Source organism: Rhynchophorus ferrugineus, unplaced genomic scaffold (genome assembly GCF_030347505.1).
Source record: "Rhynchophorus ferrugineus isolate W39M unplaced genomic scaffold, kcgeb_rfMv2 rfM9, whole genome shotgun sequence".
Lineage (NCBI taxonomy): Eukaryota > Metazoa > Arthropoda > Insecta > Coleoptera > Curculionidae > Rhynchophorus > Rhynchophorus ferrugineus.
This window is the reverse complement of record NW_027472588.1, coordinates 35,749,143-36,037,500: the sequence shown is the minus strand read 5'-3', so window position 1 is coordinate 36,037,500 and position 288,358 is coordinate 35,749,143. Positions and strand designations below refer to the sequence as shown.

The window sequence follows — 288,358 nt, the reverse complement described above, 5'->3', positions numbered from 1 at the left end:
TGTTAAATAAATTTTACAAATTGAATGGAATTTATAAACATGAATTAATTCATACCAATTTACTTACTTTTTTAACTATCCTAGTATGAGTTATTTGGACCAAAAAAATTACAACCAATCTAGTTTAAACAATATAATTGCAAAGTAAAGCAGTATTTACTTTTATGGCACAAAAGAATCTGGTATTAATGCTTCTGAGTATCACTTCTAAGCCGTTTTTTTGTTGGGACTGTTATATCAGCTAATATTTGATACTGATTTATCAAAATATAATAGAAATTTAGCTAGCAATTTACCTTGAATTCAAAGAATTATGTGGATTAACATTTTTCCCAATTTTTCGTAAGGTTTTTGTATTTTTTATGATAAAGAAAACAGTCAAAAAACAAAGATCTAAAAGGAATATTCAATATCAACAAGGAATATTAGTTTAGTATCTTTACGTGAGGCTACTTATCAGAAGAAATCGAAATCCTGGGTTGAAAGTTTAGTTTTTCGCGATTTTTTACTAAATTCATAAATTTAGTTCAATCGGTTTTCTAATTATTCCCGAAACTGAAATATTGGTTCGGGGAAACAACAATTAAATTAAGAAGAAGAAAATTAATAATTTATGAAAAAGAAAACTGGAAGAAAACTTTGTCATAATGGATTTTTTTCAAGGGGGATTGCATTAAATGATACTAAAAAAAACTTGGAGAAACACATAATAAGTTTGCCATTATTTCGAAAATTCTATAAAAGTATTCTTTGGTGACAGTATTAGGTAGTTCTGTATATTGTATTCATTATGTGAAGCTGTAATCATTTATTAAAATCGTGTTAAGGTAGGAATATAAGGTGTCCCAAAATGTAAGTAATATATGAATTAAATATAATTTTTTAATTATATATATATATATATATATATATATATATATATATATATATATATATATATATATATATATATATATATATATATATACAACTTTGGAGGTGTTTCACGACGTGCAATATCAAGATGACTCTACAATCGCGTTTCGAACCATTTTATTGTTTGCTTTGAGCCGTTATGTTAAGATCCGTTATATTATTTGAATAATTTGTTTGGTTTCTATGGAGTGTATATTGTTTATTTTTGGTCCCATTTTCTCCGAGCAGAAGAATGCTTTTAGTGTTTTTCTACCTTTTTGTATTATAATGTAATTTCGATCTAAGGAATGTTGTGTAACCCGATGTACAGAAAATAAAGAAATATGATATAATTTTCCATTCCAGAAGCTTTCGGATATATTTAAAACCACACATTATGTTAAAATATCCCAAATTATCTATATTAAGCACATCTGATAATCTAAAGAAACATTATTTTCACAAAGTTAACTTATTTTCACTTAGTTATCAACAAATCTGGTGAAAGTTGTAAAAAAATTGGCTAGTGCATAAGCACAAAATTGAATAATGCCAAAATTATCAAGTTGTAACAAGATTTTTAGTACAAAATCTATCAACATTGAAATACTGCCAAATTGTATCGTCCTTTAAAAAGATTCTTTTTAAAGTAGCACATATTTTTAATAGGTTAATTTACCTAGTTAAATTTTGGAGAAGTAACTAATTAGAGTTAAAGATACTTACAAATTATAATTGACATTTTTTTTCAAAAACATACATCTTTAAACAAGTATGTTAAATAAAAAGTTAAATTAAATGCAATTTTTGTTTACATTGTGTTATGAGCAACTCTGTAAGCCAAGATGTCATTAATATATTGTATGTTTGTTTACTTTATTAATCACAATATAGTATAAAACAAACTCGCCTTTTCTGTCCCTATATCCCTATGTGCGCTTAAATCTTTAAAACTACGCAACGGATTTTGATGCGGTTTTTTTCAGTAGATAGAGTGATTCAAGAGGAAGGTTTATATGTATAATACATGCATGATATACTAAGGCAACATTGCTAATTTTAGAGGTTTCTAACGTGATGTCGTAAATTAACCTATTTTTTTAGGCTTATTTAGCAATTAGCAAAAACCCTGCCTAACCCTACGAGTTAGATCAAATTAATGTACTACAGTATTGTACACCATAAAAAGGTCTACAAAAAAGTCCGCGATGGTATATGTTTATCTTTTAGGGATAACACACATTAACCATCTTTATTGTTTACTTTTTACGTGAGAAAATGGCTTATTTACGAAGTTATTTTAAGCAATACGGCATTAATCCTTATCGAATTAAGTACCTTAAATACAGTGTGCAATTAATATAGATCAATATGGTTCCTTACAGCATGTAAATTAAACAAATATTTTCGGAGATATTACAAATTTAAAATTTGCGTTTAAAAATGTGTAATGTAATAAAAATTGTATGAATTTAGATATTCCAAAGATAGCAGGAAATCTTCATAGTAAGTATAGGGGAAGAGGAATTGTTTTACTCCAAATTTAATGCGTGCAGGCCAAGGGCAGTAATGAATGAACCAAAAATATTGGATCGATTTTAAAAATGTTTTCATTGAGTGACATAGGCATATATATTTTATGCCCGTGCAAAGTCGGAGCGGGCCGCTATGTTTTTATATACAACGTTCATATTTTTTCTGTAGTGTATTTAATTTAGTATCAGCATTGCACCCGTGCGAAGCCGGCGCGGGTCGCTAGTATATTATATGTTTATATACTTTATTTATTATGTTATATATTTCCTTACTATAAAAAAACTATTATGAATTTATTGAATTTTATCTAACACATTTGTTTCAAAAATTAAATTTAGTGTTTTATTTCAAATTTATTGATCAATAAAATGGTCGGGGACTAGTCATGTGATATCGGTCAGTGCCTTTAATGGAAATTTAAGTTAATCAATCAAATTACTCGAATGGTAATTATTGTATTGGTCTCTCTATTGCTCCATGACTGTCAGCTATCAGTTTGTTTGATTGATAAGACTTGACTGCAAACTCAAATCATTGGTACACTTTGGTACACCTGTTACTGTACTTGTTATATTATTACAAAGCAGTTTTAAATAAATATTCCTATCAGCAAATCTCTTTTGATATATATTTTTGGAAAGTTTATTATGTCTGCTAATATTTAATGTTGATTTGGTGAAACATAATTGAAATAAATAAAACATTCGTGTAATGAATATGTTGTGGTATTAATGCAGTACATGTTTTAGATAAAATAATAAAAGGAGACTTCACGCTGTACATCACGCACATTTGAGATATAATACATTTATTTAAGATTAATTTAATTGATAATTGTTAACAAATAATTATTTTATAATTGTACTGTTAACATATTATAGATTTATAACAGTTGCTTTATATAGATATTATTCTGGTATAGAAATTGATGTGGTTTTGTTTAACTGATGACACCAAATTAAAAATAGCTCATGGCTAAGTTCTTCTGCATTAGAAACAGTTGATTGAGCATTAAAGTTGCTGGTTACAAATATTAAAAAACCTATAAATTTTCCCATATCTCAAGTGAAAGTGAGCCACTTTCCTATCTCCTTTATCATATCAAATAGGTATTTTGAAATAATTTTAATTTTATATAACTTTGAGAGAAGTTGAGTCACATTAGCATGTGGGTTGTTCTTTGCGTTGTAAGTTGAAAAGAACTTTCAAGGCGTTTGCTTAATGAGAACATGATATTTATTGAAATATGATGATTTTCAATAATTCTTTTTATGGTAGATTATATGCAATAGCATATTGTTTGGGACCCGATAATAGCGATATATTTGGTAAAGTATAAATTATTGTTATTTATTCTTTAACTAAGTAATATTTACTAAAAACGGAACCTAATAATAATTGCTTTGTGGAATATATTGTAATAAGTTTGGATAAAGTCAGTATTTTAAAAACTAATCAATAATATATGAGTCGTTTTCATAGTTTACTTTTTTCCAAACTGTTGACTTCTGTTCGAAAAACTGAATCAAGTTATTTACATAAGACTTTTTTAAGCGAAGTTTACGTCATTGTTGAGTTGAGTGTTTTGAAGAGACCACAGCATATGACCTATGAAGTTGAATGTACGGACCATTACAGAGAAACCCAATTCTAACACTCACATCACTCTCTATTTCCATAAAGTAACATTGTAAAATCCCCAAATTCAACTCTCTAAAACTTTTGGGTGAGTAGATGACGATGAGTAATGTGTAATCATGCTACCTGTATATTTTCAATGTTCTGTGAACTGTTATTTATAATATATAAATATAGACATTATTTTATGCTCAAATTATAATATACATTGTTAACCAGATTATTATAATATTTGCAAGAAGTCGCAATCTTGTCCACCAAAAAGGTGCAATCTAAATGACGTTGCATCATAAATGCATGCTGTTGAATTGTGTAAGACCTGTATTTGAATGACACGTTATTGATCAAGTTGCAGAGAAAATTGTAACATTATATAAGATTGTCTAAGTGACTTCTTATTCTTCTTATTTATAACATAATGTTAGTTAACTAAAAATACGCAACAAATTTGTATATAGACATAGGGGAATACAATGGAAATTTCGTTAAAATAATATCAGACGAAACATATGTGTATTTACATAAGAATTGTGTGTACTTACATGTGAATTAGAATTTGGACGCATTTTAGCCAAACATTCGAAATTATTTATAAACCATGACCTTCTCTAAGGATTTATTATTTGTAAAAATTTACGAAATTTACGCAAAATTTGAGTTTAAGATCCTTTCGTACAAAATATAGTGGGAATAATGTCTTAATCTCGGCAGTTGTGAGGAGGATAAAAGACAAAAAAATATCTGGATTAATTGATGATGCTAAACTAACTGAATAGATTATTAAACAAAATAAAAGTCTAATAACAAGAGATTCAATTGTTATTATAAAATCAATACGTTAGAATATTGGTGAAACTACAAGAATTGTTTAGCTCTTTACAGTGTATTCCTATTAAAAAGTTGCAACTCTTGCTTATAAAGTTGAGCCATGAGTAAAGAGTGAAGCCGAATGTATAGCAGAGTGAAGATACTTTGTTGAATGAATTATTTATCATCAAGAAATGAATATAGATCTTTAAAAATAAAATCATCCTAAACTGGAAGTTATTTATGTAGCCAACATGTAATGCTAACAAAACGATATCATATGCCATGGAAACTATGTCATAATTCAATTGGACTAGACCTACTATTTAACGCGGGCTCCGAGCCACGCGCCTCAGTATTAAGCCTGTCGACTAGCAAATTAGAGATCATCTCAGAAGACATCCGGTCTGACCTAGCCTGGTTACTGGCGTGACTGAGACAAAGAATTACACACAAGAGCACACATTTACAACCATAAGCTGAAGAGAGTCAAGATTTAAACAGAATTATGAAAAAAAAAAGATACCAAGAATGGAAGTCAAGAGTCAAGAACAGTAGAATCCTTATATGTCGTTTGTATAATCGTCCGTTGGGTCCGATAACTGAATCAGTATTATCCTAAACTAGGCACACAATTTAGTAAGTTAATTCCATCCAATTCATAATTATTTTCACCATCATTTATCCATTTAGTATCTTTAATTGTATATATTTTTCATATTATTAATTTAAATAAACAAACTACTCTTTGTGCATTAATTTACGCAAAGAAGAGAGGAAATAAATTGTATTTCATTTACAACATTGTTTTATATCCTTAACAGTCACCCTATATACATTATGCTTCAATAAAAAGTGGTGTTTTCTAATTCATATAAATCTTACGTATTAAAAATAACTCAAAAATCAATAACATTATCAAATAATCACAATTATAGAACGAAATAATTTAACAATTACTATAATTCTAATTTTGCTTCCCAGTAATTAATAATACATGACGTTATTTATATGATACTCACAACATTATGTTACTTCTTCTCCTTTTAATTTGACAGGATAAATTAGAAAATTGGTGGAAGCCGGAGGTTTTTTACATCATCATATAATATGCTAACCGCTCTAACCGAGAGTATAAACATAAATCTGCTAAAGTAGAACAATATAACAATCTGTGGGTACTACTTAACAGTTCTATTAAGCGACTCCGAATTTGATCAGTTTTATTGGATAATTGGGGATAATTCCGTAAAATTAGAATAAACATTAAAAACTGGATATTTTACATGTGACGGTATAGTATTTATCTGCATAGTTTATTTATTTCTTGACCCTGTTTCTACTCTTTCTGATATTGTTAACCTAACAAAGTTCCTGTCAAGAAATAGGTAATAGTACTGAAAATATAGTGTAAATATATACAAAAAAATTACAACAGGCAAGTGGCAATATAAATAATTGGACACAAGCTTAAAAAATGAAAATTAACGAAAGTAAATTTGTGCATATGCAGTTCACCTACAATCAGATTGTACAAGCACAAATAACATTAAATAATGCTATTATTCAATATAGCAACAACGCTAAATATCTCGGAATGAATCTTGATGCAAAATTTCGCTGGAAGGAACATATAAAGAAGAATAGAATAGAACTGAAATTGAAATATAGGAAAATGTACTGGCTAATTGGAGAAAATTACAATTATCAGTACATAATAAATTTCTATTATATAAGCAAATACTGAAACCTATATGGACATACGGAGTTCAATTATGGGGATGTTCTGCAAATAGTAACATAAACAAAATACATTTTTTTCAGAACAAAGTCCTGAGAGGTATTGTGGGCGTACCAAAATATTACAAGACTGATTACCTACATTGAGACCTTCAGATATCCACACTCAGTCAAGAAACCAAGAGAATTGCAAGGGGGCATGAGGAAATACTCCATTCTCACACGAATATTGAAATATTACAACTATTGGATACCACCAGAACAGGACACACACTCAAAAGAATCAACCCATTTGATCTTGTGTAGTGAGGTGCAAATATTAAAAAAAATACAGTTTTATATACCTAGATTATTTTTTATATATATATTTTAAAGTCTCCTTTTACCAACTATGGGTTTATCTGGACTGGGCCTAAAGTTTAACGTGGGCTCCGAACCATGATCCTCAGCATTAAGCCTACCGACTGGCGAGTGACCAACTTTAGAAATCATCCCAGAAGACGTCCGGTCTTACCCAGCCCGGTTACTGGCGTGACTGGGATCATTTTCCTTGTCGGATTTTACACTCATGCTTATAACATTCACAAATATTAAACAATTACACAAACATAAATTTACGACCATGCCCCAGCAGGATTCGAACCCGCGGCTCTCGCAACAGTAGGAGGACTGTCCCATCGCCTTTGCCACTGCGCCACCAAGCCGGCTATATCTAGATTTATGTTACCATAAAGAGAAATTGTAGGTTAGTCGGAAACGACTAGTAACAAAGTAATAATTAAATAATAAAAAATATACAGAAGTTGGAAAATGGAAAGTTGGTCTTCTCTTAGTAATAAGTAGTAATCTTCAGTTATGGACGACATTCCTCTCCAAAAAACAAAAAAATTACCTTTTACGTTAGTTTAAATTTCAGTTTATTAGGTGCCATTTAAAAAAACCAAATGCAACTTTTGTTAACATTCTGTTAGAACTTATTTCATAAACCCACAGGTTAAAACTGATTTTATAGAGACATGGTTATTAAGATTCATTAATATTTATTATATAGCATAGCAGGTCTTTGTGCTATTATTTATTTGATTGCTAGTTTCTATCTCAATAGCATCATCCTAATTTTGAAGATATCTTTAAGAAGCGTACATTTTAAACCTTTGCATTGTACAACGTGGGGGCAAAAGTAAAGCTACCATTTTGATTGTCTATAACTTTGCTCAAAGAAAAGATACGTAAGTTTGGTTTCCATAAAAGTTTATTGGGTCTTTACTTCTTTCGTTATGATTGAAAAATTAGATCGGCTAAATGGTGACCGCGATTCGCTATGCAACTTTTGTCTATGACATCCTGCAATATCTGAGGCTGAATTTCTTCAATTTTGTGACGAACATTGTCTTTAAGATGTCGAACCGTTTGGAGCTTGTTCACATAAAATTTTGATTTTAAAAATGCTTATAAGAAACGGTCTGGTGCTGTTAAATCCGTAGATCTGGCTGGCCATGCTAAATCGCCACTTCGAAATTAGTCTTCGTGGATAAACATTATTCAATAATTGAATTGTTGAACGAGCTGTGTGTGCTGTGGCCCCATCTTGCTAACCACATGGCTACAGTCCTTGCTCTTCCATTTCAGGCACAAGACAATTTCGAATCATGTCTTGATATCTTTCAGCAGTAACAGTAAATGCAACACTTTGGTCATCTTAGTCTTAGTTGGTCGCTTATTATTAATTTAGACGGATCATCTTTTCAATCAATTGCACCAGATAGCCCTAGGATTGCATTATTGTACTCAACTTGTTGTTCGGGATCTCTCGGTAGCAATTTTTGAACGAATTGAATTTTTGTCATTATAACATTTTCAAATCAGTTTTCAAAATTCTTATACTGCGTGGGAGACAAAATGGGTCCCACGTTTTCGAATTGATGTTTCTGTAGACTCTGCAACACTATAGCGCACCAGAGCCACATTTTCAGCATTACGAAACGTCCGTTGTCTTCCAAAACGAGCGCTGTCTGCTGTCGTACCGTACTGTCGCAAATTCGCATGTAAACTATAAATTGTTGTTTTGTGAGTCACTGGACGATTTGGATATTTTTGACGCAATTTCTGCTGTGTAGCAAAATGGTAGCGGAACTTTTTCCCCACCTATTATAATATGATTTTGAGGATATAAGACAAGAGTATCATAGTAGATCCTATTAAGTTGGTGTTGCTAAAGAAATATTAAATAGAGAAAAGTTCATTTACATTTTATTGCCCATTAAACGTGATTGCGCTTAGTAGATTTTGATTAAGATCTAATCAAATGCTTTAACAACTCTTTTCTATACATGAATCGACCTCAAAATACCTTTAGTGATCTAATAAGTATGATATCTCTATTGAGTTGTCTATTTGTTATTTTATAAACTGTTATATCAAGCAGTAATGGACTTCGAAGGTTGTTAGAAGCAATGAACATATTTCCAACCAATATTAATTCTGAACTATACTGCCCTTTGTAATATATAGTCTATGCAATAAAACAGCCAATGCACGTCATCACAATTTATGACGTCAGCACGTCTCAACGTTGCTCAGAAAATTGGAATTTTGGTTTAAGGCATCATCTCATTTTGTTTTCACTAATATTTTGAGGAATTTTGTAGATATTTAACAAATGAGTCGACTAGTACCAACAGAAAACAAATTTTATTGATTGATTCTAGCTAGGGGTAGCACTGGCGTTTTTGAGGAATTGAGGAACTTCAGTATAAACAATACATAATATTAAAGTAGTTTATTTTACAATATGTACAATAAATATCACGAATTCATGTTTGCTTGTTGTGTCATCGAATAAAACAAACTGTCCTTATTCTCCAACAAATTCTTTGGAGTATCGTACTCAACCACGCGACCATTATCCATCACCATCACTTTATCACAATGCATGATCGTACTCAACCTGTGAGCGATCATCACGACCGTACAATCTAAAAAGTTCTCTTCGATCAGCTCGTGGACCAACTCTTCAGCTTGTTCGTCCATGTTTGCTGTCGCCTCGTCCAGTACCACTATTTTATTTCTCCTGATTATCGCCCTAGCTAGTGAGAGCAACTGTTTCTGTCCGGTACTCAGATTTAAACTTAATATCTGATCATCCAGAGTGGGAATCAAGTCCTTGATGCGGACTTTCTCCAGAACATGCCATATTTCCTTGTCCGTGTAGATCTTATACGGATCGAGGTTATTCCGAATAGTTCCCTCGAATATGATGGGATCTTGTGGAATTATCGAGATACTTTTTCTCAAGAAGTTAATAGATACAGTCCTGATGTCAACGTCATCGATCAGTATCCTGCCATCGCACTCGTACAGTCTGAATAATGTGGATATTATTGAGGATTTTCCAGCTCCAGTCCTACCGACTATTCCGATCTTCTCCATCGGGTTGACGGTGAAACAGACATTTCTCAAAACTTTCCTGTCGGAATTGTAACTGAGGCTGACGTTTTCGTATTTTATCGAACCCTTGCTGGGCCAGTCGTTCAAAGAGCCGCCTTTCCTGTCTTCCTGCGTGACGTCGGTGTATTCGAGGACTCGTTCAACGGAGGTCATGCAGTTCTCCAGGTCAGCCCATTGACGAACTGCCCATTGAAGGTAGCCAGTCAACATGAAGACTTGCGTTAATGCCAATCCGACATTTCCAACCGATGTTTCTGCAAAGAAAAATTATATCAATTGTGGCAAATTGGCAGAATGAACAAGTAATTTTACATTATATAGAATGTTTATAAATATATGTTTCATAATTTATCTGAAGCACGGTATTAAAGTATTCTTTCATTTTATGTTGTGAATAGAATAATATGTTAGTTCCTAATGTGAGTGATATAGTAATAAATGCCATCATTAGAGCTTTTAATGGTATTAATATGAAATATAGTTATGACTTATCCTAGGGGTGTCGGTAATTTCATTCCATTTTTGCGAAAGAAAACACATTATTAGCAGTGGATTTTTAAAATTTATGTATTCAAAGCATTGCCCTTATATTTTGACTATTATTAATGGAGCCAGGTCTGTAGAGTATGAAGGGTGCGATAAACTTCCCGTCCAAGTGACTTCAACACTTTTTAACTGGTTTACTTACCTTTTCATGTCTTTGAGTATATTTTAGCCGTTTTTCGATCAAGGCATAGTTAAAAATAAGCACCTTTATAATATCCGCCTTTGGTACCTTTCTTATCGCTTGTCTTCATTGATTGAGTTATTTTGAGGTTAATATCAGTAAAAGATGAATGATGCGTGTCAGTAAAATTACATATGTATTAAATCATAACATTACATATTAATGGCTAGTGAAGCCTGTCAAATTGGAGAGTAATTACCGACACACCTGGTATATAGGTAGCTTTTGATAACTTGTTGGAGAGCTGTTGACTTGTTGAAGACTTATTCATTTGAAGAAGTAATATTTTGGAAATTAACGTTCTTTTCTTTCATTTAGACTTTCGCTTTTACTTTGAAGTCGCCTATTTTTAATAAATATCTAATATAGCGCATTATGAAGCTAATAGACCATAAAACATTCTAGTTATACAAATAGCATAAACTTTGTCTAAACTTATTATGGCCTGAAAATGGAAATTTCAGAAGAAGACAAATTAAACAAAGGAAAACTAATGTTAAGATTATTTTGTTCTTATATTTCCAAAAATACTTACGTGTATCAACAAACAATAGGACTAAAATAATGAAGAGAATAAACATGGAGCCCATGAAATCCATTATGAATCCAAACGCTCGTTTGGTGGTCATCATCATATAGTACGACGAATTGGCGAGGTCCTGATGTTTGTCAAATTCATCTCTCAATATCTCTTCTGCTTTGTACGCTCTGATTGTGGTCAGTCCTTCTACGGAAGCGTTCAGGTGTCCAATGAGAGGACTACGTGCTGAAAAAAATAAAAATGGCTTAAAAAGTTACTATTAATACGCTATAAATGTTATTTCTTCAAGGTTTTGGAGAATGTAGTACCAAAACATCGTTACATTTATACGTATTATAAAGACCATTTATCTTAAAGGTAATTTATTTGAAGAATATCTGTTTTTCTAATTTAGCTGACATGGCCCCCAATTAAGCGAGTGGTATGTTTCATCATTATTAATCAAAATATAGTCTAAAACTGACTAAATCAAAACAAGTTATGTGAAAAAGGAAGATATTTGCATGAGTTCTTTGATGTGGAACAAATTTTGTTGCTGCTATATTTACTCCATTCTGATAAGACAATAAACCCAAACTACTATTGTTATGGTTTTCAAACAGCTGGTTATAAAAGTTCTTTAAAAATATCTAATTTACTGAAAAAGAACAAATTTTCATTGGAACAATCCATCTTCTTATACAGCTCAAAAATCTGTCATGAAATTAGTCAGAATTAGCATTTTTTCGTTTAAAAAAAATCCAACTAATCTCATTAAATTAATACCATTGAAGTTTAGGGACATTCAGAAAACGACACGACTTATTTCAACAACTCGGTACATGTTTGTTAGTTAATGTACAAATTAACTCTAACCTGATATAGCATTAAATTCAGATATTCAGTCAGAATGTTATTTTTTGAATCCGCCAAATGTAAAGGTTCATTAAAAATATTTTGTTTACTAAGAAAATAAACTTGGAACAATCCATCTTCTCATATAGTTAAAAACTATGGCGAATATCAATCAGATTTAGCTCCCTTTGATTTACAAAAGAGGTAAAGAATCCCAATTAATTAATGCTATTGAAGTTTACGGAAATTCAGAGAATGATAAAACTTCAGCAACTTAGTATATAATTTTAACAATAATAAATGTACTAATTAATATATACGGGGACTTTACATTAAGTAAAACATACTTACTCATAGCTTCAAGTCTCTTCAGTGTCCGACCCGTAGGCATATACATCATCCTCACCCCGAATAATATAGAGAAGAACACAACAGCAAACAGTAAAAAGATCCAATTTACTGTCGATATTAAAATAAGCATTCCTCCAATACTGATGAAACTCTGAATCAAATATCATGATCATCATATTAATGTTATACAAGAGAATTCATGATACTCACTCTAAAGAACTCCATAAAAATGAACGGTAACATTTCGTCGATTATATCTAAATCGTATGAGAACCTGTTCAGTATATTCCCAATAAAATGGTTGTCCAAAAAGCTCATGGCCGAACTAATAACACTCTGACACATAGCCTGATGGATGTTTACTGACGCTTTTCTACAGTATCTGAGTAGTGCGTATGCCTTAACTAAAGCTAACACTGCTGAAGCGGAAATCATTAAGGTATATAAATTAAAAGTTCGGTCTCTTCGTTCAACAGCTCCTTCGTATGTTAATGTTTCGTTGGTTTTTTTAGATACATTTTTGCCCAAGAAAATGTCGTAGGCTTGTTGTTGATGATCAACCCTAAAATAATTATATTTATAATAACTGATATGATATCTTAAAATTGTATTATTAAATCGTTTTAAGAATTCTAAAGGTGTCACAATTAAGGTCTATTTATATACAATAGTGTAATATTTATTCCTCACAATATTGTTAGCATATCTAATTCATTCTTATTTATTATAGATTTATCTATTATCATTCTAATCACCAATTAGAATTTTAATAATTTAAATTAAGTTTCGTACGTCTTAAAAGTGTTGAGTTATGTTAGTAATTTTCGTTTATATTTTTTATGTTAACTAATGAGAAAAACATTTATGTAAAGAAACAGTGTATTCATTATTCATATTTTGTTAATAATATAGTTGATTTTTGGAGATAAAACTGCCTAAACTGAAGTTTGAATCCCTTTGCATTAGTGCTCATATGATTGATTATCAGAAATTATTATTTGTTCGCCAAGTTCCAGAGGAAAAACATGTCTAAATCATGACAGGAGCAAATAATACAATAGTAACTCCAATATTACAAAGATACTCTTAAGAAATGAACAATGAACAAGCTGGCAACCTAACCACCTAACCTTTGACCATCGGGAACATTCCTATCGAATGACGTTACAGTAGTTACCAAAATCAACTAGCTTAATTAGGCACTCTTTAACAACTGTCTGTAACACTATCTTAAACCAACCTGGTCACTTGCTAACATCATATATGACTGCGGTCATTTAACCTTCAGAATAACTCGCAAAAACTTCTCAAATCAATTGAAGAACAAATTGTTGAACCACCCTTAAAAACCCTGAATGAATCGGTATATTTTTAACATCTGAAGAATATTTTAACACAATAAAATATTTCAACGAGTCGAAATATTTCAAATAAAATAAAACATGATATAAAAATAGAATCGAACACTGACACTAGAAATAACGAAAAAGCAAAAGCAATAAAAATCGTCTGAAAGAGAAGTGAGTAATTGAAAAATAATAGGAAATCACCAGAAAATAAAAGAGATAGATGCAATTATAATGATAAATCAAAGTTCATAATATAGTTAAGTAATGTGGTCTTCCCCATACTCAATCTAACTAACATACTTGAAAGCTACGGAAAAGGTGTCCAATTGCATAAAAAAATATATTATAATATATTATAAAATATATTATAATATATTATAAAAATATTTTGCTGATCTCGCCCTAATACCTATTTTATCTTATTTATTATTTGAAACGATAAATGTTATATTGTTTTTATTCACGTCAACCTCTTGGATTTTTAGTGACTGGACCTACAGAGTGGGGAGTGACCAATTTAGAAATCACCCCAGAAAACATCCGGTCTTACCCAGCCTGGTTACCGGCGTGACTGGAATCATTTTGCTTGTCGGATTTTACACTCTTGTCTACGACCATGCCCCAGCAGTAGTGGAACCCGCGACTATCTAAACTACTATTTAGACTAAAGGTTTTTAATATAGAAATTTGAAGTTTATTCATATTGTTAAAAATTATCACTTATAAATCAAAACCTATAATTTTAATTTTGAAAATATTACGAGCATATTCTTTAAGGGTTAAGCTTTGATATTGTGAAATCCATCCATTCTTCATATCTATACACTGGAATACACCCTTAACAGGTCTCTAACTTTAGTATTACGCAAAATTGTTAATTTTGAGTTAAAAATATTGAATAGTAACACAACACACTTACCATTTTGACACGAGTTTTTCTGAATAGCTTTCAGTAAATTGAGCTCCGAAATATAAGCACATACATAAAGCAAATATGATGATACCTCCTCCATACTTGAAGTACTTATAATAGGTTTTTAAATCAACACTGCCCATTTTCTTTTCCTCTTGGTATATTTTCTTGTCGTCCTTGTCCTCGTCCATTGTCAATTCGATTAGTTGCTTGATTTTGGCATCTTTTTTGTCCGCGTCGAATGTTTCAATGATCTTATTTTTCAAGTTTTCCAGTTCTTCTGAAAAAGCTTCCGCCGGTTTCGTGATAGATTTAACCTCACCGTTACTTAACAAAATAACACTGGAAGAAGATTTAAAGTGTGTCGGGTTCTGGCTGACAAACAACACGATTTTATCGTTAAGGTATTCTTTTATACATTTCCGGAAAATATCTTCCTGTACGTTCACGTCTAAAGCGGCTAGTGAGTCGTCCAGTAAGTATATATCGCTGTCTTTGTAAATAGCTCTGGCTAAGTTTAATCGAGCCTGTTGCCCCTTACTCAGATTCATCCCTCTGTCGATTACAATGGTCTCGTCACCTTCCGGGAAGAGGTTGATATCGTACCTCAAAGAGCAAACCTCGATAACATCCTCATATCTTTGTTTGTTAAGTGGTAAACCGAATAAAATATTTTGCTTGATGGTCGAGGGGAACAACCAGGGGTCTTGTGAAGCGTATGATATCGACCCGCAAAGCGTGATGGTTCCTTTAGATGTAGGATAATCTCTTAAAATGGCCTTGAGCAAGGAACTCTTGCCAGAACCCACTAAACCAGTCACTATATACAAACCAGGATTGTTAATACTTATCGATATGTTCTTCAAAATATTCTCTTTGCCAATAGACACGGAAACGTCCTTAAACTCAACCTTGGCCTTTCCTTTGGTCATGTCACCATCACTGGAGCTAACGTAGTGTTCTTCTATATGTAGAACTCGACTGACTCTGGTTAAGGATGCGTAGAATTCTGCGCAGTTGGTCAGTCCAAGAGGGATCGAGATTCCGACGGAGTGTTTCAGTTCCTTGAATAATCCGATTACGTAAAACACCATTTCGGTGTTGGTGACGTAGCCCAGAGCCACGTAAGATATCAGCAAGATGGGGAAGGTGATTTTGGAACCCATGATCCCGATCAGTATCAACATTATCTTTAAGTAGAATGCTCTCATGGTGGTTTTCATTTCCTTCCTAAAATGATAATATAATGGTTTGGGCAATGTGATTTTGTTTTGTGAGATTTACTTTCGTGCTTGGTAAATTCTCTGCTGGAAGAATATTTCCCACGTGTACATTTTAATTATTCGAAGTGCCGATAGTGCTTCTTGCGTTAACTGTAATCTCTTGTCTGCCATTCGTCCTACTTTTAGTCGCATTTTGGTAACCAATCGGCTAATAATCACTAAAATTAAATAGTAAATATTTTAGTTGATGCAATTTAATTGTTAATATTAACTATTTAGTGATACTAATACTTATTAGTATTTTTATATTTATTATACAATATAATCGTATCGTAACATTCTTTCGATCATAGGACAATTTTCAAATAAAATTTAAAATATATAACAGGTTAATTGAAAAGTCCCCGACCTGACACATAGATGGCGCTACTAGAATTAAATCAATATGTTTTTTAATTAGCACTAACCCTCAAAAGATCCGTATACAATTTTGACAGCTGTCGGATCATTAGTTTGTAAATTTATAGTATTTTGAGTAAAGCAACTTTTGTTATTATGAAAAAATGGATAAAAAGGAATTTCGCGTGTTGATAAAATATTGCTTATTGAAGGGAAAACATACAGTTGAAGCAAAAACTTCGAAGACGGTAAAGGCAGTGGATGCCCAAAATAGGTTGTTATCGACCAAAACATTTAAGAAATCCACAAAATGATTTTGAATGACCGTAAATTGAAACTGAATGAAATAGCAGACACTCTCAAGATATTAACTGAACGTGTACATCATATCATTCACGAATATTTGGGTGTGAGAAAGCTCTGTGCAAAGTGGGTGCCGCGCGAGCTCACTTTTGGGATGATTCGGAGCAGTGTTTGAAGAAGATCAAGTGTAATAAATCCTTCACTCCGAAATACAATCAACAGTCAACCGCACACGATGAACAAAGCGTTATGGGGTCTGTATTTTGGGATGAGCATGGAATAATTTTCATTGATTACCTTGAGAAAGGAAGGAACATCAACAGCGACTATAAACATAGCGTTATTGGGCCCTTTGAAGGACAAAATCGCTGAATAGCGGCAAACATTTTGAAGCAAAGGGCAAATCGTACTACAAAAATGGTATCGAAAAGTTGGAGGATAGCTATAGTCAGTGTATCACCCTTGGAGGGAATTATGTTGATTAAAAAAACTAATTTTGCCAAAAAAATATGTTTTACCATAGTAGGCCGGGGACTTTCAATTTACCTGTTATATTGTTTATTGCTAGGAAAACTTGGTAGTACTTTTTCATATTTTTACGAGAACTGTGATAAATATAGTAGAAAAACTTCTTCTGCCTCTTCTAAAGAGAAGTAAACTATAAGCGCTTTAAAAAATCTAAAAAGGCTCAAGTCATTCTTGAGAGGTTAACTTAATTCGAATCTAATTTCCATTAAAAATACTTATTTTAAGAAGAGTTAACTTCAAGTGACAAGGGATTGCTATTTGTCCTAAGAGATTTTGTTATTATCTTTCTTTTTGTCCTATAGTTCTTTTGTCTTATTTTGTAAATTTTTTTTCGAAGTTAATTTTATAGAAAACTCATATTATAGTTAATATTTGTAATATTACATATAAAATTATTCCCTAATTATCAGTTTTTTTTAATGGGCTTCTGCAGCAGATTTTTTGTAATAAAATAAAAGCAAGAAATATGGAGATGATAATTTTGAACATTCTATGAATAGCGTCTCTGTACACTGAATAACTTAATAATACTAAATGGAAAACTGTTACTTTTTATAGATAAATGTCAAAAACCATCTAGCTATATCTAAATTAATCTAATATACTATAACTAGCGACCCGCCCCGGCTTCGCACGGGTGCAATGCTGATACTAAATTAAATACACTACAGAAAAAATATGAACGTTGTATATAAAAACATAGCGGCCCGCTCCGACTTTGCACGGGCATAAAATATATATGCCTATGTCACTCAATGAAAACATGATTAAAATCGATCCAGTATTTTTGGTTCATTCATTACTGCCCTTGGCCTGCACGCATTAAATTTGGAGTAAAACAATTCCTCTTCCCCTATACTTACTATGAAGATTTCCTGCTATCTTTGGAATATCTAAATTCATACAATTTTTATTACATTACACATTTTTAAACGCAAATTTTATATTTGTAATATCTCCGAAAATATTTGTTTAATTTACATGCTGTAAGGAACCATATTGATCTATATTAATTGCACACTGTATTTAAGGTACTTAATTCGATAAGGATTAATGCCGTATTGCTTAAAATAGCTTCGTAAATAAGCCATTTTCTCACGTAAAAAGTAAACAATAAAAATGGTTAATGTGGGTTATCCCTAAAAGATAAACATATACCATCGCGGACTTTTTGTAGACCTTTTTATGGTGTACAATACTGTAGTACATTAATTTGATCCAACTCGTAGGGTTAGGCAGCGTTTTTGCTAATTGCTAAATAAGCCTAAGAAAATAGGTTAATTTACGACATCACGTTAGAAACCTCTAAAATTAGCAATGTTGCCTTAGTATATTATGCATGTATTATACATATAAACCTTCCTCTTGAATCACTCTATCTATTGAAAAAAAACCGCATCAAAATCCGTTGCGTAGTTTTAAAGATTTAAGCGCACATAGGGATATAGGGACAGAAAAGGCGACTTTGTTTTATACTATGTAGTGATTACAAACAAAACCAAATAAAAATAGTGACTGATTTTTAACTGTCTATTCTAATCATTATTACGAAATTGTGCTTAGTTCTAATTACCTTGAATTATCAATCCGAAACATAACAAGCTCATGGCTATGGTTGACGGCAGTCCCATTCTGGCATAAAGTAAGTAAAATATGGTGATGGTTTGGACGCTACCCACGATCATGTCACTCAAAGTCCAAATATTTTCCACCACATTCCTGATATCCTTCGTTAAAATGGTAACGATGTTTCCCATGCTGGTCTCGGATATTTCACCGGGTCTTAGTTTCAATACCTTCCTGTAGATGAGCGAGGTGAGGGAAGCTTTGATCTGAAGTTCCAACTTGAACTCCAACATGAAGTAGTTATGTGCCCAGAAGCAATGGAAGATGGACATGAATATCACCACGCTGGCATACTTGATGGCATCCGCTCTGCTTATGTCATGCTGGTTCTTTTGAAAGTATGATATAAACTTACTTAAAACGTAAGGATGGACAACACTAAAAAATAGATTTAATATATAATAAATTTAAAAATGTATACGGTATGTATATTCTATCAAGAACGGATACAAATAGATTCATTATTATTTAAAGTATAGTAAGGCTTTAGAGAAATCTATATTTGATTTATGAAATAATCTATAAAAGCGATGACCTCATGGTAGTTTTTTGAGTTTACGAACTTAGCCAGGAACTCTGGTGGAGATAAATCAATCGAGCAAATGGGCTGCGGATTGATATGAGTAGACTTCGTCTAGAGCCAATGCAGTGTTAGAAAAATCGCCATAAAAAAAACAATATTTATTGGTCTGTAATTCCAACCCGTTCAGGTTAACACTCAACTACTCAACTACTACTCAACGGAGCATAATAAAACAATATTCCTCGAAGAGGATGAAAGAAATTATTAGTGAATAACACAAAGATTTGATTTTTATATCCTACGATTTTTTTCATTACAATACAAGAACGAAAAAGTATATTTGACACGTTATTCTCGTCAAATTAAAACTGTCTTACCTTTTAATGAGGATCCAGGCGAGATGTACCCCGGTCAAAATACAATATCGCAAACCGAATCGTGTCCAGAGCAATTTTATTAATACTTTGTTTTGTTTCCATTCTTGTTCGGTACGATCACCGCATAATTTCGAATCGCAATCGTTGGGTATGGCGTAGATATCTTTTTCTTGGATGTTACCCTTGATTCCTCGTTTAAATAGACCAAAAGTGTAACTGAAACAATTGGAATTAGTTAAAATACATATTAGTTATGTTATCGGTCGAATTTTTTTTTCAATTTATAGCTTTACTGTCGAAAATCGGTACAACGTATTTGAAAATGATGAAATTCACGAATTGGTCCATTTTTTGGTATGTTTATGAGAAGTGAGGTACTGCTGAGACAGGTCACAACTTATATATTGGAACAAGTATTAATCGGAAGGAGCACGGTCTGGAGAATACGGGTCCCATTGGTTTTGTAACAGGTGTTCGAGCGTTATCATCCTGAAGAATAATATTATCGTGTCTTTGTTCTTATTTCGGTAGTCTTTCGCGCAATACTCCCCATTTATGGTTTCATCAAGTAATGACTTCAAATACTCGTCCACACATTTTTATGGCTGTCCAGAAACCTGCTTGCCTTCGATGTTCACCACTTTTAAAAAGTCGAAACCAGTATACACGTGTTTTAATTACACTAATAACACTAATAATATACATTTGTAATATATTGTATTTATTCAATCCAATATATTGAGTAACCTAGTATAAATTATATTATCATTATATCAAGAAGTTCTTAGAGTCTGGTGTTAATATGGAATTATAGAATTTAACTATAGAAGTATGCCAGCAAAACTATCACTTTAATTAGATAACATTTTCAGAAAAGTGTATTGAAGGTTATATCCGAAGTTTGAAATCATTATCTTTCATATCATAACAGGTAAATTGAAAAGTCCCAGGCCTACCATAGTACAACACATTTTTTTGGCAAAATTAGTTTTTTTTATTCAACATAATTCTCTTCAAGGGTGATACACTGATTATAGCGACCCTCCAACTTTTCGATGTCATTTTTGCAATACGGCTAATTAGAAAAAAATCACAATTATCAGTACATAATAAATTGCTATTATATAAGCAAATATTGAAACCTATATGGACATACGGAGTTCAATTATGGGGATATTCTGCAAAGAGTAACATAAATAAAAAACAAATTTTTGAGAACAAAGTCCTGAGAGGTATTGTGGATGCACCCAAATACTATAAGACTGATTATCTACATCGAGACCTTCAGATATCCACGGTCAGTCAAGAAATCAAGGGAATTGCACTGGGGCATGAGGAAAGACTCCATTCTCACACGAATATTGAAATGTTACAACTATTGGACACCACCAGAACAGGACACAGACTCAAAAGAATCAAACCATCTGATCTTGTGTAGTGTTGTGTAGTGAGGTGCATATATTAAAAAATTCAGCAGTGACATGTATAAACATTATTTCACCAGAGACTGAGACAGGGCCGATGGGTCCTTCTAGTTATATACCTAGATTTAAGTTATCATAAAGACAAGTTGTAGGTTAGACAGAAACGACTGGTAGCAATATATTAATTAAATAATATTAATAATAATAAATATTTGCAGTACGATTTGTCCTTTGCTTCAAAATAGGCCTCATTCTACGAAAATTTCTTTCTAGCGAGCACTCTTTTGAGATCTGAGAACAGGAAATAGTCGCTGGGGGCCAGGTCTGGAGAATACGGTGGATGAGGAAGCATTTCGAAGCCCAATTCCATCGTGCCATCGTTTTCACTGACTTGTGACACGGCGCATTGTCTCGGTGAAGCATCACTTTCTTTTTCTCAAATGCGGCCGTTTTTCGGCGATATCGTCCTTTAAACGGACCAATAACCCTATGTAATAGTCGCTGTTGATGGTACTTCATTTTTTAAGGTAGTCAATTAAATTATTCTATGCGCATCCCAAAATACAGACGCCATAACCTTGCTAGACGACTGTTGCGTTTTCCCACGCTTTGGAGACGCAGAAACTCGGGTTTATTATACTTGATCTTGATCTTCAAACACTGCTACGAATCATCAACTCGTCGTTGTTTTTGGTCAAAAGTTTGCTCGCGCGGCACCCACTTTGCACAGAGCTTTCTCATACCCAAATATTCGTGAATGATATGATGTACACATTCAGTTGAAATCTTTATAATGTCTGCTATTTCACTCAGTTTAAATTTACGGTCATTAAAAATCATTTTTTGGATATTTTAAATGTTATTGTCGGTAACAACCTCTTTTGGGCGTCCACTGCGTTCACCGTCTTAGGTGCTCATTTCACTAGGTATGAACTTAGCATACTAATCCTTGATGGTTGATTTTCCTGGGGTAGTGTCCGAAAACTCGGCATCAATTTGCATAAAATATTTTCTCGTGTCACGGGTTTTTACTAACGAAGAATCCAATAGGTATAACCTTTCCTTGTCGGGAACATCCAAGTTTTATATTTTCTTAAATAAATCTCAATAAATTCCTTTTTTAAATTCATTTTGGATCGTCGGTTGTATAAAAATTATTCATATTTTAATAAATTAATTTAATCATATAAATTTCAAATACCCACGATGATATATGTAATATTTTAAAGATGACCTTTTGCCACTTTTATGGTAAAATATTATTAACGCCGTTGTAAAACTTCTGATATTCCTGAGCAAAAGCTGAATTTTTTTGGTATCCAGGTTAGTACATACGAAATATTTTTTCCAGATGGCTGACATGATATCTTAAGTTCGACTGAATCGATTTGATAACAATTTCATGTGAAGTTATTCTATACATTTTTCTATCTATTTCCATTGCCAACCAACTATAAATAATCGATTTTTTCACATATTTGATACGATGGAAGAACTTTTTCATATTTTTGGACTAGAATACTCTAGAAATAAAGAATTTGCAGACCACCGTAATATATATAAAAATATTGATACGAATTGCCTCAATTTGATAAATTAATAAATATCAACATTTATCAATGACATGGAACTAATGTACTAAAATGGTAGAATCTTAGTCAATATATTCTTATCGCAATACCGTAACAGATACACAAAATAAAACAATACATTAGTACTTTTAAGATAACATTCGCTGTAACAAGATATGTAAATATTTCTAACTTTCTATTTATTTTTGTAACTATGGTAAATATTTCGATGTTTATTATGAGATAGTATAACAAAGCCGTAACGATTATTCCATTAAAATAGATTGTTTACTAGAACGCATATTGGTTTTCGTATTAGATTAAATAAACGTAATGATGAATGTCAAATTAGTATTATGTATTAAGAATTATTTTCATATTTACCTTCAATATTGGATAATTTTATCTAAGCCCGTCAATTTCTGACGTATATTTTTAATTATTAATGGTTGACTTAATTGTAAAGGAGATATTACTGTTAAATAATCTATATTAAATTTTTTTATATCTATATTTTAAAGTCTCTTTTTATCAACGAGGGTTTATCTGGACTGGACCTACAGTTTAACGTGGCCATTTAACATTAAGCCTACCGACTGGCGAGTGACCAACTTACAAATCATCACAGGAGACATCTGGTCTTACCCAGCCTGGTACTGGCATGACTTTGATTATTTTCCTTGTCGGATTTTGCACTCTTGCCTAAGGACAATCACAAATGTTAAATAATCACAAACCTAAATTTACGATCATGCCAGAGCAAGATTCGATCCGCGACTATCGCAACAGTAGGAAGACCGCCCTTTTGCCTTTACCACTGCGATAAACAAGCCGACCTATATTAAACTTGTTATTATAGTTATGAATGATAATATGATAATTATGATACAGCTACAGCACTATCACAAGAGGAGTTGACAGCAATATTAATCTGCCAGTTTGATAGTGCTACTATTGAAGATGCAAGAGCGTCCTTCTTCTTCTGTAATAGTTGTCTCTAATAGTGTGTGTAATAAAATTATGATTGTCCATAGATAAAAGTTAAAATCCGACAAAAAGCAACTATGCTAGTCATACCTATAACCAGTCAGGTAAGATCCCACGATTTTTAAGATAATCTCTAGCTCGGTCAGTCATCAATCAGTAGGTACAACGTCGAAGACCATGGTTCGAAGCTCACGTTAAACAGTAGTAGTAACACTCTTTTTCTAATTAGTGTTTTAGTAAGCAGTTAAAAATTACAGATTATAACATACGGCAAATATAATTGGTATTTCATAACCATTATTTTTTTTGTATATTAATACTAAATATGGAAAGATACGATATCTTGAGATGAAATGTTTTCCTTTTTGATCTTTTATCTGCATATGCAAACGATTTTTAAATGTACTATTTGGTATTAACCGTATTCTGTTATAAATATAATGGCCTAATTGATTAAAATATGAATTACTCCATTGTTTGACTACTTTTAATAATCTTAAACATTCAAATATCTTTTGTTGTATGCGAATATTAATAAATTGACATGGAAGTTACATAACTTATATATTTTGTATTAATATATTGATTTGAGAACATTTGGCATTCAATATATTTTGTTTAAAGTTTATTAGTTCACAACATTCTTCATTGTAGTAGTACTATCGTTGTAACAGTTAACAGTGATTAAAGCAGAAATCGATCTTAATCATCAAGCGCTTTGAAAATGCTTAATTTGTTTTGTCCAATGTATCTGATTTGTTACTTTTACAAATTTCTGGCCTTTATTACGTCTATGAAATACGACTGTGTAACATAACTGTGTGAATAAAACTTTTATTATTGTCTTCAGAAATATTTTTAGTGTTGCGGTAACATACTTAATTTTACCTTAAAAAATTCGATCGAAAGGTACGCTCTTGGTTTTCTATAGTCACTATAATATATTATGTTTAAAAGATCATAAGATATTTCACCAAGTCACTTGTAAATATCTTGAAATATGTGTTTCTATAATTATTAATATATCAAGTTATATTTTAAATTATATTCATTCCCATTTCATAAACTAAAGTAACATAGACATATTAAAGGCTGCACTACCTGACAAAAATCATTCCGTTTTCAATAATAATACATTGTCTCTCGTTAATATTTTAAACATTACAATATAACCATGATATAAATATGCTTAAAATTATATTTTTACAATATTCGTATTGATTATTTTGATTATATTCACATAAAAAATCAAGTCGTATCGTATTTAAATGTCGACAACCGCAATAATTGAATGTATTTCAATCGTCAATCATGTTATACCATCGCTACGACTTGCGAAAGAGTATTACAGCTGTGGAGATTATTTTCCAAGGCTTTAGCGATCACGTTTAATTACAGTAATTCTGCTTCTATGGGTAAAAAGCAATAATAGTTGTTTTAAAATGAGAATCTAGTGATGATTTTTCTAATGTTTTGAAAATAATTCATGTTACTTGCATTGTTAACATGTTATTAGTTACATGTTATTAGTATGTATGTATATGATTTAATCGCATTATTATCTTGGCCTATTTAGTGGTTGGTAGAAATTATTGTAACTTCTACAGCCGTTGTTGTCTGTTTTTGGCTATTTTTTGTTATCCAGTGTTTTGTGATGTATCCATGTATCAAAATGGCACAGACACTCGTTCAGATTGTTGCTTATGGTCCACTACGAGCAATAGTTTCAAATATTCGCGTAAAATATTAGCGATTTATGGTGTGATAAGCTCTTTTGGACTGACTGAACGTTTGGCATTAAACGATCATCTGTTCGTCTTTATCATTGATGCTAATGATGTAGATCCCATAGTAATTATCCAACATTTCCATAGTTTCGCTGATGGCTTTTTTGCGCAGAAATTAGTGTTTAATCAGCAAAAGAATATCGAAAGTTTTTCTCTGTCAGTGGGTTGGCCACAAATAATAATAGATAGCAGTTGAGGACAGTAGCGATATATAAAGTTACTGCGGGCGAAATTCAAAGTAATTTACTTATCAAACTGCTCTCGTATATTTATTAAAAACACCTATATAATATAAATAACATTAAACAGTAAGAAAACAATTATTTAGTCGAGTTTGCGGTTAATTTTACAATATTTTAACCACATGGTCATTGTTATTTAAGTCCTTAAGTGGAAATAATGAACAAATTTAACTGTAATACTTGAAAACTAGTTAATTATCAGCCAGTGGTAACATCAATTAAGTTGTATATAAATAAACGAAATATTTAAAGAATTTCATAAAAAATAGTGATACTATATCCGACAGATAGCCTTGTTCTTGACCTTACAAAAATATACCATTGGATTTTTTTATAATATAAATAACAAAAAATATATCATTAGTTATTGAATTGTTTCAACTCAATATAGCAAAAAAAAACAATACAGTTTTAAGATACAATATTATTGAAGTTGATATAGGAAGCTCAGATATGAATAAATATGAAAGTAACAGTACCTTTTTAAGACGTATAGCACGACATTTATTTCGATATAATTTATAGAACTAGGTCAGTTTTGTGTTCTAATTTTAGATACGTAAAAAGTGTAACGAAATGTCTTAATAACTTATTAATAAAATATTGTATTCGACAGGTTGATTTTATACTGATGTTTAGTTTGATTAAACATGCGGATAATATCTAAATGTTGTCAGGTCAGGAATAGTATCTCTCTCTTCTTTGACAAGGATATTCCGGTGACATACCGTTCAATATAAAACAGGTTTTTGAAGATTATTATTTCTTTTATATACAGTCATTTCTGCGCGAGATTACAACATCCTTTCTATGATATGGAAAAACAAAAAGGCTTGAATAAAAAAGGACAATATTCTCCGAATATATATTTTATTTAAAATAAACTAGGCAGATCTTGAGTTATTGATACAATTGCCCTGAGAACAGATAGCCAAAAATTAAAACAACTTATCTATATAACAGGATATACATATATATATATATATATATATATATATATATATATATATATATATATATATATATATATATATATATATATATATATATATATATATATATATATATATATATATATATATATATATATATATATATATGTATATATGTATGTGTGTGTGTGTATTCACATTTCATAACTCCCATTGATAGTATAGATAGTTTAGATATACCCCTATTGATAAAAAAGAGATTTTTAAAAAGATAGGTTGGCATTAGATTAGCAGTCGTTCCGAATTACCCGAATCATTCCTTGGCGTAGCTAAGTAAAGTTCGGACAGAAGTACCGCAACTGAATCTGTAACAGTTCTGTTCACTAAATATGAGTTGAAAGTATTTACCAAAAGCAATAAAATTGAAATTTAGAGTCACCAAAACTTGGAAAACCATATAAGTTATTAAAAGATCACAAATTAACTCTTTACATTTTATAACTTATGTATATGATCGAAAAAAGTTGTCAGTACGTAATTTCGATTCATTGAGACATTCACATATCTTCCTCAATATGATATAACAATATTTTTAGCAACTGTTATGTACAGATACGTTAAGCTGCAGCCAAAAATCAATAAGCTGAACCTTACTGCCTATAATTTTGATTGGATATAACTAAGATCACTAATACTAATAAATATTACTCAAATTCAAAGAATAATGTCTCTAATATAATAAAGAATAATAATCTCTGATATAATAAAAATAAAATGTATAGTGCGACTAATACGGGACTGGATACTCTAAGAAGTCACTTAATTTTAAGGGTTTCATTCATATTATAGTTGGATTGGACCAGGCAGAATAGGGTAACTTGTTCATCATCACTGACAGATTCTTTGCTGTTCCGCATTATAAAAATGTACATAATATATGTGAAATCATTATGGGACTAAAAAGTACAATAATTAAAACCTCTAAAAAACATTGAATTGTTATGAAAATGATATATCGTAAAATAATAGGTAATAAATAGTTAAAGAGACAAGATTCTGAAGTTTTTAATTTTTTATCAATTTTTAAAAGCATTTAACAATATCATGGAAGACTTATTATTTCAATTTGTGTATTTAGACGGGACATTAATATTTCAGAATTGGATATTTAGTCAGACATAGCAAGTTGATAATAAAAGTAGTGTTAAGGAAACAAAAGTTGATGGAAAAAGATCAACATTGGAGTAATAATTGATTATATTTTGTTAGTCATAACATTTACTAATAATTCATTGTAGATATATTGTTCTTCATGCTGGAAACAGAAATAGTTAATAGCATCTTCGATTTGGATGAATTCAATTAGAAACACTGAATAAGGTATTGATAAATGATGGAATCGTGAACATTAACACTTGTTCACACAATCTAACGATAGATTGTAAATTAACAGCTTAGTTATTCATTTGAATGAATCCTTCTTACTGTGGAATTATGGTTCAGTGCTGACAATTTCCAAGACAGGGTTGAGATTGAAGACAACTAAAGGTAAGTATGCAATTAATATACAACAACTGTAGAAAATCGTTTTGTACAATCTAAAAGATTTATGTGCACAGATATGTATGTAATTGTTCAGAATATAAATGAACATTTATTTCGAATGTATAAAGACAGAAATAATAATAAATGTTTTGCAGTAATAAAACAAATTAAGGGGAAATTCAGTGATATTAAAATGACTTTACAAGGAAACACTGCAACGAAGGAAAGAAAAACTAAACGTGAAGGGTAAATATGATCTCAAATGAAATTAAAATACACTTGGATATATATTTGTTAATTAAGTAGATTAGGCCTCCAAGGGATACCTCTACCTCCTTAACAAGTTCTTCTAAAATATATGTTTTATGAGATGTACTATAATGTATTATTTAGATTAGATTTTTGATGTCACAGCCAAAATGAACTAAAACTCAGAGTTAATGCAGCAACATTGCAACATCTTGTCGTCATCAATTCAGATAACGCGATTTGACCAAAAAGATGTGTCGTTTTATAAAAACACCTGAAAATTCTGAATAAATGTTGAATTCATTATGCTAAAGAAAACTGTAAGTGGCTTATCTATGTGGAAAGCTTATCAGTTCATTTTCTATGAAAATAAAAAATAAATGAATACTTACGCAAACGTTATATACGAAAAGATATTGGCTCGTTCTCTCGGGTTACTTTTGCGTTCTTCTCTCTTGCCGTTATCCATGATGTTGCACGGTGTTGGTCACGCCAAAGCAACTAGTACAAAATTTGATCCAAACAGTACCGTATTATGTCATGCTCGTTTTCAGAAACAGCACACCTTTAGACTATTACCTTCAGGAAATCATACCCGACCTGAAACAGATAAGGATCATTAAATTACACCATAAAAAATCGGCAAGCATTTAACTAAAGCAATAAATTTAAGTGATGACTGCAACTAACGCGTTACTCATATAAATTATCGGTTCCTGCCAGTAGTAATGGGTTGAGGACAAGTTTTTTTTTAGGTGTATTCATTCATATTTCTTTCGAATGGTAATCAATAATATACATCATGACAAATCATAATTTGGGACAAGAAAGTGGCTAACAAACCGCTAGCAGATACAAATATATGGTGGATATCAAAATTTCTGACCAAATTCTCTCAATTTTTTCCATCAATTAAGATGTGTGTGGTCTAGCATTGTCATCATTGAATACAACGCCTTTCCAATTGATGAAATATTATTCCCTTTTTAAATTATTTAACCAAATTCGAACATGATGAAGAATTCCTTTGCAATCTCATCAGACTTCAACGCTCCAACGTATGGTTTGGTTCTTCTTTATCCTCGAAAATTCTGGAGTGAAATCAAGCCAATGCAGGTACTGAGACCACTTTTTTGATTAGTTCATTTGAATTGCCCTACAATAGAATTTTATTGGCTCATTTTTATAAAGCGATTGTTTGTTTCAGTTTGTTGAGGACGCCATTTGTGCGTGCCTGATATAGAGTATATTCAGCATTTGTGTGACTTAATTATAATCACTGTTATTTGACTATAATGCATGTCCAGAGTCAAAAGTATTGTATATCCAGTGTAAATAAGTCTGGTCAAAAATGAGACATCGTTTTCCTTGGAAGAAACAGCCCAACGTAGTTAGGTTAAGGAAGTGTGTATGACTTAGTGTTGGTTTTATCTGTACGAATTCATTCTAATGTATATCATATAAATTAACCCACTCGGGATGCCGAGGTTATTGGAGCAATTGATCCAACCCGTGCAACTAGACCTGTTAATTAACTTTTTGACAGCCGTGGACTTGCTCCAGCACTTATAACATCCACTGAGAAATTAGCTATTAAGTTTTTACACTCTAATTTATTCTTCTAAATGTGTTTTCTTGAATTTGTTTTACATTTTATATCTTATATCTTCTATAGTGTTAGTGTTGTATTATGTGTTACGTATTTACTATATGACGTTATATATTTGAGCTAAATAGCCCAAGAGGCTGATGGGTTGAAAAACAAATAAATAAACCAATAAATAATTATCCCATCAACAATTTTCTAAATACAATTTTAAAAATAATTATCTTGCCTCATTACATTTTTATGTTTAACAAGTAAATAAAATAGAAACAGAGACAGAATTAGTCTGATTTCTGTAGAACATTTTTTGGGTTTTATTTGAAATTTAATTGGTCAGTAGAATTTGACGTCAGGAATTAATATAATGCCACGTAATGTGTGTGAAATCGTCAACCAATGAAATACCTTTCTAATATATAAATTAAAACATTTTCCATATAAATAATAAAATATTTTCTTTACAGGTGTCTGTAATGATAATTCAAAATAACCGATGAAATTAAGCGAAATGGCGTTCTCGGTGCCTTCCTGCTAAGATCACGTAAAACAATTCTGAAATTATATGTATTAAGTTAACACTCTATATACTACTCCATGATTCTATCACTGGTGTTCACTTAAACCCTCATCACCATAAATTCACTGCATTTTCCTTTTTCGGAAATAAAAGCACACTATTAACGAAAACAACTAAACAACAAACAAAAACTTTTGGAATCTCAATTTTCAAAACGCAATAATATTTGATAGAGAATCTAAAATATTCCATGGCCTGTTATCTAGATGTTCCTAGAAATATACGAGATTAAAGCCATCTATTAGGAAAAAAACATTTTTTGTTCATCAATTTTTGTTTCAAATATATACAGTTTTATTTAAATATATTTTCGTCGTCCTTGGAAGTTCATAATGAAAGAGTTACATTTATTTTTCCATTTTAAAGTAATCCTCCTTGGACATAATGTATGACAACGTTTTATCCTATCATTGAAACAGAATTAATGAAATTTCGTTATTTCTTTCGCGTCGGATTTTTCGCGTTTTTCTTAATATAGGTAATAACCAGAAGTTCGACTCAGCTAAATTAGGTAACTGAAACGTTGTTTTTTGATGTGTGCAAGCCACTCAATACACTTTAACTAATAAAATCAACAGTTGTCAAAACACTATTATTAAATTGTTTATGCTGGAATACATTATTAGCAAATAAAATACTTATATAGATTATGAAATAATCTTATAAATAGCTCAGGAAGAACAGTAATCATTGAGATAATCCATATAGTATAATGTAAATATGGCCTAAGATGTACTATGTTAGGTGACCAACATATCAAGATTACCATTAAAAAACAAGTTGCTTGATGCAAAAGTAATTTACCTAAACTTAAACAAACAATATAATCCTGAAATTAGAGCACAACAACGAATACAAATCACTATAATAACATAACTAAAGAAAAATCACTATACGCCCGCGGTAGGAATTTTGAGTTTTCTTCGTTTAACAGCGAATAACACCTACTGGTACCGATTGGCCCACAGTCCAGAACTAACTCCGCTAGCTAAAATTGACCGGCAAACAAAAGCCTTATCTAAATCGTAATATAAAAGAGTAAAACGGTTTATTTGGTACTTAGAATCAGACGTATACTTAATAACGTATAAATGAATGAATGGGGCCTGAAAAATTGTTATCTAACGTCCCAAATAGCACTAATTCGCCTTTCACAGTTTACAAAAATGATTTCTCGTCGACATTACTTTAATCTATGAGCTAATACCTTATTATTATTATTATAACTATTTGATAAATAATCACCGTTAATATTTTTAAGATAACAGCACAAATCACTACTGAATAATAATATAGTCGGCAAGAAAATCCCAATATTTAAACGGTTTGGAAATAAGGATTTTAAAAAAATTGACCTTCAAAAAATGCAAGCTTTCAAAACAATCCGTTAATCAATTAAATAAAAGTCAAAAAGTAAACAACGCTTAAAAAATGCGGTAAATTTCAACCGTTAGATGTTTTGAGCAGTTCTTCCTTATTTAGAACGATTATTTAAAAATCAATTAAGTACCAATAAATTTCATTCTCTTTGATATAATACATCCGGAAATATAATAGTGATCGTCTCTGTAGATTTAATGGAACAAGCCTTTTGATTTACTATTTAAATCATATAAGCTAACTCAGAGACTATCCTAGAAGACATCCGGGATTATACACGCCGACTGAGATAATTATTTCTTATTAGGTTTTATACTATAACTTAAGAATATTTACAATTACTATTAGAAATATAAATTATATCGATACCCTTCAGGGATTCAAACCCGCGACTGTTGCAGTAGTAGGACTTCCTATTGCCTTAACAACTACAGCTACCAAGCGGGAAGCTTAAAGGTTTTGTATAAAGGTATATATCGGATTCAAATCAGCAGCTTAATTTCTAATAAAATACATAGAATTTCAATAATATTTTTTCCCATACTAGAATAGTAAATTAAAACTCAATCAGTATATAATCCAACATATATTTGATAAACACATATTTGAATTTGTTCTTTATATTTTAATGTGAGTAGTTACTATAATATAATTTTTTAATACAATTGAAAGACAAATGAATTTATAGAAGCCCTAAACTGTAGCAAACTTTATAAATGAAAAGTTATAAATAAAATCATTAAAGTAATAGAAACGATTATCTCCAGAAAATATAACAATAAAGGTATAAGGGTATATAAATATTAAAATAATTTCGAGAAATTAAAAAAATATATGATTATATAATAAAATTTAAAAATCATTTAGGGAAATAAAACAATTATAACTGAATACGGCAAAAAAGTTAAACCAACTAAAATGTTTCCTATAATTAAAGTATTCCAATAAATTTCAAGTTGTACTGGTCAATACTGAACGTTATAATTAGCGTTGGGAACTATCGACTGAAAACAGTCGAAACAGTCGATAGTCGCAAAACAGTCGAAACAGTAGAGAGCCAAAGAATAGCGCTGAAAATAGTAATAACTATTACTATTATTCATTTTATGGGATTGCCAAAAACGAATGAGTTTTCTAAACGCCCAATAAATGGAATTTCCAAATACTGCTAAATCTGTAAAGTTGCTACAGTTCTAGCCATTTGTTTTATCAAAATATCAGATGTCAATACATTCTTGGTCAGTAATTCTGTCTTGAATTTCGAGTTGTGAAACTATATTTGTATTTTTTGAAGTTAGAATGGAAGATAGCTCTTTTGTGATCGCCTCAGCATTATATGCAACACCAAATCCTGCTTTTTTATATCTAGGATCTAAAAATGTGGATTTCCCGCATATCGTATTCGTTTCTAAAATTGCTAGTCTTTTATTGATGACATCTGATAGAAAATTTTGTCATTTTTCCCCCATTCACTTGTTAAAATCCTGGATTTGATGGAATTTTGCAGTTCGCTTATTAACCGTATAATTAAAGACATTATTAGGATATCTTTCACCAGATAACTCGGTGCTCATTATTTCAATAGGCTTTAAAAGTTGAACACATTCTGTTAAGATAGCCCATTCGTTAACAAATAAAAACTGTGGTGTTCTTCTTAATAGCCAACAAAATAAATTGTTCAATATAAATTGTATCAATATTAGAGTTTTCCTATCAGAAAATGTATTTATTATAAATATTTAATATACTTTATTCACCTCTTTACGGTTAATATTTTTAAAAGAAATTTAACAACTGCTACTATAAAAAGTTCTTCAAATCTTTTGGATCTATGCAATTTCTGAAACCTTTGGAACCTAATTTTAGTTTTCAAGATTTTAGGAAAAAAGTTTCGACAAACAAGAGGCTTGGACAAAAATCGTGAAAGTTTATCAAAAAAGTATTACCTATTATACCAGTCCAAAGTATTACCTATTATGCCAGTCAAAAGTATCTTACTATTTATCCTTTACAATTTATTTTTTTGCCCTCGAGAACTAGCGTTCCAAAATGCTGCTATATTAATTTACAATATATAGTTATTTACAAGCAAACTACAATAAAAAAAAACATAAAACCACATATATTACATATAAATCTATATAAGCATAAATTCGGCTCATTACTTTTAAGGTCGCGGCTAGGACGGTAGGCCAGAATATTAAAAATCAGTCGAATGAACTAGTAGAACCGAAAATAGTAACCAAAAGTAAACGATTGAAACAGCCGATAGTAAATAGTAATAAAATCAGTCGGGCCGAAAATAGCGACTGAAAACAGTTACTAGTAAAAACAGTCGAACCAAAAATAGCGACTGAAATAGTCGATAGTAAAAAGTAGTCAATAACTGAGAACAGTCGATTTCAGTCGATTGTTCCCAACACTAGTTATAATCAATCGAACCAAAAAATTCAACCTTGGATGATAAATTTAATTAAAAATTATAATATTTCAATGGTTGTTTTATTGTAAACATAGTAAACTATATTACAAGTTATAATAAGAGATGTCACAAAATTTACGCACAGTTGGTTTGTCTAATTTACCTCTCTTAATGTAGGCTACTCAAAAAATACATTATCATAAAGTATGAGCTATAAGATTAAATAGAAATCATTATAATAATACAGTTAACATTATAATAAACAATTCAATATGTTTCCTACATTATTTAATTATTCAATATACATTAGGACGCCCTATATACCCTGAGATCAACATTTTCTAATTAAAATGTATAACTGATAATTACCTAGGAAATAAGTTTAGTACCCTGTTGTTTTATTAATCATCATGGAAAGCTAACAAAAGCACTCGATTGAACAATAGAAATAGTGCCCATGGGTCAAAATATTATGAATATAAAAGGTAATTATTGATTGAAGGATAAATAAAACTGATGCTAATAAATTATTGCCGTGCTAAATCTTCAATTAATTAGTTTAAACTTTTTTAAAGCCTGACAAAAGAAATGAAGTTAAGAGGAATATCATATTTTTAGATATTATAATAATATAAGATTAAGGAAGTTGTACGAAATCAAGTCATACAAGTAATACATATAGTATTAACCACTATCGACAGGTGAATAATACGAAGATTTTATGTTAAAATATCATATCATAGTTGTTTTCCTGAAATAACTTTTGCTTCATTCAATACAATTAATGGAAAACGAATCTTATGCTGATTAAACGTTGTTTTTATTGTGCCAAATAATATAACAAATAAAAGAGCTTAATGAGCCTTGTAGAAACTTATTCTGAACACTCTAGGAGAAGAAACTAGCACAAATACTGCAATGGACATGAATGAATTGTGACTAAAATAATCGTACCGATATTTAAACTGAAACGTTCACGTTGATCACACATCAGTCAAATTAACAGAGATTAATGATTAGTCCGCAGTTTGGGAACCACGTAACAGTAGGTGGTATAGTATCTAATCTATCCAAAAGGTCGATGAACGTAAAACCGGGCAAAAAATTTCGGATAGGTATAGATTGTACTTACATAACAACACCAGATAATTTGATGAACTGTGTTTTTGATAATAAAGTACTGAACAAAATGATGATGATGATTTGACAATTATAAAATGAAAAGAGTATTTTTCGATGTGTAAAGTAGTCTAATATTAGTAACCTTTATCTAAAAACTATTCAATTCAAATTAGGTTCTAAATACTGTCAATGATATTTTGTTGGTTGTTTAGTATTCATAATGACCGTGTAAAAAACCAATCCCCTGAAAATTCAACTATCGAGTTAGTGCTAAAAATTGACCGTCTATTGTCAATTTCTTTTGATATAAATAGACGGTGTAGTTCCGAGAACTGGCGGAATTACCATCAATATCAATCGACAACCTTCCACCTTTATGATGATTTATTGTATTTTTATTCCGAAACAACAATTATAGTATTTTGCATATTACCTTCCTGAAGACTGTTATGTTCTCTTTCTTTTATTCAAATATTTTAATTTGCATAAGAAGGAACCAATACCAAACATTTCCATGACATAGATATAAAAGTATTATTACGAGGGTAAAGTGCAAAGTTTTCAGCCTGAAACACCGATGGGTTCTAGTCAGCCTGCATGTAATTTGCAACATAATCTCTATTAAGTGGAGTAGAGATGTTGGGTATTTTTCGTTAAAATGGTAAGGGTTAAAGGAAAGGGATGGGTGCCACATTTGTCGAATAACTTTGGAGTAGTTCTCTCAACTAATTCTGTATGGTGGTTAGTCACCATGTATATCCAGAGACATGGGGGTCCAACATCACACGCCAGAAACATGTCGTTGTGGTTCGACGCCAAAGAAAGCTAATGGACGGTATTTTGGGATGCTAGAGGAATCCTGCTAATTGATAACCATGAAAAGGCAGAACTATTACAGGCAAATATTTTTTCAAACTTCTTAACAAGTTTGTAAATTAAAATTCTGGTTTGACGAAGAAAAATTAATCTTTCATTAGAACACAGCAGCTGTGTAGAAGATTGTGTGATATGAGGAAGCTGCACGATATAATTTCTTCAGTCATACTACTACTCTCCTGATTTGGCAGCCTCATATTTCCAAACTTGTATACATTCCTTGAACTAAATATGGATAATATTATTCAAATCCCAATAAAGGAGTCGATGGAGCCGAAAATTAATTTTTTCTAAGGTTTTCTAGGCTCTTAATTCCAGAAAATAATATTGATATGTTGGACAGGTGCTGGATGCTGGAATATATAGAAAAATAATATCATTTTTTACCGAAAATCATTGTCAGGCCCAGAAGATTTCACCCCTAAATATAGTTAGAGTAAAATACAATCTTCGGGAAAATAAAACCCAGTTAAATAATAGATATAGACTTAATTGAAATTAGATATTCTGAAAGAAAAGAACCTTATTTTTTAATTGAAATATTTAAAACCGTTAATCCTTTAGTAGAACTTCCGTATCAGAACCTCGGCCTTGAAGAATCCGCAATGACAGCAAAATGTCGGCTAATAGAGGTCTATCGGGTTCAGATATCAATGACTGTAAAAGTCTCAAGTTTCTGGAATAATAACAAGCGAAAGTTCGGAGAATATGTCTGGTAAAGTAGGAAGTCTAATTAAGTATTTCTGTGAAGGTGTTAATAGATAATGGAATATGTGGTTAAATGTTATCATGACGACAAATAATTTGATCCTGTTCCTGCTAAGAATAACAAATTTATTTCAGTGCTTAAAGAAAACACAAATTAGGTTTATTCTGTTCAGAAACAAAAAAATATTCTGATACAAAATGACTATTATTTCAAGAATAAGTTGTTAAAAGAAGTCCAAAGTTCCAATAATATAACAAAAAACATATTGATCTGTATTGCCAATATAAATAAGTCGGAATTGCCTAAATAATATACCGGACAATTTATCAACAACGCCATCGATCCTATAACCTTTAAGAAGTTAAAACTACAAAGTCATGTTTCTTTAGTTACGTAACACCATCCTTGTTATTAAAAGATACTTGAAACGTTGTTTTTCTATACCAAATCACGTTAATTAATTATAGTATATGTTGTCGGAGCTAGGATTAACAGATCAAACTCCAAAATACCAGTTTCACGGATTCTTTCCTTGAAAGCACGTGAGTAGAGACACACGATCGACACGAATCCATCGTTACTATTTTGTTTATAAACTTTATAATTGGCTTCTCTAAATTGAGATAAATGTGCCACCATTAACTTGGCAAAATTTTCGGAAGGTGGAATTCCCAAGCTGTCGTGTAACACAATACAATTTACGACATTATTAACTTTTTAGATATTGTTTAGCATTAATTTGTTTATATAATATATTTGAGAGGTTTGATTTTTACATGTGTTAATAGAACTGTAAATTACGTGCTTATTTCTGAATATATAAAAGGTATGATGAGCAGGTTTCTATTGAGTACTGATGTCCTATAACATATAGGGTGTCCCAAAAAATTAAAGTTTTGGATCAATACAGAAAAAGTTTAAGTTTGTAAAATTATTTTTTGTTATTTTTTCATTGTGAAATTGATAACATCAATCATAAAAAGGCACCTGGAATAGGTGACATTTCAGCTGGATTATTGAAAAAACTACTACAAAAATTAATCATGAATTTGACATATATATTTAATGCCTGTTTAAGACTGAGTCATGCTCCGGAATGCTTTATGGTGGCATAAATAATTATGCTTAAAAACCTGACAAACCTACAAAAAAAGTCGAATATTACAGGACTATTTAGCTGGTACTTGCAATACCAAAAGTATTTGCGAAAGTAATATTTAAACGTGTTAACAATTTTGTAATAATACCAGATTTCCAGTTTGGCTTTGGAAATCACCACTCAACAATCGATCAAGTGCACAGAATAACTGCGGCTATTGAAAAAGCGTTTGAAGAAAGTACATGCCTCACAATCCTTGGATCGAGTTTGGCATTTGGGATTAATCTGTAAGATGAGAAAATTGAAAAAAAAAACAGCTGGAGTTCCACAAGATAGCGTCTTGTCTTAGGACTTCTCCTGTATCTATTTTACACTGCTGACATCCCAACAACAACAAAAACCACTACTTGGAACCTTTGCTGACGACACAATTATTATGGCAAAGGACATATCTCTGTCTAGGGCAGTAGAAAAAGTACAAGTGGTAGTCAACAAAATCAACAAATGGACGAAAAATTGGAAAATTGAACTTAAGAGCTCCAAATCTATTCGTGTTAATTTTGAATTGCAGCAAAATAATAAAAACTTGATTTTATCACTCAATGGATGCCTGATTTCTCGAGTAGAATTAGCTAAATACCTCGGCATTCATCTTGACGGTTGATTAAATTGGAAACATTATGTTAGACAAAAAGCAAAACACATTAGAACCAATACAAAACAACTATACTGATTAGTCGGAAGATCCTATCAACTTGATCTAAAATCAAATAGATTGACTTATCAGACAATCATATGCAATAAAAATTCAAATCAACTAGTCATCCAACGCTGTCAAAACAAAATACTTCGATTAATTACTAATGCCTATCACCAGGTAACCAACGAAGAACTGCACGATGACTTGGAAATCAAATGGATTTGCGTAGTTATCCAAGATTTCGCGTTAAGACAGGAAAGAAGATTACTAAATCATACTAACGTGGAAGCAATACAACTACTGGACAACGCGCAGAATATCAGAAGATTGAATCGAACCAAACAATACGAACTTATATAATATGTATACTATATAATGTGTATACCTTTAGTGTAAAATACAGCTTAAGTTATTATAATTTTATAACTGCTTGTCTTTCTTGTGAATTAATCCAACTACAAATGAAAGGTAGTAGTAATAAATTAGTTTATAATTAAGATTGTACTGTAAGCATATCTAATAAAGACGTTATCAAAAAAAAATTTATTGTCGAACAATATTTGAAATCCAATGTTCAATAGCCACAGTTCACAAATTTATTAAAAAATGTAGTCGTAATATTGATTTTATTTCGTCAACTGTGCTAAACAGAAGTGAAATAACTGAACATTTTAGGGAGATTAGAAAAATTTGTTCTACTGATTGCCTTGCCGGAAGTCCAGTAACATCAATTCGACATCGTACAAAGCAATTGCAAATTTCAAGACATCTTCTAGAACGTATATTCGTTAAAAATCTGCATTTTCACATTTACAAACTTGAATTAACACAAGAATCGAAGCACAATTACCATACAAGAAGGTTTTTAAAAAAATATTCATTGTTAAACATCAATAAATGGATGCTGAGTTGTGGAGTAAAATAGTCTAAAGTGATGAATCTAATTTTTACCTTCATTGCCGTTAGAAAAGCTATCATGTGTTTGTGATGTGGATTTTTAGCTGAAGACATCTTATGGCCATACTTTTTCATGAAACAATAGTTCCTTTTAGACAAGCTGGACGATTAAATTATGGTGGACTATATCCTCTTAATCATGTGGTTAGTTTCTTTTTATGGGTTTATTGAAATTAAAGGTCTATTCCAATAAACTTGTCTAAATTTGTGAAACAATAAAATCATTATATTATAGTTGCCTTTTCGAGAAACTAGATGTAAATTTTGACAAGAAAATATAAACGTATACTTAATATAAGCTAAAACCAATAATATCTGGAAAACAGATAAGCCAACATTACCCCAGCTCTTGATAAGGTAACGTCTTTCTTGATAGTATCTAAAGACTTGCTTCATACCATATGCATAACAAATTAAGTTGAAATGAAAGCGGTAAGTAGATAGAGTTCTTTAATATAAACAACTATCGATAATAATATCCTATAAAGGTGTCATTTTCAGTTGATTCCGGATCTATACCAGTTATTATGTTAAAAAACAAATGTAAAGTATAAGTAATCAGTATTCTGTTAGTTTCTAGCCAACTTGTTAGATTATTTAAATATTATTTTCCAATAACAGTGTGGTTATTTTCATATCCTTATGGTGATCTAATAGATATACTTGCGGTATCTGTCGATAATTATTCTTAAAAGCGCCTTTCTATAAAAACCAAATCAAAATATTATTTAAAATTTTTAAAAGGTAATTTAGAGTTAACACATGACAGAAAAGACAAATATTTATTATTTAGTTATAAATTAAATCTCTTCAGTTTGTTGTTAGCAAAAAAATGGCTTTAGGTTCGCAAATCTTTAGTAATATTGATTCAGTGAAGTTGCACTATAGTGAATATAACAGGAAAAAGTCTATAGAAAATTTTAGATCTAATACTAGTATTTCTTTTCCGATAGTTACAAATTACTGTGAAATTACGCTTTAAATGTTGATATTATTAATATTTCATGTTGATACCAAAGGAAATTCGGCTTAGCACAGAGGTCAAGGCAACAGGACGATCATTTTACTGTTGCGATAATCTTGGATTCAAATCCTGCTGAGACCTGGTCGTAAATTAATATCTGTGATTGTCCAACAGGCAAGACTGCAAAATCCGGCAAGGAAAATTATCCCAGTAATGTCAGTAATCAGACTGGGTAAGACCGGATATTTACTGGGTTTTTTTCTAAATGGGTTAGCCAGTCGGTAGACTTAATGCAGAGGTCCATGTTTCCAAGCCAACGTTAAGCAGAACGCCCAGTCCAGATAAACTCTATTTGGTAAAAATGATACTCTAAAATATAATCAAAAAAGTCCTATTGCTCTAAACAAAGGAAGAGCCAATAAAGAATTAATTTAAATGTTTTCCTAAATAGTTAAGTCAACTGGACATATATGACGAAATGCATCATATCCAATGCGTCACACACCATACTAATTTCCATTATACGATGCCTGTTTGTAGACGAGCTCTAGCGTTCAATGAAGCAAGGTGAACCGTCCCGAACCTTGACGACAATTTCGGTACAGCCAATTATAGAAATAAAAAACGTGTTAGGTCAAAAAATTTTGATTAGCATGGGCGAGAGAAACAGTGTCAATAAAACGCATCGTCGGTCTCGGTTGTAAAATTTTACAGTGTTTTTTTGTTGTTGTTACACAACCAACTTTATCCCATTATAGTTGATACGGTTGAATGGGAAACCGGTGCATGGATTAACATGATTTATCAATGTCAATTGAATTAGCTGTGATGGTAATTTATTAAATCAACTTATCAGTGTTACTGCTTTGGTAAAAAAATTATTTTTCATTTTGTTATACGTGTAATGATCCTTGGGATATAATTATTTTAAAATAACATCCTAAAAACTGAGTTGTACCTCTTTATTTTTCGCTCCTTTTTATACACAGCTTATTGTCGTTCTGATATCTATATATGTTAACGAATCTATGGTTCATTAACTAGGATAAGAATAATATACGTTAATATATGAATAAACACAATCTATTAGTATCTATAGAATTTACGGAAAGTATATATATATATATATATATATATATCTTTTAGCCTATCTTGTAACCTCCACGCGTGTGTCCTCATCAACTGAGCTGACTCCTTTCTACTAATTCAACTTCAACTTTTCTTATTTCTTTACTTCTCTTCTTCTTCTCTTCCTATCTATCTTTGTTATCACCGTTGACTTCTGACTAATTCAACTAGTACAAAATTCATGATTTTCAACAATGCAACTCTGGCTTTCATTACCTTCGATTTGAACAACCAAATAGTTAAATTTATGTTCTGATTCCTTCCAACATTTCTACTTCTTCATATTTATAGCTTATATGTAAACGTGTTCTGTATATTTAAAATTTCTTTATTATTTCATTCACTAGTTTTACAAACATATTTGCAAAAATATACTTTTTTAAAATTTATTTTGAATTATTTCAACTAAAAACGATTTTCTGTATAGCCTGAAGTAAAGGAGATAATATTTGAGCTGATTTTGATTAAAAATTAATGGAAAATGAACGATGTGCGATAAACTACATTTTTATTTGAGAAATAATTACATTAGTATGATGTAATTATACTATTACATTATACTACTAAACATTATACTACTATACATTATACTACTATACATTACACTACTATACATTATACTACTAATGTATTACATACATTACTAGTATAATGATGGTTCATTTTCCGAAATAATACGTTTAATCAATCCATAAACAAATGTTTTCTATTATTTTGCCGTAACTAAAAAATATTTGGGAATGTCGGCTGGTGTATCATATAACTTTTTTTTATTACAGCTGTCGTGTCCATGTCAAAACAGGTAGTTTTCAGCTGAGGTGATATATATTTAGATATTTTTAGTCTATCTGTCGAACTAATTATAACTTTTTAGGTCAATGATTCATCAAACGTTTTACCTGGTTATAAAAGATTAAAATGCATTGCTTTATTTCTACCTTACCATATTTAAAAAAAGACAATGAAGACCACCGAACGTGTGGTCGTTTGCATATTAAAATGTTACTTTTCAATGTAGGAATGGTTCTTTATTGTTGTTTAAATCGATTTGTGATATACAGTTTTAGATATAATGATTTATAAAAAATAAATTGGTTAATGGTAATATAACAACGTATTACTATATTATAACGTAGAGTATATATAATAATATATTAAGATTTAAATATAAATTAATTTAAATAATTTATTTTTTGATAAAATTTTTTTAATATATATTCTAAAGTCTCCTTTTACCAACTATGGGTTTATCTGGACTGGGCCTAAAGTTTAATGTGGGCTGCGAACCACGGTTCTCAGCATTAAACCTACCGACTGGCGATTGACCAACTTTAGAAATCATCCCAGAAGACATCCGGTCTTACCCAGCCTGGTTACTGGCGTGTGTGTCTGGGATCATTTTCCGTGTCGGATTTTACACTATTGTCTAGAACATTCACAAATTTTAATCAATCACAAACCTAAATTTACGACCATGCCAGAGCAGGAATCGAACAAAATTGTCAAAAAATTTGACAGCAAAAATGCTGTCAAATGCAATTTGTAAAAATGTCATTTAGACTGCGAGCGAATCGCTCCTTTTCATTTTACTTTAGTTAGTTAAATAGAGACAAAATGCTCTCTGATTCATCGAAACATGTAACCGTATCAGTCTATACAATTCGATTTGTGTTGGTATTGGTCGAACCTATTGTCAAGTGTCTATAATATTCTTTAAAATATTAGTGAATTTAATTAGATTTTACAACCTGGCAAACATTGTAAACCGAAATTCTAAGTTGATACGGCAACATTGCGACATTCTGATGTCATATATTTTTATAAAATGCGTTGGCTGTTTTACTATATTTACTATTAAACCCACATAATATGTATACAACAAGCTATATTTCAAATTTAATTTTTAATAGAAATTACTGAACAGGACCTATATAAAAATCTTCATTTTTAGGAAATAGTTATTGAGACCTCCAGGAATCAAAAAGTTAAAAGGAACATATAAATATTGGTTTAGATGTTTAGGAATAACATATTTTAACGGTTTAAATGGGCAGTTCTGCCCTACAAGCATAATTTCTCAATAGGTTCTTAAGAAAACCATCCTTCTTCATTATGCATCGTCTGTTTTAGCCACTTTTTATCACTTATTGTCTCAATGTTGATCATTTAAGCCATTTTTAGACTTTTGAAATGATCTTTCATCAAGAAATTCCTCCATTCTTCATCATTAAATTTTGTGCACTCTCTGGGTATTATTCTGTACAAAATTGAATATATTTCTATAACAAATACAAATGGATGCTTAATAATAGCTCTTCCGATATGAGGAGACTACTGGGAAAAACAATGAAATGTTTTATTACCTATGGCATCTTTTGTATTAGGATTTGATCAACGATATCTCTTGATGATCATGCGAATAGCAATTGAAACAACTATTAACTAACATAACTATTGGATTCGATAGATATGACATTTCTCGTCATAAAATAATAGCTTTCCTTTTAGCATTATCGGGGTACTAAGCTTAATAGTTGATAAATCAACCATTTTCGGACGTTTACATACGATGAGAAAGATGCAATAGGAGAAAAAATAGCTACCACACGAATGGACTTAAAATGCTAATTCGAACCGTTTGAACATCTCAGTTTTATTGCTTGTAAGCAAAAGAGAGATGTCTGTGTCATATTGTGTAGTCAAAGTAGTAAAAGTCAATGGCAAGAGAGTCATTTAGATTAAGACGCAAACGAAATTTTTATGGCCATAAAATATTCCACTACATATGGTGAGATCTAAAAGGTATGGTGAACAAAAACGAACGAAAATGAATTACTGTAGATCTCTGACGACCTCAAATGAAAAAATTGGACTATATATTGTCGAAAAATACATTAACAGTTGCAGATCAAAGTTATCCTTCTGGAATGTTCTGATAGACATGCCATACTTATTTAACATAGCGCCTTCTGATCTGAGTACTTGTTCAAATGAATAAAGGGGCATAATATTAGTTAGCACACGTTAGCGTTTCTTCATTATACCTCTCTTTCTTTCATTAGCCTCGTCTCCGAGAAGATGAGAGGAAGTTGTAGAAAATTATATAAAAATGCGGATTAATATATATTGTATCAATTGTATCAATTTTTTTCAATGTTTTCCATTTTTTTCTCGTCATTTAAATATAAAAACTGACCAGAAAACATGCAAGAACCTAAAAAAAAATGTTACGAATGTGTTCCAACAAATAATAGTTATTTATTAGTTATTTTTTCCTATACATCTACCAAAAAAAACTTGTTAACGTAAATGTTGATCAATTTAACTTATAATCAAGTTAGTACGTCCTTCAAAACAATTGAATTGGAAGCAAAAAAACATCAAGGGATGGAAAGTTACCCTCCTGGTTCTGTTCTCTTGCCATACTCATTAAGCATAGCGCCTTTTGATCTGGCCACTTGTTCAGATCTGCATAAAACAACTAGTGAAAACAGCATAGTATTAGTTAGCACAACGTTTCGAAATGCATAGTAGCCTCATCTCCGAGAAGATGGGAGGAAGTTGTAGAAAATTATATAAAAAATTTGGATTAATATATATTGTATCAATTTCTTTCAACGTTTTCCATTTTTTTCTCGTCATTTAAATATAAAAACTGACCAAAAAACATGCAAGAACCTATCAAAACACAAAATCATCTATCAAAAAATACCTGTTAACGTAAATGTCGAACAATTTAATTCATAATCAAGTTAGTGCGTCCTTCAAAACAATTGAATTGGAAGCAAAAAGTTGAATATATCTAACGGTATGTTATTGAACGAGTATAGTATCAATATAAAATCGTGTCAGCTTTCACGTGGTTAAAATTTCGGCTATGGGCCAGACAATTAGATTAAGATATTAGAATACCCAATCGACAAATGAATTGTATTATACATTAAGTTTGTTGACCATAGAATACATTAAAAGGTAGATTTTAGCGTGTTTGTAAACATTACGATTCAATATACAGTCCGAGTTTTTCGCAAATCATATTTATTTCACTTTGATTTATTTTGATTTATATGATGTGCAACAAATCAGAACCCTAATCAGGTTCGAATTAGCATATATTCAAGTGGAGTTTTGCCAGGTAAAAATTGTTATTTCGAACGTTGCTTAGGGACGATGAACCTGAAAGATGAACGATCTCGAGATTGTATAAATTAAATTCTATAAAAAAGGCTGGCGTTTAATATATTGAGAGTGTAGATGTAGTTTCTTTTTAAAGATAGGTGTTTATGTTTTTTTCACGTTTGGCAACAATAGTAAGGACCTTCACATTTAATTTATGATATTTGTTTTAGCCATAAACTATGCAAGTTTTTGTTTACAAGTTTATTTCAAAGAAACGTTATTTCCGTTAGCTGTTATTGTATGAATCCTAGAATTAGTTTTGAAAATATGTCGGTAATCACGCTTACCAATAATAATTCTGACGAAATGATTTTTTCGTATAAACAAACACTTTATTGGTGATCAAAATCACCAAAAAATTGAGAAGTATTACTCCGTGACATCTGAAAGAAACAATTGGATAAATATATATAGGGCATCACTAATGCAACTGTAAAACTGATTTTAATGAAGATAGTTTGTTGCTTTCAAAACAATGTTTTTGGATGGAAATATACAGCTGAATCCAGGTTACGTGACATGGTGACCGTAAATATATTAAAACATCATGTGTCCATCAATTAACATAAATTCTGCGGTACAATTGGACGCTGTGAATGTTTACAATGGAGAAAAAACAACTAAATATCGATTCAAAATACAGCTAGAGGTTGTTGAAGTAATATATCAAAATATTTAAACGTCAGTACCAGAAACATCAATTCGGAGACGTGATTCCCAGTGATCTCTGCAAGCAGTTTAAGCAAGCAGTATAAATTAAATTCTATAAAAAAAGGCTGGCGTTTAATATATTGAGTGTGTAGATGTAGTATCTTTTTAAAGATAGATTCTTACGTTTTTTTCACGATTGGCAACAATAGTAAGGACCTTCACATTTAATTCATGATATTTGTTTTAGCCATAAACTATGCAAGTTTTAGTTTACAAGTTTATTTCAACAAAACGCTATTTCCGTTAGCTGTTATTGTATGAATCCTAGAATTAGTTTTGAAAATATGTCGGTAATCACGCTTACCAATAATAATTCCGCCGAAATGATTTTTACGTATAAACAAACACTTTATTGGTGATCAAAATCACCAAAAAATTGAGAAGTATTACTCCGTGACATCTGAAAGAAACAATTGGATAAATATATATAGGGCATCACTAATGCAACTGTAAAAGTGATTTTAATGAAGATAGTTTGCTGCTTTCAAAACAATAGATACCTTTTTTTTGGATGGACATATAGAGCTGAATACAAGTTATGTGACATGGTGACCGTAAATATATTAAAACATCATGTGTCCATCAATTGACATAAATTCTGCGGTACAATTGGACGCTGTGAATGTTTACAATGGAGAAAAAACAACTAAAAAGCGATTCAAAGTACAGCTAGAGGTTGTTGAAGTAATATATCAAAATATTTAAACGTCAGTACCAGAAACATCAATTCGGAGACGTTATTCCCAGTTACACATCTCTTCAAGCAGTTTAAGCAAGCAGTATAAATTAAATTCTATAAAAAAAGGCTGGCGTTTAATATATTGAGCGTGTAGATGTAGTATCTTTTTAAAGATAGGTTCTTACGTTTTTTTCACGATTGGCAACAATAGTAAGGACTTTAATGAAGATAGTTTGTTGCTTTCAAAACAATGTTTTTGGATGGAAATATATAGCTGAATCCAGGTTACGTGACATGGTGACCGTAAATATATTAAAACATCACGTGTCCATCAATTAACATAAATTCTGCGGTACAATTGGACGCTGTGAATGTTTACAATGGAGAAAAAACAACTAAATATCGATTCAAAATACAGCTAGAGGTTGTTGAAGTAATATATCAACATATTTATACGTCAGTAGATGCCAAAGGATGAAACTATTACTACATACCTCAATAAGAAACGCGTCAGGGGTGTGGATGAAAGTCTAAATAAAAAAAAGCTAAAGTCTGCTAGCAAGCTTATGGAATTCGCTTTTTGGGAGAGTCACGCTATTTTTTTCAACCAACACCTTTCGGTATTAAATGGCTTTATTGGACCGAGTAAGTGTATAAATCAAGATAAAGACGGCTTTACATATGAAAGAAAAATATTCAAGCTCATCAGAAGCATACTTGATCACGTGTTTCACCATGCTTTTGGTATACAGTTACTTTTACAATGAAATAAATGTAGCTCAAATGAAGAAATATTTTTTGAAGTTAGATCCTATATGAGAGCATCTTTTCACAAGACAAATATCAAATTGCAGAATCATTGTTGAATAGTTTCGAATTGATTTAAAAAATGTTATTGTTATTTACATTGTGGGATTTATTGAGTGATAATAGAACATAATTTAAAAAAAAACTCTCTGCAAGAAGCTGTTTGAAAAAATTAAATGACTTTTGATTAGTCTGGCATCGGATACTAAAACTTAAATGACTAACACACAAACTGAGTGCAATATATATTATAACTGAGTGCTGAGACAATAGCTTAGAGCAATATATATAGAATCGGTGAAGATTACTGTATGCTGCGGAATATTCATGGTCAAAAAGTCTTGCGGTTCATATAATGACATAAAAACTTAACTACAAATTTAGCGATCTATTGTTGCAAAACAAAGCAACAACAGCGAGTCATAGACGCAAAGTCTTATCCTTCCATGATGACGCTATATATTATGCATGTACATGATGCGTAATATATTGCAAGATTTGTAAGAATATGTTAAAAATATAACACTTTCGATTATAACTTGTTCAGGTCAATAGAGCACAGCTTAGCTATCACACAGCTTTTCAATGTTGAAGACTTCGACACGCTTTCGCCATGTTATCAGAAATATAGTAAAATTTGTATATGAGATAAAATATTTTGCTTAAATATATTGTATCGATTTTTCTACATATATGCATTTTAAGCCAAAAAAAAACTAGCACACATGCAAGCAGACATGCCATATTTTCCTTTCTGATTTATTTTAAATAATTATTCCATTTAGCAGCTTCGCTGGAAGGAACGTTCAAAAAGAACAGGAAAGAACAGAAATTAAAAAATGTATTGGTTAAATGGAAGAAAATCACAATTATCAGTAAATAATAAATTGCTATTATGCAAGCAAGTATTGAAAAATATATGGACATACGGAATTCAATTATGGGGATGTTCCGCGAAAAGTAATATAAATACAACACAAGTTTTCCAGAACAAAGTCCTGAAAAGTATTGTAGGTGCACCCAGATTCTACAAGACTGATTATTAACAGCGAGACCTTCAGATATCCACACATATGTCACTCAAGAAATATAGAAATAAATAAAGATTAAAGGGACATGAGAACAAACTCCATTCTCATGTAAATATCGAATACAACTCAATCATTTAAAATAAAACAGTAGTGTTAATACATAAACATAATTACAGCAGAGACTAAGATAGATAACTAGTGACAATATTTATTGAAAATAATTATTCCATTATTGCTACTCAGCGGAAATTGCGTCAAATATATCCTAATTATCAGATGCCTCATAAAATAGCAATTTATCGTATGCGATTTTTCGACAGTACGATACGACAGCAGACAGCCCGCGTTCTAGAAGACAACGGACGTCTCGTAACGCTCAAAATGAGGCTTTGGTGCGCGATAGTGTTGCAGAGCCTCCAGAAACGTCAATTCGTAGACGTGATTCCCAGTTACACATCTCTGCAAGCAGTTTAAGGCGAATTTTGAAAACTGATTTGAAAATGTTCTCGTACAAAATTCAATTAGACCAAAAATTGTTACCGAGAGATCCTGATCAACGAGTTGAGTACAGTAATGCAATCCTAAGGCTGCGTGGTAAAACTGAAGATTTTTTGTCTAAATTGATAATGAGCGATGAACAGTCGATTTTGAAGAACATAGAATTCTCAGCTAATTGATGAAACATCATTGAATCCATTAAAAACAGCTTTATGATATGGTATTCATGCTGAAAACATCATGGGTCCCTATTTTTTTAAAAATCACAATTGAAAGTTGTTGCAGTTACTGTTACTGCTGAACGGTGCAAAGATGTGATTCGAAATATTCTTGTGCCTGAAATGGAAGAACAGAGACTAGAAGACATGTGGCTTCAGCAAAATGGAGCCACAGCACACACAGCTTGTTCAACAATTCAATCATTGAATGATGTTTTTCCATGAAGACTAATTTCGCGAAGTGGCGATTTAACGTGGCCAGTCAGATCTACCGATTTAACAGCACCAGGCTTTTTCTCTTGGGATTTTTTAAAATAAAAAGTTTATGTGAATAAGCTCCAAACGATTTAGCATCTTAAAGACAATATTCGTCACGAAATTGAAGAGATTCAGTCTCAGATGTTGCAGAATGTCATGAAAATTGCCTAAAAAAGAGCCAAAAGTTGCATAGCGAATCGCGGTCACTATTTAGCCGATATAATTTTTTAACTAGTAGAAATGTGAAGACCAAATAAACTTCTTTGAGCAAAGTTATAGGCAATCAAAATGGTAGCGAGACTTTTGCCCCACGTTGTACCTAGATTCAAATATAAATAAAATATTTTTGTTAAAAAAACCTACAAATTGATGCTTAATGATATAGTAGGTATTTCATCGTACCTGTGAATCTGGACTGATTTTCTTTAATTAATTTATAACAATATTTATTTTGGCTAAAGATGATAAATAATCGAGAACGACATATTTTTAATATTAATATTAATAGGCGACTGCTCTAGCCTCTTGTAAATATACAATACGGCGACAATACTTACAAAAATATTATTCGGTTAGACACAACGTTTTAACTACGACCGCAATAACTAACATGTTACTTTTCCTGCAAAAGATTTCGCTATTTGGTGGTCTAGTTCAATTTAACGTCACAATTGGATAATGAAGCGGTCGGCATTTTTCCAGTTTTACTTTCGTTAAATCGTCGGAAGTTCAACGATGATTTTTGCTCCTCTCTGTTTCTATTTACATACTAACGCAAGATCGTCTCGGCCGTTATGCAGATCACATCGGGATGGATGATTTAGAAAATTGTTCGGCTTTGCATAAGCCGATGCGGTCAGACTTTTAAATATCTGAGGTAATTGTGAATCGTTCTGTTTTCGTTCGACTGATAGCATTTAGAGTATCGATTGGTCGGTTTCACAATCCGGTAACTATTACATTACTTTGTGGTAATTGCTGGCGTTGAATGGGTATCAGTTAGCTTAATGGTATACACGTATTAACGCGAATTAGTATTTCTATTAATAAACGTAATTATTAAATATATTATAATTATAAACCCATTAATATAACCTTTACTGTTAGACTTACACTCTTCAGTTACAATTTATTCCGAATGATTATTATTAGAGGATAGAGAAATGGTCTTCTCTATTCTATGATTATTATCACTTTGGTGTATGTTTATAAGGCTACACTTTAGAAAATATGATAAAATATCAAAAATAATGGGTTAGAAAAAACTAATTAATTTTTTTAACCGTTTTTCAAGACGAATTTATTACTTAATATAAATGATAATTTTTAACCGACTTCAAAAAGTAGGTGGTTCTATGTTCGACTGTACGTATTTTTAAAATTTTTTAATGTATTTGGTATGTTCCCCAATTTCTCCGTCAATTATGGACCGATTTTCAAAATGTTTATTCGAAAGAGTACACTTCCAAGGTGGTCTCATTGAAAGTGTCCCAAAGTTAGAATCTGTTGGGGGGGGGGGGGTATGGAAATCAAGGGAAAACCTCAATTTTCAATGGCGCTTACAATATATCACATATTTTTTTGATCTAAAATAATCAAATATTGGCGTATAATGTTATTTCTGAACTGATGTGATGAAAAATCGAAAATAGTTCGGTGTAAAAGTCAGTCAGTTTGCTTTCCAAGCACTAATCATAGTTTATGAGACGTCGTAAAAACATTATAGGCAACTGTTTCTATGGTGTAATGGTTAAAACGTTGAGTTCACATGCGGAGGTCACGGATTCGATTACCAACAGGATAGCAATTTTTTTGTTTTAGTTTGATTGGAACATTTGTCAAATCACCTTGACTAGGTAGCGGACCCAAGGACCTGAAATGTTTCTTATTTTTAATTATTATGTGTTTATTCATATTTTTCCTCATGTAGAATAACTGCGTATTTATTGTGTAAATATCTAACACAAAAAAGAGAAAAATTAAATATTTTTAATAAAATTTTGAACCGGCTCCAAAAACTAAAAATAAATAAGGAACTCACTATAAAGTAAAAAAGAATCAAACAAAAAAAAATTAAAATAAAATATTTACATAGTAATAGTTCTAATAATTAAATAAAAATAAACAGAAACCTTATTTATCTTATCTACTACATGTATTCTATATTTTACTATATACACACAATTTAGCTTAATACATACGTAAATCTATTTATCTATTTACAATATATTTTTAACTACTACCAACTGATACAGTTTGAAGTTGGTGTTATATATAATTTAATCTTAGTAATCTTTTTCAGAAAACTTGTATTGTTTAATAACCTGAAAGATTTGTCTTAGTGAAAAAATTACGTACATGCATTCGTGCGATGGTTTTTTACGGCTTTCGAGGTGGTTTATAATTTAATACTAGAATTCAATACTTTGACGTCTTTGGATAAAAGCTCATCCTTGATCTCTGTGAAACGTTGGAATAACGAATTTTATCAACGCCACAGGACAAAAGTGCCATTAGAACAACACTGGATGGTGAGTTCTGAATGGTACACAACTATTTGTTTAGCAGTTTAGCTCCGTGAAGCTCGAAAAAATAAGCGGCAACGAAGGATCCTTCCTCATCTTGACAATGCAAGCCCTCTCGCGTCAATGTTGATTTAACACATATTTGACTGGGCAAAAAATCGAGTTGATAGGTCATCCCTCGCCCAGCCCTGGTTTGGCACCAAATGACTTTTTTTATTCCTGCATATCAAACTGAAGGGACCGTTATGGCATTCAACAATCATGTCTTAAAGGTACCTGAATCAGAGCGGAAACAATGCCACGAAGATTGGTTCAAGTTCTTGCAAAATTATATTGATCATCAAGGAAAATAGTTCGAAAAACCATAACGCCATTTTCGTTAATAAATTACTTTCTTACAGGATCAAGAAAATGTAAATAGCAGCCCTCGTATCAGCATTATCACTATAAAAATAGTTTTCTTCAAAGCTATTCTTAGCAATGAACTACAAATTCTGCGTTTTTATCTGCGCTGGACACCTTGGAATTTAAGTTATTTTTTAACACATAATGGATCAATATACAGATATGAAGGCGTATAGGAATGTTGGTAATGGAAAAATATCATCGGTATTTTATATTGTAAAGTATCATTTTCTCAGTATAGTAAAAATAGTTTATCTACTATAGTTTATCTACTTAGAGACATAATTTGGCATGATTTGGCTATTTCTTGACAAACTCTTGTCTATGGCAATAACAAATACAAAATTCTTGTCGAGTTGAATACCATAAGATACAATATTTTGTTTTCTCTCGCATATATACATATATATACTCACGATACAATACGATGGTTCTGATATATAATGATACCGATAATCAGCGCATTTTAAATGAAATATTGTGCCTTTAGACTTTAGCCACGGTTATTTTTAAATATCTTTTTATATTTATATTGTTAACTGGATATTATTTTCTTAATTATTTCTGTGTAAAACTAAACTTAAAATGTCAATAGTCAACATACATTTTTCTATTATATAGCTAAAATATAGTACTTATCAAATTGGTATTTATGGAATTATATTATGTATTATATTATGTATGTATATATTTATATATATATATATATATATATATATATATATATATATATGTATATATATAATATATATATATATATATATATATATATATATATATGTATATATATAAAATTAAATCTACTATCTACTAATACTACAATTATATATATATATATATATATATATATATATATATATATATAATTGTAGTATATTTAGTTTTAATTTGTATATGAATTAATTAATTTAATTAATATAATTATAATTAATTTAATATATTAATAACATTTAATATATTAAGCTGAACTAAACTATTGTTTACTTAAGTTCAAGCTTTGGATACTCAAACTAAAAACTTAAAAAAAGTAAGTAGAGGAAGTAGAAGAAGCAATGAATATACCACACCTGAGTACATTAAAAATAAATCAACGTTTATATAGTAATAGGAGACAAAACATCTTCAAAATACATTTAAAAAAAAAGTTCAATTCGAAATCATTTTTAATTTATTTTGCGTATCTTCAAGAACAAACAGGTGTTTTAAATTTTTTATACGCGTATAACTAATCTCATATCAACGTATGAAAAAACCAGTTCTGAATATCACCAAACAAAATAGTTTTGTTTAATGAGCGACATATTTAATAGAAAATTAGTTTAATTGACAAGATGAGTTATTTAAAACATTTTTGCAGAATTTATAACATATGAGTACTATGCAGGTGTATTTTTTAATTCTAATTTAATAGCCTGTCGTCGATTCCTGGCCGTGAAAACATTTCTAATATTGATTAAAACACTTTATTGTTTCCACTTTCAATGCGCTATTGCAAAATAGGAATGTATGACAATTCACAATAATGGTACGAGCGATAATTTATGAACGTTTATGATTAACACTGATTTTTTTAACAAAACTACACTTAAAGCAATCTACGTTGTGAGAGTACTGTTTACTGACAGGTATAGGACTTATAAACATTAAAAAACAAAATATTTAAGGTATCCTGCAACGTAAGACGTTTAGGGTTTCCCTGCAATTATCATAACTGCAGGTGAATAAATGTTTACAAAATTATGAAACAAACTACATTATTGATCAAATTTAGCGACCTGACTGTTTTTTCGTTAAGCAGACTTTATCTGGTTTATAATTACCAAACTGTTGTGAGTAAATTCAAGAATGATCACGTATTTATAGTTTTGCTTAGAGAATCATTGAACTTACAGAATAGAAAGTAGACTACAACATATATCCTTGAATATATCCATCAAACACAGGTGACAATAAAATTATTGATATGTTGAAAAATATTTATCTGGGTTTAAAAAATATTTAATATAAACAGGTTTTCTTTAAGCTAATTTATTTATTTACATACTCCAAAAGTAGTACTATTGATCGAATGGTTCTGAGTATTTTTAGAATATTGAGTATTTTTAGTGGACTTATTGTTAAAGGTGTCACAAAATTTTTGATGTCCGCTGATTTATATTATTGAACAATATTCTTCTTCGTAAGGTGTTGGATATCGCAACTCGAATGCCGAATTATTTGTGTTTAAATTTGATGACATTAATGTGGATGATGTTATATAGCACGTGTTCATTTCGGTGATCAGAATTTCCTTCTTAGATGGTACTTGATTTCTTTTGTGGTGTTGTTTGCAAATAAGCTCACAAGCACTTCCACAAGAGTGCATATATTCCAGCAAAACAGTAAGGGTGTTATTTCATATATAACCCTATCCTATACTATTAGTAAAACTGTTTTTTTATTATATTTAAATCTCGTGTAAATATTGGGACACCCTATATTTTATCACAGTAACAGAAAAGCTGTCTAGTCGCCTTGGCCATTACGTCTACGTTCTAAACAAATACATTAATAATCCTATCAAAACTTATTCAAATAGAAAAAGTAAATAAAATGTGCCTTCCTTGCTTTGAATGGTTTTATAGGAATATACTACAATCAACTAATAGACGAACAATTAAATAAAATAATCTATATTTTTATACTACAAGAAATTGATTTTATTAAAAATGAATTAGTTATATATACTTATGCAAGTCCACTGATGAACTAGCAGTATTAATTAATTAAAAATTGTTTAAAGTTAAAGTTAAGTTAAGTTTTTAAAAACTGAATAATATAGATATAACGACAAGAAGAATATGTTAGTGTGAGTTAGTATTTATCTAGAGTTGGCGTTATTTAAATTGTTCTCATAGTGGTCGTATATGTAAGACGTACTACGATCCAAAGATAACAAACTATTGTTTGTTTGAGTATGCTATTAGTTTACTAATGGACTAATATATCAAAACATTTGATAGCATGTAGTAAACTTTTGTTATAAACCAGTACTATGTCTATTCTGTTTTCTTTGAGTCATTAATATAATTAATATTAAATTTTACATATTACTGTAATAAAGGTAAAATATCAAAATCATTGCGTTGCTACCTATTTATTACTTATAAATGGCTAACCTGTTAATTAGAGGAAACTTTTTCAGGCAGCATTAATTATTTCCCATTTTTGCTTGATTTAGCTCCATTGGATTTCTTAGTCTTTCATAAACAATCGTATTATTTGTACAAAAATTATGAGTAAGTATGTCAAAAGATATTACTAATATATTCAACCAATTATAAATCATATTACATTGTATGAAATAAAGTCATTAAAAATAATAATGTTGAAATAAAGGTTAATACAATAGTTCACAATTAATAAATAAAAAATAAACAAACAATTTTATACAAATAGATAAATTACAAAGTATAATACATGTTTGTAAATATTTATAAACCACGAAACACTACCAATAGAATTATTACCATGTTTGTGTTAATCATTTTTAAAATATCTGTTATGTTCGTATAACTTTAATATAATTTAGTTATTTTGTATTATTTACGAATCTAAATAAGATTCGGAATATAACTTATCTCACAAACACCATATTTTTGTTGATATAGGTCGTTTCCATTCGGTTTTATTTTAATAATAACTGTTTTTTTTTGATTATGCATAATTGATAACATTTCACTCGATAAGTTTCCGACCTAGATAAGACAAAATTTGCTCATATTCTTGCTTAGGAGTGATTGATATATTTAGTTCAACGGATTTAAGTGACTTTCACTGGCTGTTCTCCTCTCGACTGATATTGATTTTGACTCAGGTTTGTAGCACTTTGTTTCATTCATTGTTATTTACACAATCAACTTTAAACAGCTTCTTATGTCGTCAAGGAAATGTTTTTTTTTAATTAATTTTAATCAAAATCAAAGTATATTTTGCGCATATTTTAGTGAACTTTATATTATATTATATTCCGATATAATTCAATTTTATGCGAGCATAGCAGTCAAAAAGAGTTGCTACAGTGTTCCCATAGGGTTTATTAAGGCACTGTTTGACTATACTAACTTATAAATTAACAAATGGTATCACATGAAATGTTGATACGTTTTATTCAGGACTACTACAATTTTGAAATTACAGTTTTTTTTTTAAATCTTGGTTTATAATATATTTATATTTTCTCATATATCATGATTTTGTTTTACTAATCTAGATGTGTTACTCTATTAACAACATATTAACATATTAACAGTATCTCATTTAACACATTTTCTCCAAATAGTTTTTAAAGAAAATTTTATTGTTTTGAAATTGAAACCCTTTTAATCGAAATATTGACATCTCGTAATTTTCCACTAAAATTAATGGTATAAAAATATTTAAAAATATTAAATATAACATACAGAGACATGAAAAACTTCTTCACAAATTGCTTAATCAATAAATTTTTAGTGATCAATTATTTGTATATTATTTGTATAGAAATTGAAGTTATTAATATAACATATAGACTTTTATGTTGTTTCACATTTTCTTATCATATTTATTGTTTATTTACTGATGTCAAATCTCCATGTATTAAAATTTCAATTATTTAGGAACTCTATGTTAACATAATACATAAACATAATTACCATATATGGGACCAGGCCACAACTCATATGAAGTTTACGAAGTGGCAATTTATCCACCAATAAGGTCCAATCAACCGATGCACTTAAAATCCATGTCATTTAGACAATGAGTCAAGTTTACTGGGAAAATTAAAACATTTGGATACATGGTATCGTGAGGAATCTTCGAATGTTATTTTCCTTACATAATATTATACATAGGACTTTAAAAAATCGTTAATAATACTTTAACAATAGCTTGTTCCATAAAATTTCAATATCAATTAGCCCTTGACAATATTAATTGAAGATTATTTCAATGAACACCTGATGATTATAACAGTAATACGTATTTTATTATAGATTTATTAAAATGTATATAAAAAAATCTTTAGAGGGTATTCTAGTCTAGAAATGTGAAAAATCGATTTTGTTTCATATTTTCAATCCTTAAAAATACGCCCTTAATATATATTTATTTTTATGGCGTGGCATCTAAAAAACGACATTCTAAACGCCTTTTTCTCGAAACTGCTTCTTTTAAGACCGTTGACATGATCTCTCAAGTTCTATTGAACTTATTTACTTAATCAATTTGGTGTGAATCTTCTCTATTAATTTTTCTAGTAAATGTCAAAAGTAACAAAGTTTTTTCGCCAAATTATAGGTGTTCGCAAAAAATATGTTAATGCATTTTTCTCAAAATTCAATTGTATCTCCTAAAAATCATTTGAATTTAAAAAATCCTCTTAAGGGCATAGCCTTAACGGATTAAGCTTAAAAGAACAAAACATCGATTCTTATTCCCTTAAGAAAATAACGAAAAACAATGTTGTTTTAACAACATAAAATATAACGTAAAAAGATTGACTTACCAAGCAACACAATTAAAATAATCTAAACATAAAATCCACCAGTACCGATAGAGAATTTGCGTAACGAAAAAGATCGTACCGTGTGTGACACGTATTTTGGCCTATTACCTATTCGAAACGGTATCGACGGCTAGCGGCGGCCTGTTGGTGGACTATGATGGTACGATTCGTACTGAACCAAGAACCCCCGTACCTAATAATTATAATTTTGATACAGGTGTGGTGGGAGGGAAGTACCCGGCAACAAACTTGGCACTAGCGTATTCAAATTTCGGTGGTTATTGTTGTTGCGGTTTCGTATAAGGGCACGTCGACATTGGGTTCCGTAGAATGCGTTTGTTCTTGACTCGGACTCGAACGGTCGCCGAATGTCACAGGATGAAAAGTTTTGGCTAGTTGTCCTAGATAAAGAGTTACCGAGAAACTATTAAATAAAACTAATAGAAAACTATTTATATGGATTGTGTACACCTAACGGATGTTGGAATTAAAATAAACAATTTTAAATCAACGACTCATTCAATCAATGAACATATATAGTGTAAATAAGTTATAAAAAATAGAATGGTTTAGAAAACAAAACTCTTAAATTCGCTTGAATAAATGTTTTATTTTATGGAAAGAAGGGGCGACTTATTGAACGACGATTCAAAGAGACACTGAGGGTTATTATCTATTAGAAAACAGTCCAATCCGTCTCCAAATTGAGATGGCCGGATAATCCAGGACGTATTATATAAGACCTCCCTCCTAAAGAAACAACCACAGTGATGTACGTGGTCATTATTCCGTTTGGACATCCTATAGTAGATTATTATTGAAAACTATTTTTGAGCATTCATTTTACCTTCATTAGCCAGTTTGCCTTTGAAGGCTTCTTCGAAATGGCATTGTTTCTACACAAGTTTCCATGGCACTCCTGTACATAATAGTTCTCGAAGTTTTGGTGACTCCGTAGTGCTCTACCGTTAAGAAACTGAGTTACTGCAATCCACCATTGGTGGCCGTTCGCTCTGAATTGCAAGTTTCTGTTCAAAGTTAATTCGCAACAACTTCAGTCCGCTCTTGGTTACCTTACAACTTGAACTGTGACACATGTGTCGGAAATCCATGTACCAGAGGTGTTGTTCAAAGCTTGAGTGTTTCTTACTTGGAATAACTTATGGCTAGCGGTAGTTGAGCACTCTCAATCTAGCTTTGTAGCCTTACAGCATGAGCTGCTTTAGTTAACGATTATAATTCCACTTAACTACACCAGAAAAAAAGGATTTAAGTAACTGCGAACGATTACCAATCCAACGTCAACCCGTCTTCTTTTCTTGATAATTAATTTGATTTCAGCTACCTATTCCTACCGACTGAGCCAATAAAAATTTTTCGCTGTCGGATTTTACATCTTTTCCTATCGGTCAATCACAAACATAAATCCTGTCGCCTTGACCACTACGTCAAACAAGGCGGCTGAAATAGTGTTGAGTTAATATTTCTCACCGCAATAACAATAATTTTGAATATATTAACGAATTTGTTATTACAACAATAAATGTATTTAATTTATACAATTATATAATGCTTATATATAATTTTATTATTGCTTATTTGCTGTATTTTAAAAAAATACCTTTAGAACATCTATATTTATATATAATTTATTCTTAGCAAGATTATTATTATGTTTTAATCTCGGCAACATACGAAAACGACACAGCAATCTTGACATCCCATGAAGATCCAGACACAACATCAATAAAGCTACAAACCCACCTATATTAAATACAATTATGGTTGAGGACATGGCGCATTAAAGTCAATAAATCAAAATCCACCCACGTAACGTTTACCCTGCGTAGAAGAACATGTCCACCAGTGAATATCAATCATCGTCAACTCCTTCAAGCAGAGCAAGTTAAATATCTTGGTATGCACTTAGATCGATGCCTAACCTGGAAGAAGCACATACTCTCTAAACGAAAACAACTTGGACTTAAATTGTATCAAATGTATTGGCTCATCGAGCGCAAATCCAAGTTATCATTATATAACAAGGTGTTACTGTATGAGTCTATACTCAAGCCTATTTGGTCATATGGAATCCAACTATGGGGTACCACTAGCAAATCTAGTATATCCATCATACAACGGTTTCAAAATAAAATGTTGCGTGCTATTGTTGATGCTCTGTACTATATTTCAAATAAAGTGATACAACGCGATATTCCTCTAGAACTTATAACGAGTGTAATTCAACGTGTTTGTGTGAAGTACTTCGAAAGAGTGTCAGTGCATCGCATTGTACTCGCTAATCAGCTAAATATGCGACGTGATAGTGAAGTACGTAGACTAAAACGTTTAACACCACCTGATCTGATTACTGGACATATGTAGAATTTAGAATAAGCTTTAGAATAAGACTAATTAATTAAGATAATATTTTTTACAGAGGATCGCTTAATGAAGTGATCTCTGCATACCATGTAAATATAATATAGATATAAGAAATACTTATTGCCTATAGGGCAGATTGCGGAATCACAAAGAGTACAAAAATAGTTTTAATCTACAGAAATGTGAGTCAGAACATTTAAAATATTGTATTTATTCATATCAGCAATATCTAGGGATGAAAATTTGAAGTACCAATGTAAACAACCGTTAAATTCGATGGTTTTGATATTTCTCTGCATAAAAGTTATTCATTTAGTATTATTGAGATATTCAGTGTATACATACAATAACGCCAAAACTTTCATTTTCGCCATTAATTACTTTTGTTGTTTTACTTGAAAAAATCTACTGCTGCAGTCTGTCATATACTTTTAGAAATTTGCGACGATGTTGCTTCGTCACACCCCTTTGTCGGTTTTGGCTTAGAAAAAAGTAAAAAGTGCTAATTTTGATGTAAATGACAAAGAAGACCAAAGAAGTTCAGAGGCAATTAATTGAGAGATTTAAAGGCAAGAACCGGGCTAAAACGGTGCTTTCAGATAGCCTAACAGTTGATGTAATAGTTGAGATTAGATGGCTCCAAATATCGCAGCTGGCTTGGTAGCGCATTTGTGGTGGACAACCGGGCATTCCATTTGAATCTCCCTGAACAGGGTTTAAGATTGACCGCTGAACTCTTCGCGATATTTAAAGCTTTATCCTTCATCACAACATAGTCCTTCAAAGAATAGCTAGGCCTGACCGACTCCCGAAATACTATCGAATATTTCCTGGAAAGTTCAACCATCCCCTGATCACCGACTCACTGTCAATCATCGGTACCCTCTATCTGAATTAGATCAGGACAAGTTTACTGTGGATCCCTTCTCACGTTACTATACCGGGAAATGAGCACGCAGATAGCGCGGCTAAATCGGCAGCCTCCTTTCCTCTCCCACCAGGGATGTTTGTGTCCATAGCGACTTTATTCCATTCGTTTCTTGTTTTACAAATAACTAGGTACAACGTCGTTGGACCCAAGAGGCCAACCACAATAGGCTCCTTGAAGTTGAAGCTGATTTTTTCTCCTCTCTTCGCGTTCCTTCTCATTGTTACCATGCCATAGCTTTGAATCGAGTGAGATTGGGCCACTGTCGTTTCTCGAATGACTTCGAGCCCGCCTGCTTACTAAGAGTTTTGTCACCGTGGCCCTATTTCAGTCTACCACATACTGAACGACTGTTCACCGCTCACCCAGTTAGCACTAAATATGGGCTGCAAAATTTTAGAAATGCCTTAGCAGGAGAAAATACAGACAGAATTCTTGGATTTCTACGAGAAATCGATTTTCTTCGAAGTTTGGTGTTACTGACCAAATAACTATTACCACTTCGGTATGGGCTGATGTGTGCTGCCTGGATAGAGCCTCTACATTGTTATGGTTGTGTTTGTAGTCCTGTAAATGTGTTCAATTTTAAATTGTATATAATTTATTTATACTTTTAACCCTCCTGTGTGTGCTATTGATTTTATTTATTTATTAATTTATTATTTTACATATACTATGGTTTAATATTAATTTAAATTTATATCTATTGTTTTCCTGTATTATATTATCAGTGTGCCCTCAGTATTTCGAGACAGAAACTACTTCTAGCTAATTTTATATCGCTCATGTCAGAACATAAATAATTGATGTGTATTTCCAGAACCACAATTATTCTTCTATTAAATTGCCATTTGATAGAATAGTAAGTCGTGAAACAGTAAGAGATACAAATACTGTACGCTCGGTGATATACTAAAAACGTGTCTAATGGTCTTAGCAATTATATTACATAAGATATAATATACAAAATTTTAATGTTTGTATGTTCCATCATGAAATATGATAAATACAACACAATATAGGAGATAATTTAAGAAAACCGGTTTATATTGTTTAAAATTATTATATTTTTATATTTTACAGTCTCCTTTTTAGCAACTAGCGTTTATTTGGATTAGCTCTAATATTTCAAGTAAGCTCCGAACCACGGTCCTCGGTGAGTGGCCAACTTAGTGGCTATCCTAGACGTGCTTGGGATGATATAAAAAAAAAGAAAAATAATTAGAAACACAAGCAGGATTCGAAACCCGCGACTATCGCAATAATATGAGGACCTTTCAGTCACCTTGGCCAGTGCGCCAACCAGGCCGGCGGTAATATATTTTAATAAGCTATAATTACAAAGAGAAACTATATTATTATTAGAAAATAAAAATGTTCTTATGTGTGCAAAAAAATATGATAATTAGCAAAACATTTAAAATGAAATTGTATGTGTTAAATTAACACGTTAAATTTATTAAAAAATGTGAGTGAAAAGTGAAGTATAAAATCGAGAAAATAAACTATAACTTCCACTAATTTTTTATGCATTTTCCAAAATATATTCACCCAGATTATTTTAAAGAGTATATTAAAGCTCATATCTTCTCATATAATTTTACTGATTACTTCCTATAAATAATATACATCTCTACGATCCCTACGTGTATCTCTTTTAAATACAGAGCATTTTGTAAAAATGAAGATGGTACAATGTGTATCGTATTATTGAAAGTATTATTCATTACTTATATATCCATAATAAATTCATGTCTTTTGAGACCATCTTGGCTTCTTCGTAAAAAATGTGTGACCACATATAAATCTATTCCCATATGACAACAAATTTATATGAGGAAAATTGGTTAAATTCATATTTTCGTTTATTCATATATTCACATATTCATAACTTCTGAGATTTCTGGAATAAAAACGCCTCTTCTGAATTCAAGCTTACACAATCTATTAAAAAAAACCTAAATAAATTTTCCCCAACCTTATATAAAGTAGCCCAGTCAGTATAAAATGCGAGGTTCACAATATTTTCGTCCACAGTAAGTCCAAAAATTCGAAGTTATTTCATCTTTCACAGCAAGCTATATGCAAAATTATTAAAGTATTATTCATTAGTAATATATCCATAATAAATTCATGAGAATTCATTCTTTTGAGACCATCTTGGCTTCTTCGTAAAAAATGTGTGACCACATATAAATCTATTCCCATATGACAACAAATTTATATGAGGAAAATTGGTTAAATTCATATTTTCGTTTATTCATATATTCATATATTCATAACTTCTGAGATTTCTGGAATAAAAACGCCTCTTCTGAATTCAAGCTTACACAATCTATTAAAAGAAACCTAAATAAATTTTCCCCAACCTTATATAAAGTAGTCCAGTCAGTATAAAATGCGAGGTTCACAATATTTTCGTCCACAGTAAGTCCAAAAATTCGAAGTTATTTCATCTTTCACAGCAAGCTATATGCAAAATGTTAATTTTTATTTTCCAAGCTTCTGTCCAATTATTTATATTGTCACTTTCCTGTTGTAATTTTCGTGTGGCTTCTTCACTATTGTCTCCGACAACTATAATCGCAGAATCATCAGCAATTGTAGCTATTGTAAAATTCTCCCTTTGTGGTAAATCACAAGTGTAGAGTAGATAAAGCATTGGCCTCAGTACACTTCTTTGTACGATTTTAGTAGTTCGGTATGTTGTTTTGGTAACAGTTTCTGTAGTTTGTGAACAAGGCCTTCATGCCAAACCTTATTGAAGGCTTGTGCTACAACTAAGAATATAGTTGAGCATACTTTTTTACTTTCGTAGGCTTTTTCAATAACATCTATTATTCTATGGAACTGGTCAATTGTTGAATGCTTGTTAATAAACCGAAACCAGTGTGTCGGTATTAGGCTTTTTCTCTCAGGGGTACAAATGAAATTATGTTTGTTCGAATTAGTTTTAAAACGGCACACGGTACCTCCTCACACACAACCTGTACCAACCTGTAAAAAATGGCTGAGATTTGAGAAACAAAGCTTAGATCAGGAATATAATAAATGTAACTGAAAAGTATTTTAATCCCAACATTAGAAATTCTAGTCGATATTTCTTTATTAACATATACATTAATAGTACTAATGTATAAATGTAAACCAGAAAAAAAGCAGAGAAAGTTTTTGTTGGTGTAAGAAATACCGTTATATACTAGGCATTTCCTGACTAATGGTAAACTTGTTATTTAAGTTTATTTAATATATTAAGTTTGGCTAATTTATAGTTCCAACAGGACATTTCTCATGTGTTTTTTACGTATTCAGCACATTAAATGGATAGGATGTTTTTCTTATCATTACTTACTTTATGTTTTAAAACTTTTTATCAGTTACTAATTTTTTATTTTGAAAATTCACTATATAATACATAAAACATACTGTTATATACTAAATATTAGATGTTTACATATATTCTTACCATTTTTTCACCTCAAAATGCCATTTATTGCAAAAATTGGTACAATATATATGATCAGTTTCTGATAAGTACTGAATTTGAATGCATCAGTATATCCTTTTCAACCCTTGCAACATGTGGCCGTACATTGATACATTGCAATATGTGGCCGAGGTGCAAAAAGAATGGGGTTTTGAGTCTGTTAGTCGCTATTGTTGGTTTTATTTGTAACAATACGTCGTTAAATTTGACGTCGATAGACAATAGTTAGGCATACAAGTCTGCAATTACATTTTCATTCAATTTTAGCGACTCGTAATATAATAAACCTTGCTGATGCACATCCAAACTAGGCACATCACCAAATGCACATCAAAACTATGACTATGAATATTCCACTTCGGTGGCGATGCCGGTGGTTCTCTTGAATTAACCCGTTACTTTTTGCACTTAATATTAAGTAATGAAACCCTGATGTTAATATTTTTTATCATTTAATTATTACATTGTTATTAATCGTTTCCGACTGACCTAAAATTTATGATTTAAATCTAGGTATATAACTAGGAGGACCCATCGGCCCTATCTCGGTCATGTTTATACATGTCACTGCTGTATTTTTTATTATGTGCACCTAATTACACAACACTACACAAGATCAGATGGTTTGATACTTTTGAGCCTGTGTTCTGTGCTGGTGGTATCCAAAAGCTCCAATAGTTCAATATTCTCATAATAATGGAGTCTTTCCTCATACCCCCTTGCAATTCTCTTGATTTCTTGACTTACAGTGGGTATCTGAAGGTCTCGATGTAGGACGCGCACAATACTTTGTTCTGATAAATCTGCAATTGGTTTATATTATTCTTTGCAGAACATCCCCATAATTGAACTCTGTATGTCCATATAGGTTTCAGTATTTGCTTATATAATAGCTATTTATTATGTACTGATAAGTGTGATTTTCTTCCAATTAGCCAATACATTTTCCTATATTTCAATACCAGTTCTTTTTTTTTCTTCTTTATATGTTCCTTCCAGCGAAGTTTTGCGTCAAGTTTCATTTCGAGATATTCAGCGTTGTTGCTATATGGAAGATAGTATTATTTAATGTTATAGGTGCTTGTACTATCTGACTGTAGGTGAACTGCACATGCACAGATTTACTTTCGTTAATTATTTTAATATAATGGTTCGAAATTACATTCCTTCTTTTTGGAGCCATCTCATCATAACGGCAAGAAACAGTCGATTTATCACAATCATACTATTAAAACAAATACTATTAATACTATTTAAAAGTTATTTACAAACGGAAAACGATTTTAATTTTCACCAATAAATATCGTTGAACAAAATGCATTCAAGAACCTAATAATACAGTAGTCCGGAAGTAACTTAAATTAAAAATAAATACATAATAAATATTATGGCAAATTTCAGTTGGCGTTTCAGTTTCATACTGACATTGACAATTGAAAAAAAATGACAAGACCTATAGAAAAATATTGAAATGTGAAATCTTACTCCACTTGTTGAATACCTATAAATGATATAAAAAAATGGAAAGAAATTATTTAATTCTTTAAAAAATCTAATTAAATGTCAGCGTTTCAGATCCTTATGGTGAAAAATCGAAAGAAAACAAATAGTTAAGGTAGCTATAAAAGGTTTTTACTAAACAGATACATTTAGGATTTTTTCAACCGTAAAAACTAAACACCGATCTTACGTAATAAACAAGGTTAGCGTGTGTACGCTATGTGACGAAATTAGAAAAAAACCTAATGACATATAATTGATTTTCGCTGGGATATTAACAAAATATTTTGCGGTCGAAATTATTGTTGATCATCCGGTTTCCTGTTCGCAAACCGTAATAATAACGAATTTTAATAATTCATGGTTATGTTTAGAGCACATTTATTTATTATAATCGCTTAAAAAAACAACTGGAACATCGCTAGGAAATGGTAACTAATGGAATTAAGATATCAAAATATAATAGTAGCAATTTGTGTTTTAACAGTGATATTGTTTTAATGACACACAATACCAGGAATTCAGTAAAAATTCTCTGTATATATGTTATTGACAACAAAAGAAAAACGTAGGCTTAGAAAGACATCAAATTGCTGATTTACTAGTTCCAGCTATGGTCAATGGTTTACTATATTTTACTCATGCATATTCAAGTTATATGATTTTATAATATGAGCTATATCGTTTTCTTCATGAATGAAGAAATATTGAGGAAACGTCTAAAGTTTCGGCATCTGAACCAGCAAATATAGCGCTATCATTCGCAGTCCTTTTTCATTATTGCGTCCATAACTACCAGGTGTGACGGAAGGTCGTTACCGGTTTTTTAACAATTAAGTAAGAATTATTAAGATTTGACACATATGTCATTTTATTCTACTGACATCAAGCTTCAAAGCTATATATGTTATATTCATAGAATAAAGAAATTTAGAAGTGAAAGTTATATGGAAAAATCGGGTACCACGTTTAAGCTTTTCGGAATCCCCGTTACGCGGCCAAATGTAAATGAAAAATGCAACAGCTATATGTGTGTTTCTCCCTCGTTCGGCCTCGGTATTAATGATTCTAACCTAAGCAGTTAACGGCCAATTTTAGGCGATATAATTTGTATTGTTTATTTATGTCAAGTTTTTCGGTATGTGTTTTTATATATATTTGACAATTACTTTAGATTATTCTGTGTATTTTAATTTATTAGTTTAATAAAAAGAAATCCTTAAGGGGATCTCTTATGATCTATGTAGGTTCAGGAAAGTTTGTTATCAATTCATAGATGAAGACTATAGACGAAAATGAGGAAAGCCATGGCTGAAACATGATGTACTTCCTACTAGTAATTTAAATAGTATTTTGTTAAATAATAATGATTTATTGCATTTAAATAATTAAGCAATATTTATTAAGATTCTTTACCTTTACTACAAGACAAGGAACATATGCTCCCAATGGCAATATTAAATCACATAAGTTTTTTGAGGCTGATAGATATATAGGAGATTCTTCTACCCCAACAAGACCCAGAAGTAAGTATATAATAAGAAACTTATGTTTATTATAAGAGAATGGAGGTTCTAACTTGAAATTTATATGTTCATTTACAGATAACTCAGCCTGTCCCATCAGTTTCGTTTTAGGTTGGATGAAAAACAAATGGCTTTATCCTTGAAATGCAGTGGCAAAGGATATAAACTGTTATTGAGGATATTATGCTTGCCTTTTAAAAGAACATTATTGCAGATACCGAATAAGGTTCCTTTTTACTGCTGGAGTAGTAACCTATAATTTTGGTCGTTAGTTCAGAAACTTGACTGTATAGGCCGAAGTGCAGTTGTCATGTTTGATAAAATGTACCTCAATTTAGGTAGGTTGTTAATTTAGTTGATTCTAAAAAATAATACAACAGAACCATTAAGAGTTATATTATCTTATTTTAATGTTTGTTTTAGTTATTAGAGAGAAGATAATATATGGATAACGTGTTTTGGGTAGTGGAGATATCCCTGTGATTATATGAATGTCTTTATGGTCAAGGAAAATTAATGAATCTGTAATATATCAATAAAATATATTTAAATATATTTATTTTTTTATTTTCCCAGTAAAATTAATAGATTTTTTTTTAATTTACCCCTAAATTCTTTTACTATACATTTTTGAATTTCCCGCTCAAATTTTTAAAATTCCCCCTAAACATTTTTAAATTTCCCGCCGTAACTAACTGTCATACGGCGCATGCGTAAGCGCCCTCACACGGGGTTTCCGAGCGTAACTTAGAACCAATTTTAACATAGGAGATGCGCTTCTAAGTTTCTATGGTTATATTTTGCGAAAATAACAAAATAAAACTGGTAATGTTTTTCCGATATTCCGGATATGTTAAAAAGCAGTAGGAGAAGACAGTTCCTTGGAAATACCGTCTCAAAAATCAAATAGTGTTGTCAAATCAATTAACACTCACAGGTAGTTAATAGAACCATCGTTAGACGCCTCAAGAAGTTAAATTATGATCTTATAATATTTTCTTATATAAAAATAAAATTCATCTTCTAAGAAATTAATGGAAACAACAATTTCACGCTTTTCGCGGCCTCCATAAATTGACGAAGTACGAAATATCTTACCTAAACTGGAAAAGAGTACGTGAAAAGAGAACTTCTCTAGCTATGGAATGGGTTTGAACGTGAAACTGTAAATAGTATGTATCTCTTCAACTGTTGAAATATCCTAAAGAGTAATAACTACTCAAATAGGTCAACGTATTACATTTGACTTCGGAAAAAACTATATTCACAATTAATTGAAGAATTAAATTAAATATACAATAAATACTCAATTAAAAGACGGACCAAATCAATTTGCATTTCCTACAATATTGATTTAAGCGTCTATTATATCATCTTGTACATTTGTAATTAAGAAGACGTACAAAATTGAAGTACAAAATGTAAAAAAATCAGTTTTGATGAGGTAACATTTGTTATTTTCAATATGATAGTTATATAAGAATTTTGTTAGTAATTTTACATTGCTTTCCCAACGTATAGTCCAAATCTATCCCCGCAGTGACTACTGGCTGTTTATAGTCTTTAAAAGAAAACTCTACAGAAATAGATTTGGCTTAAATGAAAAAATGCATTCCGAATTTGAAGTCTATTTTGAAATCAAAAATAAATTGTTCTATGAAAAACGTATAAAACATTAGAGAAACTCTGGGCTGGATGTCTCACACTTGAAATAAGGTATCTTGATTAATAAAACTGATTCGATTGACCATATTGGTGATTAAACATTTTTAAAATATAAAAATAACAATAATTTATGTAGTTTATCATCATCTCAGCTTAACCATTCCGTGGAATTTTATGAACTACAATATGTAACAATATGTAATTATTTTCCATATTTTGACGCCGGTTTATTACCTTATTAATTACATAAATCTTGTATAAATTAATCGAATCTTTTTAAATCCCTAAGTGTTTTAACAACAATACTTATATGATAATTAATATAGTTCGTGAAACCGCAATTGTAACATTAGTCATGAAGTGTTTTTAATGTCACTAATAATAAAGCGACTGCACGAGCGAATCTTTATTATTGAAACATTATATTATTGTTTCACGTCTGATGCCATTACCTTGAAAGCCATCTAATAATATATTATTATTATAAGAGATATAGGAAAAAATCGCCAGATATAGGCTCATTCAAAAAGTTCATAGAAAATTCATAGGTGGCATATATAGCTTCAAAAATGGATGGTTTTCAATTAGCTGAAGAAAGAGATATATCTTTATTGCCAATACAGGAAAGTGCGTTTCAGCAGTGATTTCGATGAAACTCGCGGTACAAACTCTCGTGTGTGTAACTATTTACAATTGCATAATGAACTTTATACGTTATATATCCAGGTCATTTAGAAGTGTCAGTGGCAGAGACTGCCCTAAAAATTACTGAAAAAATCCAAGATAAATTTAAGTAGTTTAAGTACATGTACAGAGGATGAACAATATAATATATAGTCTATTCAAAGTTTTCTTAGTAATGTGTCATGGATATTTGTGACGTCGAAATATTGCAGTGTTGCCGCATCAGTTCTCCGTTTTAGTTCTAATCTAAATTAAATAATTGAACAAGAATGTTATCAAATATAATTTATTTTAAAATTATTGTACATTCAATACATATATTATCGAAGGACTTAAAACTACAATTAAGGACACAGGTATAATAGTTTGTAGGTTAGATTTGTTTTGTCTACACTGAACTCTTTTCGACACCACCCATGAAGTAGAGTTTCTAGGCGTGTTTTTTTATGTAGTGGTATCCCCTGGAGGCCTAATCCACCTAATTAACAATTGTATATCTGAGCAAGGTATTGTACTTTCATTAGAGAACATATTTATCTTTTTACGTTTAGGTCTCGTTTCCTTCGATGGTGTGTTACATGTCAAGTCATCACTGGTATCACTGTATATTTTATTTCTTCTGCTACTATCTGTCTACATCGTTATTCATAAAATTAATCACTGAATTCTGTCTAATGCATTTACCATATCTACAAAACAGTTAGTATTCATTCTCTCCTCATACGTTCTAACCTAATCCTCATGTTTAATTTTGAACAATTACAATCATATCTGTGCATACAAATTTTTCACGCTCTACAATACCATTTTCTACAGTCATATTCAATTAATTATGTGCATACTTTAGTTGTTTCCACTCTCATGACTCCACCTCAAAAATTTCGAGCATTGCACAGCATTATCATATATCTATTCTGAAAGTTTCCTTCAGTCACTTTCACTTTCCGACTTACTATCCAATTCAATCACTGAACTGTCAATTTTTCTTTAAAACTATTAATCTGTCTAAAAGATATTCACGATTCCACCATTTATCAATTACTTCCTCTGCATGTCTTATCGACTTCATCCAAACCGAAGATGTTATGGTTGACAATGCTTCCATCCACATATCCAAACAGTTTTTGATGGAATATCCTTCTCGACCAGCAATATATCTGCAAATAATTATTAATAAATATAATAAGCAACAAAACCTAATCGAATGCTATTATAACTTTTACCTTTTTCCATCAATTTTTGTTGTCTTGAACCATTTTGACATTGAAATTTCATCAAGATGCACATATTCAAATAGTTTATCTTCCTTGGGCTTATTTTATGCCTTTAAAAATTGAATTCTTTTTACGGCAATGTCTGAAAGTTCCATTAAACTAACACTTTTATCTCCCTAACTCTTTTATGTATACTTTTCAGACAGACAATTTTCTCTAAAATAATTTTATTAAATTATGTTTAAATCGATAAAATAGTTTGTGTACATACTGTTCTCATACGTCTCGAATATTAAGATGGTCAAGATTCGTCACCCAGTTTGTATATAGATGGGTTTTCTTGTTTGAATCTAATTCTAATTCGTATTATTCTTCATTTCTTAATTCAATAGTGTTAAGGGACTTTAACTCTTACCTATAAATTATTGTGGGTGTATAATTAACTGTAGTTTTTAGATATACCACTATAATTTTTGTTCAATTATTTTACTTAGATTAGAATTTTCCTGTATGTCAAAACCAAACTGAACTAAAACTTAGAGTTGATGCGGCAACATTGCAATGTTCCCACGTCACAAGTATCCATGACGCATTACTAAAAACTTTGACATACTTTGAATAAACTCTAAACACCAGGTATATACACATTATTTGTTTATCAATAAGTCGGGGAGTTAACATTTCTTTTAAAAAAGCTACAGTTCTTCACGGAATACATTCGTAAAGTGTCTTAATAGCTTCCAAAGAAACTTTGTCCCATTCTTGTACCAAAAAATCCGCCAATTGCTTCAATGATGTTGGAGATGGATCTTCTTTTTACCCTCAGCTCTAAAACTCTCCTTAAGGATTCAAATATGTTGAGGTCTGATCTGATTATGTCGGTTGATTCAATTGTGCTGGTCAACGAAGATGTTTGATGCTCCTTAAACCAAGATTAAGCATTTTTAGCTACACTATCATCTTGAAATATTGCAGTATTTTGGCAATATGCTACTTATAATAAGAACTTTGTCACTGATGATTCGAAGAAGAATACTTCAAACTGTGCTGCTTCTGTTTAGAGAAACTGTTTCTCAGTTTAAGATAGCCACAATTTTTTTTTACTGAAGACTGTTATCTTGTATGGATAAAGCAATGAAATCAAGAAGAAATGTCCTAACTTGAAAATATAGTTTATATGGCTAAGATATTGAAACTAAATTTCAAATAATTTTAACAACAACATCATGGATTTAACTAACAATTAACTACAATAAACGGAGATTTTATTTTAAAAATAAACCTAAAATAAATTGCTAAAGGATTTATCCAGTAACCTTCATATCTAAACTACATATTCGTGCCTATGTATAATTAGAGAATATAAAAATATTTATAAACGAAATGTGCGTTTTAAAAACAATATATTAAGTAACACGAATACCTATATACAAACAAATTAAAACAGTTTTAATTAACTATAATTTTCATAGTTTAATATCCTGTTGACTAAACCTTTTGTAGAACTAGCTGTTGAGATTCATTGTTGGTCATCATTTTATCTGTTGTCAGAATATTTCTAATTTATCAAATAAATGCTATTTAATGAGAAACATCAATTACTTACTGAAATTCAACTACAAGAAAGAATTGAGATAAATAATTACTCGAGCTGTTTTGGATTAGTTCAAATAATCTTAAGGAAATATAGGAATAAACAAGTATTTGGTTTCATTATATAATTGTTAAAAAAACACGGTGATACCCAAAAAAATAGTAAACATTTTAAATTAATCAATAATTTTAAATCATCTGCAATTTCACTAGTTTAGTTGGGTTTGAACTGCCATCTGCGTGTGTATGATCCACGTTGAATAAAGTGGTTATCATTCAAAGAGATGTTATTTCGATAACGTCCCCAAAAGAAGTTGGAAAAGTGGATAGAGCTTAAAGGCGATTTTGCTGAAAAATCTATCAAAAATAATTTATTTCTATAACTTATTTATGATGTATATATTTTCCTATATTTCCTAGAATATTGAAAACTTCTTTATTTGCATTTTCAACCTTCAAACCTTCAAAAACATATCCTATCTAACAACTATTTTAGGAAATATGGCGCGGTATATGAATACTGTAGAGAATTTAGGAAACTGCTTTGTAAATTCGGCTAACATACTATCTGTTCTATGGCATTTATTTACTTGACATAAGGCGTAAAACCTCTAAACACCTTACTGGAGACAGGATAACCCTACTGGAGACAAGAGAGGAAATTTATATCTGTGTGGCTATTTTGGGACAATTTTTTTAGTATGTAGAGCTATTTTACCTATAAACACTATATTATGTTTAAACATTTGAAAATCTAAAGTTTTAATTAAATTTTCTTTTTCAAACTTCCTGAGAACATTTAAATTTCGAATTACTAAAAATGTTGACCCAATATTAATTAGAATGTCGCTTTTTGATACCAGTATTTACGAGCCTTTTAACTTTTTTGGTTTCAATTAATTTTATGTACTCTCAAAAAATTTTATTTATTTTTTTAAAAGTCTTTAAAAGTCTCGTAAGAGGGCGAGTGACTTGGATATCATCCCTAAAGACATCCGGTCTTACTCAGCCTGGCTACTGGCGTGACTGGGATTATTTTCCTTGTTGGATTTTGCATTCATACCTAGGACAATCACAAATATTAAATAATCACAAAAATAAATGTACGACCATGCCCCAGCAGGATTCGAACCCGCGACTATCCCAAGAGTAGGTGGACCGCCCTGTCGCCTTTACCATAGTGCCAACCAAGCCGGCAAAAAAATTGATTATAAGGAATGAGAGAATTATGTGGCAAAAAATGTATCATAAAATGTTTTTAAATGCAAGTTTGAATCCCTAGATTATAGTCTGATATCCCCTTTCCAATAATTTGATATTTGTGAACATATTAATACTCGTTAATATTAATATACACATAATAAAGTAACATAGAAACACAGGAGAAAGTACGTATTTAGTGACCTAACTAAAACAAATAAGTTAGTACATCCAAAAAAAATTGGTGTAAATATTAAACAATGCTTATTTTGTTGGTTTATTGAACCAAACTTCAAACATTCTGAGGCTTTAGTCCTTGCACAATTTAAATTTTTTAATCATACAGCTTTAATGTTTGTATAATATTCGGCTTAATGATGATCTATGTACATTTAAAGCACCTGTGTGCTTTCGTGTAGGAAGATTTAAGTTGTCACGAACAGACTGATTAACATTCTCCAAGTTTTCTAAATAGATTTTGGTTCTTTTCATTGTTGCATTATTATTTTCAAACTATTTGAGCTATTATTGAATGAACAAAAGGTTTGACGCATCAGTTAAATGACGAAAACATCGAATCAACATTTCGTATAACGAATAAACACCCAGAGTCCAAACCACCAATTCAAGTTCCTTCCCAAATAAACTATATTAAATGTAATAATAAACTAAATATGGGTTTCAAAATTAATATATTAAGTAACATGGAGGCATATATATACAAAGAAATTAAGACAATCCTAATGAACTATATTTTTTGTAGTTCACAATCCTATCGACTCAATCATTTTGTGGAACTGGCTGTTGTGATTGTTCAGCAATGTTTCTGGTTGGTCATATTCCACTAGTAATCCTTGATCTATAACCATCACTTTATCCATGTACAAAATCGTCTCTAATTTATGAGCAATCACCATAACAGTGATGTCTTTGAAATGATTCTTGATGATACTCCTCATCAATTCATCAATGTTACCATCATTGCTTGATGTGACTTCATCGAGAATAAGGATTTTGCTCTTATATAACAGAGCACGAGATAAACAAATGAGCTGTTTTTCTGCTGAACTAAAGTTAATGCCGTTTGGAAGGACTATTTGATACAAAGACTTTACTACAGGTGACAGATTTAGTGTTTCTATAGCATTCCAAAGTTCTGCGTCGGTAAACTTCGCTTTTGGATCTATATTACTTCTGATCGTTCCTGTAAATAAAGTGGAATCTTGGGGAATAATACCGATATTTTCTCTGAGCAGTTCCAAGTTGATCTGAGTGATATCTACGTCATCAATTAATATATTTCCCTTACTCTTATGAAGTCGATACAAGGCAGACACGAGAGTTGTTTTACCGGCTCCCGTTCTGCCAACTATTCCCACTTTTTCACCGGGATCTATTTTAAAGGATATATTCTTCAGTATTTCTTGATCATTATAGTTCAAAACGGTAACGTTGTCATATATAATTTTACCAGCAGCTGGCCAATTGGCAATTGCAGATGCATTTGATAGTTCGGTCGGAATGTTGACGTACTCGAATACCCTTTCGGTGGATGTCATCTTATTCTCTATATCTGCCCACATACGGACTCCATATTGGAAAAGACCTGTTAACATCATCGATTGGGTGATAGCAAGACCAACATCACCAATAACAGCATCTAAAATGGTACAAGTTTTGTGTTAAAATATAATATTAAATAAAGTAAAAGTGTCAAGAATAAGGACGAATAAAATAATTTGTTACAAAAAAGGGAACAAAAGCTTTATAATACTTCTTATAAAATATTTTATGCATAGAAATTATTATTAAAATAAATTTACTTATAGAGACTACTAAAACAGTTTATATTTTTTAGCTTTATTTGCAAGAGCAATTTCGAAATATTTATTATGTTATTGTAAATATTTTTCAAAGGATCTAGATACAGAAGGACCAACCTTGAAGGTGGAATAGGAACATTGTTCAGTTGGCAAGAGTAAAATCGTATGAGTTGGTTTAACTATATACAAGAGCAATTACTCTGAAGTTTTTTTTTTTGGTAGCAGTAGTATGTTATAAATTAAACATTGAATTATATATTCCAATAAAATATTTACTACTTTAACTAACTTGATTTGCAATAGTAAAAGGCCAATAACATCAAAGTTTGCACACAGTTCTAAACAGTCCGTGTGCAACCGTTACCGCATGGATCTAATATTTTAGAATATTAGAAGCAACAAATATCCTCTCTCAAAAAACCTGTATAATGGGATTCACGCTATTTTTTATTTCAATTATTAAGGACATGGTATTCCCCATATTTATATATGAAACCGTGTACGTGCTACTTTTTGTATGTCGATATATTCTTAGAATATTTCAAACGTAGTACGCTATATATATATATATATATATATATATATATATATATATATATATATATATATATATATATATATATATAGTTATCCAAAAAGATGTGCGTTATTAATTTCACTAATGGTAATTCAGATGGAGTCATCTAGAAAGGCAATACCTCAAATTAGTTTCATTAGGAACTATGTGAAAATTATCAATTTTAAAATGTCAACAGCAATAGTAACATTTTGGTATCCACGAAGTTTCCTTTTGATGTATATCAAGTATATGTTTCCAAACTCATGATTCAATCACATTTTTATATTTTTGCTATTTACGTCTAATACTTTGCCTAGCACCGTTTATAATATCAACAGAAATATAGAAAATATAGAAAATCTTTAAGAGATGTAATATTATATTAAAATAATATGGAATGATCATGAATAAAAGAATACGAAAGTTATGATGATTGAGAGCAAGAAGTAATCAATATTCCAATTGAGGATGTCAAAATAGAAAAGTCTGAGGATTGCCAGATAATCGTTATCGTTTCATAGTTGGCGTTGCTAGCACCCCGCACTTGTTCAACATCTGGGATTATATTTCTGGGTATTTTATAGACAGTTATTCCACGATGTAAAATTCGACATGCCTCAAGGTCGCCACAGAAGCAAGGATATGGAAATGAACGCAAGAATTCGAAATCAAGAATGTCAAAAATTAAATAAATTTAAAATTCTCGGGAAAACGCGGCTGCTTATATAAATATATTAAAAATACCCTGAAAATCAGTGAATTACAATTCGAATTGCAGAAACATCCATCTTGTTCGCCCGATATAAAACTTTTGATCCTTTCATTCTGGTTCGCATTTGTTGAACGCATCATGAAATGCAAACATGAAATTAGTCTTGTGAATTTACATTAAAGCGTTCCTAAATATATATTTCTATTTTTCATATTTTACAAAAACCCGGTATACACTGTATAGCTCATATTATGTTAAAATAATACAACTCGCTTCTCCTTGAATAAATATTAATATAGGGATCATCGAATGATTGATAAGGACTTGTAATAACGTGGTTATGCTTTGTCACGTTATTACCTGAAGTTATTGTTTAAAAGTTATTCATGCTTAAATCACAAAGAATGAAGACAATTATATTATAAAATTAGTTGTAATAAATCGTAATAATATAGTGTTACTACAAATATAAAACATGACGGGAAATTGACAGAAAAGCATTAAATAAGAATATTCAGATGATGCTGCTTAATAGGGTATAATAAACATTAAGTATAAAAGGTCGCCACAAACTGTAATCGACCCACTCTATATTCGCATAATTCATGACTCTTATATATTAAATGGACGTTAAAGTAATGGCTTGGGTTATTAGCAAATAATTAAGTGAAGAGAAAAGCCGTTTAACTTTAGTGATCTGCAAGGTACTATACTGCGTCCAGTATTAGATCTTCTGTACAAAGCCAGTCTATCTACAACAAAAACAACCACTGTGCCAACATACGCAGAGAGCACGGAAATCTTAGCCATCATTTCTCATGAAGCATCAATGAATCTACAAGCACACCTAAATCAACGAAACACACACTCTCCAAACGGGCTTAAATTCTACCAAATGTATTGGCTTATCAGGCGTAAATCCAAGTTATCGTTAGAGAAAAGATATATTCTTGAATCACTACATAGTATAAAACAAAGTCGCCTTTTCTGTCCCTATATCCCTATGTGCGCTTAAATCTTTAAAACTACGCAACGGATTTTGATGCGGTTTTTTTCAATAGATAGAGTGATTCAAGAGGAAGGTTTATATGTATAATACATGCATAATATACTAAGGCAACATTGCTAATTTTAGAGGTTTCTAACGTGATGTCGTAAATTAACCTATTTTTTTAGGCTTATTTAGCAATTAGCAAAAACGCTGCCTAACCCTACGAGTTAGATCAAATTAGTGTACTACAGTATTGTACACCATAAAAAGGTCTACAAAAAAGTCCGCGATGGTATATGTTTATCTTTTAGGGATAACCCACATTAACCATTTTTATTGTTTACTTTTTACGTGAGAAAATGGCTTATTTACGAAGCTATTTTAAGCAATACGGCATTAATCCTTATCGAATTAAGTACCTTAAATACAGTGTGCAATTAATATAGATCAATATGGTTCCTTACAGCATGTAAATTAAACAAATATTTTCGGAGATATTACAAATTTAAAATTTGCGTTTAAAAATGTGTAATGTAATAAAAATTGTATGAATTTAGATATTCCAAAGATAGCAGGAAATCTTCATAGTAAGTATAGGGGAAGAGGAATTGTTTTACTCCAAATTTAATGCGTGCAGGCCAAGGGCAGTAATGAATGAACCAAAAATACTGGATCGATTTTAATCATGTTTTCATTGAGTGACATAGGCATATATATTTTATGCCCGTGCAAAGTCGGAGCGGGCCGCTATGTTTTTATATACAACGTTCATATTTTTTCTGTAGTGTATTTAATTTAGTATCAGCACTGCACCCGTGCGAAGCCGGGGCGGGTCGCTAGTTTCAAATAAAGTGATACAACGCGATATTCATCTACAACTAGTAGAATAACGACATAGATATAATAATAATTCAACGTGTTTGAGTGAAGTACTTCAAAAGAGTGTCAGTGCATCCCAATGTACTTTAGTTAATCAGCTACATATGCGAAGTGACAGTGAAGTACGGACTAAAACTTCTAACACCATCCAATCTGATTATTGCACATATATGGACTTTAGAATAAGCTTTGAAATAAGACTAACTAATTAAAATAGAACAGGAGATCAGTTAATGAAGTAATTTTCAACATGTCATATATATATATATATATATATATATATATATATATATATATATATATATATATATAATATAAATATAACAATTACTTATTGCATTTTCGTCAGATTGTGGAACTACTAAAAGTAATAATAAAAAAGCTTTAATAATAAAAATATACATCTTTTCTTATTATTTTAATGAAAATAGTATGTTATTTGGCTGAGATTAAAAACTTTTAAAAAAATATTTGCAATAGATGAATACTTACCAGAACTATCGACAACAAAGTGTAATATAACAACTGTTATAAATAGACAACAAATCGTATCGAGAACAAATCCAAAAGCTCGGACGCAACATTCCGATGTATAACTAGCAGTGATGTTCACATCTTGATACCGATCGAATTCCCGTGACAGTATTTCTTGAGCCCTCGAAGCCTTGATAACATCTAATCCATCTAATGACGTATTAAGGTGGCCTATCATAGAACTTCTTGCTAAAATATAGTTTTAAATCAATATCTTATTACACAGAGCGGCAACATAAAGCTTAAACATCAAGCAAAAATGATCTTATACTTGCTGAATCTAATCGTTGAAGGTTTCTTCCAGTTGGTATGTAGAAACGCCGAACAATGCAAAGGATTGCAAGCAAAAGTACCTCCGGTATAACAAAGAACCAGTTTGTTGTCACTATCAATGATAAGATACCTATTGTTGAAAATACTAGCTGAAACAGAAACCGCTTATTAAAGTTATGCCTTAATGTAATAGGTGGGGCAAAAGTCTAGCTACTATTTTGATTGCGCGCCATCTTGGTTATGTGACATTTAGCTCAGTTTTGCTGTCACCGTTGTATTGTATAAGAACGAGTAGAAATAGTGAACATATTTATTGAAAATAATCCTTCCATTATTGCCACTGAGCGGAAATTGCGTCAAAAATATCCTAATCGTCCAGTGCCTCACAAAACAACAATTTATCGTTTACATGTGAATTTTCGATAGTACGGTATGACAGCAGACAGACCTCGTTCTAAAAGTCAGCGGACATCTCATAAAGCTGAAAATGTGGTTCTGGTACGCAATAGTCTTGCAGAGTCTCCAGAAACATCAATTCGCAGACATGGATTAAAAACTGATTTGAAAATATTTCCGTACAAAATTCAATTAGTCCAAAAATTGCTACCGATAGATGCTGATCAACGAGTTGAGTACAGTAATGCAATCCTTAGGCTATCTAGTGAAATTGAAGATTTTTCGTCTAAATTGACAATGAGCGACGAACAGTCGATTTTGGAGAACACAGAATCCTCAATTAATTCATGAAACATCATTGTATCCACTAAAAACAACTGTGTGGTGTGGTATTTATGCTGGAAACATCATTGGTCGCTGTTTTTTTGAAAATTACCAAGGTGTCGCAATTACTGTTACTGCTGAACGGTACCAAGACATGATTCGAAATTTACTTGTACCTGAAATGGAAGAGCAAAGACTAGAGGACATGTGGTTTCAGCAAGATGGGGCCATAGCACACACAGGTCATTCAAAAATTCAATTATTGAATGACGTTTTTCCACGAAGACTGATTTCGCGAATTGGCGATTTAGCCAGCCATATCTCTGGATTTAACACCAGATATTTTCTTATGAGGGTTCTTAAAATCAAAAGTTTATGTGAATAAACCCCAAAAGATTCAACATCTTAAAGACAATATAGCAGTATAGAAAGAACTTCTATAACTTTGAATTGCAAGGAAGATGCGGGGCAAGCATCATGGGGTCAAATATGCTATATCGATCAGATTTCACCCTATCCGCCTACCATTTATTCCTGTCAATACAACATGCCTTAGTGGCTACGAATTCTATATGCCTAGAATTTTCCTTCTCATTTTATTCTAATTAAAAAGAGACACAATACTCTCTGATTAGTTCGAGTACGTAACAAATGAGCCTGTTAAAATTGTCCTGTAGTCAAACGTATTCAAAATTCTTGAAAGCAATAGTGACAATAGGTATAACTCTAACCTATACACTGTTGTAGGTGTATAATTAACTGTAGTTTTTAGATGTACTATAATGTTAAAATAAATTATATTTGATAACATTTATGTTCAATTATATTATTTAGGTTCGAATTTTGTTGTATGTCAAAGCCAAACCGAACTAAGCTCAGAGTTGATGCGGCAACGTTGAGACGGTTTGATGTCACAAATTTTAATGACGTATATACATCATAACTTTGGACGGACTATACACAATTTATTTTCGCGATAGCATTTTTTGTTACCCGAGAGTTGTCAAAAAGGTTCATAGAAATTTGTTAAAATATATTAATAATTCACTCAAGCACCTCATAAAATCATAAATACAACATTAATTAAATATGTTCATTGTAAAATGTGTTATGTAACATATCAACTCATTCATTTTAAACGTACTTTTTATAAATAATCAACTTGAATGTTTGTTATATTTAAATATATTGTTGATCAAAAAGGTTTAACAATTATTATATATATATATATATATATATATATATATATATATATATATATATATATATATATATATATATATATATATATATATATATATATATATATTAACATTTAATACATTTTTTTTCAATTGCCATGTTATTTATTATACAGGAGCTTTTCTGAAATCTTATAATTATATGTTTAATAAAACGATAACCTTAATTTCAGTATAAAAGATAAAAACCTAGTTTTTATTAAATGTTTGAAAAATCAGAATAATTTTAAGAAATAAATAGGAGAGAGAGCCAGGCAGAAAATATAGTACCTAATTCTCAAAATCATAATAATCTCATATATCTCTCTTATATATAATCTACGTTAAGATTAATCATTCCATCAGTCGTACATTTTTCTCATTTTTCTCATATCCAGAACCTGATAGCTGCTCCAACTTATTGAGGAACAAATATTACCAGGAAGATCTTTCTTAAAACATGGGGAAAAGTACTGAAAATAAAACGTACTGTCTGTTTTCATCTACGTGAATATATTTTATGGATTCTAATTGTTCAATAAAGGAGCCAGCATGGCTTACAATACTCCTATAAGCTTTGGTCAACATTTTGGTCCAGTATGATCTCTAATCTGAATTGGATCGGAAGTCTTATATGTTTCATCAATAATTACGACTTTTCCGATCTCACAACTTCGAAACTTTACTACCCGTTGTATTTAACCCATGTTCACACTATGTTCATTATATATGATATCTCCATACTTTTGCTACTCAAAAATACTTTAAATGAATACAATGCTTTGAAACCATGTGTGCTTATAATTAAGTTATATTTTAGCCTCAAGTATGTAGAAATATTATAGATTTTATACAAGAAAAAATAATTAAGTACTCCATACCACCTGGCATATTTTTGAAGATTATTTTATTCACGTTCTTCAAGCGTATATACTTCAATTTTCACCTAAACCATATTCTCTAACTTTTTTATAATTATTTCATTATAAACTGTACTGCATATACTGTAGTTATGATTTTACCTTTAGTATTAGTACTGTATTAAGAATATTTGCTAATATTAAAGGTTTAACTCTATATGAACTTATTATTATGTAAACTTAACAAAACCTACCAAACTAAACATACCTCAATAAATTCATACAAAACCAATGGATATTCTTCATCAACGACGGTCAAATCTTTTGAGAATCTATTTAAGATATTTCCCAAGTAATTGGTCTCGAAAAAAGCCATTTTTGCCATTAACACTGACGATAACATCTTGGAGTGTATTTTCATCGATGACTTTCTAGTAAAGTTAAAGAATCCTGTAGCAGTTATAACAGCTACAAGAGCAGTCAATAAAATTAACAGAGAAAAGGTCATCGGGATAGAGAGTTGATTCTTAGATACTGGAGATGATGTTAAAACGACGCTTGCATTTAGACTGATTGGTTGAATGAGTTTCCTTTCTTGTGTAGCCCTAAAAATAATTAACGATATGATATTAAAATGCAAGTATTAATAAATTGTTTAATACTTATTTTAATATATTATGTTTGTTATTATAAAATATGTTTTATTTAAAAATATATGTTTTGCAATTAAGTTCTTTCAAAAGAGGCAGAAGCAGTAAGGATTATCCTTCATATTGCACCTTTTTCAATAGGTTGACAAAAATATTTCTGCTTTTTTAACAAATGACTTTAGAGCAGTTTATTAGAATACTAAAATATATTGAAATAGATTGGTATATTTCATCTTACGAGATAGCAACGGAATTAAATCTCAACCATAAAACAATTTTGAACCATTATTATTAACAAACTGGCAAAAACCAAAAGCAGCTTCAAACTAATATTATAATAGTGTAGATAATAGAGTTACTACAATAAGTTTTACTACAAAATCTGAATAGATCCAATTTAACAACAACCAATTTGGCTTAAGATCAAAGAGATTGATTTATCAGTCGCTCGTAAAGCTTAGTTAGACTTGGAAGTTGGAAAGAACAACTAATGGACAAAGTGCAGGAAATCAAAAGATTGAAGCAAACCAAAACACAAAAAGTTGCAGCAAATGTATGTGGGAAATATAATTGATACAAAAAATCAAAGAATTGATATGTCCTTATAATTAGATAGTTATCAAGCCAATATTATATTTAAAATTATATTTTATGTTACTTACCAGTTACTTATCATTCTATCTGTGTAACTTTTTAACATTTGACCAAAAGAGAATAAAATAATTATTAAAAAAAAAGTAAGATTTCCTCCATAGGAAATATACTTTTTATAATATTTGACATGGACTTGCCCAGCGTTATTTTTCTCTGAATATACGTTTCCTTTCTTTTTTTGAACGCTCTTAATTAATGGCGATTCTTCCCCAACGTTTCCGTTCTTTAAAACATTTGTTTTTATCAGTTCTTTTGGTTCTGTTTGCAAATGAAATCCATTTTCGTCTATTTCTACCATATGGTTCGTTCCTAGGTCATCTATAAAAACGACTTTATCGACATAATGTTGGAACTTGGCCGTGCTGCTGGTTAAAATACAAATCTTGTCTTGCAAAAATGTTTTGATACCGTTCTGCAATATCTGGACTTGAACCTTTGAGTCCAGCGACGATAAAGGATCATCCAAGAGATAAATATCCACATCTCTGTACATAGCTCGCGCTAAATGTATTCTGGCTCTTTGTCCTCGACTTAAATTCAGGCCCCTTTCTTCAATCACGGTTAAATCGTGAAAGGGGAGTCGCCCGAGGTCGTCTCGAAGAGCACACGCAGTAAGGACTTTCTGATATCTGAAAGAATGGTAGGGTTCACCAAAAAGAATGTTTTGTTTGATGGTAGCTGGAAAAACCCATGGTTCTTGAGGTGCGTAAGATACCGCACCAATACAGGTAACTTTACCGGCTTGTGATGGACTACTTCCCATGATGATATTCAGCAATGTAGTTTTCCCACAACCATTCGAGCCACACAAGAGTGTAATCCCAGGCTCCAATATTTCTATTTTTTCTCGTAATATCTGCTTGTTTAAAATTATATTTTCAACATGAATCATTGGATGTTTGTTTTCCGTATTGGATGATTTTGTTGTCACTACTTCATCTGCCAGTAATAAGTCATTAATCCGCTTCGAAGAAGCACGCACTTCAGACATCTGTGATATTCCTCTCGGTATAATAACAGTAAAAGCTTGACGTAGTTTCTGAAATGCGCTTAAAATGAAATAAATATCTCCCGCTGCTATAATATTACCGATCCAAAGTTGGGTAACAAATAGGAGATAGAATGCTACTTTGGACGTCAATGCTCCAAAAAGAAGCAGGATTATCTTGATCAGGAAGAGTTTAGTAATCGCTGTTAATTCCTTCCTAAAATATGAATACAAAAATGTAAATATAAATTCATAATCAGTGATGGTGTATTTTTAATATTTATAATCCCTAGTACATAGAACAAAAATCATGAACATAAAAATATTACATATTAAACGATTTAAACTAATACCAAGAGATGGCGAGACATAGCAGTTCTGTTCTTAGTTTTTACTTTTTAATTTCCTTTATTTTCTCACCAATTAACATAAGCGTTTACTAAAAACTATTTTTGAAATAGTTTCTATAATTCAAATAAAAAATAGTGCTAAAAGTCGCGTTACCATTCCTGTGAAGATACTTGCAATTAAACTGATTTTTAGGTAGCCAAATTTTTTTCTGACACACGCGTGAAATGGCTTTCTCGACATTTAAAACTATTTCGGCTGGAGTTCCACAAGGTAGCGTCTTAGGACCTCTCCTATATCTGCTCTACACTGCTGACATTTCAACAACAAAAGAAAGACTACTTGGAACCTTTGCTGATGACACAATTATTATGGCGAACGACATATCTCTGCCTAGGGCAGTAGAAAAAGTACAAGTGGCAGTCAATAAAATCTACAAATGGACGAAAGATTGGAACATTCAATTTAATAGCTCCAAATCGGTCCATGTTAATTTTGAATTGCGGCGAAATAATAAAAACTTAATTATATCACTCAATGGATACCCGATTCCTCAAGCAGAATCAGCTAAATACCTCGGAATCCATCTTGACGGTAGATTAAATTGGAAAAATCATGTTAGACAAAAATAAAAACACATTAGAACCGAAATAAAACAACTATACTGATGACTTTCAACTTGATCTAAAATCAAAGAGGTTGATTTATAAGACAATTATAAAGCCAATTTGGACCTATGGGGTGCAAATATGGGGTTGCACCAAAAAACTCAAACCAACTAGTCATCCAACGCTGTCAAAACAAGGTTCTTCGATTGATTACCAATGCTTATCGCTACGTAACCAACGAAGAACTGCAAGATGACCTGGAAATCAAATGGATTTGCGAAGTTATCCACGATTTCGCCTTGAAACACGAAATAAGATTACTAAGTCATACTAACGTGGAAGCAATACAACTGCTGGAAAGCGCGCAGGATGTCAGAAGATTGAAGCGAACCAAACCATACGGACTTATATAAAGTGTATACCTTTAGTGTAAACTTTAGCTATAAGTTATTTTATTTTTATAATGAGGAATACATACTAATGTATTTTCTCGCACTTGTCTTGCTTGTGAATTAATCCAAGTACAAAAGAATTGTAGTAATAAATTAATTTATAGTTAAGTACTTGAATATAATAACATTATAAAAATACAAATAATACAGACCCAGCGTTGTTATGTAAGAGGATAATGTTGCATGTTGTAAGAGATAATAACGTTTCTAAATATCTTCTTGAAATCAAACAACAAATCCAAGAGTAATACCTGTATAAACTGAACAACTCAACAACACTAAACGAGGGACTGTTATTTTATGCAAAGAAATGTCACTTTAACAGTTAAGTTATGTTGTAAAACAATTGCTCACGCTGACACTTTCGCATTTTCACTGAATTTCAGAAATTGAATTTTCGCCCTGTTTTAACTGTATTTAATAATTTATTTAAATATGTAATCGGCCAATATAGCAACAGTTAAACAGTTCAAATTCATCGATAACTTGAGATATTTGATGACGATGATATTCCGAGTTTGTTGTTATGAACTTTTTATACGAAATATATATTTTTTAATCTGTAGAAATTAAGTGGTGCGTCTAACATTCTCTTGAGATGTATACGCTATGATACAATTGGTAATACATAGTCGAAAAATAATAGTTTTGTCACCTTCTACACAATTCGATTTTTTCTCCGAACACTTTCTCCAAAGTATACATCTTAATTAACATTATTGCAGAGAATGCTTCCTTGGTTAACTGAAATCTCTCGTCTGCACTTTTACCAATTTGACTTCGATATACTGAGGCTTTTTTACCAACCATAACTAAAACAATATAACATACATATCTATAATAAAAATAAACATTAATGGTTGTAAAATAAATATATAAAAGATGAAATAAATCAAAGGAATAACAATTGATGCAATAATAAAAAATAAAGGAACATATCATGAAAAGAATAAAACGAAAGCTGAAAATTTTTAAATGTTATGCTGTTCATATTTTTTGCCTGTCACAATCTCAAAAGCATGTCATTAACTCTCTAATTAAATTACAAGCACAATAAAACAACAGAAAGCAGAAAAAACTTCTGAATCTTTGGGTTTTTCCGTTGACTTTTATTCACTAACGTCAAAATAAGTCAATCAATAAATAACATTCGTTGACATCATCACGATAAAAACACCAAAATTCCAAATAAACAATACAATTAAGAGCAATTTTACCTTGCAAGGGTAATATTCCGATAAAAGTCCCGCATCCAACTATTGCAGATACACTTCCTATTTTTTCATATACACAATAACCAACTATGAACGCTTGTGCTATTCCAATCCAAAAATCATTAAATAAACGAACCACCTCCTGCAAAATGCCGACATCTTTTTGAATTAGAGTTGTAATTTTTCCTGAGGTCACCTTCATTAGAGAATCTGGCTTCAACTTCAACAGTTTTCGATATATTAACGAACAAAATGCTGCTCTTATTTTAATGCTCAATCCATAAACTAAGAGTAAATAATTATGCAAATATAAACAGTTCAGTATGTTTAATCCGACGATGATGAAGACGTATGTGTAAGCTTCGTTCTTGGTGATATGATGTTGTATGGGGTCAAAAAAAGAGACCAGCTTTCCAATATACATAGGTATTGTTATTCTGAAAAGAAATATAGCATATGTTAAACTGTTTTTGTAAGTATAGATATCAATATGATGATTTAATCAAAAAATATTTGACAATCAGTCAATTTAGCAGTTGGAAACTATTATAAAACACTGAGACCTATAGAATTTGTCCAATCTTAATAGATTTGATGTCAGAATGGAATAACATTAACATTGAAAAAATTACTCAATACTGGAAATATATGAAATAATGGTTACGAACTAATAAACTATTAGTGAACTGATAGCATAATGCTCAGTGTAAAACTAAGCAAAACTAACGAAACCGAACAATAATCTAGATAACATTTTCTAGATCATTTAATTACTTGAGGAAGAAACAAAATGCGCCACTAAAGGAAAAATCGCCTTTGAAACTTCAAGAACAGAAACAAGAAATGGGATTAAACGGTTTTTCAATTATTTATTTATTTATTCTTGCTTTCAATGATTTAAAAAATAAAACACTCAACTAATAACAGGTGGGCCAAAAGTCTAGCTACCATTTTGATTGCCCGCCATCTTCGTTACATGACGTTTAGCTCAGTTTCGCTTTAACCATTATATTGCGTAGACGTTCAAATTTTATTGTGGATAAATATACGCCACAAGAATGAACAGAAATAGTGACAATATTTATTGAAAATATTCGTTCCATTATTGTCACTCAAATATCCCAATCGTCCAGTGCCTCACAAAACCACAATTTATCATTTACATGCGAATCTTTGATAGTACGACGCGACAGCAGACAGGCCTCGTTCTGGAAGACAACGGCCGTCTCGTAACGCTGAAAATGTGGCTCTGGTGCTCGATACTGTTCCAGATTCTTCAGAAACACCAATTCGAAGACGTGATTGCCAGTTACACATTTCTGCACGCAGTTTAAGGCGTATTTTGAAAATGTTCCCTTACAAAATTAAATTAGTCCAAAAACTGCTTCCGAGAGATCCTGATCAACGAGTTGAGTACAGTAATGCAATCCTAAGGCTTTTGAAATTGAAGATTTTTAGTCCAAATTGATAATGGGCGATGAAGCAAATAGTGGCCACGTCAATAAACAGAACAGTCGGTTTTGGGAGCACTGAATCCTCAATGAATTTATGAAACATCATTCCATCTACTAAAAACAACTGTATCGCGTGTTATTCATGCTGGAAACATCATTGATCTCTATTTTTTTGAAAATGACCAAGGTGTTACAGATACTGTTACTGCTCAACGGTACAAAGACATACTTCGAAATATTCTTGTACCTGAAATGGAAGAGCAAGGACTCAGGAGGTTCAACAATTAACAACGTTTTTCTAGGAAGACTAATTTCGCGAAGTGGCGATTTAGCATGGCCAGCCAGATCTCCGGATTTAACAGCGCCAGACATTTTCTTATGAGATCTTTTAAAATCACAAGTTTATGCGAATAAGCTCCAAACGATTCAACATCTTAAAGACAATATTCGTCACGAAATTGAAGAAGTTCAGCCTCAGATGTTCCAGGATGTTATAAAAATGCCTTTAAAAGAGCCGAACGCTGCATAGCGAATCGCGGAATCATTTGACCGATATCATTTTACCAAATAAACTTTTTATGAAAACCAAAAATAGTTATCGTTTCTTTGAGCAAAGTTCTAAGCAATCAATATGGAAGCGGGACTTTTGCCTCACATGGTATGTATGTATGAAGCTGTTTCTGTTTCTATTTCAGCGATTTTACACTTTATAGATCCCATATCCCTATTACTTTGATTAAAGATTTTTAAGAAAACGACTACAAGTCAGAGTGAGGCGAATCTGGGTTATAAGCTGGATATTGGACATTGACCTACTTTATTTCCCTAAAAATTTATGGTTTGTAAGCTATGCTAACAAGTTAGTTAAATCAGATTTTTTAACAATTTTCTATTCGAACTTTTATTTCAGCCAAAATATTACTACGACTATAATGACCAAACATTTAGCGTTAACTAATTCTAAATCACTTACATTGAAATTGTCCTAGCGATCAACTGCATGATACCAATACAGAAATATTGCACACCATACCATTTCCATAATACTCTGTATAGGCACAGATTCTCATTGGATATTATATCGTTTTTTATATGTTTTTCTAATTCATCGACTAAATTCTGAGATTGCAAATCGCTGGGTACTTGATACAAGTCATCTTCCTCCAAAGGCTTCTTGTATATTTTTATAAACGACTTCAAGGTATAACTAAAACAATATTTGTAATTTCAGTCAAGTATAAACCATCATAATTTTGATATCTAATAGTTATATATTACATAATACAGTTATTTTATGCTTGTATGTATTTTAATTCAGTTTATGAACACTCAAAAGTGCATTTCCAACATTCATTACCTCTGTTATTTAATTTGAAACCTGCTGCCGAAGCCTGCCAAACTCAAAATCATATGGTGAATGTGCTCCGTCATATCCTAAATGTTGGTTTCGGTTTCAACGATTTCAAAGTGATGATTTTTATGTCAATGAATAGTCTAGAGAACCTATAAAGTCCGAGACAATGAATTGCAAGACTTATTGGACGAAAACTCAGTTCACGCTCCCAAAGAACTTTCAGACAGCTGCTCAACTGCTAGATCAATCAACCATTAGTAAACATTTACATAATGGGGAAATGATCTCAAAATTGACAGAAAATTCATTACTTTCTAGGCAAAAACAACAGTTTTCTGTGAAGTATTGTGTCTGACGATAAAAAAAATGGATCTATTACGACAATCTCAAAACCAGAGATATTTATGGCTATAAAGTCTAGCTGTGAATATTATGGTATCAGTAAGATGTAGTGTATTACGCATTGCTATAACCGAATTAAACTGTTACTACAGATGCTTCTAGACGGCAATTGAGCAAATTAAATGACGTATTGTTGAAGAAAGATCATCAATAGTGAAACAGGAACAAGATCATCCTCTTCCATAAAAACGCTCCATCACACATTACTATAGTTGGCAAGAATATACTGTTGCAGCTTGAATGGTAAGTTCTGTACACCCAACATATTCACCAAGCATAACACTTTCTGATTACCACTTGGTTAAATCGATGCAAGATGGCTTCGCTGATATGCAATTTTGAAATGCCGAAGAAGTACTAAAATGATTCGCTGGAAAAGATGGAAAGATGGAAAAGTTATAGAAAATCGTTGAAAATATTTTGATTAATATGTAACAGGTGGAACAAAAGTCCCCCTACCATTTTGATTGTGCGTCAGCTTGGTTAGGTGAAGTTTAGCTCAGTTTCGCTTTAACCATTGTATTGTACAGACGTTCAAATTTTATTGTGGATAATTATACGCCACAAGATACGCCAACGAGTAGAAATAGTGACAGTATTTATTGAAAATAATCGTTCCATTATGGCCACTCAGCGGAAATTGCGTCAAAAATATCCTAATCGCCCAGTGCCTCACAAAACCACAATTTATCGTTTATATACGAATTTTCGACAGTATGATACGACTGCAGACAGGTCTCGTTCTGGAAGACAACGGATGTCTCATAACGCTGAAAATGTGCGATAGTGCTACAGAGTTCCCAGAAACATCAATTCGGAGACGTGGTTCTCATTTACACATTTCGGCACACAATTTAAGGCGAATTTTCAAAACTGATTTGAAAATGTACAAAAATTCAATTAGTCCAAAAATTGCTAACGAGAGATCCTGATCAACGAGTTGAGTACAGTAATGCGATCCTAAAGCTGTCTGGTGAAATTGAAGATTTTTTGTCCAAACTGATAATGAGCGATGAGGCCTATTTTCTTCTCAGTGGCCACGTCAATAAACAGAACAGTCGGTTTTGGGGAATACAAAATCCTCAATTAATTCATGAAACATCATTGCTTCCACTAAAAACACTTGTATGGTGTGGAATTCATGCTGGAAACATCATTGGTCCCTATTTAATTGAAAATGACCGAGTTATTGCAGTTACTGTTACTGCTAAACGGTACCAAGACATGTTTCCAAATTTTCTTGTACCTGACATGGAAGAACAAGGATTAGAGGACATGTGGTTTCAGCTGAAGCCACAGCACATACACCTCGTTCAATAATTCAATTATTGAATGGCTTTTTCCACGAAGACTAATTTCGCGAAGTGGCGATTTAGCATGACCTGCCAGATCTCCAGATTTCACAGCACCAGACTTTTTCTTTTGGGGTTTTTTAAAATCAGAAGTTTACGGGGAAAGTCCCGAACGATTCAACAGTTTAAAGACAATATTCGTCACGAAATTGAAGAAATTCAGCCTCAGATGTTGCAGGATGTCATGAAAACTGCCTTAAAAAGAGCCGAAAGTTGCATAACGATTCGCGGTCACCATTTAGCCGATATAATTTTTCAATCATGAGAAAAAAAATGTAAAGACCAAATAAACTTGTTATGAAAACTAAACTTACTTATGTTTTCTTTGAGCAAAATTGTAGGCAATCATAACGGTAGCGTGACCACGTTGTATTATACAAATTTTTCTCAATAAATGTCTTTTTAAAACGAAATACACCCAATAACTCTTGATTATTTTTTCAATACCAAGGCCGGCTATACAAGACAAGCTTAACTATGTAATGCATTTAATGCCCGATTTTTTAATAAAAAAAGTATTAAGGCATGAATATTAGAAATAATACATAAAATTTGTTAATAAGCAGTATTCGCATTAACGCGAATAAATAGACTTACAAAAACGTTATTTTAGAGAACCAAGACGCCTGATCTCTGGGATGCGATCTGGATCGCTCTGCGTCTAGTTCGTGACTGCTGCCGTTCATTTCACAAAGCCCGTGTAACAATATTATACGGTTGTCGTGTACTGAACATATTTAACTATGAACAGTCATTTAAATTGATAATACTAATCAGAGTAAATAGTACAAAATGGAAACGTTTGTTGTGCTCTTTTCGGGATTCTTTTGTTTACATCTTACAAGTTATCTGATGTTGTACATTATGACATAGATAAACTGTGACAATGGACTTTTATATTTTGGTATTGTGCTAAATTACAATATTTGTTTTTTACTTTGTAAGAAAATATTAAGATTTTTTAAACAAACAGAACCACAAAGAAATCTACATCAACCACACAAAATGTTTTCAAATATAATTTATTTTAACATTATTGTACATCCAAAACTTACAGTCAATTATATCGCTACAATAGTTTATAGGTTATAACTTCTTTCACTATTGTTTTCAAGAATTTTACATACGTTTGAAAACCGGACGACTGTGACAGGCTTATTTGTTTACTTGTTCGAACTTAACAGACAGTATTGTGTCTTTTTTTAACTAGAATAAAATGAGAACGAAAATATTGTCTGATTCTAAAACGAATTTATAAATTGCGGCTGGCAATACATAAAAAATTTTGATGACGTATGTTCACAGCAACTTTGTCACAACACATATATACACTTAGAGATATTAATCAGTTCGTTCTTGATGGTGAAAAGAATTATGAATTAGATGGAAATGATGGACTTACTAAATCGTATACCTGGTTGTGTATAATACTGACATATAGGAATTCTATTGTTTTTGATTCTTGATTAATTCTCGATACTTCTTTTATTTCTTGACGTTCTGCTGCTTCTGATCGTATGGTTCTATTCTTCAGTATTTCTTTCTTGTCAATTCTTGTAATTATTTAGTAATTCTGATATGATTCTGACAATGAACGGGGCTTCTTGATCGATATGGACAATTTTCGTGGACGAATTCACGATATTTTTTATTGGGGATGGCCGTAGTATATCGACTTTTTATCGTCAGCCACAATAGGCTACCTAAAATTCTTCTATATTGCTTGGTAAGTAAAACAATGACAATAGTGAAATGGTTCGAAATGGCAGTTTCAGATAATTCGTATTGACTTTATTGAAACCATTTTCCCTCCTTTTATATATATATATATATATATATATATATATATATATATATATATATATATATATATATCCCATCGCATGTCTAGAAACAATTGATTCAGAATTGTTAAACTAGATGGGAGTTTTTTCTTTCGGGTTTGAGTTGAGTTTACGTCCAATAACTCTTGTTATTCATTGTTTTTGAGCTTTTTTGATTCTCCATACCGTTCTTTGCCAGTGGCATAAAAATCATAACTTTTAGGTTGTAAGCACAACTGATAATTGGGACATGTTGGAGTAGCTTCACCATATTTTTATAAAAGTGATTGATGAGTTTCGTCAGCAGATTTCTTGAATTCAAACAACAAAAGTATGGCATAAATAGAATTTTGAGCATTTCATGAATGAGGCTAATCATAAATTGTGTTCATTGAGTAACTCAACAATATCAATTGGGCAACTGTTATTTGATGCAAATTTTCACCCATAAATCTGTTCTGAAGGTGAAAATTGCGATGATATGAAATTTGCTGACGAATATACAAGGTGTTTAAGGCAATAATTTATTATAATACTCTATGATAAAAAATAATCAGAATTTCAAAGATATCGAAAACATAAACATGATAAAATAGTTAATACCATCAATTTTTTGTATCCCAATATGTTTTGATCATGGTAATATAATAATATTCGATAATAACAATGTAAGTAAAAGCTTAATCCGAGCATAAAAACTGGATAATCCTCAACAAAGAGGTTCACTTAATTTTGACAAAAATATACTAAAAAACCAGAACTACCAAACTTACCGACAGCGTCACAAAAAGTGACAAGCGTCAAAACCCGCAACGCATAAATGGATACTAAAACGATAGCTACGTTAAATCCTTCAAGCACAAAGTTCGGTACGAACAAAAGAAGAACCTCCAAGACCAGCAGATCTTCGAAAAGCGTCGATGAAACCTTGTCGACATCACTGGAATTTGAACCAGTCGATATCCGACCCATGCCGGAAACGGTGAACTATAGAGAAACACTGACGGATAATTTTTTCGATGCCTTGTTAGAAGGAATTGTGATCTGTCGTAAATATATAAAGCCGGTAAAACGTTTGAGTATCGATTTTAGTTCTGATTCCGTCGCGTCTAAATCGCAAGGAAGACGTTCTCGATTAAGTACAGTCGAAGAGGTTGATACATTTACACAATCAAGTAAGCTCACCCATGTAATATTCATGTATTATTACAAAATAATAGTATATTACACCACAAGGACCGAAAGTTGAATTTTCGGCCCTGCTCGTCATGATTTTATCTATTACATTAACCATCTTGAAAAATATCGTTCCAAAATGCTGCTATATGAATATACAATATATTGTTACTTACAAGCAAACTACCAAAAAAATCAGAAAATTATATATATTACATAAACATCTATGTAATCCTAAATTGAGTACATTTTTGTGAAGATCGCGGCTAGGACAACAAAGCCAGAACGTTAAAAATCAGTCGAAGCCGGCTTGGTGGCGCAGTGGTAAAGGCGATGGGACGGTCCTCCCACTGTTGCGATAGCCGCGGGTTCGAATCCTGCTGGGGCATGGTCGTAAATTTATGTTTGTGATTGATTAAAATTTGTGAATATTCTAGGCAAGAGTGTAAAATCCGACAAGGAAAATGATCCCAGTCACGCTAGTAACCATGCTGGGTAAGACCACCGGATGTCGTCTGGGATGATTTCTAAAATTGGTCACTCGCCAGTCGGTAGGCTTAATGTTGAGGACCGTGGTTCGGCGCTCACGTTAAACTTTAGGCCCAGTCCAGATAAACCCATAGTTGGTCAAAGGAAACTTTAAAATATATCAGTCGAATGAAACTAGCAGAACCAAATATAGTAACTAAAAGTACACGACTGAAACAGTCGATAGTAAATAGTAACAAAATCAGTCGGACAGAAAATAGCGACGACAGTAAAAAGTAGTCAATTACTGAACAGTTACTCATACAGTACTCCTTTTCAGTCGATAGTCCCCAACACTAGATATAATTATTAATTCAGCTATATGTCCACTTTTAACATACTATGACATTATTTTACCAACATAGACTATCCAACGAGATATTAATAATTGTTTTATAGATTAATATGCTTTTAAATATGACTTTTCTATAGGTGAGGAACCACAAAGATTATCACAATCTTCCAAAAAATCCGCACAGTTTGAAGATGAAAAAGGACTACCAGACGAAGCGGAGAGTATTCATGATTGCTCTTCTGACTGCTTCTGTTATTGGAGACTAGATTTTTCTAATGGGAATTACTACCAGGGACAATTATACGAACGTCTGATGAGTGGCAAAGGTGAATTCCACTGGGATGATGGAACTATTTACGAGGTATCTGTTAATAAAGTTTATTTGCGTTCAGTATTAGGTTTGTATTTAAATATAAAGAATTTTTTAATTTCATTCATGTAGTCTTTGTATCAACGTGTCAAGAGGAAAGTCCTCGGCCTACCATAATAAAACAAAGTTTTTTGGCCAAATGAGTATTTTATTCGACATAATTTCCTTCAGGGTGAATGCACTGATTATAGCGACCCCGCAACTTTTCGATACCATTTTTGTAGTACGATTTGTCCTTCAAAATAGGATTCGTCGATCACCTCTTCATTCGACGAAAATTTCCTCGAAGGGAGCATTCTTTTGAGATCTGAGAACAGGAAATAGTCGCTAGGGGTCAGATCTGGAGAATACGGTGTATAAGGAAGCAATTCGAAGCTCAATTCATGGATTTTTGACACGGTACATTGTCTTGGTAAAGCGGTACTATCTTTTTCTTCAAATACGGCCGTGTTTCGGCGATTTCGTCCTTCAAACGGTCCAATAACGCTATGTAATAGTCGCTATTGATGGTCCTCCCTTTTTCAAGGTAGTCAATGAAAATTATTCCATGCGCATCCCAAAATACAGACGCCATAAATGTGCCAGTCGACTGTTGCGTTTTCCCACGCTTTGGAGCGGGTTCATCGTGTGCAGTCCACTCGGATGACTATCGATTGGACTTCGAAGTGAAATGATGGAGCCATATTTCATCCATTGTTAAATATCGACGCAAAAACTCGGGTTTATTACGCTTGATCATCTTCAAACACTGCTCCGAATCATTAATTCGTCGTTGTTTTTGGCTAGAAGTGAGCTCGCGCGGCACCCACTTTGCACAGGGCTTTCTCATACTCAAATATTCGTGAATTATATGATGTACACGTTCAGTTGATATCATTAAAGTGTCTTCTATTTCATTCAATCTCAATTTCCGGTCATTCAAAATCATTTTGTCGATTTTTTAAATGTTTTTGTCGGTAATAACCTCTTTTGGGCATCCACTGCGTTCACCGTCTTTGGTGCTCATTTCACCACGTCTAAACTCAGCATACCAATCCTTGATGGTTGATTTTACTGGGGCAGTGTCCGGCAACTCGGCATCAAGTCAAGTTTTTGCTTCAACTGTATTTTTTCCTTTCAAAAAGTAATATTTACCAACACGCCAAATTCCTTTTTATCCATTTTTTTCACAATAACAAAAGTTGCTTCACTCACTATACTATAATTCACAAATGATGATATATGATATATTGTACTGTTACATAAAAAGGTAATAGCTAGCAAATCAGTAGTCATGCTAACAGTGTCTGATCAACATTTTTTCTTTTGCAGTAAAATGTGTTACGGCAATCCTAATATAGTTAACAATGTAGTGTTAGAAAAATTTGTATATCGATAGACAATGTTTCAAATACAATGACATTTTGGCAGGCGATATTCGCAGAATTTCGTTTTAAAAATGCTGATTTAACTTGGTACACCATAGAGAACCATATTTACACATAATAAAATTTAAATTATATTCGAAGCTTGCTGCTTCAATACTCTGATATAATGATTGAATATTGATGATATAATAATTGAATAATTATTGATTATAATAAGTAGCCCTTGCGTAATTTTGACGTAATGCTCGTGTCTGTTTTCATTATCTATTTTTAATTACCCCAGTTTGATTAAAAATAACCTATTCTCCTTTGAAAGCTATATTTTGTTTAGAGGCCAATAACCAAAATTACTTATTTATTACCATCTCACTGGAAATTACACGTAAAACATGTTTGATGTTTGATTACATCGAAAATTACTAATAAAATGTTATAATAATAACAATCATTTCAGTCAGCTTTCTCATAGAATGTATTTATCAATGCTTGAAGTAGTATTTGTGGGGCTATTTATCAGCAATCCTTTATTATTAAGTACCAGAGGTAATATATTTATTCATTAATCACTAGCTAACTAAACTTTTCTAAACCTTTACTTTACCCAACTATTATAATCATATTATAACTTCCAATTATAATAAAAAGTTATTCAAAAGCATTCAAAATTATAACAAGTTATTAATTAATCATAGGAAAGAATTTGTGGATATTTTAAATAAATTATAGATCGATATTTTATAGGGCGATTTTAAAGATGGTTATCCACATGGAAAAGGTAGGATAACACTTCCAGACCTCAGTACGTATGAAGGCGATTTCTGTATGGGATTCTTCCATGGTTACGGTACGCTGAATGTGAAGCTAAGCCCTATTTTCTACAAAGGAGAATGGAGAATTGGAGAAATTCACGGTAAATAATGGATTAACAACGAAGGGCGAACAAAACTTAGGCAATATTTAAATTTATCCCGCGTTGACAACCCCAAAAAAAAAAACGTTTTTGTCTACTGGCAGTTTACGACTTATAATTTTTAATTTATTAATTACTAGCGACCCAACCCGGCTTCGCACGGGTGCAATGCTGATACTAAATTAAATACACTACAGAAAAAATATGAACGTTGTATATAAAAACATAGCGGCCCGCTCCGACTTTGCACGGGCATAAAATATATATGCCTATGTCAGTCAATGAAAACATGATTAAAATCGATCCAGTATTTTTGGTTCATTCATTACTGCCCTTGGCCTGTACGCATTAAATTTGGAGTAAAACAATTCCTCTTCCCCTATACTTACTATGAAGATTTCCTGCTATCTTTGGAATATCTAAATTCATACAATTTTTATTACATTACACATTTTTAAACGCAAATTTTAAATTTGTAATATCTCCGAAAATATTTGTTTAATTTACATGCTGTAAGGAACCATATTGATCTATATTAATTGCACACTGTATTTAAGGTACTTAATTCGATAAGGATTAATGCCGTATTGCTTAAAATAGCTTCGTAAATAAGCCATTTTCTCACGTAAAAAGTAAACAATAAATATAGTTAATGTGGGTTATCCCTAAAAGATAAACATCGCGGACTTTTTATAGACCTTTTTATGGTGTACAATACTGTAGTACATTAATTTGATCTAACTCGTAGGGTTAGGCAGCGTTTTTGCTAATTGCTAAATAAGCCTAAAAAAATAGGTTAATTTACGACATCACGTTAGAAACCTCTAAAATTAGCAATGTTGCCTTAGTATATTATGCATGTATTATACATATAAACCTTCCTCTTGAATCACTCTATCTATTGAAAAAAACCGCATCAAAATCCGTTGCGTAGTTTTAAAGATTTAAGCGCACATAGGGATATAGGGACAGAAAAGGCGACTTTGTTTTATACTATGTAGTGACATCTTACATTAGATATGGTTGGTACAATCTTAATTTATAAATAAACTTATTACTAGGGGACTAATTCTTCAGTATGTCTTTAAATAAAAAAAATAAAATAAAAAAAAATAAAAAAAAAACTTTAAGTTAAACTTACACAATAAACAAGTTCGTGTGGTTTAGTTCGCTTCAATCTTCTGATATCCTGCGTGTTGTCCAGTAGCTGTATTGCTTCTACGTAGCTGTGATTTAGCAATCTTATTTCATGATTTAAGGCGAAATATTGGATCACTTCGTATATCAATTTGGTTCGAGGTCATCGTGCAGCTTTTCGTTGGTTATGTAGCAATGAGCATTGGTAATTAATCGTAGAACTTTGTTTTAGGCGTGTTAGATTGCTAGTTGAATTGATACACCATAGGTCCAAATTGTCTTTATAATGATGGTCAATCTCTTTGATTTTAAGTCCAGTTGAGAGTACCTTCCCATTAACCAGTACAGTTGCTTGACTTTAAGTCTAATCTGCTCTGCTTTTTGTCCAACATGTTATTTCCAATTTAACCTATCATCTAAATGTATTCTGAGGTATTTGGCTGATTCTGCTTGAGGATTTGGGCATACCTCAAGTGATGTAATTAGTCATCACTTTCTTTTGCTTTTGTTTTGTCAGTTTTTGTCATTTCGCCACATCGCAAAATTAACATGGACAGATTTGGAGTCATTAAGCTGTATTTTCCAGTCTCTAGTTCATTTGTAGATATTGTTGACCGCTTTATGTACTTTTTCTACGGTTTTAGACAGAGATACATCTTTTGCCATGATAACTGTGTCGTCGGCAAATGTTCCAAATACTATTTCTTTCGTGTTCAGTCCCAAAACACTACCCTGTGGAACCTGTAAAAATAATAAGAATAACTATAAGAATTTTTCAAAAATAATTAGCCACAGTTCATAACTTTGATCATCTGTAAAAATGTAACTGAAAAATTAAGGAAAACTGCATTAACATAACATATAATATAATTCTGATAAGGTAAGGGCTGGATGACGTACGGCCAGAACGATTGGTACGAAGGCGAGTTCCAAAGAAACATGAGACATGGCCTGGGGTATAGAGCTTACAACGACGGCACCAGATACGAAGGTAATTTCTCCAATAACAGCATTAATGGGGAAGGAAACATGCTGTGGAATAACAACGATGTAATATTGCAAATTAGGCTAATTTAATGCCTGAATATTAACAAAATATTTGTAGTATTATATTGGGGAATGGAGCAACGGATACCAAAATGGTTACGGTGAATACGTATGGAATATAATATCCCATAAGTGTCTGGCCTTCGCCAATTATAACTGGTACAAAGGAAACTGGATTCAGGGAATGAGATGCGGAGCTGGTAAGTAGTTTTAATATAAATTTTAATTATTAGTAAATTATAGTTATTTGATCAATACAGGTACCTGCTACTTGTTTTTATATCAGATTGATAAACATATTTCTCGTTTGATTAAATAAAAGCACAACTAAGATACCTTTATATCTCGAACGTAAGCTATCTTTATACGAACCGTTGTCTTTCAAACGCGCTTCTTGTATCAAAACGTCAGACGACAGTAAAAAAACCTATACATCCATGCCTATATAAGTTTCGATTGGCTAGAACTGCACATGCGCACTTGATCTAATCTAACTTGAGAGTTTTCACAACTACGCGTCCTTAACTTAGGTTAAATGTGTATTTACATTTTGTTAAGGTAATGTAATTATTTCCTAGGCAAAATTAGCGGCAGATAATGTGAAAATAAGTGTATAAGTTATAATATTATTTTATTTTAAACTCTTGATGAGTAAAAACTTGACTTGATGCCGAGTTTCCGGACACTGCCCCAGGAAAATCAACCATCAGCGAATGGTATGCTAAGTTTAAACGTAATAAAATGTGTACCGAAGACGATGAAAGCAGTGGACGCCCAAAAGAGGTTGTTACCGACGAAAACATTTAAAAAATCCACAAAATGATTTTAAATGACCGTAAATTGAAATTGGATGAAATAGAAGACATTCTAAAGATATCAACTGAATGTGTACATCGTATAATTCACGAGTATTTGGGTATGAGAAAGCTCCGGGCAAAGCTCAGGTTCAAATTGGATGAAACATGACAGTCATCCGAATGGACTGCACACGATGAACCCACTCCAAAGAGTGGGAAAACGCAACAGTCGACTGGCAAGGTTATGGCGTCTGTATTTTGGGATGCGCATGAAATAATTTTCATTGACTACCTTGAAAAAGGGAGGACCATCAACAGCGACTATTACATAGTATTATTGGACCGTTTGAGGGCGAAATCGCCGAAAAATGGCCGCATTTGAAGAAAAAGAAAGTGCTGGTTCACCAAGACAATACACCGTGTCTCAAGTCACTAAAAACGATGACAAAAATCCTTAAATTGGGCTTCGAATTGCTTTCTTATCCACCGTATTCTCCAGATCTGGCCTCCAGCGACTATTTCCTGTTCTCAGATCTCAAAAGAATGCTCACTGGGAAAAAATTTTCGTCGAATGAAGAGGTGATCGCCCAAACTGAAGCCTATTTTGAAACAAAGGACAAATCGCAGTATAAAAATGATATCGAAAAGTTTGAGGGTCGCTATAATCAATGTATCACCCCTGAAGGGAATTGTGTTTAAAGAAAACTAATTTTGCCAAAAAAATGTGTTTTACTATGTTCAGCCGGAGACTTTTCAATTGATACTTTTATTGCTATTGAACACTGGCTAAAATAGTGCTCACATGACTTCGTGCTTCCTTCAATTCTTGTTCGATTAATAAGTCGGTCAATAAAATCTATTGGACAATGAAAAGTTCCTGGTTTTGTTGTTAGGCAATGCGAGAAATATTATAAAATATTAACTATTCCTAAAACATAGGTATAATGAGTTTTGGGTACGAGAGTGGAGCTCGACTAGCTGGTACTTGGGAATATAACAAGAAGCACGGCGCCGGTTTGGTGTTTTGCGGAAACGGTATCACGGTAGAACGAAATCCGCTCTTCCTGAACGACAAACCCTGCACATTCATAAAGCCTACTGCCGACGCTCTTCCAGGACTTAACAGTACGATTAAAAGTGATATAAACACGCCGAGCAGCTTCAGCAACAACCCATCCCAAATCTATAAAGATATATCCAAGCAAATACAAAGCAAAGTAAGTCGGTAAATGATATATTATATACATAGCTGTGTTATTGTATTCTATTTTATTGTCTTATATTGTTGTATCATCCAATCCAATCATCTAGTGCAATTGGAAACTAATGCAGTTATTCATTTCTACATTTTAGAATTGCTAATTTCTATATAATAAAAAGCTTACATAATATACTTAAGAAAAATTCTTTAAACCTATTTTCACTTTATTAAATAAAAATACTCTTTAAACGATATTTATTAAGTCGTTTCGCAAAATTCAAATGCTAAAGATAGTAGAAATTAATAAAATAGCGAAAATAATACAAAGAAACTTTGAATTTGTCATTTCATCATTCAAAATCCTCAACATTTATTTAGAGTACAGTATTTTCTATGTATATCCTATAAAACAGCCAATGTACATCATCAGAATGTATGATGTCAGCAGATCACAATGTTGCCGCATTAACTTAGAACGTTGGTTTACTACGTTTGTCGGGTTGTAACATCTAATTATAATATCACTAAAGTTTTGAAAAATTTTGTACACATTTGACAACAGAGTCGACCGATACCAACACAAATCGAATTTTATAGACTGTTTCAGTTACTTGTTCCGAAGCATCACACAGCATTCTGTCTATTTTTAACTAGTGTAAAATGAGAAGGAAAAAACCACTACAAGTATAAAACAACATTTTACAATTTTACAAATCGCACTTATCAGTATATTAGACATCATCTATGGCGTACATCGGTTGTTTTATTGGAACGACTATATATTATCAGTATAAACACTAATTTATGGTTTATTTTTAAATCAAAATCAATGCCACATATATTCCTTCCAATAAAACTGCCAATGCACGTCATCAAAATTTAAAATGAAACGTTGCCGCACCAAATTTAAGTTTTCGATTCTTTTTACTCTGAAAACAAAATACTCCTGTAAATATAATAATGGAACAAAAATAACTTTATAGAATATAATTTACCTGAACATTATAAACGTATAATGCATATTTATTGGAGGACTTAAACTACAGTTAATTAAATAGCCACAATAGTTTGTAGGTTAGATTTGTTTTATTGATATATATCAATAAAACAAATCTAACCTACAAACTATTGTCATATGGTTACATTTTATTGGATATGGATTTGGTTACATGTTAGGAGGCATCAGACTTCGTTCTGTCTCTTGTTAACTGGAGTAATGCTAATTAGTAAAATGAGAAATAAAAATGCTTGTAGTTTAAAAGGGATTTTGCGTTTTTATAAACTAAATTTGGTAACACGTTCGACGATGTTGATAACGTTCATTGCCTGTTTTATTGGAATTACTATATGTATATTGTATAATTCTTCCTCCAGGATAATTTATCTACTCTAAATAGAACTTCATTGATGGACATAACAAAAAGTTCCAGTACCATAAAAACTTCCCAATACCTCAAACTACTACAGACCAATAGCGGAAATAATCCACCGCTGAAAATTCCACTTCATAACATTGTCGAAGATCTCGATTTGTCTTTCTTCATAGACAACGTCTTGAGAAATACGGTATATCCGAAATCAAGTGACGTTAGTCAGCTGGAATTACAAAACCTGATGAGTTGGTGAGCATTACATTTTCTAAAACTCAATATAGTTGTAAAACCGGCGATATTATATTTGCTAATTTATTATGTTATCAGTTATGAAAATGCAATTAACATCGAATATTATTAATGTGTTATTCGGCGCACAAGTATCTGTTAATCCAAGTTATGGTATCTGAAAATAATCAATAACAAATGTTATCAGCACAACTATGTTATCAAATAAAAATTAGTATTGAGTTTATTTCTGTGAAAGTGCGCTTTCATTTCACCTTGTTTTAAGTTATGTTACGTTTAAATAATAAATATTGCTTAGATACACATTTCTTTTTGCATAAAAAATATGACAATTGATATAGCCATTAATTTTATTATATAATGATTCATATCGAGAACATATAATACTTAAAATGATTGTGCTTATCTGAAATAAATATTATACCAAATAATAATTAGTTAATACTCACTAAGTTTTTAATCCATAACTTACATAATCCAAATTTAATAAAAACACTGAAATAAAAAAACACTAAAATGTAATGTTCTTATAAATTTAATGAAAATGTATAGTTGGAAATAGAAATAATTACCACTTAATTATCTTAACATATATATTTCTTGAATAGCAAACATGCTTCGGGTAAACACCTGGGAGTATCAATGTCCTATATTAACTATTTGTCTTCAAATCAAGACATCTGTGCCAATTACGTAGAATCTAAGCTAATGCCAACAGTTGATTTGAATCCCCAAGAGTTACGAAACCTCATAATAATGTATCTGCCTCAGTTAAGAGATATATACAGAAAATATGCTTCTTTAGGAGCGATAGATGAGAAAATATCCTTTGAACCAGTCCTTGTCAGATTTTTTCTATGGCAACTATACAGGTAATACCAAAATAATATTCATTACGAAATTACACTCATCGTTACTATAAAACTGATTATTGGATTTTAGGGATATAGGGGTGACGAACAAAGAGGGTCTATCTATCGTAGAGGTTGATGAAGTATTGGCCAAAAACCCAAACAGTTGCCTGGAGAGTACCCACAATCCGTGGGAACCTATTTTCTTTTGGCAGTTTCTACAGTCGATAGTCAATATTTGTTTTTTATTATTCAATGTAAATATGGCGATTGGTTTTTTAACTCCAGATCGATTATTATACAAGATATTCAAGCAATTTTTGGATCACACGCTTCTACCTCAAGCAGGAACTATACAAGGTAATAAGACAATGCATAAAATTATTATATAGCTTAATATTCTAGGAAACAGTTTAACACACTTGAAGCATCTTGTGCCTGTTAATTGCGTTTATGAATTATATAAAGAAATAGGAGAGCCACATACAGTCGATACATTTTTACGTAACGTTTGTCTAGAAAAAAGAACCAAGGTGCCTTGCTACAAAATAATTAACAATGAGAAGAATCGGTATACAACACAAACCGGTACCAACATAGTTGGTTTAAATAACAGACTACACTTTTCAAGTAAGTTTAATGCATCTAAAAATAGCAACCAGTTGCAACATCTTACGATAAATTTCTTATAAATAATGAATATCTACAAAGATCACACATATATTTTAGAAGTAACCGAAGAAAAAGTTATAATTGAACCCAACAGCGACCAAACGCAAACAAATACCTTATATACTTTCAGTAATTTAGGAAGAAAGTGTATCCTAAAAGCAATATCCAAAATTTGTCCACAAATTGTAACCGAAAACCGGCGGTACACGACAAGATATCAATTATCTTTCCTAGAATTTTACGAGATTCTTCTGTTATTAACGTACGAGAAAGTAGAACAAGCAAGATTAGATAAATGCAAGGAAGCCACTAAACTAAGTGCTGGTCTGATAGATGTGAGAAGTACCAGAGACCCTTCGAAAATGTCCCAAAACGATAAAAGTAACATTAAACTGAGAAAGAAACAAAAAATAAAAGCTTAAGTGTTTGAGATTGTTCTTTTGTTTTATTTAAAATATGAATTATTTTAGTTATCTATGGTTTCATTTAGTCTTTGATCGAGGTTACTTATTGTCATAGTATTTTAAAAATCACAGTAAAAGACAGGAATCTAAATTATTAATAAAAAAGATCTATATTTATATATTTGTTTTATTAAAAACATAAATTTCAATTGTATTGATTATTAAGTTTGAAAATGATTAGTTATTTTTGTATACATTCTTATAAACATTAATTTTATATAATTAAATAGGCTGAGTTTCTCTCCACAACCATTCCTTGACGTCTAGCAAGTTATCTTTTTCCAAAATGGGTCCAACAATATCTCTGCATTTCTGATGGTAATTATTCAATTGTTTCTTTTCTACGTCAGTCAACATATCCGTTTTTATTAAATTCAAACTTTTTGGTACTAAAGTGATCGTTTCAAATGTGAGAAAACCTCTGTTGTTGAAATTGTTTGGAGGATTAGCCTGTACGATTTGGACAATATCTTCAATGCGAATACCAAATTTACCGTCTTCATAATAGCCTGGCTCATTGGAAACAAACATATTTGTTTGTAGTCCTGGATCAGATTTGCTTGTTCTCCAGGTAATTTCTATTGGGCCCTCATGAACATTTAAATAATGTCCAATGCCATGACCTGTGCCATGAGCATAATCTAGACCAATGTTCCATAAATATTCCCTTGCAAATGAATCCAAATAATTCCCTTTTAATTTTGATGGAAAAATGCGTGATGCTAATTGCAGTTGTCCCTTTAAAACTCTAGTATAGCAATCTTTTTCGTAATCAGTTGGAGTACCAAAATGAAAAGTTCTTGTAACATCAGTGGTTCCATCTCTGTATTGTGCACCTGAGTCACACAGATATAAAGTGTTTGTTGTTATAGGAACATCTGTTGTTGCATCCGGCTGATAATGAATGATAGCTCCATGAGGGCCAACTGAGCTGATTGTATCAAAGCTATCCCCCATAAAATCCTTTTGTAATTTTCTAAATTCATGAAGTTTATTGGCTCCACTAATTTCTGTGATAGTACCACTTGCAACATTCTTATCCAGCCATGAAAAGTAACAACACAAAGCTACGGCATCTTTTATATGTGCATTTCTCATTCCCTTTACTTCAACTTCATTTTTAATGGCTTTCATTAATTCCACTGGAGTATCATTCAACAAAAGATGTTTCTTTGGAATAATGCTTGTGAGAGCATAACTAGAAGTTTCACTAAACCACACAAATCCTTCAAGACCTAAACAAATCTCACCTAGTGCTTCTTCAATTCTACTGTAAGGCTCTATCTTAAACACATCTCCAGCTTCAGACTTAAGATGTTCTTTAACTTCATCTGTTCCTTGCCTTGGATCAACAAACAAAGTAAATGAACCACTAGAGGATATAATGACATACGCAAAGAAAACTGGATTATATTCAATATCAGAACCTCTTAAGTTCAAAAACCAGGCAATTTGATCTAAAGCAGTTAATACTAAGAAGTCTGCTTTAGCATCTTTCATAGCAGCAACTACATCATCTAATTTACTTTTAACAGTTTTTCCAGAAAATTCAATTGGTAATGGCTTTACAGGGTTTAAAGCTCTTTTTGGTCGATCATTCCATAACAGCTCCACCAAATTTTGTTTAACAGGAACCAGTTTATGACCAACAATTTCTAACTCTTTTTGCAATGGAACAAAAGACTGTGTAGTAATAAGTTTAGGATCCACACCAACTTGAGAGCCAGATGGTAAATTTTTTACTAACCACTGTCCTACATAACAATCAAGTTTTAAAGAAAAGTTTATTATATCTTTATTATAACATCTACATTATACCTTGTTTTAAAGTACTTGGGTCTCCTTCTTTCATTAATGTCCAATTTGAATCCATTTGTTCTGTAGCTTGCAAATAATAACGCCCATCTGTCCACATTAGAGCTTCTTGATTAGTTACTATAGCAGTCCCAGCTGATCCATTAAATCCTGAGATAAAACCTCTGAATTTATCACATTCTGCTAGGTATTCACTATTGTGAGCATCAACTGAAGGAATTATATAGGCTTGGATTGGTTCACTAACATATTTAACGTTTTGCATAGAAAGTCTAAGTTGTTTCAATATATTCGTTGTTGATTTTGACACTGCCATTATACTTCAAATAGTATAATATAATAAGAACCAAATTTAAATCACACCTGAATCAAATATAACACCTGAAATTTAAAATGAACTCTTATATATCCTAGATAAGATTTAATCTAATCAGAATAACAATACATCATAATAATAATTAAGGTTAATGACATGTTGTCTCTTCTTTTCTTAAAATCATGGAGCAAACATCTCTTTTCAGTAGTTTTGTAGTTTAATAATAGGCTGACCATTATCGAATTAAAGATAGAAGTTTTTCTATGGATAGAACTTTCCAGTAGGAGTGTTGGGTAATGCAGGCCTATTAAAAAAAATCGATATATTGGCCAAAAATATCGAAAGTTTTTCTTCATCCCTACTCTAGGGTATAACCTAAAATATAAATTTATAATATGATCAAAATATAACAGAATAACAATAGTATAAATGTACTTAATTTGAAATGTATTTTAATCAGCATCGTTATGTTAACTAAAAAAATCGAGATATTTTTAATTGTAGTACTTATATGTTTTATAGGTATAATCTTTCACATTCAACTAACAAAACTTGAAAGCGATATAGAGAAATTAAGTAATAATTATACATAAACAAATATATATATTGTGAGTTTTAATATAAATCAATTTCAGATCAAAAAATAAAAAGTGAAATTCAGCCCAGAATAGAAAAGTCAGTATTAGAACAATCAGAAGAAAATAATTTAATAGTTTTGTATAATAGAGTACCTAAAACTGGTTCTACAAGTTTTGTTGGAATAGCTTATGACTTATGTAAAAAGAATCATTTTCATGTCCTACATGTAAATATAACAGCCAATAATCATATTCTGTCATTAAATAATCAATTGCATTTTGTAAAAAATGTAACAAAATGGAATTTAATGAAACCTGCATTGTACCATGGTCATTTTGCATTTATTGATTTCATGAAGCAAGTATTCAAAATAGCTCATTTTTGAAATACATACTTAAACGCTGTACTTGAGTTCATTTTTTAAATTTTAGATTTGGCTTCCCTCGACCTTTATTTATTAACATTCTAAGAAAACCTTTAGATAGATTCATTTCATATTATTATTTTGTAAGATATGGAGACAATTTTAGGCCATATTTAATAAGGAGAAAGGCTGGGAATAAGATGGTATAAATATGGTATACAATAAAATTTCTTTCATTTTGATACAAAGAATTTTAGACATTTGACGAATGTGTACAACAGGGTCTTCCTGAATGTGATCCAAATGCTATGTGGCTACAAGTGCCATTTTTTTGCGGTCATTCAGCCAATTGTTGGTAAGAAAATGATATGTTCAAGAAAATCACTCTAAATAGTAATAGACTAGTTTAATTAACAGAAATTCATTGTATACTTTTTAGGAAACCTGGGAATAAATGGGCACTTACTGAAGCAAAGAAAAATCTTGTTGATAATTACTTTTTGGTTGGGGTAACCGAAGAACTTGAGGATTTTATTAATGTACTGGAGTTAGCTTTACCAAGACTATTCCAAGGTGCTGCTGATTATTTTATACACAGTAATAAATCTCATTTGCGTCAAACCGTCCAAAAGATCATGCCTTCTGAGGAAACAATAAAGAAAATTAAGCAGAGTGCAGTATGGCAGATGGAGAATGAATTTTATGACTTTGCATTAGATAATTTTCATTTTATTAAAAAGCATACTTTGAAAAATAGGCAACAGAGTTATATGTATGAAAAAATAAGGCCAAGACTATAAATACTTATCTATCTATTAATTTCAATTACGTTTAAGTAGTTTGCACAATTTGTAAATAAATCAGTATAGTATTACACATACATACCTTACATTGCACTTTTATATGATAAATACTCGTAACAATCACTGATGGTCATTTAGTATTAAAACAATTTTGTTATAATATGATTTGAATTGACTGACTAAATATTTTTTATAATTTTATTTCTGTTCTCATATTAAAATGCCATATTTTAGTTGAAAAGTATGTAATTGAAATAGTTTATGTTTATTTATATGCTACACATATTTATTAAACTTTTAAAAATATTTCATAGTTTTCTGTTTTTTTTAGATATTCCATGGCTTTTTTGAAATTATATATTAATTATGTAACATATTTTTTACTAAATTACTTAAAGCGAAAGAGCTTAAATATCATATTCTTACTTAAAAGATCCTGGAATTAGATTTCGAGTGATTTATGGAAGGATTAATAAAACATACGTAACTGATTAGATATCCTTATGACTTTTTAAACCATTCATCTTTGAAACTTTTTGTGATAATAATAATAATTCTTAAATTATAATTTAATTATTTATATTTGGAAAAACATTTTAGTAATAAAACATTTTAAAATATTCGTCTTCAGTTATCAGCGTCTTTACATTATAATTAAATTTTTTTTATTTATTATGCAACCAGTAATTTTACCTGGTTTAAAAAGTGCAAATAAAAATAGTTGTATATATTATTATAACTAATACGATATATTTGTATAACTAATACGTTATAGAATATACGTTCTTAAAAAAAATCTGACTATTGGGTAAATAATTATATTTTACCTTCATTAAAAAAACTTTTTATGGTCAAGTCTTATTAATATTAAAATAAAATTGTTTGCATAATATTATATAATATTTTTTATATTAAAATAACAGGGCGAAAAGCCCTATTTATCAATAAATGGATTATGTGAGTCTGCTTTTAAAAGTAAATATGAAAATATTTTTTGATGTCATAAACATTGTATCCACTTTTAGCTTTGCTAGCAGTTAAATAAATTTATTTCAATTTTATGTCTGGTTTTATTTGCTTCTGAAAATTTGTATCCATTTTTTTAAATTTAAATTTCGTTAGCATCCTCTAGCTAATTATTCGGAGATTTTTATGTTAAAGTATACAAAAATTATTTAGGCTAGTTAATATATGTTAATGATTCATTGGTAATATTATGTTGGGAATAAGTTACTGAACTTATTTTTATTATATTACTAAAATATCGTTATATTTGATAATATTATACGGTATTGTCATTGAACATATTTCTATAATAAAACTTTTATTGTCTTTCTTTGACACTAATCTACTATAAAACCTTGTTTGACTATATTTATAATACATCTCCAGAGAGCTCCATTTATAATAAATTGTTCAGAGTAACATATATTTTTTATTTAGTAAATATGTAGTTGTATACATATCATAATAGTCTAGTAGTCATAGTAGTTTGTTTTTGTTCTGTAAATCATTTAATGCGTGAGCAAAATCATTACTATTATAATATCAGAACAAAGTTAGTTACATTCATAAAACTCAAAAAACATTCTTTTGCTAAAAGTAGTTGACTTTTCTTAATGCCTCTATATAAAATAACAACAAAAATAATAAATGTCTGACAAGAAAAATAATATTAATCTGACAAGATGGGCTTTTATATCTCGCCTGTCCCGAACAAATATTACGCGTTATTTTCTAAAATAAGTTATATGGTGCAGAATTAATGTTATGATTTTTTTGTAAGTGCTAATATTTTTAGAATATTTTTATGGGTTTTATAACGCACATAAAAGTAAAAATATCTGTTTCAGATATGAACGCAATATACATCAGTTATTTTTTGTTAATCATAAGTATAATTGAAGTTTAAAATAATCTTTATCATCTTATTTTACATTTATTTAATTCTTATTCGATATTTAGGGTTAAAAAATGTATTGTTCAGCTGTAAGTCTATGGAACTCTCGCTTGCAGCAATAATAATATCCATCTCTCTCGAGGTTGCTGTTAGTCTACTGGAATAAATGTTAGTCAGGTGCGGCAAGGTCAGCGTTGTATGCACATCAACACTTTTTTGTGTCACTAAGAAGTGTGTGGACTAGTATGGTTATTATTGAACTGTTTTAGTCACAGCATTTGTTTTCATTTCAGAAACATTTCGCCAAAATTTCTTATGAAGTTAAATCTCTATTTCTCTATGGGCAAACCTAAAAAAAATCAACCGAGAATCGACAAAATTCGGCAGTTTTCGCCTCATTTTGCGACGTTGTCATTTTTGTTTTTGCTTTGAAGTTAGTTAGGCTCTTTTATCACTGTTTTCTTTATGCCGGATATCAATCTATCTTTTAAAATAATTCCGTAATGTGTATATTCTCATTTTATTGTCACCTATACGGTTGTATTACCCGAGATTATGAATTAATTTTTCATTTTATAAGCAGGGTTAAGAAGTGATCGATTCGGATATACAGTTTTAATTGTTTTATTACTTATTTAATAAATAGTGTTAAGTATTGTATTGCTATTTTTTCTTGTATCGGTCAGATTTAGGTTTTATTTAGTAGGGAATAATGGATAAGGCATTTAATTGTGAATATGGTCAAACCATCGAACAAGCATTTGGTGAAATTTCATCTAGGTGACTATTTATTCCACTATTTATATTAATTTTGCGAAATATATTCAATTCTATTGTTAATTCACCATATTTTATATAAAATTGAGCCTGTGGAAGTAACAGTTCAAAGATATATCATTCGACGTGCTTTGTGTGAGTGAATTTCTTCTTCAATTTGAACAATTCAATTCGCAAACATAATTTTTGGTTAAAATATTTTAGAAAGTGGAAACGTATTATTGAAAGAACAAGATGCGTAGTTTATTGATAGATAAATAGTAGTTTGAAATGGCTGTAGTTAATTTTGGAGAACTAAAGTCGGCATTCGGTTAACTTGTTGCAATTTACAAGCAATTGAAAGGTAGAATTGATCTATAGTCGCCATTTTGGATTTGAGCATGGGACTGATAAGAGGTTTGTTTTTTAAGGTTAAGAATTTTGTTGTTTATTATTTACTTATTCTTGTACTATTCCATCTGGGTGCGCATCTGCCTAATTATGGTTTTCATTTTGAAAAGTGGATTCAATTTTATACCAAATTCATTATATCATAGGCCACGTTGAGCCTGTGAGAGTATACCTTTGTGTGAGTATATCTCATCAAAATTACAGCTTTTGTGTAATCGACCGGGAGTTCATAGGAATGTATCAAAGGGTGAGATATTCCAAATTTTAAAGAAGCGTTAAAATAAATTATTATCGTCTGCTTGGTATAGAATTGATAAAAAAAGAGAAGTGAATGTGAAATATAATACATTAAAACACATGTAGATCGTAAACATGATTTAGGTGATATATTTCTACTATAAGTAGATAAAAATATGACTGCTAAATCCCAATGGATGCTACATTGGATGAAATCCGAAACAACTTAAGCAGTAGCAATTTGAAATTACTATATTTATTGACTCGTAAGGGTTTATATAATTTCCACAGGTACAAAACACAAAAGTGCCGCTACAAATGTTGAGGCATTAATAATAGGAGGTCAAAAATACAGGATGTGCGTTATTATATAAGCCACAATGTCGGTTTTAGGAAGCACAATTTGAAGTGTTAAAAGGATATAGCCATGATTGTATATTTGTAGATTGTACCTACGAACTTAAGGCATATTGATTTCAATTCCATTCCTTGATTGCATTGGATGAAGTGACTTCGGGGTATTCATGCTGTTTGGATGAGACCATCTAGAATTAGCCTCTATTTAGATATATTATCGGGTAATTATAAACATAAATTGATGATCGTTTTTTATATATTGATAAATAAATTATATTTGTTATCTTACATATTGTTTTATTTTTTCTTTTTTCTTTTAGAATTAACTATGTTTATGAAATGTTTTTGATATTACATTTGTTATATTATAGATGAACATTGTACCAATTGTGTAAACTGTGTTATATTTGAACTTAAGTTTCATGGAAATATTTTGAAAAAGAAAATATTATTAAGAAAATATTATGTTAATTTGTGAATTAGAAGATAGATATTATACTCTTCAAATATACGACTAATTTACAAGAACCATAATTTTGTTTGTTATTGTAATGTTTTTTATTGATAAATAATTCCATATTGTTGTAATTACATTACATATTATTAAATATGATTAGAAAAGGTTAATCATATTATATTTTTTATATTATAGGAGATGAAAAATGTACCAACAGATCTTACAAAACAAAGCAACAAAACTTGAGTCTCAATCAAATTATTAATTAATTAATTAATTAATTAATTAATGTTAATTCCTTCAATCAATATTGTTTATTCCACTTATAATACATTTTTCATATATATTTTAAATTATATTTTATATTTTATAATAATATAATATATATATATATATATATATATATATATATATATATATATATATATATCAAGAACCAACAACGTTGCAAATTTAAATCCTGCTAGGCATGCCATGATTCTCCAGAATTATATTTAAAACTGTTAGAGTTTGCAAGAACTCACGGTTAAAAATTCGAATAAAGGGAAGGAAAGGATAAGAAATAAGGAAAAAAATAAGAAAAACGAATGGAAAGAACCTGATTACTATAAAAGGAACGACAACTTAACGAACATTGAAGAACGTTAAGTTTATTTCAGATTTCAATACACTTTGATACATATATTTCAGCATGTGGTGAGTAACTACCTATGTTATCTTGATGTCTTAACTTGAATATTTAAATAAAAAATCACATCCATCAACCTAAAAGGTTTAATTAATAACAAGCGATTATTGTTTTACAAGAACACTTTCTTGGGCGATTTCTGAAAGTAAATCCGCTTCGGAGCCGAAGATGAAGATACTAAATTATAAAATGAATATATTTTAAAAACTTTTTTGATATTTTGAAAGGTTCAGAATATATAAATACAACCGTACAAATTTTTAATGGGCTATATACATCAAAGCCCGAACCGTGGGGCATTGTAATAGGTCAGAGGTCAAGGTACCCGAAACTTCGAACATCCTTGGAAAAAAGCGTATGCTGTTTAAACTCCATTTCGCTTTACACCCACACTTCAATCAGTTTTGAAATATAAATTAATTTTTTATAGGAGATACCTACATATGTCTATACCTCCGGCATAAGTAATGAAAATATTTATTTGAACACATATTATTGCCAACATATTATGTTTTCCAGAGACACAGTCGATCTAAATTTTTAATCGAATCCTGATTTTTTCTTAAAATTAATATTTGTTAAACAATTTGGAAACAGCAGATTTTACATGATTGCGAATCGAACAATAAAAAAATTAAGGTTTGAGATACGTACATATTAGGCTTATTTTATATATTTTTTTAATTTGTCAAATTATGGAACTTAATTTTTCGAGTAGAAGTAATTCATACAATTTGTCTTTATGATAACTTAAATAACTAGATATAGAACTAGGAGGACCCATCGGCCCTATCTCAGTCTCTGGTGAAATAATGTTTATACATGTCACTGCTGAATTTTTTAATATATGCACCTCACTACACAACACTACACAAGATCAGAAGGTTTGATTCTTTTGAGTCTGTGTCCTGTTCTGGTGGTATCCAATAGTTGCAATATTTCAATATTCGTATGAGAATGGAGTCTTTCCTCATGCCCCCTTCCTATTCTCTTTTCTTGACTGACTGTGGGTATCTGAAGGTCTCAGTGTAGGTAATCAGTCCTATAGTATATGGATACACCCACAATACCTTTCAGGACTTTGTTCTGAAAAATTTGTAATTTATTTATGTTATTTTTTGCAGAACATCCCCATAATTGAACTCCGTATGTCCATATAGGTTTCAATATTTGCTTATATAATAGCAATTTTTTCTATTTTCTTCCAATTAGCCAGTACATTTTCCTATATTTCAATTCCAGTTCTTTTCTTTTCTTCTTTATATGTTCCTTCCAGCGAAGTTTTGCATCGAGATTCATTCCAAGATATTTAGCGTTGTTGCTATATGGAATGATAGTGTTATTTAATGTTATTGGTGCTTGTACGGTCTGTTTATAGGTGAACTGCACATGTACAGATTTAATTTTATTAATTCATACTGAAATAATGGACGTAAGGTTTTGTATAGAAAATCTACTGTTGTTTTTAATTAATAATTGAGATTTTTTAATAATTGAAACAGTTTTCTTGGAATGGCATCCATAAAGGGTCCTGAAAGATAAAGAAGATGTATATGATCAAATGGCCAATACTTTGAATAAATACATTTTTCGATATTCCTGAAAATTATGTAGTGTTTTTTTCGATAAAACAATAAGTTCTCCTAGAGATATGCACCTAGATTTTTTGAGTTGTTGCAAAAACAAATTTTAGATTTGTTGGTAATGACTAATAACAATATATTAATAAAAAATAAAACAGGAGAACACCATAAATTAAAATATTTATAAATGTTATTTTAAATTAAATATAGTGCAGTCATTTAGCAATTAAAAGTAATTACTCTCGAAACCGCTTTAACATAAATAAATATATAAAAACTGGTAATTTATTATATTCTTTTAAAAAAGCGACTGGTGTTGCTTTGGTCTTTTTAGCAGTAGTGAGAGCCTAATTTGGACTTTTTTCATCCGCAACAAAATAAATAGGCTTTTCTTTCCAGATTTTTGTTTAAGAGGTTTATATTTCCTCTCGAGTAAACCCGTTGCACTGAATACATTTATTATTTTATTGAACAATATTTACTTCATCTCGCTGTTGTTTTACAATGGCAGTTAGCAGCGTTAAATAATTTTTAAGAATGAATAAATACTGTTAATTTTATTTGTGCTTTTGTTAAATACAATTTTCTTCAATAATTCAAGGTATATAACTGTTTTACATAGGAAAAACATGTTCTATATATTTTTGCTACCAATATATTTTCATAGCAGTTTCTCTACCAAGACGAGGTTATCTTTACGGAAAACGAGTATACAACACACAAGTAACATAACATAATATTCGAAATAATTAATTAATTAATTAATTAGTTATATTTTATATTAAAGTCTATTGTTTCTTAGCTCGATCTAAATAAAATCCCTACGTGCCTAAATAAACAATAAAGACATCATTATGTTTTTAGCAGGTAAAGTAAGCGCAACCGTAGTAATATGCAGGAAAGACTACGAAGAGAAAACAATTATAGATTACCCAGCATATCAGATTATTACAACAGACCTATCTGGAGATAATTAAAAAGACCACAATTAAATCAAATTTCATAAATAAGGAACAATAAATCCAAATTATTCGTAGAAGACGATCGTCGAACTGTTCAAAACTCTATGGTTTAGTAGATGGTAGCCCGCTGAGACCAATTGTAAGCTTTATAGGATCGGCATTGCAATATCTACCCAGATTCCTAGCAAAACATCTACGATGCTACGCCAAAGGATTGGTGTGTTTTGTTAAGAACTCAAGCCACTTTATCAAACAGATAGAAAATATCCTTGTGGAACCAGTACATCTGCTAGTAAACTTCGACGTGGTATCACTTTATCACAATGTAGGATATGTTGGATAGACAATATACAGGACAAGAGAACATATACACGGAGAAACAAATAAAAAGAACATAAAGACCATGCCCGAGGAAACAAAAGGAAGAGAAAGACCATAGAAAGTAGAACTGAGAAAATTAGCCTTAAAAAATGCAAACTAGAAGCAACCCTACCAACACTAAAAACCAAGGTAAAGCTGGAAGACCAAAGAGTATTCAAAAATTTTTGCCACGAGCGTGAAAAAGACTACATAGGACAAAGAAACAGAAGAATAGCGTACGAAGGGAGGTACATGACAATGTAATCAATAAAAAGAAAAAACATCGTCACTTATATGTGATGATGATCGAAAGAATCTGAATCAACCAACATCTTGAAAACCAGAACCAGAAAGTCCTTAAAAAAAAAATTCGAGGAAAATTTTGTCCGAGCGAGCATTTTCTTGAGATCTGAGAACGGGAAATAGTCGCTGGGGGCCAGATCTGGAGAATACAGTGAATGAGGAAGCAATTCGAAGCCCAATTCATGGATTTTTGACACGGTGCATTGTCCTGGTGAAGCAGCACTTTCTTTTTCTTCAAATTCGGCCCTTTTTCAGCGATTTCGTCCTTCAAACGATCCTATAACGCTATGTAATAGTCGCTGTTCATGGTCCTTCCTTTTTCAAGGTAGTCAATGAAAATTATTCTATGCCCATCCCAAAATACAGCCGAATGTTACGTTTTCCACGCTTCGGTGTGAAATGATGCTTCATGCTTCATCCATTGTCACTTATCGATGCAAAAACTCGGGTTTATTTCGCTTGATCATCTTAAAACCTGCTCAGAATCATCAATTCGTCGTTGTTTTTGGCCAAAAGTTGGCTCGCGCTGCACCCACTTTACACAGAGCTTTATCATACTCAAATATTCGTGAATAATATGATATACACGTTCAGTTGATATCTTTAGAGTGTTTTTTATTTGATTCAATTTGAATATACGGTCATTGAAAATCAATTTGTGGGTTTTATTAATGTTTTCGTCGGTAACAACCTCTTTTGGGCGTCCACTGCGTTCACCGTCTTCGGTGCTCATTTCACCACATCTAAACTTAGCAGACCAATCCTTGATGGTTGATTTTCTGGGGACAGTATCAAGAAAATCGACATCAAGCCAAGTTTTTGCTTCAACTGTATTTTTTCCCTTCAAAAAGCAATATTTTATTAACGCGCGTCAGGCCGGGGACTTTTCAATTGACCTGTTAATTGGAAAAGGTTTTAAACACAAACACTATTAATTTACTTGAAAAAACTATTTTATCTAAATGAAAATAGAGGGGATTAGTTAAACGGCGATGAAAATATTAATTTTCTATATATTTTTATCGGTCCATCCCACGTAACGAAAAGTAAAACACAAGGTTCAGCACACATAATCCAGACCTCACCAGTACATTAAAGGTTCTTTTAATTATATATTTACCAATATTGCTTTAAAATTAATATCAAACAGAAACAGAAATAAGCTTCTCAATAATCAAAGTCATTTCATAAAACAAATAATTACCTGACTCAAGGGTATTTAATATTCGTCCTGTCGGTTCCCCAGTTTTTTCATCCAAAATCGAAACGAAATCATTGCTAAAGACCTGGCAGCTGAAATCAGTCGATAAATTTGCTTTCGCGAAAAAGTTACCGTTGGCCCGCTTTATTACCGCCAAAGGTCTAACTCGCCGAAGTCCCACGTGGACACGTGAGGTATTTTGTCATTTTAAATCCTTTTTAATTTACTAGAATATTCTTATAATCAATTCGTCTATACCGATATTACGGTTTGTCATAGAAATATGATTGGTTTTATTGGTTACATGGGATTAGTACACATTACGGATTAGTATTTGTGAAATTCGAAAAATAAATAAATCTGACAACATCGCGCAAGTTTTCAGGGTTCATGGTAATGTCGTTTCATTAGTTAAAAACGATCAGATGTATTTTAAGTAAAACACAGTAACATTTTGAATAAATATATGACGATCATTTATGACTTTTTCATGAGTTGTAATTGTAATTGTTGTGATTAGTTTTGTTGTTATGAATTTTACATATTTTTAGCCTTTGTCATGTGTCTGTTACTGTAGCTTGAATATTTTATTGAACTGGAAAACTTTCTTTTGAAAGGTTTATGAGAGTATTTTAGGGATGTTCATATCTCTTTGAGCAAGCCATGGTTCTTGAAAGATATGGACAAAACACCCTCAGAGCTAAATAGAGCCGTAGCCATAATCTTCAAATACTTTGTAGTACATTCAGCTGTGTTGCCAGTAAGAATTGTATTTATATTTAAGGAATATGGTGCGTTATTTAGTTTGTGTAATGTTAACAGATATGGAACAAATTATTTTCATTTCAAAATATTTTGAGAAGAATAAACATCACTAAAACTAATACTATGGGGATTATGCACTATCAGTTCATAGTTCATCAATAGTTCAAAAGTGATTTACTGAGTTACGATACAAATAAGGCCGAATCCAAATATTGTTACGATTTTACTTTAATAGTCTTTACTTTGATCGTTTTACTTAAACCTATTCAATGGAACTTGACATATCATGCCTCTCTCGAACAAGTAGTTTAGATAAAAACGCGTTTAAAGTTTCGTTGTTAGATACCACAGTTTATAGCCATGTTGCTAAATCAACTCAATTTCTGCAAATAATTCGATTTTTGAAAATTCCTCTTAAGGGTATAGTTTTGAACGATTAAGCTACGAAAATTAAAAAAAATAAGGAATTATGAAAAAATCTTCTTTCGAATTTCTAGATTAGAATACCACTAATCACAAACATACTATAGTCTAATAAATGTTTGATTATGTATTCAACGCTATAAAACATATTTAAAAGAAAAACAACACAATTTTTCCATTATAATTAATTTATGTTAATCGAAACCATGACCTTTAACTTTAAACAGTTAACAAATCAATACATGTACTGTTTGTAAATTTTCATGCAAAATAATTCCGATTTCATATTTTCCAGTTCAATTATTCCAGTAGGAAGTAACGAAAGCGCGAAAATCAATTAGTTTTCTTTTCTTTGTCGGAGCGTCACTTTATTGTCTGCCGATATTCCTTCAGTGGAGACAATGACCGTTTGATTCCCAGTGGTATTATAGGAGAAACAAAAAATTGTCTGGATATACCGCCCATTTAGGTTTGTATTTGGAGCCTAATGCAGTTCTTATTTATTATGTAACGCATAGACCGAAAATTCTCCAGACTAGCCTATAAATAGAAGCTAACTTATAAAATATATGTAACTGAAAACAAAGAAATATCCTAAATAAAATGAATTGCAAGATGTTAAAATATAATATATAAAATGATAAAAACCCAGTTCAAACCAAGGTGTTAAGCAGATGATACTGTTACTGCAGTTGGCTAGTGATGCCAATAGATGCAAACTTGCATTGTAATTGTAAAGCAGAGATTGTATTGCAACAGTACTATGCCACACGTTTGCCAGAATTGTAAAGGATACAGGGTTGCTTTGCCAATGCGGAGTTCAACTGCTCTAGGCTAATGCCTGAAAAAAAATATCACAATAATTACAAGGACATAATAAAATATTTTATGAAATTGATAAAATTAATTAATTACCATAGATTGTGATAATATAAAAAATGTCTACCATCATCAAAGGGCATCAAAAGGCATCAAAGGGCATTGTATAGTTAGCCACAGTCGACTAAAAAATACCAGCAAGTCTGGTTCAGTTTAAGCGCAAGGAACAAAACTTTTGCATTGTTATATGACAAGGGATTATATGGAAATTTGAAACAACAGCAGATACAAAATTAAAGTAATAAATGGAAAATACACAGTTAACGACGTTTATCAAGTTTAAATGCTAGCTCCGTGTTGTCGTATTTATTTGTTTTCTCAGCAAAGATGCATACAAATAAATATAGAGACGTAACAAACTCAACAAATTTATCTCAATATCTCAATAATCTGCCGGAAGAAAACAACATCGATGAATATATATTGGGTATGTGTAGTAGCGTTTCCTGGTAAACACTTAAAGGTGTTCTGCGTTTTTTTTAAAAAACAAATTATTTTTTGTTTTTAAATTAAATTTTTCATAGATTAGTTTCTATTTTCAAATATTGTATCAATTTGCTTTGAAAATTGTGAATTTTAGTAATAAAATTTTTCAAATAGATGACTCTGAAAGACTTGAACTGACTTGACAACTTCCTTTCTGTCGTAGGACGACATGTTTCTTGACAATTTTGGTAATTATATTAAAGTAGTAATTATATTAAAATAACAGAGAATATACTTGAAAAATATTACTTTGTTTACAAACAACTAACGATACCTAATTTCTAAATCTAATATTTGTCTATTCAAAACAGCACTGAAGTCACGTCATCAGGATGTGCCTATCGAAAGTTGTAAATTAGTTTTACCGTCAGACAATATTTTCCTTCTCATTTTATACTAATTAAAATGATATAGTTTGACAAATTCGAACATGTAACCGAATGAGCCTGTAAAAGTCGCTCGTTTGTCAGACGTATGAAAAATTCCTGAAAGAAATAGTGATAAGAGTTTATAATTCTAACCTATGAACTATTGTTGCTGTATAATTAACTGTAGTTTTCAGAGTTGATGCAGCAACATTGCGACATCAATTCAGATGACGTGGGTTCACTGCTGTTTTGAATAGACTCGACGTTCCCTAGTACACATTACACCCTTTTCTCTTTCTTAGTAAGGCTTCTTTTTGTACAGTTTAGCTGAAGGGCAAAATTTGAGAGGTCTCTCAGGAACCTCTCTACGATATCCTGGTGAAACTATTCATCTTGTTCTTCACTCTCATCTCACAAATTTGCTAGAAAGTAGTCGAGGTGGGAATGAAGTTAATTTTTAGTCTTTTAGTCTCATTAAGCAACCTAACGTTTGTAATGGTTATATTTAGGGCCATTATGATTGCCTAAAAGTTTCTCTATGACCTTCTTAAAAGTAATCCACACCTTTTTGGAGACTCGTCCTGGTCCTTATGAATTGTGGGTCAGTCATAAGCTGTCTAGTGTTTGGTGCGAAGAGAACTTTTTCCTTTGTTTGTCTTTTTAAAGTCTTGGAAGATATATCTTTAAAGCAATCTCGCTCTTTGGGAAGTGATTTTACAAATTGCTTCATCAAACCCAACTTATCTGCAGCGGTGGTAAATGAGCGTTACTTGGAGGTCCCAATGTTTCTTAGCAAACCTTCTTCCACCAACTTCTCAAGCTCCTTCAGATCTCAAAACTTTTTGGTCTGCTGATTTGTTTGGTGTCCGCTATTTGGTTGATACAAAGGCAAGGAAACTTGGTTAATCCAGCTCGTCAGACAGCTCAACATGCACAAACTCTTAAAATTGCGAGAATTTTTTTAACGTATACGGAATGATCTATAGAAAAAGAAGTATATGAACTACCGTTATGAAGGGGAACTGATTTAAATCTTTTATATGAATCTATGAAAAAATACCATTGTGCTTTTTCGCATATAATATTAAATACACTTCAAAATATCCTGATGTTCTGGAATTTTTGTCATATTATTTTCGTTTTTATCGTAATAAAAAACATAGAAATACGTTTAAAACACTTTTCATATTTTTTGTTGTAGACCTATTTTATCTTCTATCATTGAATTTATAAAAAAACATTTTGATTTGTTCTCTGTTGTCGGCATGGTAATTGTTGCTATAAATTCTATAGATTCTCACAAATTGTTTTAAATTTAGACTCCCAAAACAGTTTAGAAGAGGTAGTGCCGTTTGCCGTGTCCTGTAATTATTTCTTGAATATACAACAGACATACCTGTTTGTAATTGTTCTTCATAAAGTGTGGAATACAAATATCTTGAAAAAAGCAAAGACATTATTAGATATTCAATATATCAATTTTTTACCAATGTTTTCCTATGAAAAATGGCATTTATTTTTCGTTCCTTGCCTTAGCCAATAAGAAAAGTCAATGAAACTTTAACATTTCAAATGTTTACAGATACACGAAAATACCACTATAGTTACTTACACGTGAATATGCTTTTTAGACAATTCAATAAGGGCTACAACTCATGTGGGTTGACAAAATACTTTAGGGGCCACGGAGTGCATTCTGATATGCTATAAATATAACTTACACTTATGTGCTAGCTCATTAATCTTGATATGACTTAAGGACATTGGACTTCTTCGTTTAAGGTTATTTGAAATTAAACTGACAAAGGATATGAGGGAAATAAGGAATAATATTAACAAGTCAGACTAGTCAACAAGTTCAAATTTATGAATATAATAAAGCGAAATATAATATACTAAATGAATATACGAGGGTGGTTCAAATATGATAGAGACAAATACTCTGACAGGTTTATTTACTATTGGAAAAAATTACATCATTTTTATCCTGTACGTCATCTAAATTTGTGGTTAGTTGGGCTTTGACATACAACAAAATTTTAATCTAAATAAAATAATTGAACAAAACTGTTATCAAATATAATTTCTTTTAACATTAGTGTACATTTAAAAATTACAGTTTACTGTATTTACAATTAATTACAGTACAAAAAACTTTGAATTGACTATAAATAAAATGTTTCCAAAGCAATATGGAGAAATATTAAACATCTTATATTCACAACATACTCTTCAGAATAAATCAAGGACATGAGTAGTCTACATTAAATGAAATACGACCAGAGCAGGAATATCTCAAAGTCTCCAGGAGCAAATTTAAGGCAGCTAAATTAAAAGTAAATGAGCTGAAATAACGAAAAAAAGATAAAATAAGACCATTCCCGATCCTGAATGGCACTATTTTGAGTCAGTCAAATATTTAGATATGACATTAGATATCAATTTGAAATGATATGAATATTTTGGAAGGAATTTGGTTTGAAGAACATTAAAAATGTTGACACAATAAGATATTAATTTATTTTTTAAGTGCAACAAACAATATGACTATGAAAAAGATAATTGTGAGTTTCAGAACTAAGCCCTTAATGTTTCCACAAAAAAATAAAAATCATAAATCTTTTTAATTTCATATTAATAAATTAAGACATCTTAAACATCTCTAAATGAAAACGTAATATTTTCTCGATTTTTTAACGTTCTTTTTATACACCGTGTTTTCTCTTCACCCTAATTGAGAGAAATACCTAACAAACTTCGGAATGCATTCCTCAAATACGTTTCTGTATAAACTTTAATAAGAACTCTACAACGTGCCAAGACGGTGGCCTCTGGAAAGTTTTTTTCAACAAGAATTGCGTTGCTCTGATATTACGAATTTTGAAATTCGAATAATTGCCATTACAAATCGTGTTTATTCGGGCCCCAAATCACAAAATGCCGCTCAGTCGAAGTTTTAATTATGTTAGTTGAATTATTAACACACACGAAGGAACTTTGTTGATTAAATTTTAATTAGACGCCTTAAATGTAGTTCTGATAATTTGCCCGAAATATTTGATTACAAATTTATTCCGGTTTATTTGTAAGTTACTCCAAATAAAATTTAGAATACCTGAAACCTCAGTCATCACTGCTATAATTAGTTAGATATAGAAGCACACTATAGCGAATTCTTTATACTGTCTAGAATAAAAAAAATATTAATCCATATTACTTTTGCATTATTTATATTTTGTGTTTATTGTTATGATGGTGAGTGCTTAAGTGAACACTACCATATTCATAAACAAACATTACAAGCTTTTATAGTCAGAATAAATACCAATATTGTCATTACAGGTAACACAAAGTTATAAGCTTTCAAGACCCAAGCAGGACTAAGACAAGATTGAAGTTTAAGCCCAACCCAGTTTATAATATTAATAGATAAAACAGTAAATTAATGCTAAATTGACCAAGCAGGACTACATAACATGTCAATTGAAAAGTCCCCGGACTAACACAGTAAAACATATATTTTCGGAAAAATTAATTTTTTTATTCAACATAATTCCCTTCAAGGGTGATACACTGATTATAGCGACCCTTTAACTTTTCGATTCCATTTTTGTAGTTCTTCTGCTTCGTAACTTTGCTTAAAAATAGGCCTCAGTTTCGACGATCACCTCATCATTCGACGAAAATTTCTTCCCAGCGAGCATACTTTTGATATCCGAGTACAGAAAATAGTCGCTGGGGGCCAGATCTGGAGAATATGGTGGATGAGGAAGCAATTCGAAGCCCAATTCATGGATTTTTGCCGTCGTTTTCACTGACTTGTTACATGGTGTATTGTCTTGGTGAAGCAGCTCTTTCTTTTTCTTCAAATGCGGTCGTTTTTCCAGCGATGAAGTCCTTCAAACGGTTCAATAACGTTATGTAATAGTCGCTCTTGATGGTCCTTCCCTTTTCAAGGTAGCATCCCAAAATATAGAAGCCATAAACTTGCCAGCCGACAGTTGTGTTTTCCCACGCTTTGGTGCGGGTTCATCGTGTGTAGTCCACTCGGATGACTGATATTTCATCCATTGTCACATATCGATGCAAAAACTCGGGTTTATTATGTTTGATCATCTTCAAACACTTCTCCGAATTATCAAACTCCTCGTTGTTTTTGGTTAAAAGTGAGCTCGCGCGGCACCCACTTTGCACAGAGCTTTCTCATACCCAAATATTCGTGAATGATATGACGTATACGTTCAGTTGACATCTTTAGAGTGTCTGCTATTTCATTCAACTTCAATCTACGATCATTCAAAATCATTTTGTGGATATTTTAATGTTTTCGTCGGTAAAAATCTCTTTTGGGCGTCCACTGCGTTCACCATCTTCGGTACTCATTTCACCACCTTTAAACTTCACAATAACAGAAGTTGCTTCACTTGAAATGCTATAATTCACAAAATAATAATCCGGCCGCTGTCAAATTTATACACTCATCTTTTGAGCGTTGCAGCTAAGTAAAAACATAAACGGGTAAATGCACGTGAGTATCTAGATATAGAAATTCTAAATAATGGAGCTAGGAGATAGAAATGAATGCCAGAATTTTAAAAACCGGTTACAAGAGATATAACTTCAATGAGCTGAAGGCGAGCTACAAGCCGAATACATGAAAGTAATGGCATAAAGAAAGGCCTTAGTATTGAATCAATGGAGGAATACGTTTTAAGGAGGCATCTGAGTTTGTTGAGACGCTTACAATTCATGAAGGACACAAGACAAGTAAAGAAAATATTGAGAGGAGAGGACCCATATATGGAGGAAAAGAAAATTTACAATAAAAATAACACACCTTCCCCAAAAGTTGCTGTTTTGGTAAAAAAATTGACAACGTTTTGGTAGAAATTATAACTAAGATATACAAAACAGTTCGAAGGTCGAACTCCAAGAAAAGTGATAGTAAGTTTTTAGTGGGATTGGAAAGGATCTGTTCACGCTCTATCAAGAAATAATGGGTTTGAGATTGGTGATTAAAAATTTACGACAATTGATACAAATTCATTGTTTTCTATTACGAAAATGCTAGAGTAACATCTTTAATTGCTTAATATAAATTACGAGGGACTGAAAATTGAGAATCTAAAGAATCTCAGAGGTGTTGCATTTACATAATTATGATTGTACCATAAAAATGCAATGGTATTTTAAATTTAGATGAATATTTAGATAATTAATTATTTTATAGTACTAATGGTTATTAGGTACATCAATAAGACGAAGGATAAACAAACTTGAGAAATATCTGTAACATTTCAAACATAGAAAAATAATAATTAGAAGGAAAAGTTAAATGGAAGGCCTCGTGAGCAGATTTTATGCTTTGGAACCGCCAAAGGGCCGAAGGCATTATAAAATCACAAAAGAACTGACAGATTTATTGCTGTTGGTTTTATATTTTGGTTGGAAATTTATAGGATATTTTATATTTTATATATTATTTTTACATTTGATATTATGACGAAATTTTTATGTCATTTATGTAAAATTACTTGTTTAAAGGTCAAAATGAAACACAATTGTTGTGACCTTGATGTTATAGTTAAAATGGCATTTTCATCCAAAGGAGTCTGCTTGGCTAGAAATTCTTTTTTAAAGTAAGTGATGATAAACTTCAGGGAGTCTCATATGAGCTCCAATCGTAAGTAGATGAATGTTTGATCCTTCCATTATTTCAGACCAGTTTTTACCATATCTAAAAGTTAATAATTCCAAATATGTTGTCCTTAATCGAGATGCTATTTCCTAATTCGAATTTAAATAGTATTCGTTATGCTTGATGTATATAAATGAATTAACTAAAATATATAACGAGTGTTCAATCCCAGATATTTTACTTACTAACGTATCCACAAGCAAAAATATGGCTATATAAGTTCAATATTGGAATCAGCAGTAGTAGCTCAGTCTAGAATTTTGATGTGTTTTAGGTGGCTTAGTATTTTAAATGTCGTTTAAAAATAACTAGATGCACGTAGAAACATTTTTTCAACGGAAGTAAATTGAGAAGTTTGAAAACTGAAAATTATAACATGTGTTCCTTCACAGACCCTTTCGAAACACATGAGTTTCTAAGGAATGAAATAATTGTATATATGGTAATAACAATGAAGTGTTGCATACTCCAGTGGATGAGAAAAGTTACCAGAATTTCAAAGGGGCCATATTATATGTATTTTTATATTAAATGTTGCTGTAGAAATTAAAATGTTTTATTGTTGTATGAAGAAGATAACATTTAAATTTGTTATATTTAATATCTTGTTGAATAAAATTTTCTAATATCCGCATTTAAAACTACATTATAAACATTATTACATAAGAGATTAAGATAGGACCGATGGATCGTTCTAGATTTCAGTTAATGTAAAGACAAATTGTAGGTTAGTCGACTAGGATTAGTAAATAATTTTGAACTAAAATATATAAATGTTTCCCTCTATATTCCTGCTTATCGTGCTCTTTGGTGTTTTCATTCACTTTTATGTGGACGCATATATTGACTCACGACTTTATACGTGGTACATCGCCTTATCTATCTCATTATATTATGATTATAATTAACGAAAATTTTCATAACCAAATCTTTTTGAATGAAGCTAGTACATTAAAAATTATACGAAAGTTATGTTTGTTTGTTTTGGTTATAGGTATTTTGGTAGGTCATATTTATAGCGATACTATTGACAGAAAGAACAAAAGAAAAATAAACGGTTCGGACAACTTCCAGTCCGTCCTTGAAAAGTTTACCGATTTAATGATCGTTCACAATTTAGGCAATTACGATGGACCGTTCTTTGGCACCCGCCAAGCATAAAGAATCCGGCGGCCCAAATGTGCCCGGCAAACTTTCACATGAAAGACGCAGGACTCGAAATAGTGAACTGGCGCTTGGTGGGTAGCCGTCGCGAGCAGTTCAGCTTCAGGCTCTCGGTCAATTCGAAACTCAGCGGAAAAAGTTCGCCGCCAAACTACATGTGCTTTTTAAAGTTTGCCGCTCTTTCATTGAACTAGTACAGTCGTTTTTTATAATCTTTTACTGGTAAGTAACGCTTTAATACTGTATGAAACTAGTTTAAAACACTAAAAGTAGTTTTTTTTGTGAAGTATTTAAACTTTAATTTTAAAATAATAATATATTTAATGTATTTTTAAAATTCTAAATATTTGTTACAATAAAACAAAAACTATACATATATAACAGTAATTTAAAATCACATTGATCGTCAATTGAAACTTAATTTAATTAGTAAAATATTAACAATAATTTATGTTAAACCTATTTTGAATGTTATTAACATTGTATCATTACATTTTTTAAAAAAAAGTTAAATGTTAAAATGTTAATATTAAATAATAATATATAGTTTCCGATAGTTAAATAACATTTAAAATTTGTATAAACTATATCAGTTAAAATTTAGAAAATTAAATTACTCCTTAATACATTCAAAGGCTAGTTCTTGTCAAAATGGCTTGTTTGTTTACAAAAATGTTTACAATTAAAGTATATTTTTTTTGAATATTATAATTATTTTATTCTTTTAAGAAAATTTTATATTTCTTCATACATTTCTATATATATTTTGCGTGTTATGAAATAATTTATTATAAAAATAATTTATTAATTAAATTACCTAAGAATTCTGGAAATTTTAAGGCTTTAGTCTATGTAACTTAATGTTTAAAATTTTTTAAAAGTAAAAATGTATTTACTCAGTATAATTTATCATAGTTTTCTTTTAACAGAAATGTATATTTCTTATACTCATTTACTTCAAGGTATTAGTGTGAAAAAATAAGAAATTCCAAAAACAGGATATTAATATTAAAATTAGTTGACATTTAAAACCCTTAGATTAGTTAGTAAAATATTATTTTTACAAAATAATATACGTAAGCTATAATATAACTATTATGTTAGTTCTTTCTAAAATGTTATTTGCTTGATTTTGTTTTGATAATGCTAGTTTTTATATAAATAATGATTGAAGAAAACTTAAAAAGAATTATACGAAATTTTATTTTTAGGAAAAAAAAACAGACCATTTATTTCATATTATCTGCTTAAAATGTGTCTCCAGAAAACGCATTTTTGCAACGGTAGGAGGTTTCAGACCTAACGAACCATAAAATTTAAATAATATTCCTTGTTGTCAGTTTGAAACGACGGAAAGGATTGTTAATGAATATAAACATGATAATCAAACCAATTATCACAATGGTATTCACCTGCTTAAGTGACCGCTAGGCAATTTTCGATGAGGCTTACCGCATTTGTTCTTTTTTGGAAGTGAAAAGCAAAATATAATGAAAATAACTTTCTGAAATATCTGTTTCAAAAACTCAATGACTTTTTATAGTAAATGAATAGAGCGTTATAGTTATAATGTTTTATAGACTGTTGTTTTTCAAACAGCTTTAATATGGCTTAATAAATATTAATTTTATTAATAAACATAATTAAACTCTTTGACTGCTACAGTTTTACATAATAATTTTTGTGTAACTTAGAAAGTCAGTTAAAATAATTAAGAAGACGAAATTCGGAAAAAATTCTCATCAGGTTCGAATTACTCGTTAAAATTACAGAAGATTTTTTTAGGTCTCTGTCTAACCCGATTTAACCTTCGCTTTGTAGGTAGGTGCAATTAAAATATATTTTAATTAGCATCAAACGCGACAAAACCTGGTCTAAATCTTATGGCGTAACGAAGTTGATTATGTATTAATGGAAATAGGATTAGTTTTACTTACATTACATTGGGTGGGTACGAAATTTATTGTTTTAGGCGGTAGACGTAGGTAAATAAATAAGACAGCCCATTCTGAATATTTCCCACGACATATTTAAATATTTTTTCTTCTTTGGTTCTCAATAGAAAAACTAATGATTTTATTGGCGCTGAGAAAAAGCTCCTAGTTCTTTTCCCGGTAGATTATGTAAAATTGAAATTCGATCGCAAACAACAACAGTTAGTTTTGTTTTAAGTATATTAAAATAGAAACTGCCTACAAAAACAAAAAGAGTGTTTTAGCAGATTTTTTTACTAATTTTTCTTTGTTACCAGCATTTGAAAAAAGAATGTCGCTATGCAGATATGTGACATCAGTACAAAATTTAACACTAATTAAAATATTGCTCTAAGCTAAAGGCTAATTTGATTTAATTTAAAACAATGTTGTGCTTTATCATAAAAAACACATTTGTTGTGAAATTGTTTTAAATTAAGTTATCAAATGAAAATCAGTCCAATTGTAATTATAATATTAGATCAATTAATATATAATCTCTTCTTTTTTATTCTCTTTATATTTACATAATTAATATTTTTAACTATACGGTTGCATTTATTGATTTCTTTTTCGTATATTAGGTTTAGAAATCAATTAGTCCTTTCTAGCTTTTTATTGGTCGGAACATAATTTCAGGCAAATTAAAAACACCACTTTTAAAATTACAAGCCACTTGTGTAGCTATACTATTACATATATCTTTATTATTTAGTTTATAAAATAATCAATAATTTTATTAGTTGAAAAAATATTATATCAATACAGACCAAATGTCATTATTGTTTCACAAATGGTAAAAGAAACCTCTATTTCCGCGCTTACCTCGTCTATCACTTCTCTATTTTAGCACTCAACAGTTATTATGACGTCATTTATATGCGAATTTTAGATATTCTTTTGAACCATTTGCCCAAGTTTATTAATTTGCGCTACGAAATAGTGTACAAATTTCATAATAGTGTAATTAGTGGTTTTTAATATTTGTATCAGCCATTAAGTAGATTACTTACATTCAACAAACATAACTATACAGGTATAAATGTCAACTTAACATAATATTAGCATATAAAATTTTAAAAAAGAATGCCTTTAGGATCAAAATTGAATGAAGTATCCGACGCAAAGGTAAATAGATGTAGACGAAATGACTACGTAAATAACATTAAACCTGTAGCTCTTTGACATTTTGTTCCTCATGCATGTTTAATGATTTAACTTGGTTTTTGATTTTGCTTGTTTCTCTGTTAATAGACTTTATTCTTATAATAGTAACATGAAAAAAAAATCAGTTCAGTTTTCATTGTTTACTATTATTTATATAATAATAATAAAGAATGATAAACACTTCTAGATGATAAAGTCATAGTCAAACTTACGCATATTGCTCATTGTTTTGAACAAGTGAAACTAAGTTTGTCAAATATGAATAACGTGAAGCCGAGTAGCTGTATGATTGTCTAGCATTTTAACTTAATGAATTATATTTTCTGAACAAGTTATTCACTTTGTTTATTCCATTGTTTTGTAATTAAGATCTAATCAGTTTTCTGGAGTTTCTATTAAAGTACTTTTTTTGTATATGGTAGGAGAAGTAGTATCGTAGAATCGTATCATAGAGGAAGGTTATTTAAGAATACCTCTGTTACAGACTTATAAATTCACCTTTCATTGCCAATCATAATTTTTCACAAGAAGATTTCCTTTGTTGTATGATAATCAGTAAAATAATAAAATAGACTCCTAATTAAATGATTAGTTCTTATTGGGTTTGATGACGGTCATTAAGATGGAACAACATTATAACAACTTCCAAAATGTACGTACCAATAGATGAATGTTTGATGAGCTACCAATAATACTACGATTTCATTCTTGTGCTTCAGACATTTATTTTGCTTTCTGAAATTCGCAGAGAAAGCAAATTCACTATTAATCCTAGTTTAATTACCCTCAACATATACTCGTTGGTACTTTTCATATCCTTTTCATATATATATATATATATATATATTAATGTGTATCTTATAATCTGTATACATAATATTATATGCTAGAATGCATGATATGATATTATATTTTTCATATTTTTAGAAGGTCAAAATTAATTACATTTTCATTAATAATTTCGATTGAATTACGTTATAATAATATTATACATTTTTAAGTTATTGATATTACTCCTAGTTATCATTTCTGGAACAATTTTTTTCTGTCCTGAGTTTATCAGTTTATATTTAGATTCAAAACCATGTCTTTGTTTCCTGTACAATTCTTTATTCGCTGGTAGTTAAAGGTATATAGTGTATTCTATACAATATATCCCAAAATAAAGTTTATATTTGGTGGATTGATTAAAACTGAGTATACCGTATCACCTAGAACTATTTTTTAATCTTGAGGCATTCATTTCGTATCAGGTCGATTGACATTCTACAAGTTTTCTACTGCTCTTGCTGTTCTTGGTCCACATATTTTAGTTTGGTTTGTAAGATTTAAGTTAACAAACAAACATAATTTTTCGGATTATTTTGAATCGATAGCGAATAAAGTTAATATCTCAGTTCCTATAATTCATCGGTTACCATTTTATTTGGTTTCCGCAGTTCTGGCTAGGTCTATTACACTAGGTCATGAATTTCGGTTCGTGGATATTTTGATGCATAACATCATACATAAAAATAAGACTCAATACAAAACTCAAAACTCTTAAATAAACGGCGAATATCTCCAAAAGGCGATAAATAAGACCCAAATTAAGAATAAATAATATTAGATTCAATAGCTGTTTTAATGTATTTTGATCCGTGACATATGTTGATGGAAATGCGAAGTATCGATGTAAACAATTGTTAAACAACCTAATCTAACTGTTAAATTTGATAATGATGAATTTTAAGATATCTTAGTAGACCAGAAGAGGAGAAAATGTTTTTCCGCGGAAATTGACTGAAAATGCCAATTCGAATAGTTTTAACATCGCGGTTTATTTGCATACGAGACAAAAAGAAGAGTTTTCTGTAGCGTATTGTAACTGGCGATGAAAAGTAGATATACAGTTACAATTCCAAAATCTTGCAGCGTATATGATGGAGTTAGTACTAGAAGGTGCTAAAATCGAATGAAACTGTTACTGTAGTTGTTTACCGACGTCATTTGAATAAATTAAAAGACATATTGTTGTAGTATACACTAGTAATAGCAATATACAGACGGTGACTTTCATGGTTTTGTATGACTATGCTCAGCCACTTTTGAAATAGTTGCAAAAGAATACACTGCCGCATTCAGCGTGCTCACCAGACATTGTTCCTTCTGATTATTGGTTGTCCAGATTGATGCAACATGGCTTTGCAGTTTTTCCATAATGCCAGAAAGGTGAGAAAAAGTTGTAAAAAATATTTTTAATAAAGCATTTTTTGCCGTGACTGTTTGCGTATATGTAACATTTAGAAACAAAACACATGATAAAATAATACATATAATATATATATATATATATATATATATATATATATATATATATATATATATATATATATATATTTTATAAGTACAAAGCGTGTCTGTTAATATGCTTAGAGTAGTATAATGTAATTCTAAATTTAACTTTACTGTTCAAAAGTTATATTGCACAAACGAAAATCACTTATATAGCTATATAGTATCTCCAGGACCTTAACGACCGACCCACGGGCCACCGATTTGCTGTTTTCAGTGAAAGTTTTCGGTCACATTGAGGGAATTTCTTCAGACCTTCTCTAAGTGGGTGCAAAGACCATTCGTAATTGGCTAAATTGTCGGCAATCATTAAAAGCGGAAACGAAAGGAAGAATCGGGAGAAAATTCCCCGTCTAGAAACTTTGCTCTATCTATTTATTTATTTATACAAAAAGGAAACTATTTGATCTAAAGGATAAATGTAATTATTGTGTGAAATTGGGAGAAAACGGTGACTGAATCATCGTTACAATGTGACTCTTGAATAGTGAAAAGTGAATGGAAGATATTTCACTTAAAGAATAAATGTATTTAGTTGATTATAGAAATGACTTTGTACTAAATCAGGAGAATATGGTGACTGACCCATCGTTTAAGAGTGAATCTTGAAAAGTGAGAATAACTGGCATAATATAAATCAGCAATATATTGTCTCCAGCTCACGACAAATGTTTCAAGAGCCATATTACCAGCCAAATCAATTTTTAATCACTTGCTTTAATTGCTTGCTTGCATGTATTTTAATAATATTTTTGACTTATTATTAGAAATTAAAAATTATCTATTGATATAAATTGGTACAGTATTTATGTATCATTATCTACAACTACAACCAATTGTCGATACATTTTTACACTCCTTTTCCCATTATTCAACCATTTCCCCTCCTTTTGGATGTTTTCAATCGCACATAAACGCCTAATTTATTAATTGTTAAACTAACTGAGGGTTTTTCGAGTGTTTACACTGGGTTTTCGTTCAATAAGTCTTGCAATTCATTCTCTTTTGATTTTTTTAGATCCTCTACGCTGATCATCGCCATTGATATCAAAATCACTATGTCACTGATCAAAATGCAAGCATCTAATATTACTGTCGAATTCTACACTATCATTATATCTGGCTTTTATAAAAGGCAAATTAGTGAGACATTAAGGCTGTCGAAAAAAATATCTCAACAATATTTTTTCAGCAAACTGATATTCTTTTTTGGACCATTAGCCTATTGGTCTTAAATACGCTGAATCCAGAAAATATTGATACATTTTTTACTCTCCAGTATACATATTTTTAAATATTAATATTTTTTAAAACATTTTAAAATATTTGAAACAGTATCATTACAAACTTCATCACTATGACACATATTATTAAATATATTATGTACTTAAAGAAAAATTACAGTACCTTAAGGGGATGTCTAGCTACTCTTTGTACAATAATGTTGATATTTAGGGGTTATATTATTCATGAAAGTGTTGAAACAAAAAGCCTTGAGGATGATGTGGTGAATATATTTATTGTATAGCATAGAGTAATAGAGAAGCAACTCAATAGAGGACTCTGGCACAAAGTTTTGCTTGGCCAACATCCAGAGGGAGCCATAATGGGCCATTCAAGGAATTTGATTGGTCAAATTAAATCTCCATTATAGGCACCTGTAAATAAAAATTAACAAAAGTAAATCTGCATGTGCAATTCACATATCATCAAATCACACAAGCACCAATAACAATAAAGAACAATCTCATTCCATATAGCAACAACTTTAAGTATTTCGGAATTAATCTTGATGTAAAACTTCGTAAAAACAGTGTAGAAAAGAAAAGTAAGAGACTAGGGTTAAAAATATAAGAGTATTGGTCAATAATTATAAGTCCTCAGAAGTGTTGTAGATGTACCCAAATACTACAGTACTAATTACTTACACCGAGATCTTCAGATACCGACTGTCCCATAGGAAATCGAGAGAATTGCAATGATATATGAGGATAGACTCCATTATCATGTCAATATCGAAGTAATACAACTCTTGGATAACACTAGAAATTGACTGATACTCAAAATAAACAAACCATTTGATCTTGTATAGTGTAGTGTAGTGAGGTGTATTTAACAGAACAGCAGTGTAAATACATAAACATTATGGATTTACAACTAGGTTTAAGTTACTATAGTTATTGAAAAGACCAATTGTAAGTTAGTCGACAACGACTATGTAATAAATAAATTAAAATAAAAAAGTTAAATCCCCATGAGATCTTAAGACTGTTATATGGCCAGTGTATCACAGCAGTGAATGTTATTTATATAAAAATATATTTTTATTATCAAAATTTATTTGCACCATCAACGCATTTGTAAATAAATTAGTGACATAATTATCGCTAGGAAAGAAATTGAATAAAAAAGAGGAAAAGCGGAAAAACTATACACATATCTATAGTTCTAGTAAAGTAATGATGGTTCTAAAATAATATTTATGTGTTTTATTAATAATATATTTTTCCATTTGTTGGGTCTATAAATAACTTCCCGTATTTCAACAAAATGATAGTCAATACCAACTACACGAATTCTCCATATTTCTTTTATTGACTTCTTAGAATATTTAATACATACTTCCACAAAGTTCAAATTGATATACGTAAAAAATTAATAAGTTTCGTCATACAAAAAACATAATATTTCAAGAAGTATATAATGTTATCTGAAGCCAACTGCTGACCGAGAACTTTAGATAACTTTATATGTACGGAATGAATGTTTTATATAAATATCACAGTTGTTAAATAAGTTATCAGTTTGCTATGATTTTTTCAATCTGTGTGAGGTGATTCAATATAATTTGTAGATTTTTTCTGTTGTAAAGCAGATATTCTCATGAATGTTTACATCCAGCTAGTACTAAATGCATTAGCTGTGATTACAGCGCATTGCAGAGTTATATAGTTTGATATTAGTGAGGAAAAGAAACAACTGACTGGTGGCTTGTTCTTGTTGTTGTAGCAAGTGCAGGAGTTTAAGTTAGAGATGCCGAAAAAATATCGATATATCGATACTTAATTAAAAAGATATTTTTGCCCGAAATTTTTGTGACCGATACATGGATATATCGATATTTTTTGATATTAAAAAAATTAAATAAATTATTTAAGCATTATAAAAAACCATTTAATTTTTTTCTATAAATTTTTTAAATTGGTACTTAATTTTAAATATTTAGTGTATTTTATATATATATATATATATATATATACATATATATATATATATATATATATATATATATATATATATATATATATATATACATATATATATATATATATATATATATATATATATATATATATATTTTAAGGACTCCTTTTACCATCTATGGTTTGGGTTTATCTGGACTGGGCCTTAAGTTTAACGTGGGCTCCGAACCACGGTCCTCAGTATTAAGCCTACCGACTGGCGAGTGACCAGCTTTAGAAATCATCCCAGAAGGCATCCGGCCTTACCCAGCCTGGTTACTGGCGTGACTGGGATCAATTTCCTTGTCGGATTTTACACTCTGGCCTAAAACATTCACACATCTTAAACAATCACCAACATAAATTTATGACCATGCAACAGTAGGAGTTACAGTAGGAGGACCGTCCCATAGCCTTTACCACTGCGCCACCAAGCCGGCAGTATATTTTAGTACTTAATTTTATATATTCAGCATATTTTGTTACTTAATTGTAATGGTTTATTAAAAATATCGATATATATAGCAAAAAACATCGATATATTTTTTTAAAATACCGAAAACGATATATCGAAATTTTTGCCAGTGACCGACATCCTTAGTTTGAGTACTAAGTAAGTATGTGATTAGTAAGAGAGGAAAAGAAAGTGTCATCGATGAACTTAAGATGGTACAATGGTGATCTGCCATATTCGAACGCTTATTTTGCCAACTTTATGGCTTCGATATTTGAATAGTATAACTATCTGATACTGAAAGTTTGAAATCTTTCATACGCTATACTAAAGGCAGATTCCACGTCTTACCGAGAGAGTATTAAAAATGAAATCATTCGATTAAAATACCTGCGATAAATTGCAGAGATGCAGACTACTGTAGTTTCGATTCAGACTTCTGTAAAGATCAACTCTAATAAGCTGGACTTCAACAGTGATAAAACTTGATGAAGAATATTCAGTTCTGCTATAACCTTATGATTTAAGTTTAATATTAGCATATTAACATTTTAACATAACACTACATTGACTATTGCAGTTTCATCAATAATGATGAATGATGACGAATTTTTGATGCCTTCTTATGTACTTATGTTTTATGTAAAAATGTATATAAGTGTATAGGTAAACAAGGAGTTAAAGAAAATTGATACTATATGCTGATACAAAACAAAATCCTTAAAACCTTAAAACCATTCCTACAAATTTAATATCTAAACATTTTTACGTTCTCTAGAGACATGATATTTAATATTCTGCTTTTATTGGACGTTTTGAATGTTGCTTTATATCCATATCTTCTTTTTCTTTATATTATGAACGTTTTGTATGATGAATATTAAAGATATTATTAAATTTGTGGATCTAATAAACGTATGTACTTTAACAATAGTGTAGCGATAATCGCGAGTTCGAATCCTACTGGGGCATTCTCGTAAATTTATATTTGTGATTGATTAACATGTGTGATTATCTTTAGGAAAGAGTGCAAAATCCGACAAGGAAAATGATTCCAGTCACGCCAGTAAGACCGGATATCTTCTGAGGGGATTTCTAAGTTGATCACTCGCCAGTTGGTAGGCTAATGGCGAGAGCCATGGTTCGGAGCCCACGTTAAAACTGTAAGAGGGAAAAAGGAGACTTAGAATATTAAAAAAAGTTCTATGAAAAGATTAAAATATATTTTATTGAACTTGTTCAAGTACTGTTCGGAATAAGTTAAAAGACTCGATATTTCTTACCAGATATTTCAATAGGTTTAACTTACAAGTAAAGTAATTTAATTGAAAATCTGGGAAAAGAGCGCCTCCCTTTGGAGGAAAAAAAAAACGAAAAGGCTTTGCTTCGTATTATAACGGTCAAAAATCATACTACAAAGTATTCCTATGTCGAGAGTATCTGTTTTAAATTAATTTAATCTGTAGGGGCAGTTTCGTGAGGATCAAGAAAGGCAGACAGGGTTACAGTAAATAGGATTACATCCTTAATAATTATAATTCGAAGATTACGAAAAACCTTTTCCTACCTTTTATTCGTCGTTTAAGTAAAAAGAACAGTAATTGTTCAACCAATTATTATTATATTACTATATTATGCTCCCATTGGTAAATTTGGTTTACATTTTTATTATAAATATAAATACAAATATATTAGGTGCTTACAGGTATTTTGATCAGCAAAATCGATTAGTGAAATATATGAACTATAGATATAAACAACTGTTCTGTAAAATAGCACTGTGTGACAATTTTTTTGTTCTATAACATTAAATAAAATAGTTTTTTTTATTGTAAAAAATTAGTTATATATTCTGGAAAAAAAATGACGAAACATTAACTTTTTGTCTTGTGAACAGTAGAATTCTCTTTCATTACAAACTAGCAGTAATCTGCTAACATTTTAGAATTACATCTTTCTTAGTAATGCTCTTCTCTCTGTTTAATATCCTGGTGAAGGCGTTTACCTTGTTCGTTACTAATAATAAAGCCATAAACACATTGATATAATCACAGAGATATCTTCACTACCCAAAACATGTAATCCACTGATATTATCTTCTCTTTAATATTTAAAACAAACATTAAAATAAGATAATATAACTCTTAATGGTTCTGTTGTATTATTTTTCAGAATCAAATAAATTAAGCACCTATCTAAATTGAGGTACATTTTATCAAATATGAAAACTGCAGTTCGGTCTATACAGTCAAGTTACTGAACTAACGACCAAAATTAGAGGTTACTACTCCAGCAGCAAAAAAGAACCTTATTCAGTATCTGCATTAATGTTCTTCTAGAAGGCAAGTAAAATATCTTCGATAACAGTTTATATCCTCTGGCACTGCATTTTTATAAGGATAAAGCCATTAGTTTTTCATCTAACCTGAAACAAAACTGTTGGGACAGGCTGAGTTATCTGTAAATAAACATATAAATTTCAAGCTAGAAGCTCCATTCTCTAATAATAAACATAAGTTTCTTATACTTACTTTTGGGTGTTGTTGGGGTAGAAGAATCTCCTATATATCTATCAGCCTCAAGAAACTTATGTGATTTAATATTGCCATTGGGGGCATATGTTCCTTGTCTTCTAGTAAAGGTAAAGAATCTCAATAAATATTGCTTAATTATTTGAATGCAATAAATCATTATTATTTAACAAAATACTTACTATTTAAATTACTAGTAGGAATTACATCTTGTTTCAGCCATGGATTTCCACATTTTGGTCTATAGTCTTCATCTTTAAAATGATTACAAACTTTCCTGGACCTACATAGAAGATCAGAAGAGACCCCCTTAAGGTTTTCTTTTTATTACACTAATAAATTAAAATACATAGAATAATCTAAAGTAATTGTCAAACACATACCGAAAAACTTGACGTAAATAAAAAATACAAATTATATCACCTAAAAATGGCCCTTAACTGCTTAGATTGGAATTATTAATACCGAGGCCGAACGAGAGAGAAACACACATATGTCCGTTGCATTTTTCATTTATATTTGGCCGCGTAATGGGGATTCCGAAAAGCATCACATTATTTCGAGAAAACAGTTTTAAAATACAAAAATCCTTTACTATTTTTATCCACGGCCTTAACAAAATGTTTCATTAAACCAAGTTTTATATGTAAGAGTGGAAGAATCACATTTTCCTGTGGAATGAGGGGCTCATATTTAATGTTTGATTTACCACAAACCAGTTAGTTCATTATCGCAAATATTTAACTTCGTAGTGGTTTTTGGTGTATCTATTGTCCCACAAACAGAGGAAATAGCGTTATTTCATAAAACCTTCCTGTCGTCCAAGCAATATAGCAACAACTTTTAACTCAGCACAAACTCTCCACTTCTATTATTTGTATTTGATTCAGTCTAAAATTAGTTTCATGTATTCATATGTTTTTTTTAAATCACTGAATGTGAAAACTCAAAAACAATTGACAGAAACGTTATATGTGGACCAAAAATCAATTTAGGACTGATTCCGAGCAATGGGAAAAATCCAACACATGGTAAGAAGTACGCCACATTGAATGAATGACAATGGCAAATGGAAAATCGTAAAATTGTCTGTGAAATTCTGCTTTACTGGTATGATTGGAAGTAATTTTTTCATCGTATAGTGATAGGTGATGAAAAGTGGATTTATCTTGAAAACCCTAAGTACATACAATTCATAGTGATCATTTGGTGAAGCTTTTGTCTCGAGACAAAGCCCTGTGTTTGGTGGGATGAGAATGGTGTGGTATATTAAGAACTGTTGAAAGCTGGCAAAACATTTAGTAGTGATTGCTACCGACAATGATCAATTTGAGCCATACATTGATTGAAAAACGCCCAGAATGGACTCACCATCTTATGAATCAAAACCGGGCAAAGAAGAGCTGAAAGCACTTATATATATATGATATATATATAGGATATGACATATTATCGAACCCGCCATATTTTGCAGACCTTGCCCCGTCCGACTCTCAACTTTTCGCATTAATGGGACCCGATAAGTTAGAGAATGTCTTGATGAATGATTTTGATTAAAGGACAAACAGTTTTTTTTTTGAGATGGCATCCATAAATTGGCTGAAAGTTGGACCAGATGTATAGAATCAAATGGCCAACATTTTGTGCAACTAAATTTCTCCATTTTCTTGAGAATTTTGAGTAGTTTCTTTCCGTAAAAAATGGTAATGGCTTTCCGGTACATATGGTAAACTGTAGACAAATGTGTTTTTAAAGTGTTAAAAAATTAGAATACAAAGAAGCACCTAATATAAAAACAAATTTTATGTCGCCAAGGAATATAAATATACCAAGGAATTAAAAAACATAAACAAACTAATTACTAAATCAATAAAAATAATTTTGCTGCAAAGCAAAACGATTTAAATGATATCCGATGATACTAAAAGGAATGGCAGAGGGATATTTTATGGATTAAACGGATTTAATATATTGCTTCTCTTTTTTAAATTAAAAAATATGGAATTTTGAAAATCCTGATATTATTTTTACATTTTTCAATAAATACTTCTGAAACTAAGGTTTTAAATTATTTTAGGTTTATTAAAAATATCAAAATAATAATTTAAATTGAATTTCTAATATTTTTTCCATAATTAGTATATGGGTTTTGTTTATCTAAAAGACTTGAATTTCTTGACTAGACATTTTACGTCTTAATGTGCTCTCTTAAAACTATGCGACCTTTCCCGGCCGTTCTACAGCCATGAGTGTGTTGAGTTTCTCCTGTATTTTACTTTATGAAAATTTTAATAATATATTAGGTTGTGAAGATAGTGGAGTCCTTCTAGCCTAGGCTTTAGCTGTTTGTTTAGTATGCATGTTCTTCTTTTGGACCTTGAATATATGTAGTTAAGAAACTCTGAATATTGAATATTGAATTTTGAAGTCCATTAGGACGTTCTGTATCGCTGTTAGAATAAACACGTGGATGAATAAGCATCCGCAGCATTTGAATTCTGATGCAGAGTTCTGGTTATAAAGAATAAATGATTGATAATATTTCTCAACAAATCTTTAATTTGCTTACTTATGAGGTTGGTAATGCATTATAATAATTATTCCTTGTATATATGTAAATTGTATAAAAAGCTAAGTATTAGATATTTTCTTAAAAATTAAAGTTTTGTTGCTGATGGCTTCGGTCTTACTAGACGGGGCCGGGCACACTAGACTCCCTATTTCTTGGTAAATCTTTTCTAATAAAGTGACATCTTGATAAAAGCGTTCTCCATGATCGTTATCAGCAAATCCACATATTCAGGAACAATTTTCTATAGAATAGTACGTTAACTAGTGATGTATGTCCTTTTATATAAATTTTTCCCAATAATTTTGCTCTATCAACTATATCTCTTATCAGGCTTAGTATGATTTAGAAAAACATTTATCGATTTCCGATATTTCTGATTTTTTTTTTCATAGTTTTTAAAATATTAAATATAACGATATTAAAAATATTATATCGTAACATTTTTCCTATAGTAGGTATCTTATAAGATTATAGGAAATTTATAGGAATACTTAATCATATAGTATCTGAAACTCTAATTATATAATTTATTCAAGTACGTTTCCTTGGAAATTTAAATAATAATTTTTATTTAAATAAATTCATTCACTTTTTATTTGTTTAGTTTAGTTATGGAGACACAGAATTTAGAAGTAAAATTATGTTATTCGGATTCTAAGAACGATATTTAAATTTCATGATCAGTGTTGTTAATCGTAAAACATCTGGATACACGAAAACCCCATTTTAACCCTTCTGATAAAACTGTCAATCCTGATATAGCACTGTAGAGAAGGAGCGCCTTTAAATTATTATATAATGTAATAAAAAAGGCTAATAATAGAATTTTGAATTAGGATCACTGCGTATAACTGTTACAATCCTGCAGATACTGTCGTGCTTGCATTTTTCAGATATTTTCAGCAGCATCATGTTATTTTAAACGTGATTTAAAATGTTACGTCTTCAGGCGTATTGGAAAACACTGGAGATTACTAGATTTATATTCAAGTTTGAAATATATTAAGTGTAAATAATATGAAAGAAATTACGGATAAAATTTGTTATTTTATAGGACAAGACTGTGGTGAAAAATGGTAAGGCTTTTTTAAAAAAAACATAAATTATGGTTTATAATATGTACAAATAAGGTTTCCTTCAATTTTTGATCTATTCGTAAAGAAATGCTCTACCAGGCACCGAGTCAGGTAGTAATTGAAAAGAGCTACGTTTGGAGAATACGGTGGGCAGGGTAGGGTAGTAGGGAGTAGGTAGTGTGTAGACATTTTCAGGTATTTTTTTATAAATGTTGCGGTATGTGATTGAACGTTAACGTGTTGCAAAATAACTTTTTTAAACGTATCAATTTTAATGTTTAACGATATCTCAGGGTTATATAATTTTCTTGGTAAGTTACTTGTAGTTTTGAATTTTGAGGTTGGAAGTTTTAAGCTTTTGAAAAACTCTCAATAACTCTTTTTCCATTAAGTCAACGTTACCATACTCTTGTGAAAATAATTTACATATATCGTCTGTATAATTCGTCTGTTCAAAATAAAACAGCAAAATATGATTTTATTATAAGAATTATATTGCTGCAGATACCTAATATATACTATCTTATAAAAATCTTCATAGGGGAATATTTTTAAAGGGTTTAAGTTTTGAAAATATAAACACAATATCGATTGTTTTCAAAATTTTAGCCTAGAATACCCTGTATTAGTTATGAAAAGATTTAGATTCCCCAAGTCAATAAAACAACTATATTTCCAAAAATATCTTTTAAAAATCTTGTTAAGAAAATATTCTTAGAGGATAATCTTGGAGAATATATCTGCCTGGTTTTGTATTCTTTTCTTGATTGCTGAAGACAATTTGTGTTTAGTTTGGCTTGTTGGATACCGAAAACAACTTGTGTTTTAGTTTGACAATCTCAAGTTTTAGTTTGACAATTATTCTAATTACAGAGTTGTTCGACAAAGGGTGAATGTCACATGGGTAGATTTTGTCTTAGTTGCTTTGATACGCCACAGCCACAATTTAACTTTGTTAAGATGAAGTTGGAGGTTTCTTGCAGTCAACATATAACATCATATTAATTAGTCATGTTAACTTTTTGTGGCCTTATAAATATTAACCACAATTGATGAGTCTATGCGGGATACGAGCAAATGCACTATATAGTTATTCTCCAGGACGTTGATTGATGCTCACCACATGTTCAAAATCTGGTGAAAATATACTGAAAACATTAAAATTAGAAGTACTGCACCACCTACCGTATTCTCCAGACTTTTATCCTTCTTATTACTACTTGTTCCGACACATGAGTCGTAACCTGTCTGAGCAGCGTTTTATTTCTCATGAAGATACCAAAAAATGGGTTGATTCGTGCATGGCCTCAAAAGATACATCATTATTTCGAGAAGGTATTCTTAAATTGCCTGAAAGATGAGAAAAAGCAGCGGCTATCGATGGACAAAACTTGGTATAAAATACAATGTACCGAGTTTTCACAATAAAACTTTAAATTAAAACAAATCCTTTAAAACTGATTTATAGGCCTAAATAAATAACAGTACGATTATAATATTTAATATAAAAACTTACAAGAACTAAACCAATGATAGAAAAAATCGTATTTTCCTTATACATTGTTATAAAAAGATGGAACTTAATACAACCCGGGTTTAAACGTTCTTCGAACGAAACTTTGTTTTGATTGCTTTCTCGTTGCTAGTCTCAAAGCTGTACCTTAAACCGAAAGAACAAAACGGACTTTTCGAACAGGCCCAGACGATTATTAGAAGATGGAAAAATATTTTTAAATTACAAATTCCACACCGAGACGTAAAGTTTTGCGTTATTAGAGTACGATGCCTTACTACTGGAGGGAAAAAAACTATGAACTCGAAATGCTTCTTTGAATTTTGATGAGAATCGAGGAGCCTGGCGGATCGGATACCTCGATACGAATCCGTATACTTGAAACCTAGCCAGAATTTATATTATTTTTTAATTCATGGATTTTATGTTTATCCGCCATAACTTACGTAAGGTACTAAAATATACATGTTGTGAAAATATTGGAGTGCTATATATTTTTATTTTGTGATCTACAAATAGGCATTTAACATCATTCAAATTTGTTTCAAAAGAAAGTTGATATTCAGTGAACTGATTTGAGATTCAGTGAAAAAATGTTCGTCATAAATTGTAACTTTAAAAAATGTAAGGGCCAATAATTCTTCGTAAGTGTGAGGCAGAGCATCTTACCACAACTTGCAGTAAAAGCTTAGATACTGATCCTACATGAGCCAACTGCCACGAGAAACATTTTGCCGGCTACAAAGGCCAGGTGGCAACACCGAAAATAATAAAAACGCAACACAACAACACAATTAGGAGATAAAAAGAACAATAAAACGTATTAGTACGGGAGCTAGCAACGTAGGGAAAACAAGAATTTCATGTAAGCTAATGTTTTGATATTTGATCTCTTTTACTCTCATGGTCAGCACCTGGCCCATTTGGCTGGCGGCAAGGGATACATTTACCAGTGCTCATCGTATCTGTACAGGTAAAAATACTCAATTTTTAAATTTAATAAGAATGGATATATAATGGAAAAATATTTAATTCATTGCCAGACATTTTTATTATTGTTTATGATGTGCTAGACGCTACTTTTTATTTATAAAAAAAACCAAATTATTTCAGTATAGTTTCAGATCAGCTTACTTGAAATTCTCTTTCAAACACGCTGCTAGCTCTTAGACTATATACAGAGACAACCAGGATACAAATTAAACCAGCAGAGCAAACATAAATGGGCACGAACATCCGTCCAAGGCCCAGCAGACAAATACAGCTGTAGTAGAAAGATTATGCACAAAATGCTAAATAGTATCGTCCAGCTAGTCAGCTTTTCTAATTATTTAATTAAACTAATATCTTGATACTTGGAGAATCTGAGGTTTGCAGCTAAATCTCATGTTGTATTAAAAAATTATACTGTATACGAAGCATCCATTGGGTAACAACAATGGAGAAATCGCCATTATTATTAAAACCGATATCGATTTATCCTATGGAGCAATATTGCACAGAAAAAAAAACAGGTAACCTCAATTAAGCTTACAGAGAGCAGGCCCAAGAAGATAATATCTACAGTTAACACAGCCCCCTAGATAGAAAATCTGAAATGAATATTTCAGAAAATTTGAATGTTTTTAATATAGGTCCCAGATTTATCTGTGGTGGCGACTAGAACTCCAAGCATTCACTTAGGCGCTCCCGGCTTATTAACCCAAGAGTAAGGCAACTACTGGAAGTAATAGTGAAAATGAAGCTCGAATGGCGCTTCTAGAGCAAACCTATTTAGTGATCAACTGTCAGAAAAAAGGCTGGATATTTTTATTACAAAAAAAGTTAGCAGGAACTTCACAAAAATGAAAACATATGTCGATTTACGCTCAGACCATAACATATGGATGACATTTTCCTTCTCATTACAATACTTCCAGATATAATGCTGTCTGATAAGTTCGAACATGTAACCGAATCAGCCTACAAAAGTCGTCCGGTTGTAAAACGTCTAAAAAATTCTTCAAAATATTAGTTACAACTGCTAGTTAAAAGCCGACAGACGTTGTTTTAACGTTTAACTTGTTTTGATAAATCTCAAATAGTTCGCATTAGCATGCGTACAGTCACTAAAATATCGCTAAAAAATGAAAAAGAACATAATATTTCATTCACCAAAAAGAAACTCGAGTGACGAATCACGATCAGATTGTTGTTAGCTCTATTAGAGATCCATTGTACGTGATTCCTTGGCTATTGTCTCTGATAGTAGGAATCGCAGTGTACTCAGCAAATGTAGCCATCGTGATATTTTCCATATATGGTAAATCACATGTGTAGAATAGATAAAGAATATTCCCCAATACAGTTCCTTCTGGTACATCTGCTTCAGTTTCTTTTATTACAGTGTAGGTTTCCTCTTGTTCAACTCTATATATTCTAGCTGTAATGTAGTATTTAAATAGTTCAATGTGTTGTTTCGGTAACATATTCTATAGCTTATGAACAAGGACGTCATACCATATCTTATCAAAGGCTTGTGCTACATCTACAAATTAAGCTGAACTTTTACCTTCATAAACTTTTTCAATATCATCTATTAATCTATGATCCTGGTCAATTGTTGGACCTGAATATATTTTATTCGAAATTATCTTTTTTTTTCTGTCTTGTCATCTGGTAGATTTCTCAGATAGTAATTTATAGATTTGTTTTAAATTTGCAGTATTTCCATTTTCAACCTTTTTCTTATATATTTTTATTTTCAGGCAATCAATTTTGTTCTTCTTTTTCGTAGCTTTCGTTTTTAAGCTATATTTTCATTAATTTTTTTTGGATAATTAATTTTTTTAGTTGTAATTTTAATATCTGGAGTATTACTCGAAGGAGCTTGTTGGATAATTATAACGAATTTTTCTGCATCAAAATTATTTGTTTGCCTTAACTATATGCCTTAAAAATATATGCCTTAACGTATCGTGATCTAGTGTCTTTAATTTGTAATCATTATCTCTTATATAGTTTGGCTATAATAACTCAACGCTTCTTATTAATTATACCAAGGCTTTTTCAGCCGATATATTTTTTATATTATGACATAAATTGATACGCATTATACATCAACTGAACAAAATTCAAATAAACACAAACATTATAATGTAATTTGAGCTGCTTAATGACTAATTGATTATGACAAACGTTCACATTTCATAGATCTAATAAATTCCACGAAACTATTTTTATTGATTTAAGCTTACACCTAATATAGAATTCTCCATAATATTTTCCCTAAATATCAGCAATCAATGAAGTAAACATAACTAAGTAGTGAGTTTCAGTCATTAGATCTAAATATAAATTCACCTTAAATAATAAATAGTCTCCAAATAGCTGGTAATCGGAAACCTATTATCAATTTCCAATATCTCTCGAATCGAAAAGGCATTAAGGAAATAAATCCTTAATCTTTAGATTTGAGACATGTCATTATTTTTTGGATCCGTTCTTGATAGAGAAATATTGCATTCTTATGTTATATATGCAATATTATTGTTGGTAACAAGCTACAGTTAAGAATACACTTACACACTAAACCAGTTCCTGTGGATCGGTTCGGTACAATCTTCTAATTTACTGCGTATTGTCCAGTGGCTGTATTAATTCCACGTTATTTCGTGTTTTAATCAATATCGTTTAAGTAGCACGATTTGTCCTTTGATTCAAAATAAGCCTCAGTTTCGACGATCTCCTCTTCATTCGACGAAAATTTCTTCCCAGCGAGCATTCTTTTGAGATTTGCAATTGAGAATAGCAATTAGTCGCTGGAGCCCATATCTGGAGAATACGGTAAACGAGGAAGCAATTCGAAGCCCAATTCATGGACTTTTGCCATCGTTTTCACTGACTTGTGATACGGTGCATTGTATTGGTGAAGCTTCTTCTTCTTCAAATTCGGACGTTTTTCGGCCAATTTCCTCCTTCAAGCGGTCCAATAACGCTATTTAATAGTCGCTGTTGATGGTCTTTCCTTTTTAAAGGTAGTCAACGAAAATTATTCCATGTGCATCCCAAAATAGAGACGCCATAAGCTTGCTAGCCCACTGTTGCATTTTCCCACGCTTTGGAGCGGGTTCATCGTGTGCAGTCCACTCGGATGATTGTCGATTGGACTTCGGAGTGAAATGATGGAGCCATGTTTCATCCATTGTTACATATCGATGCAAAAACTCGGGTTTATTAGGCTACATCATCTTCAAACACTGCTCCGAATCATCAAGTCGTCGTTGTTTTGGTTTCACCCACTTTACACAGAGCTTTATCATACCCAAATATTCGTGAATGTATGATTTACATGTTCAGTTGATACCTTTAGACTGTCTGCTATTTCATTCAATTTCAATTTACGGTCATTCAAAATTATTTTGTGGATTTTTTTAATGTTTTCTTCGGTAACAACCTCTTTTGGGCGTCCACTGCGTTCACCGTCTTCAGTGCTCATGTTACCACGTCTAAACTTAGCATGCCAATCCTTGATGGTTGGTTTTCCTGAGGCAGTGTCCGGAAACTCGGCATCAAGCCAAGTTTTTGCTTCAACTGTACTTTTTCCCTTCAAAAGGCAATATTTTATCATCAGGCGAAATTCCTTTTTATCCATTTTTTTTCACAATAACAAAAGTTGTTTTACTTAAAATGATATAATTCACAAACTAATGATCCGACATCACTCAAATTTATACACGCATCTTTTGATGGTTAGTGCTAACTAAAAACATATGTATTTAATTCCAGTAGCGCCATCTATGTATCAGGCCGGGGACTTGTTAATTGCATCTAATTGATAAAGAGCTACACGAGTTATGTTACCGATAATTGTACACAGCCTATAGTTAGACTATACACAGTACCTAACTATAACATTAACTTCAATTTAAAAAAGTAAGAAATCTGTTCCTGAAACTATCGAGTGTCATAACTTCAAATTGTATTTGTTCGAGTAATTGATAGTAAACTTTACTTTACGAAAGTGGTGTTACTTTAAAATATCCGGAATTGACGGCATTCGAAGAACTACATTTATGAAAGTCGGAGATAAGTTTTATATCAGAGACTTCAGGAGTATCTGCCGGCGGCCCGTCGCTGTAATTTTAAACTTTGAGTTTAGAGAGTCGGAAAAAAAGAGATTACGAAGAGTTCATCAATTTTCGTATTGGAAATATGCCATAAAGTGATGATTAATTTCTGGATAAATATTGGCACTGTCCATATCAAGTTTATTAGATTAATTAGCAGTTTAATAATTAGCTGATTAGGATAAGGAATTTATTAAGATTGTGATGTAAAATAATTATTGATTGTTTAAGATATCCTCTTCATACATTTTGATCGATCCATAAAAAACCTGTTTGAGACACTTAATATCTTAACCGAAAGAAATTTTTATCTTGCTAAATAACTTGTAAATAACTTAATACATAAAATATTAATTTGGTTAAATAATTTAACCAGAGTCTTTATAATATGAGATTTGATCTTAGACATAAAATGAGACAAAAAGTAGAGCAGTTCATTTTTCTTGGTCGGAATGTACTCCCAACTTGACCCAACAACAATGAGATTAGATTATCTGTCAATTTGAGACATGTTTTACAAAAACCGAAATACATACAGACTAGATTTGGACTATATGGGAAAAAAATTCCTAGCCGTATTTTTTTTATATAGAATAATTGTCATTTTAATACGCCATTTTCGCTTTAACTTATCGTAATCATCAGTTACAGCTTGATACGGGTTGCGTTGTAGCAATGTTTTTAATTCTTACTGTTTGTGGATGCATATTTTTGTGAATCTGTACTCGGAAATTACCATCATCGTAAGGTAAGTATAGCAATCTCTATAACAGCTTTTAATAGAGTAGGTTCGTCCTAAACGTTCACACAAAAAAAAACCTGCAGCAGTTTCGTTCTAATGTAACAATGGAGAAATATTTCCCACAAATAATTTTTTTCTTCAAGAATAATATATTACATTTTTAGTACAGCAAAAAATTAAAACTACTTTTACTATATGCTACTAAATATCTTGTGAAATAATCAAATTATGTATCACTATTATTTTTAGACATCAATGTGTTGTCTGCTTAATTTATTGTAAAAAATCAATTTACATCCATTTATTTATTCATTAGAAATTGTTGATAAAGCTTGGTAAAGAATTCTTATAAAATAAATATACATTGAGTTATTGTATACATTATTTAGAAGTAATCTACACCGAGTAATTTAAAAGATGTAGAAAGGCAGCAAGAATATAAAATATTTAACGAACATAATAAAATAACAAGAAGAGGCTGTATATTATTCTGTTAATGAACACAGAAATTATACGGTGTTAATAATCTTGGCAAGGTCATTTAAAATGTACATTAAGAAAACTTTTAAAATAAATTTCATTTTATTTTATTTCAATCAAGAACACAGCTTATACCAGTGAAAAAATTGTGAATTCTTTCGAACTGACTTATATATTGGGGATCTCTTTGTTCAGTGTAAAGGAATATGTCGTTTATATACTCTATATCAAATATTTCTGTTGTTGATGATCCACTGCACTTTGGTTTATCGGCGAAAATTCGATTTATCGTATCTTGACTGACGTATTATAAAAAATCAATTTATTTCCATTTATTTATTCATTAGAAATTGTTCATAAAGCTTGGTAAAGAATTCTTATAAAATGAATGTACATTGAATTATTGTATAATTTTTTTAGAAGTAATCTGCACCGAGTAATTTAAAAGGTGTAGAAAGGCAGCAAGAAATTAAAATATTTAACGAACATAATAAAATAACAAGAAGAGGCTATATATTATTCTGTTAATGAACACAGAAATTATACGGTGTTAATAATCTTGGCAAGGTCAATTAAAATGTACGTTAATAAAACTTTAAAAATAAATTTCATTTTATTTTATTTCAATCAAGAACACAGCTTATACCAGTGAAAAAATTGTGAATTCTTTCGAACTGACTTATATATTGGGGATCTCTTTGTTCAGTGTAAAGGAATATGTCGTTTATATACTCTATATCAAATATTTCTGTTGTTGACGATCCACTGCACTTTGGTTTATCGGCGAAAATTCGATTTATCGAATCTTGACTCTAAACCAAGAAAACAGAAGCGAGCAGAATTTAAAACTAACCGTGGATGTTCGCCGATTTAATTAATGTAGCAGTGCGTTCCGTATGAGAGTTTGGCGCCTTTATTGATTTAACCTAATACTCGATTCCATTTGCTGACTTCGTAATTTAAACAGCTTTGAAAACTGAACACGTCCGTGAGAACTTCTTCGAACACGCAATCTGTCAGATTCGTTTATCAAGATTAGCAAGGGTATGATTTCAATTTTACACATTTTTCAATTAATTTAATTTAAATAAATAATGGACAACAATAAATTATTTAGCCGACTCCAAAAAAGAGGAGGTTCTATGTTCGAATGTATATTTTTTATGTAACAGATCAATTGAAAAGTCCCAGGCCTGATATATAGATGGCGCTACTAGAATTAAATTCATATGTTTTTTAGTTAGCGTTAACCCTCAAAAGATGCATGTATAAATTTGACAGCTATCGGACCATTAGTTTGTGGATTATAGCATTTTGTGTGAAGCAACTTTTGTTATTGCGAAAAATGGATAAAAACTAATTTCTCGTGTTGACAAAATATTGTTTTTGAAGGTAAACAATACAGTTGAAGCAAAAATCAACAATCAAAGATTGCTAAGTATAGGCGTGTTGAAATAAGCGCCGAAGACGGTGAATGCAGTGGATGCCCAAAATAAGTTATTACCGTAAAGTGAAATTAAATGAAATAGCAGACAGTCTAAAGATATATAACTGAACATGTACATCAAATTATTCACGAATATTTAGGTACGAGAAAGCTGTGTGCAAATTGGGTACCGTGCGAGCTCGCTTTTGATCAAAAACAACGATGAGTTGATGATTCGAAGCAGTGTTTGAAGGTGACCAATTGTAATACGCCCGAGTTTTTGCGTCGATATGTGACAATGGATAAAACATGGCTCCATCATTTGAGGAGATGAACCCGCTCCAATAGTGTGGGAAAACACAATAGTCGGCTGGTAAGGTTATGGCGCCTGTATTGAACCATTTGAAGGATGAGATCGCCGAAAAACGGCCGCATGTGAAGAAAAATAAAGTGCTGCTTCACTAAGACAATGCACCGTGCCACAAGTCAGTGAAAACGATCGCAAAAATCCATGAAAGGTGATTCGAATTGCTTCCTCATCCACCGTGTTCTCCAGATCTGGCTCCCAGCGACCATTTCCTATTCTCAGATCTCAAAAGAATGCTCGCTAGGAAGAAATTTTCTTCGAATAAAGGGGTGATCGCCAGATAATCCGATATTTGTGTATAATGTTACTAGTGAACTGATGTGACTGATTAATTATTAAATTCATTTAGAGTTCATTTAGATTCATTTTTACATTATATAATTATTTTAAAATAAAAAAATAAGTCTGAAGAGTCTGTAAAAATTAGTACTTGGTTGGTTGACCCTAATTTATGATCATCCCATCAGGTAATGCACTCACATGATGGCTCCTTTATTATTCGATGAATAGTGAAAGGACTAAATAAGCCACAATATTTCTAGCCGATCCTCTTCAGCCTAGATTAAGGCCTTTATTATAAATATGATTATCAGTCGTTATCCTTTTCGCCCTTTCTTCTTCATATAATAAAGCTGACGATTAACCTGGCGGATTCGCATTTGCTTTTATTAAATCCTTCGGTATAAAAGCATTTTGTCGAATTAAGTTGTTGGTTCAAGGCGCCGGAAAGTGACCGTAATGCTGAAAGAATTGGCGGGGAGTGTTTGTCACATCATCCGTCAGAGGAGGCCATTGTCGCTGGCGGATAATTAAATTAATTTCAACCTCGACACCGTTTACATCGTATTTCCATTTCGAAATTCATATTTATAATTAAGGTCGGTTATGTTTAGATATTTTGCCTTCACGATTAATTTTTTATTTTTTCTACGTTGTGTGGTGTGTATAGGCATTAATTTTTATACTTTTATTAGATTAGAAAACATCAAGGGATATTCTAGTCTAGAAAATTGAAACGTTGTCGACTTTTAAAGCTTAATAGGAACAATTAATTTTACAAAAAATTTAATTTATTTTTAAGTTAATTTATTTTTAATTTAGCTAATTAAAAGTTTAAAATTTATTTAAAATATTATGAACACAAAAGAACTATGAGCAAAAAATATGAGAAAATAAAATTTGTAAGAAAGGTGAATCAAGGTCTTATGAATTATGAAATGTGTTGTTATGATATTAAACTATTTGAAATAATTAAATATAAATATTTTATATTTAAATACGCTAAAAACTTTATTGAATTTTTTGGATATTTCGGATACGAAACTGTGCTAGGATAGCTAAACGAAGCTAGCATTTATATATAGAATGTATCACAAATACATACAATTAAATAAAAATCTTTCACAGAAAATTAATTAGGCTTGTCGTTTATTATTCAGACTCTGTTATCATGTCTACCTTTTATACGGCAGATTTACTGTCTGTCATCATCATCGTCATATTTACATCTGTCTGGTTTCCTTAGATAATTTTTGAAATCTGACAACAGTTCTGCGGAAGCACTGTTAATTATTAAAGTATTTAACTATAGAATAATAGAGGTAAATATAAGACAAGATGAGGTTAAATATCTTAGATACAACGAATTAATATTTCCTTTTTTCCAAAAGCATTTACAGATTTTTTGAAAATAACTTACCTGAACAATTCAATCTCAAATACAATAATTACGAATAGAATTGGTTCTGAAAATATAGTGTATCAACGTTAATATAGGTTATCAGGATATTTCATTAATTTTTATTGTGATTAATTTAAATTCATGTCAGGTAGGTAAATGCTTAAAACGCCAACAATATTGGAGGTAATAAGTGTAATAATTGTCGTTATGTACATCAACAGTAAAAGTATAATTGTTTGAAAGATTCGTAATATTAAAAATAAAAACTTTAATAATATAATTCCTCTTGAATACATGATATGTTTGTTCATTTTGTTGAAATATACGTGGGAGGTGAAGACAAATTAGATCAACAAGCTGCAGGGTCAAGATGTCAGAAAGAAACAAAACAATAGTTGAATATATCAGTGTTTTATCTATAATATATATATATATATATATATATATATATATATATATATATATATATATATATATCCCTAAATCAGTATGTTCTCTAGTCACAATACTTTGAAAGATACTTCAAAATAAATTTTAAACACTTAAAACTTGAAATTGTTTAAAATAATATTTATTTGAAATAAATATAATAATATGTAGAGAATATATGACACCAAAAATACAATCTGTTAATAACCTACTATTTAAAATATTTTGGTGCATCAAAAAATCGTAGAGAATTAACATATATCACATAAACTGTACTAGTAAATAGATAATAACTAGTCTCATTAACACTAGAATGAATCTAGCTGAGAACTAAATTTGTCTATATGGCATTATCTTAATTACTTAAAAGATTAAATCACATATTCCGTAATAAACATTATAACGGCACCAAAAATACTTTCAGAGTACTATATATGGACCGCTTTATGCCTTAAGGATCTTCATTAAACGCTTTTATGTCTCCCCAGTTGCTGGGGTAATAATGATATAATAGAGACAAAAGAAAAAATAATCTCCAAAGGATTTTATGTAATCCCATACAAATATGACGATATACTTTTTAGTAGTAAAACGTTAGTGGGAAAAGTGGTATCAAAAGTAGTCATTATAATGTCTGGCTTCATTTCTTTTAGTTTTATGTAGATTTTAACAACAGCTTTTCTAATGATTTCAATAATATAAAGAAACCGTTATTTTTAAAGTAGTATATCTTTATTATACTTTATGTTAAGTTATTTCTTTATTATATATATAAATGGATTTACTAACCTGACACAGTTTTTTTTGAATGTTTTTCGTACCAAATTATTTTATTTTGAGCTAATACTTTACGTGACATTTAGGAAACCTCTATAATTTAAATAGTTGAGTATCATTTACGTCAATTTGTATACAAAAAGAACTGGTACTGAATCTATTTCCTTATACGAAATGATGGATCTAACAGTTTTAAATATATGATGGAGAATGAAAAATGGATAAGACCTCGAAAATATTGTTTGAAAAAGATCGTAGTAGAAACAAGGTGAACCATCAGGAGTGGCTGTCAAGTTCGTATTAACGTCGAACGAGGTGACACTGAGGATTTGTTGGGATTGAGAGGGAATCGGAAAAATAGCAAAAACGAAATACAGTTCAGTAATAGTTAATTTGATAGTAAAAGAGAATATTAAGAATATTACACACACAAAAATTAAGTATAATACATTTTACTATTATTATAGTTAAAATTATAATTCTGTTGGAAGAATTACATGTTGGTATATTGAACATAGGTTCACAATAAACGTAATACTATTATGTTGTATTTTAATATAGTTAAACGTCGATGTAGTTAAACCAGGAGTGTTTATTGTATTAATTTTGATGAATTTGCACTAAAATAGTAAGTAATCTCTCAAAAACATTTGATGGAAATAAAATCTGTATTAATATAAACAATTATAAAAATTTATATAAGCTAATGATAAATATTTAATAACACTGTATGTATGTAACAGTGTTGTATTGCGTATTAACGTAGTTGAACCAATACTACAGATCAATTTAGAGAATTAGTGTAGTGTAGTCTATGCTATACCGTTCTATATAACGTGTTCATGTTGAAATTACTCTTTTGATTCAGTTGATAAGAAAACTTTTGGTCAATTAAATATCGGAGATGGGCGATTAGCTCAAACCAATCAAACCTTTGGTGAAGGATCGCTATCTATTACAAATGATGCACCATATCATCTTAAAATTTTAAATGGCGCTTTGAGCGAGTGTTTTTTTATTTCTCAACTAAAAAGGGGTTCATTCAAGACTAGTTCTATTATGAATATTCTGTAGTGTATGACCGAACACTAGTCTATGGTCGAGAATTCCTCGTTTAGTTGCAGACTGGAGCTGATTAGGTGATTATATCTGTTGTTATTCATGATATCCATTCTTCCTAACTCTATTAATTACTCTCGCTGTGACTTTGGTTCGTGAAATGGTTTCAACAAGTATAAAAAACGCCGACGCTTAGTCCGATAATTAAGCCTAACAGATCTCGAACTTTAATTGCTTATTGACCTAGTCGAGGATTTCTTCCTTGCTGAATGGTAACAAAACGAGCTCTTTTCTCGAAAGACTTGTTAAGCCCTGTTATGAACGATGATTATTTTTAAGTGTTTTAGGTTTAGAGACTCTTACTATCATATAACTTTTAAAGAAAATCCTAATTTTAACTCACAATAGTTGCTAACTATGAAATGCTAGTTAATTTTAACTGTGCCGATCATTTGTAGGATTTTAAAGTCTAATAATTATGTTTGAATTAGAAAAAATAAAGTAGTAAGTATGCACTAAATTCTATATAGGAAGAAATAATTTAATTACCACACTCTACTACGTCTCCGTTAACTTTTTTCCGATATTGGTTTTTTTCTTAGTAGAAAATAAACTAATTTTTATTGTTGAGAGTCGTGTCCCAGGACCTGAAGCTATTAGGACCGCTCAGTTTTGTTACCGATAAGGGGAATTTCTATGATAGAAATTGGGAAATTCGATCAATAACGTCCAATTACCGGCAAATAACTGGGTCTCTCGAAATTGCTTTATGTCAACAGAAAACTATATGTCAGGATACCTTAAGATTATATTGTTAATTAAATCGAATCGTCAGCAAAATTTGTTCTACACCTTGGGTGATTGAAATTGTGCGGTATGCCTACGTCAATGTAAGTTAACGATAGAAAAACCTATTGAGTGTATAAATTAGTTTTGAGGCTTTTGTAATTGTAAAGATTTGAATGAAGGAAATTGGTATAATGTATATCTCCACTTTTCAGGTAGCGTATTGGCTACTTTCAGGGACGCAGTTTTAGTACTTACTTAATTTCGACAGATTATAATATAAAACTTTATATTTTTGTGAAAAATTCTTGATAATACTTTTACTTTTATAATGTTAATATATTTGAAGATGACATTTGTACCAATAAACTTATTAAAGTTTTAACTTGAATTTATAGGGATATTTTAGGTTAATTAACAAGAACCGGTAATACGGCTAAATAAAATTTTCGTACACATGTTAAGCATCCCTATAAAAAGACTCTTGTAGTAAGTGTAATTGATAAATTTAAATATTATTTTTATAACATTCTAATGTATTTTCTATTTAAATATAGAATTTCATGAAAAAAACAATACACTTTAATGAAACAGTAAATACACAGACTTGTCTACAGGAAAAAATATATTTTAAAGTTTTAATACATAATAATATACAACAGTTTTTAATAATATACAACAGCTATATGTTTAAATTATCCAATTTATTTCTGTGAAGATTATTTTGATGCTAATTTTTACTATAATTTGTATACTTTAAATGAATTTTAAGTTAATTTAATACTACATTCTAAACTTTCTGAGGCTTGATTTATTTTTTTGAATACATTCAGTATTTTATGTCTTAATAGATACTTTATTGCAGTTGCCATATAATGTGGTTAACTTTATTTTCATATTTATATTTTCATTTGGGATGTCGAAAGTGCAATAATATAATAATAAAAAATTTCATTTAAGCATTTGCATATAAATATTTATTGATTTTGCAAAATCATGTTTATAATCGAGATATAGATCATATGATTACATACATGATCATCTCAATATAGAAAATAATTTGATCGTTTTTACCTTTATATATAAGATTTAATATTCTATAAGTATTTCTTTACATATAGGAAAAAACTAATAATTTTTACAGTTGATTATTTTGAAATATAAGTATATTATTTTGAAGCTTACTAATTGCATTTTGATGTACTTTTGCTCCGATTTTTCTACTTGTTTTTAGTTCAATTTTTGTAACATGTGTAATCAAATAAAATCAATTAGCTGACAAAAGTCAATTCCATTTTCTCATGATTTTTCAGGGTAAATTTGTATATAATATAAAAATATATATATATATATATATATATATATATATATATATATATATATATATATATATATATATATATATATATATATATATATATATATATATATATATATATATATATATATATATATATGTATATGTATGCCCTAATTTGCATGAAAATTGTGAATAGTCAATAAAATAATTAATATTTGGTTTATTTATTAAACCAAAGTTTAGTATTAAAAATATATGGTCTATGGTCTAGTATATATATTTCAATTGAAATACAACTACACAAGATATGTTAATTATATCAGTTTAATTAATCAACAATAGTTTATAAATGTATCCACGAATGCATTAAATAATACAAATTGATTTGGTTTTATTATAATATTAGTAGTGATATAGAAATATTAAAATAATTTATGAAATTATATATATATATATATATATATATATATATATATATATAAAATGTTGTTATAGCACATTACATAACAAGAGAGTGGTTTAACTAGGAAAAACAACCGAAAGCAAACTCTGCATGATCAATTTGTCAATAAAATTATAAGCATGCTACCTTCAGACACCTCATATTAATATCCAACTTTTCGAAAATATTTTTCGTAGGAAATATTTACAAAATATGCTTCAATTTGAACAATGACTTCTTCATTTGTACTTAACTTTCCTTATATAATTTTGTTGAAGTTCACAACAGTCTGCAACTATTAGGGGTCAGATTTGGGCTGTAGGTGGAATGGCATTTGGCCATCGTTTTCACTGACGTGGAAAATGGTCCATTGTTCTAAAAAAAATATGTTTCACCAAACTAATAATATGGTATTTTAACATGTGCCGTTTGAGGACTATTAGATTGAGTTTTGGAAGTTTGTAGTTGGAGGTCGAAGACAAATTTACTAATTAACTTAATAATAAAACGTTAATGTATATAAGAATTTCTGATTATTTTTAAAAATTGAAATAGCAAGTAATTTTTTCCTTGTCCTGTTTTTTCTTCGTAAATTTTATATTACGTTACCCAGTATATGAAATATATAAAGCCATAATCTATAAAGATATTATGTAAATAAATAATGATAAATACCTTTGGTTAGGTAAAAATACCTCCACTACGTATTAGTTCCCTAATAGGGCATTCTTTATCACGTTCAAGCAGGTGATCGATATAGCCTACCGTCAATCAACGGTCCACCCACGCTATAATAACTATCCTACTTTTAACGTCTTCAGTAGCAAATATTTGACGAGATTATCATTACAGAAACTTTAATTAAGGGAAGCTTAACAATTAGTAAAAAGTTACGGTGCATATATTGTGGTGATCGACAATTTACAGATAATTTAATTTAATAACAAAATAGACAACAGCAAATTGGAAACCGCCGAGAAAGAAACTATCGATATTTGTATATACACTAAGTCGATAGTTTTGAATTGTTAATCCTCTAAGACTTGTCGCAGTACCTATCCGAATAAATGGTGCCAGATGGAATCAAATCTGGCAAATATATCGCGTATCGAACAACTGTCTACCGCAAATTCAAAATGGTCCAGGGTTGACATGAGGCAATATTACTATAGCAAGTTTTCTCTCATCGGCTACCACTATGACTGTCTGGTCACCTTACAGAAAATCTTAACAAAAACATTCAATCTTTAATGTACCACCTTGTACATAGATTTCTTACTATCTTTCTTTACCGTCTCTTCGGGCCCATTCTGGACAGTTTTCGATCAACTCATGGTTCAAATTGATTTTTTGTTGTCGGTAGCGATCGTTATTAACTCTTTCACTAGGTTTTCAGTAATTCGTAATACACCACGCCCTTCTGGTCATGCCAAACACAGAGTATTGTTTTGTGTCCAAAACGATTTGGCCTTGTAGTCGATCGGCCGGCTTCCTCAGGTGATAAACATAATATTTTGCGTTTGGGGTTTTCAAAATAAATCCACTTTTCATCACCAATCGCTAATCGATGCAGAAAAAACCACTGATCATACCTTTGAAGCAGCATTTCATAAACAGTTTTTCGATTTTCCATTTGCTTGTCATTCAATTGATTTGGGATCTTCACCATTGCTCATAAGAGGTTGCTAATCATTTCTCGAACCACACGATTGATCCAATATCTCTTGCAATTTCGTATCTTCAAGCTTTTGCGGTCTGCCGAAACGTTCTTTGTCTTGCACGTCGAAATCACCACTTTTGAATTCTCGAAAACCAAGCCTTGTTTTTGAGTTCAGTTTGAAATGATGAATTGCAGCAGATTTTTATTTTGTTTAAATAAGAAATGTAATGCGTAAGAGGTATAAATTTATAACGGTTTTATTTTAGCAAAATATAACATGTATAGCTTTGAAGCTTGATATGGGTATAACAAAATGACATATGTATCAAATCGTAACATTGCATACTTAAACCTAGTGACATCTATTAGAAAAACCGTTATTGAGTTTCCATGAAACATGATAAACATTGTAGAAGATGATAAAAATTAATTAGATTAATTCACATTATACCAATTTTTTCTATTAAATATATTTTAGGAGAGATAATCAGATTCAAAATACAACCTGATACATTTTATACACTTATTATTCGTCAAAGAGATTGTAAAAATAGAGTCATACTCTATAATTCTTTGCATATAAACTCAGTTGTATATCATTTCAAGATATTTTATTGGGAATTAAAATCCACCTAATAAGGATACCGAATTTTTCGATCATATTTCATATCCTAAATCTAAACTCAAACAAATAAATCAGTTTTAATGAAACAATAATGTAAACAATTTTCGAACTGTTTTAAGTATTCAATGAGAAGGAAGGAAATACGATTTTTTGGAGAAATTAAAAATAACCTGTGTTAATTAGAAAAAAAAGTTTTAATTGGCAATTATGAATCGTTTACGGGGAAGTTTTAAATAACAACCAAGGTCATTATCGACAAGTGTAAAGGTCAACATTAATAAAAATTGTAAGCAAAGATTGGGAAAAAATTAAACAATAATATAAAAATTATTGTTTAAAATGGATCATCTAAGATATGGGAATAAAGTATAAATTTCTATTTATCATTATTATATCATTTATCATATCATATCATATATTTATTATATCATTATATTTATCATCATCATATTTATTATTCAATTTGGATTTGCTTTTAATGTATGTTTATTATTGCCTTTACGCAAAAATGCGAAATGCTACAAGGAATAACCGTTCCAGACATAGCACAAACTAAGTAGGGTTCAAAACAGTTTACAATAAGTAGTTGGTCCAGCTTAGATAAATTAAAATACAGAAAATGCAATAAAAATAAATACGTATTTTATAAAACTATAATTATTTAAAAAAAATTTTTAATATATATTTTAAAGTATCTTTTTACCAACTAGGGATTTATGTAGACTTACAGTTTAACGTGGGCTCCGAACCAAGGTCCTCAGCATTAAGACCCTAGCGACTGGCGAGTGAACAACTCTAGAAATGATCCCAGAAGACATCCGGTCTTACCCAGCCTGGTTACTGGCGCGACTGGGATTACACACATTTTAAACAATCACAAACATAACTTTACGACCATGCCCCAGCAGAATTCGAACCCGCGGCTATCGCAACAGTAGGAGGACCGTCATATCGCCTTTACCACTGCGCCACCAAGTCGGCAAAATAAAAATTAAGAAAGAAATATTGTTAACGAATATATCATCAAATGGTATTCCTGATTACAGGCAAGTTACAGCCGATAAAACATGATTTCTTCTCCTCCATTATCCTATTGTCCTTTCCAAATCAAGTCACTTAACCGACTTATACACGACATATGTCTTAGAATGTCATTCTTTAGCCACATTGAACTCCGAACCTAACTTTCCTTACTTCTTGTCAGACTTAAACATCAGGGGAAAACTTGCATAAGCTCCTTGTATTCCTTCGAGTACTTAATCTGCAACTTTGCATCCATACATATATTTTGCTATTCACATTTATCTCTCCTTTATACCATATAAAAATTTCATATAATCGGTCCTATTTACACTCATCTTATGTTACTGTTTTTTATTAATTGCTAATATAATATATAATTTATATTTTGCTGTTGTAATAATTGTATGTTTCTATATACAATTATTATGATTTTGATTAGTTATGCGATTGTAGTAATCGCAACACAAAATTATTATTGATCTCTCTGAAAGCAATGGAAGTTATATAATTTAATGTACTGTAATTTAACTTACAGTAAGTGAACTGATGTTTTGACATAAATTGTTCAACAAATACTTCAGTGATATGTTATGCTAGTTGTCTCTAGCCACGATTATATAATGATAAAATATGGTGAGCAATGAGGAAGATGGACTAAAAGCAGAGATTTAGTTATTCTTATGTTATTTAGTAAATTTTTTGTTTACTATTGCCTAGAGATAATTTTTAAGTATTTAAGTCAAAACAAAATTATAGGACAGTTATACGAAAGCTGTGAAATGTTGAAATGTGAGAACGTTTAAGCGTTTTGTTCTGAAGAGTGGTTATAGAAATATACATAGAATGGGTATAAATTTTTTCCATTTAATGGCGGTAGTCCATCTCTCGCATAAGTAATAACGCTAAAAGGCTCTACAATATCGATACACAGATTAAAAAAGTATCAAATAAATAGATGTTTTAACTGGAATATGAAGTATTTTCTAGAACTCATATATTTAAGTATAACAGTGATTTATTACTCTATAAAAAACTATTGCATTCACTATTAAAAGACAGTTTAAATCTTCAAATTATTTATATTTATAATTCCATGCAATTATAAATACAAGTTTGACATGACATGATATTTTCCATCTAAAAATAATCTCAAAAATGGTGTATTGAATGATTTTATATCAATAACTAATTATACGGAGTGTCTTGTGACCTTATTTATCCAGTTATTTTCGGTGATATCATTTAATTTTATGTTATCAATAAAATATTTTATTGCTATCGATTATCTAATGCGTATTCATCATTTAATATTTATCGTCTTTATTTAAAAAATCCATCACCTGATATGAATATTACAAATTTTCTTGGGACTCCCGAAGGGATTATTTAAAACATTTAGAATACTAGTGGGAGATGGGATGATTTATTACCGATTTTTATGCTTAATATAAAAACCCTGGTGCTTTATGAAGATGTAGCGTTTTACCTGTTTAATCGACCAAAAAGAAAAAAAAACATACGAATTTGAGCTTAATCTCTAAACAATTTATAATTATGGATGTGTAAAAACGGATTTATACTTGAAAAGATATTTATTCAAGACATTATTTTTTATTATTCACTAGTATATTTTTTTTTAATTTTATTTGGCTTCACTTATATATACATCTTTTCAACAAAAACGTATTTCGTTGAAAGCTGAATGTTTAAACAATTCGTACTTTGTTTTGCTGCTCTTTGCCTCTTTCAGGCAGTTTATACAAGTCAAAACCATTTACTCTGAGTAAAGATGTTAAAGAATCTTTACTTAGCAATCATTTCAAACATTTATCCACTGATCAATTGTTGAGTGTTCGAAAAACGATATTTAAAACAAATTTAACACCGTTTTATTTATAATTATGGATATACTAGGTTGTTCGATAATTTACCGGAAATAAAACTGAAAATTATAAAAATGTAAAAACGGATTTATACTTGAAAAGATATTTGTTCAAGACATTATTTTTTATTATTCACTAGTATATTGTTTTTCTTTATTTTATGTGGCTTCACTTATATACACAAGTTTTTAAGCTGAATGTTTAAACAATTCGTACTTTGTTTTGCTGCTCTTTGCCTCTTTCAGGCAGTTTATACAAGTCAAAACCATTTACTCTGAGTAAAGATGTTCCTCCATTATCTTATTGTCTTTTCCAAATCAAGTCACTTAACCGACTTATATACGACATATGTCTTACAATGTGATTCTTTAGCCACATTGAACTCTGAACCTAACTTTCCTCACTTCTTGTCAGACTTAAACTTCACAGGAAAACCTGCATAAGCTCCTTATATTCCTTCGAGTACTTAATCTTTGTATCTATACATATATTTTGCTATTCACATTTATCTCTCTTTTATACCTTGTAAAATTTCATATAATCGGTCCTATTTACACTCACCTTATGTTAGTGTTTATTATTAATTGCTAATATAATATATAGTATATAATTTACTAATTTTGCTGTTGTAATAATTGTTTGTTTCTATATACAATTATTATGATTTTGATTAGTTATGCGGTTGTAGTAATCGCAACACAAAATTATTATTGATCTCTCTGAAAGCAATGGAAGTTATATAATTTAATGTACTGTAATTTAACTTACAGTAAGTGAACTGATGTTTTGACATAAATTGTTCAACAAATACTTTAGTGATATGTTATGCTAGTTGTCTCTTGCCACGATTATATAATGATAAAATATGGTGAACAATGAGGAAGATGGACTAAAAGCAGAGATTTAGTTATTCTTATGTTATTTAGTAAATTTTTTGTTTACTATTGCCTAGAGATAATTTTTAAGTATTTAACTCAAAACAAAATTATAGGACAGTTATACGAAAGCTGTGAAATGTTGAAATGTGAGAACGTTTAAGTGTTTTGTTCTGAAGAGTGGTTATAGAAATATACAGAGAATGGGTATAAATTTTTTCCATTTAATGGCTGTAGTCCATCTCTCGCATAAGTAATAACGCAAAAAGGCTCTACAATATCGATACACAGATTAAAAAAGTATCAAATAAATAGATGTTTTAACTGGAATATGAAGTATTTTCTAGAACTCATATATTTAAGTATAACAGTGATTTATTACTCTATAAAAAACTATTGCATTCACTATTAAAAGACAGTTTAAATCTTCAAATTATTTATATTTATAATTCCATGCAATTATAAATACAAGTTTGACATGACATGATATTTTCCATCTAAAAATAATCCCAAAAATGGTGTATTGAATGAATTTATATCAATAATTAATTATACGGAGTGTCTTGTGACCTTATTTATCCAGTTATTTTCGGTGATATCATTTAATTTTATGTTATCAATAAAATATTTTATTGCTATCGATTATCTAATACGTATTCATCATTTAATATTTATCGTCTTTATTTAAAAAATCCATCACCTAATATGAATATTGCAAATCTTCTTGGGACTCCCGAAGGGATTATTTAAAACATTTAGAATACTAATGGGAGATGGGATGATTTATTACCGATTTTTATGCTTAATAAAAAAATCCTGGTGCTTTATGAAGATGTAGCGTCTTACCTGTTTAATCGACCAAAAAGAAAAAAAACATACGAATTTGAGCTTAATCTGTAAACAATTTATAATTATGGATGTGTAAAAACGGATTTATACTTGAAAAGATATTTGTTCAAGATATTATTTTTTATTATTCACTAGTATATTGTTTTTCTTTGTTTTATTTGGCTTCACTTATATATACATCTTTTCAACAAAAACGCATTTCGTTGAAAGCTGAATGTTTAAACAATTCGTACTTTATTTTGCTGCCCTTTGCCTCTTTCAGGCAGTTTATACAAGTCAAAACCATTTACTCTAAGTATAGACGTTAATGAATCTTTACTTAGCAATCATTTCAAACATTTATCCACTGATCAATTGTTGAGTGTTCGAAAAACGATATTTAAAACAAATTTAACACCGTTTTATTTATAATTATGGATGTATATTCTTTTTCTTTATTTTATGTGGCTTCACTTATATACACAAGTTTTTAAGCTGAATGTTTAAACAATTCGTACTTTGTTTTGCTGCTCTTTGCCTCTTTCAGGCAGTTTATACAAGTCAAAACCATTTACTCTGAGTAAAGATGTTAAAGAATCTTTACTTAGCAATCATTTCAAACATTTGTCCACTGATCAATTGTTGAGTGTTCGAAAAATGATATTTAAAACAAATTTAACACCGTTTTAAACAATTAACGTCATATGCAAACGATTTAAATATATAAATAAGGTAAGGGCGACAGGATGGTCCAGCTACTGTTGCTGTAGTTGTAGTTGGTTGTAGTCGTGGGTTAGAATCCGGCTGGGGCATTGTCGTATGTTTGTGATGGCTTAATATTTGTGATTGTCCTAAATAAGAGTTCAAAATCCGACAAGGAAAATGACCCCAGTCACGCCAGTAACTGGGCTGGGTAAAACCGGATCTCTTCTGGGATGATTTCTAAGTTGGTGGTCACTCGTCAATCGGTAGGCTTAATGCCGAGGGCGTGGTTCGGTGCCGACGTTAAACTGTAGATCCAGTCCAGATAAACCACCGGTTGGTAAAAGGAGACTTTAAAATATGAAAAAAGGGAAAAAATATAAATATTACTTCCTTTTCTTCAAAATGATATATATTTGTGCTGAGAATATATCGTCACAATTTCACCAAAAAAGAGATGCAATAAAATGCTCTAAAATAAAAAAGAACTACAGTAATTGATTAGTATAATTCTCAGTTCTTTAATTAGATTATATGAATATTGGAGTAATTTTAAACTATGTATTTAATTATTATTATATTTGACATTAATGTTAAAAATATTTTTGTTAAACATTTTAGTCAAAGAATATGCTGAATCGTTTTTGACACACATATTAAAATATTGCTTCAAATAGTAATAGAATAGAACGAGCAATAGAACGATACAATAAACTCGCGCATATGAAGGTACCAAGTGTACCGAGAAGTCACTACTGTTTGTTTAGGAAAAGAACTACATAATTTTCAAGAAGTCGAAAAATGATTTGATTACATACATCTTTCAGGTAATTTATGGATACCTTCCCAAAGGAAATGTTTGTCCTTTGAGCAAAATCATTCATCGAACCATTTTTTGACTTCTTTGAAATTGGTGAAGTGCTGTTCTGTCAGCGCGTGTTCCATTGATGCAAAAAGTTGTTTGTCACATGGGGCAAGGCGCGGACAGTACGGCGGGTGCGATAATATGTCCCATCCAGGTGCTTACAACGCTTCCTCGGCCGGTTTTGATTTATGAGACGTACGTTATTATACTGTAAAATTACTTTACTGTGTCTTCCGGCCCATCCTGGATGTACTTCGATCAGTGTCTGGCTCAAATCGCTCATTTATTGTCGGCAGTAATAACTAATAACTGTTTCATCAGATTTCAATAATTTGTAACACTCCACATCAATCCGGTCTCATTAAACAAATAGCATAGTTTTGCGACCAAAACAATTTGGCATTGGAGTCGATCGGCCGACTTCGCCAGGTGATAGACATAATTTTTGTACTTAGGAATTTCAAAATAAATCCACTTTTAGTCACCCGTCACTAGTCGATGCAGATATGATTTCCGATCATTCCTTTGAAGTAGCATTCCACAGGTAATTTCAGGATTTTCAATTGACACCCATCTTCGCGTATTTACTCGTTATTCGTTTCTTGGGCCGAATTTAACGCATCTGCCATTTGTTTCTGAGTTAAAATAAAGCCGAGGAATGTGCCCTCAACATCTATTTAGAAATAATAATAGTGGAGAACTATGCCACAAAACAACGTATTTTTATTGCTGAACAAATTAATTTTTTAGCAACATCATCCTAAGTGATGGAACTCGTTTTCATCTTAATGATTTAATAATGCCCTTACATGAGATTTAAAAATACATTCATCCTCCCCCTATAATTGATACATATTTTAAGACTTTCTATTTTTTATTTCCTGGTATTAACTTGTTCCATATTATTTATTATTCCTTAAATTCTTTCCATAAGGTTAATTGAAGTAAATAATCAAAAATGTATGCATAGCCCTATTTGATATATTTTATAATAAAGATAACTTTAAATAAATTAACTGTTCTTTCTGTTTAAATAAAATCTTTTGTACATTTAGAGGCTTCGTATATATCCGCCTGGAATTCCGAATATTGTGGATAAAAATTCTTGCTCTCTAAAAGCACTACTCTGTCATAAATAATGTAGTAAACGTTTCACGGCCTTGTGCACAATGTCGAAATTTAAGATTATTTTTATGGAGCCGAAGTTTCCGTTTGCTTATCGCAATGTTTACCTTGTTACAGAAGCAAATGCTCGATAACATCGAATTGGATGAGTTCTTATTTGAAAAGTTGAAGAATAAGGATTTACGATATTAGTAAAGCAGTTTCAGGCTAATATGATATAATATTTTCTGTGTTATACGTAACCTTCTATTTATTATGGGCCTTCTTATTTTTTATTTCCTGGTATTAACTTGTTCCATATTATTTAACATCCCTTGAATTATTTCCATAAGGTTAATTGACGTAAATAATCAGAAATGCATGCATAGCCCTATTTGATATATTTTATAATAAAAATAACTTTAAATAAATTAACTGTTCTTTCTGTTTAAATAAAATCTTTTGTACATTTATAGACTTCGTATGTCTCCGCCTTGAATTCCGAATATTGTGAATAAAAAATTCTTGCTCTCTAAAAGCACTACTCTGTCATAAATAATGTAGTAAACGTTTCACGGCCTTGTGCACAATGTCGAAATTTAAGATTATTTTTATGGAGCCGAAGTTTCCGTTTGCTTATCGCAATGTTTACCTTGTTACAGAAGCAAATGCTCGATAACATCGAATTGGATGAGTTCTTATTTGAAAAGTTGAAGAATAAGGATTTACGATATTAGTAAAGCAGTTTCAGGTCAATATGACATAATATTTTCTGTGTTATACGTAACCTTTTACCTAATATTAGCCTTCTTATTTTTTATTTCCTGGTATTAACTTGTTCCATATTATTTAACATCCCTTGAATTCTTTCCATATGTTTAATTGACGTAAATAATCAGAAATGCATGCATAGCCCTATTTGATATATTTTATAATAAAAATAACTTTAAATAAATTAACTGTTCTTTCTGTTTAAATAAAATCTTTTGTACATTTAGAGACTTCGTATGTCTCCGCCTTGAATTCCGAATATTGTGAATAAAAAATTCTTGCTCTCTAAAAGCACTACTCTGTCATAAATAATGTAGTAAACGTTTCACGGCCTTGTGCACAATGTCGAAATTTAAGATTATTTTTATGGAGCCGAAGTTTCGTATACTAATAAGTATCGTATACTAATAACTAAAGTTAAGTATACTAATAAGTTATCGTATACTAATAAGTATCGTATACTAGTAAGTTATCGTGTACTAATAAGTAAAGCAGTTTCATTGTCAATATCATATAAAATTTTCTGTGTTATACGTAACATTTTATCTATTATTGATAAGATATTTTAAGAGGGTATTAGCTTTGATATATATTGGGAGAGTAGTACAATTTTTTTTCGGTAGATCGAATACCGAATTACCAGTGGCCCAGCCTATATTTGCAACATTCTTTGTAAGGATCTATTGTATCGTCGTTCTAGTTTTTACTTGATAAATTTCTGAATTGCAGCCGTTTTACTAAAGCTTGGTTGCGATGATTTCTGAAAAACATATATGGTAGTACCTGTGCATGCCCTTTTCTTTAGGGATGAGTTTTAAAAACACACAATTTTACAGTAACAGTTCAACTGAAAAGTCCCCGGCCTACCATAGTAAAATTAGTTCTTTTTTATTACACATAATTCCCTTCAAAGGTGATACACTGATAATAGGGGCATTCAACTTTTCGATACCACTTTTGTAATACGATTTGTCCTTTGCTTCAAAATGGGCCTCAGTTTCGGCAATCACCTCTTCATTCGACGAAAATTTCTTCCCGGCGATCTTTAATCTGAGAACAGAAAATAGCCACTGGGGGCAGATCTGTAGAATACTGTGGATGAGGAAGCAATTCGAAGCCCAATTCATGGATTTTTGAAATCATTTTCTTCACTGACTTGTGACACGGTGCAATGTGTTGGTGAAGCAACACTCCTTTTTCTTCAAAGGCGGACGTTTTTCGGCGATTTCCTCCTTCAAACGGTCCAATAACGCTATGTAATAGTCGCTGTTGACGTTCGTTCCTTTTTCAGGGTAGTCAATGAAAATTTTTCCATGCGCATCCCAAAATACAGACGCCATAACCTTGCCAGCCGACTGTTACGTTTTCCCACGCTTAGAGCGGATTCATAGTGTCCACTCGGAGAACTGTCGATTGGACTTCGGAGTGAAATGATGGAGCCATGGAGCCTTCATCCATTATCACAAATCGATGCAAAAACTCGGGTTTGTTAGGTTTGATTGACACCCACTTTGCACAGAGCTTTCTCGGACAAATATTCGTGAATAATATGATGTACACGTTCAGTTGGTATTTTTAGAGTGTCTGCTATTTCGTTCAGTTACAATTTACGGTCATTCATAATCATTTTGTGGATTTTTTAAATGTTTTCATCGGTAAAAACCTCTTTTGAGCGTCCACTGCGTTCACCGTCTTCGGTGTAGTAGACATTAGATCCGTAGGGGAGTACGGACTGAATTAACATCTTGTAAAATAAGCATTTGATGGAGATTGGAAGTCTGCTAGAGGGTCAGATTTATTTATTATATTTTGTATCCCCGAACCTTTCTGGATTTGGGAATGCCAACCGAACCGTCGGTCGAAGTGGAGACCTAGGTACGTGACGTTATCCAGCCATGGAATTGTTGCGGTGACAAGCTTAAGTTGCGAGACGCGCAGTGCGTAAAGCTTTTTATGGAAAATGATGGGCTAGATTTTCAGGGGGTTGATTTGCAACCTCCAGAATTTGAACCGCTTGATCGTAGCGTTAACTAGATAGATCTGAAGTACAGAGGTTAAATAAAGCTGGGGCCGGCGGAGAACCTTGAGTTACGCCGGCGTACTTTCACACAGTACAATATGATTTTCTAGTTATCCTCTATTAACTGAATATTTTCTTCCAAATATCCAGACAGTTTTCACTCTTATATCCTTGACCTGCATGTCTATTGTAGCACCGTTTTACCATACCCCACACCAAAGGGCATATTTGGCGATTGCAGCATTACATTGTCTTTTATTCTCGAAAAAAATTTATCCACATTATTTCCATTAATATTAAGTTCAGCTGCAACACGCTAAAAATATTTCCAATAAAACTGCATCAACTCAGTATTTACTGGTATGAATACTTACCAATCGAAAGAATTTTACTGGTAGAAGGGGGCCCTCGCTTTCTCCTTTCTTTCGAAGTAATTGATTAAAGATACAATTAGTTCCTGCCTCTGGCTATTTGATGGCTTTGACAGGGCAATACGTTCGATGGTGTTGATAACGTGCATTAGTTTATTTGGAAGGACTACATTTACGTCTGCATAAAGAAATATATAACAATGAAAAAAATTCGAGTGAATTGGCCAGTGTTATAAAAAGGAAATAAACAAAGTGATGACAGAAAAGGACACACGACACCAACAATTGTTATATAATGGGCTACAATAACTCAGGGCATACAACATCTGATGGATATGACGATAGAGAAGCGAAGCTGAGAATAACTATTAATTATAATTAAAATGTTAAACGACAATTTATAGGGGAAATGCCAAAATTGAGATATTTCGAATAAATTGACCCCGTATGACTCTCTGTAAATGTCTGTCCCATTTCCTTCGCAATTATGATGGCAGGTCTTTGCATTAAATCGAATTTGACGCCAACCCTTAATTTTCCTTATTAGATTCCTGTTTCAAGCGTGCAGCAAATTAAAGATATTTACATTTTGTTCTTGACGCCCTTCATTATAAAATTGTTTGCGTTTGAAAATCTAGGTCTCGTTCCATATTTTTTTTGCCACGTCAACGTTATTCCACAGCTCGAATTAACATGGTTGGTCGTTTTAATTGATTGTAGACCAGCTATTGTTAGAATAATTATTTCAACGTCCAAAACTTTAATTTTCAGCATTCAAAAGAAAATTGTTTCATAGAGGTAAAAATATTGAATAAAATTTAAAATATATGATGTGTGTTTTTAGCCACGTTATTTATGTAACTCGGATTTTTAATTGATTATAGACCCAGGAAATATTTCTTTTCTATTGTTGTTAAATACCGGCTGCCATGTTGTAAAAAATACTAGAGAATAAGTGTGATGATACACTACATATAGATAGAATGAATATATATTGGATTTTTTAATTAATGGTTTAAAGAGGCCGCCATATTTGCCGATAATGACGTCATATCAGTTACGTCCTTGGAAATCTCGACAACAATTAAAAATACCACTCCAAGAGGGCCGCAATACTAAACAATATCTGGTGCAAAAATAATGCCAGGTGTATCGTTAATAATTCTCAGGTTTTTGTAACATATTTCACTAGCTATAAGTATGAAATGTAGTGATAATTAACTGATATTACTCCAACACTATACAAGAGACTTACCGCCAAAATAACAGCGTTATAGGTTTATATTTTTTTTTTGAAAATATCAAGTTCTGTCTCTAGAAACGTGTATTTGATGTGCCATGAAAAGAAAAACGGCTCTAAAAGTCATCGTTTACTAGTACAGAGTTATTCTGAGCGTGCTTTATTAATAAGAACTGTGAAACGAAGTTTCGATGTAGCTATTGAATGAAGAGAAGTTCACAAACACAAAAACATTTGACCCCGAATCGTGTTAAAAAATGGTTAATCAAATGTTTCTCTTCTCGGATTCCCCGCCTTTGTTTGGAGATAATTGAAGACTACTCGGCCTTGTCCAGACTCATTGCTAATTTCACCCAGTTCATCATATCTCGTCAGATTTTTGATACTAAATAAGAAGAGAGTGCAGATGTTTGTAAAACCCGCATTGATGACAAGGAATTTAAATCAGGAATACGAAAGGTTGTTACCTTCAATCAAGACACCGTTAGCTGAGAGAGATGAACTAGGAGGAGAATGAAAACTTTACTGTAAAGAAATAATAACGTTGCCAGATAAGTTGCAAGAATTCATCCATCGAAACGGCACAAACATAGCTCATTAGTAGTTTTAATTTAAATAAATAAAATCGCCCTTAAAAAAACGAAAGAAAGACATTACCTTTTGGCCACTTGTTCGCTCATTTTTAACTCAGATTGGAACAAACTTATTTTGAATAATCTATGATACATTTTGGGATGCTATTACGCACTCTCGACAAGTGCATCTTTGAGACTAATTTAAAAACAAAAGAATGTACGTTTCGTTTTTCTACAAACCCAACGTATCATGTTAAGCGTATAAGGTCCACAGACCGAAATAAAAATAGCTATAAAATTAAAATAATACATCGCTTGTGAGATGATAAAAACGAATATATGGTGTCTCCCGTCCCCTTAAAAAACTTAAAAAAAGAATAGAGAATAAAGGGAACAAAAAAACTTATTCAAACAACTTCCTTATAGTCTTACACGAGCATTTGTGTTAATATTAATATCATTATTATTATAATCTGTTTATTTTCAGTAGAGGGACTATAGGCTGTTCTTTATGTTTTCTTAGCTATTTGTGAAGTTAAATTGATAGTTTTTATATGCAAGAAGCTTTTAATTCGAACGTTACATAGTATAGTTTAGTAAAAGTTCTATACATTTACATACAAAATAAATTATAAATGAAAACAGTTTGGAATACAGAACGTTAGAGGATTTAATGATATTCGTAAATATTTGAAATTTAAATAGACATGACCGTCGAGACATTCGAGATAAAGGATCATCAGTAAATCTAGCTGCTAAACAAATATAACAATCAGAGCATGACAAAGTGTCTAAAACAATTAGTTTACAATTACTTAACCTACCCAACTAACACCAAGACAATTATTTAAAATATTTATGTAGTAGTCGACCTTTGTGACAAGATCACTGCGAACTTTTACACCATTACAGTTAATATTTATAAAGTCAATATACAACAAATAACATTCGATGAATATGGCAGGCGGTACAGGTATTTTTGACCAGTTTTGCAAGTCCTATTTTCTGTTTTACAAACAAAAGTGTATCAGGAACGCAAAAATTATGAAAGCACTGTTTTATATTGTTGTTAAGCACCAAATGCTAGAGAAAAGAACGTCTTGAGTTACTGTGACGTGGAGTATGAGTGGTATGAATGCTTATAGAATTCCTTAAATAAGATCAGAATAAAATACAGAAGATATAAATCTATGTTAAAATTATGGATAATATTAATTATTGGAATTATTTCGTAGCGTTTTTCTTTAATTAATATATGTTCTACTTTCTCCCATCATTCAAAAAGGTGGCTAATTTTGCATCCGAGTAACTTTTCATCAGTCAATGCGTCACATAAACTGTCCTTTACTGGAACAAGTGGCATGCACACGACGCAACATCTGAAGAATCTTTTTTAGAGACTTTGTGTTAACAATATCCAGATCAGTATTCGCTGTAACAATATTCAGTTATATTTTGATTTTGTTGTAGAGGCCTTTGGCAGATCTCAATCATTTGATCTTAACATTTACACTGATTTATCGGAGTCAGTCTATAATCTTCTGCGCTTGGTGAAATAAAATTATTTCTCAAGGCCGATTATAATTCAGTGTATAAATAATTTACTTTTTATCATTGAAGTAGCTGATTGTGAATGAAAATACCCTAGGTTTTACTATTTCACTCTCTATTTATAAATTAACGACACAGAACATTATTATTAACTAAACAACTCTCGACATCTTTGGTCAGCTAAAGCATGATTTAATAGTTAAATAGCCATACATTTTGACAGCAGTTTTAATATGTAGCAAAATATAAATTATTGAGCTTGATAACTGATAACTTAACTGCTACGAAATAGTTCCAACATATAATAGTAATAAAAGGATCTATATTTCGCTATAATATGTTTTTCAAGGCAATCCATATATTTATGACACAAGAAGTAATCTATGACGTCAGAGAATTTCTACATATTCCCTTTTCAATTCTAAATCTTTCGCAGAGATATCTACATTTACTTGAGAGGGTTTTAACAAAATCAGGTATAAAACATGCCAAAAAAGTACGGCAGGATTCTATCGAGATAGAAGATAATATGGATAAAAAATTCAAATAAAATGACTTAACTCTATGTTTTATTGGAAGGGTGTTACGGAAACTTTTTTGCCTTTATAAACGCGTTGTTTTACATATACATCTAAATGATTATTTATATATTACATATGCAAAAGCCATAATGGTAAATATTATGAAAAATTATAAACTATTTAAAATAGTTTAAGACTGAGAGAATATTATGGTAAAATGATTTCTTAAGAAATTAAAACTCATTGTTTTGTAGAACATTCATTTTTAATTATACAATACGAAAAAATTATTTATGGAATTTAATATGATTAATAACAATTTAGCAAACTTTGAATTTCATTAATAAGGTACATCAATTGTTTATGGATCATTAAAATATTACACGTCTATTGTTTTACCTTTTTTCATAATATTGGAGCAAAACTTGGTCCAATGCTAAACTGCCTAATAAATTCATAGTAAACTAGTTAACTTTGATTTTGTTTTTCGCAAGCATATTTTTATAACCGGAAATGACAATTGAGAGAATGGGAGAAGTTACTCCAAGACTGATTCTTAATTTAATTTTGTTTTCTCACAATATAAATCTTCCCTGGACGCCTACAAATATTGTAAAACCACAATAATAAAATCGACCGTTCTGGAGTTTAAGCGAGACTAATGAACAGCAATTAATATTTTTATATATTGAAAATAGGAAAAAAACATCTTGACGTTCAAAAATACTTTTAGGAATACCGTTGGATTTAGAAGGAAATCCTTATATTCCAGAACTATGGTTAGTATCCCATCTTGTTATAGTATATTTTCCTATCCTTTCCATTCCTGGGGAACACTGTAACATATAGTAGTCCCTGACATGAAAAAACAGTTTAATTTAGTGCCCTTTCAAGCTTAATATGAATTTTATGGTAACTAATAAGAAGACGATTTTTTTCTAAAAATTAAAATGACTCAATTTGATTATTATTAAAACTTCTTATTTACAAAGTAAAAAGCAGTGTTATTATAATACCGCCTAAATGATATATTTAGTAGGTAGAGATTTTCAGTAAATTTAAGAGCTTAAAACTGAAATACATCTAGAGCTTAAATTTCCTAATATAATCGTGGAAATATAAACCATATTATTTCAGAGGTTTACTGTCACGTTATTTACCTCAAGCGCGACGTATAAGTGCAGAATAATTAAATCTAGCTATTCTATTTAGTTTAAAACAATTATTTGGAGCTAGTTTTCGATATCGCGGTGCGACGTCGAAACTTTTCCAGAACGCCAACTCAAGTTTGATGAGCTTAAGATGGTATTACGCTTGCGGCCTTCCATAAAAGAATATCTGGATATTTCACGCCTCTTATATTCTCTCTGGGGCCGTCTACATTTACCTTAGGAGCTTTTTACAAGGCCAGACAAAAGAAAAGGCCGACGAAAACCTGAAGGAAATAATTTTCGAACGCTCGAGCAGTTTAAGGGTTGTAAAAGTTGCCCCTTTTTATTGTGCGTTTCGTTTTTGTTTGTATATTTTGTGTAATTGGTGTTTTTACATGTCACGAAACGAGTGGATCTATTACAGAAGTTTTTAACTAACTTCTTTCCTTGATGTGTAATATAGTAAGTTTACAAAGTTTTTCAGAGGTTTATACGAGAACAATATTGTTTTCTGTCCTTGTCCAAGTCCTTGCTGTATCGAATGACAAATATTTACATCCAGTTGATATCGAGTTGATATTAAGTGATGGCTCGATGAATATAGGTAAGACGAAATAAATAAGTTATGGTTTACATGATGTAACTGTTATTTATTGCAAATAGGCGGCGCATATTTACAAGAAGAGACGCTTGGACAGTCGATGGTGGCATGTCTGAACTGAACGATAGTCAGTGACTGAAGGATTCAAGATACCCTTCAATAATATCCGAGACCAACATCTCGGGGTTTTCGAATATGCTGGCACCTCGCACGTGTTCAATATCTGGGATAATATCTTCTGGGCACTTTGTAGGGCACTATTCTATGATGTAAAATTCGACATGCCGCAATGTTGCTACTGAAGTATCTATGAGATTCTGCCAATTCATTCTTTCTCTGATGAGAGACTAATATTTTAAGGATACAATGCTCCATGACATCTCCGTATTTGGCGCATGTGTACTCTGTGAATAGAATAAACCATAGAAAAGAATAAACTATATAAAATTATATTGTTTTCCTATGTATTGACTGAGATAGCGTGTTAGGCCAGTAAACGTACAATATGTTAATAGAAAACTCGAGGTAGTCAATTCATTAATGGTGTTTGTGGATCAAGAATGGTAGCGATAATATTTCGAGTTTTTTAGGATCATTTTACTCCTTTCATATATAGTGGTGGCTTTTTCGTTTGGTTCTAACTATATTGGCTGTGTTTTATCTAAACGATTTTGGTATATTTTATGGTAATGTTTATTTATATGGTTCTTGGAGTTAATTGTTCAAGTATGCTGTTTTTATAAAAATAGAAAGGCATATAGAAATTAATTCTATCACTTAATTTTATTTAATAAATTTTTAAAGAAAATATGTTATTTAAAAAAATGTTCAATGTTTATTTCCCTTCTTATATATAGTTTTAACATTAAATCAATTATTTATCATATTTGTGTATTTTTATTTATACAAAATAATTATAATGTGTAATAAGATGCTTTTATAAAAATAGAACAGCTGGACATATAATAATAATATTTTTATTATTTCATTTTATTCAATATTTTTCAAATAAAATGTGTTATTTCCACAATTTTTATATTTTTATTTACATCCTTAATATATTCAATTACACAGCGCTACAAGCAAATTCTAAGAGCTGTTTAGATTTTGTGATTTTTAAGTTCTTGGGTTTGATGATTCACTCACACACTCTAAATTTTATCAAAACTATTCGCGATGGTAAAAATATACTTCAAATCAACCTAAAGTAACCTAAAGTTTGAAATGCTTTTGGCACCTCGAAGATTACTTCATGGTTAGGATATTATATAAGGAACAGTCATAGGATGTCATTTGTCTAAAGCGATGAGAACAACTTCCTTAGATTTTATTTCTGAGATCCCTGGAAGCTGTAAAGCTATGTATTTGAAGCAATCTCGATTTTTGGAAGGTGCTTTTATAAAGTGCTTCATCAATACCATCTTTATGTACAGTGATGTTTAAAGAACTTTACGCAAAGCCAATAATTTGGCTTTTAGAAATGACCCTCTATTAAATGATAATTATTTACCTTTATTATGTTATATTTTATACAGATAATCTAAGCAATAAAGCTGTTTTATGGAGAAAATAGTTTTTAACAATTTTGTTGTTTTTTAAATGAATGTAGAAAGAAATAAAATATATATTTAGTATGCATAGCAAATAAAAAATCAAAAGCTGTCATTTTCACATTATATATGGTGTAATTAGGTTGCCAACAATTTCAAGCTTTGTGCTTTATATGGGCTAAACAGCAAATGAAACTTAATTTATGCGCGGTCCATTTGACGTTACAAGGGTTGGCATTAGTCCAATATTGTTAAATCAAATAAATATATGCATAATTAATTTCACGTATTCTATCAAAACCATAAAAACGATTTCAGCGTAGATATAGTGATCATTGATTATAAATACATAGAAATATATGAGATAAACATCATTCATTTACTTTATAAATTAACATTAATTATTTCATAATCACTGCATTCTGTAGAAAGGAAATCAACCAATGCACGTTAACAATAATATTTTCGCTTGTTTCGATAAATTTCTGCTGTTTAATATTTGTGATTACTCTGACTGAAAATGCCAAAGCCTTTAAATAGTTGAAAGTGAGTTCTGGAGTTTAAGCGAGACTAATGAACAACAATTAATATTTTTATATATTGAAAATAGGAAAATAAAATCTTGACGTTCAAAAATATTTTTAGGAATACCGTTGTACTTAGAAGGAAATTCTTATATTTCAGAACTATGGTTAGTATCCCATCTTGTTATAGTATATTTTCCTATCCTTTCCATTCCTGGGGAACACTGTAACATATAGTACTTCCTGACATGAAAAAACAGTTTAATTTAGTGTCCTTTCAAGCTTAATATGAAGGGTATATTTTAGGTAACTAATAAGAAGACGATTTTTTTCTAAAAATTAAAATGACTGATTATCAATACATGGAAATATATGAGATAAACATTATTATAATTCATTTACTTTATAAATTAACATTAATTATTTCATAATCACTGCATTCTGTAGAAAGGAAATCAACCAATGCACATTAACAATGATATTTTCGCTTGTTTCGATAAATTTCTGCTGTTTAATATTTGCGATTACTCTGACTGAAAATGCCAAAGCCTTTAAATAGCTGGAGTGAGGAAAGTGATTGAGTGTCTAATCAGTTAGTTATATATAACCACTGAGAGAGGATGAGTACAAAGAGTGGTACAATGCAAAACGGGTGGCGAATCAAGATCATCCTGATGTTACCGCTATTCGAGATAAAATATATGAAATGTATAAAAATATTGAGTAGTTTTTTGGTTATAAACATAATGTAATACAATTACTTCAGAGAAAAGTTTTAGTCTATCCAAAAAAAAGTAAAAATATCCAAAAGAATTTAGTAAAATGGAGTTCTTTGAGAGTTGTAAGTCATCCTTTTATATATTGTTAGGAGACAATAAAATTTGAATGGTGTAAAAATAACCCACGAAGAGGTTTAATAGAAATTTAAGACATTTAAGCTTTTAATAGAATACATTTTTTTAAAGCATAATATAGAATAAAGGAAGATTTATTATTTCAATTTATGTATCTAGACAAGATATAAATATTTCGATATGAAAATAGTATAAAAGCAACAAAAATTGTAGCACAAAGGTAAAAGTTAAAATAAAATTTTATTAGATTTTGTTAGTCATAACATTTTTTAATAATTCATTGTAAATATATTATTGTCTATGGTAGAGACAGGCAATATTTGATGACGTGTATTGGCTGTTTTATTGGAAGTATATATATATATATATATATATATATATATATATATATATATATATATATATATATATATGTATATAGTCAAGAATAAATAAGACACCATTTTAGTATTCTTATTTAAATATATAATAAAAGTTTGAATGTATTCAACTATTGATTTCTCAAAAAACCTGTTACCTCCATTTTTTGCGACCTGAATTTGTCAAATTTAATCGGTGTTACGTCGGTGACTTCGCTGATAATTTTGTTATTTTTTGCAGACTGATGGACCATCTAAATCAGATCTGAAATCAACTTCAACTATGGATTATAACGAGACGTTACAGCGATTTTTAAACATCTCCGATAATGCGATGTCGACGGCCGAAGGTCAAGAATATATTTTCGATAAAACCTACATCAGGGTGATCTTTATTATACTCTACACCCTCGTTTTTTGTCTGTGCTTCTTTGGTAAGTACGCTTTTATCACGTTTATTGTCTTGTTCGCTTTTTTTCACGAATGTAATGTGATTTACCTTAACTAGATTTAGAGACAGAGCATTCAAGTTCAAGTTTTTTGCTTATAAAAAGGTATTACCCATGAATTTAATAAAACTTTCATTCTAATTTCCGGGTCAAACTAATAAAAAAGAAATAACTTTCAAAGTTGATATTAATCTTTTATGAATGCGCTATATTTTCTTCAAAATATAATACATTACTATAAAACTTAAGTTTACTTTGTTATGATTTTTTGTGTATATACAAATAATTCTACTATAAAATATGACGCGCATAACATATGAGTTGGTAACTCTGGTCCGTCGAATTTGGCTATTAGAATGAATCATACATATGCATCTTGTTGAAAGAGGACATAATAATTAACAATCAAACGGACAATAGCATTAATAGATATTATTTTATGTATAATTGATTAAGTAAAAAAGTAATCGAGCCTCATTGTTATATTACTCACTTCTTTTCAAAGGAATAAAACGAATCATTAGGAAAAATTATTTTATTTCAGATCATTAATTTGCTTTCAGGAAAGAATATTCCACGACTGATCAGGTTCACACAATAGCCAATGTAATAGAAAAAACACTAGAAAAATATAAAGTTTGTTTTGCAATATTATTTGATGTTGCTCTAGTTTTCAATAAATGTTGCCACGAATAATTGAAGCATAAGATTAAAATACTTCTCCCTGACCTATATTCAAAAATTTTAGAATCATATATTACTGACCGATGCAGAATCAAACAAGAAGCTGCCTATTCTGACTTTAGCAAAATAAAAGTAGCTGTGCTAAAGCGAAGTGTATTGGGACCAGTGCTTAATTTGCTGTATACTCAGAACTTGCTTATATTCAATGAAAATGTTGTTACTATATTAACAAATTACACTGCAATCCTAACCATTGAAAATATTGACGAAATACAATGTTGGACAGAAAAAGAGTGCATCAAAATGAATTAAAATAAATCAATGCTTAATGATTACACCAAAAAAAGAATCAAGCACAAGTCAGTATATATAAATCAGATTGTAGTTCCGTTTGAGCCAAATATTTTGACAAAACGCTTGATGTTAAACTGAAAAAAAATTGAATAGCTTAAGCTGAAGTACAAAAAATATAATGGTTATTGGATAGATATTCAGTCCTGTCAGTATGTCAGTCCACAACACCGGAGCTATACCAGCTAAAGAAATATAAATATTATACAAATATTCCAAAACAAGGTACATTCGTAATGACAATCTATATAAGGATCTAAAGGCAGAAATTGTAAATCACGTTATGACGGACCATGTACAAAGACATGAGCAGAGACTTCATCAACACATCAACGTCGAAGTTCACTCTAGCTCTACAGCATGGTGGCTTAGAATATTAAGAATTATTTGATTCGATTGGGTGAAGTTATAAGTAAAACTCAGCGCATACTAAAAACAATGACATAGATGTTAAGCTTAAAGTGTCTTTCGTAGAACAAATAATTTCAAAGCCGTAGGTGTTAATGCTAATGTACCAGATTTTTATAATAAATGATTTAAAAAAATATTTTTTTCGAAAAGTAATAATAAAAATCATATCAGAAATTTCAATCACTACTAGTTTCTGGTGAAACAATAACTCTACCACATTAGAACTTCCGTACTGGAAGTAACTAAGGAAGATAAAATAAAAAGACTCATTCATAAACTCTCTTAAAGTGATCTTTAAATCATTAAGAAAGAGTTGCAAACACTGGAACATCATTTATATAAAGAACCGAAATTACTTTTTCTCCATTATTACTATTATTATTATTTGTACACTTCTAGTGTTGGTTATCATAAAGTATTCTGATTTTGATTTAAATCTTAGTAATGTATGCCTTTTTAAGTCCTTTCTTTAAGAAGAAGATACTGTTAAATCTAAACGCAATTATTTTATTAATTATCTAAAAATATATTGCTCTAACATGAAACATTTTTCTTGGAATCCAACAATTCAGAGTGTATTATTGATTTACGTTTAAAATGTATAAACAAACATAATTATCAGAATACCATATATTAGTATGTATAATAAAAATGAAATAAAATATTTAATCGATTCCGGTGGAATTAAATTACTTCTGCCTCAGTTATTACCATATTCCTTAAGTTAAAAGCCTGTTGATGGATTTAAATTTATAATTCGTTCAGTTTTATTAGTTCAGAACAATAATAGCTCTGGTTGCATACTAACTTAACCAATTATAATAATACGCGACTCGTAGATCATTCAATTATAAATAGAAAATTTTTTTATTTATTTTTATGAAGCATATTTAACCTATTTTCGTCATAATTCTAAACTCTTTATTATTGATTATATTGTTAACATATTATTCTCATTTCTATAAAGGGCCTTATTCTCATTTTATCATATTGTGTTATTACATGCTTTAGTCATGCTAGTCTATTTGATTATACTAATGGAGTATGTGAATATTATGACTTAGAACTGAGAGATGCGATGATGCCCTTGAACAGGTCTCTGGTATTAGGATTTTTCATACAGATGCTAATAATGTAGTTAATTACAGACGATTCTGATTGTTAAGTCTATATCTTTAATAAACTTCGTATTAAAACAGATTCTTTTTCCTTTATTTCTTTTTCATCACAAAAAATATTTTAAATTATTTTATTAATTCTTTCAATATTATCAATATCAGTCATTATTAGTTTAAACTAGCTTTTGCTTTAGAATCTGTTCAAATTATAGCAACAGATTTTTTGTATCCTTTATTGTATTTTTTTAATTATATTTTTATATAAATGGAAAACAAAGAAAATAAACTAAAAAGAGGGAAATCTAACAAATAGTGCTATTGTAATTAGTATATTAATGTATTAATACTTTTACATAACATGCTACTAAAATCAACAAAGCTTACTGTTTAAAAAAAACCAATCAGAATGAAAGCATAATTTATCAACTAAACTAATAGAATATCCTACCATTCTTTTTAACTAATGGAGATATTGTTGAATAGACTAAAAAGGCCCTTTGACCCAAATAGGCCTGTTCTATTGTTTTACCATTAGTGTTAATGCCAGTGAGTATTAAGAAATTACAAAATCTTTTAAATTAGTTTGAAGTTACAAAAACGTATTCTTAAATGACACTACATTTGATGACTATATGTTATGTTATAAATGTGATCTCAAATTTGTTTAAATTAATTAGGGTAAAAGTGCTATTTCAATTTACTATTTGCCATTATAGATTGCCAAGAATCGATAATTTTTTGGTTTATTAACAAACAAACAATATAAAATAAATGTAAAACTATAAAATCATTTGGTTATAACACTTCAATTGAAAATTCCCCGGCCTACTATAGTACACATTTTTTTTTGGCAAAATATTTTTTTTATTCAACACAATTCACTTCAAGGGTGATACATTGATTATAGCGACCCCCCAATTTTTCGATATCATTTTGGTAATACGATTTGTCCTTTGCTTCAAAATTAGCCTCAGTTTAGGCGATCACCTCTTCATTCGACGACTTTTGAGATCTTAGAACAGGAAATAATCGATGGGTATTTGGCAGTATCTAGAGTATACGGAGGATAAGGAAGCAATTCGAATCCCAATTCATGGAATTTTAACACGGTGCATTGTCTTGGTGAAGCAGCACTTTTTTTCCTTCAAATGCGGCCGTTTTTCGGCGATTTTGTTCTTCAAACGGTCCATTAATGCTATGTAATAGCCGCTGTTGATGGTCCTTCCTTTTTCAAGGTAGTCAATGAAAATTACCCCAAGCGCATCCCATAACTTTGCCGGCGTTTTCCCACGCTTTGGGGCAGGTTCATCATGTGCAATCCACTCGGGTGTCTATCGATTGGACTTCGGAGTGAAGTGATGGAGCCATGTTTCATCCATTTTCACATATCGATGAAAAAACTCGAGTTTATTGCTTGGTCATCTCCAAACACTGTTCCGCATCTATTATTATAGTTCAATAAACTGTTCAATTTATTTTGTTTCGTTTATAAACAGATACGTATGAAACTAACATATATTTTGTTTCATTTATATTCAAAAAGCACTATGTTCAAATGTAATAAATTAGCTAAAATATTATGTCCAAATATATTACAAAAACTATAGCACATTCAAAGTTGAAAATGTTAATAACAATTATAAAAGCAAAAACCATTCAATTAAAGATTGTTTTACTTTTAATAAGGTAAAATCGAAAGAAAATTACTTTTATAAATATTTATTAACTATTTAATAGGTAAAAGTTAAGCGGCTCTCCATTGTGATTTGGGATATCGTATTCTTCCATTATCGAACTCTTATCCCCATCGTAGGATCTTAATTTAGTTGTGAAATTGTCTTTAACTATGAATATTTAACAAAACCCGATATCACATGATGTAAATTTCTCTAAAATAATTTTTTTATTAATAAAAATATTTATGAATTGATATAGTAGATATTAATTGGAAAAAATAACACTGGATATAATACAAAGAGCAAATTCGGTTTATATAGACATAATGAAACCTGAACATATACTTAACCGCAAAATACTCATCGGATATTCTGCTGAAGTACTTCTCAATCTAATTAGCGGCAGCGATACTTAGGGGCTAGACTAATCGATTCGCAGACAAACTTGTAATCCTTATAAATCAAAATTAGAGCGAGGTAGTATGATTTTAATACGTAATAAAACTGTTTTTGTACAACCACCATTAAATAATTAGCGGTTGTAAATAAATTTTAAATTATATTTTCTCAAAACAGCCATATACGCTTGTACTTTCATTTATATTTTTTTAATTATTATTTATTATTGCAATCTAGCAGATGAATACAAAGAAGGCATTTGTTTTTATCCTAATTTGCTAAGGTTTAAAATTATAAAATACTTTCTCTATAATAGACACTGGGATTAACATCTATGTCCATTTTTTAATGCACACTGAGTTTTGCTTATAAATTCAGTGTGTCAAACGGTTTTATTACCTTTAATTGATTAAACTATCATCTAATACTAAGACACCTAAGACCTGGAGAACCTCAACGTTAATATGCTGATGGAAACTCTGTTCGTATCTTTGGGCATATGTCCTTGATTATATTATCTACAGTTTCTACGTTCAGTTCGTTACATAGATTGGATATATATTAGGAATATACTCAACAATTTCTCTCAGAACCTGCTTTTGGAATCTTAGTATGATAACAGGTGAGGTAAAGGTCCCGCTACCATTTTGATTGCGCGCCATCTTGGTTATGTAATGTTTAGCTCAGTTTCGCTTTAAACATTGTGATGCGTAAACATCCATATTTTATTATGGATAAGTATACGCCACACAAACAAGCAGAAATTGTGATAATATTTACTGAAAATAAACGTTCCAATATTGGTATTCAGTGGAAATTGCATTAAAAATATCAGGATAGTCCAGTGCCTTAAAAAACTACAATTTATCATTTACATGCGAATTTTTGACAGTACGGTACGAAAGCAGACAGGCCTCGTTCTGAAAGACAACGGACGTCTCGTAATCCTGAAAATATTGCTCTGGTGCGCTATAATGTTGCAGAGTCTCCAGAGACATCAATTCGGAGACGTGGTTCCCAGTTACACATAGTTTGAGGTGAATTTTGAAATTTAATTTGAAAATGTTCCCGCACAAAATTCGATTAGTCCAAAAATTGCTACCGAGCGATCCTGATCAACGAGTTGAATACAATAATGCTATCCTAAGGCTGGTGAAATTGAAGATTTTTCGTCTAAATTGATAACAGGTGATGAAGCCCATTTTCTTCTCAGTGGCCACGTCAATACACAGAAAAATCTGTTTTAGGGGAACACAGAATCCTCAATTAATTCATGAAACATCATTTCAACCACTAATTAACAACTCTATGGCGTGGTATTCATGTTGGAAATATCATAGGTCCCTGTTTTTTTAAAAATGACCAAGGTGTTGCTGTTACTGTTACTGTTGAACGGTACCAAGACATGATTCGAAATTTTCTTGTGCCTGAAATGGAAGCGCAAGGACTAGAGGACATATGGTTTCAGCAAGATGGGACCACAGCACATAGAGTTCGTTCAACAATTCAATTAGTGAATGACATATTTCCACGAAGACTAATTTCTAATCAATCGACATCTTAAAGACAATATTCGTCACGAAATTGAATAAATTCAGGCTCAGATGTTGCAGGATATCATAAAAAATCCGAAAAAGGAGCCGAAAGTTTCATAGCGAATCACAGTCACCCTTTAGCTGATATAATATTTCAATCATAGCGAGTAAAAAATGTAAGGACCATATAAATTTCTTAAGAAAACCAAACTACTTATCTTTTATTTGAGCAAAGTTTTTGATTTTTGCCCCACATTGTATTTGATGGTAAAACTAAAGCTTATTATATACTGACAAAGCTGAATATCCACCCAATAATCACTAAAGTGTTTTTTTCTTCAGCTTGAGTTTTTCATATTTTTTAACATGAGGTTTTGCTGAGTTTGATATCAAGAATCATGCCAAGATATTCGACTGTATATCTATACCAAACTACTTGCTGATATATTACATACTGGATTGGGCTTGATTCTTTTGTTGGTGAAATTAATATACCTTGATTTATTTTTATTCATTTTATGTGCCCTCTTCCTGTGCAGCATTGTATTTCGGTAATAGCTGTTTGTAACTTTTCGATTGAATCAGTATAGTTATCTTCAATTCTTTATATTTGACGATTTTTCTCGATAAAACTTGCAATTAGTCTTATTTCTGTCTTCTTTTTTCATAATTCATTAGATTTTTTCACAAGATCAAAGCTAACACTACTATATTTCCTTTTGTAGCTCTTTCCATTGAGTCTACTAGTTCCAAGAAGAATAAAAGTGAATTTATTTATTCTTTTAAAATTTTCTTTTATGCTTTCTGTTTTCTGTTTCTGGGAAGATTTCGTCTTTCTGTCACTTCAACTTTGAGTACCGCCATGTAGGTCGGTAATAAACCAACGCAAAATTGTTGATTTAAGAAAATATAATTATTTAATTTAATATTTCTGCTCTATCCTCTATTAGCCTAGCGGTTACGTTATATATGATTTAGTTAACGAGCTTCATATTCACTTGTAAAGCTTATCAGCCTGAAGGCAGACCTCTAGCCCTCACCGAATAACATCGTATACATGACTTTAATAGTTGCAAAATCGTTTTAATCTTCTTAGCGCCACATAATTGACAATCGCAAACAAATTAGAACTTTTGCAAATCGTCAAACTAGAAGCCCTTTTTGTTGACGAAAAAGTTCAGCGTAATTACGATTCTGTTAATGAACGGCGCCCTAAGATTGCCAATAACTTGTCGGCAAGATTAAACTATTGCGAATTTATAGAGCGCAGAGACGGGTCAGTATTAGCAGTAAATTGTTTCGTGCTAGGTTTATCTATGTAAATGCTGTTGAATGTGGGTCATTTAACAACGGCGTTAAGATGGGTCAGTGTAGATAAATGTTTAGTAATAGAACAGATCTTTAGAAACAGATGGCGAGAAAGTAACGTCTGCACTATATGTTTTATAATATAGAATGCAATATGGTGAAGATACATATACTTAGGCTTGGATAGTAAAATACGCATGATACATTGAATATATGCAAATAATCTTGCTGGTTTTTTGTTCTGAAGTTCTTCACTTCTCGCTGTTCTTGAAGATATTACTTTATTTAAATATATATTCAAGAATAGCTAATCGAACCCTTTGATGTTTTTTAACGGAGAACTGTCGGCTGTGATAGAATAAGGCCACGAAGAGCCGAGTAAGTTATTGGCCTAAAATATCGGCCAGATCGGTAATACATCTATTGTTCGAGAGACAAAGGGTGGAGAAATATCTCGAGTAGAGCTCGGATATAAAATAGTGAACTTGGAGGACGTCTGTTTCTCTATGAATATGACTGTTCCTGACGAACCAGTGGGCATTGATTATTCTCCTGAGTATTGTGTTTGGAAACACTTGAAGACGTTCCACCTGGCTAGGTGAGACGTATTTTAGATAGACACTGGAGCCGTATAGAACGACTGATCGAGCCAGCATCTGGTACAGGAGAGATTTTATAGAGAGATGAAGCCTGCTGATCCGGTTGATAAGCGGGAACAGCAAATTAACAATATCTTGACCTTTATGGAGGGACCTTTGAATGTGGGAATTCCACCTAAACTTGCAATCGAAGACAAGACCGAGATTGGTGGCTTCTGACCATGTGATTTCGGCGTTCTCGATTGTAAGACGCGAAATGCTCGGTGCAAAATGCTTCTTGTGGAAGAAGATGGCCTGGGTTTTCTGTAGGTTGACCTGCAACCTCCAGAAATGTAACCACTGCAGCGTCTCATCGAGTTGTTTTTGGTGTCGTGCGGTGCTAGTCTTGAAGAAGCAAAGTAAGCAGTGTCGTCTGCGTAAAAAGCGCCCTCAACTTGTGGTCTCCTAGGGATATCTGAAAGAAAAATATTAAATAGAGCGGGTGCCAGGGGGAGCCTTGTGGAACTGCGGCGTGGATAGTTTTCCGGTTAGAGAGAATATCTTTAATTTTCACCTGGAACCTTGATACCATAGAAGGAGAATGTATAGAGAAGACATATATTAAATTTCTGGAAATATAGAAAAATATTTCGAGAAAAACATTCTTGAAAAAGATGATTTAGATGCAAAAATGACTTAAATTGGAAAAATCCTCTTAAACGGTTAAGATCTGAATATATGGATAAAATTAGTAATCAATTTGTACAAATTCCTAGTCTAGAATAAACCCTTAAAAGAATAATTAAACTGTAACAATTAAAATTGTGTAGAGCATACTTCGCAAATTTTTACAATGTTTATTTCTTGTAATATACATAGTCATCCACTCTTTATTACCCGTTTTCGTCTATTCAATGTAAACGAACCTCAGCTTCACTGTACCAAAAATGTATAAAATGTAAAAGGATTCTACTAGCTTATTCGCCAGATAAACGTAGAAACTTAATATTTACTGATAATTTTAATAACGCCTTAATATATCTGACCGAAATTATCTTCAAAAAAATCAGACTGTTTTTTTCCTGCAAGCCTGTTTATGATTTATGTTTATAATAAGTGCAATATAACCGTTATATTAGAAGCTGATTGTCAGAAAAACCAAAATTCTTTATTTGTTCGGAACGTAAGAAATCCCGGACAAAAAAATTTAATACCTAAGTAGAAAATAATGTTTGGTTTCGGTTAGTAAACCCGGTCTCGATGTTATTTATCCAAAGTTTTTTTTTCAGGTAATCTATTGGTGATACTTGTGGTCATGTTAAGCCGAAGACTGAGGACGACCACCAATTTTTTCCTTGCCAATCTGGCGGTTGCCGATCTCTGCGTCGGCATTTTTTGCGTTTATCAGAACTTACTTATTTACATTGTGGAGAGGTAAGAGAATAACCCGATAACCCTTAGATTAATTAGTTTTCGAACGAAAGTTGTTTCATTAAGAATCGTATAATAAGCAAATAAGATTATTATTTCGGATACAACTAAACATTTGTAATTAATTATGGTATGGAACACAATTTATTAATATTAGTTATTATTATAGTTATTGGAATTCATTCGTATTGTTTTTGAATAACATAAATGAAACTCAAAAAGTTTAATTTTATAACGATTGTCAGGATATTTTCTTTTTACACTCCATTGGCTATAAAGAGCTTATTTAATTATTGTCCATCGATAGCAGCACTTTTTCCCACACTTCAAGAAATGTACGGATTCTATCTCGAAAGAACGATATATCCTTTGATGATATCAAGGAATCGATTTTTGTTATCTTCGTAATTAGTAAAGCGCTACTCAGATAGGCCACGATTGATATATCGAGACAAGTATCTTCCCATTTTAATATTTCTAGGTATGTTTTCACCGGTTTTGCAATATGTTATCGGACGCTGTGATAGTGAAAATTAACATGTTGTCTGTTCGCGTATTCGGGCTGTTATTTGTCAAGTACTCAGTTAAAGCTCATCATTTGTAGTCGATAGTGATACCTTTAATGGCTTCATCGAGTAATGACTTTAAATCCTCGTTCTCCATTCTTTTTGGTTTTCGTCTTCGGTATCGCCACTTTAAAACCTCGAAACAAGTATGTATATGTTGAAATTGATGGAGCATATTTATCATAAGCTTTACACAACATTCGATGACGTTTGGTCCCATTTTTCTTTAAATTGCAGTAAAAAGTAAAACATCACTCAAATGCTACTTACTCGGTACAAGTTTCATATTTCATATTTTCAACGAACTGAAAAACGTTTCGTTTACACTTCGACAAAATGACATATAGTCTATTCAAAACAGTAGTGACGCACGTCATCAATAGGTGCCTGTCGAAGCTGTAAATTCGTTTTACAGTCAGGCAATATTTTCCTTATCATTTTTATTCGATTAAAAAAAATATAGAATGCTATTTGACAAGTTTGAACATGTGACCGAATAAGCCTGCAAAAGTCGTCCGCTTATCAAGCGTTTGCAAAATTCTTCAAAGCATTATAATTACACGTTAAATCTAATAAATTTCAAATCGGTTATTATTGAACCTATTTTTAGCGTGTTGCAGCTGCACTGAATACTAGTACTGACACGGTCACTAAAATATTTCAAAAATAAAAAATAATATAACCTTATATTCTTCTACAACAAACCGTATTTATAATGAAAAGGTGACGACGACTCAAGATCAGCTTGATGTTAGCTGTATCAAAGATCAGATATACGAAATGAATACAAACAGTACGAAGTGTTTTCAATCAAAACATAATTTAATACCATTATTTCAGAGAAAATTGTTAATCTGGAAAGAATCTATAAAAAGCTGAAAGATATGCAGCTATTTGAGGGATGTAGAACATCCCTTCATACACTGTTGGGTAATTTGGGATTTAAGCGGTGTAAAGATAACCCACGAAGGGGTTTAATGGAACTTCTAAACATTGTTTTTAAAGGAATTTACAAGAAAGGAAGACATAACAAAATCCAGGATGAAGTCCAAAGGTGACTACCAAGGAGATATGAACCGTAACTTGTTTTTGCAGTGGTATTGAAAATCACCTTTTAACTAATTTGGAGAAACCATCAGTTATTGTTGCTGACAAAGCACCAAACGCAAGACGCATAGTGCAATGGTGTAGAAGATCCCATAAAGTGCATCAACAAAGCTTGCAATTAAGGAATGGCTTAAAGTGTATAAATAAACTAATAAAAAAATAAAAATGTTTTGAAGAAACTATGTTAAAGAATGAAATATTTAATTGTATCACATGTAATTTACTTTTTGAGGAATAAACCTGAGAAAAGATATCTTGTAGATTAGATTGCTGAACGTTATGGCCACCGAGTATTACGTCTTCCTCCCTATCACTGCATATTTAATCCATTTGAGTTAATTTGAGTATTGCAAAGAATTATTATAATAGACATTCGCTTTAAATGAGCTCGCTCGCTCTTCAGGCACATTAAAGAAGAAATTCACAAATGGTGGAATCGTAAGCAAGTTTTTGATAAATTGAAAATAATCGGCCTAATAATTCACTTGAGTAGTGATTATGAATGTGACAGTAATTGAATAAAACTTTATGAATGTTGGTTTAAGTTTCAATGATTACACTTATCAAGACAAGGTGAAAGAAGAAACTACTAAAGGTCAGTATATAATGAATATAATTTAATTATAGGACATTATATTAGACAGTGGGAAAACTTTATATGCATGTGTGTTATTATTCAGAATATACATGAACATTTGTTTAAAATGTATGAAGAGTAAATTAATACTAACAGTTTTGTAGATATGGTAAATGCAGTTAAATCTAGTTCTATCAAGAAGATGTATACAGGCAGTAAAAGAACAAACTAAGGAGAAATGAGTAAAAGCAAAATGATTTAAAAAGGAAACATTGTATCAAAGGGAACAAGAACTAAGCGTAAAATGTAAATATGTTCCCCAATGAAAGTAAAATACATTACTCGGATATACAATTTTCATTAGGTAGATTAGGCATTTGGAGGATACCACTAAATTAAAACTAAATTAGAACTCTACCTATACCATTGTAGAAAAAAGTTTAATATAAATATAATAAAACAACTCAACACAACGCAAACAACATTGCGATTGTCAATTCAGATCACGTCGGTGTACTGCTGTTTTGAATAGACTATATACTGAAGAGTTAACATTGAAGTTGATTACAAAATTGCTCGATGCGATTTCATATACACTAACTATCTTTGCGTCGGTATTATTTGAGTTACTAATTTACATTGTGGAGAGGCAAGAGAACAACCTGAAAGTCGTTATATAAATCAGTTTTCGAACAAATGTAGTTTGTTTAAACGTAAACAAAGCTCGCCGTCCTCTTGATCCAGGTAACGAAACAAATAATTATATTTAGTTACGTGGTCTGCATTATTCGGAGATTATGTAGCACGGTTTGTGTCTACTGTTTGACACATTTGAATAATTGGAAATTAATCAACGGAAGAAGCGACTATATATAAATTTGGCTTAAAGTTCCGGGTTTAATCAATAAAAAATAATTTTAACAAGGTGGTTTAGAAAAGAATTCGTTTTTAAAAATGGAAAGTCTATCATAGAGGCATTTAATTTTCTACAACTCAAGATTAATGAAATATAATTGTATTTTTTGTAAACCAAACAACACAGGTCTGCCAAAAAATCTTAAACCTTCTGTCTTTTTATCATTGGCCGAAATTTCTGTTTACAATTTGGGTAACAAAATTAAAAAAACATTAGTATGATTTACTTTTCGCAGTGATGCCCCCCTTTATATATTTTCGCTTGTGGGAAGAATCTAGAAGGGCTCTTTGAAGGTTCCAATAGTAGCGTGATAACTTTGACATGCTCTGTTTTCTCTTAATAACTTTAACTCTCTTTCTTAATCTTCCAAATTGAATGAAGAAAATGTACTTTTCAGACTCAGTACCCAACCTAAAGCTTAAAAGGCTTTTAGCGTCCTTTTGATGATTTCTTTATAGGTAGAACTCTATGACTCTACTCTATGAACTCTATGAACACTGAGCAATTTACGCTTCTTCTTGAGGATTTATCATAGTCGTGATAAATTGTGGGTTAGTCATTAGTCCAATGTTCCGACGAAAACACTTTCATTCACCTTTTCTTCTAAGAGTCCTGGATACTTTGAAACTCTGTTTTTGACGCAATTTCCATATTTAGGAAGTGATTTCATAAATTGCTTCACCAATTTTAACTTTATGCACAACAATGATACATAAAGTTTATGTAGAGGTACCAATGTTTCTTGGAGAACATATTTTCCTAAAGCTTAAAATGCTTTTAGCATTCTTTTGATGATTTCTTTATAGGTAGAACTCTATGACTCTACTCTATGAACTCTATGAACTCTGAGCAATTTTCGCTTCTTCTTGAGGATTTATCATAGTCGTGATAATTTGTGGGTTAGTCATTAGTCCAAAGTTCCGACGAAAACACTTTCATTCACCTTTTCTTCTAAGAGTCCTGGATACTTTGAAACTCTGTTTTTGACGCAATTTCCATATTTAGGAAGTGATTTCATAATTGCTTCACCAATTTTAACTTTATGCACAACAATGATACATAAAGTTTATGTAGAGGTACCAATGTTTCTTGGAGAACATATTTTCCTAAAGCTTAAAATGCTTTTAGCATTCTTTTGATGATTTTTTTATAGGTAGAACTCTATGACTCTACTCTATGAACTCTATGAACTCTGAGCAATTTACGCTTCTTCTTGAGGATTTATCATAATCGTGATAAATTGTGGGTTAGGCATTAGTCCAAAGTTCCGACGAAAACACTTTCATTCACCTTTTCTTCTAAGAGTCCTGGATACTTTGAAACTCTTTTTTTGGCGCAATTTCCGTATTTAGGAAGTGATTTCATAAATTGCTTCACCAATTTTAACTATATGCGCAATAATGATACATAAAGTTTATGTAGAGGTACCAATATTTCTTGGAGAACATATTTTCGCCTACTTTAAGCTCCCCCAAAGATCTACTCATTTTGGTCATTGATTTTCTGGTCTCCGTTATCCGATAGACATAAAAAAGCAAAGCAATTTGGTAAACCCAGCTTGTTGTGCAAGCAACATGCACAAAATTTGTATTGTATGAATTAATTTGTATCGCATTATATAATATTATAGTATACAGCATTCAGTATATCAAAAGACATGGAAATCAAATCACAGCCTTTTGTTACATACCTGCGTAATTAAGCGACTCTACCTTATGTATAGTTGAATATGATAAGCTTCTAATGACCTCTATATATATTGCGCCTTCAAAACCGAATTTCTTTCTGTGCCACCCTATATGCATTTTTTCTTCAACAATATATAATGGCTGCAATTAAATTTAAGTACTCTTCATCTAAACTCAAATCTACTACTTGATATTATTATATAGAGATCTCATCTCATCAGGCAATATGAACCAACCGAAATCGACTAAAATGATTTTTTTTTTGAAACTACGAAATATCTGATTAACTTTCAGGCGTTTCTATAAAAGAATAATTTCTGCTAATTCAAAAATCCATAAATAGGCCTACGAACTGCTACCTTATACAGCATATACTCCATATTTAACCTTAGGTGACTATTTACTGTTATATATGATATCTTCGCCTACTTATCAAACTGCCCTTGTCTTCTTATGAAATATGATACATCAAAATTCTTGTAAAAATTTTAGTTCGCTTATTGACAAATTGATTGAGTTTAGTGTTAACTTTCTCTATTCTCCCTCTTCACAATCTATCTTCTATTGTATTTTGAAATGGAATCTTCACATTCTAAACGCAACCCATTGATTTGTTAACATGGAAATCCACTGCGCGAGTATACAAAGGTTTAATTTACATTATTTAATCAAGAACTAATTACCTATTACAGCTGCTATCTATAGAAAGCAAACTATTCAGCCGTCGTGTCCCATAAAACTAAATTAAAGCCGTCTCTAAAATATGAAAAACTTTCCGTTGTTATTTTTTCTTATTTCTGTTATCGAGTTTATCGAGTTGCATAAAATATGTATATGTAGACGATAAATCGAGTTTTACAAAGAACTTTACGCTAACTCTTCGCCTCCGTTAGAGCAGCTTAAGTAGAATCCCAGTTAACTTTTAAAAATTTGCTTTTGCACCTTCATAGACGGTTCAATAATATATTCCGAACATTTTTACCGTATGTGTCATCGTGGGAAAACTCTAGACAGCTTAAAAAAGTAAAAAGTATTGGTTGACACGTATTGGCAAGTATCTCCATGAAATAATGGTATATTAACCAAACAAAATTATTATTTTAGATATTGATCGAATTAGCATTAACAATTAAATAGTATGAAACACAATTTATTTTATTGATGAGTTGAACAATGATTTTATCATGATTTATTGAAGTAGTTTATGAACCCCAGTTTTATTTAATTTTACCACCCTTCTGACACAAAGAATGAACTTGAGTCGTTGAATATTTGCAAATCCCAAACACCCTAAGTTCGATATTTTTGTAAAATATTATCGATCCAATGCAAAGATCTGTTCTTTTTTGGGTTTCAAGCAATAGGTTAGAGCTCAAAATATATCTCTGAATAACAGAGGGATGAATTCATTTAAAGAGTAAAATTTTTTTCTAAAAAAATTAAAAAGTCTCGGTTATGTAGACGTTAATTCACACGAGTCTTTTCAAATTCAATTCCTCCACCCAAAACAAATCATAACCAAACTTTATCAAACTTGAAGTTTTTATAAATCATCATTTTAAAAATGTAAAAACTACTTTGTGTCTTCTGTACATTTCCCCTAAAATAATATGGTTTTCAATAAGAGGTTTTTGTTATTCGACATAAAAATTCAACTTATTTGGCCACAGCAGTTATCCGGTCGGTCTGAGATGAAGAGAAGTGAATTTATATTTTTTATATATTCAATATTAATTATTGTTATTTCTACTTCAACCAAGGAAAATATACTGAAATGAACACTCAATAATAAATCTTTTGAGTAAGGTTTCAACGAAACGCTACTATAAATTAACTTATACCGTTATTGCTATTTCTGCTAAGGTGGGGCAAAAGTCCCGCTACCATTTTGATTGCGCGCCGTCCTTGTTATGTGACGTTTAGCTCCGTTTTACTTTAACCATTGTATTGTGTAAATTAGAAATTTTATTATTGGTAAATATACACAAAAAGAACGAGCAAAAATAGTGACAATTTTTATCCAAAATGATCGTTCCATTATTGCCACTCAACGGAATAGTCATAAAAATATTCTAATAGTTTTATTTAATAACTTATCGTTAACATGCGACTTTTCGACACTACGGTACGACAACAGACAGACCTCGTTCTAGAAGACAACGGACGTCTCGTAATGCTGAAAATGAGGCTCTGGTGCGCGATAGTGTAGCACAGTCTCCAGTAACATCAATTCGGACACGTGGTTCCTAGTTATACATTTCTGCACACAGTTTAATGCGAATTTTGAAAACTGATTTGAAAATGTTTCCGTACAAAATTCAATGAATCCAAAAATTGCTACCGAGAGATCCTGATCAATGAGTTGAGTACGGTAATACAATCCTCTCCGATTTTGGGGAACACAGAATCCACAATTAATTCATGAAACATCATAGCATCCACTAAAACCAACTCTATGGTGGGGTATTCATGCTGAAAACATTGTTGTCACTATTTTTTTAAAAGAAAAATGTGTTGCAATTACTGTTACTGTTGAACGGTACCAAGACATGATTCGAAATTATCTTGTGTCTGAAATGGAAAAGCAAAGAAAAACAAAAATGTGGTTTCAGCAACATGGCCAGCTAGATCTCCGGATTTAACAGCACCAGACTTTTTGTTATGGGGGTTTTTATAATCAAAAGTGTATGTGAATAATCTCCAAACGATTCAACATCTTAAAGATAACATTCGCTACGAAATTGATAAAAATCATCCTTTGATGTTGCAGGATGTCATGATAAATGCCTTAAAATGAGCCAAAAGTAGCATAACGAATCACGGTCACCATTTAGCCGATATAATTTTCAATTATAACGAAAAAAAGGCGTAAAAAGAAATAAACCTTTTATGAAAACCAGACTTACTTACCTTTTCTTTGAGCAAAGTTATAGGCAATCAAAATGGTAGCGAGACTTTTGCCCCACGTTGTATAAATATTATCTACTAATTTAGAAATATCAGATATTTATATTTGACCACATTATTCATGAATATAATTTTTATAGAAAGAAGCATTAACAAAAAGAACAACAAAATTCATAACATAAACGGGCCACAAACTTTTCAATAATTTCTTAATTGCTTATTAGTAATTAGCTTTGTAATAATTTTATATTATGACCTAACTCGTGGTTCTCAAATATACCGTGAGGTCGTGAAAAATCAGGCTTTTTTTTGGTTTTTGAGGTATGTTCTATATCTATTAATATTTTCTTTTTTATCAAGGTATTTAACCTACTTTATGATCAATAAAAAAAGATACAATGGTTATAAAACCCCTTAAAAATTATCCTTTAAAAATTAAGTGTTTTTATAAAACCTGTGATCAAGATAATGAAATTAAAACTTTGAAAAATAACGAACTTTTTTCAAAATGTTTATTTTTATTAGTTGAAATATTTGATTGAAACCATCAGGGATCAGCAAAGACACAGAGATATCGAAATAACGTATCTACCGTAGCTATCTCAATAATATTTCAGAAATGATTTACTAACCGCCATTTCATTTCATACGACTGAAATTAATCAGAGAGGCCTACAGATGCGCTTATTGCCGGCGCTAATTTCTTGGCTTTTGCTTGATATTAAGTACGTACCTAGGGGTTATAGCTATCTCATTTATTAGCGAGAATAAAGAGAAAAAAATACATTTTTACGTCTGTCATAATAATTTTACTTTTGTGTTTCAGTTGGATTTTGGGAGAGTTTCTGTGCAAAATGTACGTCTTCATACAATCATTTAGCAATTCCGCCAGCATTGTTATTCTGGTGGTGATTTGTACGGAGAGATATTTTGCCATATTGTATCCAATTACATCCAAACAGATGCTGACAACAGTAAGATTAAAGGTAACTTTATATGTATTCCTATATAATATATTCTTTTGCTAACATATATACGCACGTGGGTTATTAAAAAGGTATTGTAAGTTATATTAACCGTAAATTAAAAATAAAATTGAAATAAGTATTTTAAATATATGAATGAATGTGTTCTAAAATTTAATACAAATTTAAAATTCTCCCACAATATAACATCGATCATATACTATATCTCAAATAATATTTGCCACTTAATTACCTTACATTAACAGTAAGTTAAATTACAGCGAAGATATTGAGATTTCATCGGTCCTAATATAGTTTCTCCATTTCGTTCATGTTGTAGTAGAATAGTTTCTTTTACTTTTCAATCACAATGCCTGGTTTTCAGGAATAAATACGTTAATAACTTTAAGGCTTATCAGACAACCAAAAGCTTTGAACTTATCTAACTAAAATAACAAAATTCCTGAAACATTCATACATACGTTTTCAATATTCTCTTTATCTGTCTTGTATGCATTTTAAGTGTCCTGGCCAGTTAAGTTATCTCCTATCTACATAGATAGAGCACATCGTCTTACACTGATTCAACACTGAGGTCTTTTTTTGTTTCTTTACTTTTTATCCTGTCAATCCTGTCACATATGTAGCTCCTCTGTGGTATTTTTTTTGTGACTCGTACCTCAGATTTGTCTTACATTGTACATCTTACTTATATATAGATATTTGAATACTTTTCTTGAAAGTAAGACATCATTTTTTATAATGCAAAAAACAAAATTTTAAAATTCCTGTCGTATGTTCATGACGTTGATGATGATGTTGACCATGATCGCCTCTTCTCTAACTTAAGAAATCTCTAAAATCACAAAAATCTAAATCTATATATTTTAAAGTCTCCTTTTTACCAACTATGGATTTACCTGGACCGGACCTAAAGTTTAACAAATATTTTGTTTGTTTTTTCACAAAGCTATAAAAATATAAAGATAAGCATCCCTTAACTAAAATATAATAAAGAGTGACACATAAAGTTTTAAGGAAAAATATTCACATATTATTATTTAACTTTACTTATTGACTGGCGAGTGACCAACTTAGAAATTATCCCAGAAGGCATCCGGTCTTACCCGGCCTGGTTACCGACGTGACTGGGATCATTTTCCTTGTCGGATTTTGTACTCTTGCCTAAGGACAATTAGTAATGCTAAACAATTAAAACATAAATTTATGACCATGCCCCAGGAGGATTCGAACCCGCGACTATCGCAACAGTAGGTGAACCGTTATGGCGCCTTTACCACTGCGCCATCTAGCCAGCATTTAACTTTATAATTATTATTTAATGTTTTAATATTACTCATTTCCTCATTAAATATGAAAAATTTTAAAATAGTAATAAATGTTACTGTAAATATAAGGATAACAATCTAATATTCCAAGATATTTTGTTACTAAAAATACAAATATTAAAAAAATATATTATTTTTAAAAAATTATATAAAAAATTGCAATTAATTTCAACATTCTTTCTGGTATTACAATTATAGATCTTTCTTATGATCATTAAGATCTAAATAAATATATAAGCCAAATTTCAAGTATATTTTATTTATAAACTTAGCGTGGTAAATAAAATTTAATGTACATTACAAATAACATGAATTAAATCAGTGATTATGAAATTTAAATTTTTACACAACTTAGGTTATTTTTATAGCAAAATTGCTCTAAAAGCATACGTTATTTAAATTAGGTACTTATATTCGAAGATGTAATTTGTCAGAAAAAGCAACGTCTCGTAGGTGTAACATAAATAATTTTAAATGAAATGGGATTTTCTCGTAAAACTCAACAGTTTTTTGTTCCAAAATATATTTACCAAAGAAAAACATACATATATAAACACTCGAATGTATTTACTATGATTACTTTGTTGATATATAAGTTTTATGACATACTTTAATTAAATAATAGTAGCATTTCATGTATGAATTTCTTTTCATATCATATTTAAAGTTGAGATTGATACAGTGACATAAGATTTTTAGATCTAATTAAAAAACATATGGATTTAGTTCTAGTAGCGCCATCTATGCATCACACTGGGGACTTTTTAATTGACCTGTTACGATTGTTTTATATATAAACTTATCAACCTGTACCTCTTTATAGGTAACCACAATAAATAATCTGAAACTGAACGCATTTTTAATTTATATTATAAATTGATATTGTCAATTGGATGACATATTGTAAACTTCAAAGTCCCAAAGTACTTTCAAAGTTTATCTTGGCTGATTAATTACTTAAGGAGCTCGATCTGGATAATATCTTTGAAAACTCTGCCCCCCAACATCTATTCGATTAACGGAGAGTCTCACTTTATTAGGCAATTGATTTAAAATATTTCTGTACGCTAACGGCCACAAAAGAGCCGTAACAGCTGCATTGGTTTAATAATGATAATAAAAGTTTTCTTGTCGTAAAATATGTACGTTCGTCTACCAGCTGCTATAATATTTTTTCAATAAAATGTGTTAATTGGGATATTTTCAGAGGTCCCTAAACGCATATTTATTCAATATATATTCAGTATCAGTAAAAAACATAGACTTTTGTCGTTAATCAATGAAAAACATAAATAATATCAATTTATTGATTATCTTTGTTTCTAAATTGACTGTATACACTTCCGTACTATGTAAAATAAAAACATGAAGAAAGCTTTAGTAACCTAAAATGTACAGTTATTAGTGAGAATGAGATATTTCAGAAAATTCGACAATTTTTTTTATTTACGCAAATTTTACTGCTAATTATCGTTTTATTATATATAACATATTATATAGATATTTAAAATGGTCTAATTGTTTTATCTAGAAAATATCATTAAAGGGAATTAAAACATATTTTACTAGAAAACAGATATTATAATACAAAACAAAAACTAGCGTGGCACAAAAAATATTACATAATTTGCAATGATCTGATTCTCACTTCATATTATAATTTTATTATAAATATGTTTTACATATTTATTATTTTCAAAATTGTTACAAATGATTGAACTGTATCTCTACTAAAATATAAGAAGATCTTCTTATACAATATAATTTAGAAAACTGAATGAATCTTATAATAGTCTCCTTATTTTAGCTATGAAGTGTGGTTAAAAGAATCTTAAAGACATATTTATTATTTGATTATGAATTTGCTATTTGATTTTATAGCTACAACAAAAATCAATACGACAATAAAAATTACATAATTTGCAATGATCTGATATGCACTTCATATTATAATTTTATTATTACTACATTTTACATATTTATTATTTTCAAATTGTTACAAATGATTGAACTGTATCTCTACTTAAATATAAGAAGGTCTTCTTATACAATGTAATTTAGAAAACTTAATGAATGTTGCAAACAATAGTCTCCTTATTTTAGCTATAAAGTATGGTTAAAGGAATCTTAAAGACATATTTATTATTTGATTATGAATTTATTATTTGATTTTATAGCTACAACAAAAATCAATATGACAATAAAAATTACATAATTTGCAATGATCTGATATGCACTTCATATTATAATTTTATTATTACTACATTTTACATATTTATTATTTTCAAATTGTTATAAATGATTGAACTGTATCTCTACTTAAATATAAGAATGTCTTATACAATATAATTTAGAAAACTTAATGAATGTTGCAAACAATAGTCTCCTTATTTTAGCTATAAAGTATGGTTAAAGGTATCTTAAGGACATTTATTATTTGATTATGAATTTATTATTTGATTTTATAGCTACAACAAAAATCAATATGACAATAAAATTACATAATTTGCAATGATCTGATATGCACTTCATATTATAATTTTATTATTACTACATTTTCCATATTTATTATTTTTAAAATTGTAAGAAATCATTGAACTGTATCTCTACTAAAATATAAAAGGTTTTCTTATGCAATATAATTTAGAAAACTGAATGAATGTTGTTGACAATAGTCTCCTTATTTTAACTATGAAGTGTGGTTAAAGGAATCTAAAAGACATTTTAATTATTTGATTATAAATTTGATTTTATAGCTACAACAAAAATCAGTATGACAATTAAAATTACATAATTTGCAATGATCTTATATGCACTTCATATTACAATTTTATTATTATTATGTTTTACATATTTATTATTTTTAAAATTGTAACAAATCATTGAACTGTATCTCTACTAAAATATAAAAGGTTTTCTTATGCAATATAATTTAGAAAACTGAATGAATGTTGTTGACAATAGTCTCCTTATTTTAACTATGAAGTGTGGTTAAAGGAATCTAAAAGACATTTTAATTATTTGATTATAAATTTGATTTTATAGCTACAACAAAAATCAGTATGACAATTAAAATTACATAATTTGCAATGATCTTATATGCACTTCATATTACAATTTTATTATTATTATGTTTTACATATTTATTATTTTTAAAATTGTAACAAATCATTGAACTGTATCTCTACTAAAATATAAAAGGTCTTCTTATACAATATAATTTAGAAAACTGAATGAATGTTGTTGACAATAGTCTCCTTATTTTAACTATGAAGTGTGGTTAAAGGAATCTAAAAGACATTTTAATTATTTGATTATAAATTTGATTTTATAGCTACAACAAAAATCAGTATGACAATAAAAATTGCATAATTTGATCTAATGGGATGTACATATTATATCACTATTTTATTATTATAATTAATACATTTTATTTGCTAAAATGTAACAAACGATTATGCTATAATAATGCCAGTAATCTTATTATGTATACGTTGTATGTTATTATGTATGTTATTATTATTATGTATATATGTATGTTTTCGTTAGTATTAATATTAAACGTAGATAAGTAGTAGTTTGAAATACCTTTAGTAGTGTACCCTTAGTAGGAAACTAAGTATAGTATATATAGAGAAAATTAAGTTTGCTCAATTAATTTGATTTTATTTTTCAGATAATTATTTTGGTGGTATGGATTATGTGCATATTATACAGCTCTCCAAAGTTCTACTGGGGCAATACGGTCACAGTCACTACTGAGAGTGGTAACGAAACTGTATGCGTTTTAAACAGGCAGAAATTTAACTCGGAATTGTTCGATATAATTCACTTCATCCTGTTGTATTTAATACCATTGGCAATAATATCTGTAAGTCCTAATTAGTTTATATTTAATATTATTATTATAATACAATAAAATTGTTTAGTTTCTAAGAACTATACAGAAATAAAAAATAAAAAAAAGTTCAAAATGACAAATATAAAAACAATACAATTAAAGATCATGTAGGAAAGTTGTTAATTTGTGGTGGTCTATTATGTAAGCATAGAATAATTTCATTAATCTAATTTATAGCTCCTTTACACAAGGATTGCCATTTGTTTGTGGAACAGCTCCGAACAACTGAAACAGCAGCTGGACGCTTCAATTCCCGTCTCCCGTTATGAATCAATCAAAAGAAAATCACCAAAAATATATAAGTTAGATAAGAAGGTAACTGTGAAAATATATTATTCGTAAAAATATAACTAAGGTCACTAAAATTTTAGCGATCCAATTTAAGCGAAACCAACCTACAAACGTCAACAAATAGTAAACAAAACTTAAATCTAACTGAGAATGTTTTGAAAGCACGCAGAGGCGTCATTAAAATGTTAATAATAATAGTATGTGCTTTCGCCTTATGCAACCTTCCATTCCACGCGAGGAAATTGTGGCAATACTGGTCGCCTAACTACCAGGGGCATACCAATTTCAGCGCACTGCTGACACCTCTGACATTTTTATCGACTTATTTCAACTCAGGAGTTAATCCATTGTTGTACGCTTTCCTATCCAATAATTTTAGACGGTAACATTATTTCAACCATGTAGAATCAAAAAATCAAACGTCCTCTTTTTTAGGGGAATGAGGGAGATTATATTGTGCAGTAGTAAAAAATACTCTATCAGAGCAATCAATTCAAATCATCACCGTGCGACAATAAGAAGGGCACTACACAGCGACACATCGAATATCGATCAAAACTGTTCACAGGATATTTGATGTATATTCTCACAGATGTCTTAAAGCTTTTGTACTAATTTTTATATTAATGACTGTGTAAATACATATCTTTAGCAAGTAGGTACCAAACGAATTAGATATTTTATTAAATAAACCTAATAACCCTATATAATTAAGATGATTTTCAATATATAGTAAATTCAAAATAGCAGTGACACGAGTGTCAATAAGTATCTGTCTAAAGTTGGAAATTCGTTTTACTGTCAGACAATATTATCATTATCATTTTATTTTATTTAAAAAGAGATAGAATGCTATTAAAGGAGTTCGAGCATGTAACGGAATGAGCCTGTAGAAGTTGTCCGTTTGCCAAACGTCTAAAAATTCTTAAAAATATTATAATTACAGATTATAAACCGGTAAACATTTTTATTGCACCGCGGTTATTATTGCAAATATTTTTCACTCAGTCACTAATATATTTCAAAAAATAAAAAATAATTTAACCTTAAATTCGCCAAAAAGGAACCGTGTTTATGCGAAACAGGTGAGGAATCAAGATTAGCTTGGTGTTTCAGAGATCAAATATACGAAATGTATAAAACAGTAAGTAGTTTTTTCAATCGAAACATAATTTAATACAGTTATTTCAGAAAAAATTGTTATACTGGAAATTATTCATAAAAATCCAAAAGATATACAGGTAGTTGAGAGATGTAGAACATCCGTTCATACATTGTTGATTACTATAGGATTTAAGTAGTGTAAAGTTAACCCACGAAGGGGCTTAATGGGGGTTTTAAAAATATATCAATGTATATATTTAAATGAAACATGAATATTTCAGAATGGTACATTGGGTTGCTCATGGCAAGATGATCATAAATATTTTAGAGACAACAAAAGCTGATGGGAATAGGTAAATGTTGGAATAACTATCGATTAGGTTTTGTTAGTCATAACATTTATTCATTGAAGACATACAGTTCTTCATGCTTTTACTTGGTAAATATAAATGAAATATTTAATTGCATTTTTACAATTAATACACTTTAGTTCTAGGGAATTGTATTATAGAGTATGAAATCTTTATGAGCATGTGTGTGCATGTGTGTTGTTTTGCAGATACGGCAAATGCATTAAGGAGAATGCAGTGATTAATTGTAGTTTTATCAATAAAGATGTATACAGATAGTAATAGGACAAATTAAAGAGAAATATAGTAATATACCTATAAATTATTGCGGCTGTAAAATTAATTGTAGTTTATAATTGTAATAAATGCATTTGATGTACTATAATGTTACAATAAATTATATTTAGTAAAATATTTGTTCAATTATTTATTTATATTAAAATGTTGTTATATGTCAGAGCCAAAATGTACCAAAACTCAGAGTTGCTGCGGCAGTATTGCGACGTTTTGACAGTTCTCCCATGTCACTGCTATTTTGAGTTGACTATATATTGTATATAATTTTTAAAAAACAATTAATTGTCCAGTACAAAAATAATAAGCTCTTTTATGTATTTTAGGCAGTTTGATAATGATGTTGCAATTATTTTTATAACTATTTCATTTAATATTACTAGATATTAACGTGATACAATTTCTTGCTAATACTTTTTTTTTAGTCAAAAATGTATCATTGTTAATATTATTTGCATACTTATTCACATAAAAGTATGAACACAACATTGATTAGTTTCATATTGCATATTCCCGAGAATTTAACTAACGTTAATTTTTACACAATTTTCAAATAAAATTACCCAACGAAATAAAATAATTTATTAAGTACATACATATACAGACTTAACAATTAAGTAAAAAAATAGTCAGGTACAAAAGAAAGCATTCACTTCTCAGGTAACTACTATGAAAATTATAAATAAGTTACTATAAATATACAATGTATAAAAATCAAATATGAAAATATAATAACAACAGGAAATGTGTAAGTCGAACAAAATCAACCCGTTTTGTTCATATAAACATTCGGCCTAATCATATCTTGAAATTTCACAGTTTGAACATCAATCCCATTTCTGAAAAACAAATAAAATTTTATGTTCCATGTTTTACAATCAAGGGCTTAAATTTAAACTCTCATTGTAAATAGCCTTTAGCGTTTATAATAATATAGTGTGTCATGTACCTAGAACTTATATTTATAAATAATTTAGTTATTACCTTTGAACCTGTGGGATTAAAGAAGTGTCAGTTTCAATAACGGTCACGTTAGTAGGCCCATCCTTCTTATCAATGATATCACATAAACTAGAAATAATTAAATACTATTAAACATAAGGACTACGGTATTAATTTCGATACTTACTCAATTTCCTTTTCTTCTGGAGATTGTAGAGGCTGATTACAACACGTCACGCAACTCTGCCGTCTGAAATCATTTCAATAAAGAGAAGAACGAGAAACCGAAACCGTATGTACATACGTTGAATAATTAGCTTCGTCAGTGCCTGCGTTGGATATGCGAGTGAACTGTACGCAATGGGAATTATCAGAATTTCTTAAATTAAACCTCAAAGAATATTTGTTCCTAATCGCTGTTTGTACCTAAAAAATATAAATAACATTACAAGAAAGTAACACGCTTGAACAAAGTTTAAAATATATAAAATATATGAAAAATATGAATGGATATTAGAAGTATTTGACACTGTGCACTCCTAACAAGACTGTAAATTTATACTTTGTTTTTTTAAATGTATACATTTTTTCAAAGCTCTACAAGTTGAATGCAGCTACTGGCGCAATTGATAGAACACCAGAGAGATCAATTTTCTTTTGAATTCATCCAATTAACCACTAACAGCTTATCTAACAGGAAAAGAAACAATTTGCCAAGAAAAAAGTCAGGTTGGCACTGGATTAACAAATTTTCCACAGTTATCCAAAAGTATCGCTGCTAAAACTGTAAAGTAATCGAAGGTACATAGAAGGTGCTTATAATCTTCTAGCCATAAATTATTAGAATTAAGACACATCCAACGGCTTACAACGACGGAAGCTTACAGTTCTTGGTATAAGACCGCCAAAGGCAAGTTGTAGTATCTGAGTTGCTTAACAGTAATCTATTGGAACTTGGGGACGCTAAAACTTGCCATGGAATTAAATTTGAGTAAAAACAGTCCTCTTCAGAATATTACCAAAGGCAAACTGATGGAAAAATGTATAGGCGATACTCATATATAATTTTTATATGACAGTAAGCTGTCCGGAGCGTAGAACGACCTTGTACACCTCTTTGGTCATTTCTTCAAAAAAGTCGTGCCATAGAGAAGGTTATATAGCACCATTAATACGTCACTTTATGCTCTAATAAATTGATTTGGTGCCTGGTGATATGTCGAGTAATATTATAAAGATTTATCGTTTACATTAGATTAGAATCAAACAGACAATATTGTCTGCTTGGTGGCTTGGTGGCGCGGTGATAAAGACCATGGGACGGTCCTCTTACTGTTGCGTAAATTTATGTTTATGATTGTTTAAAATTTGTGATTGTTCTAGGCAAGAGTTTGAAATCCGACAAGGAACATGATCCAGGTCACGCCAGTAACCAGACTGGGTAAGACCGGATGTATTCCGGGATGATTTCTAAAGTTGGTCACTCGCCAGTCGGTAGGCTTAATGCTGAGGACCGTGGTTCGGAGCCCACATTAAACTTTAGGTCCAGTCCATAAAATATAACCCTAGTTTAGTAAGATAAACCCCTAGTTTGTATAAGGAGACTTTAAAATGTATTAAAAAAAAATTAAAATAATATAATAAATAAATGCTAATTTCTGAGTTTTTTTTTGATAATTTATATTTTATCTAACAGATATTCTAAAAGGGAATATCATCACGTCAGCTAAAATAAAAAATAGTAGTATCGCTAGTAATGGTAGACACACTTAATTTGAAATACTAATAACTGGTTAAAATAATATTTTTAATTCTTACGCATATTTCATGGTGTTTAATTAACTCCATTTCAATTGATTGTATTTTCTTACAGTAGGCAGTTTTTGTTTTTGTTGTAAAAGTTGAGAAAAATCATTGAAATTAAAAAATATAATTAAAAATAGTAGTAAATTGAGTTAAATAATAATAAAATTATCAGAATAAGCTATCCTAGTCTTTCTACTAGTTATATAATATAAATGATTAATAATAGACAGAGGTAAAATTAATGATTTCATAATAATTCATTCTATCTATGAAATAAATAAATGTCTGTCATAAATTAATATACAGGATGTTTCTTATATTTTTTTCCGTGTGTACATTACTTGATAATATAGCTGAAATTGGAAGAACGTTAATCAAGCGTTCATTGATATATTATTTATTATTATAATAATACTAAAGAAAATTAGTTTTCTGTTAAAGACTTGTTGAAACGATATATTACGTGTCTGAATGAGTTTAATGATTATTCTCATGAATAATAATACAAATTGTGACTTATAGTATTTACTAGTCGCTAAAACTAGAGATTTAGAGAAATTTTAAGATTTAACTTGCTAGGACATTTCCCTATCGGATAATTTCTTTACCGCTAGTTATGTTAAATTTGAAGACAATAACATCAGTATTTAAGTTCAATTATTAACCTGAGTGGAATAATTGATTAAGCCTATTGAATTAAGTTGTGCTTTAAAGTATTCAGAATGATATAAAACTCATTTAAAAATTATGCTCTATCTAAACTAGGTGTTGTTGATTGACCAAAATAATTTGAATAATGTAAGCAACGTCTGGAAGTTGGTAATCATTCTTGTGACCAAGTAAAATTATCAGCAATAAATAAGATTTAAATATTTATTTGAGAATATCTTAGTATTTTTATCACATTAGTATTTATGACCATTAAATATTAAAGCCATTTTTCATTCAAGAATCCTGTTTTAATATTGACCATTAACTAAAAGCTATAAATAAAATAACGCAATGACATAAATGTATAAAAATCAATAAATATAAACCCTGAATACAATTATTTTATTAGGATAATTTCTGAATTGTATTAACTTAAAATCAGCCTTATACCATTGCAATAAAATGTACGAAAACGAATGGCTGGTTCTAATCCACTTAATAGCCTTACCTCCCCGTTCAAGAAGCAGTAAAACACGGCGACGAAGGTTCCTTGAAACGTATTCAGGAAATACGTCGTGTACGACCACAATCCGAATTTCCAGGCTGTCTTGAAATGATAATCGACCAGGAAGAGGATGTGAGCTGATCCCATCAAAGGCAGGAGAAGAATGGTGGCCCTGACCGTTTTCCTGCGAACAAGCAATAAAACGAAAAACGCTCAGTCTTAATTATTTCGAGTATCGATTAGTATTCGTCTTCAATGGCCGCGTTGTGTATGTAAACGTATTATGTTTCAGTTTAATGGGAATGTCTAGGTAGATAGATCGTTCTGGTTTATATCCATATAAATGCTAAGTAATTTCATATATTCATAATTTTAATTTGCTCAATAAAAATTTCTAAAATATTAAGGAATTATTTAGATTTTATATAAAACATTTTTTTCTTATAAGTTTAAAAACTGTTTCCAACAATTTTTATAAATGGCTTCGTCTATAGTACTTAAACTTTTAACTAATTTTAACAGATTTGTAATTCCACAGGCACTATAGGGTACTATTAACTAGCTTAGGAATCTATTATTATAATTAATATAAAATTCGATTGATACTTAATCTAACGAAATTTTAGGTCTATATTAACAGATTATATATCGTATGTAACAGGTTAATTGAAAAGTCCTTGAAAAAAGAATTTTTTTGGCAAAAGTTGTTTTTTTAGTCAACATAACTCCCTTCAAGGGCGATAGACTGATTATAGCGACTCTACAACATTTTTGCAATACGATTTGTCCTTCAAAATAGGCCTCCGTTTCGCCGATAACAGCTTCATTCGACGAAAATTTCTTCCCAGCGAGCATTCTTTTGAGATCTGACAACAGGAAATAATCATGGAGGCCAGCTCTGGAAAATACTGTGGATGAGGAAGCAATTCGAAGACCAATTCATAGATTTTTGACACGGTGCATTGTCTAGGTGAAGCAGTACTTTCTTTTTCTTCAATTGCGGCCGACTTCGTCCTTCAAACGGCCCAATAACGCTATGTAATAGTCGCTGTTGATGGTCCTTCCTTTTTCAAGGTAGTTAATGAAAATTATTCTATGCGCATCCCAAAATATAGACACAGTGCAGTACACTCGGATAACTGTCGATTGGACTTCGGAGTGAAATAATGGAGCCATGTTTCATCCATTGTTACATATCGATGCAAAAACTGGGGTTTATTACGCTCGATCATCTTCAAACAAAGCTCCGAATCATCAACTCGTCGCTGTTTTTAATCAAAAGTGAGCTCGCGCGGCACCCACTTTGCACAGAGCTTTCTCATACCCAAATATTCGTGAATGATATGATGTACACGTTCAGTTGATATCTTTAGAGTGTCTGCTATTCATTTTCAATTTACGGTCATTCAAAATCATTTTATGGATTTTTTAATGTTTTCGCCGTTAACAACCTCTTTTGGGCGTCCACAGCGTTCACCGTCCTCGGTGCTCACTTCACCACGTCTAAACTTAACATACCAATCCTTGATGGTTGATTTTCCTGTGGCAGTGTCTGGAAACTCGGCACCAAGCCAAGTTTTTGCTTCAACTGTATTTTTTCCCTTCAAAAAGCAATATTTTTTCAACACGCGAAATTCCTTTTTATCCATTTTTTTCACAATAACAAAAATGTTGCTTCACTGAAAATGCTATAATTCACTAATGACCATTTTGTGGGTTGACTTGACATCTTTGGGGTTAGGGCTAACTAAAAAACATATGGGTTTAATTCTAGTAGCTATCTATGTATCAGGCTGAAAACTTTTCAAGTGACCTGTTATAAAGGTTTATCATGATTGTTTAGATTGTATTTACCTTTGTAATTAATTGCTTACAGGTATACTTATTTCTATTGGATATTCCATTATATAGATATATTCCAGACAAATGTTACCTCAACATTATTTTAGGAAGAAAACTGCTAAAGTAAGTTGTCATTGTTTTACGGAAGCTGATGCTTTGTATAAGACCACTTGTAAAGTTTGAAAAGGTAAAATATTGGATGCATTCAGATAACCATTTACGCGTATAAGCTTTTGCGGTAGTTCAAGAGCAAGGCAACTGCTATTAATTGGCTATAAAATGAATCAATTTGATAATCCATAGCAATAAATATATCAAATTAAATATAATCACTGATAAATTACTATATTGGAAATTCTATCTGACTCTCCTTATAATCCAAACGTATCACTTCTGTGTTTTATATTGCACCGGCCAAAACAAGTGATAATTAGTGCATCATCAATAATTAGTAATCAGTCAATAAAATACCTTTACCGAAATACATATTAAAGCATTTAAAGCAATAAAAAATGCCTCTATGTGTTTATTCTAAAGAGAAATTTAATTTTTTTCGAAAAGACGTTCATAAACCAATTCGAAATATGGAAAATAATATAAGTAATGTTTTAATTTACAAGGTAAATCCAGAGTACTTGCAAAAATATTTCATATAATTTAAGTAAACCATATTAAATATTTTAATATTCAACAATATTCGTTGATATATAATTATAATTTCGCGACTATTGCTGTATCTGCATAAGTCGTAATGTACTATAATAATGAAGCTACTGTCGTTAATTAACTCGCAAATGAAACTAAAGTTTCAATGTTATGTTTTCATATTATTCTCATTTTCGCTTTCTTAACAGACATAATTAACGGTAAATAGAAGTTCCAAGTTATAATTGCTAATCTGAATATAGGAAAATTTCCTTTTACTATAGATAAGTGGAATAGTGTAAAACTTTAAAATTTCTATGCACAAGACAATTATAGTTACAATCGATTGATATGATTGTGTCTGACAAGGCATATAGAAATTGCACAAAATGTATATGTCTGAGTCAAAAATATAAAATCAGAGGCTAATTTTACTGAAAGCCAGTTGGTTGACGTAATTAATAGAAATAAATAATTTTTATAGAAATGTTTCAAAGTTATTGACTGATTATTTCGTAGTGATCTGTTTGCCAATTTTATGGTAAAAGTACAATTCCATCATTTCAAAACTTCTGAGATATTTAGACAAAAATACTTGGCAAAAATTACTTTCTATAATCACCATTTTCGAAGCACAATAACTACTGACTCATACATTTAAAACATGTTATAGTCAGACTAAATTGAATAATTGTTACTTGACAAATGTGAGCCTGAAGCCATCTACTAGAAAAAACCGAAATCATTATTACTTATATTATATATAAATGGTATTATATAAAAGTACTAAAATATTAGTCATGTACTATGGAATATGAGAAAAAAATAAATACCAGTAAATGTTCTGAATCGACTTATTGTTATTAGTAAATTTCAGTAAATATTTACTGTAATAGATCAACGTTCCAGTATAATGGATGCAAAATATCTACTTTGTAATACATTAGAACGAGTAAACATATATATGGAAAATTACTGACCCTATAATGCAACTAATAATTGAATGGAAATATCCTAAAATATATACGGCATCTTCGTTAACAATATAAGTATCATTACAAGAAATAGGTATGGACAGCAGAAGCAAAGCTATTTAAATAAATATCCCATGTTGTTACAGAAAATATTCAGAAATTTATAAGAAAATTTGATTGATATTAATAGGTTTTTAGAATTTTATTAATTATTAAATATAGCGATTGGCGGAAGTTTAACTTAACCAAGATTGGTATAAAATAGTCGTAAGATTATCTAGCTGATCGAAAGTTGTATGTAAGCCGCTGAAAACTAAATAAACTAAAACACAAGAGAATTATTTGTGATCAACTTTTTCAACGACAAAATAAGGATATTTGCATCACATTATTGGCGATGATTAAGAATCAATGAGCATTCCAAGCCTTATGGCTACTTTCAGGGGGTAATCTCGACAAATTATCAACGTCAATGTTAAATGCAGTTCATATATTATCCAAATGTTGTTCCACTTGTATAGAATATATAACCTATTGGGGCATAAATTCACTTCTTCTTTAAAAGTCAACATAAGGTTCTTATGACAATGTTTTTAATGACAATATTTTGATACTTTGAAGATAAGACTACGAATTGTCTCCCATATTTCATATGATAATCTTAAAACATATTTAAAATTATCTATTATCTATTAATCAATTGATAAATTGGGGATTAGTTTTGGGAACTATCGACTGAAATCGACTGTTTAGTAATTGACTACCTTTTACTATCGACTCTTTCAGTCGCTATTTTTGGTTCGAGTGAATTTACTTCTTTTACCAGTGACTATTGCAGTCGACTGTTTTCAGTCGCTATTGTCGGTCCGACTGATTTTGTTACTATTTACTATCGCCATGTACTTTCAATTACTACTTTTGGTTCTACTAGTTTCATTCGATTGATTTTTAACGTTTTGGTTCTGTCGTCCTAGCCGCGACCTTGACAAAACTATACCCAATTTATGCTTACATAGATTTATATGTAATATATATAGTTTTATGATTTTTTCGGTAGTTTGCTTGTAAATAGCAATATATTGTATATTAATATAGGAGAATTATTTAACGATATCTTTCAAGATTGTTAGTGTAGTAGGGTAAAACGATGAAATTGTGAATGATTAATAGTAAACTACTATTGACTGATTTTTTGCTAGTTTGCTTGTAAATAACAATATATTGTATATTAACAGAGCAGCATTTTGGAACGACATTTTTCAAGATTGTCAATGTAATAGGGTAAAAAGATTGAAATTGTGGATGATAAATACCTTTTACTGTTTTTATGGCAATAATAGGTAATATTCTGATTACTCTCTCGATTTTTGTTAAAAAATATTTCCATTTAATAATAAATAAAGCATTTACCTTATTTAAAAAAGCTCTAGTAGTTATTGTGCGATAATTTTTAATTATGTCATGAATTCGTTTTTTTTCTATGATTCTTCTTCTATTGTTCTTTAATTTTTAGGTTTTGTTTAAATTCAATTGTATTGTCTATATTTATTATAGTATATTATTTAAAAATATCAATTAACATATTAAAATACGATTAAAACATTGGTAGGGTAATATTCCATTTAGAAAGAAAATTTCTTTTTACAAATCCACAGAACAAACAAATATTAAGGTAATTCTACTTCGTTTAAAATGAAGTTATTAATTCCAAGTTAATAGTACTCAGTAATTACTTTTTTCGTTTTCTATTTTAAAGTAACCATGTGAAGAAATATTCACATCTCCGTCTCGCTTATACTACCATTGGAAAATATAAACACATATAAAATTAACTGCTCCAAGTAATTATTTCCGTCCTTTCCTCTCAATTATAACAATTTATACTGAAGATGGTTCGTACATCTTTGTTTGACATTACGAGTTGATAAAAATAGTCGAACAATAGTAATTACTATTTTCAATCGCTAGTTTTTTCAATCGATAGTTCCCAACGCTAATTCTGATCATAATAATAAAATATAAATGCAGAAAATAATTTTACATACCTAATCTGCTCCAACTCACTGGACCTCGATTGTCGTAATTTAACTACCAGGACTCTGATAATCCTCAGCAGGAAAATTAAGTTAATCTGTCAAAAAAATTGGAATTGCATTAATTTTAAACGTAGAATTAAATTTAGATAATCAGTAATAGTTCTAAAGATTAAGGACGCTAAATTTGGAAAATTCTATTAAAGCATTTTTAATTGCAGATAAAAATGGTAAAAGTTACCTGAAACTTGAAATCCGATAAGAAGAAATTTATTAATAGCATGAAATCATCGTTTTTTAGTGAAATATGTTAATATACAGAGTCTAATAAAAACTCTCACCTATTTTTGCAGGTATTTCTTTTTAAGCTTGCAACATTTATTTATTAAGAAATTCTTGGCTTCAACAGCATTTTGTCTCATCAAGAACATATGTTTATTTAACACACCAAATCACTTTTCCATTGTTTTCAAAATATCATGTTGTTATGTGTGGTGTAATGGTGTTAGGTAAAACTATTGTAAAATCAAATGTTTGGAATGGCAAGGCAAGTGTCGTTTTAAGATAAATACCAAAGAAAAAGTATACTTGGGTACAATGGGATATTAAAAAGGTGAAATTGGAACCCTTTTTGTATATGCTTCAAGTTTGAAACCTAACCGAAGATCTTTGTCGATATTAGTTTATTTTATAATTTTGAGATATTTTGTGTTTATTAATTTTCCAAGTTTATGATTTCTTTTGTAGCCTTTATTATTTGTACTTATATTAAAGTATAGTAAGTGTTTCTATAGGAAGTAGGTATTTAGGAAATAACAGCTTGTTTGACCCCATAATTTTTACAGCATTTACAGTAATAATAAAAACGTATATATAAAAACGAAACGAAAGTTCGCAATTTCCACGCGTAAATGTTCCAATAAAATACATAATTCTTCAAAGCTCAGAGCTTGTGCTCTAAGTCAGAAAAGTCACCAATGACAAACTGAAGGAATCTCTAATAAGGTCTTATATGAGCAGAAAAAGGTTTTTTCAATGAATTTCAGACAGGACGAATAAAGATGCAATTCCTAAGTACAATCTAAATAGAAAGTCATTCATTACCGTTCATTACGCTTTATGACTTTAAACTGAAATGGACAGTCCGTGTTTAATCAATGATCATTTAGTAATTGGAAGATAAATGAGGCGATAAGCAAATATCGTAATCACCTAAAGTTCTTTAAATTAAACATTTTTACATTAAACTATTCAAATAGAATTAGAGGTAAAGCAGACGAGTTAGTAGAAATTTGTAAGATTTCAATTAAAATTAAAATAAACCTTTTATTATTATTTATTACCAGCAAAGGGGGGGGTTAAATAAAAAGTACTGTTATAGGAAAAATAATATTTAGCTGTTGCTTGTTTTGGTGGATAAAAAGAGTCAATTGAATCGAAATATAGGAATAGCATTCAACTATATACTTGCCAAAAACAAAGAAAGCTTCAGAAAGGGTAATTCAAATGCATACTATATTATTCAGTTAGCTTATGTTCACTTTTCTATTGGGTGTGGCTGTGTGACTTTCTAAGTTTTTCTATTATAAATTTTTAATTGTGTTAAATATAAATAATTGTAATAAAAAATTGTAGTATAAAATAAACAGTCGCTTGTATTTCTCAATATCTTTTATAGATATAGGGTAAGGCAAAAGTCCCGCTACCATTTTGATTGCGCTCAACTTTTGTATTGTGTAGACGTCCAAATTTTATTATGGATAAATATGTGCGACAAGAATGAACAGAAATAATGACAATATTTATTGAAAATACTCGTTCCATTACTGTCACTCAGCGGAAATTGCGTCAATGGTAATCGTGGCATTTGCCCCCACCCTATATTATTCTGAAATATTATTACGTTCAGGAAATAAAAATAAAAATAATTAAACTGTTACAAAAATGGAATTTTGTATTAAAGGTAACTGAAGACGGTATGATTTACGTAGGTAATTATAAGTCTTCAATTATTGCTGTATAAAAGAAAATTTCTGGTATATTCCCACTTAAAATTGTATAATTGGCCTAATGATAATTACAAATATTTGTTAAACCTCAATTTCATTGTATTTTATTGTTAAATAGTATTTATATTGTTATATTATGTAAATATTTTTATACAGAAAAGTTTTTAAATAATATATATGTTTTAAAATTTCCCTCTAAAAATATTCCTACTTGTGGCGCACTCTGCAGATCTGACGCGCAAAATTTAATTGCCATTAAATTAATAGGATATTAATAATTAGACCTTCTATATCTGACTATTATATAATTAATATTGCCGAGAAATCATACTGAATATGTACACATACATATTTATTGTATAAAATATGATATGGTAAAACACAAAAGCTAATTTAAAACTTTTACTCTCTGCAATAGAACAACGTTTCCACTTACCAAGATGAGCACGAATCGTGGACCCTCCAGTATCCAATAGTACGGCAAAAAGTAATAATAGAACCAAGTCCTGAAAACAAGAAACCATTTACTTTAAACTTCGCTCGCCCTATCGTCCGATCAGTTCAAAACTCATTAAAAACTGTTTCAAAGCCGGCCAAATTGAAAATAAGGAGCAGCGAGCTGGTCAAACTAAATTTCCTTCCACTCAGAACGCAATCCGTTGGTGAACTCCATTGTTTTATGCATCCATCATTTAATCTTTGTCATAATGGAGATAGGGAAATAAATAAAGGGAGACCAACTTTCGGTTTTATCTTTTAAAATAGGAAAATAATGACATTCTGTTCTTTCATTTATAGTCAAGTTTCAGATAGGTTTCCGGTTGGAAGTAAAATAAACAGTATAAATCGTTGACACGATAAGAAATTATAATTTAAACAACATCAAATATACTATTTTTTGTATTTTGTGAACAAATAATTTACATATTAATTGAATATTAAATACATGAAAAAATAGTAATTTTAAAATATCTCATATGTGCATTCTGGTCATTTATACCCAGTATATAGACACCAAACATGCCAACATAAAAAAACATCTGCTGTGTTTGGTAGCATATGAAGGGGGTGCTTTTTGACAACCTCATAACTAGTCAGTCGAAAGGTACTATAGCCAACAGCTTTAACTAACTTTTATTGATGACAATGAATCCTGTTCTGTTAAACAAAATATTGTAAGCTATATGGTATAATAGCTAAATAAAATAATAAATAGAAGAGCTGTGTTAATATAAATTAAAGTAAATAAATAAAGTCCGATTTTGTAATAATTTTTGGCTGCTATTCATATAACATATTTGTTTAGAATTTATAATTATAAATTAAAATTATTGCTTAATTAAATATATTGCTGCAATTCATTTATTTCATAAATCAAAATATATATTCAGTCCCTGAAAGATATACAATAACTTTAATATCGCTCATATTATGAAATACCTATAAAAATTATTTTTGTTATTTCAATAACAGTTTCAACAACAGATTATAATGATTTTACAAAATTACTATGAATGTAAATTGAAAATCGACCAATGCACTGAATTGAATTTGTTTTGGTCTTAGTATTTGAGATATCTCATTGTCGGAAACAAATGATGAAGATAAAATATGAGGAAAAGAAAAAGCCATAACGGGGTCTTTTTTTCAAAACTAAAACCTTTTAAATACTCTTCAACCTTAGGCAACCATATATGCTTATTTTATTGAATATTTTGATTTATATTTCTTTCCTAAATATTTATTGCTTACGATAGAGTCTAATAATTTCAGTAGAATATGTTCTTAGCAGAATATATAACAAGAGATGGAAAAAATGAAGAATCATATGAGAGTATGAGGCAAAAAGTATCTAACACTATCAAAGAAAATCAGTTAAAATAAATACAAATTATCCAGTGTTCTGATATAATAACTAAGCTAAGACGAAAATAGTGCATAAAATAGCCCGTTATATATATATATATATATATATATATATATATATATATATATATATATATATATATATATATATATATATATATATATATATATATATTATATAAATATACAATGCGTTGTAAAACTTTGAAACAAATAAATATTGATATAACATCATTATTTAATATCTTACCGTCGAATGTTTTTGGCAATCATTACTCCTAACCAAATCAGTGTCATGATGGCAGGTATTATCCATCCTGCCCAGATATAAAATTTGATATGTAAGTGTTCTTGAAATACTGTAACAGTCACCATGTTATGCAAATAAAGTCCTTCGATAAACATCCACGTAAACATGGTTGTTTTGGCATATTCCAATAATACTGTAGAAGCCTTTTGTAAGTGGTACTACAACATATATTTTTTAAAAATTAATAGATTATCTGTAAAATATTGCAGAAGATAACATAAAATGGATTTTGTTTCATTCACAATACCTTTAAAATACTTGAACAAGGATAACTCCAAGACAGTGCACAGTTATACCATAATTTATCTATTTTACACAGATTAGTTATGTTAATTTTATAAAATCATCGAAATTACGATACATGATCAAGAAATGAACTCAATTCAATAAATATAAGAGTTGTCAATTATTGAGAGTTGTGTTGTCTGTGTTGGTAAAGGCAATGAAGTATTAGTAAATATTGCTTCCGATTAACATGCTAGATTACTGGTTACTAGTTAGTACAATCAAGATGACGAGAATACTGTTTTTTCGTGCAAATCAACAACCGGCATAGCCAATAATTAATAGACATAATTTTCGCCCAAAAAGATTTAATAGTTTTTAGTATGTTATTGTCAAATACGATAGTATTTAACATCTCCAAATATACTCGAAACATAAGCGAACAGGTACCGACATGGTTATTTTTAGCAGTTTTATTACTGATACAAATATTCACTGACTATAATTTTAACCCATTCATTTAAGTTTCACTCAAATATAGCTGGTACGTTAATGTTACTTTTAGTCGTATCTGGAAGTCCATAAAAACATAATGAGCCATCAGCAAAATTTTAGATATGTTTATTGGTTCAAAAAAAAATATTTACATTTAAACATATTTGAAACTGAGTTATTAAGTGGTAAAATTAATTACCAGCCTTTTTAATAAAATGGTTTATTTAAAATTAAATGTAAAATAAAATGTATTACTAAGAACTGTTCATCTGTTACTGTTCATCATTAACCATAACACATATCCTTCCGTATTCCAAGGAGACCTCTTGTTTTAAATGTAATCCATGAATCAAATGATCTCTTGAAACCTTCATAAGAAGTGATTTCTTGCTCTAAGAGACAAAGTACCATTGATTGAAAAAGTAATTTGAGTTTTTGTTTTTGGTAGGAAATAAATTTTTCACATGGGTATTGCTAAATTGTTAGATGGGTAGAAAATGTCTTTCCGGAATTTAGTAGTTCCAAACCTATCAAACCACTAGCATCATCTTCAGTGGTTTTCATTGTTAGTGAAAAAAGAGATATAAAAAAATCTACTTCTGCAATCTCAATTTTTCAATTCATTCAATTTCAACTAGAACGTTCTATAAAACGCTATCTTTCAAGCGCGCTATAATATAGTTTCATTCAATAAGTTCCACTAGGAATATGCTACTGAAACCATCATATAGGAAACTCCGAATTTACTATTTCTCCAACCTTATATTCGTTTGTATCAACCATTATAAGTACTAAAATAGCGAACATTAAACGTATATTTACCTCCTCGGATAGAAATTGTCTGTTCTCATCTAATTCTTGATCAATATATTTCACAAGTCGAAATGTGACCTGTAATATAGTAGCTAGAAATAAATTGATATGGATTTTAGTGCGATTATTTTTCAACACCCTGAAAATGCCAATAAAAAATGTATTATTGCAAATAACTTTATCGGATAACCTCACCTGTAAGACAAGAAAATGTACAACGATACTGACAGTGATATGAACGACAATGACAGGCCAACCAATTCGATAATACGTGTTACTCTTCCTATCTGAAACAAAGAAAACTTTTATGAAACTGCATAATGTGATGGTAGATATTTTAAAACTTATCAAATATCACGTTATAGTATAACATTTTAAATGAGTTATTTATTTGTTCTATGATGATAACTTGTTATAGAGATATTTAGAGATTTCTCTCATTATAATATATATGATGAATATAAACGTGTGTTCTAAATAATAGGTCGCAAGAAAAGCAATTTTAGTTTTGCGAATTGGATATACAGTGATATTAGAATGACTTGATAAGGAAACACGGCAACAAAGGACTCAAGAACTAAATATAAAAAGGTAAATATGATCTCTAATGAAAGACAAATACATTACTTGGATATAAAATTGTTAATTAGGTGGATTAGACCTCCCAAGAGATACTATAGGTGGATTAAAAAAGAATTCAATGTAAATATAATAAGAGAATTCTAATATACAATCTATTGTGGCTGTATAATTAATTTTAGTTTAGGTCCTTCGATAATATATGCATTAGATGTATTATAATGTTAAAATAAATTATATTAGATAATTAAATTTAGATAATTAAATTAAATGTAAAATAAAATGTATTACTAAGAACTGTTCATCTGTTACTGTTCATCATTAACCATAACACATATCCTTCTGTATTCCAAGGAGACCTCTTGTTTTAAATGTAATCCATGAATCAAATGATCTCTTGAAATCTTCATAAGAAGTGATTTCTTGCTCTAAGAGACCAAGTACCATTGACTGAAAAAGTAATTTGAGTTTTTGTTTTTCATAGGAAATAAATTTTTCACATGGGTGTTACTAAATTATTAGATGGGTAGAAAATATCTTTCCGGAATTTAGTAGTTCCAATTCCAGATATTGTGTGTTTACTGATATATTTGTATAGACTATATATAATGGAATTAGTGTTATAAGGACCAGGGCCTCATATATTGAAAAATTATGCTAATTAATATATATGGTGACTACAAAAATCGATATATAGTTTTAAGTACCGTTTGGCATGCCTTGATTCCAAAAGAATTACACATGTTGGTCATGTCCTGAATCTGTGGTAAAATGCATGGTTCAAAATGTGTGTAATTCGTTATTCTTCCGTCGGAGTTGTTTTTCGTCTCCCAAGTGCCGTCGATAGTGCAATAACGGTATGCCCAACCTACAACAAACAAAATTAGAAATTAATTTCCAAAATGGCTCCCGCCAGAGACATAGAACTAGCGGGGAGATCAGGTTTCCACTATAATGTATGTTATAAAGTAGTTCAATCAATAAGATCTTTAAGCACCTTTGGAGTATTATCAATATTATTTTGCGTAGTATTTAATGGCTTATCTGGTTTTAACCGGAATTTGGATATATTTATGTTTCTCACGAATAATCCGACAAACCTTGACTAATCATTGTAATAATTTTTGTTTATATTAATCTACGAATTTGTTTAAAAATATTGTTTTTATTTGAAGAATTATAGTGAATTAAAGGTACAATGTATTTTGTTCGAAATATTGTACATCGATAGCCGCTACTTTCCTTCATATTTCAGACAATTTACGGATTCCATCTCGAAAGAACTTTATTTCATGTGAGGCTATCGACGAATCGACTTATTTTGAGTATCTTCATAGCAAGTGAAACGCTGCTCAGGCAGATATATTATTATATTAATAACTTAATATGTCCTATGTCCTCTTAGGTCGGAACAAGTAGTAATCAGAAGAAGCAAGCTTTGGAGAATAGAGCAGGTGGGGTAGTACTTTACAGTTCAATGTTCCCATGTACGTTTTCACCAGTATAGTAACATGTGGTCGAGCGATGTCATGCTAAAATATAATATTGTTGGGTGATGGCTCGTTATTTAATTTTCGGTTCAGTACATAGCTTAAACGTATGCGTTGTAATCGATGGCGATCTCCATTGACGGTTTCATCGGGTTATGCCTTCAACTCCAATTCAAATTTAGTCTTGAGATTTTTTTGCCCATCTAAAACGACCTTTGTCTTCGATGTCCAACGTACATGGAAACATTGAATTGGAAAGGAGTACCCAACCGGCTCTATTCTCTGGAATCACCACCTTTAAAACGTCGAAAGGTTGCCATAAGCTTTTTTAGTTGAATGAAGCAAACAAGAAGTTACATACAAATGTACTAGATGTTATTTAATTAACAATTATTATAATTTAGAATAATTTTTTATTACTCTTAGCAATTCGACAATCTGCCCAGAGGGCAATAAGTACTTGTAGTACTTCAAGTCATCTCCTGGACAAAGCAATATTTTAATTAATTAAGTAGTCTTATTTTAAAGCTTATTCTAAAGTCTATATATGTCCAATAATCAAATCGGATGGTATTAGACGATTTTTTCTAAACACTTCACTGTCACTTTGCATATTTAGCTGATTAGCGAGTGCCTTTTGAAGTAACTTCACACAAGCACGTTGAATTACACTCGTTATTATCTCCAGAGGAATATCGCGTTGCATCATTTCATTTGAAACAGTACGGAGCATCGACAATGGCACGCAACACTTTCTTTTGGAACTGTTGTATCATCAATATATTAGACTTCTTAGCGGTTTCCCATAATTAGATTCCATATGACCAAATGGGCTTGAGTGTAGATTTATACAATAGTATCTTGCTAACTAATGATAACTTGGATTTGCGCCTGATAAGCCAATACATTTGGTAAAGTTTAAGTCCAAATTATTCCATTTGGCGAGTATGAGCTTCTTCCAAGTTAGGCATCGATCTAGGTGCATACCAAGATATTTAGCATCATCTGCTTGCGGATAATTATTGATATAGACTGGTAGACATATTCTTCTACGCAGTGTAATATTTATATGACTGGATATTGTTTCACTGGCTTTTATACGTCACCTTTTCAGCCACATTTGTATTCGATTTAGGTATGTTTGTAGATTAATTGATACTATGACTGGACCTTCATGAGAGTCTAAGACTCCCGTGTCTCCTGAGTATGTTGCCATAGTGATTATTTTTGTTGTAGGTAGAATCATTTTAAGATTAGAAATATTTTGAAATGGAAATAACAATATTAATGTGAGAGATAATTAAGAATATAATTAACTGGCATTGTGTTCCTAGAAGAACCTTTCATGTTTTGATGATTTTTGTGTTTCTGTGATTTTTTTGGAGAATACGTTAAAAATGACTTTCAATACTCAATGTTAGTAAATATTCAGATTACGTATCGTGCTCTAGAAAGCTTGGATGGTAATTTGGAAATAAACACTTAAAAAGCGTTTGAAAAACTTTTGTTTTAATCACTTAATGTAAAAATTTGGCTGCAAGAACCACATATTATTGCAATTCAATAAATTGGCATAATTAAACTTTAGTGATGACACTAATATTAATTATAAAATATACCCTCTATCGGTTTTGCCTAATGCATTTGAGTCTAACCATATTATACTAAAATAATATATTATTTTGAGGTTCATTATTTATAAGGATTTAATTTCCAGATATTTCCAGAAGAATGTTTTCTGATAATTTTAAGATGACGTACGTATAACGGTATAGCATCATAGCATAAGAACGGAATAGTTTCACCTGTCTATAGTCATAGCTTAAACGGAAGTATCGGTTTAAAAATATGTAATAACATCATTAACTTGAATCCGTAAAGAACTATATATCGATAAAACCCCCATTTGCTAGAATTTTGTTCTATTTCATAAAGAATTGTATATTGTAAATATTGAAATTAAATGATAAATAAAATAAAAACAGAATATTGTTACTTAATGTAATTTCTAAAAATGAAAGTCTCAAGAAAATAACATGTATCTTGTACATACAGAAAAAAAATATATGAACCCAATGTTTCTGTATATTTTTGCATTAAAAAAAAGCCGATAACATGCATCGAAATCTATTTATACTCTTTAACTAGTTTTAGCTGGTAATGTATGAGACCAATATTAATTGAATTTACTTTTTTTCCCGGATAAATGGCCAATGATCTTAATTAGATATTGGCTGTCTTTATGCTTTACCATAAACATCGCAGAAATTGTATCATATTTACTTCTAATTAGATTATCAAGTTTTATTGGCAAAACAACGTAGAAAAGCTCTATGATGATAAAATATTCGATTATTGCTTAATTAAAATTATTATAGTATATTCCAAGTTAACAATTCAAATAATATCCAGAAAAAAATTATTTTCACTCTTTGTTATTTATTCCGTTTCATATTTTTTAAACTTTTATTGATTTGAGTGTTGTAATTGTTTTTTATATTTTATCCAGAATTTTACCAAAATATTTCTTTTTCCTATCTTAATTTTTTTATCATATATAGATTTGCATTTTACATTTTTTTATAAACTAATAGTTTATTTCGTTATTTTACTGTAACGTTAATCTCTATTTACTATTCTAGCTTCCATTTGAATAAAAGTTATCTTTATTTTAACGAAAATTGTAACGATTCCTAGACCTCCATACATTCCAACATTTCTAAAAAGTTTAATTGCTTTATTATCAATTAATACGATTTTATTGGAGCAATAGCTCCAGGAACTGAAGCTGTCTTCGATAACTGAAAAAATATCCAGCAGCTTCCATATTTTGATTTAGTGGGTGGGGTATCAATTGAAATAGTAGATCCAAGATATTAATTTAAAGAAGAGGGAATCTAACCTTCTATGAGCTTAACTTTATCGAAAATTTTATGGTATTTAAAGCCAATTTCAGAGCTGGCTTCATCATTTTCATTCCGGAAATAGCTATGTTGCACCTAGCTGTAACCGACCAATATTTAAAAAATCTATGGGCTTAACTTGATTGAGTTTGAGATAGTATAGAGAAACACTTTTGAACAATTTTGAAAGATTTATATATGACTAGATGTCAAAGAGGTTTGATATTTTGATTTCGCATTAATTATAAAGCTTTATATTAGAAATATTTAATTATATTTTTAAATCACGTAGAAATTATAGATTGAAATATAGTTACTATAAATATTCTCTGTAATTATTCCTGTTAAAATAATAATTTTTAACAAAACACTGCTTTTGTTGTTTGGTTGAAATTAATAACACTGAATGGACTTAATTAATAGCAATATATTTTAGAGAAATATATGTTGCTCTATAATTTAATTTCTTTTGAATATTTCGTATATATATACATATATATATATATATATATATATATATATATATATATATATATATATATATATATATATATATATATAAATTTAAAATATATCTATGTATAACTCAATAACAAATAAGTTCATTTAACATTAAAAATGTTATTGATATGTTATAAGTTAACGTAAATCTAGTATTGTTTACTGAAATACAAAGTAAAATAACCTTAGATTATTTTACCTTTCTGTGAAACAAGAAAAATACTACACATTTTTTTTGTTGCTTGTTTATATTTGCTATACTGATATTTTGTATTAGCCTTAGGACCTTCTTTTTGTAACGTGTGTATCAACAAGTATTATTCATGCAAAAAAGAAGTTCCACCGCAAAAACTTATGAACTCTTTCTTTGAATAAAGTGGATATATTATGATGTTGAAAAAATCACTATGCAGTAGAATTTCATCCAAATATATTATAGATAACTTAGTAATTACTCTCTTAAGAGTAAATGCAGCTATTAAGTTAAGAAATGATGAAGAAATTGTCCGAAGTTCTCTGAAGTACATAATTTGAAATTTTACATCACGAATAAAATGGGAATATAATGTTATAAAATATTCGTTATATCAGCTCAAACGCGTTATACTTACTTACCGGTCTCTAATATACCCTTTTCGTCTGGACATGGTAGAGAAACAGTTGAATCCGCTGCCGTTTGTGGCCAACACAACCATTGATCACATGATGTGGGGCAAACTGTAACAAAAACAAGTAACAGGTTAATTGAAAAGTCTTCGGCCTGACACATAGATGGCGCTATTAGAATTAAATTCATATGTTTTTTAGTTAGCCCTAACCCTCAATAGATGCGTATATAAATTTGACAGAGGTGGGATCGTTTGTGAATTATAGCACTTTGAGTGAAGCAACTTTTGTTATTGCGAATAAAATGGATAAAAAGAATTTTGCGTATTGATAAAATATTGTTATTTGAAGGGAAAAATACAGTTGAAGCAAAAACTTGGCTTGATGCCGAAACTCCGGACACTGCCCCAGGAAAATCAACCATCAAGGATTGGTGTGCTAAGTTAAGACGTGGTGAAATGAGCACCGAAGACGGTGAATGCAGTGGACGCCCAAAAAAAGCTATTACCGACGAAAACATTTTAAAAATACACAAAAAGATTTTGAATAACCGTAAATTGAAATTGAATGGAATAGCAGACACTCTAAAGATATCAACTGAACGTGCATCATTCAAGAATATTTAGGTATGAGAAAGCTCTGTGCAAAGTGGGTCCGCGCGAGCTCCCTTTTGACCAAAAACAACGACAAGTTGATAATTCGGAACAGTGTTTGAAGATGATCAAGCGTAATAAACCCGAGTTTTTGTGTCGATATGTGACAATGGATGAAACATGGCTTCATCATTTCACTCCGAAGTCCAACCGACAGTCATCCGAGTGGACTGCACACGATGAACCCGCTCCAAAGTGTGGGAAAACTTAACAGTCGGCTGACAAGGTTATGGCATCTGTATTTTGAGATGCCCATGGAATAATTTTCATTGACGATCTTGAAAAAAGAAGAACCATTACATATATGGCCGACTATTACATAGCATTATTAGACCGGTTAAAGGACGAAATCGCCAAAAAACGGCCGCATTTGAAGAAAAAGAAAGGCAAAAATCCATGAATTGGTCTTCGAATTGCTTCCTCATCTACCGTATTCTCTAGATCTGGCCCCCAACGACTATTTCCTGTTCCCAGATCTCAAAAGAATGCTCGTTGGGAAGAAATGTTCGTCGAATGAAGAGGTGATCAGCGAAACTGAGGCCTATATTGAAGCAAAGGACAAATCGTACTACAAAAATAGTATCGAAAATTTGGAGGGTCGCTATAATCAATGTATCACAATTGAAGGGAATTATGTTGAATTAAAAAAACTAATTTTGCCAAAAAAGTGTGTTTTACTATGGTAGGCCGGCGACTTTTCAATTTAGCTGTTATTCTACACTAAAAGTAAGTAAAGATCTGATTTAATTAAACAAATTTCAATGAATGCTACGAGAATTGCTACATATATTTCCAGTATGATAATGAAAAGATAGTAATTTATTGTCAAAAGTAGCTTTATATTCTGAAATTAGTTTGAAAAGGCCCAAAAATTATAGCTAAAGTAAAAACATTAAAGGATATGTTGAACGTCCGGTTTATTCACCAGATTTAGCTCTGTATGATTTCTAGTTTCTAGTTGCTAGTTGTCAGTCTTCAGAAAAACCACCGCAGTGCACCGCAATAGATTGATAGAATTTCTATTGAGAATTGAGAAAATAACAGTTTACGTTGGAATTACTGGAACTTACTGAACGACCTGGTAACAAATGAAAAATGCTTACTAAGAGTTGGATTAATCCCATGTTTTAATACCGAATTATGATCTAAAATTAGCCTTAAGCTTCGCTCTCACTATCTTTCTCTTCCTCTTTTCTCATATATTATGTAACATTTATTAAAAAATACTGATAAGGCATATTTTTTGTTATCCTCGAATAAATCTACTGTCGATACAATAATACGTTCATGAGATAAAACGTCTATCATATAAGCCTATTTTTTCGGTTTTTATAAATTTAGCTGAACTTAAATTAGACTGGATTATCTAATATTTTTAAACGATATAACATAGTTCCAACGCTAACTTTCGATAAATACAACCAACAATTATTAGTAAATTCGAAACCAACAGGTTAGATAAGAACTTTTTATAATGGGTGAAATTTTGTATACGTTCATAGAGGAATCGAAAGAAAACTCAATAGGAGTCTGGAGAAGAGTTTCGCTAAGTCGAATATCTAGGTGGGAGTTACAATCGGCCATTCAAGTAATTTTGTTGGCCAGTGTAATACTCTATTATTGGCACCTATAAGGAAAACGTTTTTTGTGAAAGCATTAGATTGGTTCTCTGATAAATTTTACCATGCAGGTGTAGAACGTGACAAAACAATTTAAACATTTAAAACAAGTTAATCCATTTCTTCTCAAAAATAAAATTTTTGAAATATTATGGTATTTTGTCATCAATTTCAATTTAAAATAATTGAATAATTGTTGTCATCTACACGGAACATAATGTTCCGCTGGTGCAACGTTAGAAGCTTCCGGATAAAAGTGTAAAAAAATATTTTATATTTCCATCACATGCTTTTATTTGCTCAGGACGTACAAAACTGTTGATTATATGAAAAAACTGACCAAAGTTGATGACATTATCCATGAAAATCTGAACCTGACATTTCTTGCATATATAGATCGTATGGCTTTAGCAAATCTTGCATATCTTCGTTGCATTTTCTTCATTTCGGATTATAATATGATCAATTCTATCCTCCCTAACTGCTCCTGGCAATCTCTTTCCGCTGGGGCGTCCAAGATAGGTGTTTCCTCTCTGAGGTTGGTGGTTTCCCTCCAGTTCAGATCCTTCTTCAGTTTTCAAGAGACTTAATGCAATCTGGGATCTGAAATCTATGAATACCTAATGAAATCTACTAATAGTAGAACCTGTTGCCAGTTGATACGTTTAATTCTATTCCACTGTTGTTTAAAGTGGACAGGAAGCCACTTGTTTTCTCTCACTGTACCAGCTCCAAAGAATTCAATGTCAGACAACAAGGTAAAAAAGTAATGATTTGTGAAAAAGTTATCAAAACCAAGTTTGTTATGATCCTTTCACCTAAACCCAGGTTTTCATTAGCCTTCTGTGAAGCTCCACCATGTACTTGTGCCGAGGTTCTATCCTTCAAAGGTGACACAATTCCATATATAATTCTTACAAAGATAGTAGACGACATACTTCATTAGCACCAAAGATACAATTCGAGCTCTTATATTTAAGAGCATAGTTGTCATTAAATGAACCTGAGCTAGGCAACTCCCAATTTTGCGTCAGCGCAACGGATATATGAATCATTCGCTGCAGTGTCATAGGTCAAATATCTTCAAGAAAAAAATACACATATATATTCCACATAAATAACATTGAGGAATATGCACATAAAAGTTAAAATCCGACTTCAAACTGATTATTATTTAATTATTACAAAGATTATTACGTACATATTTTTTTTGTGTGTTCAAAGTCTAAGTTTGATTATTTTTTTTTAAATTAGGATACACAACTACTATTTTAATTGAGACATAAAAATCCAATAATAAATAATAATGTATAAAATTTTACGAATGAACCAACTAGATGTTCCAAAACCACATAATATAGAATAAACCACCTACTCGGACACTTGGGCTAATTTCTAATTTACTTTGAATGAATTATGCATTGATATAACTGAGTTTCGAATAATATTAGCCTTGTTAAGATTTGAGATATTCATAAATTATGTATATTTATTATTTTTATAATATCATATATTTTGTCACAATGGTGAATTTGTTTTATAATTGAGCGGTATTTAATTCTTTATTAAAAAAAGTCTATCTTTTGAAATCTGTAGTCAATTCATTTACAATATACAGTTTCGGAAAATACAGGAACTCCAATGCCTTGATGTAAAAAATGTTTTTAATACAATATTAAATTTCAAAATTCAACAGAATCGGCTTGGTCGGCGCAGTGGTAAAGGCGACAGGATGGTCCACCAACTGTTGCGTAAATTTATGTCTGTGATTGTTTAATATTTGTGATCGGCCTAGGTAAGAGTGCAAATTTCTACAAGGAAAATTATCCCAGTCGCGCCAGTAACCAGGCTGGGTAGGACCGGATGTCTTGGTTCTTGCCTGGTATGATTTATCAGTCGCCAGTTAGTAAATTTAATACCGAGGACCGTAGTTCCGAGTCCACGTTAAACTGTAGGTCCAGTCAGGTAAAGGGGTCTTTAAAATATATATTAAAAAATTCTGACAGTAAATTATTATTTTATAAATAGGTCATTCAGAATTATAATAACTGATATAATACTGTAAACAATCCTTTGATTTCAATTTAATTGTAATTTAAATATTTATCTTTTACCTTGATCATAAGAATTAGACAAGTTCTTCATACCATGTGTATATTTAAATAAAAAAATTGATAAGCGTTTGAAATATTTTACATTAGTGATGTGTATCCGCTCTAATAGTGATGATAAAAATCGAAACCAAATTATGTCTATGTTGTTATGACAAGAATTTTGCACAAGAGATATTAGCAAGGCATCTCAATTAAATATTGCGCATTGTAAAATTATTCTCGCGCGTCATATTTTGATTTTAATTAAAAAATGTCATATATAGAGTTTTTATTAAAATATGAGTCGATGTTGGTGGGCTATATTATTTTGTCAGTTTCTATTTTACTTATTATTTTATATTAGATTCGTTACGTCAAATGGTAAAACTTTGCACAAGGAAAGGGTCTCGAAACATTATATAAACAGAAGAGGACTTGAAATTCACTTAAATTGCCATTACTTTGCAATTGTGTTAATGTTAAATAAAGATTTATTAAAAATAACAAATATAGCCTCTATAACTAACCACACCCAGTATGGTATCAATCTGTGTATCAAAAGTTTCACAAGGCATGTCTAACGAACGCCAATGTCTCGAGACCCAATCAAAGAAAACAAGGCAACACTAAATGAAGATAGCTAGGATATATATATATATATATATATATATATATATATATATATAACATATAATAACTGAAAACAGTCAAAACAGTCGATAGTCAAAAACTAGCGACTGAAAATAGTAGACGAAGATGTACGAATCATTTCCTGTATAAATTGTGAGAGAGGAAAGAACGGAGATAAGATTAATCAACAAAATGGAAGTTGGAAACGTTTTTAACGTTCGGTAGGTTTTTCTCCTTGTCAATTGCTGGTCTTTCCAATTTTTGCTATCCGAATCTCTATAAACAGAATACCGTTGGTATACTTTCGCGTGCTGTTAACTGATTTTGTTATAATATTACGAAGTTGAAACTGAATTAAACTAAAAACTAACAATATATAAATAGGTAAATAAATAAATGCATGTAACGTAAAATTCATTAAAATATATTCTTGTATGCGTTTAAGGTCATCGACACATATAGAGGACCGCAGCCGAATTTTGTTTACGCTTCCAGATTCGAACGTTTTACTTCAGATTCATAATGATGTGAACTTAAAAATTATTAGAAGCGCTGACAGATTAGAACTAAACTAGGGCTCCTTACACATTTCAGTTGTTTATTGAATAGTTTTGAGCTATAATTTCTGGTAAAACAAAGATGAACAACTAACAATAATATAATTCATTCTTAAACAAACAAAAATATTAATTTAACGGTTTATACTTAGGGCGGTTTATATTGGCAACCAATAGTTTAAATTGGAATTGTCAATAATTTAGAAAGACACAAATTTAGATACATATAAATAACATAAAAATAAATAACACCGACCAGTTAAGAGTTATAACAAATAATTATGATATAACAAATGATGAAATAACTTTAATATATTTTTAAACTGTATAAATCATAATTCATTAATATATTATAACAATTACTAAATATTGTAAAATAAATACATTGAGTGTTTCTCTTACAACATATTTGGGTTAAAATATAAATTAGATTAAAATAATAATACGTAATGGTCTTTATTGACATTGTCAGATTCTAAATGAATAAGTTATTTAATTAAAAACTTATTTTATATGCAACTTCTTTCCAAATAAATATGCTATAAAATTAATTTACTAATTGTATCCAACGATTTTATAGTTATTGGTTTACATACTGGATTATTCGTTTTCGTTTATGTTTTATTTTCAGTTTGTATCGTCCTATATCATAAAATATTTTATATTCAAAAATTACAGGTATGGAAATCACCATTATAAGCTAGCAATCTGGATGCTAACTATGTTAATTTATTCTATTTTATATACCACTTAAATTTAATGATCACTATTAATAAGATATAATATTATATAATATATAAAAATAAATCAAATATATAAAACCAATAAAACAAAACAAAAATATTCTTAGCTATATGAGCTATAACTATAACTATAACTGATAACCGAGTCGAACTATTCTCGCGCGATATTACCGCGCATTTATTTATATACCTAAATCTATATATAAATGTTAAACTCTTAACAAAGTAAGCTTCCGGATATATATATATATATATATATATATATATATATTCAGAGAAGGATCACGCAATAATTTAATAGTAGTAATCTAAAATCTAAAATTATCACGCCAAAGTATCTAGCCAATTAGATAAGATGTAATCTAAATCCAAGAAGACACTTGTATACGATCGAACCAAATTGGAGAAACATTAATATAGATTACCTATCTATCCCCCATGTGCTCTATACTAGACATATATCCAAACCGGAGGGAACCTTGATAGCTACATTATCAAATCATACAACAATTATACATGAGAGATATATACATAAAAGTTCAAACAGCTAAAATTAATTTAATGATATACCACTGTTAAAAGTGTTTAAATAATACACCTCCATGAATAACCAGAGGCTCCTCAGATATTAGATGGACATCACATTGTTCCCAGACATAAAAGGACCAAAGAGCTTTGCTTGCATGGTAGTGCAAGAGTGAAAAATAGTGAACAATGATATATGACAAATGATATGAGAAATATATTTAGTGATCTAGCGACCTTGAGGCATGTCGAATTTTAGATCGTGGAATAACGGTCTACAAAATACCCAGAAATATAATACCAGATGTTGAACACGGGCGGGGTGCCAGCATTGTCAACTAGAACCCGATAACGAATAGCTTGCAACCCCCAGACGTTTATCTGGGATGTTATTGAAGGGTATTTCCATTGATTCAGTGCTCAAACATCGTTTGATTTAGACGTGCCACCATCGACTGCCCAAGCCTCGTCTCCAGGTAACACCGCTGCCATCCGTTTTATCTAATTGTATTTTCACATTTTTTTATATAGCCAATAAACAACGGTCACATAATGTAAACACCACTGTTTCATTTCGTTTTACCTCCATTCACCGAGCCACATCATTTACCCTAAAGTGGTTAGTCAAGAACACTTTCCTACATATTTCAATTCTAATTATAAAGAAATGTGAATGTTTCACACACAGCTTCCATTTCTGCTTCCATATCTAAGCAAAATGTACACAGACTTACAAGTTGGCCTATTGATAGTTACTAGGAAACCTAAAATGTTTATTTTTATAGACAAAACAAATGTCAAAATTGTCGTGTTAAAATGTCACGTATGTAGGGAATAATAACTTACGCGTTGCTTTTTGTCCAGGATCAAAATTATTGTGATTATAAAAAATGAAAGGGCCACTCAACGACAAAGGTTTAAATGTTGCCACTCGTCGCGTGGCAAAGATTGTTCTAGCCACTATCAAGAAACTCGGAAGCTCTAGGGGCATCACCTTGAAGAAAATCCACAATTACATTCAAGAAGAGTATCCCAATACGTCAACGAACATCATCAGATTGAATAACACCCTCGACAAGGCACTAGCTTTCGGCGCCATCAACAAGAAGTCAGGAAAGTAAGTTGACAAATTGTTTGTTTTTTAAAAGCCATCAGAATTTTTTAGCGGAATATTTAGTCTTCGGTTTTTCAAAGGGTAAAATCCCCTTAAAAGATAGTGCGCTTTTAAAAATAAGATTCTTGAAGGAGATTTTCGTTATATCTTGCATTTTACTTTCAAAAAGGTAAGAATGCAGCGCAGGTTAAACGAAAATTGTGTGATGTTTATGGCAACTGGTGGCCTAAGTGAACGCCGGGCTCAGAATTCGTTTGCTTGTTGTCATTCTCAGAAGCGCTCTCTCTATTTCAAATATCTCGAAAAGAAACTAAATAACATTTTCTCCATTCATTACATTATTAGATATCGCGATATATTCGTTTATTTTTTTTTTATAAAAATTAAATTGTGTTTATTAAAACATGGAGAAATATCTAGGCAATAAGACGAGTGGATTAGGACTCCTTTCAGTTTTTATACCCTTTTAGAATAGATAACCTTTAGAATTACTTCTTGCACAATGATATATTGACTTCATATCACCATCATTTACTATCAATTGTTAAGTAAGAGGAACTTTCTAAACCTGATTGTTGATTTCTTAACTGTAAATTCTAAATATCTTGTAAAGAAATACGACAGGCAATTCTTGTTAATCCATGTTGATTTGAATCTATATAGATATACAATAGATCCCTTTAGCGCTATGCTGAACTATAATTCGATTTTAAATAATTTTTCAGATATGTCTTGGGCACCGCATTCAAAACCTTAATCGAAAACGGCCGCGGTACCAAGAGTCTCAGCATCATACAAGCCAGAAGGAGACGCAGGAGACGCGGACGCAGAGGGAGAAGCCGTAGCCGACGAAGAGGCAAGAAGAGGTCCATAAGTCTGAATCGTAGAAGCATCAAATCGAAATGACCAGTCGAGATGTAAATGTTCTGTCTTTGTCTTCAATAAATACACGTTTAACATACCCATATAACTATTTGTTTTCTTACATTTTATACTAATTTAGACATCTGCACAATAAGGTGTCTTTTTTATTTCCAACTAGTTTTAACACCTCTTGTAACTCAACTGATGCTTCTTATAACTATTAACATGTCATTATATCTTCATCTATCCATCTAGGTATTGCACGTAACAAAGCATTTTACCAGAGACTTGTTGAGTTTTCTCTCTATTACTCTAAGATTATAGCTCAATATTCCGGGTTCCGGACTAATTTAATTTAATAAAACCTGAACTTAGCTAAAAGCTAAAGCTGAAAAGGCATACCGAACTTACAGAGACCAAATTCTTAAGAGAACTCCGAAGAGAAAATTCAGAACGCCCTGTAAGAAAGACATTTTCTATTCCAGCGTTACTATTCCGGTTTAAATTAAACCCGACGACTGAATATTTTGTAGATTACAAAAGAACAAAAGTAATCACCCGAAAAATCATAAGGCAATCGAATAAATTCAGAACATCAACTCCCGGAGAGAATTTACTAGCAGCCTCACTCCACAAACTCCATCCCATGAGTTGTGGAGGAAAGTAAGAATTCTGAAGGGCATCCCACGGCCTAAGATCCCAGCGATGATAGACGGAGATCATCGATTTGCGAACCCCTACGAGATATCGGACTTGTTTGCAATACACTACGGCACCATACTAAACACACACGGGGGAGAGGATGAGAGCGGCCGATCTGAGGAGATTGGAGGCGCATATGAGTTGGACGACCCGTTCACAATGGAGGAGCTTGATAGAGCTTTAAACAAGAACAGCGATACGTCTTGCTGACCTGACGAAATTAATTTCCCTCTGATAAGGAATCTCGCACATTTCCAACTAACTCACCTTCTTAAAATATACAATGACATTTGGAGTCAAGGACAACTGCCTCTAAAATGTAAAGAATCGTTTTTGATACCTATACATAAATCGGGTAAACTGAGACATTCAGTTAAGAGCTATAGACCTATTGGCCTAACTAGCCATTTGTGCGAAACACTAGAGCATATCGTCTGCAGTAGACTCATATATCTAATTAAAAATCATAAATTACTGAATGATCGTCAATTGGGATTCCTAGAAGGATACTCCATACTTGACCATCTGGTCGGATTCCAGGGGGATCTATGTGAAGCATTTCATTCGGGACAACATGTGACCGCCGTCTTCCTTCATTTAGAAAAATTTTTGAGACCATAAAAATCTCCAGTATTTAAAAACAACTTTTGAAATGGAAAATAGGAGGGAATTTTTTTTTATAACATCTTTATTAGATACGCTTAGTACAATCTTAATTTACAATTAATTTATTACTACTTTTCCTATGTACTTGGATTAATTAACAAGCAAGACGAGTGCGAGAAAATACATCAGTATGTATTCCTCAATTATAAAGTTATAATTATATATTAATTATTAACTTTTAGCTATAGTTTACACTAATAGTACACACTAAATGTTCACACAAGTTCGTATGGTTTTGTTCGTTTCAATCTCCTGACATTTGTTGTATTGCTTCCACGTTAGTATGATTTAGTAATCTTCTTTCGTGTTTCAAGGCGAAATTTTGGATAACTTCGCGAATCCATTTGATTACCAGTTCATCGTGCGTGTTCTTCGTTGGTTACATAGCGATAGGCATTGGTAATCAATCGAAGAACCTTGTTTTGACAGCGCTGTATGACTAACTGATTTGAATTTTTAGTGCAACCCCATATTTGCACCCTACAGGTCCAAATTAGCTTTATAATTGTATTATAGATCAACCTCTTTGATTTTAGATCAAGTTGAAAGTATCTTCCGACTAACCAGTATAGTTGTTTTATTTTGGTTCTAATGTGTTTTGCTTTTTGTCTAACGTGATGCTTCCAATTTAATCTACCGTCAAGATGGATTCCAAGGTATTTTGCTGATTCTGCTTGAGGAATAGGAGGGAATGAATATAAATTTATTACATCTTTCTTGGCCGACAGATGTTATCGAGTTAGAGTGAATGGAGTGACATCATCATATTATCATCAGACCAGTGGGGTTTCACAGGGTTTCTGCATCAGCCCACTAATGTTTATTATCGCTATTAACTCGATTAATCAGGTTATCCTACCACACATCAATACTCGGATTTATGCAGACGATGTGATTATTTATTATAAGCACTCGGATCACAAATATAGCCAACATCTTCTACAGAATTGCCACAATAAAATACCAAATTGGGCCAATCAAAACGAACTAACATTGTCTGTCGAAAAGTCTGTAAACGTTCATTTTTGTAGACGAAGAAATTGCCCACGGATGGCTGCGCTGACTATGGATGGTGAGAGTTTAATAAATAAACCGGAACTTACATTTCTTGGATTGTTATTTAACCACAAACTAAAGTGAAAAAAAAAGGTCAGGTGTTCATATTATTCATTCATACCCTGTAAATTAAAAGAAACAAACAAACAATTAAACTTCAGTTTGGGTCCTTAATGATCGTGACATTATAGGGAATAAAACGCATGGGAAGGAAGACAAAAATAGAAAAATTCCATCTATTGCGTCTGTTACTGCGTGCTGTTATGCGACAATGAAGCAGTACAGTTCCTTTTGAGTTCTTGTGAACTTTCAACAGTTAGTGTTGCGACCTAACTACACTTATTTATATTTAAGAAAATTGTTTAAAAGTTGACGATTTTATTAGACCATTTAACTGTTTCTTGTAATATTTGTGACGTGCGAAAAGAATTATGACTTAGAATTAGTCAAAGAACATGAATTAAGGAAAAGTCAAGAGAATCAAGATTTAATCAGAATTAAGAAGAAAGAAAGAGTATCAAGAATGGAAGCCAACAATCAAGAACAATATAATTCTTATATGTCGTGTGTATAATTATCAATTGGGTTCTATGACGGAATCACTATTATCTAGCCTAACAATTTACTAAGTAATATCCATCCAGTTCATAATTCTTTCACAATTACGTATCTGTTTAACATATTTAATTGTATATATTTTTATATTATTCGTTTAAATAAACAAACTCGCCTTTTTGCATTAACTTACGTAGAGAAGACATAAAATAAATTGTATTTCATTTGCCCGCTTTGTTTTTTCTCCTTATCTACTCAACGGTCAGATTAGTGGTTACTTCGGAGGTCAGATTAATGCCATCTGGTAACAATATACCATAGCAATCACGAGAATTCAGTAACCAGGTTATCCCTTGTTTAGAAACTAACTGAAAATTTACAAATGTTTCAATTGCATGATAAATCATTCAATAGTTACTGCTTTAAATTTAAATAAAACAATATTTAATACGTACATGTACCATTTTCCATTCCCATCGGTAACAATCTGAAACAAAACAATATTATTTACTCGCTGTCAGCTTTAACAGAAAACCTGGAAAGAAAATTGCAAATATTAAACGACTTGTGGCTTATTGTCGTCCTTCGTTCTTTTCGATCGAAATAAAACGCCACCGTAGAAAACGCTTCAGGGTCAGTTCCGGAAACTTCCCGCCTTCCTGACGAAACCAGTAAGTTTCGCGGCCGTAATGATGCCAGATTGCATCCTCCTAATTCATTCGATCCCTTTGAGACTATTCACCGAAAACTTTCATCGGTTTAAATGTTTCGACTTTTATTTTTCGACCTTCAAGTAGAAATTGTTTGCTTAGGTTTAGATGAAATAAGTTTTCAAGTTTGGTTTGTAATTTTTATGTTATTAATATTAGTATTGCATTAGTATAGAAAAATTTAAATTCCTGAATCTCAGATCTATTCAACAGAAACAACAGCTTCTAAATAAAATTAAACTTCAGTCATCACTATATTCTCCTTAGTTTGAATATATATTTTCCTTCAGCAGCACTCAGTTCTACATTTAAACCCAATGTATCCCCTCGAGACAAATAAATTCGAATGATCTGGAATATTCATTTTCAAAGTGCAATAACTTTTAACCAAATAAATAAATGACGCTATTTTTCAATCTGCAATAGTCTATGAACAATTACCTTTCGTTTTGGCATGAATTATGTAGTTTTAACATGAGTATTGGTACTACTGATTTAGTATTAGCATAACCTCAACTGAATAATTATCACTAGAGATATGAAACATTTAAAACTTTTACATGGATTATAAAAAATCAAATATTAGTTTTCCTACATCTTATCAATATTAGTGTCACTATAGAGGGTATATATTAAATAGAAATATATGAAACCATGGGTATTGGCATTATTGCTGATGATTTTAAAAACACACAGGTGATGTCAAAAAAGTTTAATGCAATTAAAATGCAATACACCCATATTTTATAAATATTTAAATAAACATGTATTTCCTTTTTGGCTTATTTCATTTTCCTTAAAGTTGTAACTATTACTTCAGTTTAAGATAAACTGTATCTTTAAATTGAATTACACCATTGTATTACACAAATGTCTCAGTAAGTTTGAACAGATTGTAGTAAGTTTCCATTGCTTCAAGTTTGATTTTGTTTAGGTTGTAAAGAATCTTTCAGAATGCAGTTCCAATAAATAACAATATAAAACCCAATAAATATATTAAGCAGACAGGAAAACGCAAAAATGTTCTTGTTTCGTTTGATGCAATTTATTGGTGTTTCATTCCCGGTTAGTCTAAAGTCTATTCAATATATCTCTCTTATTCTACCCTCTAAAACAATATAGAATAACTATATTCACACACAGTAACTCACAGTAACCCTAATAAATACAAATTGTCCAGTATTAAGGAATATTTCTACATTCTTCCAAAACTGACAATATGACCATAGATACTGGTATGATTCGAATGAATATTTCATGTTAGATTTTGAAGTAGTTTTTACGAAGCATAATTAATAAATAATATATATTTCAAAATTAGTGATGATAATAAAAAAATATTTAAAATTAAAAGAATTTAAATCAATTACATATACAAATGAGCAAATCGCTTAGAGAATAGAGCAACAAAACCATTTTAATTGAGAGGGCGCTGGTTGGTAATTAAACTATCAACAATCAACTTCCTTTAGACTGTTTATTAATAAACAAACTCCTTCCGCAACTATCTGGAATCTGCCGCTCGTTTCTGTGCCACTTCAAATGCAAACTACTTGTTAGATTTAATTGCTTGCGAAGGTAAACAATTTGATTGTTTTGCAACGGAAAATAATTATTATATTTAATTATATTAATTAAGTTATTAAAATGCAATACACCCATATTTTATAAATGTTTAAATAAACATGTATTTCCTCTTTGGCTTATTTCATTTTCCTTAAAGTTGTAACTATTACTTCAGTTTAAAATAAACTGTATCTTTAAATTGAATTACACCATTGTATTACACAAATGTCTCAGTAACTTCGAATAGATCGTAGTAAGTCTCCATCGTTTCAAGTTTGATTTTGTTTGGGTTGTAGAGAATCTTTCAGAATGCAGTTCCAATATATAACAATATATAATCTAATAAATATATTAAGCAGACAGGAAAATGCAAAAATGTTCTTGTTTCGTTTGATGTAGTTTATTGGTGTTTCATTCCCGGTTAGTCTGAAGTCTATTCAATACTTCTCTCTTATTCTACCCTCTAAAACAATATAGAATAACTATATTCACACACAGTAACTCACAGTAACCCTAATAAATACAAATTGTCCAGTATTAAGGAATATTTCTACATTCTTCCAAAACTGACAATATGACCATAGATACTGGTATGATTCGAATGAATATTTCATGTTAGATTTTGAAGTAGTTCTTACGAAGCATAATTAATAAATAATATATATTTCAAAATTAGTGATGATAATAAAAAAATATTTAAAATTAAAACAATTTAAATCAATTACATATACAAATGAGCAAATCGCTTAGAGAATAGAGCAACAAAACCATTTTAATTGAGAGGGCGCTGGTTGGTAATTAAACTATCAACAATCAACTTCCTTTAGACTGTTTATTAATAAACAAACTCCTTCCGCAACTATCTGAAATCTGCCGCTCGTTTCTGCGCCACTTCAAATGCAAACTACTTGTTAGATTTAATTGTTTGCGAAGGTAAACAATTTGATTGTTTTGCAACGGAAAATAATTATTATATTTAATTATATTAATTAAGTTATTAAAATGCAATACACCCATATTTTATAAATGTTTAAATAAACATGTATTTCCTCTTTGGCTTATTTCATTTTCCTTAAAGTTGTAACTATTACTTCAGTTTAAAATAAACTGTATCTTTAAATTGAATTACACCATTGTATTACACAAATGTCTCAGTAACTTCGAATAGATCGTAGTAAGTCTCCATCGTTTCAAGTTTGATTTTGTTTGGGTTGTAGAGAATCTTTCAGAATGCAGTTCCAATATATAACAATATATAATCTAATAAATATATTAAGCAGACAGGAAAATGCAAAAATGTTCTTGTTTCGTTTGATGTAGTTTATTGGTGTTTCATTCCCGGTTAGTCTGAAGTCTATTCAATACATCTCTCTTATTCTACCCTCTAAAACAATATAGAATAACTATATTCACACACAGTAACTCACAGTAACCCTAATAAATACAAATTGTCCAGTATTAAGGAATATTTCTACATTCTTCCAAAACTGACAATATGACCATAGATACTGGTATGATTCGAATGAATATTTCATGTTAGATTTTGAAGTAATTCTTACGAAGCATAATTAATAAATAATATATATTTCAAAATTAGTGATGATAATAAAAAAATATTTAAAATTAAAACAATTTAAATCAATTACATATACAAATGAGCAAATCGCTTAGAGAATAGAGCAACAAAACCATTTTAATTGAGAGGGCGCTGGTTGGTAATTAAACTATCAACAATCAACTTCCTTTAGACTGTTTATTAATAAACAAACTCCTTCCGCAACTATCTGAAATCTGCCGCTCGTTTCTGCGCCACTTCAAATGCAAACTACTTGTTAGATTTAATTGTTTGCGAAGGTAAACAATTTGATTGTTTTGCAACGGAAAATAAGACAAAATAAATTTTCCTAAGACTAATTCAACATTTTTAAAAAGTTAAAACTATTTGCACAATAACTCCATAAATACAAAATTTTCTCAAAACTAGTTATTTGTTTTGTTTTATCAAATTATGTTCGTAACTTCAAGTAGGTAGCTTCAAGAAACAGATGGATTGAGATGCTGATCAAGATTAAGTTGCTGCCGATCATCATCAGGGGTTAAGAATGACTATCCTCTGGTTGATACTCTTTCTAAATGCCGGCTATGGATTTGTCGATGAAGATGATTAGTATTTTAGGAACATATCTAAACAGGGATATATACAGAAACGTATATAAAAAGACAGACAAAAATGAAATAATAGAAAGACCTATAAAAACAGGAAAATTCAAAGAAAATTAAAACAAAAGTAAACTGATAAAATACCTAATTAAAAGATGCTAGAATAAAGAGGAAACCATTAAGAAGGACAATTAAAAATACTGATCATACTAATAAGCTAAACTTATTTGATGTTCCAGATAAAAAAGAGAACAAAGAATTGTAAACTGTAAGTATCTCACGTTCAACAAAAAAAAAACACAGAAACCAAAGTCAAGCCCCTATTTTAATTTTGACGGATGCTAGAAAAAATTACGACCAACTCATACGGACTTACCTATATTCTAAGATATTTCCTCAATAAACACGTTTTATTTACAATTTAGATTCCCTATAAAACTTAACGAGAAATCGTTAAACCTCATTCTGTAAAATTTATCAATGGAACTTCATTCATCAATTCATTACTAAAAATTAGTGTGAAACAAAAAAATTAGATTAAAATGTAGCGTATTTAGGCAATCATTTGTAGATCTAGAGGAAGTTCGTCACGTAACTTGATAGTAAATTTTTATGAACTGTATTTTTGTGAATGACGAAAAAAAATCAATCAATTTTTAAAAAGATTAATAAGTCTATAAAAAATTGATCGGATACATGAATAGAATAAAATCCTGATTAATATAAGATGAAAAATCATAACAAACTACAGACTATAGATTATCATTGTTATATATATTTAGAAATGAAAAGTTATTTTATAATATATATATATATATATATATATATATATATATATATATATATAAAAATACATGAAAGGAAGCATTGTCAACCATGACACCTCCATGAGGAAGTAGTTGATAAATGGAGGAATCGTGAACATGTTTTAGACAGATTAGAAATAAACAGTTTAGTGATTGAATTGGACAGTGAATCGGAAAGTGAAAGTGACTGAAGGAAACTTTCTGGATATGTTATAATGCTGTGCAATGCTGGAAATTCCAGAGACAAGAGTGATGAGAGTGGAAATAACTAAAGGTATGCACATAATATAACATGCACACAATATATAATATTGAATATAACTGTAGAAAATGGTATTGTAGGGCGTGAAATATTTGAGTGCCCATATACGATTGTAATTGTACTTAATTAAACATGAGCATTTGGTTAGAAAGTATGAGGAGAGAATGAATACTAACTGTTTTGTAGATATGGTAAATATATTAGACATAATTCAGTGATCAATGGTGAATGAAGAATGGTGTACACAGATATACAGTGATACCAAGATGACTTGACAAGTAAACGCACCATCGAAGGAAAGAAGAACGATATATAAAAAGGTAAATATGCTCTCGAATGACACTAAAATACGTTTCTAAGGTATACAATTGTTAATTAGATGGATTGGGTTTATAGGCGGATACCACTACAAAAAAAAAACGCGCCAGGAAACTCTGCCTCATGGACGATGAGGAAAAGACTTGTAAACAAAACAAATCTAACCTACAAACTATTATGCGTTCTTAATTGTATTTTTAAGTCCTTCGATAATATATGTATTAGATGTACTAAAATGTTAAAACAAATTATATTTAATAAGCTTTTTGTTGAGTTATTCTTTTAGATTAAAATTTTCTTGTATGACGAAACCAAACTGAACTAAAACTCAGAGTTGATGCGGCAACATTACAATGTTTCGACGTTACAAATATCCATGACGTATTAATAAAAAAAAACTTTGCAACAAACACTATTCAATGATATATATTTTCTGATAAAACCATCACTGTAGATTTTATGAATTTCACAATAATTTTTTAAAGTCAGCTGTATACCACTAAAGAATTCTTTCAAGAACTGAAACAAATAGCAATCGAGCGAAACGTTTGCGATGAAAAACATTCCTGACATTCCTTCTTTCCAATTAATCAATTCTCGTCGATATTTTAAGCTCAATGGTTTAATTTAAGGGGCTCTAAGAGCTCATGATGACAGCAGCTTTTTTGGCGTCAATGTAGCTCAATGTGAATCAAGAGAGCCTAACACTATCTCACAAGAAAACATTTTTAACCCTTGCTACTGCTAAAGCTATTGCAACCAAATATTCATAATCAACAAACAATCTTCCTTAACTGTAGTTGCATAATGCAGCAGGAACGTATTTCAGCTATTGTATTCTGCCTAATGTAAATATGATGCCATTACAACGTCAAAAGTGAAAAACTAAAACGCAATTCTTTATAAAAATGTTATGTGATGTGTGTATGCCTATCAACCTAACAAACTAAACTAAACAATCATCAAATGTAATAACAAGATTTGTTAGAAATATATTTTTATTTGAAATGTTTTTGTGCCTAGAAATTCATATAAATATACCATAAAATTCCAATAAACGGCAACTAACTAATTGTATAATAATTGTTTTTCTAATAGGAACTCGATAATAATATTGTTCCATGTCTGTTTTTGCTTTTCATTGATGCACATGAATTTATTTTATTGGCATTCATATAAAAATAGAAGATGTATTTAATTATTTTTCAAAGGAAATTAAATCCTTTCACCATAACATATTGTCAGTTTTAATTAAAATGTGAGTCCGTTGTAACTTGAATATTCAAATTAAATAACTGGTTCATTCTTTCGACTCTGGTGAGGGTAAGTAAAATAATCCTTTTTATAATTTGATTTTTCTCTTTTTTTGAATTCACCGAAGAAAAACCGTCCTCATAACAAGTGGGTGACAGGTCAAGATCAGCTTGATTTTAGTTAGTTCTATCAGAGATTAAATATATTAAATGTATAAAAACAGTGAGTAGTTCTTCGATACAAGCATAATTTACAATTATTTCAAAGGAGATTGTTAGTCTGAAAAGAATCGAAGAGGTCAAATGGGGCTTCTCGATATTGCATTTAAAGGAATACAATTTTTAAAAGCCTATAATGATATGAAGGAAGACTTTATTATTTTTGTTTCATACTCGGTCACTCATAGCAAGATGATAATAAATGTGTGTTATGACAACAAAAGTTGTTGGAAAAGATAATTATTGGAATAACAAATGATTAGGTTTTATTAGTCACAACATTTATTAATAATGCATTGCAGATATATTGTATTTTATGCTGGAAACAGGAATGGTTAATAAAACCTTCGGGTTGGATCAACCCGATCTGACACATTGAAGAAGAAATTGATTGATTGAGTTTCTTTCAGAGAGCATTTGGTTAAAATTTGTCAGGAGAGAAAGAATAGTAACTGTTTTTCAGAACAGGTATTAACAGAACAAAACGAATGAGAAATACAGTGATATCAAAATGTCTTCACAAGGAAACACTGTACCGAAGGACACAAGAACTAAACGTAAAACGTAAATATGCTCTTTAATGAAAATAAAATATATTACTTGGATATACAATGGGTAATTAGGTGGATTAAGGCTCCAGGGGAAACAACTAAAACACACCTAGAACTCTAACTGATAGGTGGTATAGAAAAGAGTTCAACGTAAATAAAATCAAACACAACCATAACCTACAAACTATTATAACTGTGTACCTAATTGCAGTTTCAAGTCCTTTGATAATATGTACGTTAGATTTACTACAATGTAAAAATAAATTATATTCGATAACAGAATTTTTGTTTAATTATTTTGTTTAGATTAGAATGTTGTTGTATGTAAAATCCAAACAGAACTTAAACTCAGAGTTGATACGGCAATGTTGCGATGAAATTTAGATTGATAAACTATATATCTACTGTTGTTCTGTATATGAATAATTGTTCAATGCCGCATAACATGAAGCTTTATAAAATAATCATTCCAATTCATTTTGTTCGAAACTTTTCCTTAATAATTGTATAAATGAAGCGTCAAAGCCTATCTGCGCGTATATTCACACGGTTATTATAATATATAAAACGAAACGAAAGCGGGAAATACTAACTCACCTTTACCAATCAGTCGAGTACAAAAAGAAAATATACAATATTCCGTAAATTAATTAATATAAATTATGAGTATTGCTGCAAGTAAATTTTCAACACCTCACGCCTTACGACCGACACACTTTAAGACCAAATCGAAAATTATTACATAAACATATTAATATTTCGATGGCAAGCCAGATATAAAACGCAATATTTTTTACCGCATTCACCGATCGTAAACATAAAAAGATTAACTTGCCAGATCTAGAGAAAAAATTGACTCTAAATTTTGCTTTATTTCCATTTTAGATGGCAGATCGAGGAGTTAATAAGAACTGTCAAATAATATTTAAACATTATTTTTAGAAACTGGTTGTTTGTATGATACTAAATTGTAAACGAGTGAGATATAGTGAGTGGATAACACGTCAATTGAAAAGTCCTCGGCCTGACACATAGATGGAGCTACTAGAAATCCATATGTTTTTTAGTTAGCCCTAACTCTCAAAAGAGGCGTGTATAAAATTGACAGCTGTTGAATCATGAGTTTGTGAATTACAGCATTCTGAGTGGAACAACTTTTGTTATTGTGAAAAAACTGGATAAAGAAGAATTTCGCGCGTTGATAAAATATTGCTTTTTGAAGGGAAAAAATACAGTTTCAGCAAAAATTTGGCTTGATGCCGAATTTCCAGACACTGCCTCAGGAAAATCAATCATCAGGGATCGGTATGCAAGTTTAGACCTGGTGAAATGACCACCGAAGATGGTGAATGCAGTGGACGCCAAAAAGAAGTCGTTACAGATGACATCAAAAAAGATTAAAACAAATCCACAAAATGATTTTGAATGACCATAAATTGAAATTGAATTAAATAGCAGACACCCTAAAGCTTTCAACTAAACGTGTACATCATATCATTCACGAATATTTGGGTATTTGAAAGCTCTGTGCAAAATGGGTGCCGCGCGAGCTCACTTTTGACCAAAAACAACGACGAGTTGATGATTCGGAGCAGTGTTTGAAGATGATCAAGCGTAATAAACCCGAGTTTTTAAAGTTGAAATGTCACAAAAAGTAGATTGAAGATACTTAACGACCCCTAACCATAAACTATTCCAAGTAATAATCATTCAATCTTTGAAAAACATCCATAGTCCGTGGATTTTCGGTACATGCATCACAGTTCAAGGTGTAAGGCCACCCAAAGGAATCACTAAAATTTGTAAAACCATTCTGTAAAAGGGTACCATGGAAATTTGAGTAGAAATAGTGCCATTTCAAAGATCTTCAAAGGTCAACAGGCAAATGAAGGCACAATCGATAGTCAAACACAATTTTTCTAACAACTATATACCCCTGTGGCCGTTTCTTTAGGAGGAAAGTATTATGTAATAAGGTATTGACTATCCAACCATCTATGTTTAAAACAGCTTGATTGGTAAACGAATTTGGTTGTTTTTCCTTTCAGTGTCACATTTTATCGCCATATAACAGATTGCATCTTCTTTCCATTAAATACAATAATTTTTAATCATCATTTTTTGTCATCATCATCATTTTTCATACCGAGTGATGAGTAATCAAATTTACTAACGTATCTGGTCAACCATGCACGCATGACATATACACCGCGTATGTCACGGTGTCGACCTCAGTTGTTCCATCTATGTTACTGATGATAGCATCTGGCCTGTTACTGATGATAGCATATAATCCGCGGAGGGAAGTTTTGCTTAATTAAGCTTAATGTATCATAATAACGGATTGTAGCGATTTTGAGGCATGTCGAATTTTACATCATGGAATAACGGTCTACGAAATACTCAGAAATATAATCCCAGATGTTGAACACAGGCGGGGTGCCGACTAATACACGATTACGAATATCTGGTAACCACGAGACATTTTTCTGGAAGATTATTGAAGGATACTTTCATTCGTTCAGTCACTGACCATCGTTCAGTTTAGACCTGCCACCATGAACTGTCAAAGTCTCGTATACAGGCAAATTCAGCGCCGCTTCCTTTCATTTATTTGTGTTTTTTATATTTTTATAACTTTAATAAAATAACGGTCACACCATGTAAACAACTACTGTTTAATTTCGCCTTACCTCCATTCACCGAACCATATAATTTACCCTAAAACACTATAGATTTTCGCACACATAGCAACATACATCATGAAATAGCTGGCGGTTCGGAAAATTCGGCGGTTATTATCTTGATTGGCACGAATCATCAATCGGTGTGTAAAAACGCTTAAGTCGCTAACTTTCTTGTTACTTTCTGCGACTGAACAATAAGAAGATAAACAAGATACAAAGTATGTATTTGTACAAAAAAAAAATTGGAACAGAACTAATTAATTTCAATACACAATAATCATCTCTACTGTATTCAATTATCATTCAATTTCAGTCATTATATCTTAATAATATGCATAGTCTTTTGTATCACCTTCGTAATTCAACGAAGCCATACTATAGTGCGTTTTAAATATAATAATGCATGGAATACTCTGGGTATAATGTTGGGACCAATGAATCTGTCAGTCAGACTATAACTTAGCCCTTGAAAATAGAGAGTTCAGGTTATTTTCGTCATATCTTGCTTTGCATTTATGTGTAATGAGTGCTTAATTGAACATTAGTATTAAAATTGGTTTGCTCGCATTCGTTCTAAAAATTTCGATGTTAAAGTTGAATATCGGTCTGGTCAGCCAATAGTTTAAAAAAATCAGGAAATTCTTAAACATATTTCATCTCAAGATATTGCTATGGAATCAAACGTCGACCACAAAGCCTTCGAAAGGCAGGATTAAAAAAAATAAATCATGACCAACCTCAATGATTGACACAAAGAAGGATCCGAAAAACCACATTTGTTTGGTGGTATTGTAGAATAATTGTGCACTAAAAGCTGGTCAAAATTAGCCAAAACATTTTTTTCAACTCTCTACTGTCTAATTGCCATTGCCACTGCCATTGACAGACGATCAAAATATCAAGGATTTTTGCTCGAAAAAATGGGAAATTATAATAGTTAGCCATGTACAATATATGTAATAATATATTCCTTGAAACTTATTTTTAATAACCGTTTTTATTCAAAAAAAAACTACAACAAACTAACTTCAATACTCAATATTTGTTTAACATGTATTTGCATCTAAAAGTTTTAATGCCTTAAAATCCAGAGTCTATGCTTTTTGAAAATACTTCGATAGTGTCAAATCTGTTAAAAATTAAAGAATTTACGTGATACTAACGTTAATAACATTAACTCTGATTTAAGTATTTGTGTTGGTATACCACTAACTCTACTATATTCTTCAGTTATATGTAAAACTCTGATTCTATTTTAATTAGTTTCACACTTTCACCGTACATAAGAATTAGTCTAATATGCCTCCTGTACATGCAGATATATTTTATTTAGCGACAGATAACACAAGATGTCCCAAAATGTCCGTTGGCAACAGGTTGTTGGCGGTTGCTACATAATACAAATCAAATGGCACTAAATCTCATTATCTAAGGAACCTTGTCTTCACCGAAACATACGACACCATTAGATAATATTGTATATATGTTAGTCAATTGTTTCACGGACTATATGGCATTTGGTATGTCTTCTAAAACAATATGTCATTCAAATAAATGAAATCACATTTAACGAGTAACAGTTATTAAACATTATTGAACAAATAGCTAATGATACCTCCAGCTCAAAGGTAGTTTCTTCTGTGATTATTTAAACCTTGTCGTATACACACCAGTAATATATGATCTAGCAGTGTTGTAATTAAACACAATTTAAAACCATAATTAGTCGACAATAATACTAAAAATATAAAAAAATATATTATATATAAATAATTCAAATAACAATATTGTATTTATGCTGTCTTGGTTGGCGCAGTGGTAAAGGCGATAGGACGGTCCACCTAATGTTGCGATAGTCGCAGGTTCGAATTCTGCTGGGTCGTAAATTTATGTTCGTGATTGTTTTTGGCAAGAGTGGGAAATCCGACGATGCCGAGGACCGTAGTTCAGCGTCCACGTTAAACAGTAAGCCCAGTCCAGATAAAACCTCGGTGGCAAAACGAGGCTTTAAAATATATTTAAAAACAATTGTATTTATATTCATTCATCAAAACTTTTCAGTAAATTAGTAAAATTAAAAACGTTGAAAAATACTTTGGCCAAAAACGTTCTTTATTATTATTATAAGAGCTAAGACTTTTACATTATTTCTTTTATACATTAGGAATAAAAGAAATAAATCTAATTGGCATTCCTTAACTGGCTAATGTCTGCAACGCCAACTTTGCAAGAAGCAACAATGTCCGACTTGTTCTAATTCATTTAACGTTATTGGATTAAGCCACCATCAGAGATTGTTTTATAATTAACTTTAAGTAGTAGTTTACTAAAATTTTATGTATTTGAAAAACTAATACAGAAATTTATAGTTTAATTCACTATAGTTTTTAAATACAACATAATACTTATTAAATAATCTAAAAAAATTTAAAAAAGTTGACTACCCCTGGTGGGACTCGAACCCACAATCCCCTGCTTAGGAGGCAGATGCCTTATCCATTAGGCCACAGGGGCTTGCACCATACAAGTAAATCATCGCTTATAACCTGATCGTTAATATTTTTCATTTATATTTTAATAACTTACTATACATATAATTAACTATAAAATAACTAATAGGTTTTAATAACTTTGTTTATTAATAATCATCAATCGCAGATTTTAATGAAAATTATTTAAACAAAAATTGTCGATAAAAAAGCAACTCTTACTAGGCGCCACTACCCCTGGTGGGACTCGAACCCACAATCCCCTGCTTAGGAGGCAGATGCCTTATCCATTAGGCCACAGGGGCTTGCTTAGTCTGTAAAAATAAACTGTTCAAGAAAAGTAATAGATATACGCTATTCATAAAATATTCCCTCGTTTCCGATCCTTACTATCGCGTATCATCGTTTCGAAACAGTTACTCCTCAAGTGCAAAGCTTTCTGAAAGTTTAAGCAGTGTTTTCGTCTAATAATAAATCTTGCAATTCTATTTCAAAATACTTCTTCAACAAAATAACTACTTTCAAATCATTGAAATCTAACTATTGGGATATGATGGAGCAGCGTCACTATATGTTTTTAACAGTGCCTGATTGGCTTCACCAGCATATTTCTTCAGATAAAACAATAAAATTAATGAATGTCGAGGTATGCAATTTTGAACGTCAAATGATTAGTATTTATAAATGGAACACTATTTAATATATAGTATCATATGGAGAATTAACTTGAATAGACGAAACCGAGAAAATGTTTTGGGTGGTCCCACGAATACAGGTACTGAAACCACTTTCTTCATTGGTTCGTTTGAATAGCGTTACAAAGACAATTTATTGGCTCATTTCTGTAACGCGATTGTTTGTTTCTATGGTTTGTTTGAGTTTGTTTATGACGCCATTTTTGTGTGTCTTCAGCATTTTTGTTACTTAATTATAATCATAGAGAAATAGAGATTTAACTTCATAGGAAATTTTGGCAATGTTTCGCGACATCCAACATGTAGATGTGGCTACCTTTAACACATTACTTGTTTTATTCGCTATGCTAATAGCCGCGACGGAATCTGATTGGTTCATTTAGTTCTATGATTTGTTTATTTTGCACGCCATTTTCAATTTGCCCCATATAGATAACTGTGTGGTTAGCTTTTTATAACGTTTATACATTAAATTATTATTTTATTTTATTACTATATACGAGTCGGTAGTTGAAATGCGTTCCCGTTCTAGGAAGTGTTGTATGCACGGATGCACAGATAGTGAGTAGAAAAATCTTTAAGAATCTTTAAGAAATGAGTAGAAAACATTAAAAATCCTAAACTGGTTTGATTAAACATGAAACAGATTTATTATCGTTACCATGTGAGACATTTTTGTTACACATTTAAACTTTCCTTTAAGTACTAATGAACAATTTAGTGATGGTGAAAATAATACCACGAGCCCAGAATATGCACAAATGGAAGTGGATCAAAATCAAAATTATATAGAATGTAAATTGAAGAAGTCAGTCACATTTCTGTTCATAATTGTTACCATTTATTTATAAACTGTCTTACTACATTTGTAGTACCTATTTCCATCGTTCCAGGCCCACGACCAGGATGTTCGAAGCAAGTATCATCGACATTTCAACAAACTCCAGAAGGTAATGGTAAAGTTTGTATTCATTCAGTCAGTATCCACCTTTCTGCTCATTCTTACTGTTAATTACTTGACTCTATAACTTCAGTCCAGATGTTCCTATAAGAGCAAACAAAGTTTTACGTTGTACCGTAGTGTACATCTGAGGTTATTTAGTATAACTTTTAAAAAAAGAAATTGAGTGTGATTTTTGTTTACATACAATTATGAATAAATCAGTAGACTCACAAATTGAGACTGATTTTATAGAGGCAAGATAAAATCTCGTGCCCCAGGCTCTAATAAAATTCTTTTATTATACTGTCAGTAGGTCTTTGAGCTATGTCTTATTTTATTCAAAATATTCAAAAAAGTAAATTTAAAACCCTTCAATTGTACATTGCATAATGATCTTTCGGATAAAATATTAAAAGTACTGACGGATAGATGGAAGAGATAATTTTGATTCGCAATGCACCAAAGTGTTTTACTTATGGTTCTATATATCTATATAATATTTATATTTTATAGATATATTTATTTTTATATTATATTTATGTTTTGTAGATAAGTTAACGGTATAAATTTATATTTGTTGTTATAGATTATATTCATATTTATTTATTTTTGAATATTATATTTATATGTATATTTAATTGAATTTAATTAAATAAATTTATTTCAAAATAAAAATTGTTTTTATTTAAATTTCATTGGTTAATTCAACATGACGTCAAGGCTGTCACGTGCCAAACATTACTAATGAGCCAATCAAATATTCTCACAGTAAAATATTTTTTAACAGGTGCCTATAATGGAGATTTAAATTGACCACTCAAATTACTTGAATGGCCCATTATGGCTCCCTCTGGATGTTGGGCAAAGCAAAGCTTTGCGCCAGAGCCCCTATTGAGTTGCATCTCTATTACTCTGTGGTCATAATCACTATTATATTTTAGGTGTTTATGAAGTGTCATCAATTAAAAACTGAATTATTTTGAAGGGATTCATTTACTTGAACGAATGTGTATTGGTTAAAATACTAATAATATTTAAGTCTTAAGACACCTTAACCAATATGGATGGGATTTTTTTGGGTTTACGCATTGAAAAATTAATTCTTCAACAATTATGTTTAAAAAACTACATTAATACAGATTAAAATAATATAATTCGTAGACCAACAAGACAGTATCTCATGATGACATCTTTAAGCTGTCCGTGTAACTCCTCCCTTTTACCATAATAAGAGCACAGTAATAATTTTGATATCTGTCATATATTTTAATATATTGTTACTACTCTTTAAAGTCTTACGTTTTGGTATGTTTCCTCCATTCTGACGATGGAATTTAACCGTTTTAATTTTCCGTTCCGCAATTTTCAAAATAACGTAAAAATAATTATAACTTGCCGCAATACATTTTTGTGTTGAACAAGTAAATAAAATATTAACAGACACAGACTTAGTCTGCTTTCACTGGCACTGGAAATATGTATGGAAAAGGGAAAAGGCGCTATAGACAATTTTGAATATATTTGCCAATATTTGACAGGAGATACTGCGTTTTCGATTAGGTTGCAGCTTTTATTATATTCACATTTATATATAATTAATATTATAGCATTTTAATGTTATATATTTGTATTTATGTAGAATTTTATTTTAATATTTTTTTTAAGAAATTATATTTGGGTTATATTTCAAATTTAGTCAGCAGAACATGTCCTCATGGGTTAGTCACGTGATGCACCCGAACTCCTCAAGCAATGAAATGTCTTCCTAATAAAATATTTTCTTTACAGTTGTCTGTAATGGTAATTTAAATTATGCGATGAGATGCAGCGAAATGGGGTTCTTAGCGCATCCCTGCCCAGACCACGCCAAACAATTCTGAAGTTATATGTATTAAGTTAACCCTCTATATATTACTCTATGCTATTTAACATCGAGTATAATAGTGAGGTTAGGTTGTTTGACGGTTGATTACATTCTCAACACTAGATATCGCTAATATGCATACTTTCATATGCGTATACTTTCTACAATCAGAATTAATAACACAGCCACAGCGCAAACACGTTCTTGATTTATTAATTTCAGCTATTAAATGCGGAACGTCACCGGGACCTCGGTTAGGACCGAAACAAAACGACCAATCTGAGTTAATCCGGGAAATATTTGCAGACAAATCCAAACGTAAACACGAGCGAGTGAAATTCGTATTATTAGTTACGGATGCAAATATTAACCCGAATCAAAACAGTCATCAATATTCGCGCAAAAATTGACACCTAATGAAAATATTACTCGGTTATCGGATGAGATTCCCCATTTAATTATCTCACAGTTTCATTTAGACGAGAAAAAAACAAATTAGACCCGATCACAAGCCCCAACAATGAAACATATATGAATATAGATTGGTTAATCGATATCAGTTTTGCGGGACTCTACGGACGCTAGACCTGCATATTTGATTATTTGCTGTGAAAATTAATCATAAACACTTTATTAAGTCCCGTTAATTGTTTAACAATCGACTGCTGAAATCGACTATCGACTGTTTAGTAATTGACTATTTTTTACTATCGACTATTTCAGTCGCTATTTTTGGTTCGACTGATTTTATTACTATTTATTATCGACTGTTTCAGTAATTTACTTTTAGTTACTATTTTCGGTTCTACTAATTCATTCGACTGATTTTTAACAATGTGGCTTTGCCGTCCTAACTATAATATTGAACATTATGTGCTGAATATGTGCTTATACAGATTTATATGTAATATATGAGGTTTTACTTTTTTTGTAGTTTGCTTGTGAATAACTATATATTGTAAATTAATATGGCAGCATTTTGGAACGCTAGTTTTCGAAGGCAAAAAAATAAAATTGTAAATGATAAATTGCAAGATACTTTTGACTGGTAGAATAGGTAATACTTTGGGCTGGTATAATATGTTATACTTTCTTGATAAACTTTCACGATTTTTGTCCAAGCCTTTTGTTTGTCAAAACTTTTTTCGTAAAATCTTGAAAACTAAAATTAGGTTCCAAAGGTTTCACAAATTGCATGGATTCCAAAAGATTTGAAGAATTTTTTGCAGTAGTAGTTGTTAAATTTCTTTTAAAAATATTAACGGTAAAGGTGTGAATAACGTATATTAAATATTTGTAATAAATAAATTTTCTGATAGGAAATCTTTACTATTCAATAATTTATTTTGATGGCTATTAAGAAGAGCACCACAGTTTGTATTTGTTGACGAATGGACTGTCTTAACAGAATGTGTTCAACTTTTAAAGCCCATTAAAATAATGACCACCGAGTTATCTGGTGAAAGATATCCCGCGATGTCTTTAATTATACCGTGAATAACAGGACTGAAACATTCCATCTAATCCAGGATTTTAACAAGTGAATGGGGAAAAAATTGCAAAATCGTCTATTAGATGTCATCAATGAACACGACATGCGGGAAATTTTTTTAGATTTTTAGATCCTAGATTTAAAATAGCAGCATTTGGTATTGCAAATAATGCTGAGGCAATACAAAAAGTTATCACAAAAGAGGTATCTTCCATTCTCACTTCAAAAAATACAAATATAGTTCCACAACTCGAAGTTCGAGACACAACTACTGATCAAGAATATATTAACATTTGGAGATATTTTGATAAAAAAAATGGCTAGAATGCAAGGAGTAATTACTCCAAATACTGCAGCAACTTTACAAATTAGGCAATATTTGGAAATGCCATTTATTGGGCATTTAGAAAACCCATTGGCTTTTTGACAAGCCCATAAAATGACACTGCCTGAATTATATCAGTTACACATAATATAGTCCTCAATACCCGCAACATAATTCCTCTCAGAAAGAGTTTTTTCAAAATCTGGGCAAATAATTAACGAACGAAGAAATCGCCTCACAGGAGAAAAGTTAAACATGGTACTTTCCTGAGCAGTAATTTAAAAATATTTCCGTTCAAGAATAAATAAAACTTTTATTTAAAAAGGCTCTGGTAGTTATTGTACGATCATTGTTAGATTCGTCATGGATTAGATTTTTCAATAATTAGGTATACATTTACATTTATATATAGATATATAGTACTCGATATTTTTAAAAAATATCGATATATCGATATATAGGAGAAAAAAATATCGATATAACGATATATCGATATTTTTCGGCATTCCTGCGCTGTATATACCTTTATGGCATTAAATTTGGACCTAATATATGAGTTATCATGAGTTTGTACAGCACGCCGTCGAAAAACTATACCATCCCACAGCAACATAACTTTTCGATGACTTATAAATATAAACTTTTGGTTCCCCAAGAAAAATATCTCTGCTAGATCTATAACCTCAAACAGAGATTAGTTTCAATACTTCAAAACTTTTGCGTCAAACGCGGACTACAGCGCGCATACTACATAATAAAATAAATAGCATTCCAATTTAGTTTAGTTAGGTATGTCATTTCTATTCTTTATAGGAAAAAAATTCAACAGAATGGAATTAAAATCAATATTTACGACAATTGAATATTGAAAAACTTATGACGAAATAAAAATTGACATGTTCAATAATGCACAGTCACTAATTGTTAGTACATTTCCTTTGCATTTGTCTTTTCCATACCATTTAGGGGCTCTAAATGTACGTCATAGTCTGGGTTATTCCCTCTAATTTTGTATTTATTCACCAAGTAACCTCTCACTGGTTTACATAATCCTTACATGTACAATGTTGTCTGTAACAGTGGCAGTACCAATTCCTGTACATAGTTACATGTCATGTTCCTTATGTTACATTTTATATTATCTACCAGTACTATGAACTCTGAAAATTACCCTATCCTGTTAACTTTGTTGTTATCACATCTATAATATATCATAATTATTCTTCATACTTTAACTTTAGTTACATGTTCTAATTAATTTCGTATAGTGCTATATAGTAAACTAATAGATGTTGCTATATATATATATATATTTGTCAAAATCAATTCTATGTAAGTTAATTCTAAGATAGTTAATGATGCAAGAGACGATATTTTTTCGTATTTATTGACAAATTCCCCGGGTTTAGTCCTCTTTAGTATGCGAACAGATTTTTCTAAATTTCACTACATTTTTCCAATCAAATATAACAAACTAACAAGTAAGTAAAAACATAAACATAGAACAAATAATTAACCTAACTATATCTTGACAAGGAAACACAGCAACTAAGTTATGAAGAACAAAAAGTAAAAAAGATAACGCATTACTTACATATGCTACTACATATTATTTAATTTTTGATTAGGCGTCTAGGGGGTGGTATACATGAAAACAAGCTTAGAATTCTACCTCATAGGTGGTGTAGAAAAGAGTTCATTTTAATTTAATAAAACCACTTTAACCTACTCTACCGAGCGATCGCTACCTAACTGTTCTGGCTATATAATTAACTGTAATTTAAGTTCTTTAATAATATATGCATTAGACATATAAGCCTGAAGGACAAAAAACATATCAGAAACATATGAAGATCGAGAATTAGAGGCGCGTTAGCGTATGAAGAAACATTCTAAAGTAAATATTAACAAACTAAGCAAATTAATATGTAGTTAAACCGAGATTTGTTAATAAACGACAAAACACTCACATACACTTGTATAAGTTCCTGTATAAATCGTATAATCTTTTGATTTTTAAAAATATATTCATGCCAACATAATCCAATATCTCTTATCATATAAATTTAGACGTTTACCATTGCTTTTATCGCATCGATCCGTTCTATAATGACGATTTAAATTTACACCTCATCAATTTTTAGACGATAAAGACATGAACTGGTTCGATATTTACGAAATCAAATAAAATGTATTATTTATAATTCAATTAAGGTAGTTCAAAGGATGTTTTTTAGGAAAGCAGCGTTCGCGCGGTATATCACTTGTCGAAAAAATGTATAGATGGTTTATTAAAAATATTTTCGAATAACTAAAATATTGTTTATATATATATAGTTTTAGCTAGTTTGATTTTAAAGTAGAAGTGTGCAAAACAATTTACAGACTAACCCTAACATTCCGTTGCGAGCCTTGAATATTGTCAATACGTATCAAGTCGTCCGGTAAAAGTTAGAACAGCAATAGATATTATATACCTCAGAAGAGATGGACAGGATGAAAAGAAAAAAGATAAAAAACCACTCAATATTGGTTGATAGAAAGGAGACAAGGGCATGTGGAGAAATCCTACAACAACTGCCCAGAAAGACCATAGTAAAGCTTACTAATATTTCTAACGCAGCTTTTAGACTGAAAGATGTGCCTGTATATTGAAAGGTGTCGGCAATAAGTATGACATCAAAGCCTGGTAAACTACCTAATGATGTCAAATCGTATAGACCTATTTTTCTACTAACAGTTGTGTCAAAACTCTTCAAGAATATATTACTCAAGAGAATAGCTCCAATAATAAAACAAATAAACGTAATTCCGGACTATCAGTTTGGATTCCGACAAAAAAATTCAACAATCGATTTTGTCCATAGAATAACGTATATCATTGAGCGTTCTTTGGAAGAAACACAAAAATGGTTTGCAGTTTTCCTAAACGTGTCACAAGCCTTCGATAAAGTTTGGCAACAGGGCTTGATATATAAATAAAACACAATGCTGCCAAATCAATATGTAGATATATTAAGATAATACATTTCTAACAGACTCGTCAGAAATAAACACCAAGAAGAATATTCTTAAACCAACAAAAATACAAGCAGAAGTGATTCAAGGCAGGGCCCTAAGACCTGTCTTCTATCTGCTTTATACTAGTCATACCAAAACTAGACGGAATTAAATAGCTACATTTGTGGGTGATAGTAGGCAAAAACGCAGAAAAAAGAAGCATCCATAAATAAACTACAGGCAAGTAGAGTACAACCATAATGTATGGAAAAGACCGTGACGGGACCTCGAAAAAGCTTCACAAACGATTGCAAAATCCGTATTAAAGCCGAGGAATCCAAAACCACGTAGTTGGTGGAACCACCATATATCTCAAACCTTGCCCCGCCTGACTATCATTTGTTCCAATCTTTGTAAACTGGTTTTAAAAGTAGTTTCTGAAAATCATTTGTTTCTTTTTTTCACCTATAAATCTCCACAGTTATCAGAAATCAATAAATTGTTTCTAAATAATCCTACAGAATGAAAAGACATATTGACCCAGAAAACCAGCAAGAAAAAATGAAGAAAGAGTATATTATTTCAAAGTGGTTTCTGAAAAACAGAAATCAGAAACGAATTTCCTTCTTGTAGTATACATAAACATCATTTTATTCGTGTAAACTGCGTTGTATAAATATTGTCTTTCTTGCTACTATCTTTTTAGTAGCAGTTTTCTTTTTATGAATTGTTCATATTGTTTAAAATCAGAATATAAAGTATTAATAAATTAAGAAGCTTTCTATGTACATTGAAGCAAAATGACCCATTGTTCAGTTTTATATTTATAAGTAAGCCAAATGTCGGTATAAAATACAACTGCGAATACATCAATAACATCAATCAGTACTATTTTATGGGAGAACTACTTTTCGCGTAAAAGTCCATCTTTCCTTATTCTAAGAAATACATTCAAATTTTAAATATAAACCTGAAAAGAAACAAAATGAATACCTGAAAAACAATCATTTTTATAACTGAAAAGCAGTTTTTTAATATTCGTTCTGAAAATGTATCGAATATGTTAATATCAGACTAATTTCCTTGTATGAACGATATGTTTCTCATTAAAATATACCGAAACATAAATACATATAAATAAATATATACGAAATAAATTATAAATACGTTTCAAAATGAATTAATCTGATTAATACGAAACACCTTTCGTTTAAATCAACATCGGTCGACTGCTTGTCTGCTATATTTTCCAAAAGATTCAGCTGGATATCATTTATACATTTATTTTTCTGTTGACTGCGATCCAAATTTACGACTGAATGATTTATCGCTCGGCCATCAATTGGTGGCCACAATAAATCGAAATGGGGTACCGTTATTTTCCATCGGACTGATACCTATGAAAATGGCATGCGTTTCCTTATCAAATGATTTATTTTTCATTATTGTCCGTGCATAGAATGTATAAATAAAGGTTTAATTGAAATTTTAAAGAGCAGTAAAGGTCATTTAATATATGTATAGCCTTATATTTTAAATGGTTTATTTAATTATTAATTAATTGAGGGCTTGTTTATGGTTATTCTCCACATAATGTTCACTAATCAATATATTGTACTATTATTGAAATCATGTTGAGAATATATTGCAAATAAATAATATAAATATTCTTTGTAGGGTATTTGGTCAGCTTAGTTAACACATATCAATACACTAATAAAACCAAAACAATAAAACAAGAGTGTCACCTCTATTTTTTTGATCACTTATAGAATGATAGTCAAAATACATTTCTTCTTCTTCTTCTAATTCTTCTTTTTGAGCAGACCTTTTTTTCTAAAGTATTCTTTTAAGATTTTTAAACAAACATCACTAGTAATCAAAAAAGTAACAAAAAAATGTGAATTTGAAGCGCAATTCATTAAATTTTACTGCCGAGTCAGTTTCACTGTCATTTACGTCTGTGCTCTAACATTTATAGTCAGTATATCGCATCCTAACCGTTGTTTTTGATACTTTGAGTAAGTAATTGAGTTTAGTAATTTTTCTATTATACTTTTAAAAATAGCAAAAGTTTTTCACTAAAATCACTATAACCTTTAAAATAAACGTTACAAGTCTCAAGTCATTTTTAGATATTTCGTTATATCTCAGAACTGCCAAGTTAGGTTAGATTCATATAATAGTGGATTTTGAAGGTATTTATATCTTGTATAAATTTCATCAAACTTGAAGACGACAACCGTTTGGTCATTATTATAGTAAATACGTTTTAAAACATGGTATACAACATAACTTTTTTTTTTCGCTGTAGTTTCTCAGATAAAATATCTGTGAAATTAATTAGACTTTTTAATATTGATAAATCATTACAGGCACAAAAAAAACATTAAAGTACAACCTGTTGTAAATTACAGTAAAAAATTACAAAATATGCAAATCCTTTCAATTTATGAATTTTCAAGATAATCTAAAATGCTAGGTAATTCCATAGAAAAGGATTTTTCTCCAGATGGTATATATATTTCGTTATAAAGTATGCCAATTTTTTGTTAAAATAAATATATATTCCAACTCTTTATATTTAAATTTAACAAATCTCCATTTCATAAACCTTTTGGCTATAAAAGGTTTAATTACTTGTTCTTTTTCGTGTCATGTCTACAATGCTTATATAAGTTTTATTTAAAATCTTCGGTAGCGGGCTGAGCAACAGACTGTGTAGGTTGGAGCCTAGGCAGGCAAATTAGGCCCTAAAATATTTTTTGTTTTACAGATACACAAGAAAAGCGTTACAATATACATAGAGAAAATGAGTGTCGAAAGTTTAATAAAATTATAATATTTTAATACTGTATGTAAAAAAAGTTTATTTTTTAATACTAATAATATAACAGGTCAATTGAAAAGTCCCCGGCCTGATACATAGATGGCGCTACTAGAATTAAATCCATATCTTTCATCATCATCCTTCACCCTCGAAAGAGGCGTGTATAAATTTGACGGCTGTCGGATCATTAGTTTGTGAATTATGCAGTGGACGCCCCATTAGGTCCCCAAATTCAACAGAATCTGTGCGGCAGGTTCATTAAAAGTTGAATCATCAGTATTGCAATATACATAAACATTTCAACATCGACCCACCACATTTTTTTGGATATAAATATAAGATAAACTCGTAAACTTTTTTAATACACTTTCTGATCGAACATCTGTTTATACGATCGATAAAAATGTTTCCTATAACAACAATTTGAAACAATAAGTTATCAAAAAAATTGTTATTCTCGATTTTGTTAATGTTTTAGATGTTTCTTTATCGCACTACCAATTGTAAACATATGTAGTACTATAAACAATGTTAAATATCGATAAGTTATCAGTTAAGGTATTAAAGGAATTAAAATATTTCATATAAGCAACAGCAGCAAGTGTATTTTTACACCAAAATAGCTCATTAATTTGATCAATGCCAACGTGTTCTATGATTAATTAATAATTTCTAAAATAATGAATGTAAATATATAAGATTAAAATAATAATTAAATGACAAGTTAGGTCTAATACCTAATCATTTAATTGTCTTGACGAAAATCTAAAGAATCGATAGATATTCGATGGCACAAGCTTAACGATTTTTACAACTTCTTAATTCTTTACTAATCAATTGAAATACTTAAATTGAAACCGACATAAATATTCTTAAATTTATTTTATAATAGAGGGATATCACATTACGAAAGTAAGTCCAACTTTTATCAAGCTACTGTTTTAATTGCACGGTATTTCTCCACATCAAATGCCAAGTTTTAATCAACAACATTTTTTGTATCTATTGATTCAAAATTTCAGACGAAGCGGTAGTTTTAACATCACACTAAGGTCCAAAAACAGCATCAAATAATCTCGATCTATACACAGACAACTATATTAATGCAAGCTAATTTTGGATAAGAAGATATTGCTAGCAGGTATAATTTTGTCATCATACAACAGCTCCAAATCTAAATCTTGTGTGCTATTGTCGATGCAACGTAACATACAATGTCTAATCAAGTGATACAGCGCGATATACCTTTGACGCTTATGAGGGGTGTAATTCAAAATTTTTGTATTAAGTGTTTCGAAAGAGTGTGTGTGTATTAGTGCAATTCAATGTACGAAATGATGAGACATGATTAATAGATATATATAGATTCAGAAAACGATTTTTAAACATGAAATTACACGAAGTGATTTTCTATTAATCCCGTATAGAATAATAATTTTAATAAATACCTATTGCTCACTAGGCAGTAGTTGAAACACAAGGATATTAATTAAAAAATATTTCAAAATAACAAAAACAAACAGTAACAAAAATATACTAAAGTAACTAAATTTTAAACTAATAGATAAAATAACATGACATTTTCATAGGTATCACTTGAAGATACAACAAAAAAATACAATAAAGTATATAGAAATTTAACTTTAATTGTACCATGGAAAATTGTTCCTCAGTGTTAAATAACTAGTTTTTCTATGTTTTTGTACCTAAACTATAATCAATTTTAGTTGATGAACTGATAAAAAAATTCAGGGAAACAACCTACTTATGAAAAAAAAAAGAAGACAGATTCCGTGATAAGATCATCAAAGGAAAGCTAGCGGACGAAGGTACAGGCGACTCTCACAAATCATTTTACAACAATTGACTAATTATATTAACGGTTTCATTAGCAGTGATATGATTAATTAGGTGTCTAGACATAACACATAACACATACGTCCAAATGAGGTGGCAACATTAGAAGGCATCAAAAAAATCCACAAAATCGTTCTGAATGATCGAAAAGTGAAGTGTGTGAGTTAGCTAACATCTTAAAAATACCAAAAGAACGTGTTGCTTTTATATTGCATAGTGCAACTGTAAGAAAGTTCTGTTCAAAGTAGGAGCCACGTTTGCTCGCTGTTGGCCATAAAAAAGAACGTGTTGATTATTCTCAGCAGTGTTTGACCATATTTAAACGTAATAAACCAGATTTTTTGCATCGATATGTGACAATGAATGAAACATAGATACATCACTTGACTCCGGAATCAAAATACTGGTGGATAGCAACTGGTGTAATCGTTAGATAAATCGTTCTGCAAAAGTGGTATTGAAATGTTAGAGCAGCACTGCAGAGATTGTGTGACTCTTGATGGAGGCCACGTTGATGAATAAAGCCAATTTTGAACAAAAAGAAACGCGTTTTCTTTGTTACGTCCGGGATTTTTGAGCCCATATGTTAAAGATTTCTGGTACATTAGAATATGATTGAGTCGGCAATATCGCTTGTAATGTCGGCACAATAAGTCAATTACGTGATAATGTTTTCAAATATGGCAAATATTGTATGAAAATATCCAATTAATTTATATTATTTTGGAAAGAATTTAATTGCGTTTTCTTGATAAATCTAGATGCACCAAAATAACTTTATTCAGAGTCACAGCGAGTAATGGTTAGTAATCATCATGTCAAGAAATACGATTCTTAACTTACAATATTATGAAGTGAATTTTACAATCGTTGGTTCCATAAGCATATTTTCTGTGATAGATTTGCACTCAACACTATCAACCGACATACCAAATGAGTTCTAATTCACGACTGTTCCGATATTGCTACACAGACTGGGAATTAAACAAAAAAAGTTGGCCGGTTTATATAATCAGGTTCTTTTATTTCCAATACGATACATAATTTATGGGTAAGTTTTACGTCTAAAGACGACAATAAAATTATTTTAAGAGTCACACCAACGATAATAAATACAGGACCGTGCCGGTGTTCGATCTGATTGGAAAACAATCGGAAAGTATACGAATAACGAATCGATCCGCGGGATTTTTTATTCGCACTAAAACAAATAGACAAAGAGGCAGTTATTAAATCAATAACGGTATAGACACGAAAGAGATAAACTGTTTATATCAAGAATAAAGGCTGAGGTTAAGATTGGAAAACAGTGGGCAGCTTGTAGATCTCTAATATTTCGCTTTTTGATTAATTCTATCCTAACATGTTTATTTTGAAATTCATATTTTATTCCCAAGCATTTTCCTGTCATTTCACACTTTAACACGCCGGCTTAAAGCTTCCTGGTTTAGCCATTTTTATTCAAAATTAAAAAAAGATATAGTCAGTGTTGCAACGCAAATTTATTATTAATGGTTGGGACATCCCTGTAAAATGTAAGTTACCCTAATTGTAGAATTCTTTTAGAGAGAATTTAATTCATATCTTGAGTTTTTAAGGCCCTATTTTGCAACTAAGTTTTGAAATATATTCCAAGAGTTGATTCTTAATATATTATTCAAAGTAAAATCGCAGGAAATATGTCTTATACTAATTATTAAAAATAGGTATTATATATTTATATAAAATTGATTTTCCCGTAGTGATTTTCCTTTCCACGCTGAAAGCACCTTCAGCATTAATTGTATTTTAGCATTTCCACACTTATAAGATAATTTAAAAAGCATAATCGCCGTACTTTTATCTCATTGTGGTAGAATTTTAATTTAGTTCTTAAAATATGTTTCAGAAACGAATAAGTAGGTGTACCCTAAAGTGTCAAAATTATAATTAAATGAAATCAAAAAAAAACTAGTTAAACTCAATTTATTTTATGTTTACATTAACAGCATTATTAATACAAATATATAGTATATTTATATAAAATATTCATTCATATAAAATATGTATATATTTCCAGATATTTTTTCTTTAACTAAAAATTATTTTGTAACAAAAATAATTATAACCCCTTGTATTATAATTATAACATTGCTTCTTAAGCTTTATAAAATTTTAAGCTATTAAACTTCATTTATTTTATAGTATGCAAAATAGAATATGATGGGCACGAGGAAACGTATTTAACATTACATTTAATCATTATAAACAGATTACACTAGATGTATCCAAACAGCTAGTAACATGTATGAATAAACGATAAATAATTATACTGCCTAATTAATATTGCATATATTATCACTACTAGGCATACGAGAAACAAACTAAAACTAACATTATTATAACAAAATTCAAATTTACATAATATAAACTAAACATAATTTAATGATTTTACGCCATAGCTGCTTATATTATTCCAAGCTCATTTAAATATATTACGAAACCCCTTACAAAGATTAACATATAAATCTGTAACACAATTTATAAGAATTTTTATTTAATTGCATTTATAATATACAAACTACTACTTAAACTCAAGAATAGCAACGTACATGTTATATTAAAATCATTAAAATATCCACAATAAACTGAGTTAAAACTGAATATTAAGACGTATTTATAAAACAATTGGGCGTTGTGTATGTTCTTTAAATAATCCTAAATTAATTACAACAATACCTGTATAGTTGAACTCGTTATTTCACTAATAAAGCAAATTTATATTTTGTTCTAGAAGCTTATTTATACATTTTAATAAATCCATCCATCAAAATGATCTAAATATTCTGCAAAGCTACATTTTAATTAATTTAATGTAAAATGAGTACAATGTAATTCTCTTAATTAAACGAACTCTTAATTGAAAGAACTTCGCTTCTAACCATCATTTAGTAACGTTTTTTCTTCTTCGATAACTCAATCTCCATCAAGGATTTCTGTAGAAATCAATATGTTTTTTCTTTCATGCATTAGCTGCTATCCAAATAATTATTATTGCATGGTTGGCACAATACTAAAGGCGACAAGACGGTCCACCTACTGTTATGATAGGCGCGGGTTCGAATCCTGCTGGGGCATGGTCGTAAATTTATGTTTGTGATTGTTTAATGTGTGTGATTGTCTTAGACAAGAGTGTAAAATCCAACAAGGAAAATGATCCCAGTCACGCCACTATCCAGGCTGGGTAAGACTGGATGTCTTCTGGGATAATTTCTAAGTTGGTCACTCGCCAGTCGGTAGGCTTAATGTCGAGGACCGTGGTTCGGAGCCCAAGTTAAAACAGTAGGTCCCGTTCAGATAAACCCTCGTTGGTAAAAACCAAATTTTAAAATATAAATAAAAAATAATAATCAGTATTCTCTGTTATAACTTATTTTACAAAAATGTCAACACGAGATATGAGAACTATTTTAGCTGCTCATATTATAATTTTTTTTTCGAGGAGGGCTATCCAGATCGACACCGAAGCAGAGTATTTATTCTCATAAGGTCTTACTGCATATGATGAGATGCCCAAGGTGTCTAATGTATTGTGAGCTGCTATAACCGAATGAACCAAATATCTACGAACATCAGGAGGACCAAGTGAATTACGTATTGTTGCAGAAAAAACCAGCAATAGCGAGTAACAGAAGCAAAGTCATCCTTCTGCATGACAACGCTCAGCCACATGTAACAAGAGTTATGTATCCTTAACACTGTTGGGAGCTCGAAAATCAAGTTAAGGTTGTAATTAATATATATTGCATAATTTAATTGGCTTAAATGTCAGCTATTTGAATTTTTACATGATTTGAAAAGAGACAGTCATTTCTTGGTTGTAAAAATTTAACGTAGGTAATCGTTACAGAACTAACACTTCAGTGACACCTCAATAAATGCCTTAAAAGCGTATAAATGTTGTTTATCTCAACAATAAACTATTTTATAACAACTAAACTACTACTTGTTATATTTAAATATAATGAGATAAAAATAATCGTTCACATGTGTAATAATAATTATGTATTTACTGTAATTAATGATTCTATACAAATTACATTTCACTCAATTTGTTAATAATAACATTTCAAATGAAACGATAATCCATCCAAGTGCAAATTAATTTGTGATTATTTGTAAACTATTGACATTTTAATACCACGTCTGCAAATATACAAATATATTTTATTCCTCATCCCATAGTTTGGGAAATACATACTGATGCATTAATCTCGTATTCGCCTTGTTAGTCTATTAACGCAAGTACAAGAGAATAATAGTCATAATATAATGTATAAATTCAGGTTGTACTAAGCATACCTAATGTAAGATGTAATTAACAAAAAGATCCCATAGTACAGAAATGTAAATTGATAATATTTACCAATTAGTATTCTCTTTACAGTAAATTGCAATCGTAAACAGTGTAATCAATAATTCTACTCTAGTTTGAAGATGAAAATGTTCTTTGTTTGCATTTTCGTAATTTAATTGTCAAATTATAATTTTTCCAGAACACCAATTTGCGTTTCGCAATAAGCATGAGACAGTGAAAAAGTGCATAGACTTGTTAAACGCTAAACGATCGTCATTTTCAGTAAAACAAGGCAATGAACACAAGGCAAATTACAATACAATATATTCAGGAGTTCCGCAAGGTAGTGTACTGGGTCCAGTACTATATCTTCTGTACACAGCTGATCTACCTACAGCAAAATTAACCACTGTGGCAACATATGCAGGTAACACGCCTCTCTTAGCCTCTCATGAAGATCCATCCATAGCATTAATTAACTTACAAACACACCTAAATCAAATACAAATGTGGATGAAAAGATGGCGTATAAAAGCCAATGAAACAAAATCCAGTCATATAACTTTTACGCTGCATAGAAGAACATGTCTTCCAGTCTATATCAATAATTGTCAACTCTCGCAAGCAGAGGATGCTAAGTATCTTGGTGTGCACCTAGATCGATGCCTAACTTGGGAGACGCACATACACACCAAACGGATACAATTTGTATTTAATGTCTACCAAATATATTGGCTTATTGGGCGCAAATCCAAGTTATCATTAGATAACAAGTTATTATTGTATAAATCTATGCTCAAGCCTATTTCGTCATACGGAATCCAACTATGGGGAACCGCTAGCAAGTCTAATATATCCATCATACAACTGTTCGAAAATAAAGTGTCGATGCTCCATACTATGTTTCAAATGAAGTTATACATCGCTGTATTCATCTAGGACCAATAACTAGTGTAATTCAACTTGTTTGTATGAAGTACCTCAAAAAAATGTCAGTACACCCCAATGTACTCGTTAATCAGCTAAATATGCGAAATAACAATAAAGTGTGTAGGCTAAAACATCTAACACCATCCGATCTGATTATTGGACATATATAGACTTTAGAATAGGCTGTAAAACATGACTAATTAATTAAATTAGATTTTTTACAGGAGATCACTTAATAAAGTGATTTTCTACATGCCATGTATATATAATATAAACATAACAAATACTTAATGCCCTCTGAGCAGATTGTAGAACTACTAAGAGTAATAAAAAATTCATAATTTGACGGGTTTTAGGAAGGATGTTATTTCTCGATATTATAATGTTATATAAATTAATTAAATGTTTTCTTAGCCTTTATAATAATAGTTATTATTATACTGACAAAAACGCTATGAATTAATTACAAGTCCCATTTACCGAACGACAATAGTTAATATGCTGTCAAAACAAGATTCTTCGATTGATTACAAAGGTTGGCAACGCTGGTGGATTGGTACCATGCGGTTGCCGGCTAAAAAAGATCGCCACGACGACGTCTCGCTCTCTTTTCTTTTGTCTACCCCCTTGAAACAGTACCACTTCCACAGCGCTACCGTACTTCCTTTACTTAACCTGAAATCCTGTCCATTATCCTGTCAACCACATGTATCAGTTAATATCGCAATAAGGCTATTTAATTTCTGTTGCTTGTATCTTAATTTTATCTCCCTCTGACAATACTCATGTTTCGCAACCGAAAAAGTGGTTTGGTTTGTAAATTGCTTTGTACAAATTCACGCTTTTCTAATACTTTCAATCATGTCCATTTCCTGGCTTCCCCTACTAGTTTACAACCTTTTAAAGTTTACACCCAAATACTTAAATGTATTTTCTTATTCTATTTTTTCACCATCAATAGGAATATATATTACTTCTGACTCTCCCATCACCATAACTTTAGGTTTGTTTTTCATTATCATCCCATATTATCTCAGTATCATATTCAATCTGTTTAAGATTATGTCTAGGTCTTCTGACCTGTTAATGGTTATTACCAGATCATCTGCAAAAACTCCTACCGACATTTCTAGTTTTTCCGTATTTTTTACACTATATGTATTTTTGTCAATTTTACATTTATTTATTATTTCATCCGATAATATTATAAACATGGTTGAGGTAAGAATGAGGGTGAGAACTTCCACCTTGTCATAAAATTATCGTATTCTTGAGGAATATTCAAGTGAATTTTGGTGAACAAGACCATTAAAATACTAGAAATTCTTTTAAATCGCTTTTTACATATTCTGAACCCTATTTAAAACTATATTATATAATTTTCAAGTGTATTCTTCTGGTTTAATAAATGTATATGCAACATTTACTCCCTGAGGTAACTATCTTCCTGAAACCGCACTAATATGTAATTATTAGCCAAGCATTTGAAATATTTTGCTTTCAGAAATATTTAATTTTACCTTTTCTACAGCATTTTTAAATTTCTCGAATCCTATGATTTAACGTTTTTATAGCAATAGTAATTTTATATTAACAGTTGCTTGTTTGCTTAGAGGAAAGAAAATTAATCTCCTGCTTCTGCTGATAACTGCTCAAAAGCAAAAGCTAGCTTGTTCAGACAATTATATCTGAAATTACATTCCATATTACTCTAATTTATGTATTAGCATTTGTACTCATATTGTCTGATAGTATTTCTACTTCGTTTACTTTTAACTCTGTACTTGTTTTAAAATAAATTTGGTATTCAAATTGAACTACTATAAAAGTTCATCATATAGCTCATATAAATCAATCTACTTTGGATTAAATAAAGTCATGTCACTATATATAATCAAAATTTGTTTTTGTGATAATCATTTAAATTGAAAATATCTCCACTCATTTTTCGTATTATTGTTCTGATATTCTATATCCAAATATCTGATGACTGTTTCACTATAGAATAGTAGTACACATATGGCATACTTAAAAATAAAATATAAAAAGTATTTGTGGCATGTTATGGAATACATTAAGGATGCTGAAAAAATATCCATATATTAATATTTTTTTAAACAAATATCGTTATTTTATAAAGTTAAAGATTACAAAAAAAACATTAAATACGTAATTATTTTTAGCAAACCTATGAAATTGGTACTTCATTTTAGAGGGTTAAAATGAAGTAATTAATTAAAAGGTTTTGTTATAAATATTGATATATATTGCAAAAAAATATCAATATTTGTTTTTTATCTGATATATCGATATTTTTCTCGGTTGCCAACAGCCCTAAAATACACCCACCACACCAATATTAACTTTTATATAGTGTAAACTCTTCATGCTTTAATCAAGTCAACCTTTGCGCCAACAAAGTACTTTTTATTTTAGACAAAGAAGCACAGCACAGCTCATTTGCTGTGTGAAGCATTTGAAGAACAAGCTTCATCAAAAAAACATATTAGTACTGGCACATTGAGTTGTATTTTTAATTGGACCATAATTCATACTGAGATGAAGAGAAACAGTTTTTTCAAGACTTTCTTATGTTTTTTTGGCAGGCTCATGGCCTAATACAGTTTAGTTTGGTTTGGTTAAGTGTTTCTCAAAGAAAGACTCCAAAAATTAGGTCAATGTTTAAACCGACACAGAATCCAGGTGCTGTCTGAAACCTATGAGAAGCAGAACTCTAACAATTAACAATATGTTCAATAAAAAGTGTGTCAATTTATCTGAATATATCTTACATACATTTTAGGTTTCTAAAATCACTCCAGATTAAAGAAAAATATGTAATTTTTCGATTCTTTCTCCATTCAAATGCAGGCTTGTTGATTATTGAAATAAGTATATTAAATATTAGATACATAAACTAAAATTACTCAAGGAATATTCTAAAAATACTACCTAAAACCTTCCAACATTCCTCATAATCCATATGCATTCCACATTTAAATACGAGGTATCAATATGAATTAATTATATCAATTGTGATATCACAGATAGTGAATAATATTATAAATAAAAGTTTACTACTGAGTATAATACAATAAAATCAATTTTTGATAACCTCCCAAAAAATTATTGTGCCAAATATATTAACTGCTTGTATGAAATTTTATCACATTTATTTATTGGTGAAAATACGTAAGTTCAATTTAAACAACTATTGAACGAGCTGACTCCTCTGCTAAATTCAATAGTTTCGACATTTTCGAACATAAATTAACAGAACAATTTAACAAATCATTTTAATCAAATGTCGTTCGTGAAACTTCGAAGAAATGTGCTGCTGAAGCCCATCGAACACTCTTAGAAACTTAGCACCTTTGAAACATATCCCAATTATCGGTTTTGGTTTCACCGATTCAAAAGCGAAGATTTTTATGTCAATTATGAAGAATGTTCGAAGACAATGATTGGCAGGATTTATTGGACGAAATCACTGCTTAAACTCGCAAAAGCTCTCAGGGAGCCTAATAGATGAAAAAGCCAAATGAAACTTATCTGTTATTGTAGAAGTCTACCGAAAAAAGATAGTAACAGTGAGTAACAGACGCAAGGTAATCCTGCTACATGACAACGCTCCGTCACACATTAAAAACTTTTAAAGGATACGCAGCTACAGCTAGTACAGCTCGAATCGAAAGTTCAGCCATGCATAGCATACTCGCCAGACATAGCGCCTTCTGATTACTACTTATTCAGATGATTGTAGCATGACTTATCTAGCGCACGTTTCGGAAATGTTGAAGAACTGAGAAAATTGATCGATGACTGTATAGCTGTCAAACCAACATCCTTATTTCAACACGGCATCACCAGGTTTCCAAAATAATGGAAAATCTTTTGACTAATAAATATAGCACCAATTTTTCTCTACAAATGCCTTATATTGTAGTTTGGAGTAGTTTCATATACGATAATTGTTTCATTATTGGCCAAATTACCATTTCATCATCGACCGTGTTCTGGAGAAATGCTTCAGAGCTACATAATTTCCAAGAGTCAGATAATCAGTTTATGTACTCCTCACGCCCCTTTGATTCACTGTGTTCACACAGTATGACAAACAAATATATTATAGTGTTTTTTGAAACATCTTGTAGAATGGCTTCGAATCAAGTGAAATTAAAAACTAGAAAGTTCCTGATGACGACTTCCGGCAAGCAGGCGTTGAGCAACGTATCTTTCGAGTATACTTAATCAGTTTTATGTTCAAAATGATATTACGTACGTAGAGAAAAATTTGAATGAAACCAATATCGAATGGTATCAAAACATAGGACTGGAAGCTAATGTTAATTTTACAGTTTGTTTTAACTTCTCGTCGTAGATTGTTCCATTCCTTTCACGCCTCAAATAAATTCACATTTTCTTACCGTCAAGCAACATAAACCATCGAAAAAATATGGTGGGTGTTATATAACCATTAGGAGATACTAATGGATACGGTCATTTTGAAAATACATTTCGGTAGTGCAACCGGCTGACTAAATATCAATAAATTTCCCAGATTCAAACGTCGAAAATTCTAGCGCCTTTGATATGATTCAGGTTATTATAAAATATCAAACAATCCCAAAAAACTTATATTCTAGATCGAAATTTAATAAACCCATAAATGTATCAGCAAATAAACCGTCTGATTTTATATGAAAATATCGTTACATTTTTCAACATCAAAAACAGAAGAATCAAGATAAATAATTATAAAAATGATGAAGTTAAACTTTGAATTACATTATTACCCAATATATTAGGAAACCCGTTCAATAAATGTCTATAATTGAAGACAGATGGCGTTGGCAAAGCAAGAAGGGTGGCAAAATTAACTCTGGACAATTATTGACCTACTAACCAACTAACTTCGAATTTGTCTTTAGTTAAGACCATTTAGGTAATATATAAATAAGTTATAACATTAAGAACTTTTATTTTACTATAAAAGACTGTTTTCTTTATGGAAAGAAGTTAAGACTGTTGAATGACGAGCCCGAAACGTTACTGAGGATTTACATCTATTCTAAAATATACAAATATACATCAAGAACTAAGAACTTAAAATAATATCAACATAAAACATAAAATAGACAAGTTCCTCAATTAAAAGATCACTATAAATCTTTACTTACCAATATCTATACAAGATTTCAATTTACCACCATTTGTGAGAAACAAAAAAAGTGTTGAGGAACAATAGTGGCTAAATAAAGCTTGCTCAAATTGAACCAAAAAGAATATATCAACGATTGAGGAAGCTCTTTGGAGATGTTCAAGCTATATGCTATTTTGGTCATTAGTTATTGCAGATTTCATAAAAAGGAATGTTCCATAAAATAAAATAAAAATTTAGTACAAATGTAAGAGTGGTTATAGAAGTAGACAATTAGTTGATTCATAAAAACAAATAAGAAGTTGGTGATCAACGTACACACGAATAATTATGAAGAAATAATTTTTAAAAAATGATGAAAAAGATAAAAGTATTAAAAAAAATTAATTAAAAAATACTGAACATACAAAATTTTTATATATAACTAATGGTCCCTTTTTACAACCATGATATTGATATTTTCTTAAATATCTATATTATTTATAAAATTTTATTTTATATATATATATATATATATATATATATATATATATATATATATATATATTAAAGTCTCCTTTTACCAACTATGGGTTTATCTGGACTGGGCCTAAAGTTTAACCTGGGCTCCGAACCACGGTCCTCAGCATTAAGCCTACCAACTGGCGAGTGACCAACTTTACAAGACATCCCATAAGACAGTCTTATTACCCAGCCTGATTACTGGCGCGACTGGGATCATTTTCCTTGTCTGATTTTACACTCTTGCCTAGAACATTCACGAATTTTAAACAATCACAAACATAAATTTACGACCATGCCCCAGCAGGATTCGAACCCGCGGCTATCGCAACAGTAAGAGGACCATCCCATCGCCTTTACCAGAGCGCCACCAAGCCGGCTGTAAAATTTTATTGATATTTTCCAAGTATTTAAAGCAAACATCCTTCTTTATATTTTACTGTTAATTAATTAATAACTTAAGCCTCTGAAAAAGTTGTTTTGATTTTTATTTTGCATATAAAGTAACTTCATTAAGAAATATATTTCAAATTAATTTTAACATACCAGTAAATAAAAATATCCAAAATAATCAACGAATAACGATGTTTTATTCCGTTGCTATGAACATATATTATTTACTTGAATAGGTTTTGTTTTTTTGAGAGACCTCGATTAAAATCAATAGTTTTGCATGAATCTGAATCAATTTTCGAATTTCCTTTTCCAGTCCAATTCAAACACCTCCATAAATATATATTCTAAACGACTGCGGAATAACTGCTAGAATTTGGATGCAGGTTTAAACTTTTTACTTCCGATATGTTAAAATAAAACTAAATTATGGAGTATTAAATCAGATTCTAAAGCATCTAAAATTGATTCGTTCAAAAGGTTATATTTCTTCAGTGTTACAATAAAGCCACTAATTGCTCACTAATTTACTATTTACTAATTTACTTTGAAGGAAACTTTTTATTCACCGACTGTTTGTAGAAATATATGTTAAGGTTCAAATAAGTGACAGAAGCTTGAAGTGAAGTGAAGAAGTTACTGCATATAAATATTATTACATATTAAATGTTTAGCTTAAAATTGTATTGCTTATTGTTCCAAAACATGCCAGGATACCAAAAGTCTTCTTCAGTAGAACATATCATGTTTTCAGCTTTTTATCTATTAAAATTTAATGATTTAAAATAGCTACTCGTTAATTATATGATGAAGCTATAATTTGATATAATATTTAATGTATTCTAATTCGACTTTATGCGAAGTGGACCCACTATAGGAGAAAAAGAATCTAATATATATAGGAATATAGGAGAAAAATCCTCATAAACAGTAGCTTTTTATGACCTATCATGGTCAAAACTCGAATCAAGCTTTTCGATGAGAGCAATAATAATCGTAAATTATATAAAATATCTATTATCAGATGGCAACTTTATATCCTGAACTATAAAAGGCAATCACCATATGATAACATTTTGATTTTTCTCTTGCTTTCTTAGAATTATTTTGTAAATTTTATACATGCACATGAAGCAACGACACCTTGATAATGAACAACACTATGATTTTGTGTGTGTGTATATAATAATATTATTAAGTAAAATATATGTACTATTTACATACAAATATTATGTTACACCATCAGTTCAATATACAAGCTAAAGACATAACTAAAGCTTATATACTAATTAAAGACACCCTCCAATTTTGTGGTTGTACAAAGATCATTACTAGTTTGGTATATTAGATACGTATCACTCTGATGGTTAAATTACACTGTCATTAATAACTACGGTTCACTATTATTACTATTCATTATTACCATCTATCAATATCATTACTTAAATATTTTTTTTAATAATTGAAAAGTTTCCTATTTTTTAAGTTCTTTGATGTTATATAAAACATATATTATATTCTAAGCTATGATGGCAGGTCTAAAATAATTCAAATTTTGTATCAAAAAAGTTTCAGAGACTTAAAAGTTAATAACAGCATCATGATAAATGGGTTTAATCAAACATCACTTGTCCCGAATATAAGTGTTTCTCTCATAATATTTATGTTTCTGAATAACAAACAAAGTGATTTAGAAAATAAATCAAAATTAAATTGTTTTGTGCTAAAAATAAAAATAAATTTTTCATTATGTTTGTATTTTCAGTAGGGCAATACTTAAAAGGTATATTTAATATTTTAACTTTTTATTTACAATTTAAACATGATATATTGAAAGTTAAATGGTCTGAAAGAAATCGAATTTGAGACAATTTAACATACAACTACCAAAAAATAGTCGGAAAGTACAGTAAGATTGTTTTTTACTTTCTTCAATTATCATAAAGTTTAATAAAAGTTGAAAGGCAATTTGATATACAAAGATTCATTGAATTTATAGACAAGATTTTAAGGCATTACGACCTTATCACAAACATATTCATTTTCATTGTCACATTCAAACAAATGTTAAAAATAATGGAATAAAGAAATAGAAAAAACTTTATAAATTATTTTAATTATTGGACGATATTTGATAAAATACACAAGATATTCGCAATTAATTGTAGTATTGTTGTATAAAAAAACTTTCAGAGACTTAAAAGTTATAATAACAGCATCATGATAAAAGGGTTTAATCAAACATCACTTATCCCGTATATAAGTGTTTCATAATATCTATATTTATGAATAATAAACAAAGTAATTTAGAAAATAAATCAAAAAAAAATTTGGTAGGGCAGTTCTTAGCAAGCATGTTCAATACCTTTTAACTTTTCATTTACAAGTTGAACATAATATATTGCAAATTAAATTATCTAAAAGAAGCGAATTTGAAACGGTTTAATATGCAGTTAGCATAAAATAGTTGGAAAGTACAGTAAGATAGTGTTTTACTTTCTTCAAATATCATAAAGTTCAATTAAAGTTCTAAGACAGTTTGAGATATAAATATTCATTGAATGTATATACAAGATATTTAGGTATTACCACCTTATCACTTGCTATATTTTGATGTTTTATAGAGGAATCAATATTGCACGAGCAATAAACGAAATAATATTTTTCATCTCAAGTGCTTGTGCAAAAACTAAAATGTTATAATTTATCTCAGATTGTGTTTTGTTGTCAATATAAGCAATAAATATATCATGTCACCCATTTATTCATATCCATTGTCACATTCAAAAAATGTAAAAAATAATGAATTTTTAAAGAAATAGTAAAAACTGTATAAAATATTTTAATTATTGGACGATATATAATAAAATTCGCAAAATATTTTCAATTATTTGTACTACTTGATAAGACAAACAGTACATAAAATAAACTTACCGATATATAACTTCTTTGAGATTAAATAAAATATATATCCGTATAAAACAAACACAAAAATAAATTGTTTCTTATGTTTCTATTTTAACTTTTCATTTACAAGTTGAACATAATACATTACAAATAAGTTATCTAAAAGAAGCGAATTTAAAAGAGTTTAATATACAATTACCATAAAATAGTTGGAAAGTACGGTAAGATAGTGTTTTACTTTCTTCAAATATCATAAAGTTCATTTAAAGTTCTAAGACAGTTTGAGATATAAATATACATTGAATGTATATATAAGATATTAAGGTATTATCACCTTGTCACTTGTTATATTTAGATGTTTCATAGAGGAAAAGACATTGCAGGAGCAATAAAGGAAATAATATTTTTCGTATTTGTGCAAAAACTGTAAAATACACAAGATATTTTTAATTAATTATACTATTTGACAAGACAAACAACAGATAAAGTAAACTTACCGATATATGACCTGTTTTCAATTTCTAAACTGAACTTCATAGACGTAAACTTTAAGATTGGCGCGAAAACCTCTGCTGAATGGCACCGGTGTCTTCTCCTGCTGGAGTTACGAAACGTACTGGACCAAAAACACCGCACGCTTCCGTTTTGAACTTTCGCGAGAACTTCCAACTTCGCCGTCAACCCGAAATTCCGATCATGCATGCGCTAAAACGTGCCTTATCAACTGCTAGTTAAATTGATTTATGAGCAACTTGTTAGCTTGAGAATCCTGTAAATAGCGATCGCGTATCATCGGAACTTAAATGCGCGATTAGTTTTGGTTATCTATTAAGAAAGCGCAGCCGATGTCTGATTAGATCTCGCTAATTACGATCTAATCTATAGTCGAAATGATAAAGTTTCCTGTCGTCTTTGTTCTATTTGTAATATTATATATTAGGTATCGGATGTCATCTTAGGTAGCAGGCGTGAAGATAGAGGGAGGTAGCAAGGTTGTGGGAGGAAGTTTCATGTTCAGTAGGAGCATTTGGAAAATTGTTTCAACTGTCCCTTAAAAGCACTTAATTTCTATAACACTATTATTTGTTGTGACGCTACTTTTTTATGCATAATATTTAGAAGGACGAGAACCTTTTAACATTTTTTTATGCTGTTGTGTTTGTAACAGGTCAATTGAAAAGTCCTCGGCCTGACACGTAGGAAAACAAATTATTTTGGCAAAATTAGTTTTTTTATTCAAACATAATTCCCTTCAAGGGTGGTACACTGATTATAGAGACAATCCAACTTTTCGATACCATTTTTGTAGTACGCTTCAGTTTTGGCGATCACTTCTTCATTCGACGAAAATTTCTTTCCAGCGAGCATTCTTTTGAGATCTGAGAACAGGAAATAGTTTCTGGCGGCCAGATACGGTGAATCAGGAAGCAAATCGAAGCCAATGCATGGATTTTTCCCATCGTTTTCACCGACTTATATCACGGTGCATTGTCTTGGTGAAGCAGCACTTTCTTTTTCTTCAAATGCGGCCGTATATCGTCGATTTCGTCCTTCAAACGGTCCAATAACGCTATGTAATAGTCGCTATTGATGGTCATTTCTTTTCCAAGGTAGTCAATGAAAATTATTCTATGCGCATCCCAAAATACAGTCGCCATAACCTTGCCAGCCGACAGTTGCGTTTGCCCATGCTTTGGAGCGGGTTCATCGCGTGTAGTCAACTCGGATGACTCCATCCATTGTCACATAACGACGAAAAAACTCGGGATTATTAGGCTTGCTCATCTTCAAACACTGCTCCGGATCATCAACTCGTTATTTTTGGTCAAAAGTGAGCTCGCGCAGCACCCACTTTGCACAGAGCTTTCTCATATCCAAATATTCGTGAATGAGATGATGTACACGTTCATTCAATTACGTATTTCATTCAATTTCAACTTACGGTCATTCAAAATCATTTTGTGGATTGTTTAATGTTTTTTAATGTCGTCGGTAACAACCTCTTTTTGGCGTCCACTGCATTCCCCATCTTCGGTGCTTATTTCACCAAGTCTAAACTTGCATACCGATTCCTGATGGTTGATTTTTCTGGGGCAGTGTCCGGAAACTCGACATCAAGCCCAGTTTTTGCTTCAACTGTATAATTTCGCTTTAAAAAAATATTTTAACAACAGGCGATATTTCTTTTTATCCATGTTTTTCACAATAACAAAAGTTGCTTCACTCAAAATGCTATATAATTCACAAACTAATGATCCAAGAGCTACCAAATTTATACACTCATCTTTTGAGAGTTAGGGCTAACTAGAAAACATATGGATTTAATTCTAGTAGCGCCATCTATGTGTCAGGCTAGGGACTTTTTAATTGACGTGTTATATGTGTGTTGGCTAAGCTGGGCTGGAAAGTCGCAGGCTTAACTTATGGATGCACATTAGTTTTATTGCATGCACCGCTTTTTCAGTTAGTACTAACCTTCAAAAGAAAGCTAGTAAAATCTTATAACCTTTTACACAAAATTTTGTGAATTATTGTGCTAAGAGTAATACTTTTGTTATTTTCAAAAGATTGAATCAAAACAATTTCCTGTTCTAATTTTACACTGCTTCTTGATGGGGAAAATACTGTTCAAGCAAAGCAATAGCTTGAAAATTCTTCTTCGCGGACATCTCATCAGAAGCAACAATAAAACGTTGGTTTGCTGACTTCAAACGCATTCATGAAAAAGCTCTGTTCAAAATGGGTGCCGCGTTTGCTTACTGTTGACAAAAACAAGAACGTGTTGATGATTTTGAGCAGTATTTGGCCATGTTTACATGTAGCAAACCGCACTGGTTACAGACCTAATTAGAGGCAAAAGATAAATCTTTCAACCAAAGTGGTATTGAAATGTTAGAGATGGAGATTACGTTGATGAATAAAGTATTACGTAATTTTAGGAAGGTACAGTAAAATTAGAGGGATTAGATTAGTTGCTAAGTTCTGATATTTTATTATTCCTTCCTCTTGTCTTCCCTTAATTAGTCTTGAATCATAAAAAAGCGATCTCGATAAGACTGATTAAATGACTTCGAGATACTATCAAGAGTATTTTTGTTATTAATTGATAATATTTTTAACATTATGATATTGATCTGAATTATTATCGTCATTCAGGGAAATATCAATAAGCACAACACGTAAACAGTTAAACGTAAACAGAATTTATTAATATAAGATATTAAATTGAAAATGACTCTTAAATAACTTAATAACATGACTTAAATCCAGAACATAATAATGTATGACAACTTTTTTGTTGACACAGTTTTAATAAATAACGCTTCGCCATAGACCATAAAATGAAATCAACTACATTTTTGAAAATCCAAATTAAATTATTGTTATAATGTAACATTTTTTTTGCATTTCTGACTGCAAAAAATATCTTACTGTATGCGCTAAACTGGTATTTTCATTTTCCCTAAAATTTATTTAGAGAAAATTTCGGTTATTTCTACAAAAACAGACAACCGAACAAAGAACCATTGGTAAATTTATTCCTGAATGCTGAATGAAATAATTGAAAACGAACATTTTCTACAAATTTTGAGAAAATACGATTATGAACCATCAATATCAATTTTTCAGTGTTATTGTATTCTTCTTTGTGTAGTTAATTTTATATAGACTCACACAAAACATACTTGGAATTAGAAACTTATTATTAATTTAATTAAAAAATGTATTTATAAGATATAATTTTATTTTTTATGTATGTCGTTCAAATCCTCTTAATTTCTTACCATTCAAGGGTATTCAGCATAAGAATCTAAGATTAAATTGAAGTCATATTTAAAATTCCTTCCATCGCGAGTATTATCGTGATAGACGGTTGCCATGACAGTTTAACAATGACTAATTATAAGACAACGTTAAAACGCTTCGAATTTCACCATCTCGTTTAAACCACATAAGAAATTGCACATAGAAAAACGTTTTTGTTAAAATTCTATATTTTATGGAACTTTCAAGCCAATTCATTGACTACTTGTCGAGTTTTGCGGTATAGATATTATATATTATACAGAAATATAATTAGCAGCATTTCAATAGCCGTCGAATATTTAAGAAGAAAATATGAACCAATTTATAAAAACTTCTTTCTTTTTTTTTTGAATATTCACCATTTATAGATTACTCTTATTTATACTTTATCCCTTTAATAAAATAATTTCTTAATTTCTTATATGTAATTTCAAGATGCCCTAGTACCAGCACTTTTGCTTATTTACGTGTCCGTTGAAGGGTCATGAAGACACTGCGGAAGAACTCCCGACTCCAAACCTCCTCTGACGCCTGTGCCCATCAAATTTACCAATAAATAGAAGTAGTACTTATCTATTAAAAGACATGGTACCCAGATTTTGCTGGTTTAACTAAATATCCGGGAGTCACCTTAGATTCTAGACTTCGATGGAAATTTAATATAAAAAAATCAAAGTTACCTACATATAATAAAGTGCTTCTATATTAGTAAATCTTAAACCCCTTTTGGACTTTTAGTATTCAACTATGGGGTTGTGGCAGCAAGAGCAACATCCAAGTGATCCAAAGTTTCCAGAATAAAGCACTAAGAGACATCGTTGATGCACCTTGGTACTGCCTAAACAAAAATATCCATCGGGACCTTTAAATGGATACTGTTGACCAAACCATCGCCAAATTTTCCAGCAACCACAGAGAAAGGTTACTCAAACCCGTGAATCTCGAAGTTATCCAGCTCATGAACTACCAAGAAAACCCAAGATAATTAGTGAAATATTGTTAGTGTAAAGCGGAGTATTATGTGAGTTACGATCCATATCCATGTTATTGTTGAGTTACTAGAACAAAATGCGAACTAGTAAACAAAGAAAATATTACAGGTCCTTTAATCCCATTATAATCTAATCTTTTATAGAGATCAATGATGTTTTTTTTTATAACTTATGTTAGTACGTGATACTTAAACTAGACTCTTTAAGTTAATTTAAAAAACCATGCCCATTAAAAAGTGAATGATCGAAAAAAAGGATGTGGGTATATGCTGAACTGCGTTCATTTCTCTGGTATATGTTTATAGCCTCTGAATAGCTTTAGTCTAGTGATTAAGACTCTACACATTTTCTGATGTTCTTGAGGAAGATGATTAGGATTTTTCAGGTTTCCAGTGTTCAGATTTTTTACCCATTTTGAATTCCTATTCGTTGAGTTCAAACAGTAATTTAAAGAAATAAAAGCTCTCTTTTAAGACACCCTGTATTAAAAAAAAACTGTAAAATTGCCCTGACAAATTGCGAAATATAAGGAAAAAACACACGCGAATAATATAATCTCGCCAGTCATCAAAAAGTTTCCAAAAATGTTATTGTGTTCATTCTATTGAACTCGAGTATATTAAATCAGTGCAAATTTATTTGATTTAGATCTGTTGATTTGAATTTAAATGAATTATTAATCGGTTTCCGTTAATAGCAGATAAATGGAGTGGTTTTTCGAGTGTTTTTGGACTGTTTTAATAAGTTGAAGTAGCTGATTGACATAATAATTACTACTATGTATAATTATTATAATTAAAGTGGATTTTTTAAAAATTTGGTTATCGCTGCCAAAACACATCAGCTGATGTGTAACAAGATTGGCAGTTATAATCTTAGAGCACTGCAAAATAAAACTGTAATTATAACAGAAATGTATATTTTCAAAATATTGCATTTCATTGATGTATTCATCAGTGCTCATCATATAGCAAAAAATGTTAATAAAAAGCAAATTTTCTGCGCTAAATCATGTTGCGGATAATCAAGT

General features: G+C 30.6%; 8 protein-coding genes, 1 long non-coding RNA gene and 2 other non-coding genes across 14 annotated transcripts; 5 read left to right on the top strand and 6 right to left on the bottom strand.

The window, feature by feature from the left end:
* Positions 1 to 9,379: 9,379 nt before the first annotated feature.
* On the bottom strand, positions 9,380 to 59,045 carry LOC143202813 (putative multidrug resistance-associated protein lethal(2)03659). 2 transcript variants are annotated; one of them, XM_076414628.1, is made up of 10 exons: positions 58,872 to 59,045; positions 28,813 to 29,093; positions 19,757 to 20,048; positions 18,804 to 19,234; positions 16,062 to 16,218; positions 14,784 to 16,007; positions 12,726 to 13,077; positions 12,516 to 12,666; positions 11,325 to 11,555; positions 9,380 to 10,316 (listed from the first exon to the last, which is right to left on the bottom strand). In XM_076414628.1, the coding sequence occupies exons 4-10, from the start codon at positions 19,126 to 19,128 to the stop codon at positions 9,421 to 9,423; spliced, it is 3,336 nt and encodes a 1,111-aa protein (XP_076270743.1). In that variant the 5' UTR covers positions 19,129 to 19,234; positions 19,757 to 20,048; positions 28,813 to 29,093; positions 58,872 to 59,045; the 3' UTR covers positions 9,380 to 9,420. The 2 variants fall into 2 exon arrangements, with proteins under 2 accessions (XP_076270743.1, XP_076270742.1); XM_076414627.1 differs by having other exon boundaries at positions 19,757 to 19,972; positions 28,886 to 29,093.
* Positions 59,046 to 66,170: 7,125 nt separating this feature from the next.
* Positions 66,171 to 69,252, top strand: LOC143203214 (uncharacterized). Its single transcript, XR_013007293.1, has 4 exons — positions 66,171 to 68,494; positions 68,579 to 68,697; positions 68,776 to 69,035; positions 69,121 to 69,252. It is a non-coding gene; the product is annotated as an uncharacterized LOC143203214 (long non-coding RNA).
* Positions 69,253 to 75,728: 6,476 nt separating this feature from the next.
* On the bottom strand, positions 75,729 to 101,447 carry LOC143202814 (ATP-binding cassette sub-family C member 4). 2 transcript variants are annotated; one of them, XM_076414630.1, is made up of 9 exons: positions 100,711 to 101,447; positions 90,966 to 91,199; positions 88,542 to 88,975; positions 87,980 to 88,136; positions 84,937 to 86,133; positions 83,893 to 84,229; positions 80,823 to 80,973; positions 80,510 to 80,740; positions 75,729 to 76,713 (listed from the first exon to the last, which is right to left on the bottom strand). In XM_076414630.1, the coding sequence occupies exons 2-9, from the start codon at positions 90,992 to 90,994 to the stop codon at positions 75,818 to 75,820; spliced, it is 3,432 nt and encodes a 1,143-aa protein (XP_076270745.1). In that variant the 5' UTR covers positions 90,995 to 91,199; positions 100,711 to 101,447; the 3' UTR covers positions 75,729 to 75,817. The 2 variants fall into 2 exon arrangements, with proteins under 2 accessions (XP_076270745.1, XP_076270744.1); XM_076414629.1 differs by lacking the exon at positions 100,711 to 101,447 and adding an exon at positions 93,698 to 93,825.
* On the top strand, positions 95,729 to 107,477 carry LOC143202815 (uncharacterized). The gene is made up of 11 exons (XM_076414631.1): positions 95,729 to 96,098; positions 97,060 to 97,283; positions 99,401 to 99,569; positions 101,587 to 101,756; positions 101,812 to 101,953; positions 103,490 to 103,767; positions 105,126 to 105,373; positions 105,982 to 106,245; positions 106,316 to 106,584; positions 106,630 to 106,854; positions 106,954 to 107,477. Exons 1-11 carry the CDS (start codon positions 95,744 to 95,746, stop codon positions 107,316 to 107,318), a joined length of 2,709 nt encoding a protein of 902 aa, XP_076270746.1. The 5' UTR covers positions 95,729 to 95,743; the 3' UTR covers positions 107,319 to 107,477.
* ApepP (Aminopeptidase P) lies at positions 107,470 to 109,680 on the bottom strand. Its single transcript, XM_076414639.1, has 2 exons — positions 109,179 to 109,680; positions 107,470 to 109,114 (listed from the first exon to the last, which is right to left on the bottom strand). The coding sequence occupies exons 1-2, from the start codon at positions 109,489 to 109,491 to the stop codon at positions 107,583 to 107,585; spliced, it is 1,845 nt and encodes a 614-aa protein (XP_076270754.1). The 5' UTR covers positions 109,492 to 109,680; the 3' UTR covers positions 107,470 to 107,582.
* A 149-nt stretch (positions 109,681 to 109,829) lies between these two features.
* Hs2st (Heparan sulfate 2-O-sulfotransferase) lies at positions 109,830 to 111,543 on the top strand. The gene is made up of 5 exons (XM_076414647.1): positions 109,830 to 110,067; positions 110,127 to 110,427; positions 110,502 to 110,637; positions 110,692 to 110,789; positions 110,874 to 111,543. The coding sequence occupies exons 1-5, from the start codon at positions 109,959 to 109,961 to the stop codon at positions 111,232 to 111,234; spliced, it is 1,005 nt and encodes a 334-aa protein (XP_076270762.1). The 5' UTR covers positions 109,830 to 109,958; the 3' UTR covers positions 111,235 to 111,543.
* Positions 111,544 to 130,316: 18,773 nt separating this feature from the next.
* Positions 130,317 to 208,225, top strand: LOC143202822 (trissin receptor). Its single transcript, XM_076414646.1, has 8 exons — positions 130,317 to 130,457; positions 183,589 to 183,781; positions 193,146 to 193,290; positions 201,875 to 202,034; positions 207,039 to 207,233; positions 207,441 to 207,578; positions 207,635 to 207,936; positions 207,990 to 208,225. The coding sequence occupies exons 2-8, from the start codon at positions 183,631 to 183,633 to the stop codon at positions 208,129 to 208,131; spliced, it is 1,233 nt and encodes a 410-aa protein (XP_076270761.1). The 5' UTR covers positions 130,317 to 130,457; positions 183,589 to 183,630; the 3' UTR covers positions 208,132 to 208,225.
* Positions 208,226 to 209,869: 1,644 nt separating this feature from the next.
* Positions 209,870 to 283,333, bottom strand: Pdfr (Pigment-dispersing factor receptor). Of its 2 annotated transcripts, XM_076413135.1 has the most exons (14): positions 283,027 to 283,168; positions 242,730 to 242,761; positions 230,507 to 230,608; positions 225,705 to 225,865; positions 224,614 to 224,705; positions 224,428 to 224,557; positions 222,826 to 223,043; positions 221,146 to 221,215; positions 218,713 to 218,798; positions 213,210 to 213,390; positions 210,549 to 210,670; positions 210,432 to 210,494; positions 210,287 to 210,373; positions 209,870 to 210,141 (listed from the first exon to the last, which is right to left on the bottom strand). In XM_076413135.1, the coding sequence occupies exons 2-14, from the start codon at positions 242,749 to 242,751 to the stop codon at positions 210,066 to 210,068; spliced, it is 1,410 nt and encodes a 469-aa protein (XP_076269250.1). In that variant the 5' UTR covers positions 242,752 to 242,761; positions 283,027 to 283,168; the 3' UTR covers positions 209,870 to 210,065. The 2 variants fall into 2 exon arrangements, with proteins under 2 accessions (XP_076269250.1, XP_076269249.1); XM_076413134.1 differs by lacking the exon at positions 242,730 to 242,761 and having other exon boundaries at positions 283,027 to 283,333.
* LOC143203264 (uncharacterized) lies at positions 238,095 to 239,401 on the top strand. Its single transcript, XM_076415434.1, has 2 exons — positions 238,095 to 238,434; positions 239,157 to 239,401. The coding sequence occupies exons 1-2, from the start codon at positions 238,208 to 238,210 to the stop codon at positions 239,335 to 239,337; spliced, it is 408 nt and encodes a 135-aa protein (XP_076271549.1). The 5' UTR covers positions 238,095 to 238,207; the 3' UTR covers positions 239,338 to 239,401.
* TRNAR-CCU (transfer RNA arginine (anticodon CCU)) lies at positions 255,248 to 255,320 on the bottom strand. Its single transcript has one exon. It is a non-coding gene; the product is annotated as a tRNA-Arg (tRNA).
* TRNAR-CCU (transfer RNA arginine (anticodon CCU)) lies at positions 255,528 to 255,600 on the bottom strand. The gene has a single exon. It is a non-coding gene; the product is annotated as a tRNA-Arg (tRNA).
* Positions 283,334 to 288,358: the final 5,025 nt, after the last annotated feature.

Excerpts from the sequence above, each read along its gene's own strand:
- LOC143202813 (XM_076414627.1), bottom strand. The coding sequence starts at position 28,962 with ATGGATAACGGCAAGAGAGAAGAACGCAAAAGTAACCCGAGAGAACGA. Across the intron at positions 13,078-14,783 it reads GAAAAACTCGTGTCAAAATG|GGTTGATCATCAACAACAAG; the intron begins GTAAGTGTGTTG and ends TAATTATTTTAG. Across the intron at positions 12,667-12,725 it reads TTTTTATGGAGTTCTTTAGA|AGTTTCATCAGTATTGGAGG; the intron begins GTGAGTATCATG and ends TATTTGATTCAG.
- LOC143202814 (XM_076414629.1), bottom strand. The coding sequence starts at position 93,786 with ATGAACGGCAGCAGTCACGAACTAGACGCAGAGCGATCCAGATCGCAT. Across the intron at positions 91,200-93,697 it reads TTCTCTAAAATAACGTTTTT|TTATACCTTGAAGTCGTTTA; the intron begins GTAAGTCTATTT and ends ATATTGTTTTAG. Across the intron at positions 88,137-88,541 it reads CGGAATATTACCCTTGCAAG|TTATGGTTGGTAAAAAAGCC; the intron begins GTAAAATTGCTC and ends ATATTGTTTTAG.
- LOC143202815 (XM_076414631.1), top strand. The coding sequence starts at position 95,744 with ATGGATACTAAAACGATAGCTACGTTAAATCCTTCAAGCACAAAGTTC. Across the intron at positions 99,570-101,586 it reads GAGAATTGGAGAAATTCACG|GTAAGGGCTGGATGACGTAC; the intron begins GTAAATAATGGA and ends AATTCTGATAAG. Across the intron at positions 103,768-105,125 it reads CCAAGCAAATACAAAGCAAA|GATAATTTATCTACTCTAAA; the intron begins GTAAGTCGGTAA and ends TTCTTCCTCCAG.
- ApepP (XM_076414639.1), bottom strand. The coding sequence starts at position 109,491 with ATGGCAGTGTCAAAATCAACAACGAATATATTGAAACAACTTAGACTT. Across the intron at positions 109,115-109,178 it reads CCCAAGTACTTTAAAACAAG|GACAGTGGTTAGTAAAAAAT; the intron begins GTATAATGTAGA and ends ATTGTTATGTAG.
- Hs2st (XM_076414647.1), top strand. The coding sequence starts at position 109,959 with ATGTTAACTAAAAAAATCGAGATATTTTTAATTGTAGTACTTATATGT. Across the intron at positions 110,068-110,126 it reads AAGCGATATAGAGAAATTAA|ATCAAAAAATAAAAAGTGAA; the intron begins GTAATAATTATA and ends AATCAATTTCAG. Across the intron at positions 110,638-110,691 it reads GAAAGGCTGGGAATAAGATG|ACATTTGACGAATGTGTACA; the intron begins GTATAAATATGG and ends AAAGAATTTTAG.
- LOC143202822 (XM_076414646.1), top strand. The coding sequence starts at position 183,631 with ATGGATTATAACGAGACGTTACAGCGATTTTTAAACATCTCCGATAAT. Across the intron at positions 202,035-207,038 it reads TGACAACAGTAAGATTAAAG|ATAATTATTTTGGTGGTATG; the intron begins GTAACTTTATAT and ends TTTATTTTTCAG. Across the intron at positions 207,579-207,634 it reads TATATAAGTTAGATAAGAAG|CGATCCAATTTAAGCGAAAC; the intron begins GTAACTGTGAAA and ends CTAAAATTTTAG.
- LOC143203264 (XM_076415434.1), top strand. The coding sequence starts at position 238,208 with ATGAAAGGGCCACTCAACGACAAAGGTTTAAATGTTGCCACTCGTCGC. Across the intron at positions 238,435-239,156 it reads ATCAACAAGAAGTCAGGAAA|ATATGTCTTGGGCACCGCAT; the intron begins GTAAGTTGACAA and ends ATAATTTTTCAG.
- Pdfr (XM_076413134.1), bottom strand. The coding sequence starts at position 283,231 with ATGCATGATCGGAATTTCGGGTTGACGGCGAAGTTGGAAGTTCTCGCG. Across the intron at positions 223,044-224,427 it reads GACAATTTCTATCCGAGGAG|TACCACTTACAAAAGGCTTC; the intron begins GTAAATATACGT and ends TATATGTTGTAG. Across the intron at positions 213,391-218,712 it reads AGTGAGTTGGAGCAGATTAG|GAAAACGGTCAGGGCCACCA; the intron begins GTATGTAAAATT and ends GCTTGTTCGCAG.